Below are 243,793 nucleotides of genomic sequence, written 5' to 3' on the forward strand. Positions count from 1 at the left end.
CCCCTCCGTCAGGAGCAGACAAAGTAAGACAGTTTGTTTTTCAATCAAAAATCAATACGTGCCCTTCAAGCTTTTAAGTATGCGAATTGGGTGGGAGGAATTCAATGCGAACATTATCTAAATGTGGAAACATGTTCTGGGTAGCACAGTTACTAATCAGAAGCGGAATCATCCTTTTCTTCTTCTTCATATTGTGAGGTTTTTGAACTCTTTTGGGATCCCCCCAATCCCCCCATAACTGGAATGGAATGCTGAAGTGCGTCCCAAAGCGTGATTGTAACGTCTGGGTAAGATTGTTTGTCCATTGCTGGGGCAGGGCAACAGCAGGCTCACAGCGGCGCAGTGAGGCGCCACAGAAGCGAATCCTAAAAGACTGTGGTCACACTGCAAGTCCCTGTCTTACACCCCAAAACACGTGGCTGAGTCTCAGTACTTTGGCAAAACCAGCTTTATTCAGATTGAAACAGGAACAGCACGGTTATTTATTGTAGCGGGATCTGCCACTCTCCTATAAACAAACACAGCAGTCAGGCAGGGTTATGGCCAGGTTAATGGCCAAGTAATCCTGTTCCCTGCATTACCCATTCGAGTTTGCTTTGGCGAAGAGACGCAGCAGAGCTGTGAGCCTGCTGTTGCCATGGCAACATATAAACAGTCTTCCACAGACGCGGTGATTGCACTTTGGGATGCTCTTCGGCGTGTTGTCCAGTTGTGGGAGGTCCCAAGAGAGTTTAGAAACCTCACATTTTCTTGAATGAGTGCCGCATTAATAGGAATGTTTCTTGAACGAGCATCACTTAACCACATAAAAACGGCTGTTTCAACGTCTTCAAATGCAGCAATTCGCATACATTTGCAACCCGAGATATTTCTTCTTTTTTTTGCTGTGTTTCAAGAAAGTTGACAGTGTCGATGGAGAAACTGAATTCACTGGCAACGTCTTTTTTCTTTTTGCTGCAATCGAGAGATGCAAAAATGTAGTTTTTTTTTTTTTATATGAACTGTTATTTTTTCGTGTCTGCCGTTTCTATAGGAGGGTGACAATGAGTTAAATTCCAAAGGATGTCTTTCAAATGTTGACGAGCAGTAAGCAAAAACACTGAAAACCATTGAAAACAAAAACAGCAAAAAAACAGTATGAGCAAAGTCCAAAGAAAGATTTTTTTTTTTTTTTATAATGTTTCTGTTTGGGTATCGTTGTGCACAACTGAGCTGCAACCACAGGAAAAACTGCTCTGGATGATTCGTTCAGGCATTTCAAGGTCTTTTGGGCACTTCGTTGTAATGAAAGTATCTGCTGAATGTACTTCATAGTAACAAGATTTCTATAGACTTGTGTCATATGGGGAAACAGTCGGGGCCATAAAAATACTTCATTGTAATGAAAATTTCATTGTAAAGATATTCATTGTAACGGAATTTTACCTGTAACTGTTTTTAACTACTGTTTGAATGTTTCCTTAGAAGCCTGTAACGACATATAGACTCAAATGTAGCATGTTTGGACTTTTGAACATGCAGCATTTTTAATCTCCGTCAGGTTTTTTTGGTTGCTGTTGTTTGCAGTTACCCCATGCCCCTCTATATAGACCATACATCTGTCCTTTTTCCAGATTATGTGTATTATAAAAGAGTGAATCTGTGGCACTTCAGAACAATATCAATGAAAAATATATTAATTTCTAAAGAAAAATAGACCTTTCTATTGTGGACTGGGGGGTTAATGATTTTAAAAAAAGCATATTAAATAAGCTGTTTTGTTTCAAGAGTTTGTTTTGGTAAATGTTTCCTCTTACCCAAGGTTCCTAAGCTTTTGGGGTGGTGAGCAGTGCACATGCTTATAACTCAAGAGTCACTAGTTGAATGAATTTCAATGTGACCACCGTTTAAATTCCTTTTTACTTTCATATAGGGCAAGAATGGGAAAAGTAGAAAGGCATCTTTATAGAAAATAGGAGAACATATGATACACATTTGAAATGACATCTCCCACTGTTTAAGCACCAGCAACATAAATATAAAATATGGAATAACTAGGAACAGTCTGGTCCACGTGACATTTCAGTGCTCTGCAGAATGCTCATAAATACACTAAAAAACTGAGAGACTGTAATTTAACATTCATTTCAGTAATCCATCTACAGGTTTCTGATTCTTTGTAACAAGTGTTTACCAACATGTCTTGGATTTTAACATCCCTAATATGTACTGTGTGTATATGTATATATTTTTTCTTTGTTCATTCAGTGCACTGTATATTTCATTTTTCGTGTTTCTGAATATTTCCAAGGACAAACACAGGGACGTAGTTCCAGAGAGTGGATGCCTATAAGATAAGTTGTAGTTGCAGAGCATGTCTTTGGGGTAATGAGACCAGGATCAGTTTGAGTGTCTCGCACTAAATTCCATAGAGTTAATAGCATAGAAAAGTGGAGTTTATGGATTCAATCTTTAATTTTGGGGAAGTGAGAGATATTTATGAAATGGAAAATGTCAGCATAGTCTTGTGTTAGAGGGATGGTCTAGAGCAGGGGTAGGCAACGTCGGTCCTGGAGTGCCACAGTATGTGCAGGTTTTTGTTCCAACCCAGTTCCTTAACGAGAACTCAATTATTGCTGATGAAGCACATATTGCTTAAGTGACATTTTAATGCTTCATTTTAGTGGTCTCGCTTGTTAAGGTTCTCCAACCTTAATTGCTTATTTCAATCTTAAACTGCTGCATTCAGTGTTTTAATTGCTCCTTATTAGCAATAAGATGTAAAACAGGGGTAGGCAATGTCGGTCCTGGTGAGCCGCAGTGGCTACAGGTTTTCATTCAACCCAATTGCTTAATTAGAAACCAATCATTGCCAATCTCAGACCTTATTTAATTTTATGGCTTGTTAGTCTGTGCAATGTAAGGCTTTTATATCGTAGATTTTTTTCCTTTCCAAGGATATCCAAATGATTTGAAGCCTAAAACAGATCATTTTCAGTCTGTCACATTTTTCTATTAAGTGTTTTATTAAATCAAACCGTGCATGTGAACACACACAGATGTAATTGGAAAAAAGCTAGCTGGAGAACTGCTGGCTGCTTTGTCTTTTACATCTTATTGCTAATAAGGAGCAATTAAAACACTGAATGCAGCAGTTTAAGATTGAAATAAGCAATTAAGGTTGGAGAACCTTAACAAGCGAGACCACTAAAATGAAGCATTAAAATGTCACTTAAGCAATATGTGCTTCATCAGCAATAATTGAGTTCTCGTTAAGGAACTGGGTTGGAACAAAAACCTGCACATACTGTGGCACTCCAGGACCGACGTTGCCTACCCCTGGTCTAGAGGGATAGGCATTTCATTACGACTTGTGTGTCTAGCAGACCATTTTACATTTGCTTTTGTTTAAAACCTTTTTCAGGAAAACTATTGAAAAAACAGTTTTGTTCATCCAAACTAGGCATAATGAAGCCATTACAGAATACTTCAGCATCAGCAGAGGACAGGTAGGGCCAAACTCTGGTGTCTTGTAAATTAATTGACAATTTCTTGAGTGTAGTACAAACTGTCACCATCTGAAATATGACTCTAGACTTTTTTTAAAGAGGATGGTGTAATTATTTGGCAAGATTCTAGACTGAGAAGAAAAAGAGTTTCTTGTATATACATTTTTTTGGTGTTTTATTCTTCAGACATCATTAAAAAAATTATTTCGTAAGCCAATGAGTCTCTGCATCATACACACACCCATGTAAAATCATACTGTAGTGAATCATCTAATCAGTTAATTATGTGAATTTTGAAAGTAAGTGACCTTGCATTGCACTAAAATGAAAGCCACTAGAGAGAGGCTTTAGAGAACCTAACATAGTATTTAAAATCACTAAAGCTAGAAGGAAATGCATTCAAGAATAGCATGTTTTTATCAATTCATTCTGATTCTGCAAAATTTTCAGAAGGTTAATGTGGTCAGTGTTGTCCTGTACAGAAAAAAATTCATGGGGAAGTAGAAAATTGTAGACAGGTTTAACTCTGAAGTGTATAGTTTTAATCTGTAACATTATAAATGAGTAGCAACACACACACAGTTGTTTTAATAAGAGAAGATACAGTTTTTTCCATTAGATTATGCTTATTGTCTACAGGGGGAAGATTTTTGTTTTGGTCTAGTTGATTGCATTCAGTAACCAAAGCCAGGCAGTCAGATATGGTCAACCATTAAGAATATTATTATGCATAAGACATAATAAAATGCCCTGTAAACAGAAAAAAATGCTTTTTCATAATAATGTAATACTTTGTTTTAAAGAGTATGATGAAAAGCATTATACTCCATCAAGCTATTGAAAAAATATACCAGTACTGCTTTGTTATATTCCAAAGTTTATAATTGTATTTAGAATAAAGCTGCTTCACAAGGTATAGACTGTAAATTTTGCTGTGTTCTGTATCCTCCCAAAGATCAGGATCTAAAAGCAGGTGTTTAGGTACTGTTTATAGTTCTTTGTAATCTTGAACATTTTTTTTCTTTACTTTCCTCAAGGCCCTGACATTTTTTGTCCACAATAAGATGATAGAAAGGCAAGGGGAGAGATACCAACGCCCTTCCGCTATCTTGGCATATGGCTATTACACTTTACTGAAACTTTCTATAGATTTATTGACTATTCTCTTTGGTATTTAAGATGCTTTCTAGAATGGTTATGCTAGCCCTTCTTGATAATAATTGGGGACTAAGTTTATCTTCTTAAGCATATGTGCATTCTTTTATCTTTATCACATTAGCTGAAGGCGATACTTCCGACACCATGTCTGTTGCGTCTTTTCCTCTGCCTCTGAATGGAGTGCATTGAGATGTCTATAACCTAAATGTCATCTGCAGACTTGACATTTGTGTAGGCGTTGTTAAAGCCCATAGTAGTGTTCTATCTATAGTATGCTTACAGATTTTTTTTCTAAAAGTGTTTCTGAAATCAATTTTTTGTTTTGATATTTTATTAGATTATTACTAAAGAAATAACGAGTCAAAAGGATCCATCTATTTGCAAATGTTTTCGCTTTTCATTTAGATATGCATGCTTGATGAAGGTGGTATATGCAGTATTTTTTATTGTATTCTTGGAACTTTGTATCTATTTAAAAATAAAAAGTAATTAGTTGTTTAAGTACATCATGCTCCATACCATATTGATTTGTTTAGTGCTGGTAAATTTGGCTTTTAAATGTAATACAACAGATTCCCTGCAAAAAATTGATTTAAAAAAGAAATTAATATTGATTTAACATTTCATAAAAACTATCATTGTCCAATGCTGAAGAGATTAATTTGATGGAAATTGTTGGTAGATTATTGTAATATTCAATTAAATATTTACAAAAATCTTCAATAGTAATTCAATACAGTAGATATGGCCATCAAAAGATTAACTATAATGGGAAATGTCAAGATTTGAATATATGGAGTGTAGCAGTGGGAGTCTAATATCCTACAACAATGAATATGATAAACTACTAATGCATATACTGCTATAGATAACTGTACTGTACAGTATTTGTTTTGAAAATTTGAATTTTAACAAAGACTTTCAAGTGGTATATTACTTTCTTCTTTGTTTAACTTTTATAAATTGCTTTTTATAAATCATGTATTTAGCTATTGCATATTTTAGGGTGGCGGCACGGTGGCACAGTGGGTAGCGCTGCTGCCTCGCAGTTGGGAGATCTGGGGCCCTGGGTTCGCTTCCCGGGTCCTCCCTGCGTGGAGTTTGCATGTTCTCCCCGTGTCTGCGTGGGTTTCCTCCGGGCACTCCGGTTTCCTCCCACAGTCCAAAGACATGCAGGTTAGGTGGATTGGCGATTCTAAATTGGCCCAAGTGTGTGCTTGATGTGTTTGTGTGTGTCCTGCGGTGGGTTGGCACCCTGCCCAGGATTGGTTCCTGCCTTGTGCCCTGTGTTGGCTGGGATTGGCTCCAGCAGACCCCCCGTGACCCTGTGTTCGGATTCAGCGGGTTGGAAAATGGATGATATTTTAGGGTAATAAGATCCGTAGTTTGCAATTAGGATACATGCCATTGCTTCTTTTAGGAACTTTGTAATGAAGAAACAATAGCAAATTTTAGTTGAGGGTTATTTAATATTAACATTGGGAATCCTTCTAATACTTTTCTGTTTAGGTAGAGATATCAGAATCATTTATGTTGCTTTCAACAAATATGTATTTAATATGCTTAGGATTTTATGTAATCTTTTCACAATAATCCAAATGTAACCTGTATTTTTCTTCCTTTAGATGCATGTTCCTTATAAAGAATTTTTCAAATTGGAGCCTCTCCTTGAGTACCACAAAGTCATCAGCTTAGAACAGTTCATGGAGGAACTTGCTCCCATGCATTGGCCTCCAGGCAAGCGTGTAGCATACTGCTTTGATGCAGCAGCTCAGAGAAGTGCTGATAAAAAGAGTTGTCCAATGAAGGTGATGACTTTTTCTTTAATCCCACAGTGAAATAAAAAAGGCAGTCCATGGTTGCTACTTAAAAAGAAATTTACTTTAAGTGATAATCTTAAGGGGCTTTAATACAGATGTCACCTTTTAAGACATTTCAGTAAGAGTTCCAAACCAGAAAGGAGGTTATTTTCACTGTACAGTATCTTGTGACTCAGTATATTATGAAATACTGACTTTTATATACCTCTTAACTAAGGATATGGAATCTCACTTTTGTACAAAAACAGAAACAATTTTTGTTTTCTAATTATGCATTTTTAGTGTCCTATTTAGACAAATGAGTGAAAATATCCACCATCATTTAAGTTGTTTTTGTGAGATAGTTTTATGTAATGTAAATGCCACAGTTTCGTGAATTTCTTGACTAAGAAAGTCCATTAAAGGTCCAAAATACTGCATCATTAAATACATTTCAGCATGATCAAGCATTTGTTCTTGGGACCTAAGTTAAGACATTTTGAAGGCAAGAATTAAATGAAATATTTTTACTTAATCACAAATGCAAAATTAACATTATCTGGTGCCACAGTTGTGGTTGACAGTTACCATCATTTATGCTGTCTGTACACACTGCATCCTCTGTGAACAACTCTTGCAGTAAATTTCAAGTTTTATGAATTGGAGAACAGTGCAGTGGTACTTTTGTATGCATGAAGTGTTTAACAAGTTCTGTGTAGTATGGCACATACATTTCAATTTTGCTCCCAAGATACAAGACTAGTAGATAGTCACCTGTGCTGTACAGCTACAGGCAGGTGCATGGTGGCACCTGCATAAAACATCTACTACCTCAGTGTTCTCCTTGTAGGGATAAACATGAGGCTCTTGACAATTCTGGTGGAGACCTTTAACTTCTAAGTCATTTGCGATCTGATAAGTCTTCTTATAACAACCAGCTGATTTGCAGAACTACTGACAGACAGAAGATAAACCCTGGGTAATGCCCAATATTGACACAACATTTTAACAAAAATGATTTACATTGAACAGTTTGAGCAGTAATTAATTCTATGGATAATATAGTAGATAAAACTACTGAACTACTATAGCATTTTGCAAACGCAGCACTGCTCATTTTTAAGTGTTGGTATTTTATAGACATTTCAATATTTTATTTTATGAGATTTGTACTGTATATGCCTGAACTAATTGCTTTTTAATTCCATCCATTTCTGATTTAAATTTTTTGTTCATCATTTTGAATTTGTAGGAGGGAAATCCTTTTGGTCCTTTCTGGGATCATTTTGGAATTGAGTTTGATAAGTCTGTTCTACTCTCAGGCATTGCTTTCAGTTCTTACTATAAAGACACATGGCTCAAAAAGCAAGTATATCTTTTTTTATCGCTTGAAGTGTACCTTATTGTAGAATTGTGTTTGTGTGATTATGTTGACAATCTTTTAGCAGCCTTTAAATGTGCATTTCTGGTGGTATGAGATATTTTCCTGAGACAAGTTTGCTTGCTTTTTATGTACTGAATGTGAAATTTAATGTTTTTGGACTCAAAGAATTATGATTTGTACCTTTGGTAAACCCGAGTCCAGAAAAAAATAAACTCTGCTGACAGGTTTATGTGCTTTATCTTTTTGTCAATTTTGTTGCAAAGATACACAGTGTTGGTCAGGTGAAAGACCTCAATTTACACAAACTAATTGAAGAAACTGAAAAATTGGACCAGTAAAAGCAGTTAGTCTGCTCTTTTAATTTATAGAACAAATGAGACCTGAAATATAATCCACTGACCTTGATAACTGTTATATTTTAAAGTGTATTTTTTACTTATTTAGGTTTACACCTTTGGAGCACCCTGTCTTAGCTTTACCTGGAGCTCCTGCTCAGTTTCCAGTACTTGAGGAACATGTTCACCTTCAAAAATATGTAGTTTGGGAAGATACATTTGTTTTGAAAGCACAAGGTTATATTAAATCACTACTTGCCAGGCCTTACGTGGGAATACACTTGAGGATTGGCTCAGACTGGGTAAGCTTCGTTTGACTCAGATCTTCACACAAACAGAAATAAACAAATTTCTGAAACAAATGTACCAACTCAAAATAATAAACAAACCAAATAAACCATGTAGGAAAAGAAATAGTAAACACTCTGTAAACTGTCTTCCCCCAAGCCAATCTTTTTGAGTCCTGCCTGCCTGCGCTGAGCCAGAGTTCTAAATTTAAATCAAGCCGTCAGCACATGCATACACAAGGCACTTTGCAGAATGAAAAGGCTGGATCCAAAAGGATTGCCTGTACATAAGTTTATGGTTTTGCTCATTTATTCCCTTTAAAAATATGTATTTTTTTAATACTCTTGTTTACTGTACTATTGGAACATGCACACACAATGCCTAACACTTTGTTACAGCTATATACGTATTATCATTCTTTTCTTTCTAATAAAAGCATTAATATCAGTACTTGTCTCCTTAATTACGCAGTATTAGTATCAGTGTTGAAAAATTAGACAACGTTCATCTTTAAATGAAACTATTAACTGTTTTTAGTTAGGGATGCAAATATTTCCAATAAATCACCAAGCAAACTTTCTAAATGCTTCTTGCCACCATAATGGCATATCACCTCGATATCAATGTTGTCTCAGAGTTGTTCACTTGCCTTCTGTTCTTTCAGTGTAACTTGACACATTGTGATTCGTCTCAGTGCTTACTACCTTTGACGATACCCAACATTACTATAAACTTTTCCTTACAATAGAAAAGGGTCTCTCTTAGACTTCCTTCATGAAACTCTTATCCTAGTACATCTCTGTCCACATGAAGTGTGTTACCTGCAAATACATTGATTATATTTAATTTTATAGTGCATTAGCATTTAGCTTGTCTCTTAAAACGTCAGTGATAAATATCACAGTTATTATGAGTTTGTGAAATCAGTTCCAGTAGTCAGTGCACTTAAATGGGTTCTTTCTAACAACTTTACAAGTCATTCTGCATGGCTACACACCTCTCTCTTCTACGTGTCCCATTCTTTCTTCTCTAAGTATATACTTTGGTTTTTTTAAGTTCAGCTCAATGTTTGATTTTTAATCACTTAAATTTTTCTTTTCACCATTAGTACAAGATCCCTAGTATACAAGAGCTCTCATAACAATTGTTCTACTAAATGTTCGATCACTACATTCATCACAGTCATGAACACTAAATCACTAAGATCAAATATCTGATGAGGCCCTACTCTTTAAGACTTATTACCCATGACACCCATTTTGGACACTGTTTGTGCATCATAGGATTCCCTAAATATTAATCCACATCTAACATTTCCAAAGGCCTCCTCACTACCTGTCAAAACCCCAAGTCAAGCAATAGCATTATCCCCAATAAATTATAAACTATTTTGACAATCAAAAATAAAATAAAAAGATCTGAAATAATTGAACTGTTTTCCATTATGTTTTTTAATTATGAAGTTGAAACAATTTTAAATAGTTTGTTTGAGATAGTAATAAATTATTTTTATCAACAGCAAAATGCCTGTAAACTTCTGGAGGATGGCAAAATAGGATCACACTTCATGGCGTCACCGCAGTGTGTGGGATATAATCGCAATACTGCCATCCCTCTGACTATGAACATGTGTTTGCCAGACTTAAAAGAGATTAAACAGGCTCTGAAACACTGGGTAAATAAGATCAAGGCTAAATCTGTGTACATTGCAACTGACTCGGAGTCCTACAACAAAGAAATAGAGAAACTTTTTAAAGAAAAGGTAAATGTTGTTTTTATGGTATGTGTTACTCATATAGTTGTTTGTTAAATGTATTTTTGCAAGTGATGGTATTTTGTGAGTATTTTTTATTATTTCACTAGTGTTAAGCAGTAGCATTATTATTTATGTGCGTACTCGAGTTTTGAGGTATACTTTACTTTATACATGTATAATCTTTATCATGTGTTAAAGTCGAAAAGCTGAGACTTAATGAGAGATATTTGGAGTCACTGTGTGAATCTCCTTTAAATAATATGATATTCATTACTTTTCCCAACTTACTATTACAAATGCAGAATTACAAAGACCAACACATATTACCACAGCATGAGGCATAAAGCAGGAATAAACTGTAGATGGGATGTCTGCTAATTGTCACTTAAAACACATAATACTGTATTCTCTCTCACATACCCAATTTACGGTTAATCTTAATACTTTTGGCACATGGGGTGAAACTGGAAGACCAAAAAAAAACTTAAAGTGCATACAAGGAGAGAGTAAAACCTTTACAAAAGCAGTCACTTAGCTTGATTTTTTTGCTTTAATTCTGGCATGTTAATCGAAAGCACAAAATCCCTCTTCATGTGTAGAAGCTGACACTGACTGATGCTTACTTTGAGTGGACTGTAGTCAGTGATTTAGCATTTTGCATGTCAATGTCAACTTATTTGATAAAATGAGTAGTTATATTATTTAGTAATTACACAGAGACAAAACATGTAGGTCAAAATAAGCTTGCCTCTCAAAAAATTAGTTACCATCCATTTAAGAAGTGAATACGTACCACAGACACCAACAAAAGGCATCCCAGTATGAATACCTTCCTACAAATAACTACGGAGATCGTAGAGTGACAAAGAGAAATGGTATGCAACATGCGTTGATTCTCTCTGTAAGAAATGTCTTGCACAGTAGATGTGAATGATTGGCAAAAAGTGGTTATTGTGTTTAGCCGTGCCAAAGGGCATAGTGTTCAGCAGTTGCCGACTTTGCTGGGTTGTCAAAGTGTAATGTTCTACAGGTCTTCCTGCAGTGGAGTACATCACAGTCAACCACTAATCATCGCCAGAACTGTGGTCGAAAAACAGTGTTCACAAATAGGGACCATCACTGTTTATCATGCATTTTGACAGCAAACTGCTTTGCGGCTAGACAAGAATTGCTGCAGACAGTCATTGCAGGCCCACAAGATATTTTTGAACAAGCACTCAGAAGTGAACTACATGCCATGGATATCAGGAGTAGAGTACCATGCACGAGGCCCTTGCTAAAAGCTACACAAAGCTGCACACAGTGGGCACAGAGCCACAAATAACTTGACTATTGATGCCTGAAAATGTGTTATTTGGTCTAATGATTTGTATTTCTGCTTGTACTTGAATAATGTGAGGCAATGGGTACATTGCAAACCACATGAAGCATTTCATGAGGACATCTCCAGAGTGAAAACAAAATGGATTCCCCAGTCTTTCAGCATTAAGAACATTTTGAAGCATTCTAGCATCTTGAATGGCTTGCAAAATCCCCAGATGTAAATCCCATAGAAAATCTGTTAGGAGTATTTGGAGCAAAAAGAGCCATCCAACCAATCTGACTGATCTGTGGTATTTGGCACTGGAAGAATAGATAAAAACTAATGTTGCCTACATCCTCTAATTGGTGCCATCCATGACAGACAGAATTGCAGCTGTTCTTCAGCTGTTTCACAAAGGAGTTGTGCACTATTAGATAAGATTTAGCCAAGGGTGACTAATTTTTTGTCTGGTGAACTAATAAAGTTGTAATTGTTGAACATGCTACAAAACAAGATAAATGAACACATATTATATGATGGTAATGTTTGAAATGAGAATCTGCTTTATCCAGAATTTAAATACATAAGTAACTCATTTAGTACTAATTTTTGTTTTCTTATTTTTCAACAGGTTAAGGTAGTAAGTCTCCAGCCAGATGTCGCTCAGATAGACCTGTATGTCCTTGGACAGGCTGATCACTTTATTGGCAACTGTGCATCCTCATTTACTGCTTTTGTAAAACGAGAACGGGACATTCATGGAAAAACAACTTCATTTTTTGGGATGGATAATGGCAAGGGCAAAGATGAGTTGTAGAGTGTATGGCAATTTTAATTATCAAAATGCAGGTCTAAGCACATTATAAACCTGCCTTTACAAAAGTCTCCAGTAAAGGCTAATTTGAACTCTTTACTGAAGGAGGTGAGGATCCCACTTACATAGTAATCCAATGAACTTCTAAAAAACATTCAAAATAGGGTTTGTGTAAGGAGGTTAAGGACACCAAACAAAATCATTTAGGATAGTGAGTGATTTGAATAACTTTTTGATGAAAACACTAGTAGACACTAGTATAAGTTGTTGTTATTTGTTCAGGCAGTGTATAATTATTAAAAAAATAAGTTGCATAAAAACACATGAAATCAGCTTCTAAGTTAATCCACAGTGTATCCTTTAAGCTTATTGGTAGATGCCAAAAAACACACCTAACATGAAAAGAATGATTATTTAAAGCACATGTATTGGATCATAGTGTTCATTTGGCCTTTATATTGATATCTGGTGAAGTACACATGAGAGTTACTTAATGCACATTTGATCACAAGAAAAGATATTTTATAGTACATTTATGCCTAAAGAAATTGTAAAATATAAGTCAATCAAGCTGCTTTTCTGGGTTTTTTTTATATTTTTATTAATACTTTTTTCAAAATATATTATTTTTTTTTCCTAACAGTATGTCTTTTTGGCAGATAACATACTGATGTCTTAGTTTTAAACCTGAAATGAATCCATACTGTGTTTATTGCTTAACAAGGCAACATAACTATCAGTTCTACATTTTTTATAAAATAGTTGCTATGACAACCACATACAGTACATGCCAGGCAGCCTTTTTATTTTTTGTCACTTTGGCATCCTGGGTAATCAATACAGATTGTCTTCAATGTATTTATTTTTTGGAAAGTCAGTTCATAATGTAGCAAAACATTAATAAAACAGACAAGTAATAACATGCACATTTCTAGTTTATACTGTATATTCCTTGTTAGTTTGATTAACCTAAATATGGACATTAAGATATGTTGCCCTGAATATCAAATACTGTAATAGGTCTGTTCTGTTTTGCTTGTCATTAAGTATACCTCAGGAATTTGTTATTACATTTATAAAAGTATTACATGGAAATACAAAACAAGTTTCAAGCTGCAAACTTGGATTTTATTAAGTTTGAATTATGTTTCAGAAAATTAAGCATTCTGTAAATTATCTATGAGAAAATAATTCATTCTGAGAAAACTATTTGTCAATCATGTACATAATGGTTATGTTTGCTATGACTAGACTAAAATTTCTTGGAAATTCTTTTTTCTGATTAATTGCAAAAACATTATGCAAGCTTTCCTGATTTAGAATTGTGGCAAAATTTTAATTTCTCAATGCATTTGGATTTTAAATTTGTAGCTATTTAAAATGTATTCTAATCAGTCCAAAATGTATTGCACATTTTAGTTTTTAAGAATACACTGGGCTCCCATTAAAAAATATCCAAAGGTCCATCCGTTTTCTGAACACAGTTCTTTACGTTCAAGGTTGCGGAGGGCCAGTGTCTATTTTGGCAACATGAGGCACAAGACAGAAATCAAACCTGCCAGTTCATTCAAGAGCACATTCACAGAAACCATTGTGTGATATTGAGAGATGCTAGTTAACCATCATACATGTCTTTGAAATATGGGAGGAAACCCATGGAGACATTGACTGAAGCAGGAGTTGTACCTAATCACCTGGAGATGTGAGGCAGTAATGTTAACATCTTTATTACCATGGCCAATAAGTATAACAGAAGTGACCATCTCTAAACCAAACAGAAGACAAAATTTGTTCATCTTTCCTTACTTAGAAGGACCTGTTAAATCATTTTTCAGTTATATATTCGCAGAACAAGAGAGTCTTCCAATGTTCTTCTAAAAACATTAGGGGAGTCAGCGATTTGGACGGTGGTAGGCAACTCATTCCGTCATCCTGGAGGTACATATGAAAAGAGTCTGGAAAAGAGTGGTGGCTCTGAGGCTAAGGATCTGCACTGGCATCCCGAAGGTTGCTGGTTCAAATCCCCGTCACTGCCAAAAGAGATGCTACTCTGCTGGGCCCTTGAGCAAGGCCCTTAACCTTCAGTTGCTCCAGGGGCGCTGTAGAATGGCTGACTCTGTGCTCTGACCTCAAGGGGTATGCGAAAAAGATGCATTTCACAGTGTGTTGTCCTGTATAACTATGTATGTGACAAATAAATAATAAAGAATTATTAAATTTGATGCTACAAAGAGGTGGCATAACCAGATGCTTTCCACTAGCAGACCTGACTTGTCGAGAAGGAGCATAGGACCTCACGTGTCTCCATGCTGACACATTAACTACTTTTTAGGCAAGCATCAATTATTTGAACCTAATGTGTGCTACTGCAGGAACCTAGTGAAGTGACCTGAAAAGAGGAGTGGCACGCACCTGTCTCAACTGGTTGAACACAAGACCTCCCATTGCACTTTGAATCATTTGTTATAGTTTGGTGGCACATGCAGGTACCCCTGCCAATAGAGAGTTGCAGTAGTCCAGACATGACAAGACTACAGGCTGGATCAGTTGTGCTGCATAGTTAAATATGGTGCTCCTTCATCCAGGCCCACATTATCAGCAAAACGTGCTAAGATTGTAGCTGATACTGTGTGGTCCTCTGCAGAAAACAACAGGTGCAACAGTGTGTTGTTGGCATAGCACTGATGTGAGAAACCATGGGAATGAATGACAGGGCCTAGTGAGGCAGTGTACAGAAAGATGAGGAGAGTACCCAGTACCAGTCCTAGGAGATCACACGGGCTTGTCTGATGCAGCATTGATATCTTTCCTCGCCAGGACACACAGTAGGATCTGGCTGAGATTCAAAGCACCTGAAAGAAGTCCAAGTGATTGTAAGGTCAGATAGAGTGGCAAGAGGGTCTGGTGGTTAACTGTGTCAAAGGCAGAAGAGAGACCTGTGAAGACAGTTTGACACTGGTAGCTCTGGCAAGTTGTAACGTATTGACTACAGTTAGTAGAGCTGTTACAGTGGAATGCTTCTTTTTCAAGTCCGACTAATTAGGATTGAGCATTCTGTTTTGTAGAAGGAAAGAAGAGACTTTGCTACAAACAGCATATTCAAGTGCTTTGGATAGAAAGCAGAGAGATTGTAACTATCGACTTGAGATGGGCCGAATATGAGCATTTTGAGAGCTGGAGTGATTATGCCCCATTTGAACATAGTTTCTGTACTGAGTGAACTGTTGATGTGTGTGACTATAGAAATGAATGAGAGAGAAATAGCCTGGAGGAAGTGTAGGGGATGGAGTCAAGTAGACAGGTGGTGATGTTACTAGAGAGGAGGTTGGAAACATTAGTGGTGGAGAGCAGTGAGAAAGTGGGAAAATGTTGTGGTTGTTTAGATGGAAGCAAGACTGACTGGCATGGATGAGGAGATTTGACTATTGATAACAGCTACCTTTTCCTGAAAACAGGTAAAAAAAGTCATCAGGGGTCAAGAAGTTTGGAGGTGGCAGAGGTTTGAGGAGAGAAGACAGAAAGCAAGCTACAAGTATTAATAGTGTAATTACTTGTAATTCATACATACATATCAGAAGATTTTAATGATTATTTTAAGGCTTTCATCAGAGACTCCAGAAGTTTGATGTATAGTACAGCCTGCTGTTTTGCTGAGAATGTAGATAATGTGCTGTGCAACAAATTAGAAAAATTTCTGTATTGAGTTTACAATTTTGGAAATGTAATATTCTAAGAACACACCTTGAAAAAATGTGTATTCAGAACAGCACAAAATAATTATATAATGTGATAAAGGGACCAAAAATGTAATGAATATTACATATAAAAAATGTATGTAATATTAGCTTTATTCCATGATTTCTGTTAGAAAGATATGGATATGCCTTCAGCAGGCAAGCAGATGCACACCCAGTTTATTTTCATACCTTTCTGTAAAGCATGATCCAGTGTTTAAATTAAACTTGTATACTAGCAGATTTAGTGATTTAGAAGGAGCTAGGCTTTTAACATGGCATTTTCACTTGTGGTGTCTGTAAAAGTTAGAGCTGAGCAGCTTTCGTCTAGCTTTGTTTTCATAACTTGCAATAGAAATCAATTAAGAAATGCATTTGTAATATTATACTTGATTCCCTTTGAGGAAATTGTCTGGTACAGTTACTTAAACTTTCCAAGCTGTACAAGGAGACTATTGCAAATAACATGACTGATGGTTTGTGGCTGCATGTTTTTATTTCAGACTTTTTTAAATTAAAAATTCTTTTAACTGGACTGCTATTGAAGGCTAGTGGACTAAGCGTTGGAACTGGAGTGCGTTTCAAAATGCCTTTCTTTTAATTATTTATTTTTAATTCCTCCCATCATTATTATGTGACACAGTTAAGATGACTGAAGCATTTTGCTTCAAACTCTGCAGTTTATTTACATAGCTATTACACTCTCTTCGTGTAATGTGTAATAAGGATAGACTGGATTTCATTCAGAGTCCGTCTCGTTAAAAGGCTGTTCGCAGAGATCTTGTACCACAGGAAGCCTGGAGTAATGCCATGCTGACAGAGGATAAGCTGTCAACAAGCAGGAGATGATGAAAATGTGGACAGCTGAGTATTTCTGAAGCTTCTTTTTTTCATTAGTCACTTACTGCAATGTTAAATTCACACATTCACAGACTTCTGAAGAACATGGTTGTATTTTACAGGGAGTGGTTAGTTATTGCTGTATATTCTTGCAGTTCCTTCAACGTTTCCATTGGCCTCCATGTAGCCTCTTAGCACTGTTATCATTTTTGAAGATTTTTGCAATGTCCTGATAGTGTCATTTTCTCTATTTGCTAATGGTAGTCTTCATAGTGTTCTATGATAACGTGTTATGCCTTTTAATTTTTCTTGTTTATATCAATTTACTGGGGGGTATTTTTGGTACGTGGATTACTTGTTTAGCTGGATGTAATTGTTGACGATTTGGCCTGATCCTGGATCTGTCGGTTTTTTGAAACTCTTGCTGGAAGTATTGTCATAGCAACACATCCTAATCCTCAAACCTGCTCGGAGCAGGTTTGTTCTATGTAAACAAGGATTAGCTCACACACTTAATCAGTGTCCGTGCGTGGAATTCATTCAGTCATGACTTCGCCGTTTATGAATGAGCGACCAATTGATATTGGTACGCAAATTATAAGAAGAGAATTTCATATAGAGAGGGGTTTGCGCGATCGGCAAGATCCATTATTTCCTGGAGGAAATTCTTTTCGAAAGATACCGCTTTAGCCGAGGGGGAATATTGTACCTCAAAAATTTATTAGGACCTTATATTCGAAGTCAAACTCGGTGAAGTCGGACTCTCACAACCACACAGACAGTATGCATTGATTTGAGGTTTTTTGCAAGCGGCACTTTTTTTATATACTGTAGGTGATGCGGAAAATCTATCTAAAAGTGCAGTTTGCCAGGCAATTCGTAAAGTCTGTTTGGCTCTGAAAGATTTCCTTTGGGTTTTCATTGTGTTTCCTGGATACCTGCGTGTGCAGACAAAAGAGGCGTTTCATGCCATTGCAGGTATTCCATAAAGAATCTCACAATCAGCCTAACATTCTCATTACCCAGGGTTTCCAAATGTGATTGGGGCACATGGGACTGATCACAGTGGAGTTTGATCAAACATTATTTGGAAAATGTACCTCTCCTCCTGATGAATAATCAGACACAGTGTCTTCATCAAATATTTGACCTTTGTCAATATCTCGTTGGTCAGACACAGGTTCTAGGGATATGACATTCCCTGCAACTGACCCAACAAAAAAGAGGGCTATATGGAACATACCTATGGCACACATTGAGGACAAATATATGCAATGACCATCCTTTACCTGAAATGAAGTGACCACTGCATCCTGCCACTGGTTCTGAGGAGAAGCTTCCCCGTGGAATGCCCTCAGAAACAGGGTGATGGGCATTTTGCTGGAGAGCCAACTCTTCTGCAGGGGTTAGGTCTGGACCGTGTGGACCTCCACCTGTTTTTTGCTTGTCTGCCTTCTTATTAGCTTTAAAATTAATGTTCTTTACATTATATATGATTCTTTATGTCATCAATTCTTTAAATAGTTATATACCAATATTTACCAGTTTGAAGTATATTCTTATACTTCACTTTAACCTGTTCCTGTGTTCTCCTTGTGCTCACGTTTAATCTGGAATTATGACATAATTAAATAATAATTAATCTGACACATAGGAAATGAAATGCTGCTTTCAGTAAGTACAATGCACACCACCCTGATCTGTACCTTCCTGATCTTGTTTGTTTATTCTCAGCCATGGCTATCTGTGAACTATATGGACAACACACATTATGTGAAATCGTACAATGATTACCTTATTTTATTTGGAGTTAATACTGATGTCATTTCTGTTTATTTCTTTATTTAAAGTGATTAGATACTAACTATAAAAATATTAAAATCTTCTGCCTGAAACATATTCTTTCCAATATCACAAGACACTAGATTTTATCCCAGGAGCACTGAGAAATTGCAAGATTTTTTTAAATAAATTATTATTTTTTTAAACATATTTGGTGTTTTGCTTTTGGCCAAAAGGAGACATTTTTATCTGGCAAATATCGGAAAACATTACCTTTCACATTTTATGTAATATACAAGTAGTAATAAGTACCTACAGTAAGTCTAAAGATTGAGCAATGTTTTATATTATTCAATAATAAACAAACAGGGTAAGATTACATTTGATCTGTACTGTATGTAACCATTATCTGCGTATGTATAAACAAGATTCTTGTACTTCTTGCTGAAGACAAAGATGGCAGTGTTGCCCTTTATAGGTGGCTGTGTATGTTGTGTAATTATTTATGGTTTCACCATATTCATTAACTGCCTTGTAACACTTTCAATCCTTTAATATCAGTCCAATATGAAACAAAACTGTGTATTTATTTGTCCGGAACTGACTTTATTCTCATATTTTCAGTGGTTTCAATTAAAGCTTAATTTTTAGCATTAAATCCTCAATCTGAGAGATATACCAAGTAACTAAGGAGCCAGAGGTTATGGGAGAGTGCACGTGAAATTACACACAGTTGGATTTGGAGCTCTGTATGGTCGGGTTTTCATGTTAAATTATATTCTGCTATTCTGATAGACATCTCCTATTAGAGCAAGTGGACCTAAGAAAAAAAAAAATCATTTTGCTTTCACCATTTAAATTGGTCTCTCATCTGTAAAGGGTGATGAACAGTTAAAATAAAATCTGCATTTTCCAGGAACACAAAGAATGTATACATGAAAGAAGTGCATCTTATAATACATTTGAAATGCACACATCTTCCTTAGTCACTGCTTAATGTGGTCATGCTCTGTTATGAGAGTAATTTGCAGAATCCGTTGTTGTATGTCATATTACATACAAACTCTGCTGAATGGCTTGAAAATATATTGTCTCTTTAATCGGAATGTACCATATTAGAGTAATGTAGAATATGAGAGGTAAAGATCTGCTAAACTGGGCTCCTTCTAAAATGTCTGAACATGAAAGAACATGCAAACCACCCCTTTGTGCTGTGTCTTTTTGTTTAATAAACTGGAAGTCTGTGTAAAACAAGCAGATCCATAAATGCAAGAAAGAATATTTCAGTGTCTTAGGAATGTTCAAGCACTGATGGTACGTGATGAGGTCAGCCTTACATTTATTCTATATTTGTTAAGAAACATAAAATAGGTTTTTGTTACCTATTGATGATTGAAATAATTTTACCTTTAGTGTGCATGTCTAGAAAAACATCTGGTTTTCTGGTTGATTCAATTGAATGTGCATATTGTCTTTGCATATTAGGCACATTCTCAAATTTGTAAAGAAGAGTTTCTCCTCTCAGCTACGGGTAAATCTTGAAATAGACTAGAAAATTGTTAACAGCTTTACTTGTATGGCAGGCAGATAAACTTAACAGTAGGGAAATGTTAGTTATAGAGAATGTTCTCTGGTCACTAATACATTTTTAACATATTTTCAAATTTTACATTATTTTTTCAAATTCTTATAACATATTTAAGAATGATGGTTATATAAATATTTCTGTGGTAATAAATCACCAATGCTAAATTTTGAAGTTATTGAATTCCATTTACATGTTAAAATTAATATTGATCACAAATTTAAAATCTTACATTTAATTACTAATCATTCAGTGATTATTCTAGGAATTTAAGTTCTTTTACATATTCTGTTTTCCTTTTTGTATCACTTATAGTGTCTATAAACTGTCTTTAAATTGTTGGCATGTAGAATTTAAGGAATCACAGTGGCATTTGGTACTGTTTAATCCAGGCATATTTATTGTCTCTTTGGAGTTTGAACCCTAATCTGTATCTGTCTATTTGTCCATGTATTCTGGTTTTCCTCTTGCATTATAAACAAGTATTTTATATTAACTGCCAAATCCAAATTGTCTCAGTGTGCATTTGTGTGTGCCAATCTGCCCTGCCTGCTGTATAGAGTTGGTTCCTTCCTTACACTTGTTGCATGCTTACAATTGGTGTGTTTTAAAAATGGGTTATGGATTTAGGATTTATAATAGATTTAATTAAACTGAGTAAATAAAGAAACTTACACAAAAGCCAGTATACATGTGTTATGCTAGTTTGCTGCAGTCAGGTTCATTGGTAACATACTGTTGAGTAACAGACATGAACAAAGACTTTTTGTGGTCTCAATAACACTTACAATGCATCAATAAAGCGGCTGTTAGTCTTTGTGCAATGTTACACACTAAAGTAACTTCACTCTGATGGCTTAAATGAGTTATAATATGTCTCTCTGTATTGCATACTTTAGTATATGGCTTGTGAATCCTTAATTTATGTGTAATAAACCAAATGAAGCAGTCATATTCACAAGTAAATTTACCAGTGTATCACAAGCTCCTAATGTGCCACACTACACCAAGACTAATATTTTATTTCTGTTTTATAAGTGTTATTAAGGCCAGAAGAATCCTTAGTTGAGGTTGTATTACAAACAGTATGCAACTAATCAGTGCATTATAAATAGCAGCTAATCGAAAGTGTTACCAAGTTTACTAGTATCTGCCAATCCAACTGTCCATTTATAGCACCTCTCATAGTACCGTTTTTTGTTGTTGCCTTTGTGGAGTCAGCACTTTTTCCCATTGTCTCTGAGGGGGGTTCTTTACACATTCACGTTAATATGCATAGGTTAGGTTGTCTATGTTAGTTTGGTATGAGTGTGGGTGTGGGTGTGTATGTGAGTGTCCCTACCGTGCATTGGTGCTTATCAAGGGTTGCTTCTCACCTTGCATCCAACACAACTCTGATAGGCTTCAGCCCCTGTGACCTTGAACTGGATAAGGTGTGTTAGAAAATGGACACATAAAGCAGTGGCAGGGAAGTGCAACTTATTAAAATAGGCAGAGAATGACCAGAATGTCTTGGAAGGCTTCAGATTTTCAGTTAGCTTTCCTATGGATGTTTTGAGTGAACTGTATACAAATTAACTTAAACGAAGTCCAATAAATAATGTGAATAAAATATCTAAATAAAACCTAAAGTATCCTTAATGACAAGGTTAAATTGAAATAAAATATACCACAAAAAATCCAAAAGCAGCAATCAGTGTACCTGTTAGTGCAGCTAGCTAAACTGAGCACAGCTACTTCAGATTAGGTGAAATTATTCCCAATAGCCCCCTTAAGAAACTACTTTTCTTCTTATCTCAAATACCAATTTACATGTTTACTCTATTGCTCTTTATGTGTTTCAGATGTAGTTTAAGAACTGTAGACCACTTCATCGATGTTATAAAATAAATTAAAACTGCTACACACCTTGCATTCCACACCTAAGATGCAGTGCAAAATGTTTTTGAACCCAAGACTGACAGTAGCCGTTAATAAGCATTAGAAACAGCAATCAGTCATTATAACCAGCCAGTGTATTGTAGTTTGTAAGGCTGAAGGTCTTAATGCACAGGGCTGCTGGTGTAATTCCTTGTCATGTGACCCCGAACAGGTATTTTTTTTTTTTCTGACTGTGCTGTAACACTTCTAATTTATCCTTGTCTTTTCACGTTGGTAAAAAATCACACAAATGTATTATAATAATTTTAAAAGTGTTGCTCCAAAATTAACATTTCAATGCAAAAGGGATTCAGCTTATACTCATTTAGCAATTTTTGATTTAATTAAACATTGCATTAGAAATCCTCAACTAAACTCTATGGCAGATTTAGCGTTTGCAGTGTTTCGGAATTCTGAACAAACTCATGTTCTGAAGTTCATCCGATAAGGAATTTTGCTTCGAAAATACCATCGCAAGCAATGAAAAGCTACCGATAAATCAAATACTTGAACTTTTTGATTATTGGGCCCAGCCAGACAGCTTTCAGATCCTTCACTCTCCGCCTCGGCGCTCACTAAGCCACGCCCTCTTGCGCGCTCGGCTGTATTCGGCGATGTTCGGCTCCTCGTTGCTCCTCTTGTCGTTAGACGCTTCAGTTCGTTAGTCTCCAAGGAAGTGTCGCTCTTCCATCCGGGAAAGTGAAGACGCTGAGCAGTAATGGCTGGTTGCAGGGAGACCTTCTTTGGCAGGTAGCTTCCTCAGAAAACAAAATGTAGTAAATGTTTCGATGTGCAGCTTTCTAGAAAAGTCGTGGTTTCACACATTTCGGCGTATCTCCTGTTTCTGTTAAAGCACTGGCTGCTGGCGTGTGTTTTGCTCCATCATTAATGGACTGTTTTGTTGTTGCTAGGCCGTTCACAGTATTGCTCAAGGTATCGTTTTGATTCATTTTCTACCTCGTCGGGATTTTTTCTTTTGCGTGGGGCTGTATGCGTAAATTCCCCTGCCTTTTATCTTTATTTGGTTTCACTTTATTTAATTAGTGAAAGGCGGCTTTTTGTAACGAACGGATTTACATGACCTGAGTGTTGCTCTTCGGGAATTTACAATTTTATATGTTTATGGGGTGACATGTTTGAATGTGTAGGTATTGAGTTTTCTAAATCGGATGATTAATTTAAAAAGTCATATTAAGTCACAAAATGAGATTGTGGATACATTGGTAAAGTAGTCTTTCACGAAGCAGAAGTTACCTCCTTATTTTCACAGCACAATATTTGAGAACACATTCCTTGTGTTATATCGTGAAGCTAGAATCGAGGAAGAATTTAACAGGCTAGTCATTTTCGTGGACAATTTTAAAAATGTGGCCCAATGAGATTTTAATCCTTTGCAGTGATCCAGTAATTTCGTTCTGCCCAGTGCACCATATGTAAGAATGAACCCGGTTTGCCAGTGGGATTGTAAACTCCATCACTGTGGGGCCAGACTTCAGATTGCAGGCACAGCTTAATGTGGGAATTTCTCATCCCGTGAAGCTGTGTAAATGAAAGTGGCACAGTACCCACTAAATACCACAATCCCATGCATTAGATATGGGACTGTGCCATGTTTTTTTAACAAGTTTGACTAGTGTAGCCATGTTTGACCACAAGGCAAAACACACCCTCAGTTTAATGCATGTGTCCAATTTGTCCAAAATTTGAATGAATGTGGCATTTTAAAGTGTCGTCTGTGAAACATCGTATTTTACCCAGTATTGTAGATGTGGGTGTATGCCAGTTTTGGATGTGACTAGTATACCTGTGTATGTGACTAGTATACCTGTGTTGGGCTGGGCAAAACTCTCCTGTAGTTTAACACAGGAGCCCCCCTTGTCCAAAACTTGTGAAATTCAAAGTTACCCAAAATGACTGAACCTTTTATAATGCTTGTTAAATATCAGTTAGTCATGTGCTGTAGGTACAGGACTTTGCCAGGGATTTTCGAGTAGTGTATCCACAATGAGCCAGGCCAACATCAACTTCAGTTTAACGCATCAATCTCTAGTTGTGAACAACTGAAATTAAATCTGTCGATTGCTTGTTAAATGTAAAGGTTTTCCCTGGGAGTGTGCCAAATTTGCTACTGAATCTGAGTAATGTACTTCTCTTGATCAGGACAACACTTGCTGCAGTTTTAACAGTAAAGTTACAATGAAAATAAATGTGGCTCGATGCAAATTCAATGTAAGCATTGTTAAGTATAGTAGATTGTTCCATCATTCTTTTGCAGCTGATGTGTGAGTTCACCAAGTTTTCTAGTGGTTTTGACAAGAGTACTTGTTTTCTACATTTTGCCAACATTTTCCTTTATTGATGTTTTGAACCCATCTCTACCACATTTTGCAGTCTTTCCATTTTTGGTCAGTGTTTTGTTCCAAAATTTAGTTGGTGCCCACACCCCAGGTAGCACCAGGTATGCCACTAGTACATTGTAAACCATAAATACTAGAAATATCATCCCCATATTTTAGGATATAGAAGTTATTTGGTTGCATATAAGAGCAGCACAGTAGAAAACCATTTTAATCATCACTTTTAGAGTTGGAAATGGCAGCAGTGCATATCGTTGTGGTCAGTTCAGACATGCTGGAATTATACATTCATACTTTGTGGCTTCAGGATCACCTCCTTTGACATATTTTTATGGTATTATAAAATGTGAATGTATGACATTACATTTTTATTAGGTCACTTATGTTTTTGCAGTTTAAATGGTAAATATGCATTCACTGCAGATGTGTAGGAGGCAGATGTTTTATATTCCTAACTGCTGATTGTTAGTCTGATTTGGTGTTACTTACAGATTTCTTTAGCAGGTCGTGTGATTGTAACTTACAAACACTTTGTGGTGGTTTTAGTTGTATTTTTTCACTTGAGTACAACCCTCTTTCCAAAAATGTTGTGATGCTGTTTAAAACGTAAGTAAAAACAGAATAAGATGATTTGCAAATAAGTGTAAACCCTCTATTTCATTGAAAATATATCAAATGTCGAAACTGAGAAATTTGGTTTTTTTGAAAAATATATGCACATTTTGAATTTAATGCCAGCAATATGTTTCAAAAAAAGTTAGGACAGGATCAGGTTTACCACTGTATTGCATTACCTGTGTGGCAGCATATGTTGCTCCAAAAACTTTATATAGTGTTCAGCGTTAATGGTACCTTCCAAGATGTGAAACCTACCCATTTCATGTGTACTCATGCACCCCTATGCCGTCACTGATGCTGGCTTTGAACTGTTCGCTGATAATAATCTGGAAGGTTTCTCTTCTCTGTAGACTGCAGGATGTGGTGTCCATGATTTACAAAAAGAATTTCAGATTTTGATTTGTCAAACCACAGGACAGTTTTCCACTTCACCTCAGTTGACCTTACATGAGTTCAGGCCCAGAAAAGGTGGTGGTATTTCTGGATCACATTTATATATGGTGGTTTCTTTGTGGATACAGCAATGAACTGTGTTCACAGAAAGTGTTTTTCCAAAGTGTTCCTGAGCCCATGTAGTGACTTCCACTACAGAATCATGTCTGTTTTTAATGCAGAACGGCCTGGGTGCCCTCAGATGTCTCTGGATTCTTTGAATCTTTTAATGATATGATGTGCCGCAGATGGTGGAATCCCCAAATAGTTAGAATTTTACATTGAGAAACGTTATTATTAAATTGTTGCACTATTTGCCTGTGCAGTCTTTCACAGAGTGGTGAACCCCTCCGCATCTTTAGTTCTGCCTCTCTGGGATGCTCCTTTTATACCCATTAAAGTTACTGACCTGTTGCCAATTCATCTAATTAGTTGTGAGATTTTTCATTGTGTGTGGTTTTTTTTTTTTTTTTTTTGATTCTTGTACAGTGTTTTGTTGCTACATCCCAACTTTTTTGAAACTTGTAGGTGAAATCAAATTTAAAATGAGCATATCTCTCTATTATAAAAAAAAAAAAAAATCTTTGGGAGGGAGACGAGATGTGATCTTCTTGGAAGACCATTTGAAGTCCCGCAAGAGACACTTCAACTTGGGACAAGCAAAAAACACAGCTCGCCAGCAGATGATCCGACCGCTTCACCTTAGCGTGTATTCAGCCACCCTAACCCCCCAAATCCCCCCCCCCCCCCCCCTCCTTCACAACGCAAGCGGTAGATACACAAAGTGGCAAAAGGACAGCAAATGATCGGGCAGTGAGACAAGCAGAACAGGCAGCTCGCCAGCAGCAGAAAGACAGCAGATGATCCGACAGCATCTCTTTATCGTGCATTCAGCACCCCCTTCACAACGCGAGCAGCGTTATATGTTCTGCGAGAAAGAGATGTAACCATGCCCGGGGCTGGAAATAAAGTACAAGTATTGTTTTTACAAAAGTTTTAAAGTAAAAGTGAAAATAATGCGTATGTAACAATTTCCATGAAAATAACAATCTCTTTAAATTGTATATCCGGTAAACCAAACCCAGGGGTGGGCAAGCGAAGCGAGCGGGGGGATGGAGTCACATAGTTTTGCAAAAAAATAAAATTTCTCAGTTTCAACATATATTGTTCATGTTCTGTTTTTCAATTAAATATGGGTTGAATTGATTTGCAAATCATGGCATTCTGTTTTTATTTACATTTTACACAGTGTCCCAACATTTTTGAAGATGGTGTTGTATTTATTTTTTATAAATATAGGTGAGCTTTTTCTCTTGTCACAGTTATGGGTTTGTTTCACTCTATGGTGGTTATGTGCTTTCAATTGTAAAAGTAAGTAATGTTCCTCTTTGTTGGTATGTACTAGTTTGTGGATGGATTTTTAATGCATTTATCAATTCAAGTTTGGTCTAAAATACTGCTGATTTTGAACACTTACGAATGATTTGCATTTTGTTTTAGTCAGCCATTATGCTAAAAAGTGAATGCTTTTGACAAGTATGGAATACTTGTTATTATATTGCCTACAGTGAACTGTTGAGCTGTGGCTTCATTTAGGATTTTAATATTACAAGTTCCTTTTTGGTTCAGCAGAACAGTCTTGTGGTGTTCTTGATTTGAGAGTCGCAAAGACAGACTTTGAAAACCACAGGCACAATTTATATTTATCTTCATTTATTTTTCCACATATAAATGTTTTAATGTAAGCCTCTAATTGCTATATATGTCATAAGTGAAAGCACAAAACCACCAAAGAGTAAAACGACCCCATAACGACAAGCCAGCTTAGTTACTGATCACCCTAACATATGCATTTGAAGAGCTTCTGCTTCAGTTACAAATTTTCCTGCTCAGGTCATCTTTACTTAATACAGTGCACGTATGCCTCAAGATGCATGTACATGGTGAGGATCATTCAGTTCTTCAACTGGACTTCCACACCCTAGTTTTGATGTGTTTTTAACTCTAATCATCATGTCTCTGTCCACAGTATATTGAAGTTTTTCATATCAGATCATGATGTCACAAGGCCTCAGTGGACACAGATCAGCTATGATATTAAAACCACCTGTCTGATATTGCGTAAGTCCCCCTTGTGCTGTCAGAACAGCTCTGACCCTTTGAGGCATGGACTCCGCAAGACCTCTGAAGGTGTCAGGTGGTATCTGGTACCAAGACATTAGCAGTAGATCCTTTAAATTCTGTAAGTTACGAGGTAGTGCCTCAGTGGATCAGAATTGTTTTTCCAGCATATCCTGCAGATGTTCAAATGGATTGAGATCCATATTCCTCAAACCATTCCTGAAAACATTTTGCAGTGCAGCAGGGTACATTATTCTTCTGAAATAGGCCACTGCCATTAGAGAATATTATTGCCATGAAAGGGTGTATGTAGTCTGCAACAATCTTTAGGTAGGTGGTGTGAGTTAAAGTAACAGGCACATGAATGCCAGGACCCAAGGTTTTCCAGCCGAATATTGCCCAGTGCATCACATTACCTCCACCTCCTCTCCTTCTTCCAAAGGTAAACGTTGCACATGCACAAGGCTGTCCATGTGATCTAAATGAAAATGTTTCATCGGACCAGCCTACCTTCTTTCATTGCTCAATGGTCTGACTCTCACCTGCCCATTGTTGATGCTTTTGGCTGTGGACAGGGGTAAGTACTGTCAATCCCCGAAATTCACGGGGGTTACATTCCTAGAGCACCCGCATATTGTGTGAGCGCGATTTTTGGATGTGGTAAAAAAAAATGCCTATTTTTATAGTTTAAACCCTAACTATGCCCCCAAAACACTTTAATTTCGTTTCAAAAACAGTTAATACATTACCCTAAAAAAAGAATGCAAAGGTAAACCCATATACTGTACAGTACTGTACAGCTGTGTCTCCTGCAGTGCTAGAATGTAAAATACCGATGTCATCCCTATATGTACTGTAATTCATGCAATTGGTATGCGCTGTCGTTTTCCTTGGTATAAGTAGGGTAAATACAGTAATTTAATAAAAATACAGTAAAATATATGGGTACTCGCCAATAATGAATGATATTGATTGATGATGATGAATTAGCTGTGCAGTACGATGAAGGTATGTAATGAAGATAATGACTGCACAGCAAAGCAGAGGATTTACAGCTCTTTGGGTGGTGCCTCTTCTTCAGGAGGAGTCCTATCTTTTGACGGGTCGTCTTCTGGTGGGGTTTCGTGCTGGCTTTTTCAGACTTCACGGGGGTCGACTGTATTGGCACTCTGAATGGTGTGCAGTCCCAAATACAGCATCCTGTGATGCACTTTGTGTTTGACCACTTCTCTTATGGCCTACATTGTTTTTCAGTAATTTGTGCTACAATAGCTCTTTTGTTGGAGTTGATAAAACAGGCAAGCCTTCGCTCCTCATTGTGCATCACTGAGCCTTTGGCATCCATAACCTTGTCTGTTTCACCAATTGTCCTTCCTTGGACCACATTTATTAGTTACTAATCACTGCATACCAGGAGAACCTCTCAGGACCACAGTGTGGCTTTTGTCAAAGTTGCTCAGATCCTTGTGCTTGCCCGTTTTTCCTGTTTTGTCAACACTTCACTTTTAAAAACCAACTGGTCACTTGCTACTTAATATATCCCATCACTTGACAGGTGCCACTGTAAGAGAATAATCGATGTTATCCACTTCACCTGCCATTGGTTTTTAATATTGTGGCTGATCAGTGTATATGTGCAATGTTATGTTTTCCATTTGCCAGGGCTACAACAGAAATGTGACATCAAGGAATATCACTAGTAATTTTGTATATTTGATGTTTAGGTATGGATTCATTAAGATAAGAACCAGTGTATCACCTGATTTTAGTTGTAGTGAAACATACTTTTTATGCTTTCGTCCAAGTGCTCTGATGAAAAACTTTGGTATCTTTTCCTTGATTCTTTGCTTAACTTTTTTTTTTCTCTTTTTTAATGATCACTCCTATCACTTTATTTTTTTATGTGAATTTCCCCTTGGGATTAATAAAGTCTGTCTATCTCTCTATCGCTTTGTGAATCTTGTCATTTTACCTATCTTACTATGGAAACAAAGCAAAAGTCAATCACTTTTAGTAGGGAGTTTTAAATCTTGTTTATAAAGAAAGGCTTGCAGAAGGCTGTAGCTTTAGGTATACTTGGGGAAATGTACCAGAAACAGTTACCTTGAGTTCAGTGTTAGATACTATATGTTAAATTTAAAAAGGGTTACTTACAACTCATTTTTGCTATTAGTAATAAAAATCAGGTTTTTAATTTTTATTTTCTGTGGATCTGAAGAAAGAGCATGCTATTCATTACTTTTCAGTCATTATAGCCCTGTTGTAATTTGAGTAGTTCTTTATCATTAAACATTGAATCAACATTTCCTGGTTAGGATGGGAACCTCCTGAGCTGGACAAAATAAACCTCTCTGTTTTTAGAATTGGTCCCCAGTTTGGCTTGGGAAATTCTCTGGTGCTCCTAGTTGCAAGTAGAAGTATAATCCTTCCAGGTCTTAACTTAGTCAACTGTGCCTGATAATACTAGTACATGTCCAGGTCACCCCTAGTCTTTTGATAGATAAGAAGTTCAAATTGGAGGCATGTCCTCTAAATTGCATTGCATGCCGTTATCTCGCAGATTCTGAGCCTAACAACCCTACACAGAAAGGTAATTTCAGTCACTTATACCCTTTTTCTGTCACTAGCCATACCTCTTAACCATATGTGAGTACAAGGGATGTACACTGACCAGTAACTCGAAAGCACTTTCAGTTAACTTGGTTTCATGGTCTGGTAAAGCCTTTGCAGAAATGCTGCTACTGCACTGGTTTGTTGATGAGTGTCATACTCCTCTCTATCCTCATGTGTGAACTCTTCCACTTGAGGTAACTGTTCATCCCCTATCTGTAGAAATCTACTTCTGTGGAGGATGATGGCTTCATGCTAAGATTCATCCTGACTGTATCATGCTTGGATGCAAACCTGTGCAGTGCATGCCAGCAATTCCATTCAGATGAGAAGGTAACATTACATTGTTAGACCTGCTTAATCTAATTCAGATTTGATTGGGCACAGTGTATCTTGGCAGCACTGATCTGGGTGCCCATTCCATTGTAGCGCCCACTTTCTCACACACCTCTACACACAGGGCGAGATTATAGTTGTTAGTTTGGAGATGTGGTCAGAAAATCCATGCAAACACAGGTTGTCCTTGTGGTGGCTGCGCAATCTAGGAGTGTTTTTCAAATTGAGTAAGCTAGATCTGTGAAGCAACAACACTACTAAATTGACCAGTGAAAATAACTCTCAACTTCCCACCCTCTTCAAGCCTTAGCAACACCTTAAAATTCTCTGAAAACCTTAAATAGGAAAGGAGACGTGAAACAACCTTAGTGTAATGTCATGGCCATGCTAAACAGAATTGATTTAATTGTGAACATACAAAAGCAACTGCAGCTCCACAGATGTAGAGAACAAATGACATGCAGCAATGGCTTCAAAGCATTATACTTGTGGAAAGTGCTGCAAAAGATACTACAGAGTTCAAAGCACAATGGATATTCCAGAACAGAATCCACATTGTTAATCGAAGATTTGAGGTTCACTTATCGAATGAAGTCTCTTCCAGTATTCCAGCATAACCTCTTCCATTGCCCCACAAACTCCACAATATCCAATATTTTCAGTATTTCTGGTCAGTTCTCATCCAGTCCATCAGCTTTGCCACTGTGGAGCTTTTCACTCACTGTAGCAACCTCAGGCATAGAAATGGGGCCAACCCCATTCCAGCAGAGTGTATTCACTGTAGTGTTGGATTGGTACTAAATTTTGACTTCAGTGTTTATCAGTTTTGAGACCCCAGTATTGGTACCAAAATGTGAAGCAAATAATTGATAACTCCCCCTATATCCATCTCACGGCTGCTTTGTTTCCAAGTCTGCAAACAAATGCACCTTCCTACTCCACCGAGTTCCGCAAATCTTTGAGGACTGGGGTTACAGAGCTCCCACTTGGACTCTCCAGCACATTTATATAACTATAATATATATATTCAAAGAGCTTGGTGTGTAATACATGGAAGAGCCAGGGGTACAGGGATTTATTTTCAGTACTGAAATGTACAAAATGCTGGTACTGTAGCATTTTAAAAGTTGGAATTTTCAATAATTTTTCAGTACTGGCATACCACGCTACCATAATCCACTGAGTGGAAAGTGCTCCTTCTACATCTTGACATTATCTCCAGGTGTTGTCAGAATTTTTCTACCCTTGTGGAGATCAGCCTAGGCAGCATCTGTATTACCCTTCCTGAGTAAACAGATGATTTCCTGAAACCTCTTAAAAGCTGTCTGAAAGTCATTTTCAGTTGCCTGCCAGTGCATCTAAGTCAGATCTAGAGTCTGCTAAAACTGCACGCAAGGCCTTTTTCTTCAACTTGGCAACTCCATAAGCTGCTGGAGTCCACCAGTGTATCATAGGGTTACCACCATGACAGGAATGAAAAACCTCAGGGCCCGAGTTTTGTTTTTAACAAAGGGGAGGAATTTCCAATTAAGGTAACAACAGATGCAGGGGATTTTTATAGTCTTATTTTATTAAGGAAGTACTATCTGATTTATCTCACTGTCTACACCTACCAAATGTATTGACTTAACCATTCAGTAATTTAAAAACACTGCACATACTGCTTAAATTAAACAAAAAAATAAAAATCCAAACTATATATCCATGCTACATAAATTCAGAATACTTAATTGATATTAATTTAAACAATGTAAAAATATGCTTTGTCACAACAGTGTACTCAAATTAGTTGTTTTTTTTTTTAAAAACGCTTTGTGAGATATGTGACAGTTACAATTCTAAAATTTATATTTGCATCAGTACATGTGAGGAACATTAGTCAGTTGAAAATACTTACAGAAATGACATTTACTGATGCTTTAGTTTTCCAGATATCTCCTGTAATTTTTACTTTGGTTCTCACTTGAAAGCTGCGTTTGTAAAAATACAATTTCAATGAACGTTGAATCCATTATTTCAGGATTGCCATGAAAGTGATTGGACATTTGCATAATGCTTATGCCTTTGGGCTCATCCAGAATTAGCCACTGAACTGGTCTGGCTTTAGCTACAGTAATGTACTTATAATCAGAAATTTACTATCATTGTCCACAGGCAATATATTGATATATTAAGCATTCATTCTTCCAGCAAAGTACCATGAATGTGATTATGTACAACCTACTTAAATAATAACACAAGCACATTTTGTCCATGCTTGTTTTAAATTATAACTGTCCCTTCACTACCCAGCATGCTGTTCATTTTTCTAAATTTTTGCTGTTGCTGTAATACAGGTAAAATCCTGTTACAATGAATATCATTACAATTAAATTTTCATTACAACGAAGTATTTTTATGGTCCCGACTGTTTCCCCATATGACGCGAGTCTATAGAAATCACGTTACTACAAAGTACATTCAGCAGATACTTTCATAACAACGAGGTGCCCAATGGACCTTGAAATGCCTGAATGAATCATCCACAGAGCAGTTTTTTCTGTGGTCGCAGCTCAGTTGTGCACAATGATCCCTAAACAGAAACATTGTTAAAAAAGAAAAAACAAATTCTTTCTTCGAACTTGCTCATACCGTTTTTTTTGCTGTTTTTGTTCTCTGTGGTTTTCAGTGATACCTTTTGCTTATTGCTTGTCAACATTTGAAAAACATCCATTGGAATTTAACTCATTGTCACCCTCCTATAGAAACGGCAGACACGAAAAAACGATAACGGTTCATATTAGAAAAAAAACTAAATTTTTGCAGCTCTCGATTGCGGCAAAAAGAAAAAAGACGTTGCCAGTGAATTCGGAATTTCACCATCAACACTGTCAACTTTCTTGAAAGACCGAGCAAAAAAAATCAGAAAAATCTCTGGTTGCAAATGTATGCAAACTGCTGCATTTGAAGACGTTGTAAAAGCAGTTTTTATATGGTTAACTGATGCTCGTTCAAGAAACATTCCTATTAATGCGGCACTCGTTCAAGAAAATGTGAGGTTTCTAAACTCTATTGGGACCTCCCCCAACTGGACAACATGCCAAAGAGTGTCCCAAAGTGCGATCACCACATCTGTGGAAGACTGTTTATCCATTGCCGGGGCAACAGCAGGCTCACCGCACTGGGGCGACTTGCTGCCAAAGCAAACAGAAAAGATCTCGATGGGTGATGCAAGGAACATTGTAAATGCAGGGAACAGTATTACTTGGCCACTAGCCTGGCCACAACCCTGCCTGACTGCTGTGTCTGTGTATAGGAGAGTGGCAGATCACACTACAATAAATAACTGTGCTATTCCTGTTCCACGCTGAATAAAGATGGTTTTACTAAAGTACTGAGACTCGGCCTCGTGTTTTGGGGTGTAAGACTGGGACTTGTAGTGCAACCACAATCTTTTAGGATTCGCTACTGTGGTGCCTCACTGCACTGCTGTGAGCCTGCTGTTGCCCTGCCCTGGCAATGGACAAACAATCTTACCCAGGCATTGCAATCACGCTTTGAGATGTACTTCAGTGTTACGTTCCCATTGGGGGGGAACCCAAAAGAGTTCAGAAACCTCACAATATGAAGAAGAAAAGGAAAATTTGGCTTCTGATTAATAACTGTGGTGCCCACAACATGCTTCCACATTTAGATAATGTTCGCATTGAATTCCTCCCACCTAATTGCACAGCAGTGCTTCAGCCGTTGGGTTTGGGCATCATTCGCACCCTGAAAGTGTATGATCGCAAGGAAATGCTAAGAAAAGTTCTCGTCAGCGTATCTTGTAGACAGGAGAAGATTAAAATTAACACGAAAGAAGCTATTGAAATGATTGCAGACGCCTGGATGCAAGTTAGAGAAACCACTATAGCTACAAATACAGAATCTCATTACAACAAAATTTTCATTACAATGAAATATTTTTTTAGGTTCCTGGCACTTAGTTGTAATGGAATTTTACCTGTACTTTGAGCAGTATTTTATTAGCCTTTGTAGTCTCTTTGCAGTGTTTGTTTCAGATGCATCTAATTATCTGTTTAAACTATAATGCTTGGGATATTTTAATTTCAGTTTTATTATGTTAGATTCTAAACTTGTATATTAAAGTAAGAGTTTTTCAGGTGATCTTCAAAACCATGTACATCATGCCCAATTAAAATAAAATAAACAAATTGAAAACCTTTCAAAAAATTTGCTGAAAAAAATCAAAATGATGAGATTTTAAAATGTGACTAATTGGAGAGGACATTCATCGCTCAACAGTGTCTAAGGTCACTTGGAAGCTACTGCAAATGTGTGGTGTAAATTTAGTCTTGTGGTCAGACATGGTTAAAGTGGAACATTTTGACATGAACATTATGTGGTATGTATGTTGTAAATCTGATTCTGAACATCAGCTAGGTAACACCATTCTATCATAATATAGTGGTAGCATCATGTAGTTGGAGTGCCTTTCAGTAGACAGGACTGGCAGTCTGATCAAGTTTGGTGGGAGATGAATGCTGTACAGTACACCCAGATTTTGGAGAGGAACCTGAACTCATCTACTAGAAGGCTTAAACTGGGAGGAAGTTTGCCTTTCTGTAAGACAGTGACCCAAAGCACATAGACATGTCGACAGTGGAGTGGCTTAAAATGAAGAGAATTGATGTCCTTCAGTGGCCCAGTAAGAGTCCTGATCCTAACCCCATCAAATATTTATAGAGAAATCTAAAACTTGCTGTCCATTGCCACTCCTCAACTAACCTGGAACAGCTTGAACAAATGTTTAACAAAATTTTTGAAAGTTAATTTTGTGAAAATTACATTTTTAATAGTTTATATTTTCTTTTTTTGTGGGCAGCATTGTGATAAAAGCACTGTGCCATTGTGTGCTTTTGCCATGAGAAGTAATGGTCAGTTGCAATATTGTATAAAATATTGACACGTTTAAACAAAATCAACTTCAGCAGTGATGGTCATGGATATTGTACTAAACTTGGAACATTCTGTACCTTATGTTCGGAGGCCTATCCAGTAGTACTGATACTGATTCTACTTCTCCTAATATGCATTACAATCCTATATCATTCAGTTACTTGTATACTTTATGTATGTGAAAAAGACAAAATAATTGCGAGGTCTTGATCAAGATAATTTCTACAGTATAATTAGAGAAATTTTTCCAAGGTTCCATTTTGACTAAGGCACTGGAGCCTTCCTTCGATTAACTGGCAGGCTGCAATATGTGTTTGTTAGCAGTCACAACTCATTTACATTCCCTGTTGCACAAGGTGTTTCTCAGGGCCATATTGCTTTTATTATTTACTATTCACGTTACCTGTCAAAGACAGATAGTAGAATAATTTATTTGTATGTGTACCTTTAGTGTCTATACTTCGTTTTCGCCCGTGTCTGAACTTCTCTTCACCTGCACTTTCTCTCTTCATTGTGTTCCCATAAAGCCTGCTACTCGGACTCCATGTTATTTTCAAGGTACCTTCCTCTGCTCCTGTACCATTTTATACTTGCATCTTAGGAGGCATCTCTCACTTTCACTCTGTGTTCCTCTTATGCTGTTTTGCTTCCTTGTGTGCCTAACACTTGCACTACCTCTTTCAATCATGTTGCCAAAGCTAAACTGACCAATCATATTACTCTAAGGTACAGAACACAAAGACATTAGCATTTTTATAATATAGTTGATCTTCTCCCTTTGGGTGATGATATTAAACAATATGGTCTGGGATTTAATTTCTGTGTGTATGACACTTGGATATATCTGCACACTTGAGCCTACCTCTGGTTTCCCACCAAACTCTGGTTAAGTGCATTGGACACACTGACTCTTGGTTGTGCTACATAACTATTTAAAAATTAATGGAGACAAGCCAAAGATGTTGCTTATTGACTCTTCTTAAACCCATTGCCAAGTTTAGATTTAATTGCATCATTTCGTCTTTCTCAGAAATTAGGAACTTAGAGGTTGTTTTAGATTCTAATCTGTCATTTGAGCCCCACTTTGATAATGTTAATTAGATCTGCTTTCATTCAACTAACAAACATCTCGCAATTTAGACCTCCTATCATTGATCATGCCACTAAAACACTTCTTTGGGCTTTTGTCACCTCTAGGCTTGATTTTTGCAATGCTCTATATCTATCTTGGTGCTTCAAGCAAAGCCTGAAATTCTAACAAACGCTAAACCTTGGGAATTTATTACCATTTTACGGATTTCCTTGCTCTGCCTACCTGTTAAATATTGGATCTCTTATAACATTGTTTTGCTAACATATAAAGTTCTTCATGGCAATGGTGCTATCTATATTTTGAACAGGTTACAACACTACACACCCTGACGCAATTGAAGGTCATCTAATATGAAATTTCTTTTTGCCCTGTACACTAACTGTAAGTCACTGGGTGATCAAGTTCTTAGTTTTGCAACTCCCAGATTATGGAACTCCCTGCCTATTTATCTTAGAATATCTTCTCCAATTGTATTTAATTTTGACTGTCTTATTTATGTGTTTTATTTTTTCTATGTTTTTGTTTTAATTTATTTATGTACAGTGTCCTTGAGTGTCATGAAAGGTGCTTAAAAACAACATGTAATATCATTGTTATTATTAATTAAATATAAGACTGTTATGTGCAGGGAAGCTTTGATATCTCCCAGGTTATTAACCTTAGTTTCTGTTGTTGGCTGAATTTTTTTCTTTGTGAAGTTTGCTTGTTCATCCTGTGTCATTGTATTAGCAGTAAGAGATTCAATTTGTTCGGTTTGTGAGGTTAAATTGAGGTTAGGTTTGAGTCTTTAAGTAGACCACGTGTGAGTGTTTTATGTTGAGTTACCTGCCCAGAATTAGTTTCTGTGGTCATATAAAGTTGTAAACAGGTTTGCAGAATAGAGTCTTGAGCCTTTTTCTAAGTCAGTGTTCAGAAGAGTTCAATTGTTGCTTTAATTTAGTTTAATGAAGAAATTTAAACCCAAGGCTGCTGTTTGGCTATTTCAGTAGTGAGTAATTTGAAAAAGGTTGTCTTTTGATGTTTTTTGTTTTTTCTCCCATAGGCTTTAAAAACAGTTTAAATTGCAGCAAACCAGGTCAGCACAACCAGCTGCAAAATGTCAAAGTTGAAGAGCTCAGAATCCGTGAAGGTGGTAGTCAGGTGCCGGCCTATGAATGAGAAGGAGATTGCTGCCAGCTTCGAAAGAGTAGTCTCTGTGGATGTGAAACTGGGTCAGGTTTCTGTGAAGAATACTCGTGGTGCACCTAGTGAACTACCAAAGACTTTTACATTTGATTCAGTGTATGACTGGAATTCAAAGCAATTTGAACTTTATGATGAAACATTCAGGCCTCTTGTTGATTCTGTTCTTCAAGGATTCAATGGTACTATATTTGCTTATGGCCAAACAGGAACAGGCAAAACATATACAATGGAAGGAGTGCGTAGTGACCCAGAACGAAGAGGTGTTATACCAAATTCCTTTGAACATATATTTACACATATTTCCAGGTCCCAGAATCAGCAGTATCTTGTACGAGCATCATATTTGGAAATTTACCAAGAAGAAATTAGAGACTTGCTTTCAAAAGATCAGTCAAAAAGATTGGAGTTAAAGGAAAGGCCAGATACTGGTGTTTATGTAAAAGACTTATCCTCTTTTGTTACAAAAAGTGTTAAAGAGATAGAGCATGTTATGAATGTTGGCAATCAAAACCGCTCTGTGGGAGCTACCAACATGAATGAGCATAGTTCACGATCTCATGCTATTTTTGTCATCACCATTGAGTGCAGTGAATTGGGACTTGATGGAGAAAATCATATAAGAGTGGGAAAGTTGAACTTGGTGGATCTTGCTGGCAGTGAACGTCAAGCTAAAACAGGAGCTCAAGGAGAAAGACTGAAAGAAGCTACCAAGATCAATTTATCACTTTCTGCTTTAGGAAATGTTATCTCTGCACTGGTTGATGGTAAGAGCACTCATGTGCCTTATCGTGATTCTAAACTTACCCGACTACTTCAGGATTCATTAGGAGGCAATGCAAAAACAGTCATGGTGGCCAACATTGGTCCAGCTTCTTACAACATTGAGGAGACTCTAACAACCTTGCGCTATGCAAACAGAGCTAAAAATATCAAAAATAAACCTAGAGTAAATGAAGATCCAAAGGATGCTCTTCTTCGGGAATTCCAAGAAGAGATTGCTCGGCTGAAAGCCCAGCTAGAAAGGCGTTCAGGAAAAAGAAGGAAAAAAGCTCGGAGGAAGCATGTAGGTGAAGGTGGAGAGGAGCTTGATGAAGATGAGGATGAGGATGATGTAGATGACAAAGATGACTCTGACTACTGGAGGGAACAACAAGACAAACTGGAAAAAGAGAAGAAGGCAATTTTAGAAGACCACAGCCTAGTAGCAGATGAGAAACAAAAACTTCTCAAAGAAAAAGAGAGAAAAATGGAAGACTTGAAAAGAGAACGAGAAGCCAGTGAGATGTTGGCAGCTAAAGTAAAGGTATAATGATGGCTTTTATTTGAGTTAAATTTTCTTAAATTATTATTGACTTTACTAAACTACCTTTGCGTAAGGCTTGTTTTATGTCCTTAAAAGAAGAGTGTATTTCTGTTAGCAGCAACAAATTCTAATTTTAGGTTTGTAACTACAATTGTAAGTAAGTATTTTCAATGCAATGTTCAAACACAATTACCAAAATATGTGAAGTTTGGATACTTATCAAAAACATAGACGTTAGTGCATTACCAAGAACTGTGTACTGTATATGTAGATTATTCATGTAGAGGCTGTATGTATAAACAGTATCAAAATGAATACATTTGTTTTTCTCTATTTACACAAATTACCACTTACATCTAAATGCCATGAATTATATTCAGATAGTCATCTTCCCAAAATGTATGCTTTATACTATAAATGCATTGTTTTTCTTTTCAACATCATAGTTTTAGACTAGTAATTATCATATTTTTTTTAACAACAATAATGAATAAAGTAATTTGCGCTTTTCCCTCAGGCTATGGAAAGTAAGCTGCTTGTTGGAGGTAAAAATATTGTTGATCATACAAATGAACAACAGAAAATACTGGAGCAAAAACGACATGAAATTGCAGAGCAGGTGAGTTTCCAAAGCTATGAAATCCGCTATGTAAAATGATCTTTAAGTATCACACAGACATCAGGCTTTCTTTGTTTCTTCATTTTTATGCACATCTAAACCTAATTCATTGTTTGAGGGGTGCTTATTTTAGGTAGCACAGCAATGCGTTTGAGAGGTTCATCTTTGTTGGATTTGTAATGTTAAGCTGTGGACCATAGGGTTAAATGAAGTAAAAATGTGTTTTTGTCCCAAACGTTATGGAGGGCAATATACGTCACATGTCACAACAAATTCCTTTATAAATGTCAAACCATCTTGGAACTGTTTGCTCGAACATGCGTTTTTATCCACTTCCCGTCACCACCTGCCAGTAACTATATATAGCTTAAAAATGCTTTTTTTAATATTCTTGCTCTAATCACTAAGAGTAACATCTGTACCACATACCATGAAAGAACACAGAAACCAAAACTCAATGTGAACTCAAAAGTATTACTGACTAAAGTAGAGAACCTTAAAAATATTCATTTTCATGGTCTCTCTAAGGGAGTCACAAATAAAAGAATAAACAAGAGTGGCAGCAAGTGACGGCAGCTGAGTGGAGAGAGCAATAACAATGGGCCATCATGCAGTGCCCAGACTGCGGCCAGTAGACATCAGGCTGTATTGCAGAACTATGAGATAGTAAAAACATTTTTAATGAACCAGGTTGGACACCACATTTTGCCATGTTGCAATACATAAAAGCCTCTTACATTCGAAATACAGCATCCAAATGTCTTTGCCATTGCATTGATGTCCTGATGAAGAGAGACCATGTGCTCATTTAGGCCTCTCGCATGATTACAGAGGAAGTCCAGGTTTCTGCGATATGTTGTTCAGTGCTGCATAAACCATCACAATAGTGGAAATCCTTTGTGAGACTGTACATGTCAAGTCCAGACACCACCATCTATCTTTTATTGAATTAATGGTCCGTTCTATCATTGATCATGTGAACGACTTTCATTATATCTCCTTTCTTGTGGTGTAATGTTCTAAGCTTAATTGCAATGCTATCTAATAAAGTCTGCTTCCCAAACTACTGTTTGGGGGGAAAAAATGAATTGTGGGATTAACCTGGCCCAAACATGTACCATTAGTCAGACACATTTGAGTATCATGTATTAGTTATACATTAGTTGAATAAAGGTGCTGTTGATTTACAAAATCAAATTCATTCTGTTATGGTACCTTTATCACAATGTGTGTAGAGTTAGTTACACTGATTACATTAGAAAAAGCAGCCATCTTTGCAAAATGCCTTTTGATCTCGCCATGTTTGAAATTGGACGTATCTGGTTAGCAGCTTAATTATACCATCCCATACAAATGTTATCAGCTTAGGGATGACTGTGAGATTCCTGACTCGCTGCCAGTTCTTACAGAATAGCCCCCATGGCCAAATACTGTATGGTTGTTAAAATCTGTAATGAAACAGGGTTCATATGATATATGCATTATGGTCTGTGATGTGGGTTCCATTTCAGCACACAACTCTAAGAGAACATATATAGAAAGTCTAAATCAGCTTATAAACCACCCATCATCATTAGCCAAAAAATTATCATGATCCCTGGAACGCGCTCCTTATGTAGCCTGACTGTCCAAAAGAGCTAACTCTGCTGTTGCTAGTTATGTTGTACAACACACAGCACACCCTTTTCATAGACGCAATATACACACTACACAGTAAGGCAGTTTACATTATTCCTATACATTGCATGTTGTTATGCAACACTAAAGATAGATACTTTATTAATCCCAAGGGGAAATTCACATACTCCAGCAGCAGCATACTGATAAAGACAATATTAAATTAAAGAGTGATAACAATGCAGGTATACAGACAGATGATATCTTTGTATAATGTTAACGTTTACCCCCCTGGGTGGATTTGAAGAGTCTTATAGTGTGGAGGAGGAACGATCTCCTCAGTCTGTCAATGGAGCAGGACAGTGACAGCAGTCTGTCACTGAAGCTGCTCCTATGTCTGGATATGATACTGTTTAGTGGATGAAGTGGATTCTCCATGATTGACAGGTGCCTGCTCAGTGCCCGTCGCTCTGCCACGGATGTCAAACTGTCCAGCTCCATGCCTACAATAGAGCCTGCCTTCCTCACCAATTTGTCCAGGCGTGAGGCGTCTCTCTTCTTTATGCTGCCTCCCTAGCACACCACCGCATAGAAGAGGGCGCTCGCCACAACCGTCTGGTAGAACATCTGCAGCATCTTATTGAAGATTTTAAAGACGCCAGCCTTCTAAGGAAGTATAGTCGGCTCTGTCCTTTCTTACACAGAGCATCAGTATTGGCAGTCCAGTCCAATTTATCATCCAGCTGCACTCCCAGGTATTTATAGGTCTGCACCCTCTGCACACAATTACCGCTGATAATCACGGGGTCCATGAGGGGCCTGGGCCTCCTAAAATCAGCAAAACCAAGGAGCTGGTGGTGGGTGTTCAGTTGTAGGTGGTTTGAGTCGCACCATTTAACAAAGTCCTTGATTAGGTTCCTGTACTCCTCCTCCTCCCCATTCCTGATGCAGCCCACGATAGTAGTGTCGTCAGTGTACTTTTGCACGTGGCAGGACTCCGAGTTGTATTGGAAGTCCGATGTATATAGGCTGAACAGGACCGGAGAAAGTACAGTCCCCTACGGTGCTCTCTTGTGTTGCTGACCACAATGTCAGACCTGCAGTTCCCGAGGCGCACATACTGAGGTCTGTCTTTAAGATAGTCCATGATCCATGCCACCAGGTATGAATCTACTCCCATCTCTGTCAGCTTGACCCTAAGGAGCAGAGGTTGGATGGAGTTGAAGGCACTAGAGAAGTCCAGAAACATAATTCTTACAGCACCACTGCCTCTGTCCAAGTGGGAGAGGGATCGGTGTAGCATATAGATGATGGCATTGTCCGCTCTCACCTTCTCCTGGTATGCGAACTGCAGAGGGTCGAGGGCGTGGCGGACCTGTGGCCTCAGGTGGTGAAACAGAAGCCGCTCCATGGTCTTCATCACATGTGACGTCAGAGCGACAGGCCGAAAGTCATTCAGCTCACCTGGACATGATACTTTTGGGTCTGGGGTGATGCAAGATGTTTTCCAAAGCCTCAGGACTCTCCCCTGTTCCAGGCTCAGGTTGAAGATGCGCTGTAGAGGACTCCCCAGCTCCAACGCCCAAGCCTTCAGCAGTCGTGGCTATACTCCATCTAGACCCGCTGCTTTGCTGGCACAAAGTCTCCTCGGCTGTCTGCTTACCTGGGCTGCTGTAATTGTGGGTTGGGGTAAACTCTCACCTATGCTGGTATCAGCAGAAGGATGGGTGGAGGGTGCAGTACTCCAAGGTGAGAGTGGGTTAGGGTGGTCAAACCTGTTAAGTTATTCATCTGGTTTGCTCTCTCCACGTCTCTCTTGATGGAGGCACCCCGCTTCGAGCTGCAGCCGGTGATGATCTTCATCCCATCCCACCCCACACTTCCTTCATGCTGTTATTCTGCAACTTTTGCTCCAGCTTTCTCCTGTACTGCTCCTTCGCCGCCCTGAGCTGGACTTGGAGTTCCTTCTGCAAGCGCTTGAGCTCATGCTGATCATCGCCTTTAAAAGCCCTAAAGAAAGCTGTATTGAAAGAACATGTTGGTTAACTGTGATATCATTAAAGAAAATCAAAATATGACTTAACGTGTCATTTAAATGAGCAATGAAATTAGCTATTCTGTTCACTTCATTGTCCTATGCCTGGAATTGCTACAATTCCAACACCAAAAATGTCTCCGTAGAACTTATGGGTGGTCTAATTTTGCCATAATGATAAACCAATTTTTACAGGTTCATGTTTTACAAATCCCAACATTTGTGTCTGAGTATACGCACATTTTTCACATGAGACTCCAGAAGTTTTTCTTCTTATGTGACTTATGGTTACATGTATTTTTACTTCTACTGTTTGCTTCATAACAAGTGAATGACAGTTGGTGGTATACAATTTCAGCTGCCTAGGTGAACAGTGGAGTTCAGATTCAGTGTAGATGTTTTAGAAATAAGTAAAATCTCAGGTGTTTGTCTTTTTAGGATATAAAAAGTTACTTAAAATGTTAATGAAAAGGGCAGTATAAATGTATAATATTCACACTGTTCTTTCTAACATACAATTCAGAACTACAGTACAACAAATGGTGTTATTAGCCCTAGAAAGGGGCAAAGCAATGCAAAATAGTCATCAAAATGTACAATTTGAATAGTAACATTTAGGATGAGTTTGAGAAGTCAGATAGCTATTTCTGGGAGCCCTCTTATTAGCAAGTTTCCGTAGTCCAATCAATTGATAAGAAGCGCCTCAACAAAGAGTTGAGTAGCATAGCTAGTGAGGAAGGGTCTGAGATTTTGTATGTTAAAATGAAAAAAGCAGAACTGCCTGATCAATGAAATGACATACTAACTGAAGGAGAAACATCCATTAAATGTCACAGTGAGGTTCCTGACAGTAGCTGATGTTGAGAGAATAATGTTATCAAGTCAAGTGCTAAATGAAAGTTGGATGGAGAAAGAGAAGTTTATTATACGATAATGATCATTTCCAAAAATGAGATGGTAAAAGTACAAGTGGAAATTGGGGCTAAAATTTGTGTGTTTGTAAAAGGAAATCAAAGGAAAAATACACAAAAATAAGAGGCATGCCTAGAGTGAAAATTTAGAGAGAGGTTTTAGTAAAATTTACTGTAACTTCAGTATATATACAAATCATGTTAAGTTATAGTGTACAGAACAGCACCTTCTCAGTAAATGATTTATTGATAATTTCGAGTTATTACTGAGCTTAAACCACTGTGTCTGTTTAATTAACTTTTTTTTTTTTTTTCAGGTTATGAAATGATAAACAATAATGTTATGTAGCTACAAGTAATAAGAGGAAATCAGAGGCAGTCAGTAGAGGAAAAAAAATTAAGATAATTTGAAGGACTGAAGTGAAAGCTTTGAATCTCCTCATGCCAGACAGAGCAGAGCCATGGTGGAAAGTAATTATGATAAAAATAGTTAGGTATTAGCATCTCTAATTTTCCCTGCATCATTTGTCTTGTCATTAGTCAGATTTTCTATTAAAGTTTTGGTAATTCCTAAGTTACCAAAAAATTGAATTTCTTCTTTGTTGACATGCTGTCTGATTAAAGCAAGTCATTTTGGTTGATCCAAGCAATTTAGGTGTATCATCTAAATCAATGTTTCTCAACCTTTCTTGTGTCGTAACCTGTTTTTTCTCACATAAGCATGTCCTCTTTGATAAATTGAATTCTTTCATCAGAGTGGGCTCCCCCTCAATGAATCTAGCACGATTGTCAAGAGTTCTCCAAGCTTATATCTCCTATGCAAAGCTGTGCTGTCTGAACACAGGATTATTCCAGAATCTTAACACTAGACCCAATAAGTCTCTAAATTGCCTTGAACTGTTTTTCTGCTAATGAGTGGTGCCATCAGTCTATGGTTATTTGGTGATCAACAGGCTTTGACTTTTCACACCCTGATCAAGCACATAAAAGGAAAGGTGGATTCACGGATATGATATTCATTTATTTGTTGAGAAACTTTAAAACTTTATATCAGATAATTAAGGTTTAAAAAAATAGGTGCTAACTGAAAAAATATCAATACTATATAAAAATGGAAAGAGCACAAGCAGATGTTTATGCTAGACATTTCAACATTTTGCCACATTAATACAAATCATTACATTAATGGGTTTTAATGTAAAATAGTTTTATTACAACCCCATAATGCTGTTCTAGATAAGTAGGTTTTAAAGATGGATAGTTTAATACAGGGGTAGTCAACCTTTTTATACCTACCGCCCACTTTTTTTATCTCTGTTAGTAGTAAAATTTTCTAACCGCCCACCGGTTCCACAGTAATGGTGATTTGTAAAGTAGGGAAGTAACTTTACTTTATAAAATTTATAAAGCAGAGTTAAAGCATATAATAATAATTACTTACCAAGTAGCTTTATGTCGGATTTTCGCTAAGTTTGGCAGAATAAATCTTTATAAAACAACTTACTGTAGTTAAATCTATCTTCTTATTTATACTTTGCATACATAGAAATTACATTAGTTAATTGAATTATTAGTGGGATCCCTGAGGCTGATGCTAGGAAACTAAATATTGAATATCCGGTTCAATTTTTGTGAGGAACAAACGAAGGTCTCCCCTTTCGGAAATATTCTGGTGGTTTCTTTCTTTGATCATAATATGATTAACAGCACTAAATCCTGATTCCACAAGATATGAGGTAGGGAAAGGTATCAATAAACTGAATACCATTTTCCACATATTTGGATATAAGACCGGCATTTTTTATTTTGCCATAGGTTTTCATATCCACCACTGTCGAATTTATGTTTACTTTCTTCATCATATCTAATTTCTAACCGTTCTTCTTGGCAAGTTGTATCAGCCTCTTCAATATTTGCGGTAAAAGGATTTTTCATCCAGTCATATACCTTCAATTTCAAAATATCTTCAAATCGTTTTTCCATGTCTAATTTAAGTTCGTTGAGGTGGCTACTGAATCTGTTAATATCCTCTGGAGTTGCATCTTCTTTTATAGATGATAATTGAGGAAACTGATGAAATTCTCTCTTCAATAGATTGACGAAGTAGTTCAAGTTTGTCAATAAATAATAGCTCAATACTTTGGCAACCTATAAGAGTTTTATTAGCTCCTTGAAGCTGCAAATTGACCTCATTAAATCTCTTGAAAATATCTGCCAAGTAAAAGGCATCATTCTTTACTGTTTTTAACTGTTGACACAGATTGGTCTCATTATTACTTTCAAAAAATTATATGACACTATCATATAATGCTACAAATCTAGCCAAAGATGTACCCTTTGACAGCCACAGAACTTCTGTGTGCAAAAGTAACTTAATAAAATCTTCATTATTGTCCTGGCAAAGCTGCCGAAACATTCTATCATTCTTTGCATTGGATTTGATCTTGTTTACGGCTCAAATTATTATAGTTAATGATGAATGGAGACTTGTACTTAGATGTTTTCCTACAAGATGTTGTCTGTGCACCACACAATGAATACATAAAACATTTGGCACTTCCTGCTTCAAATAAGCAACAAATCCACGATAGCGACCTACCATTGATGGTGCTCCATCAGTAGCGCATGCAACAATATTATTCAAAGGAATATTATTTTTTGTAAAGTATGTTCTCACAGTATTAAATATAGATAATCCTTTTGTATCTGTGATGAGATTTATTGTGAATAGCATTTCTTCTCGTAATATATTGTTTTCATCAAAATAGCATACATATGCCATCAATAAAGCATCATTATCTGCAATGGTAGATTCATCCAATTGCATGGAAAATGAAGAGTTTTGGAGAATACTTATAAGTTTGTTTTCAGCATTAACTGCCATTTCATCAATTCGTCGCTTTACTGTGCTATCGCTTAGGGGCAACGTTTTCAAAATTTGAGGTATATCCTGATGCATTACTGTTGAGATAAATTCTTTTATAGAGGGTATTATTACAGTTTCTCCAATATTATAGCTTTTACCACTTTTTGCAATTAATTGTGAAATGCGATAAGTGGCAATTAATCCATCTTCGTACGTTGTATGTTGTTTCTTAAATAATTAAACGATAGTTGAACGATTTTGAAATTTTTTATATATTTGCTGAAAATATTAAATGGGCTTGTCCTTGTCATTTGGATGCTTTGTAGAAAGATGTTCTCGCAATGTTCTCGACTTGGCTTCATTGCTTCATTGGATAATGTTTTATGGCACAATAAACACATTGGATGTTGTTTATTTGCAACAGATTCTATGAAACCCATCTTCAGATACTCTGGCGAATAGCCGCGTGCGTATTTCTTTTTTTGAGACATGGGCTCACGATATTTCACAATATTTTGTTTGAAGCTGTAAGCACGTGCTTGCTCTCAGAAATCTACGTACTGACTTTAGTTTCGATTACGTAACGATTTAGCTTCACTTACGTAACGTGAACAAAACTTATGAGCTTGAAGTCTGTTGCGTGGTCGCATCTTTTGGAAGGCTGCATGCTTTTCCGATCCGGTATGCGAGACGTCCTTCTCGTCTCCTGGCGTTGGTCAGGCAGGATCAGGCGTTCTGGTCGCTGGACAGCACAGTGTACGTTGGACGTGGATGGTCAGTCAAGGCGCTGGTTATCACGATCCCACAAGGTTTTCGTCAGACCGTAATGTTGAAAGATATGTGGCTCCAACAACAGCCGTTGGGAGTCAGGATCTGGATGATGTAATCGTAGCTCCTCATACGTTGAAATGATGAATGTGTTGACAGAGTAACAAATGCTGGGTACCTCTAAGTTGAGGATTGCCGGACGTTACAAGTGTCGTGGTTGAGCAAGAGTTTGTCGAGACGAGACTAAGTTAGTGAGTATCCGTGGTTGTGTGTTTTATATAATTTTATGTAGCAGGTGTTGGCCAATGGCATCACTTCTTTGCGATCAAGGCGAAGTAGCGAGACATCGGCTAGTTTTGGCAGTCCAAGGGGGTGTTCCTAGAATGTCACCCTATTACCCTAAAATCCGGGAATCGAGACGAAAATATGAGTTAATTGGTGTCTCCATTGTCCGGCAGTTTCTATCATAGAAAGAAGCGTCGAACCATGGAGTTCTTTGTCTACGGGGTAATAAAACGACGAACTGCTAGTTTTTGGGCGACAATAGTGTGTAATTGCAGCGCCGTTTGGTTGCTCCGCTACTGCCCACCATGAAAGCTGGAACGCCCACTAGTGGGCGGTAGGGACCAGGTTGACTACCACTGGTTTAATACAAATGAATCATTTCATCTGCAAACTCTGTATCCTGTTATGCCTTTTAACAGTACCTTTTGTGTTTTTTGTTATCTGTAGAAAAGAAGAGAGAGAGAGATGCAACAGCAGATGGAAAGTCGTGACGAAGAGACTCTGGAATTGAAGGAAACATATAGTTCACTTCAACAAGAAGTAGACATTAAGACAAAGAAACTGAAAAAGGTAAATATTGATGACTTTTAAAGGTGCAGGATACACAGATAACTTAATCTCATTTTAGTTGTTTAATTTATAAAGGCCATCCTAATTGTTTTTCTGTTGTAGCTTTTATTTTATTCACTTGATTTCTTCCTCTTTCATATGTATACAGAATTTAACATTTACAGTAATCCCTCCTCCATCGCGGGGGTTGCGTTCCAGAGCCACCCGCAAAATAAGAAAATCCGCGAAGTAGAAACCATATGTTTATATGGTTATTTTTATATTGTCATGCTTGGGTCACAGATTTGCGCAGAAACACAGGAGGTTGTAGAGAGACAGGAACGTTATTCAAACACTGCAAACAAACATTTGTCTCTTTTTCAAAAGTTTAAACTGTGCTCCATGACAAGACAGAGATGACAGTTCTGTCTCACAATTAAAAGAATGCAAACATATCTTCCTTTTCAAAGGAGTGCGCGTCAGGAGAGAGAGAGAACAAAGCAAGCAGTCAAAAAAAAAAATCAATAGGACTGTTTGGCTTTTAAGTATGCGAAGCACCGCCGGTACAAAGCTGTTGAAGGCGGCAGCTCACACCCCCTCCGTCAGGAGCAGGAAGAGAGAGAGAGCCAGAGAAAAACAAAGTCAAAAATCAATATGTGCCCTTTGAGCTTTTAAGTATGCGAAGCACCGTGCAGCATGTCCTTCAGGAAGCAGCTGCACACAGAAGGTAGCAACGTCCCTATCGTCTAGGTGTGCGAACAGCCCCCCTGCTCACACCCCCCTACGTCAGCGCAAGAGAGAGAGAGAGAGAAAGTAAGTTGGGTAGCTTCTCAGCCATCTGCCAATAGCGTCCCTTGTATGAAATCAACTGGGCAAACCAACTGAGGAAGCATATACCAGAAATTAAAAGACCCATTGTCCGCAGAAACCCGCGAAGCAGCAGAAAATCCGCGATATATATCTTATGAGCATCAAATTTATTGGCCTCAATACAGGATGGCAGCTTTTGCGCCTAAATACCCTCCAACTACAAGGCTTACTGATAACTTTATAAAACAGCTTTAACACAATGTAATGCACATGAATCAAGCAATATGTACATCGTACAGAAGGACTATGCAAGTCTGTAAGAGATGGCAGGAAATGGAAGTAAATGTTAGTTAAAATGGTCACAGAAAGAAAACTTTTAATATATAATATATAAAGACTGTCACTCAAAAAAATGGCCAAGATGGCAGCATTGGCAGGAGATGTGTGAAAAATATGAGGAGCCTGCAGAAAAACAGACTAAGCAAAAAAGAAAGGTAAAAAAGCAACATGAAAGAAGAAAGCTTATTTCTGAGAGTACTTCTCAGTCAGATTGAGGTTTACCATCCAGGACACAAAGCTGTAATCTCAAGCTGCACACACATTTGTGCTTATGTTGGTTTAAAATTACTTGGACTCCTTGACTGTCCAGATTGGTTGAGGTTTTTTTTCTCCATACAGTGGAAAGTGCACAAGTGTACATCCTGCTTTCAATTGGGATTGACTTGCATCTGGGTCAAGGCTGTGTGTGTGACTATTCTCGATGCACAGACATTCATAGTCAGTTACTAGTTTGATTCTCCTCTTTGTAGTGTTTTACATATGACCCTTGTATTCACATTGGTTCACTCCAGAGACTTTGGTGGTTTCCTACTGGTCATATCATGCTTTCTGACTTTAAATTGTTTCTGTGCAAGTGAATATAGGTTTAGTATCTGTGCAGGTGTTACAGCCGGAGCTGATTTCTTCCTTGCTTTGTCTCCTCACTATTCTTTAGAAAGATAGATAGATACTTTATTAATCCCAAGGGGAAATTCACTTACTCCAGCTGCACCTTACTGATACAAAAAAAAACAATATTAAATTAAAGATTGATAATAATGCAGGTAAAAAACAGACAATAACTTTGTATAATGTTAAATGTTAACGTTTACCCCCCTGGGTGGAATTGAAGAGTCGCATAGTTTGGGGGAGGAACGATCTCCTCAGTCTGTCAGTGGAGCAGGACAGTGACAGCATAATAAATATATATATATATATATAGGTAAATATATGCAGAGGTCTGTGCCCTTGTTAACTTATGTTGATTGTTTAGTGGTGCAGCTGAAATAGTTTTAATGTTCGTCACTGAAGGAGCATGATGTACAGGGAACCTTGGTTGTCATAGGATTATTTTTGTTTAATTATAACAGTTGCTTTGGGACACCCATAAACCGGATGCGGAAGTGATGCTCATTTGTGTTGATGGCTTGGCAATTACAGCAAGTTGTCATATTGTGCATTCAAATTCTCATTGTGTTCACCATACCAAATCTTGCACCATGTCAAAAGTGGGCAGCACGACAAGACACAAAGTGGTTAGCCTACATTATCTAGGTGTCTCCCAAGCAGAATTTTAACAACAGACAGGTATTTCCAAATGTGCTGTCCAAGGTCTTCTGCAGAAAAACATTACGCTTACTTTACTTCAAAATCAGAATACGTCCAGTACTACTGCCTTTGCAGTAATGGCAGAAACCATTGGGATCCTGGTACACCCATTTACATTCTGTATCAGAAGTGGTCTTCATTGGAAATTTGTAAACAAAAAGCCATTCTCCATACTCACCTGTGCTCAAAAGCACAAGGATTAGGCTGCAGAAAAATGGCAGCATGTGCTCTGAACTAATGTGTCAAAATTTGAAATTTGTGGGTCTAACGGAGGGCAGTTTGTGTGCCGAAGGACTGAAGAACAGTTTGTGAATAAATCTCTGCATTCAAAATTGGAGCACGGTGGAGGATACCTGGAGTTTTGTGGCTGCATTTTGCAAACGGATTTGGATGGCACCAATACTGCTAAGTACATACAGATTCTTATCTATCATGCAGTTCCATCAGAGAGGAATCTGATCAGTTCCAATGTCATTCAGTAGCATGACAAAGACCCCAAACACACAGGTTGTAAAACTATTAAAAAAAAAAAAAAAACCTCTACAGAGAAAACAGGGAATACAGGAACAGATTATATGACAAACCCCCCTCCCACCAATCACAGAGATCTAAACTTGACGTCATTGAGACATTGTGAGATAACTTGCAGAGATGGAAATGAGTAAGACTAACGAAGTGTGCAGTTGAACTGTGGGAAGTCCTCCAAGAGGCTTGGAGCAACTGGCCATAGAGTAATGCAGAAACTGGATGCAAGTAAACCTAAGATAATTGTTGCTGTTTTCAATGAAAGGGGTGGTCTCACCAAATATTGATTTCTGTTAGCCTTTTCAGAAAAGACTATAGGGTATAAAGGGGGAGGAACAGGAGGGGCAACGTAACTGAGCTGAAAGTCGAAAACAAACATCAGTCCTGTTCATCTGTACCAATGAATTGTAGTAAGTTAAAACTAAAGCAAGTCAGGAACTGGGAAATCTTAATACCACAGCAACTACCATTGGGTAATGATGACAGGAACATGAAATATTTTCTAATAACCGAAAACAAATGCAATATATAAAAGTAAATTTGAAAACTGGGTCTAGCACCTGAAAAAGTCTGCAATGAGAAACATCCATAAATAAAAAAGGCTTAAACAAGCATACAGAAATTTGCCAACACACAGAATGATAAGCAGTTTCCTTTGTTTTTTTTCTGTTAACTGCACTTTCTAGGAGGTTTATTGATTATTAAAAACTATTCTTTGTATTATTTTTGAAATCATTCAAGTTGTACAGCATTTTTTTCACAAATGCCTATAAGTATATATACTTTTATCATTTTAAATTTGAATGGTCAATTTGACATTTGTTAATGTAATGGGGAAATTGATGAGAAATTGATGGAGAAGCATCTTTGATACTGGAATAAACCCAACTCTGTATTATCCTTTAATCATTATGGGACTTGTGTGCCACCTGACAAACACCCTGTTAACAAATTGTGAAACAAGAATGAACTAATGTATATTCTAAGTAGAATTGCTTTATTTTGTGCATGACCTATCTTTTGTAATCATTGGTTTTAAAATAAAATTGTTTTGCACCTTGCTTAATAACTCACTGCTTATGCCCCTTTGACTAGCCAATAAACTTTATGAAATTGCTTTGTAGATATTCTTTCTCTTTTCCTTCCAAAGAAAGGAGTGCAATATAGACTGTTTATGGCATGATACACTATGTTTCTTCATTTTAAATAGGAAATTAGTAATGTTATGCAAACATTTAAACAATGAATACGTTTACAATAGGTACATGTACCATATTTTTTTTTCTTTATTTTTTTCAGTTGTTTGCGAAGCTCCAGGCAGTAAAGGCTGAGATCCAAGATGTACAAGAAGACCACATAAAAGAGAGGCAAGAACTAGAACAGACGCAGAATGAACTCACGAGGGATCTCAAACTCAAGTATGTAACTTAATAACAAAAGTTGACTTTAGGCCCGTTTATACTTGATATTTTTGTGTCATTGCAAGAGTTCACTGTGGTGCATGTGCCATAAATTTCATTATCAATCTTGGCACATGGACCCTCACATTGGCAGCTACGTGCCTCCAGTATATTGTAAATTTAAATATTGTAAATGCCCTGTGTACATCAAAAGCTCAGAAAAGTAAATACTCACTTATTGGGGGAACCGTTGTGTGAAATGTTGCCACTTATACCTACACAGTCCAACATTGAAAAGCACACAGTGATAGCCAAATGTCCACATATTCATGGCAAGATTTTTCCCACACCCTAGGCTAACATGAACGTTTGTGCAAGCAGAAATGGAAATATCGGCAAATTAATATGTAAAGTCAAAGAAAAAACTTTGGGGGTGGGAACCCACGTGGTTCTCCTACCATGCATTGCTGCACAGTGAATGCTTGAAGCATAAATAGAGCAGGGCATGCATCCTCTGTGCATGACCACGTTTGCAGCAGGCTGTGCCCAAGTATAAATGGATCTTTATGTTTAATCTGAAGATCAGCAAAGCTTTCATTGTTTTATCTACCCATCCATGCATTTATTTCTTTTCTGAATTTAAAGGAGGTAGGGCACCAGATGTGCACTAGTCCTTCTCAGGGCACACACGTGCATAGATTAAAGCTTGGATTTGCCAAATAAACTACTACTGTATTGACATCTTTGGAGTGTGGGAGGAAATAGCACCTGCACTGCTTGAATTCTGAGGCAGTATATCTAATCGCTGAGCAACTATGCTGCCACTACAGTGTATGTTATTGTTTGCATTTGTTTTAATTCCTTATGGTTCTCTAATCTTAGGCATTTGCTTGTTAAATAGTCATGCCTTGCCATTTACAGTTAATGGATCACTTGGTGACTTAGTTGACAAGAGGCTGGCTTTTTTTTTTTAAACAGATTTCATTATTGTAACAAATAGCCTTATATTACAGAACCTTGAATATCTCTGCATAACTACATGCATTCACATAGACAAAAGTAGATCAGAATACAGATATGAAAGTAAAACACACATTTAATGAAAGTGCACTGCATAATGATTTCTGTTTTACTAGTACAGTGCTTTTTCTTTGGACTGTTGGTTGCTGCCTGAAAAAGTGCCCAGCATATGTAGATTATGAGTTTGACTATATACATTACATTCATAAGACAAACCACAGTCACTTCTTGTGCATGTATACTTAGACTATATACAGCATATTGAAAATTAAAAGATCTTAATGTACTATGTTATTTAAGATTTCAGTTTTTTTCTATAATTAAATATTTAATCAATCAAGATATATTATACAACCCCCTGAAGATTAGCCAGTGATAGTACAGAGTATAGCTAGTCACTGTGACTATACACACCGCCCTCCACAATTATTGGCACCCCTAGGCTTCTAATAAATTATTTTTTTTTCCCAAAAAATATAGGCTCACACCACAAAAGAGAGAATAATCCAACCTTTAATTCAAGTACATTTATCACTTATTCTTTTCTATTCATTTATTCATTATATATCCATCTTCTCCTTCTCTCTCTCTTTTCAACCCCTGAGCCCAATCCACTAAAGCCCTTGATTTCTCTGGGTGATTGTGTCAAGCTTTTCCAGTTTTTCCTCTGTTCATATAGGGCATACTGCCCCTAGTTGTGCCTTTTTCCCATTCTTTGTCTCCTTAGATGACCCATCATATATGGTACAAATAGTGGCCTAAGAACCACATCAGAAGTGTTTCTTTTTTAAATAAGGATGGTTTTCAATTAGCTAGTTCTGGACTACCATTTGCCATTGTGGATAAATGTGGTTCTACTATATGTAGCGTGTTTATAGGAGTGTGAATGTGATACATGTTTTAGTAAAGAAAATGAAAGCTTTCATGCCATGTGTTCCAGGCACCTAATTATTGAAAACTTTATTCCAACGGAAGAGAAAAATAAGATTATGAACCGAGCTTATTTTGATGAGGAAGAAGATCAATGGAAACTGCACCCCATCACTCGTATTGAGGAGTAAGTTTGACTCTCTTGAACTATGAAATTTTATTTAAAAATGTAGTATTTATTGCATTACAATTATTTGCTTTTTTACTGCTTTAGTGATTAAAAAAAAATCTTTAAGCAGTAGTTTTATTTTCTTTTTATATTTGCATTTTTGGTCTTAATTCTTACTTTTGGTTATTGTTCATTATTAACTGAGAGTATTTGAGTTGTTTTTTTTTTTAATTGCTTTCATGTGATAGACTATAAGAATGGATCCTAAACATTATTAAGTTAAATTATAATGTTTTAAAGTTATTTACTATGAGTAAGTAGACAGGTAACATTTTGTATACCAAAATATATTCTGACAGTGCTTGAATGTAAAAACGGATCCAATGGGGATATTCTTAGTGAATGCCTGCAATAATACTTGTAAAACAATTCACCAGTATCTAATGGTTCATTCCAGGTGAGTGGAGGATCAGTTGCTTTGGCATCATCAATTTATAGCTGCAATATAAATTTTATGAGATTAAAAGTCACTGCTTTTAATATTTAAATTAGCAAGGAGTAAATAAGTTGTGCAATGGTTCACTTGTTGTCCCCCATCCAGCTTAACTCATGATGTCGTGATGAGACTACAGTAGTCAAATACAGTGATACCTTGAGATACGAGTGCCCCAATGTACGAGTTTTTTGAGATACGAGCCGTCACTAGGTCGATTTTTTTGTCTTGAGTTACGAGCCAAAATTCGAAATACAAGCCATCAAAGAGCTTGTCCCCGCACATTCTGAGGAACTGACGACAGAGGAGTTGACGGAACTACATACGCAGCAACATATGGAGGTTCTGCAGGAGATCGGTATCGCAGAGGAGGTTATCTCTTAAAGTGAGATAAAGGAAGTGTTTGCAATGTGGGAAAAAGTTTCGAACTTTAAAGAAAAGAAACACCCTGAAAAAATTACAACTGATCATGACACTTGCCTAACGCCTGACTTTATTGAAAAGAAACTGAACGTGCAGCCGCGCTATTTAATGACACTTGCCTAACGCCTAACTTTACTGAAATGAAACTGAACATGCAGCCGCGCTATTTAATGACATTTGCCTAACGCTTGACTTTATTGAAAAGAAACTGAACGTGCAGCCGCACTATTTAATGACACTTGCCTAACGCCTGACTTTACTGAAAAGAAACTGAACGTGCAGCCGCGCTATTTAATGACACTTGCCTAACTCATTTCAGAAACATTCTAAAGGGGAGGACTAAACAAAGCTCTTTGGGCAGGTTTCTGTTGAAACGCCCTGCGAATGAAAGTGATGAAAGCGTGGCAAAAAAGAAAAAAACTAGTAAAGAAAAAAATTAAGTAAAAGTGAAGTGAAAGAAAAAAAACATTACAATACGCCAATCGGCTTTGCCAACGTCCGTTTATTTCTTTAAATTCTCTTTTATGTATTAGGTTTTATTTTGTTTGTATGCAATATTTGTTCATTATAAATACATTTTTCTTATGTTGAAAACATTTAACCAAAAATTGGGGTGGTTTTTTTGGGGCCTGGCACGAATTAAATGTCACTTCAATTAATTTCAATGGAGAAAATTAATTTGAGATACAAGCATTTTGACTTACGAGCTCGGTCATGGAACGAATTAAACTCATCTCAAGGTATCACTGTAACACTATATTTAAAAATGCATATTCTGGTGATCCGATACTTTCATTACTATAACTACTGAGTCCATTTTTTCCGTATTTAGCAATCAGAAGATGATGACTAGGCCAGTGTCTGCTGTGGGTTACAAGAGACCACTAAGCCAACATGCAAGAATGTCCATGATGATGCGACCAGAAGCAAGATACAGGGTTAGTAGTTTTCCTTTTTTGGTAAAACTTTGTGATTGATTTAATATGCACCTGAATTTTTAAGTTTGTTATGTAATTGTAAAGCAGATTTGGCAATAAAGTCCATTTTTGTATAATTATAGTGTTTCTGTCAGTCTGTTGTCATAATCTTCTGTTACAATATATCTTTTTTTTTTTTTTATTAATTTTTATTAATGATTCCATACAAATAGATCAATTTATAACCAAACAAAATTGAAGGCAAATCAAACCCCACCCCTGAGAAGAAGAGCTTAGCCAAACCAGAATTGCTTAGGGCTTTTTAATAAGGCAACAATAAACAAAAGAAAGGAAGAAATAAATATATAGGTAAATAAGAAATGGAGAAGGGAATTAAATGCGGTAATAGTTATTTCTCTTATTCTAAAATAATATTGATTAGATACTGCCAGGTTTTGAAAAAAATTTGTACAGATCCTCTAACTGAGAATTTGATTTTTTCCAATTTCAAATAATATAAAACATTAGTTTCCCACTGACTTATCAGAGAGAGTTAGGATTCTTCCAATTTAACAGAATAAGTCTGCGTGCCAAAAGTGTAATGAATGCAATCACCGTTTGCTTGTCCTTCTCCACTTCAAGTCCGTCTGGAAGAACACCAAACACAGCTATTAATGGGTTAGGAGGAATTGTGATACCAAGGCCGTCTGAGAGGCACTTAAAAATTTTGGTCCAAAATGATGTTAGTTTGGTGCAGGCCCAGAACATGTGACCCAGTGAGGCAGAAGCTTGGTTGCAGCGTTCACAGGTTGGATCTTGCCCTGGAAACATTTTTGGACAGTTTTAAGTGAGACAGATGAGCTCGATATATAATTTTTAGTTGAATAATTCTATGCTTTGTGCATATGGAGCTCGAGTGAATTCTCTGCTTTGCTACCTTCTACTCCTTTTCTGATATATTGATTAAGAGATCTTCTTACCAATGTCCTCTTGGATCTTTGAAAGGTAGGGACTCTAATAAGATTTTATATAATGCGGAAATGGTGTTTAATTCCTCGAAATTGAGCAGTATTTTTTCCAGCATTGTGGAGGGTATGAGATGGGGAAAATTGGGCAACTGCTGTTTAACAAAATTTCTAATTTGAAGATAGTGAAAGAAATGTGTAGCTGGGAGGTTGAATTTTAAACGTAATTGTTCAAAAGATGCAAATATGTTGTCTATATAAAGATCTCTGAGCATTTTAATCCCAAAACTTTTCCAGGTATTAAAAACTGGATATGTTTGCATGGGTTGAAAGAGGTGGTTCTCTTGCAGAGGTGCCACAGATAAAAGATTTTCCATCTTAAAATGCTTTCTAATTTGGTTCCATATTCTGACTGAGTTAAGCACAATTGGGTTATTAGTATATTTGCGATAACTTGCATTTATTGGAGAGCAGAGCACAGAGTATAAAGAAGTACTACAGGATTTTACTTCTATTGCGGACCAAGCCTGTGTATGTTCATATATTTGTGTCCAGGTTTTTATGGCTTGTATGTTTGCTGCCCAGTAATAAAACTGAAAATTAGGTAAAGCCATGCCACCTTCTGCCTGAGGTCTTTGTAGGGTTGCTCTTCGGATACGTGGGTGTTTTGAGTTCCAAATGAATGAGGTTATTGTTGAATCTAGCTGTTTAAAAATGATTTATTGATATATATTGGAATGTTTTGAAATAAAGTTTAGGAAGGATATTCATCTTAACAACGTTAATTCTTTAGAGTGAGATGAAGGGTTGACCATCTATGCAAGTCTTGCTTAATTTTTTCCATACAGACGGCAAAATTTTGTTGATAAAGAGCTTTATGTTTACTTGTGACATTTACCCCTAGGTATTTAAACTGATCTGCTATGGTAAAAGGTAGGGTGTTCAATCTAATATTATATGCTTGTGAATTCACTGGAAAGAGTATACTTTTATTCAGATTAATTCTAAGACCATATATCTTTTGAAATTCTGTTAGTGCTGTTAAAACTGCAGGGACAGTGTTTTTTGGGTCTGATATATATAAAACCATATCATCTGCATATAGAGAAATTTTCTGTTCCAGTCCTTCTCTGACAATCCCCTTTATCTGATAAGACTTTCGGCAGTGAACCACCAGTGGTTCAATGGCGATTGCAAACAGCAGTGGCGACAAGGGACATCCTTGTCTGGTACCACGTTCTAGCTTAAAGTAGTCTGAGCAAATGTTATTAATACAAACTGAAGCTTCTGGATTGGTATACAGTAGTTTGATCCATGCATAAATTTTTGGACCAAACCCAAATTTCTCCAATGCAGTGAAAAGTGTAGTTCCATGCAATCATATCAAATGCTTTTTCTGCGTCTAATGATAGTAATATCTCTGGGGTGTTTGATTTTGCTGGTGAATATATAACATTAAACAAGTGTCGGAGATTGGAAGATAGGTGTTGGCCTTTAATAAATCCAGTTTGATCCTGTGATATTACAGAGGGCAGCACTTTCTCCATCCTTCTAGCTAGAAGTTTTGTGAGTATCTTAACTTCAGGAGTGAAATTGGTCTGTATGATGCACATTGTAACAAGTCCTTATTTTGTTTAGGAAAGACGGTGATTAATGCTTGACGAAATGTTTGAGGTAGTATTTGGTTGTCTCTAGCTTCTGTAAATGTTGCCAATAAGGGGAGCTAGCCGAGTGGAGAATTTCTTATAAAATTCTATGGGGTAACCATCAGGGCCTGCTGATTTCCCAACTTATAAATAAGTTGTTCAGTTTCTTTAGTTGTTAAGATGTTAAGTTCCGTATCCTTGGCCTGCCTTTTCCTGTGGAAAGCTTCACTTGGACACCTGGCTTGTTCTTCATCTATTCTAGTAATTACGCTTCTTAGCTCTGACACTTTCTTGGTTTCTAATTTATTTCTGTGGGAAAGATATGAAATAATCTGTCCTCTTAAGAAGGCCTTTAGAGTTTCCCAGAGTGTTCCTGCAGAAACCTCTGTGGGCGTGTTTGTCTAAAGGAAGAAGCTGTTTTGTTTGGATATAAATTTTGTGCAGTTCTCGTCTGCCAATAGAAGAGGGTTAAGACACCATCTGCGAGGTGAGTGTGAGGGGCTTAATGATTTTAGCTCCAAGACTAGAGGGGCATGGTCGGAGATAACAATTGTGTCGTATTTGCATGATTTAATCATAGGCAGGAAATTATTATCTATAAAAAAAATAATCAATTCTTGAGTAGCTATAATGCACTGGTGAGTAGAACGAATATGTTCTTGAGTTTGGGTTAAGAAATCTCCAGGGGTCTGATAAGTTGTGGTCATTTAAAAACTGTATAATTGTCTTTGCAGTATTAGATGTCATCCCCCCTGTCACAGGAGTCCTATCTAAGAGTGGATTTAAAACACAAAGTCCCCAGCCATTATAATTTTATGAGTGTTCACATTGGGAATGGATGCAAATAGATTTTGCATGAATTCCTTATCATCAACATTGGCTGCATAAACATTTATCAAAATCATTTTACTGTTATATAAGTTGTCCATGACTATCACATATCTCCCTTCAGGGTCCGATACTACATCTGATGCTACAAATGGGACTGCTCTGTGTATGAGAATTCCCACCCCTCTAGTTTTCTTTATAAAGCTAGAATGGAACATTTGGCCAGTCTAGTCTTTTTGTAGTATGAACTGATCCTTTCTTAGTAAGTGGGTCTCCTGTAAAAATACTATTTTAGCGTTTAAGCCTGTTAGGTGAGAACAAACTTTCTTTCTCTTTAATTCGTGATTCAGGCCTTTAACATTCCAGCTCACAAAGTTAACTGTCCCATCATGAAGACATTGATTCTGAGTTTTTAATGTCATTTTATAGTCTTAACTGGTAGTGAGGCAGTTTTAATCTTAATTTCAAAATTCCTCATGAGCTATCGCATTTTAGCCTATTGTTGCATTGATATTTATAGTTATAGGGATTAATAATAATAATAATAATAATAATAATTCATTACATTTATATAGCGCTTTTCTCAGTACTCAAAGCACTATCCACACAGGGAGGAACCGGGAAGCGAACCCACAATCTTCCACAGTCTCCTTACTGCAAAGCAGCAGCACTACCACTGCGCCACCTGTGAGGACAAGGATTAGAAGAATAGATTAGATATAGCCTGCTCTCCTTCTCTCCCCCCTTTATCCCCCCACCCCCCCCCACCCCCATTTTACCTCCCCACATGAGGCTTGATCCCACTTCGCGATGTCCTGGTCCTCTGACATACAAAGAGACGGAGCACGTCCAAAACAAAACAAACCCCACTCCGCAGCGGCCTTAGAGAATTAAAACAAAGAGATATCTATTGCAGCTGAATTCTTAATACTATCTGCCGAAAATATAATCATTAACAGTCTTTAAGCTTAAAATAATCTTCAGCGACATTGAGATAAAAAAAAAAGAATGAATCCTGGGAATGATTTTAAAAAGTAGTCTAGGATAAACATTGTAATTCCTAATGCAATAGTATAATGTAATAGTATAATTGTAATAGTAATGTAATAGTAGAAATAGCAATAAACCAAGAGTATGATGTTAAACAGTCTACTTTAAGGTAGTAAAAACAAAAAAACAATCCTACTTTAATTACTTCCACATTTCCACACTCACGTCTATAACTATAATTAAGATATAAACATATAATGCCCAAGTAAAGAAAAGGATGTATAATTATAATACCAGTCTCTTTAAAAGTGGATCCGAGAGCAGATGATAGGTCCTTCCCATGCCTTGATAGAGTACGGCTCCTTATTAACTTTCAAAAGAGTGTCGGAAACAGCTTGTTTAGTTCCTTTTCAGCTTCTTCCTTGCTTGAAAAAATATAATATTGATCTTGAACTTCCACTTTCAGTTTGGCGGGATACAAGAGGCTGTATTTGATATCGGCTTTCTGTAGCAACTTTTTAATGTCAAAGTAGGCTGCGCGTTTTGCAGCTGTTGATGGTGATAAGTCAGGGAAAATACGAATAAGATTATTTTCAAATATAATCTCTTGCTTGTGTCTGACAAGTGCCATCACATCAAGGTTACATCGTAGTCGCTCGAAGCGGACAATAAAAGACTTAGGTTTAAAGGTACTTGATCTGTATGTGCGATAAGCAGCTGCTATCTCAATGTCGAGTTTAAAATCATCTCCAATTATTTTAGACAGTAATTCTACTGCAAATTTCACTGGGCTTGAGCTTTCTCGTTTCTCAGGTATACCCTCAATTCTTATATTATTTCTTATGTACCCATCTTTCAGGGCTGCAAGTCTGTCTCCCGAGTTTTTTGCATTCGGAATTCGCACCTGTTGCTTTTTCATCGGCGTTAGACTCCAATTGTTCCGCTGTTTCAACTCGAGCCGTGAATGCCTGCTTAATGTCATCCAGCTGATCTGTAACGTCATTAATCTGGTCGGCAAGCATTTTCAGTTTGGATCTATTTTCTTCGATGTGTTCCTCTAATTTCTCCAACATGCCTTTAAAGTTCACGTCAAAACGTTTAAATACACGCGTTTCCCGGTCTTTGTTATCCTTCTTAAGCTCGTTCTTAAACTCAATGTTCACCTTCTTAAACTCATTCTTGTTATCCTCCTTAAGCTCATTTATGGCCGTAGCCATGGCAGTGGCCAGTGTAGTGATCATCTCTTTCATTTTAGTTTTCAGCTCGGACAGTTCATTTCGGATTTCGTGCTCCGCGAGTGGAAATGCAGCTCCTGTTACAGCAGGTGCTGCGGGCTCGCGATGAGTAGATGAGAGCACATCCTGCAGGGCCTTTTCTAGTCTCGAATGATCCTCAGAAATCGGCGATCCATCGCGACCTGTATCGCTTGCACCTTCGCTCCCATTTTCACTCTTGATTGGAGATGATACAATGGAGCGGGGTCCTAGGAGATCTGCGCATTCGTCTGCTTGTTCCAGGTCAGTCTCCGAGAGGCCATACCTTGCACTCGGGCCAGATGTCTGTCCAGACTTTGAAGCAGCTTTAAGTTTCTTTTCCGGTTCTTTCTGACTTTTTTCTTCGTGTTACTCATGCTTGTATATTGTAGTGGAAGTTCCTTGGTCGGGTTAAACACAGGATACCTCTAAATAATATGAAATACGTGGGACGATAAAGCTGCTGCTAGCGGACCTCTGCTTCAGACGTCCATCTCCTATAAACGGACGAGACCAACTATCTTGATGTAACACATTATGCTTATGCATTTGGCTGTAATTGGTAAAGTCAATACTATTATAGCAGTAATAGAAACATACAGGTTAGACGGATTGGCAATGCTAAATTGGCCCTAGTGTGTGGTTTGGGGTATATTTGTGTGTGTGGCTGTAGCACCCCCATCACAACCCTGTTCAGGATGAAGTGGTTTAGAAATTGACAGAAAAAATTCAAGCAGTACTGATTTTCTGAGTTTGAGGACATTGTCTTCATTTCCTATACTACTTTTAAGTTTGCAAAATGAAAGTATAATGCAGTTATGGCAAAATTAGATGTGTTGACTTTGTCATTGTGAAGCATGTTTGTGTTACCAGAGGTGAGGTGTAGTCCCTCTAATAAGTTGTATCTGAATGCTATTCTGAATCTTAAACATGATCCTTTTGACTACACCCTACAGTTGTCTGCTCCTTGCAACATTATTTCGAGTTAATTCAATTTTGTGCTAAGTTTCTTTGCTCTCCAGCTTTTGGGGATTGATAAGAGAGGAGGGAGTAACAAAAGTAATACTTGACATCTGTCTACACATCACAGTTGAAAGCATAACCACAGCTCTAAAAGACTGTAAATCCTACTTGCTTTTGATTTTCATATTCTTTTCATTAATGCATTTTAATAAATGTTTCTATTGACAAGGTCTAGTACACTGTACTGTGGTCCATTCTTACATTGCACCTAACTCTCACACTTTGCCTTGTGGTGGGTGAGCCCATATGGCAGTTGCACACAGCATTTTCTTGCCAAGTCTGATTAGGCTTTTTGGGTCTCATGACCAACAGGTATTTGCCAGTGAATACGTTTTTCCAGGTGTGCACCCAGGAATGTGTCCCTATATCCCCATTCTGGTTGAGGTTCTCTTCAATTTAATTTGAAAAATCAGGAGGTCAATTGTGAATAACACACATGTACAGGCACCATTCTTAATAAACACAAACCTTCTCACCATGCCCAGGACCAAAGTGGATTCCATCCAGGCAGTGGAACAGTGAACACGCTATTTATCAGTGGTGGGCCGTCAGGGCCTGCAAGGCCTTCTCTGCTGGCCTAAAAAAATATCTGAATCACAAACTGATGTTAATTATACTTTGTCCATGAATACTTATTAAATAATTCCAAATACTGTGTCTGCTTCCTTTCATAGCTTTTCCGATGGTTGAGCTGCTTCCAGACATGTATTTTCGTATTAAAGCATTTAACCAATCACATTTCAGCCATCATTTGTTGCCAGGCAGGGTCAAAGTCAAAGAAGTCTGCCCGGAGGCCTTCACAATCCATTCTGCAGGCACTCTAACACAAAATAAATGTTGATTAAACTGTTGCTTCAACCAATCAGATTTTGAGTTGGTGCCACTAGGGCCCTCTAGCAGGCGTACGGCAACGTCACCGTATTCAGACCCGTTGATTGGATAGGATGGTGTAATAGAAAAATCTGAAAAAAAAAAAAAACCTGGGCAGGTTCAGCTTTCAGCATTAACTTTGATGGCGATAGAAAGGGACTTCGTGATGGAACTGAAGCGCACAGATAATCTGTACGACAGAGTAATTGAACTGTTTTTGAGGAAAGAGAGGAGGATGGATTTTGTTTACAAATAATCCGAATTTTTGGTGAGTAAAATGTTGCGATTTTCCTAAATAATATTGCAAGTTTATGAGTTGTTATTGATGTTTTTTATGTGTGTCGCGGCTGTAGCTGCAGTAGAGGAACTAGTTCACCCCTGGTTTGTCTGTTCAATAATGGCATTTATTGTGGCTGCAGGAGTTCTCTATCTGCGATGCAACGGCTTTTTATACTGTGTTTCTGCATATTAAGATGGTTTTTATAACTATAAATTAGTTTTTGAGGGGAGGGTTGATTCAGACGGAGCTCTACTGAAGGCCTAGGTGTGAAATGCATGGTCCGCCACTGCTATTTATCCTATCATAAATGCTGGAGGGATTATATAAATTTACGCATCCCATCTGCTTTCGCTTTCTAGATTTTGGAAAAGCCTTAACTCTGTAATTTATGGTATGTTTCTATGTAGTGGTGCCATGTATTGGATTCTGGAGCCACTGCTGCGTACTATTTGTTCCTTGAGTTAGAGTAATTTTTGCTTACTTGGCGTTATGTCAGCAGTGTTTAGTGTGGGCTTTGATCTCCACCCAAGGATGTATCTTGTCTTCTCTCCTTGTTCACAGTTTTCATGAACAGTGAAAATACACTGAAATTAACCGCATATTGTTTATTAGTTTAAGGCATCTGATTTTAGTTAACCTGTAACAATATAATGGTCCACAGAATGGCCAAACTATTCCAAATACCATAGCTGCTTTAGCGTTGTTACTCTCACTGTACCACTTGGAGCAGCTGATCGGTTAAAGAGAATTATCGGTATACAGAATCAAGCACACGCTGCCTCAGCCATTTGCTATTTGAACTGCTCTCATCCGTCAAACGCTTCAGAGCCTTTCCTGTATGGACCTCGCGGTTCAGAAACCGTTTCATCCCAAGAACTATAAACACTCTCAATCAATCCATCAAGTGCTCCTTATATAACTGTTTGTATACTTACAAGTACAATTACCTCACTGTAAACTTGTGATAGTTATAATATTGCACAACTTGTGCCACGTAATAAAGCGTGTATTTACATGTGATGACGATATCATTTTTAATGATGAAATGCATCCATCCATCCATTTTCCAACCTGCTGAATCCGAAAACAGGGTCACGGGGGTCTGCTGGAGCCAATCCCAGCCAACACAGGGCACAAGGCAAGAACCAATCATCACTATCACTGTGCCACTGTGTTCCCATGTTTAATAACATGCTTTAACTCCTGTCATCATGAAAATATCATGTATACATCTCAGTATTTTAATTATTCAGAGAGCTGTAATATTACGAATGTAATGGATTCTGTGTCCTGTCGGAGGAAGAGAAAGCCGGTTTAAGAAGCAGGTAGTGCTACTTTAGTTATGATGGGATTTGAGAAACTAATAAATGATTTTAAGATGAAGTTTATGATGTTCTACTTTAATGACAAAATAAACTACGTGATTAAAGTGGAAATTTTGAGATTAAAGTTGACATTTTGTGCTTTTTCCTCCGACTGTGTGCCTATTTTTTTTTCTCTGTACCCTAATAAGCTTTCATATGACACTCAGACGGTGGGCTACGACTTGCCTTTTCACGGCGACTTTGATATCTGACCGCTTCTTTTTAATTTCAGGCATTGTGCGACTTTGTGAACTTGAACTTTCGAGTTTCTCCGACACTGTCACTCGATCAACTTCCTTTTGTTGTTTATACCACTGTTTAACTCTTTTAGGGCTAATTTTTTTTTGTTTCTTTTCTCCCAGGGCTGAATATTTTTCCAAAAACTAACATTTTTTAAAAAAGAACACAAAGCAATTGTTTAACATATCAAATCAACAAAAAATATTTACTTTTGACAAATGTTACTGTCTTGCATGTTGTATGAGCCTGCATACTCTATGATTTCACATACATATCACATACATTTTACACAGCAAAGTCTGATCTCGCTCAAAGCAGCCAATTTCAGTCATTGCCACATTGCACTCCTTACAATATGTGTTGCTTTGCTGCCTATTTTTCAATTGTCTGTTGCTGCACTTTCTCACATATATTGTTAGTGTGTACTGTAGAGAGACAAGTCACCCATTTGCCATGGTGCCATGCCACTGCCACCAAGTTTTCTGCCTGCATGAAAACCGTATTGTCACCTCTTTTCATCTTCTGAAACTTTATGAACTTTATGTATGGCATTATAGCCTGGCTCACCCCATAGGATTTGCTTCTGTTTATTACAGAAGTGAATAAAACTTTGCAGCAGCACGTACCTATCACCACGCTGCATAACCTGTCCAAAGCCACCAGGGGACAAAACACGTTTGGACCAATGCTCCCTGAAGTTATATCACCAGTTCTGTCCCATCTCTATTTGTAATGCCACAGCGCGCTTCATCTCGTCTTTTGTTGTGGGTTTCCACTTTGAAAAACGAGAATGCGATGCAAGCGCAGCCCGCGATTCAAAAAAATTCTCTGCCTACCTGTTTGTCTCGTCTGACAGTAGCTGAAAAGCAGCATCAGGAGAGAGCAGTCTGAAGTACAGCAGCTGGTGATCTGTCGCGTCCAACAGCAAGCCGTGCCGTCTTGTAAACTCCGGTAGCCAGATCGGCTCTCAACGGATCAATGTCTGTGTATTTATCTCATGCGAACCTTGCCGTAGATGCATCGGCTGCGCGAAGGCACTCAACTGGCAGCAGATCCGCTGGCGCGGCATCAGCTGGTGTCTGATCAGCTGATGCCTGCTTCTTACTCTCTTGCTCGATCTCCTGATAACTGCCAATAAAATCCGATTCTGAAAAATCAAGAGTCTGACTCCGCGATAATGCGCAAAACATCGTCTGCCGAGTGTTTTCTTTTCTGCACTTCCTTCGCTCCCTTTTCACATGTCGATGCCATCTTGCCATTGTTTACATTTCGCAACTCACGCACACGCAAGGTTTAGTTGCCGAGTCAACGAGTCTAGCATTCCTCCAAGCACAGAGGGAATGCCTGTGACGTGACAGTGAGATTTGTCGCCATTAACAGCTGATTGTCGCCCTCTATCCGTGGATGTCGACTTTTGTTGACATTCGCCTTCAACCCCTCCTGTCGACAAAAATCGACATCCACCCTAAAGAGTTAAACCAACAAATAGTAAGTTTTTCCTTGCCTTCGCTGAAATTCTTCAATTTTCCCCCGTGCTTTAGCCATTGTCTTTTCACAGAAGGCTGAGCTTAAGGGCTATTTGTTGATTTGCATATTCAAAGAGGTGTATTTCTGGGAGCTGTTATGGCGGGACAGCAGGCGTGTGCACGTGCATTACTTTTCATGCCGACCGGAATTTATGTAGCGGAAGAACGTCGAAGTTGGCGTTCACACAGATTCATGCATCTGGATTTTTTTTGTGTGGACGCACATTTCCGCTTTTGTCCGTACGCCATGTTATAGTGTGAATTCTACGCACGGTGTTATACATGAGGCCCCTGGTCAGCCCATCTCAGCCTGGTTCTACTGCAGCCATCACCTGGAAAAACAGAACAAAAATATGATGATGGCAGGAAAATAATGTTTACTTCAGAATTGTTTTTCACTGCCTATTAAATTGAGTTAGTGTCTGAATCATAAGACCGCAACAGTAAATGGTAGTTTTACAGAAAATCTCTTCAAAAATTGCTTAAATGCAGTTACATGAACAGTTTTCACACAAGCATGAGAGTAAAGACAGGGCAGTTGTTTCCAATAAAACAAAAGTTAATCTCTGTATACATCAGGTTCTGCAATAATTTGGTTAATATCCATCAGAGGGTACAGTAAACCACCTTTATAATGAGTTAAACTGCACAATCTGTGTTTCAGTTGGATTTCTTCAAGCTATGAATAACATTTGTATTTGATCTCTTAGTCATGCTATATTTAAAGATGCCAAAAGAATTTGGGTTCTGGCTGTGATACTAGCTAGGGACATCACAGATTTGTAATAAAATCAAGAAAATAAATGCAGTATTCTAGGTGAGAGAAGGACTGTTCTTACCGTACCATTTTTGTGTATGTTGATTTCTAAGCCTGATTGCTCCCGCTCTTTTGAAATTAAAAAGTAGTCAGAATTAAAAAAGATTGTGGCCAAAGTAGCCTATGTTGATGTATTGCATGTTAATTAACACAGGGATAATTAGAATCAACCGATTAAAAACGGATAGGCTTGATTGGTTACAGCCAGCCCAACTCAACATAAACCCTGCTTATTTTGCCCTGACCATACAATCAGAGTCAAGTCAAAGATTTAACAGATGCATAATGCAACAAAGAAACTCATGAAGGAGTCAGAAAAAACATACTTATAGCTCTGTTTGGAAGCAGCTATAAAAAGCCATTTCCAAGGCTCTGGGACTCCACTGAACCAAATTTGCTGAACCAAATCTTGAAAAAGAAAACACTTGGAACAGGAGTGTCCAGCCTGCTTGCCAAAATCACCCCAAAGACACTGTGTAAAGTAATCAATTAAATCATACATGATTAAAGGAAAACATTCAAAGAATGGCAGTTGTTTTTTGCCCCAGCAAATCCCAGTGCTTAGGACATCACAATTAGAAAGACACTGGGTAAAGTTGGACTTCATTCCGGTTTAGCTAGGCAGAAATCACTACCAACCAAGAAAAAAACATCCTTGCTAATCTCAAATTTTCTAGGAAGCACCCAGATAATCCCCAAGCCTTTTGGGAGAATGTCCAGTGTAAGACAAACACAAAAGTATACAGTTAGAACATCATACCGATAGGCAAATATGGTGGTACTGTTGGATGCTTTGCTGCCCCAGGACCTGTTTGAGTTGATATACTTGGAATAGAACATGTGTCAGAGTGAAAGGTATATATTAAGATTGGGCCACCCTCTATAAAACATCTAATGATTCAGGGTCTGTTGGCCAGGAACAGATCAATAGATCTCTGATGTGAAAGGGCTGATGGAGGTGGACACCGCTTTTTGGGCTGCAGTCAGTCGGTCAGTTTCTAATAAGAGTATACAAAAGTGGTGCTGAAAGATTATTTTATGAATACTTCGCCATTAGTACTGTGTCACTAATGGGGTATGATGGGCAAACTGCAGTCTTAAGGAAAACTGGAAAGGTGTTACCTCATTAAAGAAGTCCTAGTCTGTGCACCACCTCTTCATCCACTCCCTGAACAGTGACCAGACAAAGAGTCTCTTTGGAGTGGCCAAAGCCAGTAACCAGTTCCTTGGTTTTGCTGATATTATGATGTAGACACCTCTCTTTGCATCAAGAAACAAAGTTCTTCTCTGGACTCCTATACATTGTTGAACAAGACTTATTGTCTATAGAACTGAAACTGCACTTCACTTCAAGACATCATTTAATGTCAATAATGGTGCTTGGCGATTACTTCTCGAGGTATATCCAAGCCCTGTGGACTGAAAGATTGCCATAGAGGAGGACGAAATAAAGTGCTTAGCCAGTCTGTTTCTTAATTGGCTGAATATCACAACAGTGTTATGCTTTTTGTTTTGTTCCTTCTTAGAACAATATGAATTAATTGTCTTAAATATGTATGCAATCTCAAGACACAAGTATGTACCCCGTATCATTTTTGGCTTGGAAAAAGGCAAAAGGTTTAAGGCTTTTTCTCTTTATGGACCTGTGTCCCCATTAGCCCTACTGTAAGCTGCAAGAGCTGACAATGTATATTTAAAATTTATAAAAGAATGCTTATCTTTATTACACAATTTTAACAATTTAATATACTGTATACCAGGCATGTCAAACACGGGGGCCGCATGCGGCCCGCAACAGAAATCTGTGTGTCCCGCATGACAGATCCTAGTTAGCACTGAACTTGTACAAAATGATTACTGTCGTTTGTGATTGAATCATTATGCATCTTTGGTGTTACTTATTGACTTTTCTTACTTCTGCCTTCTGACAAAAGCGCGTTTTCCCATGGCATTACGGTACCGGAAACGTCATCTGCTAGTATAGCCACGAGCCTTGACCAAAGTTAATGAGCCGCAGCGTCACAACTGAAGTGCTAGGCCGCAGCAGCGGTGGCCTTAGGCATGTGCAAACTGTGCACCTGCACAGTGCCTCCAAATCCCAGGTGCCGCCATGCCAATATACATTGAATATAAAACAGAAAGAGAAAATGACGACACAGCTGACGGCAATGTGGCTGAAAAACATTGTGTTTCTTGTTAATTAGTACGCTGTATTTACAAATGTCGCTAGAGTCAGAGCAGTAAGCTATATGTAGTATTATAACGTTCTGCCGTAAAGAGAATATCATGGGCCGCCACTTGGTTTTCAAGTTATGGACACGCGTATATAGAAGCGTGTCATGAGCACAAGGCGGCTATGCAGTGTCTGCAATGGATGTGGCCATCCGCCGTGCATAAGATACCGTATTGACATTGCCAGGCGAAGGGGTCACTGATTCTTTCGCTGTCCAGGGCCGCCACGAGCCTAGAGCCGTCCCCTGCTAAGGCTACACTACTGACTGGGCTGCTGAGACTGGCCACTGGGCAGAACTGACCATCACGAGTAGTAATAGCCCGCATATTTTCACGTTTTTTTGCTCTAGTTTCATGTAATTTTGTGCTAGTATTGTAATGAACAGTTAGTGCAGACTACAGCTGAAGATCTGAAGTGGACGCGAGAAGTTGGTGAGTTGTTAACATATTTTTGTGATTTTGAGTTTGTAAAATTATTGTAGGTCAGGTGGCTTTTTGCATATTGGCTTATTTTACAATATAAACTTTGAAGTAAACTTAGTAAAGTAAAATTTGATTTTTGGAGGATTTGTTTTCCAACTTGAATTACTGAGCAATGAATTCAGTGAGCATTTTCGTGATTTCAGTTCACACAAACAGGGCATTGCGCTGTTCTCTTACAACGTTGAGAATGCGCCTGAGAATATCCAATTGGAATTGATTGAAGTGCAGTCAGATTCTATTCTGAAGGCAAAATACAATGAAGTTGGTGTGCCAGGCTTGTATGCTTACCTGCCACCCTCGTACGTGCAGATCCATAAGTTGGCATCGAGAGTACTGTCAATGTTCGGAAGCGCTTACCTTGTGTGAGCAATTGTTTTCGTTAATGAAAGCTACCAAAACCCCACATCGCTCCAGACTTACCGTCGAGCACCTTTCATCCCTCATAAAAGTTGCAGCTGCACAAGATTTCAAGCCTGATATTGATGAACTGGTTACTAGCAAGAGATGCCAAGTGTCGGGACAAAAGAAATAAATCTCACATTGTAAGGCTCCTATATAAGCAATGAATATAATATAATGAATATAATAAGGACCTAGCTAAGAGGCTAAGACTCTAATTCTACACTGTTGTATGGAGACTGTATGGAAATAAATTGCTTTTCTTTAAACTTTAAGTGTTACATTTTTTTTAAAGTTTTCAGTATTGGAAAGAAAGCTACAGTAACTTTGTATAATAGTATTTGTTAGTGCGGCCCGCTGACGCACATATGGCAGTCGAAGCGGCCCACCAGTGGTAGTGAGTTTGACATGCCTGCTGTATACCATGATTGTGAAGATCTAACTTGTATCTGTAAAATACAGAACATGTCCTTAAAGACTGTATATATGGAGTTTTTAGATAAACTAAATTGAGGTTACGTTCATATGGTGGTTATTGGAGAGTAAGTACACAGTTTAATGCAGTGAAATAAAGCTCAACTGATATATCATAAAACTGAACCACATCAGTGAATGCGTTCAGCAAAGCTTGCCTTCTTTTGTACACTTTCCTATTTGAAACTCGTCCTTTTCATACCATGGATGACCATATTGTCGCTCTGCGTATCAATAATTTAAAAGCCTGTACATCACCAATTTTCCTGTCTCACTGTCTTGTCTTGCGTGAAGTTAAAATGTTTTATAATAGTGAGATGTTACTCATATCCTTAGCCCGACATCCACATATCATATGTGTTAACAAAGTGTGTTTTATAAGTTTACATATGTTTAAAGCATGTGGGATGGGTATTTTAAGGCTTAAACTATAAAAATGTTTATTTATATGGTCTTTCTATATCGCGGATTTTCTCCTGTTGCTGATGGGTCTGGAACATAACTTCCGCGATAGGCGGGCAATCACTTGTATTTAAAAACCCGCGAAGTCGTGAATCCGCGAAAAGTGAACCGCGAGGGACTACTGTATACTTTTAAAGTAGTCTTCCACTTATTCGATAATAGGAATTTTGCTTGTAAAGCTGTTTGATAAATGAATTGAATGATTATGGAAAATGCAGCTGTTGTCGACTCTCCTTGATTTTTTTCCTGGAAGCAAATGTTTCTGCTTAATGGAAGAAGCCCATAACACATCCACAGGGTGTTTATTTGTATTTTAAATTCACTTGAAAGTTTCAAGTGTGAAATGCAACTGAACTGAAAATTGAAACAAAGTAATGAATCTCCCCCCGATTTGGAACAAAGAAAATGGACTCGGAATGTAAAAACACCTTTAATTAAAATACTGTGCAACGCATAGGATTGAACGGTATTTGAAACCATTACGCTATTTAGTATGACATTTTGCATCACACTTTGTGTCTGTTCATCAGAAAAGCTCAGGAAGGGTAATGAACTTGCGCCATGCAAAAATGCTGGACTTGTTAACCTATTGAAATACATTAATTTTTTTTTTGTTGTTGTTCTGTAAATGCCATTGCATACCTGTTGAGTTCTTAACCCCTGGAAAACACACAGGCGCAGCACTGCTATGGAGTTAGATTACTGCCAGAAGTTTTTTTTTTTTTTTTTTTTTTTTTTTTTTTTTTTTTTTAAAAAAGACCAGGGGCCTCATGTATAACGCCGTGCGTAGAACTCACACTATAACATGGCATAAGCACAAAAGTGGGATTGAGCGTATGCACAGAAAAATACAGATGCAGGAATCTGTGCGCATGCAAATTTTCACGTTCTTCCACTACATAAATCCCGATCAGTGTGAAAAGTAACGCACGTGCACGCGCCTTCTGTCCCGCCCCAACTCCTCCCAGAATTACGCCTCTTTGAATATGCAAATCAATATAAATAGCCTTCTGTGAAAAGACAATGGGAAAAGCACAGGGGAAAATATAAGAATTTCAGCGAATACCAAGTGGAGGCAAAGGAAAAACGTACTATTTGTTGGTTTAAACAGTGGTATAATCAACAAAAGAAAGTTGATCGAGTGACATAGTGTCAGAGAAACTCGAAAGATCAAGTTCACAAAGTCGCACAGTGCCCGAAATAAAAAAGAAATCACATATCAAAGTCGCTGTGAAAAGGCAAGTTGTAGCCCACCGACTGAGTGTCATATGAAAGCTTATTAGGGTACAAACAAAAAAAAGAGGCACACAGTGGGGAAAAAAACACAAAATGTCAACTTTAATCTCAAAATTTCCACTTTAATCACGTAGTTTATTTTGCCATTAAAGTAGAACATCATAAACTTCACCTTAAAATCGTTTATTTTACTAGTTTCTCAAGTAGCACCTTAAATGCTTTATTCTGTGTTTGATCTTCTATGTACTCTGTGTGTGTGAATCACTACGTGCTTCCGTTCTTTCTCTTTCTCCGACAGGACACAGAATCCATTACATTCGAGATATTACAGCTCTCTGAATAATTAAAATACTGAGATGTATATGTGATATCATTTTCATGATGATAGGAATGAAAGCATGTTATTAAACATGGGAACACGGTGGCGCAGTGATTGTTCATATCTCACGCAAGAGGCTTGCTGCGCCATGCGCGACCTTCAATGAAATAATTTATCACAGCAGTACTGTCTCTTTCAAACGTACTAACCTCCAATTCCTGTCCTTACTTTTCTTTCTCCAAATACCCAATCGCCATGTCTGTTGTCACACTGTGTTGACCTGAATTCTGTATTGGAACAAGCAGGCCATGAAAAATAGATGGCTGGATAAACCTAGATGTGGTGCAAATTGGCATATGGACAGGTGGAGAATGAGATGAGATTCCTCAAGTCTTATTTTATAATTTTGGTCATATTCCTTCATTGTAGAATAAAGATCCAATTGCATTTTTCATATTGTGTCCTTTGATGTAATTTTTTGCTTTTATTCTGTTTGATTTGACAAAATATATTTTCCATGTTTACCTTTTTTTTTTCCTTTTTTCATCTTTCAGGCAGAGAATATCCTATTGCTGGAACTTGATATGCCTAGTCGGACTACCAGAGAGTATGAGGGGCCAACAATTGCTCCTAAGGTAGCAGCAGCCCTGGAAGCTGCTCTTCAGGATGAAGATGAAATTCAAGTGGATGCATCCACCTTTGAAAGTGCTGGCAGCAAAAAGACAAAGTCCAGGTTAGAAGAATAGATTTTTTATTTTCCTTATCTATAAATTTCATTGTTAATCTAACACTGTTATCACCCAGATTTTCCTCTCAATAAGCATTTTCAAGAAGAGTAAATTTTATAAGAAGTATTAAGCCAAGGCTGCCGATTTGTTGAAAACTACAACAAAGAATTTATCTAAATCTTTGACTGTTCATTTAAAAATGATTGCTTTTCAGAATTTTTTCCATTTTTCAATGATGGTTGGTTAAGTATGATTTGAGAGTCAACCTAATATGTGCTTTTTATTTCATATTCGCAATTAAGGCAACATTTAATTTAACCGGTTAAAAACGTATTATTGAACGTGTTTAGTGCGAGTACATGCATCAGACTTCATTCATTCATTCCTGTAACTACTTCTCTATTAGTGGAACTGGATAGTAACTTGAAAATTCATGTTCTGTGAAGTTCAATAGCATAATATCCACAGAAATCTTGTTTTGAACCTCTGAAAAATTGTTTACCAAGAGGAAGCTTTTGTACTATTAACACAGCTCTGTTAACTAAGTATTCATGGCAAAAGAATGATTATTTGGGTGAAATAACTACAGGTGAATGCTACTTAATGGCAAACTCCACACAAAAAATGGTGATTTGTTTCCTACCATGTGCTGTTTGTAGTGAAAACAGAGGGGAATAAAATAAATGTCATGTTTATATATACAGTTAGGTCCATAAATATTTGGACAGAGACAATTTTTTTAAAATTTTGGTTCTGTACATTACCACAATGAATTTTAAATGAAACAACTCAGATGCAGTTGAAGTGCAGACTTTCAGCTTTAATTCAGTGGGGTGATCAAAACAATTGCATAAAAATGTGAGGCAACTAAAGCATTTGTTTAACACAATCCCTTCATTTCAGGGGCTCAAAAGTAATTGGACAATTGACTCAAAGGCTGTTTCATGGGCAGGTGTGGGCAAGTCCGTCGTTCTGTCATTATCAATTAAGCAGATAAAAGGCCTGGAGTTGATTTGAGGTGTGGTGCTTGCATGTGGAAGATTTTGCTGTGAACAGACAACATGCGGTCAAAGGAGTTCTCCATGCAGGTGAAAGAAGCCAAGCTGCGAAAACAGAAAAAACCCTCCTGAGAAATTGCTACAATATTACGAGTGGCAAAATCTACAGTTTGGTACATCCTGAGAAAGAAAGCAAGCACTGTTGAACTCAGCAACGCAGAAAGACCTGGACGTCCACGGAAGACAACAGTGGTGGATGATCGCAAAATCATTTCCATGGTGAAGAGAAACCAGAAACCAGGACAGAAGCAGCCGAATGAATTCTGAGGTGTTCAGAGACGTACTGTCTTCTCAAATCCAGCTAAATGCAGTCAAATTGATTGGGCGGCGTTTCATGATACAGATGGTCAATGACCCAAAACATACAGCCAAAGCAACCCAGGAGTTTATTAAAGGAAAGAAGTGGAAAATTCTTGAATGGCCAAGTCAGTCACCTGATCTTAACCCAATTGAGTGTGCATTTCACTTGTTGAAGACTAAACTTCAGACAGAAAGGCCGACAAACAAACAGCAACTGAAAGCCGCTGCAGTAAAGGCCTGGCAGAGCATTAAAAAGGAAGAAACCCAGCATCTGGTGATGTCCATGAGTTCAAGACTTCAGGCTGTCCATTGCCAGCAAAGTATTAGAAATGAACATTTTATTTCCAGTTATTTAATTTGTCCAATTACTTTTGAGCCTCTGAAATGAAGGGATTGTGTTAAAAAAATGCTTTAGTTGCCTCACATTTTTATGCAATCGTTTTGTTCACCCCACTGAATTAAAGCTGAAAGTCTGCACTTCAACTGCATCTGAGTTGTTTCATTTAAAATTCATTGTGGTAATGTACAGAACCAAAATTAGAAAAAAGTTGAGTCTGTCCAAATATTTATGGACCTAACTGTAGGACACACATCTCAATGTTTTGTGATAAATTGGGCTTCAATAGGGGCCCATCCTGTTATTTACAAACTGGAATTCACAGGACACTTGAAAGCATTGTCAGGAAATATCAAACAACCTAAAATTTAACTCTAAATAATAGACTGTTTTTATAAAATAGACTACATTAACTGAACATATCCTGGCATTCTGGCATTTAATAAAAATGTAAACAGTTACAGTTGTACACTAAGGTAATGGCTGAAGGTGTTCTATCCGTTATGCTAACGGTTTTTAAGTGAGGTTTTTTTTTTTTTTTTTTTTTTTTTTTTTGTTCTCCCCCCCCCTCATAAAATGAGCCTCCCACACCCATATCATTTGCATTGAACCTTCTTTGTGCTAAAGCAGATTGCAGCCTACTGCTCTCTGTGACTTCATATTGTAGGAGCACTGTGGTGAAGGCCAGTCAAGGAGACAAATCGCCATCAGAGACATTAGGCTGTGCCCCTCTTCAGACTCCTTTCTATTGCATATAACCTGATTGTGGGTTGTCAGCTAACATTCTTGTTTTAAAATGACAGCTGTCAAAATATGCTTATTTCCACACATAAATACTAGCAGAGTGAAATAAGTATGTTTTGAAGGAAATTCCTGCTAATAAAAAAAATTATTAAAAAATTAGCATCAACAAAAATCATTTCTTTTTAGCAGTGTTATGGAATGCTGGTTTTGAATATACAGTACCCTTCATAATGTTTGGGACAAAGATTCATTTTCCTTGATTTACCCCTCTGCTCCACATTTTAAAATGACAAACAATTCAGATGTGATTAAAGTGCACATTGCAGACTTTCATTTAAGGGTATTTGCATACATGTTGGACACAACATGTACAACCCCAAATCAGAAAAAGTTGGGACAGTGTGGAAAATGTGAATAAAAAAAGAAAAAAGCAAGTTATAAATTCTCCTCAAATTTTATTTCATTGCAGACAGTATGAACACAAAATAATTCATGTTTTTTTTGTCAACATCATTTGATTTGTAAATAAATATCCATTCTTGCCATTCAGGCTTGCAACACATTTCAAAAAAAGTTGGGACAGTACAGCATTTACCACTTTGTACAGTTCCCCTGTCTTTTAACAACACTTAAAAGACGTTTAGGCATTGAAGAAATCAAGTGACTAAGTGTTGCAGATGTTAGTTTGTCCCATTCTTCCTGCAAACAACGTTTTAGGTGCGCAACGGTACGGGGTCTTCGTTGACGCATTTTTCGTTTCAAAATGCGCCAGACATTCTCTATAGGAGACAAATCAGGGCTGCAGGCAGGCCAGTCAAGCATCCGCACCCTCTTCTTACGCAGCCATGCCTTTGTTATGCGCGCAGTATGTGGTTTGGCATTGTCTTGCCGAAATAAGCATGGGTGTCCCTGGAAAAGACGTCGTCTTGAAGGCAGCATTTGTTCCTCCAAAACTGAGCTATACTTCTCAGCATTGATGGTGCCATCGCAGAAGTGCAAGTTACCTTTGCCGAAGGCACTGACACAACCCCATACCATGACAGACCCTGGCTTTTGGACTTGTATCTGGTAACAGTCTGGATGGTCCTTTTCCTCTTTGGTCCGCAGCACACGGCGTCCATTTCTTCCAAAAAAGATGTGAAAAACCGATTCGTCTGACCACAATACACGTTTCCACTGCACAATGGACCATCCCAGATGCCTCCGAGCCCAGAGAAGTCGACGGCGCTTCTGGACACTATTTATGTAGGGCTTCCTTTTGGCACAGTACAGTTTTAGCTGGCATTTCCTAATGTAACTATGTACTGTAGTGCTTGAGAGTGACTTCCTGAAGTAGTCCTGAGCCCACGCAGTTATATCATTTATTGATGAATGACGGTTTTTAATGCAGTGCTGTCTGAGGGCTCGGAGATCACGGCCATTCAGTTTAGGCTTGCGCCCTTGGCCTTTGCGCGTGGTAATTTCTCCAGATTCCCTGATTCTTTTCACTATGTTATGCACTGTAGAGGGAGAAATGCCCAAATCTCTTCCTATCTGTATTTGAGAAACGTTTTCCTTCATCATCCATCCATCCATTGTCTCCCGCTTATCTGAGGTCGGGTCGCGGGGGCAGCAGCTTGAGCAGAGATGCCCAGACTTCCCTCTCCCCGGCCACTTCTTCTAGCTCTTCCGGGAGAATCCCAAGGCGTTCCCAGGCCAGTTGAGAGACATAGTCCCTCCAGCGTGTCCTGGGTCTTCCCCGGGGCCTCCTCCCGGTTGGACGTGCCTGGAACACCTCACCAGGGAGGCATCCAGGAGGCATCCTGATCAGATGCCCGAGCCACCTCATCTGACTCCTCTCGATGCGGAGGAGCAGCGGCTCTACTCTGAGCCCCTCCCGGATGACTGAGCTTCTCACCCTATCTTTAAGGGAAAGCCCAGACACCCTGCGGAGGAAACTCATTGCAGCCGCTTGTATTCGCGATCTCGTTCTTTCGGTCACTACCCATAGCTCATGACCATAGGTGAGGGTAGGAACATAGATCGACTGGTAAATTGAGAGCTTCGCCTTGCGGCTCAGCTCCTTTTTCACCACGACAGACCGATGCAACGCCCGCATTACTGCGGATGCCGCACCGATCCGCCTGTCGATCTCACGCTCCATTCTTCCCTCACTCGTGAACAAGACCCCGAGATACTTGAACTCCTCCACTTGGGGCAGGATCTCGCTACCAACCCTGAGAGAGCACTCCACCCTTTTCCGGTTGAGGACCATGGTCTCGGATTTGGAGGTGCTGATTCTCATCCCAGCCGCTTCACACTCGGCTGCGAACCGATCCAGAGAGAGCTGAAGATCACGGCCTGATGAAGCAAACAGGACAACATCATCTGCAAAAAGCAGTGACCCAATCCTGAGCCCACCAAACCGGACCCCCTTAACACCCTGGCTGCGCCTAGAAATTCTGTCCATAAAAGTTATGAACAGAATCGGTGACAAAGGGCAGCCCTGGCGGAGTCCAACTCTCACTGGAAACGGGTTTGACTTACTGCCGGCAATGCGGACCAAGCTCTGACACTGATCGTACAGGGACTGAACAGCCCTTATCAGGGGGGCCGGTACCCCATACTCTCGGAGTACCCCCCACAGGATTCTCCGAGGGACACGGTCGAATGCCTTTTCTAAGTCCACAAAACACATGTAGACTGGTTGGGCAAACTCCCATGCACCCTCCAGGACCCTGCTAAGGGTATAGAGCTGGTCCACTGTTCTGCGACCAGGACGAAAACCACACTGTTCCTCCTGAATCCGAGGCTCGACTATCCGACGGACCCTCCTCTCCAGGACCCCTGAATAGACTTTTCCAGGGAGGCTGAGGAGTGTGATCCCTCTGTAGTTGGAACACACCCTCCGATCCCCCTTCTTAAAGAGGGGGACCACCACCCCGGTCTGCCAATCCAGAGGCACTGTCCCTGATGTCCATGCGATGTTGCAGTGGCGTGTCAGCCAAGACAGTCCTACAACATCCAGAGCCTTGAGGAACTCCGGGCGTATCTCATCCACCCCCGGGGCCCTGCCACCAAGGAGTTTTTTGACCACCTCGGTGACCTCAGTCCCAGAGATGGGGGAGCCCACCTCTGAGTCCCCAGGCTCTGCTTCCTCATTGGAAGGCATGTTAATGGGATTGAGGAGGTCTTCAAAGTATTCCCCCCACCGACCCACAACGTCCCGAGTCGAGGTCAGCAGCGCACCATCCCCACCATATACAGTGTTGACACTGCACTGCTTCCCCTTCCTGAGACGCCGGATGGTGGACCAGAATCTCCTCGAAGCCGTCCGAAAGTCATTCTCCATGGCCTCCCCAAACTCCTCCCACGCCCGAGTTTTTGCCTCAGCAACCACCAAAGCCGCATTCCGCTTGGCCTGCCGGTACCTATCAGCTGCCTCCGGGGTCCCACAGGACAAAAGGGTCCTGTAGGACTCCTTCTTCAGCTTGACGGCATCCTTCACCGCCGGTGTCCACCAGCGGGTTCGGGGATTGCCGCCACGACAGGCACCGACCACCTTACGGCCACAGCTCCGGTCAGCTGCCTCAACAATAGAGGCACGGAACATGGCCCATTCGGACTCAATGTCCCCCACCTCCCTCGGGATGTGGTCGAAGTTCTGCCGGAGGTGGGAGTTGAAGCTACTTCTGACAGGGGGCTCTGCCAGACGTTCCCAGCAGACCCTCACAACACGTTTGGGCCTACCACGCCTGACCGGCATCCTCCCCCACCATCGAAGCCAACTCACCACCAGGTGGTGATCAGTTGACAGCTCCGCCCCTCTCTTCACCCGAGTGTCCAAGACATGTGGCCGCAAGTCCGACGACACGACCACAAAGTCGATCATCGAACTGAGGCCTAGGGTGTCCTGGTGCCAAGTGCACATATGAACACCCCTATGCTTGAACATGGTGTTCGTTATGGACAATCCGTGACGAGCACAGAAGTCCAATAACAAAACACCGCTCGGGTTCAGATCAGGGGGGCCATTCCTCCCAATCACGCCCTTCCAGGTCTCACTGTCATTGCCCACGTGAGCATTGAAGTCTCCCAGCAGAACGAGGGAGTCCCCAGAAGGTATGCCCTCTAGCACCCCCTCCAGGGACTCCAAAAAGGGTGGGTACTCCGAACTGCTGTTCGGTGCATACGCACAAACGACAGTTAGGACCCGTCCCCCCACCCGAAGGCGAAGGGAGGCTACCCTCTCGTCCACCGGGGTAAACCCCAATGTACAGGCTCCAAGTTGGGGGGCAATAAGTATACCCACACCTGCTCGGCGCCTCTCACCGGGGGCAACTCCAGAGTGGTAGAGAGTCCAGCCCCTCTCAAGGAGATTGGTTCCAGAGTCCAAGCTGTGCGTCGAGGTGAGCCCGACTATATCTAGCCGGAACCTCTCAACTTCGCGCACTAGCTCAGGCTCCTTCCCCTTCAGAGAGGTGACATTCCACGTCCCAAGAGCCAGTTTCTGTAGCCGAGGATCGGACCGCCAAGGTCCCCGCCTTCGGCCACCACCCAACTTCCTTCATCATTTCAAAGATTTTTGCCCGCACTTGGTGGCAAACTGGCGATCCTCTGCCCATCTTTGCTCCTAAAGGAGTAGGCCTTTCCTCGATGCTGCTTTTGTACCGAATCATGATTGCAATCACCTGTTAACATCACCAGTTTCAAATCACATCATTATTTAGTTATTATACCTCATTACTACCCCTTATTTGCCCCCATCCCAACTTTTTTTGAAATGTGTTGCAAGCCTGAATGGCAAGAATGGATATTTATTTACAAATCAAATGATGTTGACAAAAAAAACATAAATTATTGTGTGTTCATACTGTCTGCAATGAAATAAAATTTGAGGAGAATTTATAACTTGCTTTTTTTATTTTTATTCACATTTTCCACACTGTCCCAACTTTTTCTGATTTGGGGTTGTACAAATGACAACACTTTTTCTACATGGTCCCCCTATTTCAGGGCACCATAATGTTTGGAGCATAGCAATGGCAGGTACATTCAAGCATTAAAGTCATATTTAGTACTTTGTCGCATATCCCTGCATGCATTGATTGCTTTTGAAGTCTGTGATTCATAAACATCATCAGTTGCTGAGTATCTCTCTGGTGATGTCCTGCCAAGCCTCTAATGCAGCCATCTTTGGCCCCTGCTTGTTTTCGGGGCTTGTCCCCTTATGTTTTCTCTTCAACATATGGAAGACTGCTCAATTGGATTTAAATAGATTTTTTTTTCTTGCAGCTTTGTTCCGTTTTTGTTTTTTTGTTTGTTTGTTTTTTTAATTTTGTGAATGGCTGCTTTTCTCTTTGAATTTGCCACTGCCAGAAGGAGCAATGTAATTTTTTGTGGCAGCAAAGACTAGAATTGTATTTATTGGTAGTTTATATAATAAAGAGAACCATAAAAACACCTGAGCTATTTTTTATGTAATTTTCATGTATATAAAGAGTTGAAAAATACACATATATTTACCTGTATTTGTTTTCATATTAATTATTTTTGTTCATCACAGGAATATGCATGGCCCTGATAAAAGTTGCAGGCACCTTTTTAGGTTGAATTTTTTTTTTTTTTTGCTCCAAGTTATCAAGTTAATCAAGTTGTTATATTTAAAACACATTAACATAAAACAGTAACTAAAAAAAATCATAATATATTGTTATACACATAAATGCAGGACTATTGAATATTTGGTGTTTGTTTTTGCTATATAATGAATTTTATGTTTCATTACAAAAAGACAAACTTCACGTTTAGATCTAATTTTTGCATAATGTATTTTATTGAATTTATATTTTGATACATTTCATTAATACATTTTAAATATCTTAATGCATTTTGCTAGCTTATACAGTGCCCTGATCATGTTTTTGTTCTCTTGGCAGACCTAAAACTGGAAGGAAATCTGCCACACCTATTTCCTCTGTGTCATCAAGCAGCTCAGGTTCTTCATTATACCCCCAATCACGTGGCCTTGTTCCCAAGTAAATCTCCATGATGGCTTTATGGAACAATTGGATATTACCCAGGCAGGACAAGAATAAAATTGTTTGCTGCTATGAAGGGTTTTCTTTTTAAAAAATACAAATAATGGGTAGCAACTATACCAAACTGAATTTGATTAATATTCATCGTTTGTATTATAACTTATATTAATCTACCTTCCATGCTTCATTGTCACTGGATGCTGAAAAAAATTAATACCCCATTAATTGAAAAACCTGATTTCTGATAATCCAGGCACCAATGGACAACACCTCCTGGACTGTTATCTGATTTAATAAATGCCCATTGTGAAGTTATTTACTGAAACATTAAGTATATACTTTTTCAAATTATTTTTTGCTTTTCAATATTGAGGCTGCACTTCTTTGCAATATCCCTGCATTGATCCTAAGGAGCACGGTGAGAATGCTTTTCAGAAGAGCTACTTGGTGAAGTGCTGTAGCTCTTGCTGGACTCACTGTGATCACATTTATTATTCTGATAGCCATAGTAAATATTAGAAAGTACTTTCCATTCATTAAGGTAGGCTATTTTATTATCTGTTTTGCACTCTCTGTGTATAGCTTACACATTTTCTTTTGAAAACCAGAATGTTTGTTTTGACTGTAGTATCAATGGAAATGAAGATCTGGTTCCACACCAATTCATTTTTACTTAATCTTCTTAGAAGGGGGCATAGTTTAACATTTCTAACTTGAGAAAATGCAACTGATTGCTATTATATTGACAAATGCAGATGCTTTCATTTTGACTAGTTTTATAGCTCATCATTGATACTTTGCACTGAAAGAAAAACGTCAAGTCTTTCCATGAATATTTCTGCTGACATTTTGTTAACCTTTTATGAGAGACTTTTTGTAGCATTCTGAACGCATTCATTTTGAGCACTTTCTGGAGAAACATGGCAATAAAGGATTACATTGGGTACATTTGCAAGGCTTGAACTACTAGTACACTTTTATGTAAGGAAACAGAATTTCAGGATCATCGTAAATAATGTATAGGTGTACAAGAAATAACAGAACACATTAACTTGTTTTTTAATTTAAAACTGAAATGCTTTCAAATATCCTTACCCATTATCCCTTCCTTTTTATGATACAGTTAACAGACACCTGGTGCCTTAAAATAGCTGCGGTTTCACAAGACTTTTAAAAACAGCAGATAGAATGTGGAGGAAAACCAACACTGTTCATCATTTAGTAGTTTAAACATACAATGCAAATCTTATATGAAAATGCTTCTCCTTAAATTTCTGAGCAATTTATAGTTTACCTGTATTTGTCAATCGTAAATCTGTTGCTTCTTTTTATTACTGCCCTCATCTGTGAATAGTGCCATTGCTTGCTGCTAATTATGTGAATTTTTCATATAATTTAACAGATGATCATACATTATATATGTATAGTTGGAATAGATACCTCTTTTTGAACATATGTTCATAGCAACATGAAAAATGAATCTTGATCTGAACATTGTAGATTTTTAAGGGTTCTAACTTATTAGATAATACAGTTTTTATTAAAGTCTTGTACTTAATATGTTGTTTACTACACAGATCAGTTTTTAAGAATGTAACTTTTTAAAAACAATTTCTGTATTTGTTTGTTTTAGTTAACTTTTTTCTTTTAAAGTATTTTTTTCTGATTAATTGTAATTGTAAGTGGTCAGAAAAAAGAGGCTATCGTTTTGATGAAATTAGCATTTATGTTTATTATAAACCTTTATGAAAAATATTTAAGTGTGACTGCCCTGTAGTGCACAGTAAATGTCGAAATGCTGTCATAATACATTGGCGCCTAGTTCTTGTATGATACAATTTTTTTCTTAGAATGGATAGGACTTCTTCAGTGTTTCAGCATCTTATTGGGTCTTTAGCTGCTACTCCACTGTGTTGTCTACTTAATTCTAGATATGGTGTACTCAACTATATCACAGTGATTGAGCTGTATTCACTTTTCAGTCCGCAAGTGTACATATATTGTTTGAGGTTTGTTAAAGATGGTGCATGTCTACTTCAACTCCAGTCCTGTGTGTTAATTCTAGACTAGGAAGATCATTAAAAACTGTTTAAAAGTTTAATGTGAATTATAAAAACCATTTAACACCAACCCTGTAAATGAAATTATTCCAATCCATTGTTGTTTAGCATCTTTTAAAGCATGAGACTAAAATGTTTTGAAAATGTATTAAATATATACAAAACTCATGTACCAAATTGCCACATCACTTTTCAAAAGTTGTTTATATTCAGGTCCAAGTAAATCTACTTATATAATAATTACTGTTTTTTAAGGACTGCTTAAGATAATTTTATTAAAAATCTTGACCATGTAATTTGGCTTTATTGTTATTCTCTGTGCTGTACTGCAGCTTTCTGGGTAGAATGAACTCACCTTTGATATTAGTTAGGCACTGCTTATTATAATTTGCTTTTTTTGTAGTCCTTTAATGAGAACATTTGTGAGTATGAAACAATATGATTAACAAGACAAAATGAGGTTACAAATTGTTTGATATACACAGTATGATAAATTGATTATAAAATGTGTGTGTGTTGTCATGGTGTGATAAAGGATAGCACTGTTTGAACATGAAATTATTATTATTATTATTGTTATCTGTATTGACTTCTAAGCCTCTGCCTCTTTTTGCCAAAACATTAATTCACTCAGAACATTGTTTTTTATGGAGTATTTATTTTGGGTGAGAGTTTTTAAATTGTTTGTTCTAGTCTTTTTGGGATAATGTTAATTTTTTTTTTTTTTATCATATCCTAAAAATATTGTTTAATACTAATTTAGTTTATGCATTAACTGATTTCCTGCTCCACTTATCCAGTTTGGGTTCTGAGTAGTCAGGGCTGATTTAAATATAATTTTCGTCTTTCTTTAATGATAAAAATTCAGATTAGCATTTTCAAAATAAATTGTTTTTTTACTTCTAACCTTAGCTGTCACTGTCCATATACATAGATTCCATTCACAAGTCATAAAGTGTAGAAACTAGAAATGCTGAAAATTCTAAATAGTGATTCATTTCGCTGATCTATAGCTGATAAAGGCTTATGACTAAGCTGATACTGGAGGACATTTAAGCCAACTGTACTTAAAACACTGTATATAAAATGTCATTCTTATATGACCTTTTAAATGTTTCGCAAACTTGGCTCTGCTAATTATATTTTTTTGTTTTGTATAATTTCATCCCCAGTCTTTCCCAGACCAGCTTTCATTGTGTTGCCTTTGGACTACTGTGCAGAATTCTGTTTGAGTTTAAATTTGTATCTCTCCTGTCATGTACAAAGTGTTGGACTGCTTGATGTATAACCATTATTATAAAGCTCTTTCTTTCATACTGAGTTAGAGAACACAAGTACCTTTTGAAAAGATGCATCTGTTTTCTTTAATATAGGACTATTTTATAAAATACAGCTGTCCATTTTCATATGTTCTTTATAGTAGCTGAATTGCTGCTGTTTTTTATTGCACTGACCACGTAGTAACATAAGTAAATTTATAGGAAAAGAGGAGAGAACAATAAACGTGGTTTAAAATAAATATAATAGAATCACTTACTGTTGAACACTTAGTGGCTAGCAATGGCTGATTTCCTGTGAATGGTGAGGATGACAGGGCCATAATGTGAAAGATTCACATTTTTTATCCCGCATGTGGTATAAGACTTTCTCCAGCATGAATGAGGATTGTACCTGGGTAGGGAATGCACACAGAAGTCCATGCACCATCTGGAAGTAATGTTCTGATTAGAAGTGCTTGTTGGGGTAATGCCATGGGGTAAGCACAAGCGGTGAAATTGGTTAACAGTTTAAGCAACCTAGAACAATACCTTTTCTTCTTGCTAGTTGAATCCCACTGACTTAAGACATAAAAAAATTAAAGCATTCTTAAAACTTCACTGTAATCCACAGCCATAGAGGGTGGGAGCCTCTCTGCACAAACACTGGGCACAAAGCAGTGACTGTCTTCAGATGAAGTGCCACTCTGAAATTCTAGTGGTTTTGCTTACAGTGCAGTATGGTATAAGCTGGTGTGCAAGCTGTAAGTCTCATCACTCATATCTTGATCTGCAGAAATTGAGCCTTTGGGGAAAATAAAAAAAGAATTGAAAAGATAGCTCATTAGGCTTTAAAAGACACAGCATAAATGTCACTTAGGGTGTGCTGTAGCTTTGGCATTTGTGGGTAGTTTGTGAAGGCACTTGAGCTATGGAAAATTAGGTGAAGTACTGTCTTGAGTCTTTTTTGATTAAAAACATTAAAACAGAGTGTTTGGCCTTCAGAATTTCTCTGATGAAAGGCATTTTGATTGTTCCTTCCTTTAAGATTTAAGTGGGAGCATTTGCAAGTCTTATCAAAGGTGTGCCATCTACTTGAATGGCAGAATCCTCTATCTGGGTTTGTTTTACTCTAATAAAGATAAGAATTTCTTCAGAGTCATCATTCACCCAAGGTATTAGAGGCCATAAATGGAAAGAGTACTTAAGAAGAAATGGTTTCTTGTCCACGGATAGTTCCTGTCTTTTTTGCTCATCACTTTTACAGTTTTCAGCTTGTGGATTCTATGATGGAAAAAGTAAGTTAAAAAAATGCATTTCTGGGAATATTCATTCATTTATTTTTATGATTGAACATTTGTGCCTAATTTTAACAATATGTTTATTAGTGATGTGGAGAAACATCCCAAACATGATTGATCTTTAAAATGTTTAGCAACTTTTAAAAAGGTAATGCAAACATCTTGAGATTATTTCAAAATGTTGACAATCAGTGAGCTGTAATTGAGAAATACTAATGTTTAAAATAGTAATCAGACAGGAGAGGTGTCATCTGGATGAGAAAAGGCTATGGTAAACTGAAACTAGGCATACAGTCTGTTACAGAGATGATTGGGTGTGGTGAGTGGTCTATGGCACCGCGCAGGTTTTTAAATAAAAAATCGTGTCCCGAGAGTGTGCAGGCTCTGAACGGGCACAAGTGAGCGAATGATGGCGACACTCCAGGGTTGATTGTGCTGCTTGGCTGATTGGGCACTTGCGTGAAAATGCGAGCATATCAGTCAGGTGCCTCATTCACACCTCGGAGTGGATGGAGGGCCACATTTGCTCCTGGCTATATAAAGGAACCTGCACAGGAGAGAGGGAGGAGAACGAGAGGAGGATACAAGGGACCGAAAAAAAGCAGAGGTTAATGTGAAAGAAAGAAAAAGAGAGTGAGGGTCAGGATCAGGAGAGCCAGTGCTAAAGAGGAATGGAGGCAGGTGGTTGAGCATGAGTCTCAGGGGAGAAGCCTAGGGGAACAAGGGGAGCTCCTGTTGAGCAATGGTAGGTAGTAGGAGCAGCAAGTTAAGCGATATATCCCTCAAACACAAAAGGACTGGCGGCTGGAGGTGTGTGTGTGTGTGTGTTGCTCCTCATGGAAGCCAAAGGACTGGCAATGGGGGCCTGAGTTGGGTATTTATGGTTTGACTATACCTGTCGGCGGGTGGCTCCTGTGGCTGCAAGGTCTGCATAGGGTAAGCAGAGGTGACGCCATGTTGTTGAAGGAAGCATTGGAGCTCATGTTTCTGAAAGAACCGTCTTTGGATTTACTTATTAGGACTTTTTAACCTCCAGATATTTATTACATTTTATGGATTATTTATAAGGAAGAACTGATGCACTGCACTTGATTTTAAATAAAAGCATTTGGCACTTATGCACCAACCCCTTGCTACATGTGTGTGTCCTAAGTTGCTTGGCTCATCTTTCTTCAGGACTATCAAATATTTTGGGTTGAAGAGACTCCCAGACCATCACACTGGGGGGCTACTGACAGTATTGCTGCTGTAGCAGCTAGAGGGGATTTTAGACTGGCATTGTAGCTAACGATGGTAGGCCTGATCTTTAAATGGTTTTTAATGCTACTTGAGATCAATGTAAGAATACATTGGGGAGAAAGATTTGGGCAGAAAGCCAGCGGTTGGAGAAACTGGTCAGGATCAAAAGAAATGGAAGGTGAATAGCGAGGATAATTTATTTAGTTTAAGTGTGCTGATAGACTCTTTAGAGCTTGACCTACCATTCCCTTTGCAATTACCGAGCCCACTAGTGCATTCTTTTTTCTTAATGATATTCTTAACAGTTGATGTAGGTGATTCCAAGGTTTACTGAAGTCTCTAATTGTTTTATTTTTGTTTTTTTAGCCTCATAATGGCTTTTGTGACTTTTCATTGGCACGGCTCTTGTCATCATGTTGAACAATCGCAACTACAGACTCCAAAGGGTAGAAGCAAGCAGGGGTATCGTATGCCAGCCCTAAGGAAGTCCACCTGAGTTATCACACACACCTGTAATGCCAATTGTCCCAAACATTATGGTGCCCTGAAATGAGGAGGTCATGTAGAGAAAGTGGTGTCATTTCTACACACTGTATCCCAAATGTATACATATCCTTTAATGAATGTCTGAAATGTGCACTTTAATCCCATCTGAATTGTAATTTTAAAGTGTGGATGAGAAGGGTAAATCAAGAAAAAATGTGTCTTTGCCCCAAACGTTATGGACAACCTCAGCTTCCCCTCATGGGACAATAAAATTCACTTGAACTGAGATCTGACGACAATTGACACACACTTGGCTACTTGGAGATTCCAAGCCTGTGTGTGTTTAGAGGACAATGTAATTCTTGCATGTTTAGTTCCCACTTGTGCTGGACTGAGTCTTCCCTTAATCAGACAGAGCCCTCTAGCGGGTCCGCCATTCCTTTAAGTCGAATTGTAGCACAGCACTGAAAGTGCAGTTAAACTCATAAGTCACCAGTATCCAAGGCAGTGCATCATACTGACATTTATGGTAGGATGGCAAGACACAACCCTTAAGTTAAAGTCATGCTTGTTGCTTCATTATTCACATTGCCTTGAAGAAAACACATTTTGGTCTGATGAGAATAAAACATAGCTTGATGACTAAAATACAGTGATTACAACATCTTTGGCTCAATCAAACTGCTCCAGTTGTGCGATGCCCATTTAAGGTCAGTTCCTGGTTGCACCTAATGGCATCAAGGTAGGCTCTGGTGAAGTGGATTTAGCATTGCTGTTTTTTTTTTCATTATGGTGATAAAGTGGGTGAGTGATTGTCATTCCTGTGGCAGAACTTGAGGCTGGGATTTATCTAATGTGTTGTGGCTGTTTGGTAATTGACTGAATTCAGAAATGTCAAGTGCATTGCTTTTGTCTATCAAGCATGTTCCAAGATAGGATGAAATACTAGTAAAATTAATACAATTAATAAGCTTTCCTGACCACCTAAAGTAGCATGAAGCCAAATATTAAAAATGAAGTTGAACTTGAAATAGTAATACCAGCACACTTTTAATGAGGGTAGTAATGTTGTTAGCATTGCCGCCACTTTATATCAGCTAAATATTCTTTGCTTGTTTGTTGCTCAGTGGATGACTTGTTGAGCTGCTGAGGAGTTTGATGTTTCTCAAGTTATAATTGTTGGAACTAATGGCCTCCTGCTCACAATAATCAATATATCTGGAAAAACGGTTTCACTCTTAAAAGCTTAAGAGCATATAAACAATATAGACCCTTGATTTTTGCACTATTCTCAATTAGTGAAAATCAAAAGTTGAAAAGCAAAAAGTGAAGGCACATGTGAGCTGATACTAAAACTTGTAAACTAGAAACTGTTTTACTTGGACGTGAATGCTACAAGAAAGACAAATGTTCTCAAAGTGTTGAATAAAACCCAATCATTTCAGAAGGACTATAAAGAGAGGTTTAAATCAGAAACACTGATGGCCCTGGGTGGCCAAGTGGACGGCTGAATGAAAGCATTCATTTCCCAAGCCCACTAACTCCAGTCCCCAGTCAGGGGAGGTCATCCACCCACATGAAGCACGAGGCAGGAATAGATGCTGGACAACTTGTCACAGAGCAGACTCAGTCACACTCGGTCCATTTCAATTTACTAGTCAACCTAGACGACATATTTTTGGGAAATGTAGCACCTCACAGTAACAATGTGCAAACACAATGCAGACAACAACCAGGCCCGATACTGAACCTATGCCTTGGGAGATTTGAGACGGCTGCACTAAGTGCTCTAATATTTCTAACTAACTGGTCTTCTATTAATAATTAAAGATGATGGAAATGAAAAGCTGTGAAAAGCACAATAGTGTGCTGCACTTGCAGGAAACCCCCTTGGAGAATAGTGTCAGGATGACCCGCTGTCTTCTAAACAAGCACTTAGATAACAAGTGATGACAGGATGAAAGGTAGAATGAACTGCTATATGTAATTTAAAAGGATAATCTATAAAGATGGCATAAGGAGATAATCTTGCATTGACAAAAATGCCTTTATCTGTTAGGAGTAAAAATTTGGCAGATATGAATACATTTTCAGTAGTGTTTTCCTTTTATTTGCTTATCTATGCCAGCCTTTGTATCCTACTTTTAGAACTACTGTGCAACAGCGTATGGTTTGCTTTCACCTGTTGCGCCTAGTAGAAAGTGTAAGAAACTTATTTGATGGGACCTACATCCACAAACTGCTTGGTGGCCGTCATTTTCACTGCCATGTTGATTGAAGTCTCCAAAGCCGCTGTTTTCCAGTCCTGTTTGTATACTGGATTTCTATTTCAGCCATGTTGTTTCACAGTAAGTGGGATGGTACAAAAAAAAAAAAAAAAAATAGGCTTACACCACGGTACATTAGAACTCGTATATACTGTACAAGAACATGTTTGGGCCATCTAGCATCCTGCTGTACTTGACTGCCACATTCTATATGTCCCTCTTCGTGGCTCAATTACTGTACCTAAAATTTCCGCTGCCATTTTTAAGCTCGCGTGTATGCTGGGCCTAATGTTGAACATTTAAAGATGTTGCTGCAGTCTGCCCCTCCATTCCTCTTGCAAGCACTCGAGACATTCTTTTACGTTCCTAAAGCTCTGAGCTTTCTCACGTCTTAGTCATTAAATGTTTCATACTATGGCACCTGACTGACATGTAACAACCTGGCTGGTAAGACTGCACGCTACCAGGACACAAGACATTTTCTTGATCTTACGTCTGTACTTCTGTAGCAGCAGATCTCAATCTTCAGTCTGGAGGCCCACTCTGACTGGTGGATTTCCAATAAACCATTTCTTCTACTTATTTAACTTATTCAAAGAAGTTGACCTTGTCCTACCTTAATGATTGTCTCCTCATGGCACCTCACCCCATTTATCACGAAGTGCTTCAAGAGGCTGCTTGTGGGCTCCATAAAAGCTGGACACCCTACATCACTATGATAACTGGTCTGTGGTGCTGTGCAGGTTTCTAATAAGTAATCATGTCCTGGGAGCATGCAGGTTCAGAATGGTTACAGGTTGTGGTCATGACGGCGCTGCTCTGGGGTTGATTCCAGCACTTGGCTGATCGCTCACTGGTGTACAAATGTGAGTGGATCAGTCAGGTGCCTCATTCACACCTCGGAGTGGGCATGAGGGTCACATCTGCACCCAATCAGGCTGTGTAAAGAGCCTTAATGGCAGCTGGGAAGGGGGAGAACAAATGAAAGAAGGAGGTTAAAGAGGAAAGAGAGCGCAAACCAGTGGCCAGGATGCAGAGGAAAAGAGGGAGGCAGGTGGGAGGAGAGCCCCTCAGAGGACCATAGGGTCAATGCTCGAGGGGGCTGAAGAGGGCCACTTCTGAGAAAAGGTTGGCAGGGCCTGTTGGCAAGACACCTCCTCTGGCTGCAGGACCCCATCTGGGGTAAGCAGGGGAGACGTCTGTTTTTTTAGAAAGCTGCATCTAGGATTGTGAGTTTTTTTAGAAGAGATTTCTGCCTTGGGTTTATTTTAATCTCATTTTATTGTATTATTTATTTGCTGGATTGTTTTATGCTCCTCGTTCACTTTAGATTGTTTGGATTAGTGAAGACTACACCATTTGGACACTGATTTTATTTGTTTTTTTTTTTTAATAAAAGCACTGCGCACATTTACACCAATTCCTTGCTGAAAGTGTGTGCCCAAATTTGCCTGGCTCATCTCAGCTCATGACTATCAATGGTTCCTGGTTAAAGAGGCTCCAGCCAGCGACAAGGGAGTGTGGAGCTAACCTGGCCCATCACAATGCCGTATTATCTGACCCCTTCCCACCTCTATAAGCACTTAATGTTAGAATGCTCTTCACTGACTTTAGTGCAACTTCTAACACAACCATTTCCAAGACACTAACATAGAAGTTGTAGCACCTTCCTCTAAAACTGGGCCTTGGACTTCCTGATAGAGAGACCTCTCACAGTCTGGATTGGGGACAGAATCCCCCCACCCACCCAGTCCTATGAGCATGGCCTATTGCTGTTTATTCTGCTAACTCAAGACTATTCTCCCATGTACAGCTCAGATCACATTTTCATGAGTGGTGGACCTCATCTGCAACAGTGATGAGTCAGTGTACAGAGAAGAGGAGAAGGTGCTAGCAGACTGTTGCAAACACTACAATCTGTTAATGTGGATAAATGTGTTGACTTAAGAAGGCCCATTCTGATTGCTTCCCACTGCACATCAGCAGTTCCATCATGGAGGCAGTCCAACTCACCAAGTTTCTTGATGTGCACATCAGTGGTCACCTCAACACAGTCTCCTTAGCTAAGAAAGCACAAAAGCACTTCCATTTCCTGCCATGACTGAGAAGAGCAAGCTTTCCCCTCCCATCCTTACCACCACCAACAATGGTACCACAGAGCACATCCTGAACAGCTGTAAGCCTTCCTAGTGTGGGAAGTGCAACGTCTCAGACCACAAGACCCTGCAGCGGATAGTAGAAACTGCTGAGAGCATCATCAGGGTCTCTCATTTCCTTCCTTTCAGGACATTTCTGTATCCGCAAAGCCCCCAGCTTAGTAGATGACCCGTTGACACCCTTCTCATGGACTCTTTGCTCCTGTGTGAGATACTGTAGCATCTGAGCCAGTTCTGCCAAACTTTGTAGCAGATTTTTCCCTAGGCAGTCGGGCTCCTTAACATACCGCTGCGCTCACTCATTAACCTTCACTTTAACAAGGCCGTAATCCTCCTCAGTGCACTGGCCGTGTTATTGTACTTACCACTTTATAGCACCAGTCAAGGACTGTCCTGCAGATGCTTATATATTTAAACATGTCTGATTGAACAATGTACAGTCTTGTGTGCAGCATTTTAGTTGGGCTTTTTCTTTTTTTTTGACGTTTGTAGTACACAAACCTTTAACCATGCATGTAGTTCTGAGGCCCATTAAAACGCTGCTTTGTTCTGCTGCACTTGTAAATGGATGGGATGACGAAAAAGTTGACTTAATTAATTAGACGGCTTATTTACACTGTTAAATTACTCAGTGCAGGTTTGACGTCATTTTTACAGCTTTCAAGGCACATTTCATCCAGTCTCACTACCTTAATAACATTAGGAGTAAGTTAAGAAGTGAACCCTAAAAGAGAAGCAGGTCTATCACAGGACACAGTCATTCTCAACACCCGTGTTTGGCCAATTTAGAGACTTCAGTGAAACTAACGTTCAAGTTTTTTGGTTAATGGTGGAAGCTAAATTCCCCTTATGTATGCTTACATTGGTAGAATGTCGAAGCTCTACCAAAATAGATCCTGGATATGGATTTGAACATGAGATTCTGAAATTTTGCCCCCATGTATGCAATGACGGCCTGAAGTCTGCAATTCATCGACATCACCAGGGCCCAAGTATCTTCTCTGGCGATGCTCTGCCAAGCTTCTAATGCAGCCATCTTCAGCTCCTGCTTGTTTTGGGGGCTTGTCCCCTTACATTTTCTCTTCAATATCTGGAAGGCCTGCTCAGTTGGATTTAAATTGGGTGACTGGCTTGGCCATTCAAGAATTTTCAAGCTTTGAAAAACTCCTACAGTTAGGTCCATAAATATTTGGACAGAGACAACGTTTTTCTAATTTTGGTTCTGTACATTACCACAATGAATTTTAAATGAAACAACTCAGATGCAGTTGAAGTGCAGACTTTCAGCTTTAATTCAGTGGGGTGAACAAAACAATTGCATAAAAATGTGAGGCAACTAAAGCATTTTTTTAACACAATCCCTTCATTTCAGGGGCTCTAAAGTTACTGGACAATTGAGTCAAAGGCTATTTCATGGGCAGGTGTGGGCAAGTCCGTCGTTTTGTCATTATTAATTAAGCAGATAAAAGGCCTGGAGTTGATTTGAGGTGTGGTGCTTGCATGTGGAAGATTTTGCTGTGAACAGACAACATGCGGTCAAAGGAGCTCTCCATGCAGGTGAAAGAAGCCATCCTTAAGCTGTGAAAACAGAAAAAACCCATCCAAGAAATTGCTCCAATATTACGAGTGGCAAAATCTACAGTTTGGTACATCCTGAGAAAGAAAGCAAGCGCTGGTGAACTCAGCAACGCAAAAAGACCTGGATGTCCAGGGAAGACAACAGTGGTGGATGATCGCAGAATCATTTCCATGGTGAAGAGAAACCCTTTCACAACAGCCAACCAAGTGAACAACACTCTCCAGGGGGTAGGCGTATCGATATCCAAGTCTACCATAAAGAGAAGACTGCATGAAAGTAAATACAGAGGGTGCACTACAAGGTGCAAGCCACTCATAAGCCTCAAGAATAGAAAGTCTAGATTAGACTTTGCTAAAGAACATCTAAAAAAGCCAGCACAGTTCTGGAAAAACATTCTTTGGACAGATGAAACCAAGATCAACCTCTACCAGAATGATGGCAAGAAAAAAGTATGGAGAAGGTGTGGAACAGCTAATTATCCAAAGCATACCACATCATCTGTAAAACATGGTGGAGGCAATATGATGGCTTGGGCGTGCATGGCTGCCAGTGGAACTGGGACACTAGTGTTTATTGATGATGTGACACAGGGCAGAAGCAGCCGAATGAATTCTGAGGTGTTCAGAGACATACTGTCTGCTCAAATCCAGCTAAATGCAGTCAAATTGATTGGGTGGCGTTTCATGATACAGATGGACAATGACCCAAAACATACAGCCAAAGCAACCCAGGAGTTTATTAAAGCAAAGAAGTGGAAAATTCTTGAATGGCCAAGTCAGTCACCTGATCTTAACCCAATTGAGCATGCATTTCACTTCAGACAGAAAGGCCCACAAACAAACAGCAACTGAAAGCCGCTGCAGTAAAGGCCTGGCAGAGCATTAAAAAGGAGGAAACCCAGCATCTGGTGATGTCCATGAGTTCAAGACTTCAGGCTGTCATTGCCAGCAAAGGGTTTTCAACCAAGTATTAGAAATGAACATTTTACTTCCAGTTATTTAATTTGTCCAATTACTTTTGAGCCCCTGAAATGAACGGATTGTGTTAAAAAAATGCTTTAGTTGCCCACATTTTTATGCAATCGTTTTGTTCACCCCACTGAATTAAAGCTGAAAGTCTGCACTTCAACTGCATCTGAGTTGTTTCATTTAAAATTCATTGTGGTAATGTACAGAACCAAAATTAGAAAAAAGTTGTCTCTGTCCAAATATTTATGGACCTAACTGTATGTTGTCTTAGCAGTGTGTTTGGGGTCATTACCTTGTTTTAGGATAAAGTACTATCCAATGAGTTTGGAGGCATTTACTGGCACTTGAGCAGATAAAATATTTCTGTACACCTTAGAATTCATTGTGTGAGTGTCGTCTGCAGTTCCATCATCAATAAAGACAAGTGTGCCTGTACCCGTGGCAGCCATACGTGCCCAAGTCAGAACACCTCCATCACCATGTTTAACAAATGAGGTGGTCTTCACACTTTGCTCTTGCCATCACACTGATACAGGTTCGTCTTTGTCTCCTCTGTCCACAAGACCTTTTTCCCCAGATCTGCAGGTTGCTTTAAATGCTTTTAGTACTTGATAGTTATCCCTGGCACATACACATGTGCCTCGTGAAGACTTTCTGATCTGTTGAACAGGCATTTGGGGATTATTCTTTACTATTGTGAGGATTCTTCTGTCATCAGCAGTGGAGGTCTTTATTGGCCTACCAGTGCCGCCTTTTTTCTTCCTGATATTCCGTTGATTTAGGTCATCCTAATGTTTTACTGATGTCTCTATTTGTTTTATTTCTGTTTTTCAGCCTCATAATTGCTTCTTTGACTTTCATTGGCATAGCTCTTGTACTCAATTTGAACAGTGGCACTCCAGAGATAGTCTGTAGGTAGAAGCAAGTCGAGGTCTCGTATGCCTGCACTAATGAAGCAATGAAACACACTTGAGGAATCCCAAACACCTTTCCAAACATTATGGCTCCCTGAAATGGGGGGATCGTGTAGAAAAAGTGTTGTCATTTGTACATGGTGTGACTGAAATGTATGCAGATATCCTTATGTTAAAACCTGGAGTGCACTTTACTCATGTCTGAATCGTTTGATTTGTCATTTGAAAATGTGGAGCAGAGGAGTAAAGGAAAAAATGTCTTAGTCCCAAACTTTAATATGTGCTGTGCTCTCCATAATGTAAGGGCTACATCAGTTTAGGCCTGACAAAGGAACAAAGTGTGTGGGTTAGCCGTCGCCGTATTTTTAACAAATAAAGCATACATTCATCTATTTTCTGAAGATGCTTTTTGAATTACTTGGGCATAGGAAGCTGGTGCCTAACCTGATCTCACTGAGCACACAGCAAGAACTATTAGAAACCAAAGTCCGTCTCCGCATTCCGCCACACTCAAATAATGACGCTTCAGTTTACCGCTGCAATTCAGTCTCAACATGGCGGTGCGGCTCCCATCCAGCTGTGCAGGATTATTTTGCTTCTGCTGATATGCTTGTTGGAAGTTGCTGTTTTTGATAAGGAAATTCTCAAAAAGAAAAAAAAAAAGCAAGTAATTTTTAAAAAAAATTACTCACTTGGCTGTTCTGTTTTATGCCAACCCCTGGGTATTGCTGTCCATATTAACTTTGAGGTAACTTACAAGGCCATATTGCAATGTTTGTGAAGGCATGCTGAAGCAACACAAATATTTTAACAAATAATTCAGATTTGAATGCAAAAGCCTTAACATCTTTTACAAGCACAATGGGGCAGATAAAAATGACTCTTCATTGTGTACTTTATTGAAACATTGAAGACTTGGGCACAGGCCACAGATATGACTAATGAGAGAGAATTTGGCCCAACTTCATACCCATGTGTGGTGGATGAGCAAACCACGCAAATGGTGATGATGAACACTAAACCGGTGGCGCAGTGGTAGTGCTGCTGCTTTGCAGTAAGGAGACTGTGGAAGATTGTGGGTTCGATTCCCGGTTCCTCCCTGTGTGGATAGCGCTTTGAGTACTGAGAAAAGCGCTATATAAATGTAATGAATTATTATTATTAAACAAGTACAATCTTCAGAAAAGCGTTGTGTTTGTTGTACTCGAGCATACATCATATGGCTAGTTTGCATACAGTATAGCAAACAGAGCAGACACTCCCCCATAATGCATACTGGTGAGCAAATCCCTTTCTTGAACAATGACACTTGCTTAATTGCTGTATGTGTAGTGAAATGTTCTTTTTTTTCTTCTTTGTTTTAGGAAAAAAAAAGGTTTCTCATCTTGACATAAGATCAGTTTAGCAGCATCAGCAACTACGAGGCATCTCAGATACCTGAAGAATTAAATTATTACTAGCCAACCCACGGCGTATCATACACCGCATAATTATATAATGATGGGTGAACACTTTCTGAAAGACACAGTTGTCCAAATGGGGTGGGTTTGAGGATACGACTGTAAGTGAATGCAAAGATGGAACTCTGGAAAGGGTGGGGAAGCGGGCCCGAGAGGTTTTGGGTCCAACCATCCAACGACGGGTCGGCACAACCAGTAACGATCCTTCCGCAGGTTACCTACGGAACCCGTGTTAGGACATTTGCATCCTCTAGATAGGCAAGTTCGATCGTCTGACGCCCATTCCGCCCCCGCCATTCTAGTCTGCCGATTTCTTAAGTCATCTTTTAGCCATCGTTCAGTACGCACTGCCTGCTCATGTGTCTGCCCCCAACTCCTCCCCTGAATTGCTTTCTTCTGTGTACAGTCCACATGCACTTGTGAGTCACGTTCGGGCCGGGTGAGGTTTCCCGTGTTGAGTCAAATTAAGCCACAGGCTCCACACCTGGTGGTGCCCTTCCGTCAATTCCTTTCAGTTTTGCAACCATACTACCCCCGGAACCCAAAGACTTTGGTTACCCAGTTGGCTGCCTGGCGGGTCATGGGAATAACGCCGCCGGATCACCAGTCAGCATCGTGTATGGTCGGAACTACGACGGTATGTGATCTTCTTCGAACCTCCGACTTTTGTTCTTGATTAATGAAAACATTCTTGGCAAATGCTTTCACTCTCGCGCCATGGTCAGCTGTTTAGTGAATTGCTGGTGGGCGGGGCTGTCTTGCGTGCGTCTTGCTTGCCATGGACTTGGTGAATTTTATTGATATATATATATATATAGAGATGGTTAAAGATAAACAGCAACAAGCAGTATAACTCAAGGAGATAGAGATAGAGTAAAGGATCACAGTCGGCCCCTGTGGCTTTCTAGCCGGCTGACCTCCACGAGTCCCATGTGACTCACGCAGTCGTTCTCCATCCTCTCGCGTGGCAATTGCTGAGAACCTGAAGTTGCTCTCTCTTTGGAGATGTACATTTTGTCCCATTCTTAGATGAATAAATAATTATTAGAAGAGAGTGGACTGATCAACAAAGAAAAGACAAAATGGATGAATCACAGCACATGGGATTAAAAATTACAAACCAATTAGTTTATGACTGAGGTGAAAGCATGTCTCCAGCACTAGGACCCATGACATTTATCCAACGCTACACACCTTTACATGTACTGTGCTTTACTTTCTGTTGATTTTTTATTGCTATTGTGTTGTAGCTGAGCATAATTGTTGTAAATCCTGTAACCTGTTGTACTCGGACAGTTTCTGTGCTTCATTGTCACTGCTTGGCTGATATGCGCCTATTCAATATATATGTCTGTTGCTGTTGGTTTTGTTGGATGAAGATTATAACCGCTGAAGGTGATTAACACTAAATATTTTTTTAAATTTTCCTCATTTTTTTAGGTTTTGAAAAACTATTGCAAATATTGCTTGTATGCCTCCAATACAAGTGGAAGTTATGATGCACCACACAGATGACATGGTGTACATTTTCTCTGCTCAGAATATTTTTTCTTACCTGTTCATATGTTACCTAGGCCCACAGCCTTTGCAAATTCTGGGCTCATTCTTGCTATCTATTATCTTTCTTTTTCCTTAGCAAGATTGAGGGCAATCCCAGAAGTATCGTTCATAGTCACTTAGGGATGTGGCAGTAAACTGGAATACCCAAAGATAATCCATACATCTATTGGGAAATATGAAAACTCCACACAGTCAGTGATCTGCTGGCTATCATCCTGGTTCAAACCAATGTCCCTCAAGCCATTTGGCTCTACCACAAGCTATGGTGCCACTGTACTACACCCGTGGGTTTTCACTTCTTAATCCTTTCTGTATTATGAAGCTGATAAATTTTTAGTTTGGACTATTTTGACTGTCCAGAAAACAACCTGGGCTGCAAAAAACTCAAAAGGCCTTGTCACAAGAAAATATAAAAAGCTACATTTATTTTACACATAAAAAATCATTCATGAGGTGGCACAATGGCTAGTGCTGCTTACAGTATACAGTAAAGCTGCAGGTGACAGTTTAAACCCCACTCTGGTCGTTGTTTATAGTTTGTATGTTCTCCTTATAGCTGCCTGAGCTTTCCTCTCATATCCCAAACACAAGATCATGTGATGAATGCGTAATGAATCCATTGGGTTCCAGAAAGCAAGGAGTAGTTTGAAATCCAGTTACACTAAGTCGGGATTCATGGTAATTGGGCTAATTGTGTTCCAGAAAGTCTGGATTTTAGCTAAACCTGCATTTCTGGAGATAACTACAGTATTACATGAACAGTGAGGCTCAAGGTGCAGGTAACTTGCTAACACTGCTTTCTGGAAATGGGCCAAGGATTTGCCAGTTCCAGAAAGAGAGATCTGATGAAATCCAGCTCAATTAGTGGGGCAACCAATGCTCTGAAACTAAGCTGCAAATGGCAGGTTTAACATGAAAGATTAATGCTTTGAGGTCACAATAATTAAGGAGCAGAGCATCCAATCATAAGATCAAAGGCTGTGAATGTCCTGATCCCAGCCACATTATTTAAGAAGCATAAAAAGCTGATGAAGCGCTGAAAATGTCATGCCCTTCCTGAATGAACAACCCACACAGACACACAACTCCTACACCAAATCCTGCCTAGAAAAATGCAACCCGATCATACATTTTGGTATGCTCATGGAAGTGTCTGAATGAATGTTACTGTTTTACATCTGAGGCTTTAATATATCTGAGCAAATTCTAAAACATGACATGTTTAGTGTCACACATCTTTGCTTTTAGCTGACATCAATGCAAATCATGGATATTTCCCATCTTTTTTTTTTTCTTTTTCAAAAAATGCAGTTTTCTTCACATCATTGGAGGTGTCACACACGCTGGCAAAACAATTGCAAAATTGTGCTTAACTTCGAAGTGGCATCTGGTCAAACATACACATGCACACGCACAGGTTACTTATTTTATTTAGTATATGGCATATAAACAAAATATACCCATATGAATGACAATACAAAAGTGCTAGAAATTACTGTAATCACACATAGCGCAAACATCTAAATGTTTAATAGACTCAATTGTGAGTCACACTCAGGAAATCAGTAGATTGAGCAGGATAGGCGCTCAGATGGCATTCCTCGATGATATGGTGGGCTGTAAAACTAGCAGCACCGCAGCCACATTATGGAGAGATGAGCTTTTCTCCCATTTGTTCAGCAAGTCCGCACATCTACCATGATTGTTTTAATTCTGCTGATGCTACACCATATTTTTTGGGCCAGATCAAAACCAGATGGTTTTTCAGACATTTGTGGTAAAATGTGAGCATATGCTGATGAGATGATTTCCTAGTCTCTTCTCCAAGATTCTGTAAGGTTAACATAGTTTTCATATAAATTTTATGCTTTTACAAGTGGTGGAACTGTTGGACTGTCTTTCTGAGAGAGAAATAAATAACCATCATCAAAATGGAATACCACAGAGTTGCAGGTAGGCCAAATTTAAAAATTGCAACATTCTGGCCAATAATAAAGGATAACGGACTCACTGGTGGAACAAGATGCCCACCTTTTGTGGCGTCCCTCACTTTTAAAAAAAAATGTCTCTGAAGACTCTCCTCTTCAGCAGCTACCTTTACCCAATATACTTATTAATACATTTTTTATTTGGAGTTCTGTAATGCAACAATATTACTTATGTATTATTTTATAGTTCATTTGGCTGATAGCTTTCACAAATGAAGCTCAAGTTTGTATATCTACTCTATGGATATATATACAGTGCATCGGGAAAGTATTCACAGCGCATCACTTTTTCCACATTTTCTTATGTTACAGCCTTATTCCAAAATGGATTAAATTCATTTTTTTCCTCAGAATTCTACACACAACACCCCATAATGACAATATGAAAAAAGTTTACTTGAGGTTTTTGCAAATTTATTAAAAATAAAAAAACTGAGAAATCCCATGTACATAAGTATTCACAGCCTTTGCTCAATACTTTGTCGATGCACCTTTGGCAGCAATTACAGCCTCAAGTCTTGTTGAATATGATGCCACAAGCTTGGCACACCTATCCTTGGCCAGTTTCACCCATTCCTCTTTGCCACACCTCTCAAGCTCCATCAGGTTGGATGGAAAGCGTCGGTGCACCGCCATTTTAAGATCTCTCCAGAGATGTTCAATCAGATTCAAGTCTAGGCTCTGGCTGGGCCACTCAAGGACATTCACAGAGTTGTCCTGAAGCCACTCTTTTCATATCTTGGCTGTGTGCTTAGGGTCGTTGTCCTGCTGAAAGATGAACCGTCGCCCCAGTCTGAGGTCAAGAGCGCTCTGGAGCAGGTTTTCATCCAGGATGTCTCTGTACATTGCTGCAGTCATCTTTCCCTTTATCCTGACTTGTCTCCCAGTTCCTGCCGCTGAAAAACATCCCCACAGCATGATGCTGCCACCACCATGCTTCACTGTAGGGATGGTATTGGCCTGGTCATGAGCCATGCCTGGCATTCACACCAAAGAGTTCAATCTTTGTCTCATCAGACCAGAGAATTTTCTTTCTCATGGTCTGAGAGTCCTTCAGGTGCCTTTTGGCAAACTCCAGGCGGGCTGCCATGTGCCTTTTACTAAGGAGTGGCTTCCGTCTGGCCACTCTACCATACAGGCCTGATTGGTGGATTACTACAGAGATGGTTGTCCTTCTGGAAGGTTCTCCTCTCTCCACAGAGGACCTCTGGAGCTCTGACAGAGTAACCATCGGGTTCTTGGTCACCTCCCTGACTAAGGCCCTTCTCCCCCGATCGCTCAGTTTAGATGGCCAGCCAGCTCTAGGAAGAGTCCTGGTGGTTTCGAACTTCTTCCACTTACGGATAATGAAGGCCACTGTGCTCATTGGGACCTTCAAAGCAGCAGAAATTTTTCTGTAACCTTCCCCAGATTTGTGCCTCGAGACAATCCTGTCTCGGAGGTCTACAGACAATTCCTTTGACTTCATGCTTGGTTTTTGCTCTGACATGAACTGTCAACTGTGGGACCTTATATAGACAGGTGTGGGCCTTTCCAAATCATGTCCAATCAACTGAATTTACCACAGGTGGACTCCAATTAAGCTGCAGAAACATCTCAAGGATGATCAGGGGAAACAGGATGCACCTGAGCTCAATTTTGAGCTTCATGGCAAAGGCTGTGAATACTTATGTACATGTGCCAGCTCAATTTTTTTATTTTTAATAAATTTTTAAAAACCTCAAGTAAACTTTTTTCACGTTGTCATTATGGGGTGTTGTGTGTAGAATTCTGAGGAAAAAAATGAATTTAATCCATTTTGGAATAAGGCTGTAACATAACAAAATGTGGAAAAAGTGATGTGCTGTGAATACTTTCCGGATGCACTGTATAAAACCCTTAGCCTAAAAGTGCAACGATTTTATGTGACTTTTTATATCACTTTTTTGTCACACTGTAAATCAGGCTTATTTTCAAACCTACATATATGTTTGGTATCATTCTTTTCAGAATTTATCGAACTTTAATGTGATGTTGTTAGAGTTTGAGATTTTTATTCCATTTTTTAAATTATAAACTAAAATATCAAGAACTCACATCCAGTGAGACGCGACTTTGTGCCAAGAGATTTAACCACACCTGGGGCCGGAAATAAAAGACAAAGAGTAGATGACAAAGACAACTGCTGTACAGGTTTTTAATTGTTTGAAGCGCCACGCAAGATGCATATCACACGGCATGGCAGCAGCAATCCAGCAGCTGATCAAGCAAAGAGGAGGTAAAAAAAAAAAAAATATTTGTTTCCCATTGAATCACCATTTAAGAGGGGGTTTCGGAGGAGTGTTTGTGTCTCCTTGGGGTGCGTTCAGCCCCCTTCTTCACAACGTGAGCGGCAGAGACGCAAAGTGGCTGGCGCATAGCGCAGAAAAGGGGGGTTGGCGAGCACAGAGAGCTTGGGGGAAGCCCCCTAGTCATACTATCAAATGCCACGCATCTCACATTACTGTAAAAATGTTGATGACAAATATCCGGGGCCTCAGGTTTGAACAGGGTAACCATTCAAAGAGCTGGCAAAGTGAGTCAGCTGTTGCATATTTGTACATCAAAGTACAGTTGTGCTTGAAAGTTTGTGAACCCTTTAGAATTTTCTATACAGTGCTTACTTGAGTGCCTATAAAGTTTCAAGTAGGGTAGTATCCACAGGGGTGCAATTTGCACAATGCAGCAATTTACCACACAACGTTTGCACAGATTAACCCTTTTATGCATTAACTCTTTCAGGGAGATTCTTCCACACAATATCTCCTTTTTTGGCGGTACTGCTTCTCTTTGGTGGATGTGCCGATAATCCTCTTGCTCTGCTGACATGGAGGAAGGCTGTTCTCCCTGCTTCTCAGACTGGTAGTCAATCTGTGGTTGATCGACTTCAGTGCTTGACTCACAACTGCTTGTCTATTCTGCGCCGCAAACGCGCGTTAATTCAGGATCGCTGGAACCGGCTAATCCTCTGGTGTGAAATCGCGCTGGAATTCGTTCCGAGATCAGGGATTATCTAATCTTTCTGGAACAGTGGCCTTTTCTTGGATGGATGTTTTAGTGTAGCCCCCGTTGCTGCTCTAGCTCCCAGTGTGAGGTTCTGAAAATGTATTTAGAGTCAGATGTATTGGTATCATGTATATGTCAGTCCGTGCTTTTGCAATTTCACGTTTACTTAAAACTTAATATAAATACTAAATTATGAAAAACTTCACGTTTAGCTTCAACTTAAAATGCATGATTTTATAAGCTTTCCCACGTCCACACCCATAAATGAATTCGGCAGACTTGAGAATGTTACTTATATGTAAGACTTACGAATAAAAAGCCCTTCGATGGCCTTACAACCCGCTGAAGTTCAACGGTGGCCTTCCTCGTTGTTAATGTAAATACTTCCAGCATCAATACAATCCTGAATAGCTGTAATAGTCAGCCGACTCGTTATAGACTACGAACGCAATACTGTACAGTACTGTAATGCTTGTCAAAAATAATGATAAACTATTTATATATGTAATTAAAAACACGCACACCCGCCTTTCGAGATAAACACGGAAGCAACACAAACAAGCGCGCGATGACGACAACGGACGGAGCTCAAATTGAAGGTGGCCAAAAAGCCGCAAACTTGCGGTGCATTTTGGGTAATTGAGTTCTTTGAAACTACGTACTATTAAATAATGCTAAAGCTAAACAAGTAAACGGCAATGTTAATGAGCGTGTGTCTAGCTATAGAAGGTAATTGTTACTTTTTAATACAATAATAAAACAATACCTTTTTATATACGTTTACACGCTTATTTTTAAATAGCTATAATAAAACTCCTGTATGCCATTTTAGGACGCATGGTGTATAGAATAACAGTGGAACACACTTGACTGAATGTTTACTATATAATGAAGACTCTTTTAAAACGGACACGGTACTGTTCCGCAGTCTTTTTAAGAAGCAAAACTACAAATCCCAAAGTACCTTGGGGCCAAAATCTTCAACAATCTGCACTCCGCCCTGAATAAAAATTGTACATTTAACGAGTCATCATAAATACACCGCGGCTTATCGTTTCAGTTTTTAAAACCGCAAGTCGGCGTTTCGGGTTGGTGTTCAATTTAACTCGAGGATCTCTAAGCTTCCGATATCGTTGATTAGAAGTAGGGCCCGCACGGCTATCAAAGAGAAGCGCGCAGGCGGAGCCAAGATGGCGGAGAATGGCTGCGGTTTCCTAGCCGTTGCTTTATAAACAGTGGCTTGGAAGGGGGAGGGGCGGTGTTGCATTCCTGCAGTGAGTGCCCTTCGACCCTGTTGTTATGCTCCCCTTTCTGCATTCCAGAGTGAGAGGATTTCCTGCGGTAACAGCGGCGGCGTAGTGTTTATATATGGACTTGTAGTCGGTGTGTTTACTAAGAAGAAAAAAACCGAGCATTAGCGGGATAGAGTTGAATGTGCAGCGTTTGGTTTAAACAAGAAAGGAAAACGACGTGGGGAGGACAACACGCAATTTAAAAAAAGGAGAGAAAAGCCCATACGCAACGTGGAGGAGAAGAAGAACTAGTCGACACCGCGTTTTGGAAAGCTAAAGACGCAGCCGCCCGAGGAAATGAAGGACAAACAGAAGAGAAAGAAGGAGCGCACGTGGGCTGAGGCTGCTCGCATGGTAATATCACTTGTAAATGATATATAAAAAAGAAATCATGGCCCATTTATGTAATCTGATTTAAATGATTTGCATCCGCGTGCCGGGTTAAACGATCGACGGTGGCGGATGTCTTCTCTTGTCGCGCAGAGCGCGATTTCAGAAACCGAAGGGGCGCAGGGAGATTCTGACACTATTCGATTTTTTTTTTTACAGTATTGCATTTTAAGTAAAATGTTGCTTTTCCTTTCGTGTTGAAGAGGGTGACGCGACGGTCCCTTTGACCTCGCTTGCGTCTGTGGTGCAGGGTTACGTGGTTTGGCATGCTTTAAATTCGAATACAGCGATTTCACTCTGGCTGATCAGGATGTCATTTTAGCACGATTGTGTCTGCTTGTTCGTGCAGGCGATCGTAATAAAGTGGAACCTTTCAAAAGTCGGCCTCCTAAAGCCTGCAGGAGGCGGGGGCGTTGGCACTAATCGCATCCTCTAGGTTTACAGTTTAAGGCATGATTAAGCATCTGTCACTGTAAGATGTGTATTTTTTGCCATTCCGCACATCATTCCTAGACGGAAAGTTCTGGATAGAGTATGAATTTGGGTTTGCTGGCTAGAGAATGAAAAATGTTCTACTAAAAATCGCCACCGGTGAGCAGAGAATACGAGGATTCTTTTGTTTAGGAAATAGATCTTGAATTTTGAGAATATGCTAAAATGCACTGCGTTAAACACAACTAATGAGGAAGGGCAATTGTCTCTAGTTATATTAACCCCCGAATATCTCTGTAAGCTTGGATCTTATCAATATTTGCATTTTTGTGGAATGGTGCTCGAATCCGCATATTTGACAGTTTCATTTGTGAAAATTTAAAATTATTGTAAACATCAAAGGGTGCAGTTAGTTGTCAGGGTCATTTGTTTAGGGCAGTTGAACACTTTCCTGGATTTACTCGTTGACAGTAAATAGGTACATCAGTGCTTGCATGTGCACCTTTTCATGACTAGGCCTTTTAGTTTAAAACCTGTACAGATTTGCAATTAAACCTTGCAACTCTATTCTATTTTATATAGACTTAACTATTACCTTACAGTTGCTCATAGCGGAATTATAACACTGTTTATTAGGTTACATGTAATACATCTTTTGAAGGAGAAAATCATTTAATATTATATTGAGAAGTTTGAGTTGTCTTATTTTGTTACAACTTGTCTCTAAGTATTAATTTTTTTACCTCTGAACTCAAGAATTTTGGGTTTTTATTTGCACCCACTATGAAGGTGCCAGAACTTATCACAACAGCTTTGGGTGCGATGAAGAAATCAACTTTGGCCAGAGCAAGAGTCAGTTGTCAAGCATTCTCTTATACTGGGCTATTAAGGGGCATCCAGTTGGTCTAAGCTTCCCATGTTCAGGATGTTGACTAGCAAAATTGAGTACCTAGAGAGGAGACTGTACTGGGGATTTTGTGTGTGTGCGCAGTCTGTCAATTTATTTATTTTGTTTATCCAAGCCAGTTGTCATAGACAGATTGATACACAGATTTCTGCATAAATGCCATATATTGCCCAGTTAGTTTAGTAATTTGTATATACATTATAGCAGCGTATATACCTTGTGTAGTTCTAGGTTATAGACTTGTGCTTTGGCTTTATTTTTTCTTCTGGAGTGTCTCTCAACAGTGCCTTATTATTGATCATGTGAACAACTCAGGCCCTAATACACTACTACACGCTATACCCTACATTTTAAAAATATTAACCTCTATTTGTGTGGCGAGTTTACAAAATTGGTACTTTTTAATGGGATTGCTCCACTGTATAGGTTTATGGTAGTGTTCTACTTTTATAATAAGGAAAGTTTTTTGTATTGTGCCATAATACACCCGTGAGAGATATTTTTTTTGTCTTGTCATTTATAAAACTACTCGTAAGGTTGTGATGCCTAGTGTTTGTACCTAGTATAAATGAGTTTGCCCTGCCATAGGATCCTGAAATGTAAATAGTTCATACAAGTTGTTGATATACCCCCCCATCCACATATACTCCAGTGGATTCAGATAATCCTGTAATCAAGTCCCCTTTGAGGGACCACCCATTATAGCGCTTGTTTAGAATTAGAAGCTTCTGAAGGAAAGTGGAACACGGTTTCTGCAAGATAAGACAAAAGTGTTGTGCAATTATCCCAAAAACATTACAGTCATTGCCATTCTCGGTCAAAAGAGTCTGGTTTATCTTCAACACCATCAGAAAATTTCTGTTGGTAGCCGAAGTGCATTTTGTATTTGGGTTGTGCATGTGGCGTCAGCAGGCGAACTATATATGGTTTAGTGTTCCTTTAATATATATTTTTCATATGTTACTTACCCAAAGCAGTTTGCAGTGATGACCAGGGAAAATCCTTAAAAGTGTGTTAAATTTTATGTAGAACTGTAGTATAAAGAGTATTTTATAAGCCAATCGTGACCAATGCCCTGCAATGGCAAACAACATTTGGGGTTTGGGGCAGCAAAAACTGTGTTACTTGTGTTGCATAATCCAAATGCCCTTTTTTGTTAAATACAGTAGATACTTCTGTAAAAATTGGCACAGGCCATAGAGATAACTCTTGGCCAGTTAATGAGGAGTAACGATGGATCTTCAATTCAAAAAGGCAATCCAATGTGACTTTAGTTTCCTGTTTATTATGTCCTCTGATTTCTATAGAATTGTCAGTTTAACAGTATATTAGTACAAAATGCATGTTTTGCATTTTGTGAACATATAACTGGATAACTGACATGGTTATGTGTTATGAGTTACGAGTTATGTGAATTTTCTTTTTTCAAATTGTTAGTAGATGTATAGCATTGGTCACTTTTGGCTGGTATATCATAAACATTTTCAGCCCTGTTCTGCATGAGAAAACAGAATAAGAGTTTTTGTAATTGCTGTATATGGGTATGTGTTATTTGTGTTATCATGGTGTTACTTGAGTGTAAGTATGTACAGAAAATTGTCAGATAGTTTGGTTTATGACAGTGGATATTGCATTGCTTAGTCAAACAGTGTTTGGCGTAGTGGCACAATGGGTTGAATCGTGGTCTAGTTACCGTCTGTTGTAGTTTGCACTGCTTCTTTCTGTTCGCATGGCGTTTCCTTGTATGTATTCACTTTTCCTGTTCTGTTGTAAAAATGTGGGTGTTAGGCTAATTGGCAGCTCTAAATTAGACCAGTGTGAGTGAGCAGCTTGAATTGGGTTAAGCAAGCTTGTGATGGATGAAATAAAGTACCTTTTATTGATACTCCTTCTGATTTTAAAATAAATTAATAAAGGAAAAAAGTATTGCTGAAGGGAGTGGGTTTAAGCTGTGCATGGGTAAACATGGATTTGAGGCTTAAAGGTTTATTTCTTTTTAGATGTGACACTGGAAACTTAACACATTTGACACTTCAGTGCATTTGTTAGAAATTTCTTTTTTAAGTCTGACAGCTGTTCATATAATCTTCAGTGCTGGAAGTATATCTCACAAATCTGTGTTATTACACTACATGTTTGGCAGAACGGCATAGACTTTTAACTGTTGACCCTGAGACCCATTTATATTTACTTCCATTGAGTTTATTTTAGCTAGTTCACCAATCAGTTAACCAGTTGAAGCTTTGTTCTCCTCATACCATTAAAAAAAAAAAAGACATATAAAAACAGACAGATGCCACAACATCATGCTTAAATAACTTTGCAAAACATAATAAACTTATATTTTGTAATAGTAGCCTAAATTCTGAAGGAATTTTCTGCTCATAGAGCTCTGTTGTATTTTATCTCTTGTATATCATTAGATGATTGTTTTCATGGCTCTAACCATAAATAAAATTTAATTCTTTCTTCTAGGAGGGGAAGGGGGAACGTTAGCTTGTGTAATAAAAGGTAAAAGAAGAAAACAGTCATGATCTGACCTACTGGTTTTCTGTTTGAAAGAGAAATCATTCCCAGGCTGCTGGCTACAAATAATCTGTTTCCCATGCTTTAATAACTTTTAAACAATACCCTCCTTAAAGTTAAATTGAATTCTCATCTTTAAATGCAAGGTTGGGGGATGGGGGGTGAACCTGTTATTACTGCATTAAGTTAATTGTGGATTAATCTTTTGACTTTCCACTTTACAACATGTCTTTTTGTCATTTTTTTTTATATTGTGTCTATCTTAAAATTTACAGCATAAAAGAAACTGTTTTGCTTTAGGAATGTGACAAATTTCAAAATAGAATATTGCAAGTGACTAAATGGTCTTCATGCTGATTGGTAAACGCTGATAAAATCAGCATTGCTGCAATGCAGTTACCACCTCCTTTAGGTGTAAAGGAAATCACTGATAAAATACTCCTACATAACGTTTGACATCTGTGCTATCAGAAGTTGATTAAAAATCTAAGCTTTATTAATAGGTTTCTCAACCAAAAACCATATTCTACTAATGATAATACAACAGTAGAACAATAATGTCATGTTATCTGTACATCCTTTTACATTATCAATCCAAGTGGGGTTTAATGTAGAATGTTGCAAGTAATTTGGGTATGGGTTTGATCCAAATCATTGTATAGGGTGTATTTTCCTAGGCATATACTTTCAAGTGCTATAATTCTGTGTTTCACTTTTTTCCACTTATTAGTTATTTGTGGTTAAATAAATATCCAAATGTGTAGTGTTAAAAAAAACAAAAAACTGTTTAGTGCAAATAGTAAGCTTTTTATTAAGCTCCAAACAGTCCTCTTTTAGTAACTTATTAGTATATAGGGATGTCACAATACCAGAATTTTAGTATTTGATACCGATACCAGTGAAATTTCAAAATACTTGATACCACAGCAAAAATTGTTTTTTTCTGTAACAATATAAAATATATAAATATTAATGCATTAACGTTTTTGGCTGATGTTGTTATCCAAGGCAGCTTACAACATTTTAGGTACTATTGGTTACATTTCTTTTGTTTTTCCAATTGGAGTAGAGGCAGGTGAAGTGACTTGCTCATAGTCACAGTGTCAGCAGTAGGATTTGAACCTGCAGTCTCAGGGTTTGAAGTCCAAATCCTTGACCACTATGCAAAACTGCCTCACAAACACTATGCCATTCTGCCACATTTAGTAACAGCATCTTTAAATTACTGGTATAACCATCAAGAATTTACCCAACTATAATTTAAGTAAACTAGTACTGGCATTCGTAAATACTGTATCAAGATGCAATGCATGGCTTGAATTTTAATGTGTGATGGACATGGGGATTCTCTCCCCCCCCCCACTGTAACAACAAATGGAGGAGATTTTATAATATTGAGGGGATTTCAGCATGAGTTTATGAATAATGATGTTATCATGGACTGCCTGATTTATCTTACCATGTGCACATCCCAAATTTATTCTCTGACATTTTCTATCCAATAACTGAAAAATACTGCTTGCTAAACGAAGATTCAAACATTATTATATTTGTACTCTTGAATTAGTGAATTCCAAAAGAAGTCGGGATATTTTCATTTAAGCTCTTTAAATGTGTTTTTGTAACAACATGCTTTTAAAGTCTGGTTTGTCAGAGCATCCCACTATTAGGTTTGTATCATTTGCTATTATAAGATTTAGATTTGCATCATTATCTGGTTTAAAATATACTAAAGAGTAACAGTTGAGTGACATTTTCAAATATCATAACATTCTGGAGCCTTAATTTTCCAAATCTTTTTTTGAAATCAATCTTTTAATCCATTGTTTCAGAACTCTTGTTAAAACAACCCTTGTTGTGCTGTTTTGAAAAGATCTTGCATGACTGATATCTTACATGACTGATCAAACCTTTTATTGCTTAGTCTCGGTACTAGTCCTAAAGTAAAATACTAACTGGACTTGCAGTTTAACTGCTAGACTGCATTACACTCCCCAACATACCTTTCAAATATAACCTGTGTATTCATTGTGTTTATCACATTTTAGGGATTATATGAATGGGCATTAGTTTGGCTGTAAAAAATAATGACACCAACATTTGCGTATCTGTATTAACAATGAAGTCGTAGTACCTGGCATAACTGCAGTGGTTTGTGCTTCGAAGCAAAGAATACATTTTATTTTGGAATTAACAAGTGGAGCAGTTCGTTTCATCATCGTTGTTGGCAAGTCAGATAGCCACTTCATCTTAAACATCCCTCAGTTTTTACTTGCTTCATCTGCTGTTAGCACTCATAGTGTGCACAGTCCTATATGCATAACAGTATACGGTGCATGCAGCATTTCTCCCCTGCGACTGTGAACTATATGAACCTATTAGCAAATGGATGGATGCTGAAACATACATCATATGTTGTCATAAAACGATTTAACATGCCATACCTCTTACAACTTTGTGACACTAACCCAGTCTGATCAGTCATTTCACAGCGCTTGCAAATCCCATATTAATCTATTTATGAACTATCTCTGTAATGTGAGAAAAGTAGTAATAATGAAAACCTGTGTGTGTTTTTGGCCTTTTTCTTATAAGCACAATTCCTGGAGTCGTGCTGAAATCCTACTACCTTGAAGACAGAGTATTTCTAGACATAACATCTGTCGTTTTTCTTTTCAATGTGTTGATGCAATGCTGTATCAACACCATTGTGAGCCATTTTTATATTTAGTTCTTATTCACATTTTCTCCTTCATTACTCTGCCTTCTGAAGTAATTTTACTACTTGTTGTCACGGACTGAGTGTGGTGGTGACTGTCATTCAGTAGTACTGGCACTGTAAAAATGCTACTACCGTTATGTTTTTGGAACTTTGGTATTGACTAGTACTGAAAGTATCTGTTATTTTGACATCCTAGTAGTATATTTATTAGGATAACTGACCACAAGTGGTAGCATGTTGCTTAAAATGTCTGTTACTGTGAATAGTTAATTGAGCAGTAGACAAACTGTTCTTTTCAATATTTTATGCAAGATTAGCGTATTGTTTTGTACAATTGTAAAGTGAAAAAAGTTGGGGTGCCCAAAATTTTGCATGGTGCTCCATAAGATATGAGGTCTCAGGTAACTTTTACCAAGACCTCAAACATTTATTAGCTTGTTAGGGCTATGTCTTGTTCACAATCACAATTAGGATACCCAACGTGATGCACATTGAAAAGTTGTATAAATTCTATGACTCCTCAAACCTTGTCCCAACAATCAGCAGCAATGGGCTCCTCTAAGCAGCTGCCTAGCACTCTGAAAATAAAAGGGCTGATGCTTACAAAGCAGGAGACGGCTTTAAGAAAATAGCAAAACTTTCTCAGATAGCTGTTTCCTCAGTTCATAATATTACTAAGAAATGGCTGTTAACAGGAACGGTGGAGGTCCAGGTGAGGACTGGAAGTTTACTAGAATGGCAAATTACCCCTCCCCAACCCCCATTTGACTGCAAAATACCTTCAGGAAGATTTAGCAGACTCTGGAGTGGTTGTGCGCTTTTCTACCGTGCATCGATACCTTAATGAATATGACCTTCATGGTCATCCTAGCCACAAAATTCAGCATCTGCAGGTTTCAAATGAGCATCTAAATAAGCCTGATGCATTTTTGAAACAAGTCCCATGGACTGATGAAATCAAAGTAGAACTTTCTGGCCACAATGTGCAAAGGTGTATTTATAATAATAATAATAATTCATTACATTTATAGAGAAGCAAGGGTGCCGAATTTCAGGAAAAGAACATCTCGCCAACTTTTAAGCATGGGGTTGTATTTGTATTGATCATGGGTTTGTGGATTGTGTTATAGCCAGTTGCACAGGGATCATGTCATTGGTAGAGGAAGGAATGGATTCAGATAAATACCAGCAAACTCTGGAAGCAAACATCACACCATCTGTATTAAAAAAAAAAAAAAAAAGTTGAAGTTAAAAAGAGAATGGGACCTACAAGATGATAATCTGAAACACACCTCAAAATCTACAATAGAATACCTCAAGTGGCGCAAGCTGATGGTTTTGCCATGGCCTTCACAGTCCTCTAACCTAAACATCATTGAAAATCTGTAGATAAATCTCAAAAAGGACCGTGCATGCAAGACAGCCCAAGAATCTTGCAGAATTAGAAGTCTTTTGCAAGGATGAATGGGTGAAAATACCTCAAGTAAGAACTGTAAAACTCTTAGGTGGCTCCAAAAAACATTCAGAAGCTGTGATACCAAAGGTATTACTTAGTACTGACTGCTGCCCAAACATTTGCTTTTCATTTTTTTGGTATTTTATACCTGTGAATGATGGAAATAAAAATGCTTTGTTTAAATATTAAATAAATGTGGTATCTTTAACTTTATGCCCTTTGGTGATCAGTTCATCTTCTGCTCACTTAAATATTCACAGTAACAGATATTTTGAGTAAGGGTACCCAAACTTTTGCATGCCACTGTAAGTTGTACTCTGTATGTACATTACTGCTATTCTTAATTGGCTCCAAATTTATTAGTGGGAATGTGTGTGGGTGCATCCACTGTGATTTACTGATGACCTGTCCAGGCTTGATTGCTTCCACTGCACCCTATACTGGATTACAAGGGTTCAGTAATGCTTGGATTAGTGAATAATAATGTTAAATCTAATTCACTAATTGGAATATTTTAACCTTTTGTAACCTGTAAAATGAGAAACTACTCGTACTCATACTACTAATGCTGTGAGCATATGTAAGATTGTACCATGAAGTGGAAAAGCACTTTGTCTAGAGAAAGTCTTTCCATTTGCACAATGAGCTGGATGGTTGGCTCCCTTGTTACCATGTAATTGGTTTAAGCGGGTTTTATAATTGGTGTATGAATATGAAGAATATTGGTAGATTTGTATATAATTAGTTTTATGTGTTTTGGTTCATTTTTAGAAAAAAAAATTGACAAACCTGGGGGTTGGTTTTATTTTGTTATACTGTATATTTTGAACAAAAAAAAACATTTCTACTGCATCAGCCTTATAACTTGCGATTTGTTACAATGTATGGAAGGTGGTTAAATGCTCCAATTAAAGTTACAGTGATCCCTCGCTATATCTCGCTTCGCCTTTCGCGGCTTCACTCCATCGCGGATTTTATATGTAAGCATATTTAAATATATATCGCGGATTTTTTGCTGGTTCGCGGATTTCTGCGGACAATGGGTCTTTTAATTTCTGGGACATGCTTCCTCAGTTGGTTTGCCCAGTTGATTTCATACAAGGGACGCTATTGGCAGATGGCTGAGAAGCTAGATTGCTTACTTTTCTCTCTCTCTTGCGCTGACTATCTGTGATCCTGACGTATGGGGATTGAGCAGGGGGGCTGTTCGCACACCTAGACGATACGGACGCTCGTCTAAAAATGCTGAAAGATTATCTTCACGTTGCTATCTTTTGTGCAGCTGCTTCCTGAAACGACATGCTGCACAGTGCTTCGCATACTTAAAAGCTCGAAGGGCATGTATTGATTTTTGACTGAAAAACAAACTCTCTCTCTCTCTCTCTCTCTCTCTCTCTCTCTCTCTCTCTCTCTCTGCTCCTGACGGAGGGGGTGTGAGCTGCCGCCTTCAACAGCTTTGTGCCGCGGTGCTTCGCATACTTAAAAGCCAAACAGCACCATTGATTTGTTTGCTAGAGATTGTTTTCTCTATCTATGTGACATTCTGTGCTCCTGACACGCACTCCTTTGAAGAGGAAGATATGTTTGCATTCTTTTAATTGTGAGGCAGAACTGTCATCTCTGTCTTGTCATGGAGCACAGTTTAAACTTTTGAAAAAGAGACAAATGTTTGTTTGCAGTGTTTGAATAACGTTCCTGTCTCTCTACAACCTCCTGTGTTTCTGCGCAAATCTGGGACCCAAGCATGACAATATAAAAATAACCATATAAACATATGGTTTCTACTTCGCAGATTTTCTTATTTCGCGGGTGGCTCTGGAACGCAACCCCCGCGATGGAGGAGGGATTACTGTACTTGGATTTCAACAAAAACGTTAAGCATTTGCCTCCTACTTGTTCCTTAATTAATAATTTGGTGTCTTCCCTTGCTCAAACCATGTTTTTGGAGTGTGGTCGGAAAGTGGAATCGTTGTGTGTAAATGGGAGTACTTTTCCAAAATAGTGCTTTTCCTAAACATTAATTATAATTTTGCAAAAAAATTTGCTGAATTGTGCTGCAGTTTTTATTTTATTTTTTTCTTTTTCTCCTCAAAGCAAAGTAGACTTTTAATTTTGTGGTGTCTTGATGGTGTCATTTTACAAAGTGAAAGTAGGCTAAGAAAATATGCTTTGTCTTGGTACCATTGTGAAGACTAAATAATGAGAAAATGGTAGCTTCTTGAAATGAACTGGGCTTGTATGGTTTCTGTTTTAATAAAATGCAGTACATAATTAGGGTAAAATAAGGTGTAAATGTAAACAAATTTTGAAGGAACATAAACATAAAAGTACATTAGTTACAGTGTGAACCTGTGAACATCTAGAATACTATAACTGCCATGACCAGGATACTGCCTTTATGTATTTAACTCTTTTAGGGCTTATTTTTTTCCTTTTGTCCCAGACATGAATATTTTTCCAGAAAGCTCAGTTTTGTGAAAAGCAGACAATGCAGTGGTTTCACACATAAATTAACATAAAATACTTATGACATGTCACTCTGTTTTATGCTCCATGAGACTCTACAGTATGTAAATTCACATACTTATTACATACTTTGTCATATCACTTATAAGCTGAATGGCACTTTATGGGAGACAAGAAACGCTCAAAGTAGTCGAAGTAGTGTCTGGTAATCCATAGTGTTAACTAGCATGCCATGTTGTTTAAAGTCCAGTAGGCGGCTTGCCTCTCATAGATCTATGTTTGTGTGGTCGTCTAAGGGCGAACGTTGCTGTAGGCCCAGCAGCTACACAAGTGTGTTCGACACTAAGAGGAGCTGGGGACCCATCGGGTAATACAGGTGCTTGACATTCATTTTTGATCTCCAGGGGTCTCATGCATAACGCCGTGCGTAGAATTGGCTCTAAAACATGACGTAAGCACAAAAGCGGAAATGTGCTTATGCACAAAAAAATCCAGATGCATAAATCTGTGCGAACGCCAACTTCCACATTCTTCCGCTCCATAAATCCTGGTCTGCGTGAAAAGTAACGCACGTGCCTTCTGTCCCGCCCCAACTCCTCCTAGAATTATGCCTCTTTGAATATGCAAATCAGTATAAATAGCCCTTAAGCTCAGCCTTCTGTGAAAAGGCAATGGCAAAAGCAAGAGGGAAAATTGAAGAATTTCAGCAAATACCAAGTGGAGGCAAGGAAAAACTAACTATTTGTTGGTTTAAACAGTGGTATAAACAACAAAAGGAAGTTGATCGTGTGACATAGTGTGTCGGAGAAACTCGAAAGCTCACGTTCACAATGTCGCACAGTGCCCGAAATAAAAAAGAAGTTGTCACATATCAACGTCGCCGTGAAAAGGCGAGTCGTAGCCCACCGTCTGAGTGTCATATGAAAGCTTATTAGGGTACAGAGGGAAAAAAAAGGCACACAGTGGGGGAAAAAGCATGAAATGTCAACTTTAATCTCTAAATTTCCACTTTAATCACGTAGTTTATTTTGTCATTAACTCTTTTAGGGCTAATTTTTTTTTTGTTTCTTTTCTCCCAGGGCTGAATATTTTTCCAAAAACTAACATTTTTTTAAAAAGAACACAAAGCAATTGTTTAACATATCAAATCAACAAAAAATATTTACTTTTGACAAATGTTACTGTCTTGCATGTTGTATGAGCCTGCATACTCTATGATTTCACATACATATCACATACATTTTACACAGCAAAGTCTGATCTCGCTCAAAGCAGCCAATTTCAGTCATTGCCACATTGCACTCCTTACAATATGTGTTGCTTTGGTGCCTATTTTTCAATTGTCTGTTGCTGCACTTTCTCACATATATTGTTAGTGTGTACTGTAGAGAGACAAGTCACCCATTTGCCATCGTGCCATGCCACTGCCACCAAGTTTTCTGCCTGCATGAAAACCGTATTGTCACCTCTTTTCATCTTCTGAAACTTTATGAACTTTATGTATGGCATTATAGCCTGGCTCACCCCATGGGATTTGCTTCTGTTTATTACAGAAGTGAATAAAACTTTGCAGCAGCACGTACCTAAGCCACCAGGGGACAAAACACGTTTGGACCAATGCTCCCTGAAGTTATATCACCAGTTCTGTCCCATCTCTATTTGTAATGCCACAGTGCGCTTCATCTCGTCTTTCGTTGTGGGTTTCCACTTGAAAAACGAGAATGCGATGCAAACGCAGCCCGCGATTCAAAAAAAATCTCTGCCTACCTGTTTGTCTCATCTGACAGTAGCTGAAAAGCAGCATCAGGAGAGAGCAGCCTGAAGTACAGCAGCTGGTGATCTGTCGTGTCCAACAGCAAGCCATGCCGTCTTGTAAACTCCGGTAGCCAGATCGGCTCTCAACGGATCAATGTCTGTGTATTTATCCCATGCGAACCTTGCCGTAGATGCATCGGCTGTGCGAAGGCACTCAACTGGCAGCAGATCCGCTGGCGCGGCATTGGCTGGTGTCTGATCAGCTGATGCCTGCTTCTAACTCTCTTGCTCGATCTCTTGATCACTGCCAATAAAGTCCAATTTTGAAAAATCAAGAGTCCAACTCCGCGATAATGCGCAAAACATCGTCTGCCAAGTGTTTTCTTTTCTGCACTTGCTTCGCTGCCTTTTCACATGTCGGTGCCATCTTGCCTTTGTTTACATTTCGCAACTCACGCACATGCAATGTTTATTTGCCGAGTCAACGAGTCTAGCATTCCTCCAAGCACAGAGGGAATGCCTGTGACGTGACAGTGAGATTTGTCGCCATTAACAGCTGATTGTCGCCCCCTATCCCTGGATGTCGACTTTTGTTGACATTCGCCTTCAACCCCTCCTGTCGACAAAAGTCGACATCCGCTCTAAAAGAGTTAAAGTAGAACATCATAAACTTCATCTTAAAATCGTTTAATTTGCTAGTTTCTCAAATCCCATCGTAACTAAAGTAGCACGTTAAATGCTTTGTTTTGTATTTGATCTTCTATGTGCTCTGTGTGTTTGAATCACTACGTGCTTCCGGGCTTTCTCTTCCTCTGACAAGACGCAGAATCCATTACATTCGTGATATTACAGCTCTCTGAATAATTGAAATACTGAGATGCATACGTGATGTCATTTTCACGATGATAGGAGTTAAAGCATGTTATTAAACATGGGAACACGGTGGCGCAGTGATTGTTCATGTCTCACGCAAGATGCTTGCTGCGCCATGTGCAGCCTTCAATGAAGTACTTTATTGTAGCAGTACTGTCTCTTTCAAATGTACTAACCTCCAATTCCTGTCCTTACTTTCTCCAAATACCCATTCGCCACATAATCAGCTCTGTAATAGACGTTAAGCCATCTGTGAGCTTAGAACGCCGATTCTTCAAAACTTTTAAGGAACATCGAAACATCTTCATAGTACGTGTTTATTTATTCTATCCATCTATCCTTCCAGTGTCGCACCAGCAAGAATACAGTGCAAGGCAGGAACAATCCGTGAACAGAGCGCCTTCGGCTCGCTAGTGCTGCGGCACATTGTAGTTAAAGTTTTATTTGTATAATATAATAAACATTTTGCTGCATTTCATCTTAAAAATGATATCATCATCCTATGTAAATACGCACTTTATAAAGTGGCTCAGGTTGTGCAATATTATAACAATCGCAAGTTTACAGTGAGGTAATTGTACTTATAAGTACAAACAGTTTTACAAGGAGCACTTGATGGACTGATTGAGTGTGTTTAGAATTCTTCGGATGAAACTGTTTCTGAACTGCAAGTTCGTACAGGAAAGGCTCTGAAGCGTTTGTCATATGAGAGCAGTTCAATAGACAGCATGGCTGAGGCAGCATGTGCTTGATGCTGTATACCGATAATTCTCTTTAACCAATCAGCTGCTGTACAGCTGTGATTCACACTCGGATACAGTGATATAAATACTCCGAGTGGTGCAGTGAGAGTAATATGGAAAAAAAATGATCCGATGTGGCAACCCCTAACGGGAGCAGCTGAAAGAAGAAGAAGAATGTACAGTGAGAGTAACAATGCTAAAGCAGTTATGGTATTTGGAATAGTTTGACCATTCTATGGACCATTATATTGTTACAGGTTAATTACAATCCGATGCATTACACTGAAATTAACCGCATATTGTTTATTAGTTTATTTATAAAGCCCCATCAGGGATGTGGATCTAAAAAAAAAAAAAGGATAACCACACAGGAACAGTAGCACTGCTTTGATGCTGGGTGCCGCCAGTCTGCAAAACCGAGCCGAGAACTTGCATACGACAGAATATGAGCTACCGTGGAAATGTGCGTGGCATTACACCAAGTTTAGGTTTTATACATCACCATTTGAATGTGGAAACGTTCTTGTGCAACATTTTTGTGCTTATGCACCGTTTATACGTGAGGCCCCAGATCACTTGCATCAAAATCAGAGTTTGATACATCAGTCTGATTCAGCAGTAATACGCAAAAGATAAATAATATCCATGAAGTATTTGGCTTTGTATGTTGCATTTTGTTCTCTTACCTGATGTTGATGCCATTCTGTACGTTGTTTGCTCTATGTTACCCATGTACAGACAAAGATTAACGTCAAGTCAATGAGTCTAACAGACCTCCTAGCAAAAAAGGTTTGCCCTGTAATATAACTGAGTTTTTTTATTGATGTTTACAGCTTTAATTGAAAGTGCAGATACTATTGTGTTCTGCATTTTCAACAACTGTAAAATGTCTATTTTCAATGTGAACAGCATGTGGAATGTAGATGTTGGCAAATTGGGACATGGTAAAATATGCCAAACAAAGTTGTTGAGCTGGGCTCAAATATGCTATAGTGATGTGGCTTGAAACTGTCTACAACAGTGCAGAATGAGTACATCCAGTGGATTTCCCAGCTGGCAATAAAGTAGTAAAAAAAATGTAAGTATGGCCAGCTGAATCCTAATATCAGCCTTTTTTATGCTGCTGCTGTATTGTGAGCTCACCCCTTTTCTGATAGCCAGGAACAGCTAGTTCATCTGAAATCTCTGCCTTTTTCTTTCTCACATTTTGTTGTGGTATGACAAACATCACATCACACAAACAAGCCTTTCTTCTTCTTGTATGGTCTAAAACCTCTGTGAATTTTTTTTATTCCTTGTGGCTTTATTCTATGCATTGTACTTGAGTCACTGTTGATGTCAAACTACATGACTGCACATCACAGGTGCACTCTCTGACTCTCCCCAAACTCGTTAAGATTATTTAAATTAAGTTTTTCACTAAGAATTGCTGAATTGTGTAATTTAACAGGGCTTTTAGCTAAGTTGCCTGTTGCGGGTGCCATAGTATTCACCTGATGGAGTTTTCCTCCTTGGCAATAAGTTTCTTTGCAATGCATGTGGGAACTTTATTTCTCAAAAGCCGCCCAAGGACATCTTTCTTATTACCTACCTGTATATCTTACATCACAAATGATTTTGGAGGTAAATCGCCATGGCAAAGTGCTATGTAAGGTGGAGGTAGTGTTTCTTTTGTTAAGTAGATGCTGCTATTTTGTCTCTTTTTATACAGAATTAGTGTTTACACTCTGGTTTGATTCAAGACTTTCAGTCAAGTAACTTTTCTTCCCAAAACTTGAGAGAGAACATTAAAAAATTTTCTTCCCTTTCCTAACAGAAAAATTGAAGCCACATACAACTTTTAACTACACCTTAAAAGACACAGAAGAGTAGAAACATCACTCATGTTCAAATGTATTGTTATGTATGCATAGTCTCCCATGAATATTTTTACACAGACTAGTGATGGTAGCACTATATAATATCAACAATTTAATACAAGACATTGAATACCATGTTAAATGAAGGGAAATAAACCTGGGATTATGCCTGTAGAAGACTCGCAAAACTTGTCATGAAATGGGACTTGCAAAGCTATTTAGTTCTGGCAAATATTACCCACACATAAAGCCTTATTTATTTAATGCCTCACTCCACCACTGGAGAGGGATCAGGGCACTGCTTCTTTGTCAAACTCTCGATGCTGTTCAAATTTAACACAAGTTCCTAACAAAGATGGGTTTCCCCTTGGAGTTTCATGCACGCTGTTATAAATGTATTGTGACGATGTTTGCAGCATTAAACAACTTCATTAGATGGGTAGCCTTTTAAAACCTTATGATATTTTTCATTTAATTATCAGTATGCATAGTGTGAAATCAAGATTATCCCTGTCACCTTGACATGTGGTCATCCTAGTCTAGTATATTGGGGGGTGGGGCTGGGGCTGGGGGAATGAGAGAGAGGTGGAGCCATGCAACAGGTGACACATCAGCACCACACTAGTTCAGATGGAATGTGAGTTTTTTTTTTTTTTTATGGTGGATGGAGTGTCAGTTCTGCTACCAACCCCTGAGTTTTCCCTGCAGGTTGGATTACCTGCTTGTAGGGTAGGATGCAGATTAGTGCCAGAGAAATAATCGTTATTATCTACAGATACTAGAGATGTTAAGTTGGTTTAGTATAAAGTTAATACTGAGTAAATGTTTATTAACTCTGAGGTGCTGATGCACTTGTTCTCTTGCATGTACTCAAGTCGTGCAAGCTTATGCAGTGTCCCACGCATGCTCAGTTAGCCAGTGACCGCAAGTAACTTCCTATTGGCATACACAATTTGTTGGTGTTTCGTGAACTTGTATTAGGGGTCTGGTTGCAATCAGTATCATTTATTGGAGGTGAAATATTGGCAGAGTATACAAGTTGGTGTAACTGCTGTTGAGATAAAATTGAAACCATAAACTAATTTCTCTTAATTTGACAATGCCTTTCGATAGGAGATTTTGACATTTTAAATCTGTGCAAGAAATCAACAAAAAATTTAACTGTCTTGACAAATTTTCTTTGAAGAGAACAAAGTACAACATGCAAAGCAAAATACTTCATGTATATTATTTATTTAATTATTTATACAGTATTTTGCTTATTATCGCTGAATCAGACTCTTGATTTACCAAACTCTGATTCAGATGGAAGTGATCTGAAGATCAAAAACTAATATCAAGCACCTGTATTACCTGATGGGTCCCCAACTCCTCGTAGTGCTGAACATGCTTGTGTAGCTGCTGGGCCTACGGCAACGTTCGCCCTGAGACGATCACACAGACAGAAATCCGTGAGAGGCAAGCCGGTTACTGGACTTCAAATAATATGCCATGCTACGTTTTCATGTGGACAGACAGAAAGACATTGACCGTTGCAATAGATGCTTTTTGTATTCTATGAGAACACCTAAAATGTAAAGGGGTATTGCCCCTTTTAGCAGACACATTCTCAAATAGATGTGTCAGACTGGTAGACAGTTATAGAAAACATTGACTAGGGGAACGTTTTTCCCCCTCTACTCAGTGCAGAATTCTTTCCACTGTGCACTGTTTGAGGGGTGTTCTGCTTCATACCTCACCTCTCTGCACATCATACCTCATCTCTCTCTGATACCCTATCCCAGGATCTTGATGGGTGTCCTATCCGAGTTTTGATTTAGCCATTCCAAAACCCTCCATTTCTTTCTTTTCAGCCATTCCTTGATGAATTTAGTGGTATTTTTAGGGTTCGTTTATACTTTACACTCAGAACACATACGCGCATGCATCATGGCTGCCACACGTTCCCAGCGTTCATTTGACACGTCCTCTAAGAAGACCGTCAGAAATTAATGCGACACGGGGGGGCGCAGTCTTGATAAAAGTTGGAATGTGATGTCAGAGTTTCTGTTTACTATCTACAGGTGACAGAAAGCCGCTTTGAGGATCTTGCGGGATCGATGTGTGTGCTTCGATGTTTGATGAACGGTTCGATGTGGTGAAGCAAAATGCTGACATACAGATGCATTCGTGTTGCTTTTATATTCAAGCGTCGCATATTCCTGATCGTAATGACACGATACATTTTAATAGTCTCGCATACCATCTTTTGTGCTGTCTTTTTTTCTGGGGCTTCCTCCTGCCCTAACAGCAGCAATCGCCACACAGAACATATTACATGTATGATATTCCAACTCTCTACACATTTACAATCCTTAGATTTATACTTGATATCACTTTCATGATGAAATGCATTAAATTATGTATGTTACATTTTACAGATAAATTGTTTATTTCATTTAAATAATGAATACTGTTAATAATTACGCACATAGGGGTGACACGGTGGCAGAGCCGTGACTCTTGTAGGGAGTCACGTCGCTGGTATTTCCTGCCTGGAGTTTGCATGTTTTCCTGCTGGGTTTCCACAGTGTGCTTCGGTTTCCTTCCAAATATTTGCAGATTTGGTGACAGTAAAATGACACTAGTGAATGTGTGTGCTTGTATTCACCTTGCGATGAACTGATGCCCCGTCTAGGGATTGTTTCTGCCTCGTGCCCAATGCTTGCTGGAATGGACACATCCCTGGATTGATGGATTTAATCATTAAACATAGTTTTCAGAGATATTGCGGTAAGATGTCATCTGAATTTAATGGGTGTTCCAGGCAATTCACAACACAGCGAAGCTGAACCTGTTCTCACCGTGATAATATCTTGCACTGTCACCTGGTGGATTCTTCCAGATTTACTAAAGTACGAGCACAAGTATAAACAGTAAAACGCATGCGTAGCAGGAGCATCCGCTGGAGCATGTGCCACATCTGGTGAAGTATAAACCTGGCCTTAGGGTCCTTGACATGTTGCAATGTCCACTTTTGGTTAAGTTTCAGTCTTCTGACATATGGTCTCCCGTTATCCTCAAGTATCCTCTGGAATTCATAGTGGATTATATGATGGTGAGATGCCCAGGCCCTACTTCAGCAAAGCAGTCCTAAACCATAACATTTCCACTATGTCTTCTAGTACTGTTGCTAGATAACTCTGTTTGCCTTGTCTGTCCAGGAAACATAGTAATGTTACCAATACTTTAATGATGAGTCACTCCAACCCTGCAGTTATTATATGTGGTGGCTTCAAGACAAGACCCTGAAGATTGGTTTTGGGTTGTGTTGGTGTTACCGCTGTTCCCAGAAGGAGGTGTTTAATCTCGCAGGGCACCCTGGATATCATCGAGGGGAATCGCAGTGCACGGCTCAGTGGCAACTCTGGTCTGTACCGGGAACTGAGAAGGACAGCGTCGAGAGCTCCGAGGACAGATAAAGAGGCGTTTGTTAGAGGAATCTGTGAGCAAGTGACACACCATCTGTGGTCTAGCGACCCATGTCCTTCTTACAGAGGAATCAAAGCATTATGCACATCCGAATCTGTTCCTCGGAGAGTCGCAGTCAAGGCGGCTGATAGAACGGTCTGTATGTATAACACTGCTGTTGTGACCCGCTGGGCTGACTACTTTGAGCAGTTGTTCAAAGCTGATCCTCCGGCTAGGACGTTGGATATCTCTGGGTCCACGGTTCTTGAGGCTGATCCTCCAATTAGCTGTGAACCACCCAATCTCACTGAGATTGCACAGGTGGTGAACCAGCTGAGGGAAGGAGAGGCTGCAGGGATCTTTGGTATCTGGGGTGAACTTCTCCAGGCTGGTGGTAAGGCTGTCGTCCTGGCATTGCAAGCAATCTTTGCTTCCATTTGGGAGACTGACATCATTCCAACTGACTGGAAAACGAGACTTGTTGTCTCTATCTGGAAAGGGAAAGGTGATCGCCTGGATTGCGGCAACTACAGGGGGATAACACTGCTCTCTGTGCCAGGTAAGGTCTTTGCTAGGGTCGTCCTCAATAGGATCCGTGATCACTTGCTCACCTACCAGCGACCGGAATAGTCTGGTTTTATGCCTAAGAAGTCTACCATCGACCACATCCTGGCACTGAGGGTTCTCGTGGAGTACAAACGCGAGTATTGGCAGAGTTTCTTTGCAGCCTTTGTCGATTTTTTTTAAAGTGTTCGACTCAGTTGATTGAGCTGCCCTGTGGGACATCCTGAGGGTTTGCAGGATCCCCTCGAGGTTTCTGGATATCATGGTTGATTCTGGGGTTTGTCAGGGGTGTGTTCTTGCACCTACTCTGTTTTAATGCTTGTATGGACTGGGTGTTGGGAAAGGTCATGGGGTCCAGCGGCTGTGTGGCATCTGTTGAAGAAAGATTCACGGATCTTGACTTTGCTGACGATGCTGTGATCTTCGCTGAGTCAATGGAGGCTCTGATCGGGGTGCTCGAGAGACTGAGCGAGGAGTCTGAGTGTCTGGGCTTGCGAGTGTCCTGGATAAAAACCAAGATCCAGACCTTTAATGACCTCTTGGGTACAGCCATCAGCAGTGTGTCTGTCTGCGGAGAGAGTGGCAACCTTGTCGAGAGGTTTACTTACCTAGGCAGTGACATTCATGCCTCTGGTGACTCTTCCTATGACGTCAGTAGATGGATTGAGAGGGCATGGGGGAGGGGGGTCGCTAGAAAGGGGTGTGTGGTGCTCCCAATATCTATGCAAAAGGACGACGGTCCAAGTCTTTAGAGTCCTGGTGCTTCCTGTCTTGCTATATGGTTGCGAGACATGGACAGTCTCCAGTGACCTGAAACAAAGACTGGACTCCTTTGGTACTGTGTCTGTCCGGAAAATCCTTGGGTATTGTTGGTTTGACTTTGTTTCGAATGACCGGTTGCTCATGGAGTCCTGAATGAGGCACATTACCTGCATTGTGAGGGAGCATCAGTTACGGCACTACGGCCATGTGGTGCGTTTCCCCGAGGGTGATCCAGCTCGTAAGATCCTCATTGTTGGGGACCCTAGTGGCTGGATCAAACCAAGGGGTCGCCCACGTAACACCTGGCTGTGGCAGATAGAGGGTCATTTCCGGAGGGTGGGACTGGACCACGTGTCTGCCTGGGGGGTTGCCAACTGGAATCCAGAGCTGTTTCGTTGTGTAGTGGGTGTGATAACGCACTGTACCAGTGCATGCTCCCAACTTGACTTGCTTCAACCATGTGACTTTGGAGGAAACAATGACCAATTTTTATCAGTTTGTGACTGGTTCCACTCAAGGAAATAACAAGTTGCACCTGCTATATTCAAATGTTAAAGATATCTTCAAGTGTAATCTACTGGCTCCTTTAGCCAAATCTGACCACAACCTGATTCATCATATTCCCAGCATCAAGCCTATTATTAGATGGCAACTTGTTACAACCAGAAGAGTGAGGAAGTGTCTCCTGGAGGCTTAAATGGCTCTCAATGACTTCTTCCAAATGACAGACTGGGAAATGATATGTGAGTCACATGGGGACAATATTGAATGACTCTGTCACTGCATTACAGACTATATTAACTTATGTGTCGACAGTTGTACTGACAAAGACGGTATGTGGCTTTCCAAACAACAAACCCTGGAAAACTAACAATTTAAATAGCATTCAAATCTGGTGACAAAAAGGTTTTTGAAGTACAGTATGTGCAGCTTATGCTAAGGAAAAAGATGAATAAAGGTAAAAGCTAAAATAAAAAACAAATTCACTCCGAATAACATGAAGGATGTCTGAAATGGATTGGGTATAACAAGGGGGCTCCGCCCCCTGCTCGCTTCGCTCGCCTACCCCTGGCGTTTTGAACCCGTGCCCGCTGGTCAGCCGTAGTTTCAGACGCGCGTTGTAGGAGCTTGCGTTGTTTTGAACCCGTGCTTGCCCTGCTTCTGCGGTTTGAGACGCGCATTGTAGGCGTATATCTGTCAGTTGAGCTCGTTCGGTTGAGCTCGTTATCTACAAAATCAAGGAACTGTTTATTGATTTTCGCTGTGCCAAAGAGCCACTGTGTCCAGTCTCTATTTAGGGAGTAGATGTAGTGGTGGTGCACTCCTACAAGTACATGGAAGTCCACAATAATGACTGGTTGGACTGGGCTGTGGAACACAGAGGAACTATACAAGAAAGGGCAGACCAGGCTCTTTTCCTTGGGAGACTGTATTCCTTTAATATGGGAAGTTAACCTCCTTCACATCTTTTATAACTCTGTGATGGCCATTGTGATTTTCTATGCTGTGGTGTTCTTTGTGTTAAAACAAGTAAATTAAAAGGGCAAGCTCAGTTTTAGGATGGCACTTAAGACCCCCTGGAGATATTATCGTAGAAGAGAATTGGAACAAAACTAAATGCCATTGTGAACAATGCTGTACCTCCTGTCTCGGATACACTAACACTGAGGAGTTTCAGACAACAAATTATTCAGCAGAAGTGTGTCAAGACATGCTACTGGGGCTCCTTTATACCAACAGCAATATGCCTCCCTGTGACTGTGACAGCTAAGTCAGAACATTTTTCTTTTTAAGTTTTTCTTTATAGTCATTCTCGTATACTTATTTATTTATTTAATTAATTTTCTATATTTATTTAAGAGCTTTGGTGAAAAGCCAAATTCCCCCTGGGGCCAGATAAAGTTCCGTCTATCTATTGTTCCAGCGGCCCTGGTCTTTGCCTAAATGTTCGTAGGCAAAATTTAATCTTCTCTTGATGTTCTTTCTGGATAGCAAAGGTTTTCTCCTGGCACACTTCATATGTAGACTCGTGCTCTTTGATGTCAACACTGCCAAGAACTACCTGTAGGTTCTGTGATTAACTCTTTTAGGGCGGATGTCGACTTTTGTTGACAGGAGGGGTTGAGGGCGAATGTCGACAAAAGTCAACATCCAGGGATAGAGGGCGACAATCAGCTGTTAATAGTGACAAAACTCACTGTCACTTCGCAGGCATTCCCTCTGTGCTTGGAGGAATGCTAGACTCGTTGACTCAGCAACTAATCCTTATGTGTGCGTGAGTTGCGAAATGTAAACAATGGCAAGATGGCATCGACATGTCACAAGGGAGCGAAGCGAGTGCAGAAAAGAAAACACTCGGCAGACAATGTTTTTTGCGCATTATCGCGGAGTCGGACTCTGATTTTTCAGAATCGGATTTTATTGACAGTGATCAGGAGATCGAACAAGAGAGTGAGAAGCTGGCATCAGCTGATCGGACACCAGCCGATGCCGCGCCAGCTGAACGCATTCGCTCAGCCGATGCATCTACGGCAAGGTTCGCGTGGGAGGAATACACAGACATTGATCCGTGGGCTACCGGACTTCACAAGACGGCATGGCTTGCTGTTGGACACGACAGATCACCAGCTGCTGAACTACTTCAGGCTGCTCTCTCCTGATGCTGCTTTTCAGCTACTGTCAACGAGACAAACAGGTAGGCAGAGAAATTTTTCGAATCACGGGCTGCGCTTGCATCGCATTCTCGTTTTTCAAAGTGGAAACCCACAACAAAAGACGAGATGAGCGTGCTGTGGCATTACAAATAGAGATGGGACAGAACTGGTGATATAACTTCAGAGAGCATTGGTCCAAACGTGCTTTGTCCCGTGGTGGCATTGGACAGGTTATGCAGCGTGATGATAGGTATGTGATGCTGCAAAGTTTTATTCAGAAAACTTGGTGGCAGTGGCATGGCACGATGGCATACGGGTGACTTCTCTCTACAGTACACACTAACAATATATGTGAGAAAGTGCAGCAACAGACAATTGAAAGTAGGCACCAAAGCAACACATATTGTAAGCAGTGCAATGTGGCAATGACTGAAATTGGCTGCTTTGAGCGAGATCAGGCTTTGCAGGACTTTGCTGTGTAAAATGTATGTGAAATCATAGAGTATGCAGGCTCATACAACATGCAAGACGGTAACATTTGTCAAAAGTAAATATTTTTTGTTGATTTCAATTGCTTTGTGTTCTTTTTTTTTTTAAAAAGTTAGTTTTTGGAAAAATATTCAGCCCTGGGAGAAAAGAAACAAAAAAAATTAGCCCTAAAAGAGTTAACTTCTGGAATTCTTAAGGATTTCAGCATTTTGTAGACTGCTGTCGGGATGAACCTGCAGTTGCAACCTGGACTAGACAAGTTAGGCTGTTATTTGAAATTTTATGCACTTGTAGATAATCCACCAAACAAAGTAATGGTTGATTTGGGATTGTTTCCTAAATGTTTTTAAATCCCTTCCCAGACTCATAGATAACCATCTTTCTGAATGCTTAAGAGCTCTTTCAATCTAGGCATGGTGGTAACACACACTTAAACAACAAAGCAAACCAACCTAAAGATGTTTTTACTTTACGCGACTTCTAGTCGTGGGATGTAGCTTCAGTTGCTGATCTCGTTGCCGGACCATGTCGGTTTACCCAACTGAAAATTGCTTGGCATAACACATTTACCAGCTATGTGTTGGCTTTCCAGAATAGTCGTGCCAGCCTGTTTTTGTGACTGCTTTTTCCCATTCTGTCCTGGAATTTAAAATACAAGACATCAGACAGGGGCATCTCTTCTGTTTCTGAAGTCCAAAATAGTTCATGTTCTTAATTTTTGTTGCAGTGTTATATGAACATTCATTTGTTGTCAGCTCCTATGCACACAGAGCCTGCTGCTACTATTAAAGACAAAATCAAAGCTGTTAGTGGGGGCAAGTCATTGACAAGTTGGAATGAGTTGCTGGGCATGTGACATTGTGCACTTTGCTTTAAAGGAGTATGTAACTGATTGGCTTTGGCGCATTAAGATTATGTAAGTGAAAATTTTTGGAAACACCATTAAATGTGACATGGCCTTAAATGTCCAAGGTTTAAATAAGACAATTTTCTCTCTCGTAATATTCTAATCATTAGTACCTGATCCGGTGCATCTGATCCTAATATTAATTATTTGAGACAGTGATAAATGTAGGGGTGCACATACACAAGTTTGTTGGAAGAACAGTAGGATTTAATATTTTCAACCATTCTCTTTTAATTTGAAATTTAGCACATGCATCAGTGGATCTGTTTTATAGTTTTCTGTAAGAGCTGCCTCACGTACACAGGGTGTATTTCATCTTTCACAAAAAACAATGATACAGAATGACATCCACAATTTTAAAAAGAAAAAAAAAAATCCTTGCAGCGAACTGAACCATGAAATTTCACAAAAAATGTACATCTGAGATTTCTTTGTTGTCTTGTGAAATACTGCAGTCATGTCTCAATGGGTTACAGTATGCAGAAAAAATATACACATAATAGTACAATTCATAAGACCAACTTGGAATCAGTCCTTAAATACAGAATTAAGAATTTCTAGGTTATTTGGTACATTTTTTTTTCCTTACCAATACTAGTATTTTTTTTTTTCCCTTCTAGTGAAAGTACTTGCCAACATAAAGACAGAATAACAACTGTATAAATGGACAAGCATCAGATTAGTTCAGGAAAGTAAAGACTCCAGCTTCATATGAAACTGAATTAGATTAAACTATTTTTGTATGCATTCTGCCATCATTCAGCGGACTAAACAAAGAAAAACGCAAGAAGTTTGTGAAGTACAAAAATTACTCAAAACGTAATGCACATTACTAAATGGCAATTTTTATATTAGATTAAACTTTGTCAAAGAATTTCTTGGCATGTTTGCTAAAAGCTAGCTGCCACTTTAGGGTATCATACTATTGAAAGGGAGGCATTCTGGCTGAAAATATACTCCCAGCTCTGTATACCATAGGTATTCACAAATGCTGTTGTGGAAAAAAGTACAGGGGTAACCCATCTCATTATTGTTGAGATAATGGATGGTAAAGTGCATGAATAGCGCATTTAATGTTCATTCATCTTAAATGAACTTGTGCTGTTGATCATCTATTGTTAACAAGCTTGCTTAACTTGATGTCACACTACCTGACTTGACACAATTTTTAGCTGGAGAGCAGACCAGATTTAAAGACTCCTTCTGGGGTTGTCAAACTGTAATAACTGAGTTACAGGGGGTGACTGATTACAATTTCATCTCAACATTTCATCATAGTTCTGTTTTGCACAATAATATCATGAGATCAATTCATGTTGGCAGAATACTTCAGGATCAGTGGCTATCAACAGTCACCTACAACAGCGCACCCCTACAACTTGTAACTCCCCACAGTATAATAAAAACAGTTGTAGTCCTTTTGTAGTAGTAAGTTGTAGAGTGCTGTGACTGGCTAAATAGGGGTTTAGCACTACATTACTTTTGGTGACGGGTGAGCACTGCAGTGGTTCACAACTCGCTGCGATTTTAAGATTTTATGAAAGCTACACCTGAAAGTCATTGGAAGAGTCCTATAGTACAACACTGGCCTTAAAAGATAAATTCAGTATTTTTCAAGTTGAAGTTATTTCTTCACAAAGATGGTATATATTCATTTGCCATGCCAAATTGTGTGACGAAACACCCAACTTGTCCTTTGATTTAACACTTTCATAAAGTGCTCCATTAACTTATCACCATAATGGTTCTCACAGTGCAATACATCTTCTTTGTTTTTAGATGAAGGGACTAGGGTGGGATCTGGGCTCTTCCATCATCCCATCCAGCTTTCATCATTTTTATTTTGCATATGTGGTGATCCAGATTCTTCTCCTGTCTTCATCTTATGTAATGCATGTTTATTTTCCAATCTCGATGATCCTTCTACCTTTCCAGCCATTTGCTCCCTACTTTCTATAATTAACAGTTGCTTAGAGTACTACTTTCCCTCTGTTATTAATGTTGCCCCTATTTTGCAGGTTTTTTTTCGTGTACTTAGTATCTTAATACTTAACAAAACGAATATCTAGAAATGGTCTTTGTGATTTTTCTGTTATCCTGTACAGATACCTTTCTCGTCCTCCTGTTTCCAACTTGCCATATTTATTGTCTACTTGCCTGACTCTTGCTAATCTTATTAAGATTAGCTTCATTGTTCTCTTTGCCTTACTTTTGGCTCCCTTTATTACAAATCTGTGCACATTAACTGTTGCACATTCTATTATTTAAATGCCCTTATTTATGCTCTCAATGCTTCCTGCATGTTTTTTTTTATATTATAATCATTCCATCATCTCCGGCTTCCCTCTTCTGCAGTGGACTATATCCACTTGATTGTTGTACTGTCTCTGCTTCTTCTTTGTACAGTGATTTTTCGTTTCTCCCTGAATATCCCTTCCTCTTTTCCCTCGGGGAACTACCAACTGATTAAATTACTTTTTTTTCATATATATATATATATATATATATATATATATTAAACACCTCTCTCTTCATTTCCCACATGTTACTATGTGGATTTTCACATCTCCTCTTAGGCATGCTTTGTTTAATCTTCAAGACCATTATGAGAAGCCTTAGGGTGTTTCACGCAGGCATTCCCTCAGTTTTATGTTATAGTTCACTAGTCTTTCTGTCGCTACTTCTGACCAGAATGTTTTTTGTTTGTTTTTGTAAGCAGACATTCATTCACACCAGCGTAATGCTCTTTTTTTTTTTTCATCTTCATATATAGTCATCTCCAGAAATACCATCATTTTTTTCAAGAAAGTGAGCCAAAACATTAATATAGATCACACAGTTGAAGTCAGAAGTTTACATGAATTCTTTAAAACTGACTTTATAACCCCTCCACAGATTTTATACTGACAAACTGTGAATTTGCCATATTGTTTACGCCATCTACTGTGCATGGCAAAAGTAATTTTTCCAGCAATGTTCACAGACGGATTACTTTACTTTTTATTCAATATATCATAATTCTAGAAAATTTCAAGCTTTTATGCAATTAGACAATTGGCTTCTGATAGCCAATTAGCCTAATTGGCATCAACACCTGGATGTATGTTAAGGCCTACCATCAAACTCTTCGCCTCTTTATTTGATATAATGGGAAAATTAGCCAAGACCTCAGAAAAAAAAAATTGTGGATGTCCACAAATCTAGTTCATCCTTGAGAACAATTTCCAGATGCCTGAAGGTTCTGCATTCAAATAATATGCAAGTATAAACACTATGGGACCACATAGCCATCATACCACTCTGCAAGGAGACGCATTCTGTCACCTAGAGAAGAATGTACTTTGGCACGAAAAGTGTGAATCAATTCCAGAACAACAGCAAAGGACCATGTGAAGGTGCTGGAGGAAGCAGGTAGACAAGTATCTATATCCACAGTAAAACAAGTCCTATATCGACATAACCTGAAAGGCTCCTCAGCAAGGAAGAAACCACTGCTCCAAAGCCGCCAAAAAAAAGCTAGACTGTAGTTTGCAATGGCACATGGGGACAAAGATGTTACCTTCTGGAGAAATAACCTCTGGTCTGATGAATCCAGGATTGAACTGTTCGGCCATAATGAGCATCATTATGTTTGGAGGAAAAAGGGTGAGGATTGGAAGCCAAAGAACACCATCAAAACCATCAAGCATGGGAGTGGGAGCATTATGTTGTGGGGGTGCTTTGCTATAGGAGTTACTGGTGCACTTCACAAAATAGATGGCATCATGAGGAAGAACAATTATGTCGATATACTGCAGCAACATCTCAAGCTCAGCAAGGAAGTTAAATCTCTGTCATAAATGGGTTTTCCAAATTGACAAGCTGTGGCAACAAGGTCAAGATATTGGAGTGGCCATCACAAATCCCTGACCTCTGTGCGATTGAAATTTGAGGGCAGAACTGAAAAACCATGTGCAAGCAAGGAGGCCTACAAACCTGTCCTAGTTGCACCAGTTTTGTCTGGAAGAATGGGCCAAAATTCCAGCCATTTATTGTAAGAAGATTGACCCATTGGAATTGTGATAGTCAATAAAAAGTGAAATACTCGGTTTGTGAACATTATTGGAAAACATTACCTTTGTCCTCCACAAAGTAGATGTCTTAAACAATATGCCAAATTTATAGTTTGTAGATATAAAATGTGTGGAGGTGTTTTATAAAGCGAGTTTCAAAGAATTCACTTAAGTGTTTGTAAACTTCAGACTTTGACTATACATATAATGATTCTAATTTTACTACAATGTTTCAGAGAAATTAACTATATATGTTCTAGAAATGATTCCTGCAAAATTGTTTTTATTTTTGTAATAGATTATTCAAAAACATATGTGACAAAATGATTGCCACCCTTGAAAAATTATATAAATAAAATCAAAGGAATTTTGTGTGTTTCTGGAAACAATGTTTCTTGATATTGCTTTTAGCATCTTGGAACTTTATTGTTGTCTATGACCATTTCCTGTTTCACAGGGGTGTAAATATGAGGTAACACATAAAATCATTTAGATATACATCAACAAGGGTAAAACCAAAGAGCTCTCAAATCAGATGAGGGGGAAAAATGCTGTTTAGTTGCATAGATTGGGAAATGGCTCAAAAAAGGTATTGGGTTAAAATTACCAGTAAATGCAAACAGGGCCACAGTATAAAAAAAAAAAAAGTTTTGAAAAGCAAGGAACTGCTTAAAATTTTGCAGGAAGGCAACAAAGCTGCATATTGCATCCATGCACATTAAGGAGCATACTAGGAGCCAAAGGTAACAGTTTCACAACTGTAAAGTTTAGCTGAATCTTGGGGTTTCACCATTTCAAAATCAACGGTGAGACACCTCTGAGTTCTGTGAAGGAAGCCCTTCTAAGACCCAAGACGCAAATTCCAACATTTGAACTTTCCCAGACAACAATGGAGTTACAACTGGAGTGGTGTGTTGTGGTCCGATGAGAGAAAAATCGAGCTTTTTGGCCATGCACACCATCAGCACAATTGGGGGACAAAGGGATTCCATATGAAGAACTACACCACATACCCACAGTAGAATATAGTGGTGGCTGTTTGATGCTTTATGGCTGTCAGTGGCATGATAAATTCTGTTCAGTACCAGAACATTTCAGCTGAAAATCTGTTTGACTCAGCCAGATGGCAGAAATCGGACTGTGGGTGGGTTTGCCAACAAGACAATGACCCGAAGCATACATCCAGTTCAACAAAGAAATGGTTGCACCAACACAAAATCAAGGTTTTACAATGTCCCTCTCGGTCTCCAGACTTGAACCCAGTTGAAAATCTTTGACCTCAATTGAAGAGGGCAGCTCGCAAGAGAAAACCCAAGGTTCTCAATGAGTTGGAAATGTTCTGCATGGAAGAGTGGTCTAAAATCCCGCCACAAGTGTTCTTCAACCTTGTTAAACACTGTAGAAAGATGCTGAGTGTTTTCATTCTTGCCAGGGGAGGTTTCACCAAATACTGAAATTTAGGTGGGCCAGTATTTTGGGAATACACATTTTTATGAAAATTTGTTATTAAAGGGAAAATTAATTTTGTTCCAAAATCTGTTACTCAATAAAAACGTGAGGCTTGTCCATTTGCATATTCTCAAAGTATCACTTATTGCATGTGTGGTTCTTTTTAAATGTATTAATATTAGCTCATTTTCTTAAAGTGTGCCAATAATTCTGGAGTTGACGGTATATTACTCTCGACTTCCACTTTCTCATTCATCTCAATTAACCACAATAATACTCTGTCTATCCCTTATGGCTCCTACCCTCTGCTTCCATCTTGTTTCTAAATGTTTTCTAATCTTCTCTTCATCCCTAGAGAGGCACATATGCTGATTATTACATTTGCAATTCCATTTCCTAATAATAATCTTGGATTACTACTCTATTACTATAAACTGTCTTAATTTACATCACCTTCCTGTCTTTTTTTTTTTTTTTTTTTTTTTTTTTTTTATAACTATAGCGAAAACGCCATTTCTCTTTTCTATTGTCCACGCTTTTATAAAACAATTCTCTATCTCCATAACACTTTCTCCTCTCCACATTGAGTCTGTTTAAATGCACACTCATAACTAGGATAAGGTGAGTAACCCTGTTAAGACAGAAACCAGGGTTTTTTTTTTTTATTTTAATCCATGCTTATATATGCAAGTAATCTGAAATTCTACCTAAAAACACTCCAATGTCATTAAACTGTTCAAAAAAAAGAGTTAAACATCGTCCTCGTCACCATGAATCGAAAAACGAGCATAAAACCTGTAATAATTGTTTTGTAAATTTGTTTAGTCTTTCATATGTTGTGAAGTTAATAACATTCATTCCCCTTTTTACATCCCTGAACTGAACCCCTTATGATATGTAGTGTGAAAACTGGCTACGGTATCACATGATCACACAGTTTCACCATATCTATAGCAAAAATCTGAATTTAAACTAAAATACTAGATTGCCTGCAGCCCACTCTTTTCTGCTTGGCTGTGTGTCTGAGCTCTGCAAAGGGGTGGCTGCTGGGATACTAATAATAACACAAATGTTTTACTTCAAATAAGCAATGTTGCCTTACTTTAAAAAGTAATCAGACTACTTGATCATATTATTTTTTTACGCATTACCCCACTGCTCTTGAAATTGTGCTACTGAGTTTAGCACTGTACGTTCAGCTCATCAACATAAATTTGGCAATTTCTGAAATATTTGTCAGATTATTTCAACCAAGAGTAGGAATTATGCAATCACCTCAGCATTTACCTTAGGGAATGTATCTTATGGACTTTTCTGCCTGTGGCTACTGAGCTAAGCAGATGAGCAGAGTGCAGTGGACATGTGCGGACTACAGAATCCTTAACTGTATCCCGTTAAAGGTTTACATGTCCAAAAAACTGGATTACTCGCAGAAAAACCTACATCTGTTAACCAGGCTTCTCAGAGACCAATAAACCACGTTTCTCTTATCAGAATAAGGGTTTACATGGCATTTTAAAAAACAGGTTTCTGTAAATAAAGTGCATTAAAGTTATTAAAGTGCATGTTAACACACTGATTGTTTCTTTTATACACAGTATAAGAAACTATGCATACATATCCTCTTTTAACATATTCAGCCCTCACACCCCCATTTCAAGCACCATTCCTAATACTCCACCCTCTTTCATTTCTCTAGCCATAGTTATGTCCCTCTGTGGTACCTGAGTTCACTTGGGAACATGGCATGTGCACTCTAGCATTTTTAACAGTACTATATCCATAAGGCATGATTTACAGTTTGGCCTAATATGGTGTTGAGTGTCTGACATCACACAGTTCTCATTAGTGAGCCTGGTCTTTGACTGTACAGTCAAATTAACTAGGAAGGCGCTTTTGTTGGTGGTCAAAACATTTGATTAATGAATCCAAGATGCAAGAGAGCAGGTTTCAATTGACTCAGCTTTTCTATACAGGAATTAGATTAACATAACTGGGTTACTGGGTTTCTATAAAGGTCTTCCTTGGTTTAGTGGTAGTGGTGGTAGTAGTAGTAGTATTTGTCTTAGCCAAAGTGGTCTGGTTCTCATACACTGGACACTTTCCATTAACCCTCTGCCCTTGCTTAACAGTCTGTTTTTGTTGTCATCTTTGCACTTCAGCATTTAATGATAGTAGTAACTGGAAGAAACTTATCTTACGGTGCTGTGCAGCCTCCAACAGTACATTGAATTGATGAAAGTAGCCTTGTTTTTGCCCTTGTACCCTGTTAATGTTCTTGCTCAAGTTTATAGGCATTAAGTTTCTTTACTGAAGTTTATTAAGTATGTTGGTAGAATCTATAAATCTGAATCTTCATTTTCTGATTATGTAGTGTTTAACATCAACACATGTTTATATTGGTTAACAGTTTAAATATACTTAGCATGACAACTTACATTGATCTGTTAAGTGTAGTTAGACTTTAATGACGCAATTTGTTTATTGAATATTTTATAATATGCACTTGTCACTTTATCACATTGTGTTGCTTCCCCATATAATACTTGAACCAAGTAAGACGAGCTTCCCCCACAAGTAATCTGGATGAACTACAAGACAGCTGTAACAATGTGGAGACAGGACGTTTTGGTCCTTATTCACATGAAGCATAGCATCCTACCACATGAACATCATACCAGCCTTCAAGCATGATTTATAGTTGTCCATGATGAACTTCAGTTTATATTAGGATATGCTTTGAGGATAATTCAAGATCATTAGTTTAGCGGCTAAAGTTTATCCAAAAATGTAAAATTGCAATAGGATAACGAAAAATAAAAGAATCAAGGTTTTGGAATGGCCAAGTAAAAGTCCAGACCTCCACCTATTTACAGAACCTTAAAAGGGCTATATATAAATGGATATTCTCAAACGTCAATGAATTGATGTGTTTTGTGAGGAAAAGTGGACGAGGAATTCTCCATTACATTGTAAGAGTCATGTGAACTTGTAAAGATGCTGATTAAGTCATTGCTGCCAAAAATGAGTCTGCACGCTTTTGAATCACATGGTGTACTTTGCCATATGCTTCTTTGTCTTTATTGGCTTGTTTTCATCGAATAAAATATGAATAAACTAAAAAGTACATTTTGTGTTTTTTCACCTCAGGTTAGATTTAATTTTAGGACCTGATGAAGGTTAGATGGTAGCTAATTAAGTCCTCATATAAAAAGCCATTGAATTGTATTTATTTTGTCATATGCCTCGAATTTAAAAATATACAGTACTGTGCAAACGTTTTAGGCAGGTGTGAAAAAATGCTGTAAACAAAAAATGCTTTCAAAAATGGAAGTGTTAATCATTTATTTTCATCAATCAACAAAATGCAGTGAATGAACAAAAGAGAAATCTAAATCAAATCAATATTTGGTGTGACCACCCTTTTGCCTTCAAAACAGCATCAATTCTTCTAGGTACATTTGCACACAGTTTTTGATGGAACTCGGCTGGTAGGTTGTTCCAAACATCTTGGAGAACTAACCACAGATCTTCTGTGGATGTAGGCTTCCTCACATCCTTCTGTCTCTTCATGCAATACCAGACACACTCGATGATGTTGAGATCAGGGCTCTGTGGGGGCCATACCATCACTTCCAGGACTTCTTGTTCTTTACGCTGAAGATAGTTCTTAATGACTTTGGCTGTATGTTTGGGGTCATTGTCCTGCTGCAGAATAAATTTAGGGCCAATCATACGCCTCCCTGATGGTATTGCATGATGGATAAGTATCCGCCTGTATTTCTCAGCATTGAGAACACCATTAATCCTGACCAAATCTCCAACTCCATTTGCAGAAATGCAGCCCCAAATGTTCAAGGAACCTCCACCATGCTTCACTGTTGCCTGCAGACACTCATTATTGTACCACTCTCCAGCCCTTCTACCAACAAACTGCTTTCTGCTACAGCCAAATATTTCACATTTTGACTCATCAGTCCAGAGCACCAGCTGCCATTTTTCTGCACCCCAGTTCCTATATTTTCGTGCATACTTGAGTCGCTTGACCTTGTTTCCACGTCGGAGGTATGGCTTTTTGGCTGCAACTCTTCCATGAAGACCAGTTCTGGCCAGACTTCTCCGGTCAGTAGATGGGTGTACCTGGGTCCCACTGGTTTCTGCCAGTTCTGAGCTGATGGCACTGCTGGACATCTTCTGATTTCGAAGGGTAATAAGCTTGATGTGTCTTTCATCTGCTGCACTAAGTTTCCTTGGCCAACCACTGTGTCTACGATCCTCAATGTTGCCCGTTTCTTTGTGCTTCTTCTAAAGAGCTTAAACAGCACATCTTGAAACCCCAGTCTGCTTTGAAATCTTTGTCTGGGAGAGACCTTGCTAATGCAGTATAACTACCTTGTGTCTTGTTGCTGTGCTCAATCTTGCCATGACATGAAACTGTCTTCCACAACCTCACCTTGGTAGCAGAGTTTGGCTGTTCCTCAGCCAGATTTAAGCCTCCTACACAGCTGTTTCTGTTTCAGTTAATGACTGTTTCAACCTACGTGTGACATTGATGATCATTAGCACCTGTTTGGTATAATTGGTTGATCATACACCTGACTATAATCCTACAAAATCCCTGACTTTGTGCAAGTGTACCTATAAGAATTGATGCTGGTTTGAAGGCAAAAGGTAGTAACACCAAATATTGATTTTTAGATTTTTCTTTTCTCTTATTGATTACATCTTGCCTGAAGAAGGGGCCCGAGTTGCCTCGAAAGCTTGCATATTGTAATCTTTTCAGTTAGCCAATAAAAGGTGTCATTTTGCTTGGCTTTTCTCTACATTCATAATGGCTAACACGGTACAACACCCTAGTACTACATTGTTATAATTTGGTTAAAGATCATATTACATTTTTGAAGCCTTCATACAGGAGTATTTTCATCTATTTATTTTGTTCTGTGGCCACTAGGGTGTGTCACTGAACCCCAAATCTCAGACACAGTGCAACAACAGTGCTTAGTGGAAACGAGAGCTTTGTTTACAGAATACCTTCTCACAGGCTCTTCACACTACATAGTCTCACTATTATTGTTTTCTTTTCCTTGCCTCTTTTCCTCCATCTTCCTCAGGTGAGTGTAGTGTCCACCTCCTTCTGACTGAGTTTCTCTGAGTGAATGGAGTTGGCCACTTTTACACTGGACCCAGGAATATTTCCTGTGTTTGGGCTTTACAAGGAGGAAGCACTCCAGGATGAGGTAGGAGCCCCGAAAAGTAGGGACAGCCCTTCCATGCAGTTGCCCCAGGCAGCAACCATGGACCCAGCAGAAGTTCTCCACAAGACTACAACTCCTAGCATGCTCTTTGGGCACATAAATGGACATGCTGGCCCAGGAATGTTGCCTCCCAGTGCATTTGGGGAACATGTACTCTTGAGAGGCTCTCCCCTGTTCATCCCCTATCCTGGCCTCCCAGCCAGGTAAGTGGATGGAATTCATCCCAGCTGGGATTCCAGTCTGTCCCCACCTTTCATCACAGTACATATAGTAAAGTCCCACTGATCCCTAAAGAATATGTGAAGGAGATATAATGGTCTATAAAACCCATAATTTTAAGTACTCCTCTAAAAATGATGTGATGCGTCTTGGAGACATTTAAAAATTGTTAATTATTAATATTACTAGACAAAGAGCCCGTTTCGACAATGTAAGATGAAACGGGCACGAGTGGAATAGTATAATATATAGTAAGTATAAGCACCACATACCTGATATAGGTGTATTGAATGAATGCGTAATTAGGCCTAGAGCTGTAGTCGAAATCGCTTTTCAGGCCTCTAGAACTTTAATCGAAGTCGCCTTTCTCTTTGAATTTTTGTGGCCGTAAATCTGCCAACTGCCGCGATGTCGGTCTCGTTAGGTTTTTTGGGCAGCTGCGCCGAAGGCGACTGCGCATTCGGCTTCGGACATGCGCAGAAGGCGACTGCACATTCGGCTTCGGACGGACCCTGCCGCGATATTGGTCGAAGTCGCCTTTCTCTTTGAATTTTCGCAGCCGTAAATCCGCCGCCTGCCGCGATGTTGGTCGAAGTCGCCTTTCTCTTTGAATTTTCGCGGCCATAAATCCACTGCCTGCCGCGATGTCGGTCTCGTAAGGTTTTTCGGGCAGCTGCGCAGAAGGTGATTGTGCATTCGGCTTCGGACATGCGCAGAAGGCGACGTGCGCAGAAGGCAACTGCGCATTCAGTTTCGGACAGACTTGAGTGAGTGAGTGAGTGAGTGAGGAGACTGGCAAATTATATATAAGATTATATCTTCTATTAATCAACATTCAAACATTTTAAATAGTGTTGGTGGTAGGTATTGTGTATAATTTGAGATATTCAAAAATAAAAAGGGGAGGTCCCCTTTTTCTTTAAGCAGTAATATAGTTAATGTGTAGAACTTATTTCTAATTTTGTTACAGATGATTTCTTTAAGTCTTGGCTGAGACTTTCATGATCTTTAGCTCTACCACAGAAAATTGTGGTTATCCAAGTAAGTTCTTGGTTTATCATAAGCCTGTCAAAACAGACTTCTGTCAATTTACAGAATATCTGATATATAAGAGGATATTTGCTTATCCATGTCCCTTTGACATTTTAGACTTCCCTTAATGAAAATGTTGACATTGGATTGGCTTACGTCGGACTGTATGGCAGGAATTTGTGTATTTGGTAGTTTTGTGATTGCCAAGGCATTTACATAAGATCAGCCATGTGATATTTATGGTGTGCGCAGCATGCTGAGAATATGGAAAATAAATGGAATTTTATTTTCTCTCCACCTTACAAAACAATTTCATTGGTACAGTTAATAATAATAATAATTCATTACATTTATATAGCACTTTTCTTAGTACTCAAAGCGCTATCCACACAGGGAGGAACCGGGAAGCGAACCCACAATCTCTGTGAGGACAGTTGTGCTTCAGTATCAACTACTTTAACATGGGTTGACTGTCCAAGGATGTTTCTGCTACATTGTGGGATCATAAGTAATACCTTAATTGCAGGTGGATTCAGTAAAATGAAAACATTGGCCGTCAGATTTGACCATATCTTGTGAGTGGAATTCCAAACCATCCCAAAATACTTTCTGAAAAAAATAGTTAATGTGTGCACATTCAGTGTTTGTAGACTTGGTTGAAAGCCTCAACTAAATACTGTATCTTCTACGTATGAAAAAAAGTAAACCTAAATGTCAGCTGATTGCTGCAAATACCAAGAAAACTGTCTCAAGGATGGTATCAGATTCCTGTTCTTTTTTTTAATTAAAGGGTAATATCTTTTGATGCTGACAATTAAAATTTTAACTTTGCCTTCTTTTGCAGGTGTTGGAAAACTTTTCAGATGCTCCCATGACACCAAAACAGATCCTACATGTCATTGAAACCAAAGGACTTAAAGAAATGAGGTTTGTTGTAATTTTTTTTTACATTTTCTTTAGTATAAATGTTGCTAATTTTATTTAAGTGCATTTTAACATTATAGTAGTTTTACCTTCATGTTAAAAATACTCAGATCTGAATAATAGACCATGGTGTCAAAAACACATACATTCACCAACCCTGATGTACAGTAGTCGATACTTGGCTAAATGCATTGCATATAAAAACTGCCTGTTTAGTTAGTTTTTCTTTAAATGCCTTTCACTCGTTAATGTCACATGACAAAATGTTCATATTTATACCCCTTTCTCAGTATTTACACTTACTACATTTTATGCAAGAATTAAAGTTATGAATAATGTCATTGAAGATTTTTAATTCCATGATGTGTTAACAAAGTAGGGGTTCTTTTTATGGGATTTTAAACAATAAAGTATGTTTAAATTTTTACCATTTCCAAAGACTGCAAGAAGTTTTGTATAGTAAGCTTGTGTTTGTGTATCTGATTTTATGTGGGGAGAAAAGTGAATGCATTTATCATGTGTAATATATTTGTGTTTGATGTGTATAAAAAATATCTACTTTAAATTAGATATGAAAAGTTTAATGAGAAGTTAATGAATGAAAAAACCCTCTATCAAAGTAGTTTTCTACATTCTCCTTTTACTCCTTCAGTCAATGTGTGGTCAACTGTGCTGTGTGCTTCAAGTCATTGTCATGTTGGAAGTTGAACCTTCTTCCCATTGACATCTTTCTGGGACAAGACAGCAGGTTTTCCTCAAGAATTTGACAGTATTTTTCCTTCAATCTTGACAAGTGCCCCAGTCCCTGCTGCACAGAAACACCCCCACAAAAGGATGCTACCACCTCCGTGCTTTACTATAGTTATGGTGTTCTTTGGATGCTAAACTCTATTGGCTTTCCACCAGATATACAGTACCATTTGGTGTTAAAACCAAATAGTTTGATTTTGGTGCGCTCTTAGGGGTTGTTAAAGCCTTTGATTTTTTTTTTTTGTATCCATGTCCTGCCTGTCCACCAATGTATTCCTGAGAATTTTTGGCAGTGCCTTGCCACACATAGTTGATTGTTCTAGCCCTTCCAATTGCTAGAATCCTGCAGGAATAGCTGTTGTAATGCTGAACTAATCTGAATGATTACATTTGATCACCGGTGGAAGCCAATTATCTTGGTGTGTGATGGAGAAGATTATTAGTTACACCTGATTGAGTTTTTTTTTCGGAGGGGGTGATCCTTTAACACTAGAATTACCAGAGCCAATGAAAAAACTCGTAAATCCAGCCCACCTTAAATCCTTTCGCACCTCTCCGTCAGCCTCTTTTGTCTTCTAAATGTGTCGATAAGCCCAAGAAGCAAGCAGCCTGCTATACCACCCTAGCCCCCCCAAGCCCCCCCCCCCCCCCCCCCCCCCCCACAGCCTCAGAACGGACAAGAAGTTCTCCCAGTTCCTGCCTTGATTGATTATCTGGGAGTGAGCTACCCAAAATTGTAAGGGGAAATAATTTGATGTGTGTTTTGTGTCTACAACAATCTATGTAAACACATCATTAAAACAAACGTTTTTCATGTTTTAGTAATAACAAAATGTAGACATGAACTGTATAATGTGTGAAGGCTGATGTCCAAATATCAGATTCACAAAAGGTGCAAGTATAGTGGTAAGATCCGCTGACTGTTAGGTCCATAAATATTTGGACAGAGACAACTTTTTTCTAATTTTGGTTCTGTACATTACCACAATGAATTTTAAATGAAACAATACAGATGCAGTTGAAGTACAGATTTTCAGCTTTAATTTAGTGGGGTGAACAAAATGATTGCATAAAAATGTGAGGCCTCTAAAGCATTTTTTTAACACAGTCCCTTCATTTCAGGGGCTCTAAAGTTACTGGACAACACCCACCCCTGCCCAGATCTGACGCGGTTACTTTTTATCTGAAACTGGGAGTAACTGTAGATGTGAGTGGTGTTTTGAGACAATGGAACTGGAAATTCTCTCATCTGGAGGGATAAAAGCTGACACACAAACACTGGTGAATCTGCCTGCTTTGTATCTCACCGTCACTTGAATTTTTTTTTTTTTTCTGTTTTATTGAATGTTCCTGCTCACGCTGAATTAGTATGCATCTTATGGTCCATGATGTCAAAGCCGCACTGACAAAAAACGAGACATATGTATATACAGTAATCCCTCCTCCATCGCGGGGGTTGCGTTCCAGAGCCACCCGCGAAATAAGAAAATCCGCGAAGTAGAAACCATATGTTTATATGGTTATTTTTATATTGTTACGATTGGGTCACAGATTTGCGCAGAAACACAGGAGGTTGTAGAGAGACAGGAACGTTATTCAAACACTGCAAACAAACATTTGTCTCTTTTTCAAAAGTTTAAACTGTGCTCCATGACAAGACAGAGATGACAGTTCTGTCTCACAATTAAAAGAATGCAAACATATCTTCCTCTTCAAAGGAGTGCGTGTCAGGAGCACAGAATGTCAGAAACAGAGAGCAAAGCAAACAAATCAATAGGGCTGTTTGGCTTAAGTATGCAAAGCACCGCGGCACAAAGCTGTTGAAGGCGGCAGCTCACACCCCCTCCGTCAGGAGCAGGGAGAGAGAGAGAGAGAGACAGAGGAAAACAAAGAGTGAAAAATCAATACGTGCCCTTTGAGCTTTTAAGTATGTGAAGCACCGTGCAGCATGTTGTTGCTTCACTAAGCAGCTGCACACAGAAGGTAGCAACGTGAAGATAATCTTTCAGCATTTTTAGACGAGCGTCCGTATCGTCTAGGTGTGCGAACAGCCCCCCTGCTCACACCCCCTACGTCAGGATCAGAGAAAGTCAGAGCAAGAGACACAGAGAAAAGTAAGTTGGGTAGCTTCTCAGCCATCTGCCAATAGCGTCCCTTGTATGAAATCAACTGGGCAAACCAACTGAGGAAGCATGTACCAGAAATTAAAAGACCCATTGTCCTCAGAAATCCGCGAACCAGCAAAAAATCCGCGATATATATTTAAATATGCTTACATATAAAATCCGCGATAGAGTGAAGCCGCGAAAGGCGAAGCGCGATATAGCGAGGGATCACTGTATATGATATTTGGAATAACTCATTTTATGACCTGTATAGTACATTTCGGAAAACATTGTGGCACTGATGCAACATTATTCATATTCATACACGCCTTCTTGCGCTTGTTATCAGTGACCACGTTCTTTTTTTTTTTTTTTTTTTTCGATCTTGCCAGTGTCCAGTGTACTGTTTCTTTTGTACTCCAGGACATGCAGAGGAAAGAATAGTACAGAGAGGTCAGTTCCGCGGTATAGGCAATCATCAGATTCAAATGTTAACAGTTCACACACAACCAAGGGCCGTCCTTTCTACATTTACGACATGTGTACCTGTTGCAATGTACACACTTTTCTCTGTGCTGTGGTTACAATTACACTGAAGGGGCTGGGGGAGCGGCAGTCCTGGAACAGAAGCTTGTCGATGTGTCATCCTCTTTTGTTTTATCCATCGCCTTTTCTTGTAAGAAGTGGTGACGAAGCTCCTCTGCAAGGTGAGCCATGAACACTCTTCTTTTCTCAGTGGCCCCCGTGCATGACTTGTACAGTACATGTTTGTTCATCGCCGTCAAGTCAAGCGTGTTATAGCACATAGAAACCGGCCACCTGCATGCTCCTGCCGCACTGAATAATCTCACGCCTTCTGGTGCACGATGTCAACGCAGCACCGGAAGATAAAGAAAGAGACAAATATATGTGACATTTTGAAGAAATCATTTTATGACCTGAATAGTACAAATCAGAAAACATCGTTGCACTAACGCAATATTATTTGAAAATGAACAGCATCAGTTCGGGTGTGAATTTATGCTGGCACTGTTAGTTAGAGTCGGATCAGAACGGGGGTGGGGTGCTTGGGAGAGCATGAACGTGACTAAGAGAATAAGACTGAAAAAAAGCTAACTTTTAGAAATGCCATACATTTACAGCTGATCTGACGCTGTTCTTTTTCAAATAATATTGCATTAGTGCGACGATGTTCTCTTCTCGGTACTCAAATGTGGCACTTGGTGCCGTGGCCCACCTGCCAAGTTGTTTTGCCTGCCCAAGGTAAAGTCATCCCTGATAGAGGATCACAGTCCTTTCATCGGATTGGCTGTTCCAGTGCTGTTTCAGCTGTGGAATGGCCAAATGGAGGCAGCTTGCTGAGGTCTCCAGGACTCTAAACAAATCCAAATCATATTATATGATATCATCTGCTGTTAAATTCTGCTCCGTACAGGTGAACCTCTGGTCACGACCGTAATTCATTCCAAAACTCTGGTCGCAACCCGATTTGGTTGTGGCCCGAAGTAATTTCCCCCATAGGATTATATGTAAATACAATTAATCTGTTCCGGACCATATGAGCTGTATGTAAATACAGTTAGGTCCATAAATATTTGTACAGAGACAACTTTTTTTCTAATTTTGGTTCTGTACATTACCACCATGAATTTTAAATGAAACAACTCAGATGTAGTTGAAGTGAAGTGTAGACTTTCAGCTTTAATTCAGTGGGGTGAACAAAACGATTGCATAAAAATGTGAGGCAACTAAAGCATTTTTTAACACAATCCCTTCATTTCAGGGGCTCAAAAGTAATTGGACAAATTAAATAATTGGAAATGAAATGTTCGTTTCTAATACTTGGTTGAAAACCCTTTGCTGGCAATGACAGCCTGAATTCTTGAACTCATGGACATCACCAGATGCTGGGTTTCCTCCTTTTTAATGCTCTGCCAGGCCTTTACTGCAGCGGTTTTCAGTTGCTGTTTGTTTGTGGGCCTTTCTGTCTGAAGTTTAGTCTTCCACAAGTGAAATGCATGCTCAATTGGGTTAAGATCAGGTGACTGACTTGGCCATTCAAGAATTTTCCCACTTCTTTGCTTTAATAAACTCCTGGGTTGCTTTGGCTGTATGTTTTGGGTCATTGGGCGGCGTTTCATGATACAGATGGACAATCAATTTGACTGCATTTGGCTGGATTTGAGCAGACAGCATGTCTCTGAACACCTCAGAATTCATTCGGCTGCTTCTGTCCTGTGTCACATCATCAATAAACACTAGTGTCCCAGTGCCACTGGCAGCCATGCACGCCCAAGCCATCACACTGCCTCCACCGTGTTTTACAGATGATGTGGTATGCTTTGGATAATGAGCTGTTCCACGCCTTCTCCATACTTTTTTCTTGCCATCATTCTGGTAGAGGTTGATCTTGGTTTCATCTGTCCAAAGAATGTTTTTCCAGAACTGTGCTGGCTTTTTTAGATGTTCTTTAGCAAAGTCCAATCTAGCCTTTCTATTCTTGAGGCTTATGAATGGCTTGCACCTTGCAGTGCACCCTCTGTATTTACTTTCATGCAGTCTTCTCTTTATGGTAGACTTGGATATCGATACGCCTACCCCCTGGAGAGTGTTGTTCACTTGGTTGGCTGTTGTGAAGGGGTTTCTCCACCATGGAAATGATTCTGTGATCATCCACCACTGTTGTCTTCCGTGGACGTCCAGGTCTTTTTGCTATATCTAGCCGGAACCTCTCAACCTTGCGCACTAGCTCAGGCTCCTTCCCCTTCAGAGAGGTGACATTCCACGTCCCAAGAGCCAGCTTCTGTAGCCGAGGATCGGACCGCCAAGGTCCCCGCCTTCAGCCACCACCCAACTCACACTGCACCCGACCTCCTTGGCCCCTCTCATAGGTGGTGAGCCCATGGGAAGGGGGACCCACGTTGCCTCTTCGGGCTGTGCCCGGCCAAGCCCCATGGGTGCAGGCCCGGCCACCAGGCGCACGCCATCGAGCCCCACCTCCAGGCCTGGCTCCAGAGGGGGGCCCCGGTGACCCGCGTCTGGGCAAGGGAAAACGCCATCCAAAGTTTTCTTTCATCATAGGAGGTTTAAACCGCTCTTTGTCTCATCCCTCACCTAGGACCAGTTTGCCTTGGGTGACCCTACCAGGGGCATAAAGCCCCGGACAACAGAGCTCCTAGGATCATTGGGATACGCAAACCCCTCCACCACGATAAGGTGGCGGTTAAAGAAGGGGTTAGAATTTACCAAATACAATATAATTTACCAAAACAGCTGTTCTGCCAAGACAGTGAATGTTCAATAAGCAGCATTTAAAACTGCATGCTTCTTTCTGAACTGGTGATATATTTTTTGTTTTAATTTGAAGTAAATTTCTATTACAGATGCCCCAGGTGGAGGGTCTGGTTTTATCCCTTGGTCTAATTATACACCTTATTTTTTGGTTATCAAGTAATTTAATGTTTGCATCAAGACTAAATTTACTGGATGCCCCACAACATGGATTATGGGTAACAGCTTCAGGAAAGTGTAGTGAATTATGTGCAAGGGACTGTAAAAGGGTCGGCGTGCAGCTGGTGGGATAAACAACAGCCTGTGATTTAAGATCACATGACTGTGGCCTGGATGGTGCTCTAATCAGTCAGCCAGGCAGTTTTGCTGCCATATTTTGGGATAATACATAAGAGCCCCTCCAGTTTTGATGAAGACCATCTCTTTTTTTTTTTTTTTTTATTTATTAATTTTTATTGTAATCATTCCATACAAATAGATCAATTTATAACCAAACAAAACTGAAGACAAATCAAACCCCACCCCTGAGAAGGAGAGCTTAGCCATGGGAGAATTGCTTAGGGCTTTTTAATAAGGCAGCAATAAACAAAAGAAAGGGAGAAATTAATATATATGTAAATAAGAGATGGAGAAGGGAATTAAATGCGGTAATAGTTATTTCTCTAATTCCAAAATATTATTGATTAGATCCTCCCAGGTTTTGAAAAAATTTTGTACAGATCCTCTAACTGAGAATTTGATTTTTTCCACTTTCAAATAATATAAAACATCGGTTTCCCACTGACTTATCAGAGGAGAATTAGGATTCTTCCAATTTAACAGAATAAGTCTGCGTGCCAAAAGTGTAGTGAATGCAATCACCGTTTGCTTGTCCTTCTCCACTTCAAGTCCGTCTGGAAGAACACCGAACACAGCTGTTAATGGGTTAGGAGGGATTGTGATACCAAGGTTGTCTGAAAGGCACTTAAATATTTTGGTCCAAAATGATGTTAGTTTGGTGCAGGCCCAGAACATGTGACCCAGTGAGGCAGAAGCTTGGTTGCAGCGTTCGCAGGTTGGATCTTGCCCTGGAAACATTTTGGACAGTTTTAAGCGAGACACATGAGCTCGATATATAATTTTTAGTTGAATAATTCTATGCTTTGCGCATATGGAGCTCGAGTGAATTCTCTGCTTTGCTACCTTCCACTCCTTTTCTGATATATTGATTAAGAGATCTTCTTCCCAATGTCCTCTTGGATCTTTGAAAGGTAGGGACTCTAATAGAATTTTATATAATGCGGAAATGGTGTTTAATTCCTTGCAATTGAGCAGTATTTTTTCCAGCATTGTGGGGGGTGCGAGGTGGGGGAAATTGGGCAATTTCTGTTTAACAAAATTTCTAATTTGAAGATAGTGAAAGATGAAGACCATCTCTTTTGAAAAATCCAGGCCTTTCCCAAAAATCATCCCAGTTGTTCACAGACACTATGCTTTTATTTGCACACCAGGGGCCTCGCATATAATGCTATGCATAAAATTCACACTATAACAAAGTGGAAATGTACATACGCACAAAAAAATCCAGAGGCACAAATCTGTGCAAACGCTAACTTCCACGTTCTTTCGCTACATAAATCCCGGTCAGCGTGAAAAGTAACACAAGTGCACGCGCCTGCTGTCCTGCCCCAACTCCTCCCAGAATTATGCCTCTTTGAATATGCAAATCAACAGAAATAGCCCTTAAGCTCAGCCTTCTGTGAAAAGACAATGGCAAAAGCACAGGGGAAAATTGAAGAATTTCAGCGAATACCAAGTGGAGGCAAGGAGAAACTTACTATTTGTTGGTTTAAACAGTGGTATAAACAACAAAAGGAAGTTGATCGAGTGACAGAGTGTCGGAGAAACTTGAAAGCTCAAGTTCACAAAGTCACACAATACCCAAAATAAAAAAGAAGTTGGCAGATCTCAAAGTTGCTGTGAAAAGGCCAGTCGTAGTCCACCATCTGAGTGTCATATGAAAGCTTATTAGGGTACAGAAAAAAAAAATAGGCACACAGTTGGGGAAAAAAGCATGAAATGTCAAGTTTAATCTCAAACTTTCCTCTTTTATCACGTTTATTTTGTCATTAAAGTAGAACATCATAAACTTCATCTTAAAATCGTTTAATTTACTAGTTTTTCAAATCCCATCGTAACTAAAATGGCACATTAAATGCTTTGTTTTGTATTTGATCTTCTATGTGCTCTGTGTGTGAATCACTATGTGTTTCTTAAACGGGCTTTCTATTCCTCCAACAGGACACAGAATCCATTACATTCATGATATTTCAGCTCTCTGAATAATTAAAATACTGAGATGTATACTTGATATCATTTTCATGATGATAGGAGTTAAAGCATGTTATTAAACATGGGAACACGGTGGCACAGTGATTGTTCCTGCCTCACGTAAGATGCTTGCTGCGCCGTGTGCGACCTTCAATGAAATAATTTATTGCAGCAGTACTGTCTCTTTCAAACGTACTAACAGCCCAATTCCTGTGCTTTTCTTTCTCCAAATACCCAAATGCCACACAATCAGCTCTGTAATAGACGTTAAGCCATTTGTAAGCTTAGAACGCCGATTCTTCAGAACTTTTAAGGAAAATTTAAATATCTTTGTAGTACATTCTTAATTATTCTATCCATCTATCCTTCCAGTGTCGCGCCAGCCCCAGCAAGAATACAGTGCGAGGCAGGAACAATCCATGAACGGAGCGTCAGCTCCTCACTAGCACTGCAGCAACGTGTTCTCACATGTTTAATTATTAACAATATAAATTATTTAAATAATGTTAACATTTTATCTTTATAATAAACATATTTTCCTGCATTTCCTCATAAAAATCTTAATCTTGGTAAGGGGCCAGATACAACTAAATTCCGATATTTTCTTTTAGCTTTGGTACATAGAGAGATGAAGTTCCTCTTTAATACCTCACATTACTGTAAATAAATATCAGTAGTGCCAACATGCAGCAATAAGGTAGATACTTCATCGTCGGCGACACAGTCCAATGCGGCCTCTGTGTCAGAAATCTTGGCCCCTGCGAGGCATTTAACATTAACTGCTGGTTTAACATAGTTTGGAATTCTAACATTCCGCACTATGGAATCACCAATTATGAGCACTTTCTTATTCTCAGTTTCCACAGGCACGCTGCAGAGTGCTGAGAACCTGTTCTGGGTCCGAATTGGTGATCTGGGTACTGAGGGACTAAATTTTGGCTTCTTAGACCCCCGTCTTACTATTACCCACTCGCCCTGTGGCTGAATTGGTGCTGCTGACTTCGGCCACACACTGACTACAGTGGGACCTGGAGAGACTGAGGCCGAATCAGAAGTAGCCGAATTGTCTAAACAAACCGAGTCAATCCAATTTTCGGTTTGCCTAATTGCTATCAGGTTCCTAATGCGGTCCTCCAATTTGCATATTTTCCCAACCAACTCTAAATTAACTAAACACTTTTGGCAGGTGAAGCTGTCTACACTGTTGGCCGGAAAACCTGAACTGTACATGCTGCAGGACACACAACATATAAACGTGCCCTCAACGGGCAGAGAGCAGATAGAACTTACGTTTAGTGATGATATTATCTTCTCCATTTTTGTAGTAACTTCGGTGCTTCGGCGCTTTCTGCGTTCTGCTGAATCACTAAGAGACCGTCGGCTTTAAGTTTCCACCACCCACTGAGTGATCAACTTTGATTTCTCACTGCCGGTTATTTCTCCTGGTCAGCTGTCGGCTTTACTTCACTTGAACTTACTCGGGTGTTTGTGAAGGGCTACATGCCTGTGGTAGACACCACTGCTCTGTGCTTCCACTGATTCCGCTTGCTGCTACTTCGAAGAGGTGTGGCCTGAAAGCAATACCTGCTGAAGTCTACAGAGATACAAAGAAGGCAGATTCACCAGCATTTGTGTGTCAGCTTTTATCCTTCCAGATCATAGAATTTCCAGTTCCATTGTATCAAAATATCACATCTACAGTTATTCCCAATTTCAGATAAAAAGTAACAGTGTCAGATCTGGGGCGGGGGTGGGTGTTGTATCATCATCGTGACTGAGAGAATGGAAGTTGAAAAAAAAAGGCTAACTTTTACAAGTCCTATAAATTTGCACCGGCTTTTACAGAAACAAATCAAATGTATGCTTTTATTGTATAATATTAACAATAAGAGCAGCTCACTGCTCAAAACGGTAAATTTGCCGGGGAGCCGGTTTCGAACTCACGACCTCTGGATTATAAGTCAGCGGATCTTACCACTTCACCACGGAAGCTGTCATATTGTACTTGCACCTTTTGTGAAAGTGTTTATTTCATATTTGGCCATCAGCCTTCACACATTATACAGTTCATGTCTACATTTTGTTATTTATTACTAAACCATGAAAAACATTTCTGTTTTAACTATGTGTTTACATAGATTGTTGTAGACACAAAACACACATCAAATTATTTCCCCTTTATAATTCTGGGTAGCTCACTCCCAGATAATCAATCAAGGCAGGAACTGGGAGAACTTCTTGCCCGTTTTGAGGCGGTGGGGGGGACGGTGTTCCTGGTGGTATAGCAGGCTGCTTGCTGCTTGGGCTTATCAACACATTTAAAAGACACAAGAGGCTGACAGAGAGATGCGAAGGGCCAGATTTACATGTTTTTTCGTTGGCTCTGGTAATTCTAGTGTTACATCTCAGCGATTCTGTTTTACCTTTTGCTTTTGTCCTGAAGTGTTGCTATTGCATCTTTCACTTGGCTGTTAAAATTTGCATTGAGTGAATACAAAATAGAAAAAAAAATTGTGTGTGTCTTCATTTCTGCCTTCAAAGCAATAGAGTGTAAATATTTTGAAGGGGCGTGATTCTTTTCTATACCCACTGTACATACACTTATCTCATTTTTGACAACTTGACTTAAACATATTTAAATGAATGTCTACTTTTATTACCTTTTCATTGTGCTCCATTTTAAAGATGCATTGCCTTTTGTAGCTTTTGGGTATTCCACTTTTTCCACGAAGACAGGCAAAGAGGTCTGTCAACAACAACAATATTTATTTATATGGCACATTTTCATACAAAAAGTAGCTCAAAGTGCTTTACATAATGAAGAAAAGAAAAATAAAAGACAAAGGAGTAAGGGCCGATGGCCAGGGTGGACAGAAAAAACAAAAAAAAAAACTCCAGAAAGCTGGAGAAAAAAATAAAATCTGTAGGGATTCCAGGCCACGAGACCACCCAGTCCCCTCTGGGCATTCTACCTAACATAAATGAACTGTCAGTTATTTACCAGCACATTCTGTTAAAATCTCATGTATGCACTTATTATGTAAATAGCATTTTGAAGAGATGGTTTTCAGGCATTGTAAATGCCACTGATTTGATTTAGTGGTGCAGTGGAACCTCGGGTCACGACCGTAATTCTTTCCAAAACTCTGGTTGCAACCCGATTTGGTCGTGACCCGAAGTAATTTCCCCCATAGGATTGTATGTAAATACAATTAATCCGGACCGTACGAGCTGTATGAAAATATATATATGCTCGCTGTCTATCACTGGCTCTCTCTTTCACTCGCTGCACAGGGAGAGACTGAACACATGCGGAAATCATCGGCACATACGAACCGGAAGGGAAACTGGCTTGTTTGTCACCCGAGTGTGTGGTCATGAACAGATGCAAAAGTTTGGCGAACTTTTTGGTCATAACCCAATTTGTACGTGGTCCGAGACATTCGTGACCCGAGGTTCCACTGTAGTTCATAATATTTTAAAGGAAAAGCATTGTTATTCTAAAGAAGCTTGACAGTTATAAAAGCAATTAGGAAACTGATAAATCAATCTGAAAAATAAATTGTCCTGGTCCAGAATTGCTGTCAAAGTTTAGTAGGTGCTAGAGCTATACTGAATATCCATCCATCCATTTTCCAACCCGCTGAATCTGAACACAGGGTCACGGGGGTCTGCTGGAGCCAATCCCAGCCAACACAGGGCACAAGGCAGGAACCAATCCTGGGCAGGGTGCCAACCCACCGCAGGACACACACAAACACACCAAGCACACACTAGGGCCAATTTAGAATCACCAATCCACCTAACCTGCATGTCTTTGGACTATGGGAGGAAACCCACGCAGACACGGGGAGAACATGCAAACTCCACGCAGGGAGGACCCAGGAAGTGAACCCAGGTCCCCAGGTCTCCCACCTGCGAGGCAGCAGTGCTACCCACTGCGCCACCCTATACTGAATATTGTATTTCTAATTCAGGCAAATAATGACAACATTTAGAATATCTGTATTTGAAAAAAAATGTTGAATACTTTTGACATATTTTAAAAATACTGTAGTGATGGAGGGGTGGGGTATGAGAGACTGAAAAATGCAATTAACCTCTTTAGACCTATTTCTGATGAGTGGCCATTAAAAAGACCTTTGGCGTTTTCAGAGTTGCGTCCGTCGTGCTGCTTAGATGAACACTGCCGACACAAGGTCCCAGCTGCTTTGTCCGCTCACATTTCATTCCATTCCATTCACCTGGGGTCAAAAGCTAACCAATATACTATACTATTCCTCGCTCATTGAGCTGACCCAAGGCTTGGGTTCAAATCTGAGACTTGTGTTGGTCACATATCACGATTCGTATGCTTTTGCAGAAATTAGCCACATCAAAGGTTCTTTCTATTGACATGTTTATACTCTGGCACAGACAACTGCAAATGTGGCCATGCACAGATAATGTGCACCCTTGTCTGTTTATAGTATAGGTGTTACGTGTGCGACACTTCATGGTTGCAGAATCTCCCCAAAGTTTTTTCGTTGCCTTTACATATCAATGTTGTAGATATTTCCATTTCTGTCTGCAGTATCTATACCATCCACACTCACTCATTCAGTGCTGCTTTTTATGCTGCCATCTCCTGATATTCCTTCTCTTCTGGCAGTCTGAAGCCACAAACGCATGTCCATCTGAGGTTCAAACCCAGAGGTCCCCACAATACAATTTCTGGTGTGATCCAAGCAAAATGATCAAATACTTAAATATGCTGGACCTTCTTTCATTTTAGTTAATTCGTTTGAATACTGTAATTTTTTAGAAGTAGAATCTTGTACTCTTATTCACTGAAAAATATGAAAAAACACAGAGTAGTGTGGAAGTTTTTTCAAAATTTCTGAAGCTGATGAATCGAAGGCTGTTTGCAGTCTTTGTGATGTGGTGATTTCATGAAGTTTGTCAGCTAAGGCTGAACCATTTATGACCTCACCCCTTTTACATCATCTTGAATTGAAGTATCCTGTAGAAGTCAGCATAATAAAACAGCAAAAGTTGAGCTGTAAGGACAGTGGGAGCAGTAGACCTGGTAGTGCAGCGCTGAAGCCTTAGAGGTTCATGAAGCACTAGCTCAGGTGATATCCACAGATGTACAGCCTACTTTAATAGTTGAAGATGTGGGTTTTATAAATTGAATTGTTTTTCTAAAGCCCCATTAAAAGATATCATCTTGAAAAATTTTTTCAGAAAAAACTTCTACATATATTTTTAACTTACTTGCATTGATGCAACAGGAATGTCATTCACAATCGACACATGGACATCTCCATGCTGCTCACAGTCCTGTAGAAGCTTAACTGCACACTGGATTGAAGACAACAAACAATTTGCTATGCTCCATTGTGAAAATGTAACTGGCAGACATACTGCTGAAATTCGTGCTATTACTATTTCTTCAATGACAGAACCATTTTTAATTTGTGTATTTATCGAAGACAATACTAGGAATATAGAGAAGCCATTGTGAGATGCGAAACAAGCTTTGCTTATACTTTTCAACTTTGTATTCGTGACTCACTATTCATTCAGAATTCTGTCAATAATCTTAATATGATAGTAAGAAAAACTGTTGGCCATTTTAAGCATTCCACAAGTGCTATGGCCAGAGATCTGAAATAACCTGAACATGAATGGATGCTAGATATTGCGGAATTTTAAAGAGAATTTTTTTTCATATTACATGCTTTAAAGTTTATTGGAACAGAAGTTTGAAATTATTCTATTTATGAGTGAGGAAAACTCAAGTAAGAAATTTAACTTCCCTTGCTCCTTCTCAATGGCAGATAATACAGTTTCTTTTAAATGTTTTACAACCATTTAAAGAATTAGAGATATTTCAACAGAAATAACTTCCATTTTTATGGTTATTCCAGCACGTAAGGCCTAGTGATTCTCTGATCGATTGACTGATCTTTTTACTCGAAAATACTCAAATCGGTGATTGGTAAATTGGCTGATTACAAAATAAATTTTTTTTTTCCACCATCTGCATTCTAAGGTTTACAATGTAATTTAGTTGTAATGCACCTTTTATTCAACGTATTGTTCTCTTTATTCTGGTCAGTGTTGCAGACTGCCACCGCTTTCCCTTTCTGCACTCTGGACTTGAAAGTCATCACCATCCAGCTTCCTTCAGCTACTGCTACACTCAGCTGACTTGACCGTGCTACTGTTCGGCTGAACAGGTCTTCTGTCTGCCTCTGCCTTTTCTCCAGAGGAACTCTCAGAGTACGTCTGACTGCCTTAGTCTTCCTTTAATTATTTTCTTTCTAGAATTCCTGGCTCTTCTTTCATCAGAACCAGTGGTCTTTAATTCCTTGCTCTTACCGGCACCCCAATTTTCTCACCCAGTCACCACTGTAATTCAGCTAATTACCCTTTTTCACTGGCTTGCCTTCCACTGTCACGTACCGAGCCATGCCTCTTCATGACAGCTGGCTCACCTGGTCCACACTCATCCATGCCTCTCTGGAGTGACACCACACTCACCTATTCAGTAAGTGCTAATAAAATTTAAAACAAATTATGTTATTTAAACCAACCTGTGATCTATCTCATCTCAGATCCATGTTTTAAGTGTTTTTTTTTAAATTCAGAAATGACATTAGTTGAGGGTGACACAGTGCTACCGCTGCTGCCTCGCAGTAAGGAGACCTGGGTTCGCTTCCCGGGTTCTTCCTGCGTGGAGTTTACATGTTCTCCCCGTGTCTGCGTGGATTTCCTCCCACAGTCCAAAGACATGCAGGTTTGGTGCATTGGCGATCCCAAATTGTCCCTAGTGTGTGCTTGGTGTGTGTGTGTGTGTGTGCGTGTGCCCTGCGGTGGGCTGGCGCCCTGCCTGGGGTTTGTTCCTGCCTTGCGCCCTGTGTTGGCTGGGATTGGCTCCAGCAGACCCCCGTGACCCTGTGTTAGGATATAGCGGGTTGGACAATGACTGACTGACTGACATTAGTTGAAGCAAAACAACATATATCTTATCCATATTACTAACCGAGAATGGTAAACCAGATATGGACGCAGGTACATGCCCATGGACGCAGGAGACATAGTGTGCAGGCGCCACACAAAAACGAGGAATTAGCCCCCCGCCCCAGACTGAAACGGGAGAGACTACGAACGACACAGCCACACAAACAAGAGGAGTCAGCGCCCCGCCCCAGAGTGAAACGGGACAGAATACGGAGTCCACAAAGGTTCACAAATCAAACCCGAGAGAGTACGGAAAGCGGTAACAACACTACAGAGTCCAGAGTCCATATATACATATACATATATATATATATATATATATATATATATATATATACGCACACACACACACATATATATATATATATATATATATATATATATATATATATATATATATATATATAATATGCAAGCATAATTAGTTCCGGAAACGTGCTCGCAGTCCAAAGCACTCATATATCAAAGTGAATTTCCCCATAAGAAATAATGGAAACTCAGATGATTCGTTCCACAACCCAAAACTATTCATATAAAAATGATTAATACAAAATATAAAGTAAAAATACATAAAACAAATTAACCTGCACTTTACCTTTGAAAAGAATCATGGCTGGTGTGAGTGAGTTTCTAAACTCTTATGGAATTCCACCCAACGGGACGACGCACAGAAGAGCGTCCCAAAGCAATCGCAGTTTGCCGTAAAAGCGAATCCGAAAAAATCGCGGACATGCTATAAGCGCCTGCCATCAATGGGTGATACAAGGAACATTATAAATGCGCAGGGCACAGTACTACTTGGCCATGGCCCTGCCTGACTGCTGTTTCTGTGTATAGGAAAGTGGCAGATCCCGCTACAATAAAAAACCGAGCTGTTGCTCTTTCAAGCTGAATAAAGCTGGTGTTGCTAAAGTACTGAGACTCAGCTTCGTATTTTGGGGTGCAAGACGGGGACTCGCATGTCACAGCGCGCGTGCATGCGCACACACAGTCACAATTCTGTAGTAAACAGTATACGCTCATACGGATGTTGAGTATATGAGTGAGGCACGCCGAATCAGACATAGAATATGAGACGATTGCCCACAATCCCACAGCGAGAGAGAGAGAAGAACCATCAGCTCAGTTGTGATCACATGACGCTCAGCAGACAAAGCGTATACATACTACTCGTATTGCAAGACCTTACTCGTTTATCAAGTCAAAATTTATTAAAAATTTTAGCTCGTCTTGCAAAACACTCGTAAACAAAGTTACTCGCAAACCGAAATTCCACTGTGTGTGTGGGTGTGGGTGTATATATAATAAAAATAAAATCCTAAATCTGTTATTTGTCATGCTTTAAATTGGGCTTATTTTAAAACCTACATATACAGTGGTGTGAAAAACTATTTGCCCCCTTCCTGATTTCTTATTCTTTTGCATGTTTGTCACACAAAATGTTTCTGATCATCAAACACATTTAACCATTAGTCAAATATAACACAAGTAAACACAAAATGCAGTTTTCAAATGATGGTGTTTATTATTCAGGGAGAAAAAAAATCCAAACCTACATGGCCCTGTGTGAAAAAGTAATTGCCCCCTTGTTAAAAAATAACCTAACTGGTGTATCACACCTGAGTTCAATTTCCGTAGCCACCCCCAGGCCTGATTACTGCCACACCTGTTTCAATCAAGAAATCACTTAAATAGGAGCTGCCTGACACAGAGAAGTAGACCAAAAGCACCTCAAAAGCTAGACATCATGCCAAGATCCAAAGAAATTCAGGAACAAATGAGAACAGAAGTAATTGAGATCTATCAGTCTGGTAAAGGTTATAAAGCCATTTCTAAAGCTTTGGGACTCCAGCGAACCACAGTGAGAGCCATTATCCACAAATGGCAAAAACATGGAACAGTGGTGAACCTTCCCAGGAGAGGCCGGCCGACCAAAATTACCCCAAGAGCGCAGAGACGACTCATCCGAGAGGTCACAAAAGACCCCCAGGACAACGTCTAAAGAACTGCAGGCCTCACTTGCCTCAATTAAGGTCAGTGTTCACGACTCCACCATAAGAAAGAGACTGGGCAAAAACGGCCTGCATGGCAGATGTCCAAGACGCAAACCACTGTTAAGCAAAAAGAACATTAGGGCTCGTCTGTTTTGCTAAGAAACATCTCAATGATTGCCAAGACTTTTGGGAAAATACCTTGTGGACTGATGAGACAAAAGTTGAACTTTTTGGAAGGCAAATGTCCCGTTACATCTGGCGTAAAAGGAACACAGCATTTCAGAAAAAGAACATCATACCAACAGTAAAATATGGTGGTGGTAGTGTGATGGTCTGGGGTTGTTTTGCTGCTTCAGGACCTGGAAGGCTTGCTGTGATAGATGGAACCATGAATTCTACTGTCTACCAAAAAATCCTGAAGGAGAATGTCCGGCCATCTGTTCGTCAACTCAAGCTGAAGCGATCTTGGGTGCTGCAACAGGACAATGACCCCAAACACACCAGCAAATCCACCTCTGAATGGCTGAAGAAAAACAAAATGAAGACTTTGGAGTGGCCTAGTCAAAGTCCTGACCTGAATCCAATTGAGATGATATGGCATGACCTTAAAAAGGCGGTTCATGCTAGAAAACCCTCAAATAAAGCTGAATTACAACAATTTTGCAAAGATGAGTGGGCCAAAATTCCTCCAGAGCGCTGTAAAAGACTCATTGCAAGTTATCGCAAACGCTTGATTGCAGTTATTGCTGCTAAGGGTGGCCCAACCAGTTATTAGGTTCAGGGGGCAATTACTTTTTCACATAGGGCCATGTAGGTTTGGATTTTTTTTCTCCCTAAATAATAAACACCATCATTTAAAAACTGCATTTTGTGTTTACTTGTGTTATATTTGACTAATGGTTAAATGTGTTTGATGATCAGAAACATTTTGTGTGACAAACATGCAAAAGAATAAGAAATCAGGAAGGGGGCAAATAGTTTTTCACACCACTGTATATGTTTAGTATCATTCTTTTCAGAATTTATCGAGCTTTACTTTGATGTTGTTAGATTTTCAGATTCTTATTCCGTTTTTAAATTATAAATTAAAATATCAAGAACTCGCGTCCCGCAAGACTAGACTTAACCAAGAGTGCCAAGAGATTTAACCATGCCCGGGGCCAGGAATAGAAGACAAAGAGTAGGACAGCTGCTTTACAGACTTTTAAAATGGTAGAAGTGCTGGGTGAGATGCAGATTGAGCAAAGAGGGGGTTAAAAAAAAACCAAAAAAAAACTTTTTTCTTTCCCATTGTATGACCGTTTAAGAGATGGTTTTGGAGGAGCAACCGCGTCTCCTTGGGGTACGTACAGCCCCCTTTTCACAACGCAAGCGGCAAACTGGCTGCAACTGGGGGTTCCCCCTAATATATATAAATAATGTGTGTGTGTGTGTGTGTATGTGTGTGTGTACTGTATAATGCAGACTTTTAGATTTTTAAAGTAAAGGGACCAGTTTGCTCAAGTTACCTCGAATAGACCTCTCTCGGTACACCTTGAACGTAATAAAGATCAATTTGTCAAAGTGTGCAATTAAGGCATTACATTTTTGGTTTTCTAGTTAATATTCTTTTGTCATATTTGCTTTCCCAAAGCAGAACCTTTTTCTCTGTGTCCTTTCTAGGGTTGATTCCTGCCTTGTATCATGTTCTGCAGGAATAGGCTTCAGCCCTCACCTTGACCATTTGTTTTGAACTTTTGTGGTTCACACATTGACTGAATGGAGTGTTATCTTATCCAATTTGCTTTCTTAGTACAATTTTAGCATCACACATGCAGGCGGTTATCTGATGATTACATGCAGGGTGTGGTGGTTTGTAGAACTGTTTGAGTTGGCATAGTGAGCTATCTGCTCACTCTGTTTATCTATTCTTACTCTTGTACTCTTCATGTGCTGTTTACAAGTCATATCTCTTTCATGCTTTGTCCATCTGTCTTTCATTTAATCATTCTGTCTCTTAGTAAGAGACATACTGCTATTAATGAAGTTATTATAAGATATTAATGAAATACATTGTTTCAAATCTAAAGCACATGTTAGTTTTCTTACATATACTGGTGACATTTTGGACTTAAGCCATTGTGTGTTATTATGCCCATTAAATGCATGGATTGTTAATGTATTTTCTGCTTTATGCATAAACTCTTTTAGAAATTGCTGTACCTTAAATGTGCATTAATTTGTCTCATTGCTTAAGATGCTAATGTTTATTATCTCAAAATGAGTTACCATTTGACACTTTTATATATGGGTAAATAAAATCAGATTGACCCATCCGACTGTTCAAAAATTGGTAATTAGAATTGGCCATAAAAATCCCAATTGTTGCAACTTTACTGTATGTTGAAGTGTTCACACTAAATTTATACAGTGCATCCGGAAAGTATTCACAGCGCATCACTTTTTCCACATTTTGTTATGTTACAGCCTTATTCCAGAATGGATTAAATTCATTTTTTCCCTCAGAATTCTACACACAACACCCCATAATGACAACATGAAAAAAGTTTACTTGAGATTTTTGCAAATTTATTAAAAATAAAAAAACTGAGAAATCACATGTACATAAGTATTCACAGCCTTTGCTCAATACATTGTCAATGCACCTTTGGCAGCAATTACAGCCTAAAGTCTTTTTGAATATGATGCCACAAGCTTGGCACACCTATCCTTGGCCAGTTTCGCCCATTCCTCTTTACAGCACCTCTCAAGCTCCATCAGGTTGGATGGGAAGCATCGGTGCACAGCCATTTTAAGATCTCTCCAGAGATGTTCAATCAGATTCAAGTCTGGGCTCTGGCTGGGCCACTCAAGGACATTCACAGAGTTGTCCTGCAGCCACACTCCTTTGATATCTTGGCTGTGTGCTTAGGGTCGTTGTCCTGCTGAAAGATAAACCGTCACCCCAGTCTGAGGTCAAGAGCGCTCTGGAGCAGGTTTTCATCCAGGATGTCTGTGTACATTGCTGCAGTCATCTTTCCCTTTATTCTGACTAGTCTCCCAGTCCCTGCCGCTGAAAAACATCCCCACAGTATGATGCTGCCACCACCATGCTTCACTGTAGGGATGGTATTGGCCTGGTGATGAGCGGTGCGTGGTTTCCTCCAAATGTGACAACTGGCATTCACACCAAAGAGTTCAATCATTGCCTCATCAGACCAGAGAATTTTCTTTCTCATGGTCTGAGAGTCCTTCAGGTGCCTTTTGGCAAACTCCAAGCAGGCTGCCATGTGCCTTTTACTAAGGAGTGGCTTCCGTCTGGCCACTCTACCCTACAGGCCTGATTGGTGGATTGCTGAAGAAATGGTTGTCTTTCTGGAAGAGTCTCCTCTCTCCACAGAGGACCTCTGGAGCTCTGACTGAGTGACCATCGGGTTCTTGGTCACCTCCCTGACTAAGGCCCTTCTCCCCTGATCGCTCAGTTTAGATGGCCGGCCAGCTCTAGGAAGAGTCCTGGTGGTTTTGAACGTCTTCCACTTATGGATGATGGAGGCCACAGTGCTCATTGGGACCTTCAAAGCAGCAGAAATTTTTCTGTAACCTTCGACAGATTTGTGCTCGGAGATCTACAGACACTTCCTTTGACTTCATGCTTGATTTGTGCTCTGACATGAACGATCAACTGTGGGACCTTATATAGACAGGTGTGTACCTTTCCAAGTCATGTCCGATCAACTGAATTTACCACAGGTGGACTCCAATTAAGCTGCAGAAACATCTCAAGGATGATCAGGGGAAACAGGATGCACCTGAGCTCAATTTTGATCTTCATGGCAAAGGCTGTGAATACTTATGTACATGTGCCAGCTCAATTTTTTTATTTTTAATAAATTTGCAAAAATCTCAAGTAAACTCTTTTCATGTTGTCATTATGGGGTGTTGTGTGTAGAATTCTGAGGAAAAAAATGGATTTAATCCATTTTGGAATAAGGCTGTAACATAACAAAATGTGGAAAAAGTGATGAAAAGTATATTTGACTTCATCTTTTTGTTTTTATTTTTATATCTAACTTAGCAAACAGATTTCAATTACTGAGCAAAGGACCACGAATATGGTTGATTGCAATCTGTTAATATAGAAAATTTTAAATGGGCATACAAAAGGCTGCCTTAATTTCTCAAACAAATGTACATTTATGTGAAATTTTGTAGAGTTCTGTGATATTAATAGAAGACTACTAAATGTAGTGTATGTTGATTTTGTTTTCTTAAATTTTAAATTCTTAAAATGCCCAAGAAATTCAGGTCATTTAACTGTAGAAAACTAGATTATATTTTCTTTTTGTTTTGTTCATATATCTATTTAACCAATGTTGTTTTTCTTTTTGCAATGTCAATGCTGCATGGCAACTACTGAATTTGGAAATAGAAGGTAAGATATGGAAAAAAAAACATGTTGAATGTTATAAAATATTTAAAGTTATGCTGTTAATGTCATGCTGTACACAAATTGTCTAGTACACATCAAAGAATTCTCCATTCAAAAATTAATTTTATTTCTTTAATATGTTACTTACCACTGCAAAGTACATGGGGTATATTGAAAAATGTCCATGGAAAAAAGAAAAAAGAAGATCTCTCATATGGTATTGACATTTCGATTTGAAGACCCTCTTCATTTGTCATTTGTAAATCAAGAATACTGCCTTCAATTCAAAATGTCCTTCCTGTGTGTCTTTTAGTTTTCTTGTTTATGTCTGTAACTATTAAACAGAATTTTAGCAAAAAAGCATTTGTTTTGCACATTTTGAACAAGCAAGTGGATATAACAGATGCGTGGGTTATGCATGACAAGTAACATCCATCCATTTTCCAACCCGCTGAATCCGAACACAGGGTCACGGGGGTCTGCTGGAGCCAGTCCCAGCCAACACAGGGCACAAGGCAGGAACCAATCCCGGGCAGGGTGCCAACCCACCGCAGGACACACACAAACACACCCACACACCAAGCACACACTAGGGCCAATTCAGAATCATCAATCCACCTAACCAGCATGTCTTTGGACTGTGGGAGGAAACCGGAGCGCCCGGAGGAAACCCACGCAGACACGGGGAGAACATGCAAACTCCACGCAGGGAGGACCCGGGAAGCGAACCCAGGTCCCCAGGTCTCCCAACTGCGAGGCAGCAGCGCTACCCACTGCGCCACCGTGCCATGACAAGTAACATGAGGTGGAGTATTACTTTAAAGTATTACTTTAAAGCAAAGGGGTGCCAATAAGTCCTGAAGTTATTTTTTGTGAGCTTTGTAAATTTTCTTTTATTAGATGTATTTAGCAAATTTGCATTTGGAATTTAGTTTTGTGTTTTTTCCCCAAAAATTAATATTTAGTTTTTTTTTTTTGCATTGTTAAGCACAGATTTACTAAAAATAAAAAAACTTGATTTTGTAGGGTAAATCATTGTCAAATGTTTGTTTTGGTGTGAGCTCTGTTTTACCTATATAAAACCTGAGTACAAAAAAGAAACGTAAGTTGTACTTCATTATTTTAAGACAGATGTAGAGAGCAGCTATGTGTAATTTGGCTCATGTTTTGTGGTATAGCTATGCATCCTTGAACACCTACTACACATGCGTTTCTTGTTCTGTCCATATTTGTCCCAAAAATTCTCCTCTGTGATTTAGCACAGTGACCCCTTTTCGCATGCAGAGTTTACAAAGCCTCATTGAAGACAAATATTTGTAGCTGTGTATCTTACTTGGAGCTCTGCTAACACTTGGCTGTCTTACATTACCAGAAAGCACTGCTTTGGTCCAAAAAAGGCAGTTTGGTGTGGCCCTGTTTGCTTGACTCAGAAGGTTCAATGATAAAAAGATTATAGCATTTTAAAATCGGATAGACCTCAGAAAGCAGTGGAGTGTGGTGTTTTATTATGGACAAAGCCGATCAATGCTTTTTCTAGCCTGAACATTTTTAATTGTGACACATTTATCCTGGCTGCCAGTAGAGACAGTGCACTTTCCATAGCTTATTTGTTGTATGCTTCCTCAGAATTCTGATTCTCTGGTTAGTGTCTAACTATAGTATATTTCTAACCAAGTAGTTAAGAAGTCATATTTAGAACAGACACAAATGAGTTGTAAATGGTAGCGACCCCATAGCCAATTAGGAGGTTAGTTATTTTTAGGATCAAATACGCACTGTTTTATACCAGTGTTCCTTGGTAAACATCCCCTTTTAAATATTCAGAGGTTTCCAGCCAATGATTCTGAGCCCAAGAAGAGTGAGCAAATCTATTGTTCTCTCATGAATCTAGGCCATGCAGGCTGATATTGCCCCATTACACACTATTAGTCTGTACTGGAGTGGACCTGAACATGAACACATTATATTTCCTCTTAATGATCAAGGTCTGAATGATTAAAATGACCCTTCTCTGACAGTTGACTTTAGTACATAAAATATCAGTTTACATATAGAGAAATTTCATACATACTTACGGGTAGGGTAGGGTGAACTAACAACAAAACTTGTGCTGATCTTGTGTCTTGCTCTTGAAATAGGCATATTTGACACTTGCACAAATACAGAAGCACATTTACTGCTAGGCATTCTTTTTAGTTTTCTTTCAGAAGTGAACAGACTGTTTCAATGAATTAACAATGAAAAGAAATCCCTTTTTGTATGCAATGCATAGGCATAACGTGTTGCTAATAGAGTTGTATCGTTTAAGGCAGTGAAGTCAAACCTTTTGGAGACTGAGTGCCCAAACTGAAACCCAAAACCCACTTATTTATCATAAAGTGCCAACACGGCAATTTAATTTGAATACTGAGGTTTTAGTTTAGAAAAAAACAACTCATACGTTAACATCTTTTGTCTTAAAAGAAAAACACAATAACAGAGCTTTCAATGATATAAACAACTTCTTATTGAAAGGTAAAAGTTTGCATTTGGCATGCTTTTGAACAATTAATGTGATTTTTGCTGTTGTATGCATGCTGATAATTTGTGTAACCTTGGCTCATACTTTCTAAGTTTGAGAGCAACACATGCAGCACTCAGGTCATCTGTTTGTCTGTTTCTGTTGTCAGATTTGATATAAGCACAAGCATAAGATGATCCAAACAAAGTAAGGAAAGCAATCCCAAGTGCTTTCATTGACTTAAAATTATTTGGCAGAGAATTCCACACTTAAAGGATTTCATTTTCAGAACTAACTGTACTGTCCTTTGTCATCCCTTCTGTCTTCTCAAGTGTTTCACGCAGGTCTTCCCTATTAACCTTTGTTCCTGTTCTCTCTCTCTGTTTTTTTCCCCTTTCCACCCGCCACACGCTTCTATTATATATTATGGGGACGTGGATCAGGTGTCGCGATTAGCAGCACCCAGCAACAATTACAGATGTGGACGGCTCCTCACCTGTGCACTTAAGAGAGGACTACCCGCATCATGAAGCTCCCGGGAACCGCTTCAGCTGCACTACCATGCCCCCCTCTAAGCTGCGAGTGCAGCGATTATCTATTAAAACTGGCCTTTTCAATTTTGTGCTGTGGACCCGTTATACCACATCCCCTCCAACCCCACTATGGGAATCACCTTCACCGCAGACTCAACAGGTTGCCGTCCGCGCTGCACCCTCACGCCGCATGTGAGCTGCTCACCTTACCCCAGACAGGAGAGAAAGGAAGCGCACCCATTGGGCTGCTGGGCAGAGGGGCGGGTGATGTGAGAAATGTCCTCAGGTGCACGTGGAGAGGGGGAAGGGAGCAGTCCGGCCCCACGTCCCTCTGGCTTTCTAGTAATGAACTCTGTGCTGGTGCGACAGCACACATGCCCACAGATAGGGCTCTGAGTGCCCACTCTGGCACACGTGCCATAGGTTCGCCACCACTGGTTTAGGGTCTTCATGGTGTTTCCAGTCTTCTTACTTTTGATTATTTTCATTTTTTTTTGTTTTTTTAAGTAGCAGAGAAATGAGACACAAGGAGCCCACACAGCCTTCCCTTACGCCAATAGTTCTTAATCCGTGACCTAATTTTGCCTTTTAAGTTCATTGATGACCCACTAACAGCAATTACAAACCACCCTTGGGTGAAACAAGAATGACTATGTCATCCATGGTGAAACAAGTTCACTTAGAAATGGGGAAACATCTGACAGCACTGCTAATCACTTAAGTAAACCAAAAACAGCAACCCCACCACCCATCAGGGGAGTGCAACAGTAGTTAAGAAATAATTCCTTACAAAGACCCGGCATTCAGATGCTGAGACTCGAAGATCAGTTTGTATTACTCCGTATGTCTGCCAGTGACCCACACCAGACTCACAGAGCCTCAGTTTGCAATGCCATGTACACTTTGTGACTTCCCTAATGGCCATATAGCCAGTCCCAAATTGAACAGCAAGTCAGTTCTTGAGTGTACTATTTAAATTCGTCTGAGGTTCATTACAAAATTTTAAAACATTGAAAACTGTAATGCCTTTGAGAAACCCAAGCATTAATAATATAATATTTAAATATTTATGTCATTTGTACACATTGCCCCATTTTGTGATTGAAAGGCAAAAGAAAAAGTATAGAAATCCAAATTAGGTTATGAAATTGTGTTCCATGAAGCTAAAATGATTAAATATGGAAAGTACCAATTCTATGTCAGTAAACCTCCAACAGTAAGTTGCACAGAGGTACAGTATATATACTAATATACAAGAAACACTTCCAAGATATTTTAGGATCAACCATGGTGTGCTTCTGTCCACAGGTACTACATAGTGTTTTTAAATTACCGGAGAAAATAATATTTAGAAATGAAGGGCCTGGTCATTTTGGTATATTTCATGACAGTCTTTATACTATATTGTATAATCATCAAGAGTAAGAGTAAATCCATAGTGTTCTGTTTTAACTAGTGAGATAGAAAAAGCTGTGCTGCGTCCTGAAACCAGACTGAAACGGTTCCATCAAATTATTAGAAGTTAAGTAATTGGTGAGTTGGGAAGCTACAACATGTTCAAGAACTTTTGGCAGAAAAGATGAGCGAGAGAGAGGCCAAACATTTTTAAGATTGTCTGCATCAAGACCAGACTTTTTTAACACTGGGGTTACAGAAGCGATTTTAAAAGTGGCTGGCACAAAGCCAGTGTCAAGGGATGTATTTATTATTGTCATAACAGTCAGGATTATAGCATTAAGGTAGGATTTAAGAAGTGTGTTGGGGATGAGGTCCAGTACACAAGTAGTCGGCCTTATCTTGCAAAGCAGGTTGTTAACAAATGCAGATGTGACTGGTGAAAATTTAGAAAAAGAGCTGGGTGGAGTGAGAAGATACGGAAAGATATAAATAGATGATAGATTTATGTTAGTTGAATTATTTACATTTTTTTATTTTATTGCAGAAAAAAGTGGAGGAATTTTTCAGACTTCGGTAAAGGAGGTAATTGGGTCAGATGCAGGTTGAAGTAGTTTATTAACTACAGAAAACAAAACCCATGGGTTATCATGGCCACTTTTTTTTTTTTTTTCTGCCATAATGTGTGTTCTTGGCTGCAGTTAGTGCATCCCTGTAAGCCCGTTGATGGTCACGTCCTTGATGTGCACAGTGAGGCCAGTCTTGTGTGACATTCTCTCAAGGTGTTGGCTAGTTGCTTTCATATACCATTTATAATTGTTGTTGAATTTTAAACTCTTGTTTCATTCAGTTGTTACTCGTCCTGACAGTGCTAAAACATATTTTTACATACAGTACTCAGAGTGATGCAGGATTTTTGGCACCAACTATGATAATACTATACTCTACATAATGCTTTGAAAGAAGCTGTGGGTTTAGCCACAACTTTTAACTTTAACTTTAAGGGATGTGTAACACCATTTGTCCCATTTTTAAATATTTACAATGCATTTATTAATATTGCTATTTTATCCATTTCTGTAACATTTCACCAAGATATGCTGTCCCTGGCATTTTACGATAGTTGAAGGAAGTCCACAAGCCAGAGCTGTAACTTTGCAATAAATATTGGCACACCTAAGGCCACATTCATACTACTATGTTTTCGTTTAACAATGCAGACATTTGATCCCATTTTTTCCTTTTGTCCACATTACACAGACGTTTTCAACCAATGAAACTGAATACTTTTCAAAATTCTCTCCAGAGCCGAAGACTTTAGAGAACACTGGTTCAGCATTTCAGTGTGGACAGGTGAAAACTACGATTTTTGAAAATACAGACTTCATCGCTGTCTGGTTTGTTTGTGCTTCTTACATGGTTCTGCCCTGATTTGATTCTGCTCTTTACAATGTCTCATCTTCTGAGTGGTCACCCTTCTGCATCTGACTTGCTTGATGTACAATTTTCAGAAATTGTGGTCAAGCAACTACTCAAACTACACAATAGAGTTGTCAATTATATATGTGCTCAAACGGCATAAGCGCAACTGGTTCGACTGACTTGCCACATTGTGGGTGTTCAGACTATACATATATAAATTATAGTCACTATGCACTGAGAATTTTGGGAAATTTCATGGTGACATCAGAAAATGGGCTTGCGAGACTACTCATACTAAAAGAAGTTGGTAACTGCAAATTGTGCCTGGTTTGGGACATGTATATTGCGTGATTGTCCAATGTAGGCAGACAATTACAGGTGCTGGTCATAAAATTAGAATATCATGACAAAGTTTATTTATTTCAGTAATTCCATTCAAAAAGTGAAACTTGTATATTAGATTTATTCATTACACACAGACTGATGTATTTCAAATGTTTATTTCTGTTAATGTTGATGATTATAACTGACATCTAATAAAAGTCCCAAATTCAGTATCTCGGAAAATTAGAATATCAATTAAGACCAATGCAAAAAAAGGATTTTTAGAAATGTTGGCCAACTGAAAGGTATGAACATGAAAAGTATGAGCATGTACAGCACTCAATATTTAGTTGGGGCTCCTTTGGCCTGGATTACTGCAGCAATGCGGCTTGGCATGGAGTCGATCAGTCTGTGGCACTGCTCAGGTGTTATGAGAGCCCATGTTGCTCTGATAGTGGCCTTCAGCTCTTCTGAATTGTTGGGTCTGGCGTATTGCATCTTCCTCTTCACAATACCCTATAGATTTTTCTATGGGGTTAAGGTCAGGCGAGTTTGCTGCCCAATCAAGAACAGGGATACCATGGTCGTTAAACCAGGTACTGGGTCCTGTTGGAAAATGAAATCTGCATCTCCATAAAGTTCGTCAGCAGCAGGAAGTGCTCTAAAACTTCCTGGTAGATGGCTGCGTTGACCTTGGACCTCAGAAAACACAATGGACCAACATCAGCAGATGACATGGCACCCCAAACCATCACTGACTGTGGAAACTTTACACTAGACATCATGCAACGTGGATTCTGTGCCTCTCCTCTCTTCCTTCAGACTCTGGGACCTTGATTTCCAAAGGAAATGCAAAATTTACTTTCATCAGAGAACATAACTTTGGACCACTCAGCAGCAGTCCAAAGGTGAGACGCTTCTGACGCTGTCTCTTGTTCAAGAGTTGCTTGACACAAGGAATGCGACAGCTGAAACCCATGTCTTGCATACGTCTGTGCATGGTGGTTCTTGAAGCATTGACTCCAGCTGCAGTCCACTCTTTGTGAATCTCCCCCACATTTTTGAATGGGTTTTGTTTCACAATCCTCTCCAGGGTGCGGTTATCCCTATTGCTTGTACACTTTTTTCTACCACATCTTGTCCTTCCCTTCGCCTCTCTATTAATGTGCTTGGACACAGAGCTCTGTGAACAGCCAGCCTCTTTAGCAATGACCTTTTGTGTCTTGCCCTCCTTGTGCAAGGTGTCAATGGTCGTCTTTTGGACAACTGTCAAGTCAGCAGTCTTCCCCTTGATTGTGTAGCCTACAGAACTAGACTGAGAGACCATTTAAAGGCTTTTGCAGGAGTTTTGATTTAATTAGCTGATTAGAGTGTGGCACCAGGTGTCTTCAATATTGAACCTTTTCACAATATTCTAATTTTCCGAGATACTGAATTTGGGACTTTCATTAGTTGTCAGTTATAATCATCAACATTAAAAGAAATAAACATTTGAAATACATCAGTCTGTGTGTAATGAATGAATCTAATATACAAGTTTCACTTTTTGAATGGAATTACTGAAATAAATCAACTTTGTCATGATATTCTAATTTTATGACCAGCACCTGTATATTCTAGGCTAGTGGTTCCCAACCTTTTTTTGGCCATGCCCCACCTAGGGCTCTCTAAAATCATGATGTACCCCACTGTAACATATACCTTATTTTTATTATTACCTATTCAAAAAGTGAACTCCTACTCATGTGGAGGAAGCCCATAATGTCATTAATTTGGTCTAAACAAGCTTCCAAAGAACATGGAAACAAAAGAGGGAAAGGATAATTGAAGTACTGACAAAGAAATCACTAAGAAATTATTAAAAAAAAAAATATATGAAGTAATATGAAAATACAGCAAATACAGTTTTGAAAACATATGAGACGTGATACTCATAAATATAAAATAACTTTAATGACAGCTTTTTCTGTAATATTTTGATCATTTTATATTTTTGTAATTATTGTTACAATTCATATTATTTTAATGATAAAAACAATGTCTAAGTAGAAAAACCTAAGCCGGTTGTAAAATCATAAATTAAAGAGTTCTTCACCATCCCTTCTATGTTTATATAAATGTCTCTGTAAAAAATAAAAATTGTTTATTTCTACATTTTTAACAGTGAATTTCTGTTTTTTTTGTTTTATAAATTGTTTAACATACCTAAATTCTCAAATTGCCCCTGTAAAAAATCAAATTGCGCCCCACGTTGGGAATCACCATTCTAGGCATTTTCAGTCATTTTAGTATGGACGAGAATACTTAAATAAAAATGTGAAAATGGTAGTCTGGATGTAGATCGTTTTTGTTTAAAAATTCCATTTTTAAATGAAAATGTAGCAGTATGGATGTTGCCTAAGACAGATGAGGTGCAGCTTTCATCACAACCTCCTCTTGCAACTAGATGCATACTGAGCTCTTTTCATTAACTGGTTTATGAGACTAAATAGTTGAAGTGTAGCAAACATCAGAAAACTGCATAGCAAGCTCCATAAACTACATGGCTTCACATGACATCTTAAATTGTATTTCATATTCACATTCTTCTTTCTAGATGCGCACATACCTTACCGTATTATACGTTGACATCTATAATACTGATTGCTCATGTCACAAAATATGTTGGAAAAATGTCTGCATAATAAATGCCATACTTTGGCATATATATAATTTATAAATTATTTTGCATGATTTCCCCAAAACAGTAGAAAATGAACTTCATCATGAATCGGACAATAAGAATTTATTGGATGTAAGACAACAAAATTATTTTAACTTCTGTTATTTCAGAAGTTAACATTAGGATTTTACTTTGTACATTGAAGTTAGAATATGTCCTGTTGTTTATGGTAATACCGTAGTTGAATTGTTTAATCACAAAACTCTAACTTAATGTAATTATAGAAAGTCTATGAAGTTTCTAAACATAAGCATGTGATCTGTTTTAATGTAACAGATTCAGATTTTATGTAAAACTAAGTTGTATCAGATAACTTTTATTAAAGACTATAAATTTAGTAATGAAGAGTACATTTGGTAAATGTAATTTAGTGTAGGAGCTTAAACAATTAAAAGTATGGTAAAATATCCATAATCAAAGGACTGTTTTTGTAAATGCTACCTTGCTAAGCTTGAAATATATCTAAACACTTTTTTGCTCTTCCAAAATTACATAGCCAGAGGTAGTCCACTTAGGGGTAATTTACATACATCATCAAGATTGCACTATTTATTAAACATTCATAATTTTGTTTGTATATTACCATCTGTGTTTTAGATACATGAACGAAAACAAAAACGGTATAGGCATAAGCGTCAGGCCCAATGTTGTTGACGCGTCTTCTTCTAGCATCATAATGGTGTCACGTAAGAAATGCATCTCATCAGCAGTGATGATGAAGTGAATCTGTCTTCAGTAAAAATGAAATGGACAGTGAAACAGAAAGTGATTCTGGAAATCCGAAAGTGACACTCGCACATGCTGTTCATATTACTATTATTATTCATTGTTATTTGCATTATTATTGTACTATCTGTAGTTCTGGCTTTGTACTTTTAGTGTTTTGCACGTTTTACAATAGAGAGATGAGATTTAATAAAAATTCTTTTTGCATTTTTTTTTTTTTTTTTTGAGAAAAAATGTAAAGCTAAGGGGGTTAAATAAATTATTTCGAAAGGAAACTGGATATAGCCATACATTTTTTTTCCTCCCTTACAATACTCCTCAGAAGAAGAGGGTGGTGCTGGAACAGGCCTGAGTTGCAGTCACCTGTCGAAGGTGTCAGTTATTCAGTATGAATTCTGTTTGTATTTTTTCCCTTGGATGATTTTAGTGGTATCCCTGTTGATCTTTATATCAGAACTTACTACTACTTTTTAGCTGCACTGAAAGTCGGGTACGGTTTCTGCTGTCACTAAGTATGACTATTGAGTGTAGCTACATGTGTAGTGTTCTTTGGTCATGTGCAATCTTTACACATTTAAGTTTGCTAAAAATGGGGTGTGCAGTATTCATGAGACATCATTTTAAAGCAATGATTTATCACATAAATCAACATAAAATATCAGTTGCTGCATGCAGTGTGCTGTCATTTTGTGTTAGCCCCCTCTGGTTACTGCGGCAGGAGCGATGAGCGCCTGCAGGGCTGTTTTCTGGAATGTACACAAGAATGGTTTCATAAATAAATGAACATAAAATGTCTGTTGCTGGTTCTGTGGCCACTCTCGCTGCATGTTCACCATATCTGGCTACAGCAGCAGTGACTATGTGCAGTGGCAGCAAAGGTCGCAGTACGACGCAGTCTAGTTTGTACCCCTTGTCATTGTAAGTGGCCGTCCTCCCAGGTAAACATTGCCTTAGGTGCATCAGCTGCCGATCAGCTGATGCTGGAACCTCACTTTCGTTTTTGATCTTGATCTCCAGATCACTTGCACCAAAACCAGAGTCCGACATGTCAAGAGTCTAATACAAAATAAAAAAAAATTTATGTAAAACATCACCCACTGAGAATTTTGCTTTGCACTTTAACTTCTCTCTCTCGCCAGATGTTGATGCTGTTTTTGCCATTGCAATTTTTGTTTTGCTCTTCACTAGTCCCGCACACGCAGGGATCAGTAGTCACAAATCAATGAGTCCTAACATTGCTCCAAGCAAAGACAGCCTACCCATATAACAGCAAGTTTTTTTCAATGTTTACACTTGATTATCGCCCTGACCCCTCTTGTCAACAAAAGTCGGGCATCCACCCTAAAAATCTTGAAAAGTTAAGATTGTGCATTATCAGTGAATTTCTTTGTTTACTTGAAAATTTTGGGCTAAATCAGCTGGTGCATTATAAAAAAAAATGCACATTATATGCAAAATTTTACACTAAAACTGGGATAAAGAAAGTCATTCTGTTAAGCACTAATGGTATATTTCGGTAGAATTAAAAATTAAATGTTAGTTTCTGTGGAATGGCTAGCTGTACCACTCTTTCTGGGGCTAAATTTCCTATACTCGCCATAGTTTCACATCACTTTTTCAGTGTTGACATGAGCACTCATAACCTTTGAATAACTGCAGAGTCATTTTCATATTCGGCATGTTTTTGGGCAGCAACCCATGAGATGACTAGCTTGTATTGACAACAAAGAAAGATTTTGTGTAACTGAGACACTGTCAAGATGTACATGAAGAAAATATTTTCCTCTAGTCTACTTTAAGTGCAGTATTATTCTCCAAAACTATGTTTTTTTTGCACTGTAGTACATTTCTTTTGGATGGCTTTTTGATGTAAAGTCTGTTTTACTCTCCTCCTGTTTTATTTGCTTCATTTATTCTTAATAATATTCAACCTAAAAATATTTTCCTTGAAGGTTTGTTTTTTTGTTTACACTTTGGACTAAATCCTTACATATCCATATTCAAGAAAAAGAAAAGAAATCAATATAACTCCATTTGAAAATCGTCACAAATTGCTCAACATGAATAAAATGTCTGCAAAAAATGAAAGCTCAATAATTATAATAACAAAATTATTATACTGTATGTTTACTTTTCCAGGTGGTATTTATAAAAAACATTTGCATATTTTTTTGTCTTTATTTTATTTTCTGTTTTCTTCAGTGGAACCTCACCTCTAGCTTGCCTCAATACAATGCTTCATTCTCAGTGCAGAGGAGAGGATGGGATTTTCTTCAAGCTTCCTGGCCGGCTTAGCTTGTTTACTTTGAAGGTGAAGCATTTTTTTTTAAAATTCCAGTTTCTTGTACAATTGTCCAAAAGTTAGTTTGTGTGTTCGTAAGATGTCTTCCTTGTGAATTATTTCCATGAACGTTTTTGACTTTAGTACATTACAGGCTAGAATACAAAAATAGGGCATCTTCTTTTGAGTCATCCTTATATCTGTAACAGGAGTAGCAAAACCTGTTGTAAAAGTGGAGTACTTTGGATAAAAACGCATGTGTAAATTGGATTTGTTCCTGTCAAACTTCTCTAACAGCACTGAGAGCCAAACAAACCGTTTTCTTTTTGATTGTTTATTAAATATTTTGTTATTACTTTTAGTACTCTCATTGCTACAGTGACATACATTATACAAGACAGCACTAATAGCCTCCAGAATTTTTAATCAACAACTTAATATATTTCAATGAATGCAGATTTTTAATTCAAAGCATCCACATCTCAGGTGTTAGTCAAAGTGATGGTTTTTAGCTTATACAACATACATTCAGTCTAAAATGTATGTTATTCAGCTGTCATTCAATTAAGGATCAATAAGTTATAGGTCACAAGTTACAGTAACAAACCTGTTTGTCAGAAATTGGCTTACTAGGGAGTCCATAAACGGCTGTCTCTACTAAATCAGATCATCATTTTTATTCACATGGATCTGGGACAAATTACACAACACTTTTTGAGCAAGCTCAGAAAGTGATTCAGCTGACTAAAGGTAAAGTGACAGAGGTGGGCAGAATCTTAAGTTGAACAGTGTACTTCCAGCGTCAGTGCAGTGTATTCAATATGTGCTTCTTTCCAGGAAAAGAAAATGGAGAAATCTACTGATGTTAATCAAACATCAAACCCCTTTAATCAAATTCCAGATTGGGTGTTGGCCAGGGGCTGTCTCTGCAAGGCCATTGTAGGACCCACTCACGCATCCAAACTTAAACTCACTCAGGGGAAATTTAACCTAAACTGTACGTCTTTGAGGATGTGGAAGCAAAATTGGAGGACTGTGCTCTCTGCAAGTTTTTCTTGATTCAGTCTGGCTTCCCATTGATGTTGGGAAGCATTTCTCACAAATTGAAAGAAACGCATGTCATATCTTTATCGATTTCAGGTTGTACCATGTCCCTCAATTTAACTCGTAGGATGTTCACAAATAGCTATTATTTTAGCCTATGTTATTAATATGTTCAATTACTGTACTTTTATTAAATCTTTTCTCATTTTTCCTCCCTAGAAAAATGCTCCATTGTGGTCTAAAAACCTGGCTGCTCCAGAAGGTGAGGATTTAGAAGACTCAGCTGATTTGGAAAGCTGCGATTCAAATGAGACATGCAGTGCAAGTGGAGATAATGATAGTTTTTTTTTTTTTGTGTTTTTTTTTTTTTTTTTTGTGTTTTTTTGTTTTTGTTTTTTGTTTTTTTTTTTTTTTGGTTCTCCCCCAAAGTAGAATTCTCTTATAGTGTGTGTTTTAAACCTATTTTTTCTTTTGTAACTAATGTAAGTGCAACAAACTGGACCAAATAAGAGTATTTTTTTCGGTTAATTTGAAACTATACATTAGTGAAGTCTTTTTTTGTTTTGATAGACAAGCACTTTACACATTAGGATGCAGTGTTCATAGTTGCTCCCTCATAGGTTCTGAGTCCTAAATTTCAGTTTTGCCTTAGGCACTGTCATTATGGGGTTAACTTGTTCTCCATGGGCCTGTATAATTTCTTTTAAGGATTTCTCAGTATTTGTCATCCGAAAATGTGCAAGCTACATTTGCTAATGCTAAATTTGTTTCTTAATTGATATATTCGTTAGTATGCCCTGGTAAATATAGTTATGTACTCATTCAGTCCTTCACTTTCAAAATTATTTTTCCAGGCAGTCCTTGAAACAATTTATGTTCACCACTAGTCACAGAGAAACTTTACATTTTGTACAATAGATTTTGTTTTTTGTGCTGCAAATCACACATCTTCTCCTACCTTCTGTTGCAGTTTCCTCACACAGGTTTAGTGTTTTGTTATTTAATAATTGTTGTGGTGTTGCTTTTGTCTTTCATTTCACACCTGGAATAAACTAAGTACATGCATACATTCTCATACCAACTTTTTCCAGTGCTGGTTTATGTGGGTGGGGACAATGCCTTTCCTGGCAGCCCTGGGCCCCTAAATGAAACACCCCCTTTAACCAAAAGCCGCTCTTTGATTTTATTTCCCATTTGAAATCATGAAACATAACATGCCTTTGTCAACCCCTTCGGTAGGGTAGGGATAATACCGTGAACATGTCACAAGCAAAAATGCCCCCTTTTTTTTTTCCCCCTCCTCTTTTTTTTCTTTCTTGTGTGCTCACGAACCAGTGATGCGAGCTGCACGTTACAGTGACAGCCTAATAGTTTTCACCGGCATGCTAAGAAATGTTGCAGGCATGCCACGATGCTTCATAGTTATACTAAGCAGTACTTGTAAATCAAGCATAGCACTGAGTCTTTACCCGAATGAGGCACATTACCTGCATTGTGAGGGAGCATCAGTTACGGCATTACGGACATGTGGCATGATTCCCTGGAGGTGATCTGGCTCACAGGATCGTCATTGTTGAGGACCCGAGTGGCTGGACCAGGCCAAGGGGATGCTACACCCAAGAAACACCTGGCTGAGACAGATAGAGGGTCATTTTTGGAGGGTGGGACTGAACTGTGTGTCTGCCTGGGGGGGTTGCCAACCAGGATCCCATGCTGTTTCGTCATGTAGTGGGTGCAGCAATGCATTGTACCAATGCATGCTGACCTGACCTGACTGAGTCTTTCAGCACATGTGTCATTCTCAATAGAGTCAAAACTGACCAGAATTTGATTCAAGCTTTTTGTGTAACAGTGTGCAAAGATAAATTGTCACACAAGCAATTTATTTCCTATCTTTTACACACAGACAACTATACAACATTAGAAAGGTCTGTAACTCCACTATCCTGGGGTGATGAACCTTTCACTGTTTGTGGCTTGATGTAGGTGGGATCTTTGATAAAAGCAGATTCATTCATTGTTGACACGCTATTTGCCCTGGCATATATGTGTTCAAGTCACATATTTTTATAATGAAAGAGAGCAGACAGAATGGAAAGTTATAATTTATTTGAAAATAGACACCCTTGGATATATAAAAATACTATTATTGCTTTTGATTAACTTGTGGATTTCTTGCAATGTACACATACAAATTTTGTGTATCTGGGCTGTGAGACACAAGTTGCTTCATGAATGAAGTCTGAAACAACTACAATTCTTACTAGAGCTAGCACCCAGGTAAACTAAGAAATCTTTGGAGAATCTCTTTGGTAAGAGAAATAATTACATTTATATACTTCTTTTCTAACCTACTCAGAGAGCTTTACATAGACTGTGGGAACCACTTCAACTCCCACAAATGTATAGCTTCCACAAGGATTATGTGATGGTAGTTATTCTTGCTTCAGTAAATGTACCACACATTAGCTATTAGATGGTGAATGGGTGAGAGAGAGTTAGTGAGGATAGCACAGGGGATAATTTGTGGGTGGGAATTACCAGCCTATGATGGGCAATTTAGCCAGGACATTGGGAAACACCCTACCTATTCTTTTCTAAAGATGCTCAGGTATCTTTTATGACCATTGAGAGGCAGGACCTCAGTTTTATATCTCATCCAAAGGGCGGTGCTGATTTTTACAGCACAGAGCCCCTATCACTGCACAGGGGCGTTACGATCCACACACAAAGTAAGCACCTTCTGACATCAACACCAATATATTTCCAGCGATACGATAAAATACAATACAGCTTATTTTTGTATAGTGCTCTTCAGTGAGTGTAGGTGCAGAGCGCTATGAAAAATTCTCAGAATACAAATATAGGTTATACTAATTACTAAATACAGAATTAGTACACATAAAAATACAGATTTGTTAAAACACAGAGTACTTGGTAGAAACTGATTTAACATTAATATTGGTCCATTAATTAATTAATGAACTATGGCTAGTTGACAGTGGTGAAAATTAAAATTGTAAAAGAGAAAGTCAAAAACAAAATCAGACACAGTCAAAGACCTGTAGACCTCAGCCAACTAGCCGCGTACCCACTCCCCAGGGAATTATATATTGGAGTTTGTCCTGGGCCATCCAATCTGATGAGAGAACCTATTTTATCTGGGATGGCTTTTCCCATTTACAGGAGAGCAGTAGAGTGGAGCAGTGGCGTCACATGCCACATCCTGATACAGAGAAGAGAAACAGAATTATTTTTCTGTACGAATAAGTAACAAACAGAAATGCAGTATGCACAGCTAATTAGCAGCTCTAATGGTGGTATTCTGGACTAAAATAACATGTTTTCAGCCTGGATTTAACAGTTGAGACTGAGGGGACATATCCTACGTTAGCAGGCAGGTCATTCCATAGATTTGGTGCCCTGTAACTAAAAGCTCCATCTCCCACTGTTATTTTATTAATCCTTGGACTCTTAGTAGACTGTCATCTTGATCTTCATCTCTGTGTACGTTCTGGTTTGTAAGTAGTGGAAAGTTCAGGTAAATAAGGAGGGTCTTTGCCATTTAAGGCTTTATGTGTTAAAAGGAGGATTTTGATATGAGCCCTATGCTACCCAAGTTTTTCTTAGATGGTCTTCTGTCAAAGGGTTGGTTAGGCCTAAACATGCTATCCTTGAGGGGGATTATTATGAAGTGCAGGTGGTATGGCTGCTGGAATTGACCAAGACCTCTGTAGTCACTCTGGCTGAGCTCCAGAAAACCTGTTTGGAGACTTTGACTGAGCTCCACAGAGCCTTTTTGGAGATGGAAGAAACTTCCAGAATTACAGCCATCACTGCAACACTCCACCGATCTGGACTTTATGGCTGAGGGGCTAGATGGACACTTCTCCTAAGTAAAAGACACATGAACACCTACTTCGAGTCTGCAAAAAGGCACCTCAAAGACTTTCAGTCTTTGTGAAACAAGATTTTCTGGTCTGATTATATCAAAATTGAAGTGTTAGGCCTCTATTCTAAGAATCCCGTCTGCATACAAGCTGCACAGCTCATCACCTGAATAATACTATTCAAACAGTAAAGTATGATAATGGCAGCATCGTGTTGTGCGGTTGTTTTTTTAGTAAGAGGAACTAAGAGACTAGTCAAGGCAAAGGGAAATCTGAATGGAGCAAAGTACAGAGTTACCTTTAATGAAAACCTATTTTGGTGTGCTCTGAACCTCAGGTGGGGCCAAAGGTTTGCTTTCCAACAGGATGGTGTTCTTAAGCACAAAGCAAAGACAACTCTATGTGAATGTCCTTGTGTAGCCCAGCCAGAGCCTGGAGTTGAACCCAGTCGAGCATCTCAGGAGAGATATGAAAGTAGCTGTCTATCCAACCTGACAGAGCTTGCGAGGATCTTAAGAATGGAGAGAAGAATGGCTAAAATCCCCAAATCCAGGTGTGCAAAGGGTGCTGCATCATATCCAACCCAACTTCAGGCTAGAATCGCTGCCTAAGTTGCTTCAGCTAAGTACTTGCATCAGTGTGGTTTTTATTTGTTTTATTTCTGGACTAATTCCATAATGAAATAAAATGGGAATAACTGAAGTCTTTTTTTTGTTTTAATCTTCAAACGTTATTAAATTAAACAATGCAGGTTTTTTAAATAATGTGTGTGATCACCACAATCAAGCACTGCAGTTTAAACCCTGATTATACTTGCAACTTTTATCTAAGTTGATTTTTTTTTTTTTTTTTTGGTGTGAAAAAACCTGAATAAGGTAAAGGTTCCGCAGTTGGGTGGAGACTTAGGTGTGAAGGTGGGCACACCAAATTGTGTATAGATTTAAAGAAAAAAAAAATTCACTGTTTATATTTTAGATTTTAATGACGAGTCTTGAGCTCTTACACCAGGATTATGAGTGTTTCCTTGGTGGTTATGCAGTACAGTGTGGGGCAGCAAGGTGTGAGATACATAACAGTTTTGAATTGTAAATACCTTCTTCTGAACTAGGTGAGGCAGTATTGAGTTGCAAAGACTAAATTACTAAAGTACTCTCGGAAAGGTAGGTAATTATACCATAAACAAGAGAAAGTCAGGACCAAGCAGAGAAGTTTCTGCAAAGATGAATAGTCTAAGTAGCAGAGGTAGTACTTTGAGATCCAAAGTATAGCCTCTTGCATAACCATGGAACTGATTGATTGTGTTCACAAATTTGAAAAATTACAGCAGAAATAAGGTCTATGTGGATTTTGAAGTCAAAGCCAACTAATTATAATCTATATTGGTATGAAGTGCATAAATTGTACTTCAGGCTGAAGGTATTATTATAAGGAAAACAGGAGGAAAAGGGAGCAATAAAAGGAAAAAAACATTGTGAAACATTGGTAGAAACATGTTCAAGTGATGAGAAAGTTATAATCAGAAATGTGTGATGAGGCAGAGTCCTATTTAAAGTGCCAAACGCAGCAAAATCATTGCAACAATGTCAGCAAGAAATTTTTTTTTTTTTTAACAGGAAGCAGTTGCAGTTGAGAACGATGACTGATCTGTTTACTTGTAGAAGTGAAATTTTTAAAAGTTAGATACTTGGTCGAATGAAAAGGGGAACCACCAATAGAAGTAGCACATACTGTCATATGAAAGCAGACATTACTGGATAGGTTTAATAAATAACATTCTCTTCTGTTGTAATTATTTTATTTTTACATTTGAAATTCAAAAAAGTTCGGATTTAAGCTCTCAAAAATGTCTGATTTTTGCCTAAAGTACTTTTCATTATTAAAATCAGGAATGTGGGTTAATTTAAATAAATCAATTATTTTTGTTTTTATTATAAATTCAGATGTGTTTATTTTTAATGTGGTCAGAGCTTTCTTACATAATCTCTCATAGCATAATAGAATGGATTCAAAGACATCTTGGAAATCAGACTATCGGAGCACCAGTTCACTGGTATAGAAATCTTTTCTTTCATATGCATTGGTGCCATAGCATAGAGATGTATTTGTAATCCTCTATTGCAACACTAGTATTTTTAAGGAAAGTTAAATATAAATAAGACATGTGCTTAAATTATTGATAAGTAGTTTTTCTCCTTCAAATGGTAAATAACTGCTTTTTGGAAAAATCTGTTGCACCAGTTCCCTTTTTTGATAGGTATTGAATATGGTTGGATATGTGTTACTGCTTTACATAATAGTTTTGGTGAAAAATGTCATAGATGTTCCATAATCCCCAGACCATACTGATCAAAATTATGCTCCTGTATGCTTTGTTCTTTAAAACATTACCAGGTAGCTGGTGCCATTTCAGATATACTGGCTTTGAACTCTTCAGTTGATCCAGAGTTGGATCAGTTTCAGGTGTTAATGTCATTTCAAGTTATTGTGTACAATGCAATTTTTATATGTCTCCACAGAACAGCTGACAAAACCACAATACAAAAATCAATAATATACATAGAATGCAACACACACTACGACTTGTGAGTAGAAACTATCAACATGTGCAAATTTGCCTTCAAATTTAACTTCAAGATATTGAAATTCAAAATAGGAAACATCCCTTCCATATATTTTTGCGTGGCATACACATGAGATACATATTATAGGTTTTTCTTTTTTTTATTATATATTTTTGTTCCCCTTAGCATAATTTTATTCACCTCCACTTTGGACACCCAATGGGCTGTATTCATTATAACATGTAAAACTCCGATGAGAAGTATATGACGAGAGCTGTACTATTTTTAAAGGGATTAAATGCTTGAGCAGGTTATCCCAGATACTGCATGTGGTTCTGTTTGTTTTTGAGTAACAAGGGACTCAGCGATAGATTTTTTTATTTTTGTTTTTATTTTTTTTACTTTCCTAACATTACAAAAGCATTTTTCACACAGCATTTCTGACAAAAGCACTTTTCACACAGCATTTCTGACAGGTTTACTATTTGCATTATTTGTTTTCAGCAGTTGAATTTCTTATTTGTTCAGCCATCTGTTCATTCCTTATTTCAGATTCAGTGTTACTATGTATTTTCTAGTGTGTTCATTCTGAAGCCAAGAATGGTAACTAATTTGTCAACCTTTTTATCAGTTAAGTTGCACATATGTGCATTACAGCAAATTCTTGTAAGATTTTTGTGTTAAATAGGGGAAATATTTCTCTCATAGCAGAATTGAAACTTTGTAAATGAACATGTATATTAGTTATCATATTCCAAAATGTAATTTTTGTGTTTATTCTTATGTACAAGTTTCTCTAGATGAAACCTCTTCAAGTGCTTCATGTTCTACTATATCTCAAAACAAGCAGGCACCTCCATCCAGGCAGAGTACTCACAGAGCTACACAACAGGTACAATTGCAAACGGCCCTTTTCACTTATGTTTTCCCTGATTTTTCTTTTTACTGATTATAATATCGTCTTTACAGTATTCTGCTACAAAATGTGTGAAGAAATATTTAGCAGTTTTTACACTTGGCTCTTATATGTAGTGTAATTAATTTTTTCACTGCCAGAACACCTGCATTATACCAATTATAAAAACTGTATCTGTGGATATCAATTTGATGTTTCATTTATGCCTGTGTCCAACAGGGATGGTTTGCTCCACAAATAAACCAGCTTCAGTGGTGGGAAATTCACATTGAGAACATAGTTCGAGGCACAGTATTTCTGCAAAGCCAGAAGGACAGCACTATAACCACAACAATAACAAAAAATAGTTTTCTGCAGACCATTACAATCTCTGCAATAGGTATTTTTAGTAACTATTATTTAATCTGTTTAAATGTTAAAGTTTGTTTATGTGAAACACAACATTTAATATCTTTCGTTTCATTAGTGTTTTTCCTAGGAATACTAATGCTTAAGCACACCAGCAGTATCAGTACAATATCCATTGGTAATTAGCCAACTTTGCCACCCAAATATCAATATTATCATCAGTCTAAATATATAATTATATATATTGCTCAGCCACTAGTTATTATAAGGTAAACTCTAAAGAATGTATCATCCTCATTCAGATGGTTGTGTATCACAGCCTTTGATATAAAGTGGGGCAATGAACCCTAGAGAATTAGAAACTACTTTATTTAGCCTTTAAGGAAAAAAAACTCTTAACACTTTTATTAATAATACCAAAGATTCTTTTTTACTGAATGAAATCATTCAGTTCATTATGATGAATTAATTTACTTACATAAGTCTTGTACATCGGTTATTAAATGCTTCAAATAGTATACCAATGCAGTTGATTGATTTAACCCTAGCAGCAACACTCAAGGTAATTAAATGCAGAGCCTTGTCTTTCTTTAAACTAGTATGTAAGCATCCAATTACTGATTTTTAACCATCTGTAGCTTATTGATTTATGTAATATATGGCTTGAAACTGTGCTAGTGATATTCCTTTTTGCCCTGTCTTCAGTGGAGTTTTTTGGCTGCAGAACTTTTGAGAGAGAGGCCAGTATTTCTGGCTTAAGGTTTTAAGTCAGGTTGTTTTCACTTATGTTTTCAATTATGCCATGTTCAGTTAATATTACTGTGTGAGCCATTCCTGTCTACTTTGTTCACTTGCTCAAATCATGCGAATTTCAGTACAGTGCAAGAAAAGGTTTTCTCCCTTACAAAGAATTTTTTTTCTCGCCATGAATGAATCACGCAGTCCTCTTTTAAGGCTCTTTTCCAAAACTGATTATCTGGAAAAATGATACAAGTTTGAGGGCAATATGTATTATTATATCATTTTGGAATAATTGTTTGCTGCATGCTTTTCAAAGCCTGTGGAACTTTAAACATTCATTTGTATGTTTGGTTAATGGGTGGGGGAAAAAAAAATTCAATTTTTTTTTCCTACCATGCTCCCGACTGCAACTTCAAAGATAGCAGCTATTACCATTTTTATCGTTCAGAAGGCTTTTTTTAAGCAGCATGGAAATGGTACACAAAGTTACTGAAAATCTATACTGGTGGCCAATTTCTAAAGGGATATAAAGAAAAATTATTAATTTCAGAGCATATGGTAAGTGAAAACAGTTCCTTAGTTTATGTTGAGAAAAACCTTTTTTGAATTATTAAAGTATCTTTTTGGTTCTGGAAATATTTGACATCTTTTAAAGGGTTGCAGATGCTAAAGATAGTCAATTCCCCCATCTTTGAAAGGAACTAGCTGGGAGCAGGATGGTGGAAAAAACTTGAAAAGGTTATTTTTGCCTATCAATCAGCCATACAAATGAATGGGAAAAGTTTCAGATTTGTTTAAAAATCATGCAGTGAATCTCCATGGAATGACCCATTTTAGATCGGAATAGACACTGAGATGCCTTTCAAGGAACCTGACTTGTTTTCCAGCTGATTCAGGAAGCGCAAGAAATATAAGCAAAACAACATAATGAACAAAATAATTCATTCAGGATTTACTTACAGTAGTATACATGCATGTACTATAGTGTATAATTTTAATGAAGTAATATTTTCTTATTGTACATTCCAGTTATGTTGGATCCATACCTCTTGCTTTATAAAATAAAAACTGGCCCATAAATATATTTTAACTTTCAGCGGGACTGAGTTTTTGGTAACAAAAAAGACTTCGTGATCAATCACTGGAACATTTTTCTTTCAATTGAAGATTGTTTTTTAATTACATTCCTTGCTTAATTAATTTTAGTTGATATTATGAAGACACTTTTTATATGTTTTTTTCTTTTCTTCTGGTCACTGTAGTCTGGAAAGCAGAGGAAAAAAGGTGTAATGATGCCCCGTGTGGTGCTGACTCCTCTCAAAGTGAATGGAGAACATGTTTCTTCAGGTAATAAACATTTATTTTATTACTGAAATTGGTAGCGTTTTGTATATGTAGAAGAATATCCTTCAAATATTTTTTCTGAAACTGTTTTTATAAGTACTGGTCTGCAGGATGCCAAATCATATTTCTGGTTCTTTCTGGCACAAGGCAAGAGTCAACAGGAAAACTAGTTATCTATTACTTGACATAAACGTACACATTTCATGCACATTCTTGGTCATCCTGGCTATTCATCTTTCAGTCAGTTTTCTAACTTTCTAATCAACTTCATAGTCACTTGTGCCAATGCCTATCATGGCAATCCTGGACTCTAAGCTGCAATCAGCCCTGAATGAGGTGCCAATCTGTCTTGTTCACTCTAATACCTGCACCCATGGTTATTCATATAAGACATTTTTGCAGTTCCTAGTTAAAATGACTTCAGGACTCTGGATCTCTGAAATCCTGGTACTAATCGTTGCACCCCTGTGCTTCCTGGTTATAATTATAGAACCTTATAATAATAATACATTTTATTTAATAGGCGCCTTTCTTAGCACTCAAGGTCATCTTACAATAAAATTAAACAACATTAGTAAAATAAAAACAATAAACAATAAAACAATAAAAACCTTGAAATATCGGTTCATTTATTGATGTAATGTAATTTTCTTTTTTTTAAGGTTTCTCATTTAAATTCCTGTTTTTAGTTATGAGCTGCTTATCTAAGGTTATATAAACTACAATTTAGAGGTTTGTTTGCAATTTCATTAATATATCCTATTATTGGCTTCTTTTTTGTAGCTCTTAACAACATTATATCTTTCTGTTAAAAGTACTGAATGCTGATTGTTTACTTTGACGCCTGATTTTTTTTTTTTTTTTGTCTTGCGCCTATTCTAAAAATTGACCTCCAACTTGCAGGGAAAACTTGAGGGTTGGTGGCAGGATTGGAACTTCAGCCAGTGTCAAACTAGTATGGTGCTGAGGTGTCACCTGTTGCAAGGCTGCACTTGGGTTCTCTGGTGGGTGCAGTAACATCCTCCTAATAATTAGAATAAGTTCTTTCTAAACCTATACATTAAAAAAAAAAAGTTTGCACAAGTAATTACAGTAGATTAAAGTAGATTGTCGTTTTCTTTTTACATGTATGTAGTTTTTAGTTTTGGGTGGGATATGTAATATCGTTATTAAGCTTCAGTTACCTTCTGCTTCTGAGCTCCTAAATGGATAACAGCAATTTTAGCTTTTTATTTTCCCTTAATGTTAAGTCTTTTGTTCAGTATGTTCTGCTGTTTCACTGATGACCCGGCAGCAGTGTAAAACAAACGGATTGGAGGAATTGGGAGAAGAAGCACTGTACGTGTAGCCTTTGCAACACAGGATTTTACTGATAAACACTACACACTTAACGGGTTGTCCCCAGAAATTTATTTTCTTTTGAGACTAACTTCTGGCACTGCAAAGACTAATATTTACCTAACTTAGATATGCAAGTAATAAAAAAAATATAGTCCATGATTTGTTTTTAATTCCCTAACGATAAGTCTTATGTTATGGTCAGATGGCCAGGGAGGACGGAAACAAAAATAAATACCGTATATACTCGTGTACAAGTCAGGTCTTGAAACCTGAAAAATCGATTGTAAAATCAGACAGACTTATACGCCCGTTCAAAAATATAACACTTAATTTTTTTTTTTTTTTTTTTTTTACATCTTGCTTCCTCCAGTCTCGCACCAGTTTCTCGGACTCATCGAATTTTGTTGTAGCAGTGCAGTTACCAATTTCTTTCACCACTTCAATGACTTAATTTAAAACCAGCTTCATATTTTCTTCTGATCAAACACTTCATCGTAGATAAGGTGTGCTCTTACAATAAAGGTGTATGAAGGTGTGAGATATAAAAAACACAAAACAGTACAAACGTCGCTTCGGAATAGTTAGGGTATTACCTTGTGGTCACGTAGGCACAATACATAGGAGAAAAAAGGCAGTGTGCTCAGTGGTTCTTTGTCCTTTCAGTGTGAATACTAGTATTAGTGATGCTAGCAAGTTAAGTAATCAAGATAGAAAGCCAGATTAAAGAGGTGCATTTTTAGCAGTTTTAAAATTTTTTTTAACTGTTCAACTGTACTGGCTTAGTGTATCCCTAACAGTAAAGTATTCCATATTTTGGTGCTTAGAAACAAAGCTGCCTCACCAGTTCTTTTATACTTCATACTCAGACCATTACACAAGCCAATGTTAGAGGATTTAAGTTTACAATTTGATTACAGTTAGGAATTTCGGAGACAAGCAGTCCAAAATATCAAAACGTTCTAGATTGTTTAGAGCCTTATATACAATTAAAAGTATTTTATATCAATCATAAAGGACACCGGCAACCATTGCAGTGATGCCAAGATTAGTGAAATATTCTCAGATTTTAATCTCATTTTAGTAAAAATTCTTGCTGCTACAATTTAAACTAATTTTTGCTGATTTTTTTGCCAATCTTGATAGGGTAATAGTCATAAAATGACGCAGATAGTTTTTACTTCAAGGCTTATTTTGTAAAGACAGATAACCTAATTTATTTCTAAGGTCCTTGCTTTTTTGTTTGCTGTCAATGATTAAACCATTCTGGTTTTTTTTTTCTTTGGTAAGTTTAAGGAAATTATTACTCATCCGATCAGTGATGCTGCTAAGACATTGGGGTCAGAGGATTCAGACCGTCAGAATCATCTAGTGCTATTGACACACAAATCTGTGTATTGTTTGCATAACTGCAACAGTTAACATTGTTTGGAAATTATCAGGCCTATTGAGAGCATGTACTGTACACTTAGAATAATAAAGGGCTCAAAATAGATCCCTGTGACACCTCATATTATATACAGTCATATGAAAAAGTTTGGGAACCCCTCTTAATTCTTTGGATTTTTGTTTATCATTGGCTGAGCTTTCAAAGTAGCAACTTCCTTTTAATATATGACATGCCTTATGGAAACAGTAGTATTTCAGCAGTGACATTACGTTTACTGGATTAACAGAAAATATGCAATATGCATCATAACAAAATTAGACAGGTGCATATATTTGGGCACCCCAACAGAGATATTACATCAATACTTCGTTGAGCTTCTTTTTGCAAATATAACAAACTCTAAACTCCTCCTATAGCCTTTGATGAATGTCTGGATTCTGGGTGGAGGTATTTTTGACTGTTCTTCCTTACAAAATCTCTCCAGTTCAGTTAAATTTGATGGCTGCCGAGCATGGACAGCCTGCTTCAAATCATCCCATAGATTTTCAATGATATTCAAGTCGGGGGACTGTGACAGCCATTCCAGAACTTTGTACTTCTCCCTCTGCATGAATGCCTTTGTAGATTTCGAACTGTGTTTTGGGTCATTGTCTTGTTGGAATATCCAACCCCTGCGTAACTTCAACTTTGTGGCTGATGCTTGAACATTATCCTGAAGAATTTTGTTGATATTGGGTTGAATTCATTCAACCCTCGACTTTAACTAGGGCCACAGTCCCTGAACTAGCCACACAGTCCCACAGCATGATGGAAACTCCATCAAATTTGACGGGTAGCAGGTGTTTTTCTTGGAATGTGGTGGTGTTCTTCTGCCATGCAAAGTGCTTTTTGTTATGGCCAAATAACTCAATTTTTGTCTCATCAGTCCAAAGCACTTTGTTCCAAAATAAATCTGGCTTGTCTAAATGAGCATTTTTATACAACAAGCGACTCTGTTTGTGGCCTGAGTGCAGAAAGGGCTTCTTTCTCATCCCCCTGCCATACAGATGTTCTTTGTGCAAATTGCCCTGAGTTGTAGAACGATGTACAGATACACCATCTGTAGCAAGATGTTCTTGCAGGTCTTTGGAGGTGATCTGTGGGTTGTCTATAACCATTCTCACTATCCTGCGCATATGCCACTCCTGTATTTTTCTTGGCCTGCCAGACCTGGGTTTAACAGCAACTTTGCCTGTGGCCTTCCATTTCTTGATTACATTCCTTACAGTTGAAACTGACAGTTTAAACCTCTGAGATAGCTTTTTGTAGCCTTCCCCTAAACCATGATACTGAACAATCTTTGTTTTCAGATCTTTTGAGAGTTGCTTTGAGGATCCAATGCTGTCACTCTTCAGAGGAGAGTCAAAGGGAAGCGCAACTTGCAATTGACCACCTTAAATACCTTTTCTCATGACTGGACACACCTGTTTATGAAGTTCAAGGCTTAACGAGCTAATCCAACCAATTTGGTGTTGTAAGTAATCAGTATTGAGCAGTTACATGCATTCAAATCAGCAAAATTACAAGGGACCCAAATTTTTGCACGGCCAGTTTTTCACATATGATTTCATTTCATACAACTAAATACTGCTTCACTAAAAATCTTTGTTCGAAAAACACCCCAGTACTCAGATGTTCCTGGGAAATGAAATACATACCACTGTTATGTTTTTTGTTGAAAGTAAATTATTATGCAGGCTGAGAGGGGTTCTCAAACTTTTTCATATGACTGTAATATCACGAATCTCTGTTTACTCACCACAACTGACAAATAATTTTCTTCCTGAGATATCAAGAGAACAAAAAGAATGCTGTCAATGGTGTTAATTGCTGCACTCAGGTATAATAGAAGGAGAGCTGATAGATCATTTGAATCAGCATTATGACTAGAATCCCTGAAGCCTACGAAAAAAGTCATGATGTCAGGCCACCTTAAATTCCTTCGCTCCTCTTAATCAGCGTCATTCTTTTGCAAATGTGTCAATCAGCACAAGCAACAAGGAGCCTGCTGTCCCATTCCCCCGCACCGACGCAGCTGAAGTTCTGCCAGCTCAACTCTGTTTATCTGTGAGTGAGGTGCCTTGAGTTGTACAGGGTAAATAATATATCGTTATTTGGAATACATACACTTCATGTATGTTCCGTTTCTACAACAGTCTGGGTAAATGCTGAATGACAGGAAATGCGAGGCAGGAAATGTTGAACACATACCTAAAACAAACTTTTTCCATGTTATAGTAATAATGATGTGAAGTGTACAATATTTGAAGACTTTAGTCCAAACATCAAATAAACACTTTCAGAAAGGTATACCAAAACAAGTGCACTTTTATTCAAGAACATAACCAAAGGAAAAAAAAATCATTCAATTTATATGTTGCTGTCAATGAGTAAAAACCCAAGCCCAAATATCAATCGACAGAGAGGTGACATGTCTTGCTTGGCTGGGGCAGAGGTAAGAACTGCTTTTGCGTAATCAAGAGGTTGCTGGTTCAAGTCTGAGTTCTTTCTATTTTGAGTAGTGATTTGCTGTTATTATTACTATAATATAATAAAAACATACATTTTGATTTGAGTCTGTAAAACCCAGTGTAAATTTTGGCTACGTGTAAAAGTTAATGCTTGTTTTTTTTAATGTTCAGTTTTATTCTGTCGGTAACATTCATGTGGTACAATGAACTTGCCTCTCCCTCTCTGAGTTGATGGCGTTTATCTCCATTCTTTTCACAAGAGTAGCAATGACCACAGTTGGTGCTGTAGTTGATGCCTGCTCAGAACTATTTGTCATCCCGGCAATCAAAGATACAATGCCCCGTGACCACTATCAGACTATCATGAGGCATTTGTGCTTTAACAACAAAGACACCCATGCAGAACATGTGAAAAACGACAGATTTGCTGTGATCTCAGACATCTGGCAAGGTTTTGTTGAGAACTTTGTTTTGAGTTACAACCCAGGGAAACATATTACTGTTGATGAGCAACAGTTTCCAACCAAGGCCCATTGTCCTTTCTTGCAATGCATCTCAACCAAGCCCGACAAATTTGGCATAAAATTTTTGGATTGTGGCACATTTGGAGACAAAGTACATGTGCAATGCCACTCCTTATTTAGGAATAGATCCCAGTCGTCCCACTGGAAAAAGACTTTCCGAAACTGTGGTCATAAAGCTTAAGGAGCCTTTTCTGAACAATGGCAGAACCGTAACAACCTACAGCTTCTTCAGATCGCTTTTGCTGACTAATAGACTTCTTGGCACCATAAATAAAATGGGATAGGAACTTCCACCTGCAGCTAAAGTCACTTTTGTATGTGAGCAATTCTCCACGCTAGTGTTTAGATCTGGCAGTGCCATGCTGATGGCATATACACCCATAAAGAAGAAGCCTGTCTGCATTCTTAGTACCATTCACCATAACGCAGAGTATGGGCAAGATTGAAAAAAAAAAAAAAATGTTCAACTAGATACTTTATTAATCCCCAAGGGGAAAGTCACAGATGTCATAGCATTTTCAAATAATGATGTTTTCATGCATGGATGTTTGTGTGCATGCGTGAGAGAGGCAGAGCCAGATTTGATGTCATTCAAGTCGTTACTGAAATATAAAATAAACACTTTTGCAAAGGTTTAACAAAACAAGTTTGCTTTTATTCAAAAGTAAAACTGAATAATAATAATTCTCTTGTGGACTTCCCTCTTCATGTCTGGAGACTGATCGGGCCATTGCAAAACCTTGATTTTGTTTTGCTACAATGATTTCTTTCTCGATTTGTATGTATGCTTCAGATCATTGTCTTGTTCCAAGACCCAATCACGGTTCAGTTTCAGCTTTCTGGCAGAGGCAATCAGGTTTTCAGCTAAAATGTTCTGACATTGAATGATATTTATTATGCCACTGACTTTAACAAAAGCCCCTGGACCACTGGCAGCAAAACAGTTGCAAAGCATCAATGAGCCACCACCATAGTTTCATGTGGGTATGAAGTGCCATTCTTTGTATGCAGTCTCCGTTTTTTCACCAAACATGTTGATGATGGTATGCTGGGCCTAAAAGCTCAATTTTTTTTCTGACCACAACACAAAATTCCTGTTGTAACTTCTATGTTGCTTGGCAAAGTTAAGACACTGGGATTTGTGATATGGTCTCAGGAAGGGCTTATTTCATGGAATGTGTCCAGAAATCTTCTGGTCATGAATGTGATGCCTCACAATTAATTTTGAAACGGCGAAATCCCAAGAGTCAACTAAACTTTGCAGTTGTGAAACTGCTATTTGGGCTCCTCTTTTCCTCTCTTGGCATCCTTCTAACTGTGCATGGAAGCAATATGCAAATATATCCCATTCCTGGCAATTTTTCAACAATTTCATCCTTTTCAAACTTCCTTTATTATAGCATTGATTGTGCTTACTGATAATTTAAGTTGAATACCTATTTGTTGTTCCTAATCTGTGATGATGAACATCCCTTTTCTCATTTGAGATAAGAGCTCTTTGGTTTTACCCATATTGATAGATGACAAAAAGGAATTTACCTGTGTTTTACCTCATATTTTACCCCAGTAGGACAGGAAATGGTCATAAACAACAATAAAGTTCCTAGACTCTAAAAACAATATTAAGAAACTTTTGTTTCCCCAAACATATAAATTCCTTTAGATTGATTTATGGTATTCTTCAAGGGGGGCGGCACAGTGGCGCAGTGGTAGCACTGCTGCCTTGCAGTAAGCAGACCAGGGTTCGCTTCCCGGATCCTCCCTGCATGGAGTTTGCGTGTTCTCCCTGTGTCTGCGTGGGCTTCCTCTAGGTGTTCCAGTTTCCTCCCACAGTCCAAAGACATACAGGTTAGGTACATTGGCGATCCTAAATTGTCCCTAGTGTGTGCTTGGTGTGTGTGTGTATGTATGCCCTGTGGTGGGTTGGCACCCTGCCCGGGGTTTGTTCCTGCCTTGCGCCCTGTGTTGGCTGGGATTGGCTCCAGCAGACCCCCATGACCCTGTGTTAGGGTATAGTGGATTGGACAATGACTGACTGACTATTCTTCATTATGTTTTTAACAGAATAAACTATTCAGAAAATAAAACACCTTTGCAGTAACTATTTTACTAAATTAATAGCCATTTTTCTTGACATTTATGGAAAATTGGAATCATTATATGCAGTATATTATAGTGTTTTTGCTCGCCTTCCTAAGGGGTGCCAGTAATTCTGGAGTTGACTGTATATTAGTCACTTTCTCTGAAAAGAATGTGCATTTAGCTCCTGCTGGTTTAAGCTTCCATTCAACAGAATGAGCTAGGTGCAAAAGATGGTCAGTTGTTGTAAATACAGTAGATTACTTAGATTTCCTCCACCATAATTTATCATTTTGGAGAAATAGGACCATCTCTCTCATCAAACTAAAATTACAACATTGTCTCAGCTTTACAAACTGCCTCTGTATTCTGTTGTATTACAGTTGTTGTTTAAAAAAAAATAATAAAAAAAAGACAAAGAATAGAAAAACAACCTAAAATATAACATAACCTAAAATTGTCAGCCTTCATATTTAATTTGCTAGTTGTTTTAGAGCAGATACTAGAGTAAGACTGATTGTTATATTATTGATGACTATATTATTAGATTACAGATTATATTAGAAAAGGTTCCAACAACTGTGCTATCAAAAAACCTCTGAAAAATGTACTTTTCTTTAGTCCTAGTAAGTGGCATGTAACATTAAAGAAAAGACAAGCAATGAGTGAATATACCAATACCCTGAGTCAAATCATTTTCAAGCCCACAGAAGATAACCAGGACTAATGTGTGACCTGCTTTAAGCGTTAACTGGGTGATATGTTAAGTAAAATCAAAAGATCCAAAAATTCTGTAGCTTTTGTATCACAATAATTACCTGCATGAAAGTTGAAGTCACTTGCTATTATTGTCATAACTAATTATTATAGTGGATTGTAAATTAGAAAATTCATTAATAAATGAGGCATTATATTTTGGTGGTCAATATATAGTTAGAAAAAAGGAATGTTGTACACCTGTAATAGCATTGAGGGTTCAAGAAAAATGGTATCTGCGTAGAAAATAGAGATACTTCTGTAAGATGTTTCAAGCAGTAATCCATGACTTCCTCTTTCACTGTGTCACTTGGATATAAATATTAGGTGGCACAGAAACCAAATTCCATTATTCATTCATCAACATGGGGAAGATAACAGGACATATAGTTCAATAGGGAAAAGTTTGTTTTAACACTCATTAGTGAGGGAATGGTTATAAAATTAACTACTTGCCTGAAAATACCCATATTTACAAAAGTTCCAATCAACGGGAACTGTTACCAGCTTTCCTGCAAGAAGATCCAAGTTTACTTTGCCCCCATGTACAATGAGTAGGACTGGAAGAGAGGTTAAAAAAAAATCCAAAGGATCACATTCGGAGAAAAATAGAAAAAAGTAGCATCTTGGGGTCACAAAGTTTCCAAAACTGCCATCACAGTGCCAACAGATTATTTGGAATGCATGCTAGAAAAAAGCTATTCCTGTCATTAGCAAAATCCAAGTACTGAAATTTGTAGTTAAATACTACTGGAACCTTTATTGGAGCCATGTTCTGTTCCCCTAAAGGCAGAAAAAAAACAATGTCATGTTTCTTGAGAAAGCAGTTTAATTGTGACCATTTTTGAACCCACAGTTGAACTTTAGGAATACCAGTACCTTGTAACCCAAGTGAACAGAATAAAAGGTTTCACTAGTGTTAATTCAGTTATAAAGGGTTCTGTAATAACCAATTAACATGTTAAGGAGAAGGAATTAAGTATAAGACAAGGGATTTTACCAGTCATTAGGGCGCTGAAGGAACTGCTGAAAACAGTGCTTTGCAGCCATATGTGAATAATAAATTAAAAATCAGTTATTTCAAGTAGTAATCGCCACTGTAAACACTAGTAATACCAAGGCTGTATTTTTACATTACATTAATTTAAAGGTATCTTGATAATAAAAGGTCTTTTCTATTAAAAACATAAAAATTTGTGTGACCCCAAACTTTAGAACAGTAGTGTATATGTATATCATAAATAGCTGTGGCGTTTTGCAGAAAGAGATGCAGCGGTTGTCATATGATACTTGATCATACAGTCAGAAATTTAATTTTATATGTATCTGACAATAAGAATAAGACAGAAGATAGATTTTAAATAAACATCATGCATACTATTGCTACTGCTGTCATCTAGCAGATATGTAGTGCTGGTTAATTTAGTGTTATTTCAGAAGATACTGGAAACTTTCAGTGACATTTATAGTTTTTGTAGACACATATAGAAAAACTGAAATCTGGCCCGTATTGTAAGTTAGACAGTACCGGAAATAATTGCAAGTTTCATAGAAATAGGTGCAATGGTTTTTGCATGATGCTTTAAAAGACAGACAGAATATAGAAGGTTATTTGTATTATATATTCATTAAAAATATGTATTCTACATAAAAAGAAGAATATGTCACTAAAATAGAGAATTTCAGGTGTTTTTTCTGGGCAGTGTGTTACATATACCAATATTGGAAAAAAATTACATTAGTGTTTAAAACAATAATTCCAGGGGCCTTATGTATATCGCTGTGCATAGCAGTCACACTAAAGCATGGTATATGGACAAAAGTGAAAATGTGCATATGCACAAAACCTTGTGTAAGCTGACTTCCATGCACTTCCGCTCCATAAATCCCAGTCAGCATGAAATGTAACTTCATCTTAAAATCGTTGTTTAATTTACTAGAGTTACTCAAATCCCAACGTAACTAAAGTAGCAAGGTAAATGCTTCATATTCTATTTGTTCTATGTGTGTGAATCACTACGTGCTTCTTAAATGGGCTTTCTTTTTCACAGACAGGAGCATGCAGGTACTGATTGCCACACACAATTCATTATATTCATGATATTACAGCTCTCTCAACATTTTAGAATACTAAGATGTGTACTTGATATCATTTTCATGGTGAAATGCTTTAAACTTAACATGGGCGTACAGTGGCACAGCGGTAGCAATGAACCGACGCCCCATCCAGGGATAATTCCTGCCTCCCACGCGATGCTTGCTGGGACATATGTGACCCTTGATGCAATAATTTATTGCAGCAGTACTGTGTGTGTCCAATGTACCAACCCCTAATTCCTGTCCTTCCATTTTCTTTTTCCACATAACTAATCACCCCAAAGCTCTTTGATAAATGTAAAACCAGCTGTAAGCTTAGAATGCTGATTCTTCAGAACTTTTAAGGAACATTGAAAAATTTTCATAATTCGTGTTTAATTATTCCATCCAGGGTCGTGCCAGTCCCAGCAAGCAAACAGTATGAAGCAGGATCAGTCTCTGGACGGGGAGCCAGCTCATCGCTACCACTGTGCCACTATGCCCCCCACGTTTAATCTTTAACAGTATACATTATTTAAATGAAGTTAACAATTTATCTGTAAAATGTAATATACATATTTTAATGCATTTCATCATAAAAATGACATCAAGTATACATCCCAGTATTTGAACAGCACACAGCGCCAAGAGGATAGCTCTTGGAAATCTAAATTAACTTAGAAGCCAGTCATCATCATCTGTAAATACGCACTCTCTTCTATTGAATTGAATCAAATTCCTTTATTGCCATTGTATGGTACAATCAGATTCAATATGCAAATCCTTCATAAACTTGTTTTCCTATAAAATTATATAATAGCATTAATAATAATAATATAACAAACAATGAAAAATATATAGTATAAAAGCATAAGTACAATATGCATGTACATGTAGTGCAGATAGTGCAAATGGTTTACAAAGTGGCTCATATTGTACAATATTACAGTTGTAGTGCAAGTTTACAGTGAGGTAACTGGTATTATAAGTTCAGACAGTTCTACCTGGAGCACTTGATGGACTGATTGAGTGTGTTTATAGCTCTTGGGAAGAAACTGTTTCTGAGCCTCAAGGTCCATGCAGGAAATGCAAGTGTATGCTGGATGGGAGTAGTTCGAATAGACTGTGCACATGAATACCAGATGCTGGTGACATCCCTGAGGCAGCATGTGCTATAAATGCCTTCCAGGGCTTTCCAATCAGCTGCTGTACAACTGTGATTCCAAACAGATACAGTGGATTGAAACACTCTTGAGTGATGCACTGAGAGCAACAACGCTAAAACAGCTATGGTATTTGGAATAGTTTGGCCATTGCGTGCACCATTATATTGTTACGGAATGATTACAATCAAGTGCCTTAAATTTGTAAATGAAATGCAATTAATTTCAATATATTTGATAAATCCTGCCTCATTGAGGTGTATCTGAAAAAAGGAAGACCACACTGAAACGGCACTGCTGGTGTTGCCAGTTTGCAAAACCAAGCAGAAACTTGTGTATGCAAGGTGGGAGGCTACCGTGAAAATGTGCGTGGCGTTATGGCAATGTTAAGTTTTTATACTTCTCAAAGTGTGCATAGAAACGGGTGTACACACTGTTTATACTGTACATGAGGCCCCACATGACTAGAAGTATTGATTACAAATGAATGACAGATGATTCTAATTGCTCAGGTGTTACATGTTTCCTTAACTATCAACAAATAAAATGGTTGTCGGTTTTGTGTCAGCTCCAGCAGTCCACTGCTTATTTTTTCTGTTTGCAGTTTGTGTGTGGGTATTTACTTTACAAAAAAACAAATAAACACTTAAACACTTAACTATCCCCCAAAATATTTTTTGCTGCTGATGGTTAAATGTCTGAACATTATAAAACACTGTCAAAAATTTTAATCAGGTCGTCAGCAAGAAAGCACAGCTTTTCACAACTCTTTGTCATCCTCATCAAGACTGATCAAAGCATTGATGGTTTACCAAAGTATTTACACATTTGGGTTTGGATATACTGTTTAAACAACTTGTACAGGTTATTACTGCTATTTTACTTCACTCATCATATATATTTAAAAACCGTCAAGATGACTCTGAATTAAGATTATAGAAATGGTATTTGGAACTTTTGATTGAATTGAAATCATATTTTACTAAGTAAATGTTCATTTCAATAATTTTGCCTTGAGGTGTAGGAGCAAGTATGAGGCATAAGTAACTTATAGTCTGACTTGTGCCAGTGGGTGAAATTTTTTGGTGCTGTTTTGGTGGTTACTAACCTCCCTACAAGGTATTTAAATGTTTTTTTTATAAAGAATAGACATTGAAATAATTATCCAGTATCATATTCTTTACTTCACATTGTTACCTGTTGCTAAATACTTATAGTGAAATATTTATTTAGATTTTACCTTTTTACTGATAGGTCTGCAAAGTGTGGAGATACGGAGATTTGTGTGCAACATAAATGTATCAGATATAGTACTGATTATCAATTTTGTTTATCTCTGTCACTGTAATCTAATTTACAGAATCAATTATGTAAAATCTAAAAATGTAAGAGTGTACAGTATATTCTCGAAAGTTTATGCATTTGACACTGTACCTTCACCCTAAGTTTATAGTCCAAGGTGTGTTTAAAAACTTAAATAGAATTGCCCATGTAACCTTTGTAAATTTGCAATGTCCTAAAATCAGCAAGTTGATTCAGATTGCTGATTCTGTTGATGATTTTTGTTTAGAAACTGGTCATTTGTGTTCATCTCTAAAAATTCTGATTCTCCACATACAGTGGAGTAGAATGGATTCGCTTCTGATAAAAAAAAGTTCTCAAATTTTGCATTCATGGAGTATGGCACTGTACAGCTTGTGATCTTTGTTGAGACATGACCAGGCACAGTTTAGTTTTATGTACCGAGGCACAATGTTTTACCAAAATTTGAAAGTCTAAGATAGTTTTAAAACTTGTCAGTTTGTGTGCTTGTGTTTTTTTTTGAGTGTGTGTGTGTGCGCATGTATAGATCTATATATCCATTTTACAATGTGTTTTGGGAATTTATTCTAGGTTTTTCTGGAAAACACAGAGAAGCAGAATCAAATAGCAAATGTAGTAGTAACCCCTCAATGACATGCTCAAATTCACTACGGAGTCGCCCTGAATTTGGAAGAAAACCAGGACAACAATTTAAAAGCCTTCACAAGTCTCGCACAGGTGTGAAGTAATACTTTAATGTTCAACTCTTTCTTTGAATATCAGGTACAATTTTTGTGTCTTTATTCGTAGCTTGTCCTATTTGGAATCTACAAATTGTGTATTTTGTGCAGAACAGAGAAAAAATTGTAATAGACATTAGTGCTCACAGTCTGGCAGTGTTTGCTTTATATAGCCAAAGTTTATCTGAAAGAAACTTTGTGGTGGTTGTCTTGAGGTATGTATATTTACAAGATGGAAGGGGGTTTACATCCTAGACTCCTTTGTTTATTGCATTGTTTATCACAGTTTGTTTTATGAAACCTATCACAAAATGTCTAGATGAACTTCACTAGTGAGTGTACGTGTCGGGGCAATAGCTTTTCTGTTTTTGCTTTGAAATCAGTTAATATACAAACACTTAGCAAAAGAAGGATTTTTAGCTCTTTATGGAAAATACCTGTAGTGTTATGTGTTTTTTGAAGTCTTTTCAGGAGTACTGCAGTTATAACTCAAGTTTTAGTTTTGTTCATTTCTATTTACATTTTGTTATTTTGAAGAAAATCACATATTATGCAATTGATGGTTTTATAATCTATTTGTTGTGGCTTATTTTGATATTAAGGAGCATTTTATATACCTTTGTTCATGATACTTAAAAATAAACTGGCTAGCTGGTTCTGCTTAGGACTGATATTCTTTCAAGGTTTGAAACTGGTCCCACTGCAGTTCTTGGGGAAGAACAGGTACGTATGCTGCCTTCTGTACTGTAATGTTTGTGACAAAGGCACAATTTTCCTTGATTTACTCCTCCACAGTTTAAAATTTATAAATCAAGCAGTTCATTTACATATGATTTCAGTCACACCATGGAGAAAAGACAACACTTTTTCAACATAGTCCCTCCATTTCAGGGTGCCATAATGTTTGGGAAATAGTAATGGTAGGTATATTAAAGCAGTCATATTTAGTATTTTGTTGCATATCCATTGCATGCCATGATTGCTTGAAGTGTGCGATTCAAACATCAGCAGGTGCCAAGTATGTTCTTTGGTGATGCTCTGGCAAGCCTGTAATGCAGCCATCTTAGGCTCCTGCTTGTTTCAGGGCCTTGTGCACTTTACATTTTCTCTTTAGCCTATGTAAGGCATGCTCAATTGGATTTAAATTAGGTGACTGACTTGGCCATTCAAGAATTTTCCATTTTATAGCTTTGTAAAACCCCTGTTTCTGATCTGTTGGACTGGCGTTTGGGGCTTTTTCTTTACCGTAGTTAGGATTCTTTTGTCATCAGCAGTGGAAGTCCTCCTTGGTCTACCAATCCATTTATGATTACGAAGTTCACCAGTGTGTTATTCATTCTTAATGATATTCCAGACAGTTGATTTAGGTAATCTGAAAGTTTTTCCAATATCCCTAACAGTTTATATTCTTGTTTCTCAACCTCATGATGGCTTCTTTGACTTTCATTAGCACAGCCCCTGTCCTCATGTTGAACAATTGCAAGTACAGACTCCAGAATAGTTTGTAGGTAGAATCAAGCCAAGATATTTTATGCCTGTATTGGTGAAGCAATGAAACACACCAGAGTAATCACAAACACCTCTGATGCCTCTTTGCTGAAACATTATTGTGCCCTGAAATGGGCATACCATGTATAAAAAATGTTTCTAAATGGTGTGACCGAAACATTTGCAAATGCCTGTAAATGAAAGTCTGTAATGGGCATTTTTATCATGTCTGAATTGTTTCATTTGTAATTTTAAACTGTGGAGGAGAGGGGTAAATCAAGGAAAAATGAGTCGTATCCCAAACATTATGCAAGGCACTGTAAATTACACCATCTGTTCCTTTGCTTTCTTCAGGCCTGATAAATTTCTTTGAGAGCATTTCATTAGGTTGTCTGTCTGTAAAGAGAGGGAAGCAGGAAAACTCACACAGAAGAGTATCTATCTTGTTCACCCCTTCCTCAAGTATCTTCCCAGAACCCCGTGAAAATGTAATTTTCTTGGGGCTAGTGATGTGAATAAAAGTTTTTAATTTTAAATCAAACATAATTATTTTGAAAATCAGCATGGCCTTTTTTCTTTACACCATACAAGTATAAATCACTAGTTCATATTGAATATGATTAAAGAATTGATTTTATTCCTTACTTAAAGATATTAGATTAGCTGCTTACTTTCTTTATATCACTCTGACATTTGTTAACAACCATATGTTACCACATAAAGCAGAGATGTCTTTTTTTTTTTTTTTTGCATAATTATTAACTATGTGGTGACACATAATGATTACATTGTATTTATCTAAATTTAATGTAAATTTAATATATACTGTAAATGTATAATGATGTATAGATCTTTTCAAATCTTTGCAGTGTTGTTTTCACTGTATTTAACTTTTTCTATTTATTACTTATCAGTGGGTTATTCATTATAGTGTTTGGTAATTGTGTCAACTGCAGTCTTGTTTAAGTAAGATACCTGTATCTATACACCCAGCTATTCCAATGCATTCTTCTTTCAATCTGTCCTGTTGCACTGAGCCTTGACTAGGTGTTCTCTCTCCACCAAGATTTCTAGTTCACTTACAGTTTTTATTTCTTGTTTGGCAGGTTTTAATGTGTTCACTTTGAGAGCACTGAAACGGTCTAGGTACTAGTTTGCCCATAACCACTGTGAAATAATGAGGAAAACACTGTATATACTGCTGTAACAGAGTTGTTTTTTCTTTAGTAGCACACCTCATCATCTGCTTGTATTTGAGTGTTTAAAAATCAAAGTGAATGTTTAAACTATCCCCTAACCTGTTCAGTGTAAAGTGTGTGACTTCAGTCTCAGCAGCCAAAAAATGACTACTTTGAAATTGTAGCATTTGCTTAATTAGCCCTTTTCCCAAAATTTGGAAATGGTGCATTGATGGGTAAGCCTATTAGTTAACTCCTATTAATAAACCTGTTTGTTAGTTAGCATATAATCTTCCTCTCTCCTTTTACTTCCAAAAATCAATTTTTGTTACGAAAAGGCACTATGCAACAAAATCATCAAGTTGACAGTGTAATTTTTTGTGGAGGTATTCCTTTATAATTACCAATGCAAGTTTTTAAAGATTTTTTTGCCAGTGTGGTGGTAGTTTCGGCTAATCCCCTTTTTTATACTTAACATTAGATTTATCATTTTAACGATTGTCGGTATACTACAGTATAGAATCAGTCGGGCAGTCATCCAACCCGCTATATCCTAACACAGGGTCACGGGGGTCTGCTGGTGTCAATCCCAGCCAACACAGGGCGCAAGGCAGGAACAAATTTTCGGGCAGGGCACCAGCCCACCGCAGCTAATATAGAATAAACCAGGTAAATTAGCTGTAATCTTATAAATTTAATATTTGTTGTAAACTTAACCAGCCATTTATTTTTGCATTGTTTCAATAAGTGTTTGCATTTTCATTGTATATTAGCTTTCAAGATCTTATGGGGAAAAGCATAAACCTATAGAATTAGATGTAGATTTAAACTTAGTTCATATTGTTAGTCAGAAAAATAAATTGAGCTCATCACAGTTATGTTAAGTTGTGTATATTAATCAGGAGCATGGACCCTTGCATAGTCATTTACCATTAAAAAAGGATCCAGTGTGTTTATTTCTATCAGTGCAGACTCTTGCATCTTAACTCTGTGACGAACATTTGCCTTTCAAAACCCAGTTCCTGTGTCCCTACAAATTGTCTTGAAACAAACATCGATTTTAAAGCAGCACATAAACTTTATGTACTCTTTGTGTCTGATATGCCAGCTAAAAATATACTTACTGCAACAGCTTATAAAAAAATTTCTCTCTTGATAGCTTGAAAATTTTTTATCACTTTATGCTTAATCAGTTGGACAGCAGTAAAAAATCAGGTAAAGATGTTTGTTTTGAGTTTGAACATATAAGGACACCACAGAAGCTTTTGTTTTGCAGTTACACCAGTGTTTTAGATAACTGAAAGAGTTTACCCTTCAACAATGCCTCCCATAAGAAAAAAATACAGGAATGTGAAAAGGGCTAATTGGGACGTGATCTCTGACCAAAACAAACTCAGAATTTACAGGTAACCATCTGAATTTTCTAAGCAGGTGTGCAGGTTTGTTCTAACATTGTGACGTTGCTGCAGCACAAAGTATTAATACAGAGGAACACACCCTTCCCTGCGGTGGGTTGGCACCCTGCCCAGGATTGTTTCCTGCCTTGTGCCCTGTGTTGGCTGGGATTGGCTCTAGCAGACCCCCGTGACCCTGTGTTCGGATTCAGCGGGTTAGAAAATGGATGGATGGAACACACCCTTCCTTTAAGTTTATTTTAAAAAGTATTAAGTATTTTGGCTTTGAAGATAAGATACCCAGAAAGACAATAGCTCCTTCACAAATATGAATGAATTCAGAAAAGTTTTAGTAAAGCAGAATGTTGAAGTAAGATAGTGATCTACTGCATCTTGGAACTTACAAGTAAATTAAACAGATCAGTTTTATTCTTTAGTGTTTGGACATTTGATAGAAATAAACAGTGAATATGCTGGTGAATTCCATGACTTTTGAGCTTGAGTATAACCTGCTTTTCTGTCTGTTCTCTCCTCATTACTTTCTGTAAGCCATCCAAACTCTCCTCTTTTCTCCTATGCTTATAGTTCCCCTTTTCTGCTCAGTGATTCTTGTAAGCATTCTGCCAGCCGGATTATTCTTTAATTTTGTAACATATGTAGTTCTGTTAATGTAATTTGAATGCTGAATTTTAGTGATGGTTTAAGTAAAGTAATGAATGTGGTATCATGTAAATGCTGCAAATTAGTTAGTTCTTGGTTCTTCCCTATGGTTAATTTATATATAATTTTTTTTTATTTTTTTTTATTTTAGGACCATTAAAGCGCCGCAGAGGAGAGGAAGTTGATTTTGAGACTCCAGGGTCCATCTTAGTGAATACAAATATCCGGGCATTGATCAATACACGAACTTTTGCAGCTCTACCATCACATTTTCAGCAGCAGTTGTTGTTGCTGTTACCTGAGGTTGATAGACAGGTTGGTCATCCTTTCAGATTATTTGTTAAAACATTCTCATATTAACATATTTGCAGTTTGTGTGTTCTGAGGAAAGGAGAAATTAGATGACATTTTTAGTTTATTTTTTACCAAGAGTTATGTTTAATTCAGTCTTATTTAGTAATCTATCCTGTTCGTGCAATTAAAAGAATGATATCCATTTGCAGTAATGCCACCGAATTAACTTAAGCACTAGTAGTTTTATCAAGTCAGTTGTAGAGAGCATCTATGAGTTCGCTTGATACTGCATATAGAGAGAATGATGGGGTTCATGTTGTAGTTGAAATTGAAGCCATACTGAACCTTATGTGGGAAGTTGTCTGAGGTAATCAGGAAAAAAAAAAGTTTTCTCAAAAAATATAGTTTTTTGGGAGACATATTCTATTCATAGTATGTCGCCTATCTGTATTTATTGCATTTACTCTTGCAATAGATGCATTTAGGTTTGAACATCAATTACAATCTGTTATAAAATATTGCTTTACAAGTGCCCTGAAGCTTCTTCTAAAATCTAATTCTTAAGTTCCGATAAACAGTGTCACAGTTTGCTATTTACATGCCAGATTCACATCCAACACAAAAGTAAAGGTCATTAAGTTTCAAATTAGAAAGCTCTTTTGGAATCATGTTGCAGGAGCAAGAAATACACGTATGTATTAAAGTTAAAATTGTCAAAGGGGATATAAGCCTTCTGTTTGAGAAGGGCGTCCAGTTTTGTACAGTAAAGTGTTTTTACTAAGAGCAGGTTGTCTTACCAGCAGAGAATGTATTCACTATCTCACATGCCACTTGTACAAAATAACAGTTCATTAACATCAAGACATTGTTTTTATTAATTTAAGAGTGAAAATTTAAACTCTGACTAACCAGTGCAGGATGAAATACGAATATCTATAAATTTAATCCAGGAAAGAAGTTTGTTTTTTTTCTATTGATTTTTTTTTTTTTTTTAAATAAAACGAAACATTTAGGTTATGAAAGAAAAGTTACATTTTTTTTCCTTCCTTCCTGTATTTTTAGGATATTTGGGTAGGATTAACACAAACCATAAATAAACTTTTTTTTTTTTTCCATCTTCAATTCATGCATCACAAACAGAGTGCACAGAGCATTAAGAAAACCTGCTCCCATTCTGTCTGAATCTTTACTGTTGTGCTGTCTCAACAGGAAATACTAACATGATTTCATGGAGATAGTTCCAGAAATGTTAGTATATGCATTAGGTGGATAGTGCATTAAGTAAGCAGAGTGTAACTAGAAGTAGAAAACAGTGGCTATACTGTTGCAGTTTTGCAAGGAAATTCTATTTCTATGCAGGGCAAGAAAGTATAAAGTAAGCTGAGAAGAATAGCATCAGGTGTTTTACAACAGTTATTACATGCAGCATTAATAGCATTAAACTCATGTAGTTCCTTCTTTCGTTCCCTTAATAGATTCCCTCTTGATTTGTAACTCCAGATATAATAAGTGGTAAAAGGTAAATAGTCAGCTATCCCCTGTGACAAACTTGGGGTGTTCCATCTTAAAGCAAGAGCTGTGGTAGGAAAACTGCTTAGACATAACACCTCCCACTGGTATGATGCAACAATCAGTGAAGGTAGACAAAAAAGTATTGGAAGTCTGATGTAAAATAAATATGAAAGGACCAAAAATAGGTGAAAATGGCAACATACAAAAATTTAGATGGGGAAAATTGGTCAGAGCAAGAAAATGTGTAGGAAAGTGCCGGGATCAACCGAAGAATAGAAGAGACGTATTGAATGCGGATCGGGTGCCAGACAAATGTAGTTATGAACAGTGTTGTGGTCATGCTTCTCATTTTGATAGTTTTTGGAACAGTACCAAGCACTGAAGAAAATATTGTCCTAAGGAAGATGAAAAGTCTCTGAGCTTAGTCTTCCGAATAATGCACTATTTTTCTGCTGTATTTTTTTTTTTTTTAAACTAACATTGAAGTGAACGCTTCCTTGTGATGTGCAGTTTTTATATGCTATTCATATAGCACAGCAACCGTCTGCACTGTGTGTTTATGCTGTTTAGTCAAAGTTAAACTGCATGGGTTTTCTTTCTGAAGCCATCACAGGGTCAAAATATATGTTTTTTGTGTAAATAAAGATGTTATGTTGTACAATCATTCAGCCACAGTAAAAGAACAGTTATATAACTTATTCAAAGTCCAATACATACCTGACATACATGTCCATTATGTAGTATACATAAACCTTTCACCACAACAGTATAACAGTATTCTTACCTCAGAAATATACTTCAAAATACTTCCTCATTTTGGGTTCTTTTCCTGATTTAAAGGATAAATTTGATGAGGTTTTCAAGTCTTTTTAAAGCTGTTTATCCTGTCGTGGCAGAAGTTAATTTGCCCTGGAGGACTATGCTGTTAATTAAAGCTGTATTTATAAATTAAAAAATAATAAATGTGCAAGAAAAGCTTTTAAAATTTACCAAACATTAGGGATGGGCATCGAAAATCGTTTCTTGTTGAGAACCGGTTCCCACTGTTTCAATTCCTTGGAATTGCTTGCCATTTTTGCAAACGATTCCCCTATCGATTCCAGTCGCCTCAAATGACGTCACCGCGTTGCGTAGCGTCATTTACCCAGCAGGAAACATGGCGCCTAAGTGGCACAAATGCACAAAAGTTTGGTTATACTTTACGAGAAAGGATGACAACAGGGCAACTTGCAATACTTGCAAAGTAGATATTTAATCAAAGGGAGGAAACACTACGAATATGCAAAAGCATTTGCACACAAAACACGCGATAACCTTAAATGAATGTTGTGTTTTTGATCCGCTCCGGACTAGTGAATCTCAACCCAGCAGCAGCGGTAACGTTTGCAGGTCCTCTCCCATTAATACGGCAGGTAACTAATCAACTAACATTGCATATTATGTTAGCGCGATTTGCCTTATTGCAAAACCTGCTATTATTGTGCATTGCATTTAGATGACCATGATGAGAGAGACAGACAGAGCCTGGCTGTCTCAGATGCTGGCAGTTCTCGCTGCAGTCTACCGGTAGCTTCTCCTTTCACAGAGGCGGGGAAAAGTAAAATGACACAGGCCAGGATAGACGAATGTCACCGAGCAGTGACTAAGTTTGTGGTAAAAGGCTTGCACCCATTTGCCACAGTAGATGCCCCCGATTTTCGGTAAGTGAATGTGTTTAATTGTAGGCTAAGTCAGGGAATGTCAAATTTGCGTGTTCTCCTCTTACCAGATGTTTCATCCGTTTCCATTTCTGAGCTGAAACATGTGTTCAAGGCAGCCATCACTGCAGATGGATGGGCAAGTTTTAGTCAAGATCATTACCTCACAGTAACGCTGCATTATGTCAGGAATGGCCAGGCTCAAAAAAAAGTCCTCAAAACCAAACCAGTGTACCAGGCACAGACAGGGACAGCTGTAGCAGAGGAGACTGATGAGATCTTTGGAGGAGTATGGTATCAAAGACAAGGTTGTGGCAGCCACTGTTGATAATGCGGCCAACATGGATGTAGCTATCAAAATAGTTGATGGTTGCAGAATTGCACTGTGCACAGTTCCATTGGACTTGAGTTGATTGTATTTGTTGCTGGCTGATGTAGTTTTATTTTTGAGTGCTCAGCTCATATATACTTTTAAAAAGGAGAGTGTAAATGTTACTGGACATTCTTGTGTAATTGCCACAGAATAATTTATGTTGTACTTTGTTATTGCTACAGAAGAATATTTATTTTATTATTATTTTACATTTACACATTTTTTTCTGGGGACCCCATGGCACCCCATCGAGGAGCCGTAGGCTGTGGATCTCTTAAGATCTCACTGTTGGGTTTGTAACGTCATGCTACTCCTAAATTTCTATCTTGTTCAAAGATAAGATATAAAACAAAGTTCTAAGTTAATCGACCTGTGTGTTCTCCTTTTTTAAAAATAAGAATCGATAGGAGAATCGATAAAGAATCGAATTGTTAAACAGAATCGAAAATGGAATCGGAATCGTGAAAATCTTATCAATTCCCATCCCTACCAAACATACACTAGCAAAGTGTGCAGCCATATCTTATTTTGAGATACTTCAAAGAATTTAGATTTTTTGGAATCTGGCTTCCTTCTTCATTTGTTTCTTCTATACATGACAAACTCACACTCCACTTGCTAGTTAATAGTAGCTAGTTCAGTTACAGTAATAGTACACTTGCATTGGTACTTTGGTAGTGATTTGAAAACTCTGTATATGATTAATTTGTAGGTGAAATTAAGAAAAACAACCTTTTATATTAAACCCTTCAACATGTCAGGCTACAAAAGGAATTAAACTTTGTTGCTGAATGATTACCAGTATGAGCCTGGTATATATCAAAAATGAGCTGCTACAGAGAGAGAGATGAAACCATTTTTTTAAGCAAACGTCATTCATGGACTTGTTGGAGGCATTTTCAATTTTTTTAAATTAAACTGTAAGAAGGGATCAGATCTACAAGTGCCTAAAGGACAGCTTTATTTAATTTAATTTAAATAGTTAACACGTTTTACTGCTAGATTATTTGTGGTACTATGACCTGCAGCACTTCCATTTGACTCCCTAGCACCCTTCTAGAAGGTTGTTCTTTCATGAAAACTCAATACATGCCATTTGTTATGAATAGAGAAGAGAATACATTATTTCCAACTTGTCCCACACATAAAGTACGGTACCAAAATGCAGAAGGCATGTTTTCTGAAACTAGAGCTATTTGCATTTCAAAATTGATGTTTTCAGTAAGTTTAAAGACTTTTATTTTGCATTTCTTATAGTCGTCATGTTGGATACATTTATAAGGCATATTTAAAAAAGACATTTTTTTAAATACAGCTTCACTTAACAGTATAAATTTTCAGAGAAAATAAATGTATGTCACAATTGCGAAAAATAGCTGACTTCAAAAATACCAAAATTAACCGTGTTAACTGATTAAGATTTACATTTTTTTGCACATTTTTTAATAGTAGTTGCTTTATCCTCTTTATTAATAGCTTAATAGTTTCATATTTTATATAATTCACATCTTTTTTTAATGCTATTTTAGATCATTTTTACTTCATGCTTTTTTGTTAATTTTGTACTGTAGCTACAATAATGCCTCTTTATGTATTTCCACAGGTGTGTGTGGATGGCATGTCACGCCTTAGCAGTTCTGCGCTCAATAATGAATTCTTCACTCATGCATCTCAGTGCTGGAAGGAGCGGCTTGCAGACGGTGAGTATGTTAGTTAATGGCAATACAGTCTACTTGAAAAATAAGAATCTTTAAACAGTTAACTTTTGTTTTATTGATCTATATTAGCTGTGCAACTCTACTTCACACAGGAAGTCCTCATACTTTAAAATTTGGAGTGAAATTGCCTTCAGTTATTCTTTCTGCACCAAATAATGTAATTTGAAAGACATTATTTTATTTTCATTTACACTGAGAAAATGTTCCAAATCTGGATATAAACTTAATATGAAACCTTTAATAGGATTTAGTAAGTTTTCAAAAGGTGATCATTTGATTTTTCCAGTTTTGCAACTAAATTTGCCAAAAGTATTGACATATCGTTAAGTATCAGTTTTAACATTTTAGAATTACTTTGATACTTATTTTACATAATTTTGATTCTGTACCTACATTACAAATGCACATTTGGTTTGCCGTGGCTAAAGTTGCAGCTCTGTTTCCACCCACTCACAGGTGTTAATATGCCAACTTGAGCAGGTTTAGTGTCTTCACTAGCACGGTTACGTGACCAAGATGGTAGAAGGAATGGCCCCTGACATTACTTTGGCTTTGTGGAACATGGGAAAGGAAAACCACAAGATAACATGCAAGGCTTCATGCAAGATTTAGTACTGTATAATACCAACTAAAGGGGTGAACACAATCAATTTACTCAAACATTTAAAGGCAGTGACATAAATGTTTAACACATTAAGACATGGCTCAACAATTATTTTTACCTGTAGGGCAGACGTATTTTGTGCTGTTCTTTCAGGAGCAACAGTATTTAGCACTGGCGCTTCTTTACTACCTCAATTTTTTTAATCTGTTGCCACAAAGTGTGCTGCTGTAGTGCATTATTTTCTTCTATTACATGTGATTTTTAAAATTATATTTCATCACATTTAGTATATATAAGGTGCTATAACTTTTCAGTGCTCAATTGCATAAACAGTGGTCCAACCACTCCTTGTACTCATATATTTACAGCTCTGCTTTAGATTACACAGTAAAACCCCACCTATTATTAGAATAAAATAAAGGATATTTATTCACTCCAAGTACCTTTCCAATGATCACCTCTCCAGTGGTAAGCCACAGAATACAACCAATGAACAATAAAGCACAATTCTTCCTCCTTCTATCCTCCAGTTGAGTGTTGCGTGCTGTCTCCCAACTCTGACTCTCCCATGTGTGGCAGTGGGCTCTCTTTTATGTCAGACCCGGTGGTGTTTCCAGTGCCACATCATATCCTCTGGAAAAACATTTCCTGGCCATGAGTAAAAATAGGGAGGTCCTCCCCTGAGAATGCCCTCTATCAATACATAGGGACCTGACAGGGCTGCACTTCCATACTCCAATTCCCAAGCTTCCCTCCTGGTATCCTGACTGCCCTCCCATATGATAACTACAATAATTCGGTCAAATCAATAAAGCAAGAGAATGTTCTTGATTGTAATGTTTAGTGTAACCAATTTTGAGTTTGAGCAAGATCAGTAATGTCAATTTATTTATATAGCACATTTAAAACAACATAGGAATTCTGTGGCCAAAGTGCTTTACAATAAAAGAAGAAAAAACATACAATTAACATAAAAAACATAAATAGAAATAAAATAAATGAACATAAATAAAATAAATAGAACTAAAATTACATAATCGCAATGAGAAAATCATCAGTATTACTGAAGGTCACGGAAAGCAAGTGAATAGAAATGAGTCATTAATCTTGTTTTGAACGGTTCAGTTTGTAGACAACTCCTTTATGTAATGAGGTAAAGAGTTCCACAGTGTGGCGGAGCATCTGTACACTTGGTACAAAGGACAACAAGAGACAACTGACCAGAAGATCTAAGCACTCAAGATGGCTGGTTTAAAGCACACAATTCAGATAAATAGGCAGGAGCAAGCCCATGTAAAATTTAAAAACTAGCAACAAGATTTTAAAATCAATTTGAAAACTGACAGGCAGCCAGTGTAAAGAAGCTAATATTGGAGAAACAGAATCAGACTTTCTTGCCCCAACCAGAAAGCGAGCGGCAGCATTCTGGACCAACTGTAACTGTATATCAGGGATTTGCTAATTCCAGAATACAGCAAGTTGCAGTAATCAAGGCGAGAAAAGATAAAAGCATGAGTAGCTTTCTCAAGATCCCTAGAAGATAAAAAAGGCATGATCTTACCTAAAAGACGAAGCTGGAAAAAGAAACTCTTAAGTACAGAATTAATCTTTCTCAAAAGAGAGGTTATTGTTAAAAATAACACCAAGATTGCGGACTTGAGGTTTGCAAAAGACAGAGAAAGAGCCGAGAAGTCCAAGACCAATTTGGGCTTTAGCTGATGGACCCAAAAGGACAGAGAAAGAGCCGAGAAGTCCAAGACCAATTTGGGCTTTAGCTGATGGACCCACTAGCACCTCCGTTTTATTTTGATTCAGATCAAGAAAATTATTATCCATTTTAGTTCAAAAAGAGTTGTGCAGTTGATTCATTGCAGAGTTGCAGACGGGAATATAAACCTGTGTATCATCAGCATAGCAGTGAAAAGAAATGTTAAATTTCCTAAAAAATAACTCTTTAATAGGATGAAGGTATATAGAGAATAAAATAGGACCCAAAATGGATACCTGAGGAACACCACATTTAAGAGGAGCAGTAGACGAAAAAGAGGAATTTAAAGTCTCTAAAAAGTGTCTACCAATTAGATATGACCTGAACCAGTAAAGAGTAGCTCCTTTAAGACCAACAAGATGTTCAAGCCGTAACAGCAGTATCTCATGGTCAATAATGTCAAAGGCAGCGGACAGGTCAAGGAGGACAAGGACTGCAGCACCACCTAAGTCAGTAATAATAGAGATGTCATCGAATACATTCAAGAGGGTCGTCTCAACACAATGATAACGCCTAAAGCCAGATTGGTAGATCTCAAATAAATTATTGGAGTTAAGGTGATCAACCAATTGATTATAAATAATTCTTTCTAATATTTTAGCCAGAAATGGCAATTGGGAAATCGGGCGAAAATTGGCTAAAACTCCAGGATCTAATTCTGCTTTTTTTTAGACAGGGACGCACCACAGCATGTTTAAAAAATGAGGTCACAACCCCCTCACTAATAGAACCATTGATAATGGCTAGTAAAGGTGGACCCAAAACATCAAAGGCTTCCACTAAGAGGATTGGTGGTACAATATCAAGAGGACTGAGAATAGGTTTAAGGGTGTCAATAGTACTTTTTAACTGTGAAAGTGAGACAAGATCAAAAGATTCTAAGACAATGCCATGATTAACAGTAGGAAGTATATAGCCAGTTGGAACAAATACCACAGCGGATTGTATCAATTTTCTGACAAAGAATGAAAGAAACTTCTCACATGAAAGAACAGTACTATTTAATCCCATCACAAAATGAGGGTGAATGGCCGCATTAATTGAATTTAACTCTTTGAGGGCTGAGTATTTTTTTCCAAAAAACAGTTCCTGAAAACCAATGGTTTCACACAGAAATCAACAAGATGTCTGTTGCTGCATGCTGTGGCTGCCAGTTTGCCAAGAATGTGCAGCAGGCTTGTCTTTACGTGTCTGGCAAACGTTGTCAATACAATGATTAGCTGGGGACCAGCCAACTGAAGCTGGAACCTCAAATTTGTTTTCGATCACTTGTATCAAAATCTGAGTCCAACAAGTAATAGTCCAGTTCAGAGATAATAGGCAAAACGTCGTCCATGGAGAATTTTGCTCTACGAATTCACTTTGATCTCTCGCCAGATTCAGTGCCATTTTTGCCATTGTTTGTGCCTTGCTACTCATGCGAGCGCAGGAAATCTCGGTCAAACTAATGAATCTATCTTTCCTTCTAGCAACGAGAGTCCAACTGAAACAAAACGGTTGGTTTTGTCCCAGTTTACAGTCGATTACCATCGTTAACTCCTCCTTTTGACAAAAGTCGACATCAGCCCTGAAAGAAAGAATTAATAAGATTCTAGAATTCTTAGAATGAGGGGATACTAAAACAGAGAATAAATCATGTTTAGCTTTCTTAACTGCAACCTGGAAGTTGAATAGAGATGTCCTAAAAATCTGTTTAGAAACAATCAGTCCATCTTTTTTCCAACGCTGTTCCGCAGTTCGACAGGCACAGCGTAGCGGTCGCGTAGTTTCATTTAGCCAGGGAGCAGGTCTTCCCTTATTACTGCGTATCTTGAGCGGAGCAATTGAGTCTAAAACCATTTTACAAGAAGAATTAAATTCTAAAACAGAATCATCGATACCATCATATTGGACATGTACATCAAGACTAGAGAATATGGTTTTAAAATCGGATATAATAGAAGAATCTATAAAGCGAGAACAGCGTGGAGCACAGCTAATAGTAGGAACATCAACAGTAATATTTAAATCCATCATTATAGAAAAGTGATCAGTAAAAGAAACATCGCATAAATCAGTATTATTAACTGAAATATCACGTGTAAGAACAGGATCAAGGAGAGTGAGTTGGCATGTTAATATGCTGGATAAAATCAAATGAGTAGTAGTAATAGAATTGTAAACATCAATATGACCACTGTATGAAGCCCCTGTGAGCCACAGTCTTTTAACTGACCAGACGTTCACCCCAAAATTAGTGAATAATGCACCATTTCTGTAAACTTCAAATACACTTGTAAAAATTTCTGATGCAGCCTTAGTGTAGTGCATCATCATAACTGTCGCCAGTTGTGTTATATGAGAAAACTTGGTATTTTTCCCTCTGTCTCACTACAAACCTGGCAAATTTGATGACAAACTTTCAAACCTAATGCATCCATCCATCCCATATTCACAGAATGATGGACAATAAAATAAACAATTTCCTTCTGCCTTTATACATATAATTCTATGTGGAATTGGTGCGTTATCCATCAAAAGACACTCCATTTTATGTGATAAACACATCTTGAATATAGATATCTTGAAATAGATATTGTTTATGCAAACAACAGTTTTTAGCAGAACTTTTCCTCCTCTCTTCTTCACAGCTCTGTCTGCATGGCATATGTCAATGCCTTGTCTTTTTTATGTCTAGCATCATGTTCACGCGCTCTCAGATGGGCTATAAATCAGAGTCTCAAGCTAGAAATATCACATGAACGTACTACAGTCTTGGAGCTGTGCTACCTGAATTGTCTGAGTTGTGATGTAACACAGATCTTTCACCTTAGTCGGTTGTATAAAATAGCAAAATATATAACCTGGTCACTGCGGTGGGCTGGCACCCTGCCCGGAATTTGTTTCCTGCCTTGCGCCCTGTGTTAGCTGGGATTGGCTCCAGCAGACCCCCATGACCCTGTAGGTTAGGATATAGTGGGTTGGATAATGGATGGATGGATAACCTGGTCAACAGGAAGTGGAATGTTTTGGCTGAGTTTTATTTGGAGCAAAGGTATACACGTTTAATACATTTATTTTGCTCTTTATTTCCATATAAATTTCTGTTTACCTATAAAAAAAAAAAAAAATTAAAAAAAAAAAAACTACTTAACTGCAACCTCACATTTCTCTGAATACAGTAATCCCTCCTCCATCGCGGGGGTTGCGTTCCAGAGCCACCCGCGAAATAAGAAAATCCGCGAAGTAGAAACCATATGTTTATATGGTTATTTTTATATCGTCATGCTTGGGTCACAGATTTGCGCAGAAACACAGGAGGTTGTAGAGAGACAGGAACGTTATTCAAACACTGCAAACAAACATTTGTCTCTTTTTCAAAAGTTTAAACTGTGCTCCATGACAAGACAGAGATGACAGTTCTGTCTCACAATTAAAAGAATGCAGACATATCTTCCTCTTCAAAGGAAACCGAGAGGAAAGCAAACAAATCAATAGGGCTGTTTGTTTTTAAGTATGCGAAGCACCGCCGGTACAAAGCTGTTGAAGGCGGCAGCTCACACCCCCTCCGTCAGGAGCAGGGAGAGAGAGAGCCAGAGAAAAACAAAGTCAAAAATCAATACGTGCCCTTTGAGCTTTTAAGTATGCGAAGCACCGTGCAGCATGTCGCTTCACTAAGCAGCTGCACACAGAAGGTAGCAACGTGAAGATAATCTTTCAGCATTTTTAGACGAGCGTCCGTATCGTCTAGGTGTGCGAACAGCCCGCCTGCTCACACCCCCTACGTCAGGATCAGAGAAAGTCAGCGCAAGAGAAAGAGAAAGTAAGTTGGGTAGCTTCTCAGCCGTCTGCCAATAGCGTCCCTTGTATAAAATCAACTGGGCAAACCAACTGAGGAAGCATGTACCAGAAATTAAAAGACCCATTGTCCTCAGAAATCCGCGAACCAGCAAAAAATCCGCGATATATATTTAAATATGCTTACATATAAAATCCGCGATGGAGTGAAGCCGCGAAAGGCGAAGCGCGATATAGCGAGGGATCACTGTAGTCTGAACAAAAACTCGGGTCAACACACTGAAGTGTAAATGTGAAACATCACAACTTGAAGTTCTGAATATTTTGAGAGTTCCAGTAGGCAGCATAAGACACCTCCCCTTCTTCACTCGTTAGTCTACCGTATTGGTCAGTGGTGCTGTTACGGTACACTGCTCATTGGTTCTGCTGAACATAAAGCTATTGCAGACTGCCATGACTATAAAACAGGAGACTGAAAGTGCAATCCACTTTAAAAATAAAAAAAAAAAATTTGGAAAGAGTACAGACCTAAGTAACACTGTCTCCCATGGCCGTAGCAATGGAGGAGTCGTAAATAGTTATTGATTGTGTTATTGTTTCTTCGAGTATTTTTGTTGGTAAAAATAAGCCTGTTTGATTTCTGCACAGTGAATTGTCAATATGGTTTTGTTCCTTGTGTTCATGAAGGGGCAATACAATATTAATGTGAAGGTGTGTGGCACAACTGTTATGAATGCGCTCATTCCAAATAAAGGCTATAATCAGGGTTCCCACGCGTCCTGGAAAACCTGAAAATTTTGAGGGTTATTTTCCAGTCATTGAAATGACCTGGAAACTGATCGAAATGGCCAAATGTCCTGGAAATAATCTTTCTTGTCCTGGAATTTTATTTCTGTTTTCGCTTTTTAATTTTTCTGTTTGAAACAGCTTGCTGTTCGTAAGTCTAGATATGATGACAGCTGAGCTAGGTCGTGGCCTCTGCTGCGCAATGTCTACACCTACTGAGACATGTATAGGCAATTATATTTGAGTTTTGACCCTCGTTGCTCTAGCTTGTCAGTAGCTGACAGGAGAACAACAGAACATCAGTTCATCACTTGAAATTTCTGCTGAGTGCATGACTGTAAGTATGACCACAGTGCATATGGTGCAACTGACAGTTTTGTTACTTCATACCGTCTGATGTGGACCCAGGTCGCATATTAAACATGTCAAGTAAATTGGCGATGCTAATTTCTGTTAGCCTGTTAATGGCAATTCCCATTAGGTGTTAGCATAGTGCTTATTGTCTAATGACGGTAATCAGAATCAGAATACTTTATTGATCCCGGAGGAAATTGCTTAATCAATCTAAAATCATTTTGTAGGCCTACGTGGTCCCACTGTTAAGCAAATAAATTCAGTGAACCAAACCTAAAACAGCACGAACACAACAGTGTTAAAAAGAATTAGACTAAGAGCTACTGCTTTCATTTAAAACAAATAGGGCTTAGGCTACTTGAAGCCTACATCTAAATGCCTGTTCTTGTGTGTTTGTGTAGGTTCATGTGATATCCTTGCAGCCGAGCAATCGCCACACAATAAATATTACTTGGCTTGTGCCGTTTATTTGCACAACTGAACACGCTTAACAGCTCCTGGCTCAACTTCTTATTCTAGCTTGCTTCCATTATTCCACATTACGTTAGCTCCCTCTAGAGGAATTATATGGGTATGCTTTCACATTAAGTTTACCACAGTTAGCCTACAGAAAATCTGTACTGGATCAGTATTTCTATTTAGCCTACATTTTTGTACATTACTGTATTTAATGTTTTTGACACTAATAGGCAGTGTTGCAGGAAAAATAGTAGCCTATAATGGTTAATTTAGAGAATGTATTTCTAATTACAGAAGTGAGGGAAAGCAGAATCATGTCAAGGAGGTGTACATTTAAGGAGGAATGGAAGATAAATCCTGAGTTCAGGGACTGGATAGGACATGTGACAGATAATGTACATCGGGCATACTGCAAGATATACAAGAAAGCTTTTGATGTAGGCAACATGGGCATTTCTGCTGTTAAAAGCAATTTAGAGAATGTATTTCTAATTACAGAAGTGAGGGAAAGCAGAATCATGTCAAGGAGGTGTACATTTAAGGAGGAATGGAAGATAAATCCTGAGTTCAGGGACTGGATAGAACATGTGACAGATAATGTACTTCGGGCATACTGCAAGATATACAAGAAAGCTTTTGATGTAGGCAACATGGGCATTTCTGCTGTTAAAAGCCATGCCAAAGGACAGGGACACAGGAGGGTCATGTCAAGTCAAGGCACAGGACCACGCATGACTGATTTCATCAATCAATCTCCCACCCCCCAAAATTTTGAAGCTAGCAGACAGGCAGTAGAATCAGAGAGTTCAAGGAAGCAGCGAGGTCCAGCCATCAACTTCTGTAACTCCACCTCAAGCTACACCCACAATCGGAGCTCATTTTTCAAGTGAAGCTGTTTTAGAAGCAGAGATCCGCTGGGTGATTAAAGTGTCCCTTTCCAAATATTCTTTCAATTCCTGTTCAGATATGGGTTCATTGTTTCACCTGATGTTTCCAGATAGTGAAATTGCCCAAAAATTCTCATGTGGTGCAACAAAAGCAGCGTATCTGATGTGTTTTGGCCTTGCACCATATTTCAGAGACAAGCTAGTGAAAGACATTAGAAAGTCCAACTGCTATACCATTTCATTTGATGAATGCCTCAACAAAATAACACAGACCGAGCAGATGGATGTGCTTGTGTGGTACTGGAGTGATAATGAAGAAAAGGTAGTTGTGCATTATCTGGACTCCCAGTTTCTAGGGCACACACAATCAGAGAAGCTTGTTGAGAGCATTAAAGTTTCCCTCTCTCCACTTGATCCAAACAAGCTCCTGCGAATCTCGATGGATGGACCAAGTGTCAACAAAAAATATTTGAGATTATTTGAAGAAGACAGGTCTAAGGAGGCCCCAGATATTAGAAGCTTGATAAACCTAGCAACCTGTGGTCTTCATACAGTTCATGGAAGCTTCCAACAAGGCGAGAAGGAAAGTGGATGGAAGATAGGTGACAAACTAAGAGCCCTTTGGCAGCTTTTTCATGACACACCAGCCAGATGGGATGACTTTATTGAAATTACCAAAACATCAACATTCCCTCTAAAATTCTGTGCTCACAGGTGGGTGGAGGACTTGCCAGTGGCAGAGAGAGCACTTAAGATGTGGCCACATGTTGAAATATTTGTCGACAATTACAAGAAACTGCCAAAGAGTAAAATGCCAACGTCAACATCATACACTGTGGTCAGAGAGGCTGTTGGTGACCCCCTTTTTGAGGCAAAATTACAGTTTTTTGCCTATGTGGCAAGGCAGCTGAAACCCTTTCTTGAGACGTTCCAGACTGATGCCCCCATGATGCCATTTTTGGCAAAAGACCTTCAGGCCTTTCTGAAGAGTTTGATTTCATGCTTTATGAAGAGGGAGGTACTGGATAACATCAAAACACCTGTCCAAATGCTTAAAATTGATGTACTGGACAAAACACTCCATTTGCCACTGAAAGAGGTGGATCTTGGCTTTGCCACCAAACAAGCTCTTGAGAAAGCCTCAGAGAAGCTGCTTGAAAAACCGCTGCCGGGTCAACAATTCCGGAGAGAATGTGTAGCCTTCCTGTCCGCAACAGCAAAGAAACTGCTGGACAAATGCCCTTTGAATTATGCAGCAGTAAGGCACATGGCATGCCTAGATCCAGTAACTATGATCAGCGATGAAAGGCATGCCATCTCCATGTTTGAGAAGCTCTTACAGCTGCTTCTTAACGCCAAATGGCATACAGCAGAGGACTGTGACCAAATCCTGAGTGAGTATAAGATGTTCCTCACTGAAATGGTGCAGCACCGTAAGGAGGAATTTCAAGGGTATAGAAGTAGCTCCTGTCGGCTGGACACATTTATTGGAAGATTTGCTGGTGACAAAGCAGGGTATGCAATTCTGTGGAAATCAATGAAAGACCTGTTCACATTGTCACATGGGCAAGCAGCGGTCGAAAGAGGGTACTCTGTGAATAAGGACATGCTGGTTACAAATCTGAAAGGAAGGACTCTGATGTCTCTTCGCCTAATCCAAGATTCTTTGACTGGTGGCTCATTTGATGGAGTATTGCCAAAGCCCCTCTTGCAGCATTGCAGAAATGCCAGGATGTGATATGTCCAATACCTTGATGATGAAAAAAAGAAGAAAAAGGAAACTGAAAATGACAAGCAAAGAGAAGAGCTCCGCTCTGAAATCACAAAAGTGGCAGCAAAGAGACAGAAAATAATCACTAGCATTGAGGCAATACAAGAAGAAGCAGATGCAATGGCAGAGAAGGCTGAGAGAAAACAGGACTTTACACTGCTCACAAAATCTAATGCCTATCGTAAAAGTGTTGCTGAAAAAAAGAAAGAGGTCATCGGGCTAGATCCAGTTTTATCAGACCTCAAGGAGCAACACCAGCATTGTTTCTAAACCTAGGCCTACACCAGATGCCTTTTTCATAGGTTACACTACAGTGACTTATAGATTGTTTTTTTTTTTCCCAATATACTGGAGTTCAGGCTCTTATCCTTTTGTTCCTAGTATTCTTTCTAGTTTAACCAAGTTTTCAACTCAGGAATTGATGGCAAGGCTATCATGATTTAAAATGGATGTATTTTGCTTCTTTTCCCACAAAGATGAGTTCTTTATTATAATCTTTGTCGTTGACTTATGCAAATTCTACAGCTGCTGTATTCCCAGTAAAGCTACCAGTTGAAAGTTAACTCTGACTTTGTTTTGTCGCGTGCCAATTGTTGCATATATTAGTGTTATAGGCATCATACACATGATGTAGGCAATAAATTGGCTTTATGCAGTTTTGTTTAATACAAACATTGTACATAAATTTATTTGATACAAACAATGACATAATATGTAATATGCAAGTAACTTTTACTGAAATTAGGTCACTATGGTAGCCTATTTCATGGTGTGATCAACAGCTCTATACTGAACAGTATGGAATTGCTCAGTATATGTCAGTGTTTGGATAGTTTTCCACAATCCAAGAGGCATTTATTTCTTTAAAAGAGTTTTGCAGTTTAAAACCGTGTGTAACAAAAAGAGGTCAAACAACTCCATTATACATCAGTACATTAATTGGTATTGCCTTTATGTAATTTAGCATATCGGTGACACTAAGTCCCTGCATAATCAAAGAGAAATTAAAATGGCGTTAAGCCTGCGACTAAAGTGTATGACTGTATGACCAGATCCTGTCATGAATTTCCGGAAATGTCCTGGAAAATGATTCCTTAAAAAGAGTGGGAACCCTGAATGTTAAATCAGTTGTGTGGAATATGTTCAGATATATAAGATCAGATGTTGAATAAACTAAAGTAAAATGCAAAATGTTTAGAAAGACTAAAAACATTTTAAAGTGACAGCACTTCCAGTTTATATTAGCACAATAAACAGAACAACAGAATGGAACCAGAGCAAGAAAGCACAGGATGAATTTAAAGCCTATCCCCATCCTGATTTTCTTCGGCTTGCTTCAGCATGGACTGCATAAGGTGCCCTCCATAATGTCTGGGACAAAGATACATTTTTCCTTGATTTATCCCTCTGCTCCATAGTTTAAAAATACAAATGAATTCACATATGAGTGAAGTGCACTTTATAAACTTTGATTTAAGGGTATTTGCATAGATGTTGACCACAGCAACACTTTTTCTACATCCCCCAACACAAAACATATTCAATACACCGTAATATGTGGAACATTGCAATGTTAGGTATATTAAATCATGTGACTGGCTTTTTTAGCTTTGAAAAACACCTGTGTTGCCTTTGCAGTATGTTTGATATATCTGCCATGTTGTTGTAGGATGAAGCGCCATCCATTGAGTTTGGAGGCATTTACTGGAATTTGAGCAGATAAGATCTTTCTGTACATCTCAGAATTCATTGTGTAACTGCCATCAGTAGTTCCATCATCAGTAAACATAAGTGTGCCAGCACCTGTAGCAGCCATGCGTGCCCAAGCTATAAACCCCCACCATCATGTTTAACGGATGAGGTGGTATGCTTTGGGTCTTGGGCAGTTTTTGTCCCCACACTTTGCTCATGCCATCACACTGATACAGGTTCATCTTTGTCTCACCTGTCCATACAACCTTTTTCCAAAATTCTGCGTGTTATTCTAAGTATTTTTTTTGCTAAATGTAATCTGGCCATCCCATTTTTGTGGCTAACTAGATGTTTCATCTTACAGTGTTGCCTCTGTATTTGTGTTATTGAAATCTTCTATTGATAATAGTCTCATTTGGGGCTTTTTCTTTGAAGAGGTTAAGGTTTTATTTTTCCCATATCACTCAGCTCTGTGACTACTTTTATGAGAAGATATGTATTGGATCTAGAACTAAATATTATATATGTTTAACTTTAATAACAACAACACTTTTAGGGTCAGAATCTCTGTGTTGTGTTTGATTGTGAACTGTTGCTCTGAGCACATATGAAAGCTGTTTTGTTTTTTTTTTTCTTTGTTTTTTTTTTTTTTTTTTTTAAGGAACCTTTTGCACATTCGGTCCTATCTAGACTGACCTGACACACCGGACGGTTCTTCAGTAGTGATTTTTTTCTAACCCTTCTTACTAAGAAGGGAGTTAAATTATCTGATCAGGGTTCAGCGCTTCCTGGTCCAACCAAACTGTACTTCAGAGAGAAGAAAGATGTACTGTCACTTAACATTGTGTTGAACTTATGGATGAAGACATTCATCCATATCATTTAAAAGAATTTTTCAGTTATTGGACGAAATTGTAAGAGTTAAATTTAGAATGTGCACATGCTCAGATAAATGGAAGTAGTTTATGATGTTACCATTCTTTATAAACCCTATGCTGAAATCACCACAAGATAATAAACCCCTCATTTATTGTTACACTGTGGGGGTTCCCCCCTCTGCCATACATGAAAGTTTTAAGCCCTGCATTGTATTTTGATATTTATGAATGCCAGTACTTGTTTACTTAAATGATATTTGGGTAACTACTTGATGGATATACCAGTATTTTAAACCTTGTTTGTACCGTTAGTATCTAAATATTTTATATTACAGAAAAAGGTACAATACTGTTGACTTCAATACTGGAGGTACTTTAAAAGGTTTCAAAAGGTATCGAGTATAATAAAATTTCACTGTTATTCTAGTGTTGTGACATTGCTATATATATATGTACTAGGGGGCTCTGCCCCCTGCTCGCTTCGCTCGCCAACCCCTGGCGTTGGGGCATGACAAAGAGTGAGATGTATGAATTAGATATAGAATAGTGTGCAGGTTTGGATGATGCCTATATAAATTCAAAATAGAGTGTTTGGCATAGAGTAATGTTTTATTGGAATATTTCTCTGTATACAACATTAGTAGTAAAGATGGTGTCTTGTCTTTGAATGAGTCTTCCTTGGCATGGATCATTTTTAATTTTAACTTTAATGTGAGATGAACGTCGAACACATGAGAAGGCAAAATAAAGTTGTGCATGTCCAAAAACGGGTTCAGAGAGGTAGATGCCAACCTTGTCCATGGTTTGTCCTTGTGATTTGTTGCTGGTCATGGCAAATGCAGGTTTAATGGGGAACTGTCGGTGTTTCAATGTAAAAGGTAATTCTAGGTCAGAACTCGTAAGGTCAATTCCAAGAATGAGAACAGTATTGTTAGCATGTGAATCTGAAAGAACTGTTGCTTGAATAACATCGTGTGTTATGGTGTTGACGACTAACCGTGTGCCATTGCATAAACCCTGTTTAGTGTTAAGGTTTCTTAATAGCATGATTATTGTTCCGTTTTTAAGGGTAAGGTTGTGTTGTGGTCATCCATCCGGGTTAATAGTGTTTAAATATTCTAATGGGAAATTCAGATGTTCATTGTCGTCATCAGAGTCAACTTTGTCAGAGCTTAGAAAGAGCCGTGTCTCTCCAGGAAGTAATGAAATGACCTGGTTATTAATGTGATTAACATTAATATTTTTTGGACATAATATAGTGCGTTGTGTTAACCACATATGTGAAAGCAGTATGGGCCATTGCCTTTTGGTGTCATGTTATGTTCTCTGGTAGATGCAAAAGCAAATGAACTATTGTAGGATCTAATGTAGTTGATAAAGTTTTTACTTTCAGGCACATCCTTAGTTAGAAGCTTCTGTAGATATGCAGGATATGAATGTAAAGGAGGCAGTCTAATCTGCCCCTTTTGACAACAACGTGTAAATTCATTATTTGTATTGCCAGTTGTTTCTTCTGTGAAGTTAAGTGAATGACAATGATTGCAAATGACATTCATTAATCCCAATGAATTTTCCTCAATAGTGGACTCATTATTGAATGCGTTGTCAGCCAACTGGCGTAAGAGTTTAGCAGACGTCTGGTGTTGATGTCTGCGACGGGCATGTTTTGCTTGTGGTGTTTGAGTGCCGCGTTGTTGCATGTCCATCATTTGTGACGCGCTATTTTTGAGTTTTAATTGATCCGCCTCCGGTTTGCGCAAAGTCCGTTTCACACTACGTCGTGCATTGTTTGTATCGTGCCTTGTCCGTTTTTGTATGTCGGTCAGTTGAGCTTTCTGCTTTTTGAGTCCTGCTTGCTTGTTTTCTGGCCGGTCATATGCGCGTTGCTTTGCTCCCTTTTTTGTATGTCTGAGACGCAAGCTCTTTCTTTTGAAATCGTGCTTGTTTTGATGCAGCACTTTGAGACGCGCGCTGTATGCATCTACGTTCAATGTGTCTGTTCATTTGGGCACGTCTCTGTAACAGGGTTACTTGAGCTTTGCGTTTTTTGATCCGAGACATTTTTTCTCACGTATTTTCCGAAGCGCATTGTATGCGCCGCCGTGTATTCTTTTTGTTTCATTCGTGTTCGTGTGTTTGGTTCCGTTATCCGATCCGAATAGTTTTGTACCCGTGACCGTGTATGCATGACTTGTTTGTTCCTCAGCGTGCGAAATATGGATAAGTATTAAGGTGGATCGTACTCACTGTTAATATGGAGCCTTTTCTCCAGTTGAACGGTTAATAGTGCTTTATTTTAATGAGATCCACCTATGCTGCCTAGTGTGAAGGTTTTGAGATGACGTATGTTTAATATGGACGTTTCCTTTAGATATGTGGCTTTGGGTGTCACTTCTTATTGATTGGGGGGGGGGGGTGTGTGGGTGAGGATTGTTGTTGAGCGAGCGTCTTCTTTCGTTTTGTGTTCCAGGGGCTTGTTGAATCCCCCTCTTTGTGTTTGTCCCGTCCGTTGCTTGTAGGGTGTGTGGGGTGGTTTTGTGTTCTTTTTTTTTGTGTTCCAGGGGCTTGTTAAATCCCCCTCTTGGTGTGTATCCCGTCCGCCCTTTCTTGCGCCTGCGCAGTACGTCTTTTTGCAGCTACGGCCCATGGCCGGATGTGCCTGCGTCCATCATCCGGTTTAGCATTCTCGGTTAGTAATATGGATGTATATGTGTGAAAATCAAAAACTTCATGCAAAATTTGTATTTGGAATGTGTGTATAATAACAACAATAAATCATCTTTATCTGATAAAAAAGATTGGGAAAAATGGGTATTCTAAAACTTGAGTTTATACTATTTAATTTTCTATAAACTATAAAGAGCAGGTAATATTTATGTATTTGATAACATTCAAAAATTGTACCTGTTTGATATGTTCTGAACACTTTGTTCCAGGTGAATTCACACATGAAATGCAAGTGCGAATCCGACAGGAAATGGAGAAAGAAAAAAAAGTGGAATTATGGAAAGAAAAATTCTTTGAAGACTATTATGGACAAAAGTGAGCATATTCATTTTTCATTACGTAATGCTTTTTGGATTTATTTAAAATACTTCCTTTATTTTGTACTCATCTGTTTACTTCTCCATTTGATAGTGTCCAAGGCTATACCACATGATAACCGAGATGGCTATTTTCTTTCATCTAAAAACAAAGTATCTCATCGAGGTTGAAAATGGTATACATATTTGTAATTTTGGACAACTGTAGCAATTTGCATAGAAGACAAGCAGATGTAGTTTGGTCTTGTAATTTTTAGAGGCATTCTTTTTTTTTTTTTTTTTTTTTTTTAAATAGATGTAAGCAATTATTAAGGTATGGTCACTCCCACAATGTTGGATCTAAAAATAATTGTACGTTATGCCTTGTAATTCTTGAAACCTTTTGAAATTTCTAGAAATTACGTATTCTTCAATTTACATTGGTACGTTACTGATTTTCTCAAAAAAAAAATACATTATGCATTCAATTAAACTTCCGGGAAATTAGGTATTTTGTTTTTTTCTTCTCTTACCAGATTAGACTTGTGCAACTCAAGAATACAGGATATTTGAACGAAAAAGTTTTCACCGCACAACATAGACATCACTGTACCTAAAACAGTCATGTATTTTGTGCACATGCTTAATTTAGTGATTCAGCGAATCTCATGATTGCTTCATAGATGGACCACTGCATTCAGAGCTTGTTTTCAAATCTGGAGTTTATTATTATATTGGAACAGTTCTGTTCATATACTCAAATGCTACTGGAAGCATCAAGCTACAGTTACTGTAGCTCTGGTATCTGGGAACAAGTGCTCAAGACATTGATATACCTATCACCAACTGGGGTGGTTTACAAAAAGGAGGAATTATGCATGAGTGGATCTTGTGCTCCTCTCAACAGCAGTTCTCTAGCATAAGTCTTCGTGTTGGCTTTCCTGGTTAAATCGAAACATCTTTCTCTGCTACATCAGTAGCCAGTGAATGCAGGGGATATTTTTTAGAGGAGAGGTCTTCACTTCATGCGAGTGTTGACATTCTCATTTTTATTAAAGAAATATAATATTTTAAGTTCATCATACATCTTGCCAGGGCCCACAGTTATCAGGTCAGTAAAGCATTCAAGAAAGAAATAAAAGGGCAGCCATTGTTGGAGTAGTGTTTAATGGTAAAACAAAAACAAAAATAGTTGAATTTAAATTAGGATGATTTTGCACTATAGTAACTTCATATTATGTTACTGCAGTACCGATATGTAAATACTGGGAAAAGTTAACATGTTAATTTTTTGCAATTAATGTGGACTGTTTAATGTGTTAAAAAATATTGTTGCATCCAGGTCCAGCAACTTGGTGATCACATCAGGAAATGCTTTGGTCAGGGCAGCATTGTCATGCAATTTTTTTCCCAAATTGCACATTTCTCAATGCCTGACATGTGGTGCTGGTATTCATTTCCTTGATTTATACATACTAACATAGGTGCAGGGGAATGGGAGGATGTTGGGGAATGGGAGGAAGGGGGGTTTATGGTGGTCCTGAAGCAATAGTAGAAAAGTAGCAAAGGTAAAAATTAAATTTTTTTTTTTTTTCGATTCAATGTTATATCACATATATGTGCATAATGTTTTTTTATATTTGCATTAAAGCTAAAATTAGTTTCTGGTAATTCTGTATTTAACTTTCTGGTCTGCCAGGTAGCTTACAGTGCTTACTGCCCTGCCCTATAATGGCAAAATTCTGTGAAACAGAAGTGTAATGATTGTTCCTACCCATCATTCCAGTTTGCAGTATCTTTGCCAATTTATGCAAAGAACACAACATAACCAGCCAAGTAATGCATGGTGTCAGTTTTTAAGCGAGACAACTGCTACATACGAGGGGGGACCCAAAAATATCCGGAATTTTGTTGTTGTTAGGTTGGTACTTGTAGTACGTGGTTGGGCCGCTAGGGCGATCTAGTTACACTCCTCACAAGTCAGTCTGCCAAGTGCCATCAGTCTGGAAGGTTGTGCTTGTGTTCAGTGAATTTTTTTGTAAAAGTAGGTTGCGCAACAGTGTGAAAAGGAAACGCCCTGATTTGTGGGAGTCGGGCGATTGGTTCTTTCATCATGACAATGCTCCATCTCACACTGCTCTCAGCATTCGCCAATTTTTGGCAAGAAACGGTATGACAACCCTGAACCACCCACCCTACTCACCGGATTTAGCTCCGTGTGATTTCTTTTTGTTCCCTCGGATGAAAAAAGACTTGAAAGGAAGGCGTTTTGCTGACATCGAAGAGGTAAAACAAGAAACGACCAGAGCATTAATGGGCATTACTTCAGACGAATTTAAAAAATGTTTCGAACAATGGAACAAACGGTTAGATAAGTGTATTTCCGCCAATGGAGAGTACTTTGAAGGAGACTAATTGTAGTTTGCACAGAAAATTAAATTAAACACGTTTTAAAAATATTTCCGGTTATTTTTGGGTCCCCCCTCGTATAACTTTTTTTTAGCATGCCAGGAGCAAAGGTGTAGGAAGAGCAATGTTTTCCAACTGTTTTTCTGTGGTGGCACACTTATTCTAATCCAAAAAATCCCAAGGCACACCACAGTTCACCAACCACAAAAGCATTAAATGTATACAACTTGCTAAACTGTAAGAAAGGGGCGGGACTATCGGAGATTCTGGCAAAAAAAAAGCAGCTTGGAGGTTGGCATTCACAGACACAGCACTTAGTGAGCACATTGGGCATATTTTCCCAGCTGCTTCATCCCTTTGCCCACACATACAAGTAGGAGTGTGTGATATGTATTGTCTACGGCAATATCTTCATTATTATTTTAACGATGTGTGAGCTGAAATTAATGAGTATGTCACTCACTTTGCAAAATACAAAAACATGCCTTGCAAGTTCATGCATTCACTGTCTCTTGTAACCTAACAGAATAGTCTATTGCGCGTGTGTGCACAGTCATCACACCACAAGTGAAGCTACTGTAGCTGCCTAAAACTGAGTGAGCAAACAGTGCCAGGTTGTAAACAGCCTTAATCTACATCATTAGATTTAATTGCAAGACGTGGATCATCCTCACTTGCGTGGAGGTGTTTTGGTTTTGAAAAGACTGATGTTGCTTAAAAGACAGCAATGTGCAAACTGTGTCAGGATTCATTTACCGTTAAAGACAATTCGATTGTTTCACCATCTACAAAGTGAAATTCATCTAGTATGGAGTGTCAAGGGGGGAAAAAAATCTTAATTGAATTATTAATCTGTTTGAATAAATTACATAATTTGTTCAAACACATTATTTTTATTTCTGTAAGAAGCATATGCCTGTCAGGCACATTTTATTACGCAAGCCATCTTGGTTGGTGGAGGGGTTGGGAACTGTCCTCGATTCCAAAGCATATATTTTTTCTTTCATTATTTAAAACAGTCATACAGATCTGCACCTCCTCACTCTGCTGTGGTGACACAAGGGAGGGAGAAAGAAAACAAAAAATGCCTTTTAGCAGCTATTAAAAAAACACACACAGGAGTTCAGAGAAGGCAAGTCTCCACACACTGCCATTGAAAAATCTGCCGCACAACTTGAAGTTTCCAATTGAATTGAATCCGCTCAACTTGAATTTTATAATTGTTTTATTTTTTTTTTATATCATTGTGCAATATTGGACAGAGCTTGGAATTAATAGTTTGTTTAAAAATGTTATAGGTTTTTTTTTTTTTTTTTTTGCATGTTTATGCAATATATGACAGAACTTGTTTACAAATGCACTATAGTTTTTTTCCTGTGCAGTGTTTGACAGAACTTTGGATTTTTAAATTTGTGATAATTGCTGTTTCTCATTTATTTGTGAATATTCTGTGTTGGGTTTTTTAAATTTGGTTTGTTGTGTTCACCATTTTTCTTTTTTTTTTTTTTCTTTTTATATTGACAGATCTGGTTTAAGTAAAGAAGAATCATTGCAACAGACCTTGCAAAAAGAAGACGCTGAAAATGGACCAGGTGTAGGTACTCAAGTAAGACGCTCCAGGCCTCGTAATGGTGGACGTAGACGTAAAGATGGACGGCTGAGGAGACGATCCAGGACAGATCTCAGAAGCAGAGTTAGGCGGTCACTGTGTGCAAAGCCAAAGAATGAGAAGAAAATAAACCTCTGTGACACTATTGCTGTTTCAGGTGCCACTTCTTGCTCACCAAGGGAATGCAAGCAAGAATTGAGAGAAGATAAATCTATTGAGCAAGGAAGTGAACATGTACCTGAAATTGCAGTGACAGTAAATAACTCTGATAGTTCACTGAGGCAACACCCTGGAGATGCGTCCAGTGAATGTGAAAAGCTTGGAGAAAATGAAGTTTTAGCAGATCACCTTCGTAATATCTCTGCAGTGGTATGCAATGAAAACAGTGCTGGAGAGGGAGAGATGAAGGATCAGAAGAGAAAATGTGCTGAGCCTATGGCCTCTACTTCCTTTCCCGAGAAGAAACCACGGCTTGATGATCGCCAGTCCTTTCGTAACACAATTGACTGCGTTCGCTCAGAAAAGCCACAGCCCACTAAAGAAGAACCAAAAGTCCCTCCAATCAGGGTAAGAATTCATTTTCTTTTTCGGGTAGTAATAGATAGAGAGAGAAAGTGGATAGGTACCATGGTTTATACAGAGTTGAAAATAGCAGCATTGCATGCTATCTTCACACCACCGTGTAACAAAAATGGAAAAATAAAGTTTGTGCTTTGTAAATTCAGTTATGGTTAAAAAATGTGTAAACAGGAAAGGATACAGTGAAAGAAAATTACAAAAAAAGGTAGGGCCAATTAAAAACAAAGCTGCAGATATTTTAAAAAATATTTAGCTACATTTTTTTCTGTTTCCAAAAGCTACAGTAAGCTGCTTCAGTTCTTTATCACTTTCAAACTGTTTTTCTCTTAGCACGTTCATAACCAAACACAGAGAATCCTTGTTTTCAATATGAAAGTGTTAACATTGCTATTTTCATAATTAAACTATAGGTGCTGCCTGTTAATCTTTATGAACAAAATGAAATTTTGTAGGCTTCTTGTTCAGTGACCATAAAAATACTAAAATAAATAACTATCCATCCATCCATTATCCAACCCGCTATATACTAACTACAGGGTCACGGGGGTCTGCTGGAGCCAATCCCAACCAACACAGGGCGCAAGGCATGAAAAAAACCCGGGCAGGTTGCCAGTCCACCGCAGAATAAATAACTAAAATTCTCTTAATATACATAGTTTTTTAACTAATAAAATGTGTAAAGGAAATATTTATCTATACTACATATTGCATTAAAGAATATAAAATACTTCTCATAGTTACAAGCTGACATATTGTCTTCTATAATGACACAAAGCTTAATTTAAAAACGAAATTTTCACCATTTGTCAAATAAACATATATTCTCAAATATTCATTCAGTTAATTGATTTTGGCAGTTAAACACTGCTTGAATTTAAATATACATATACTTGTGGTTTTTATTCATTTATTGTACTACAGCTTTTTTGCTGTAAAAATATACATTTACTGCTTTTATACATTTTTGTTTGTTTGTTTTTTTTCCCCCCCAAGTGTGCAAGCTAGACATTGCTGATTCTTGAGGAGTAATTATAAATATTGATTACCATTATAATTATACAGTACTTGTTTCCTACCAAAACTTAAAATACTGTAGGACATACACAAACAAATAATAAACATAGTACAGACTTTAAACAAAGCTGCAAATCTATCAAATGTTCATAAGATGTTTATTAATAAGATACAAGACTAACATGCTTAAGAAGTATACAATTAATATATATTTTTTGTTGGCTAAAATGCATAATGTTTACTAAGCAGAAATGTGAAATTCTTCTCTCACTTTTTTTTCTAATCAATGTGAACTGTTTTATTCACCATCAAAACTCAGACAAGCACTATTCATTTTAATTAAAGGGCAAAATGAAATGCCCTGAGTTCATTAAAGTAGCTTTTTGTCATTTGTTTATTAGCACAAGGTGATTCCTCGTGATTTCTTTTTCTCAGGTTATTACTCCACTTTGTTTAGTGTGGCAAATATTCCACTCTTCTCTCTCTGTGGTAAAGTGTGCCTTACTGCTCTCTGTTTACAGGAAGTTTGTAGCATAAAAAGACATGCACTAGCTCAACAACTGTAACACCTTGCATAAAGGAGCACTACAATTAAATTACCATAAACTTTAGAACAGCAGATGCTACAAAGATCCTTTGTTGTCATCTGCCAATTTACCGATCTCCTGTTAAGTTTTTTGGAGTGACAATTGGTCAATTTAGATAGGTGACCTCTCAATCAGAGTGTCACTAACATAAATATATTTGAACATGTATACAGTAATCCCTCCTTGATCGCGGGGGTTGCGCTCCAGAACCCCCCGCGAAAGGTGAAAATCCGTGAAGTAAAAACCATATGATCATATGGTTATTTTTATATATTTCAAGCCCTTATAAACTCTCCCACACTATTATAAACATTTCCCGCACAATTATACAGCATAACCCTTTGTATTTTCTTAGATATTAGGTAAGATTCGTTGAAATTATGTACGTATGTAAACACACTGTTTATATACAGTAACACCTAAATATTATTTTAAAGATATCGAGCATCTCCGATATCACATATGTTACAGCCATTACGACAGACAGGCCACCAACAAATGACAAAACAAATGACAAAAAGCTACTTTAATGAACTCAGGGCATTTCATTACAGTGCAAGAAAAATTGTATACAGTAAAATGTGTGTACAGTGGCACTAAACTATGTACATGTAATAAGTACTGTACGTAGAAAATTAATTATGGTTACTCACCAACAATGACACGACGACTTGTCCGATAGCGATGAGTTTAATTTTACTGTACAACAAAGGAGAGCGTTACAGCTCTTCTAAAGGAGCCTCTTCAGGCGATTGTGTAGCACCGCCGTTGTTCTTCTTCCGGCAGTCTTCAATCCAAATCCCTAAAGCAGATTCTGTCCGGACTACCGCCTTATTACATCCACTTACAACTCGTTTTGCGCCCTGGTTAAAGGACACTGCGGCCGTAGATCTTATATGCTTTTCCTCCTTTTTAAATAAAAAGAATCGTGGACTCATTGATGCTGTAAAGGCGTCCTACAATGGTGTAGCTGTTCCCTGCCTTCAACATATCCAAAACTTTTACCTTTTCGACAATCGTTAGCATCTTCCGTTTGCACTTGGGCAGTAGTAGGAGCAGATCGTTTTGGAGCCATAACGAAGGGCTTGACTATGCACAAAGATAAACAAAAAAGAGCGCAAAAGGTAACTGTTTACACAGTGAAACACGTTGATGCTGAATGAGCGAGACGAGACTTCCTGGTTAACGCAGCGGAATCAAATTCGTCGCTGAGCCAATCAGCACACAGGAACTTAACTGCGTGCTCTGATTGGGTAGCTTCTTAAACATCCCCCAATAGCGTCCCTTGTATGAAATCAACTGGGCAAACCAACTGAGGAAGCATGTACCAGAAGTTAAAAGACCCATTGTCCGCAGAAACCCGCAAAGCAGCGAAAAATCCACGTTATACATTTAGATATGCTTACATATAAAATTCGCGATAGAGTGAAGCCGCGAAAGTCAAAGCGCAATACAGCGAGGGATTACTGTACAGTACTTGTTTTTAACATGTGTTTACATGCTTTGTTATAATTATTTTTGCTTTTTTGCTTACGGTGCCTTGAATGGAGCACTACAAAAAAGGATTTCTTGTGCAGAGAATGTTACGTAAGGAAAGAGAAAAGTTGAACCTAGACACTTCATATGTCTCTAATACATATTTGAAACCCATACAAAATCGCTCATGATTACTAAAAACACGTTAAACGCACACGTTTCCTTAGTCCCTGCACCTTGACCCCTCCTCTGGTCCTTTGCCCCACCATGTGCCTTTCCACTGGTGCAAAGATCTGAATTATGTTATTTAAGTCATGGCACAGTGAGTCAATCAATTCATGTTTCACAAAAGGAGTTACTGAAAGTACAAAGTGTTGCTTTGTAATGATACATATTCCCTTCTCATTATTTTTGTTATTTGGCATACACTTTTCATTAACACTAGAATCCCCGAAGCCTATGAAAAAACTCCAGGCAGACGTATATGTGGGTGTGTGTGTGTCGTACCCTATCCCAATTTCTTTTACTTTGGTTAAATTCTTGGGAGAAAAAATCACACTTGTTTTGTTATATCTGTGTCTTTTGTGAAAGTGTTTATTTGATATTTGGACTGCAGTTTTCATATAATTTACACTTCACATCAACATTTGGCCAATTATTAGCAGAACATGAAAAAAGCTTCTGTTTTAGCTATGTGTTCCATATTTTTTGCCTTGTGTTTCCTGTCATACATTTTATACAGATCGATGTCAATACAGAACACACGTGTAATGTATGTATTCCAAATAACGATATATTATTTACCCTTTTTGAAATTCAAGGCACCTCACACCCAGATAAACAGACTTGAACTGGGAGAACTTTTTATGTAAGACTAAATCTGCATTGGTCTGGGGTGAGATACCAGGCTGCCTATTGCCGGTGCTGATCGACACATTTGCAAAGCAAAAGACGATGATGAGGTGGTGCAAGGGAATTTATTACGAGTTTTTTTCGTATGCTTCAAGGATTCTAGTGTTAACAGCAGCTTAAAAATTCTGCTATGTAAAAAGACTAGGTAATATAATAAAGTTAGCTAAGTTACTACACTGTTTTTTAATTTGTCACTGATGGAAAGAAACAAATCTTTAGTTATGAATAATGAACATCCCTCTTTATACATTCTAGAAGAAAGTACTACATTATCTAGTAATATTGTTCTTGTTTGTTTTGTTTATTTTTTATGTGTTAATCCAGATCCAGCTATCCAGGATCAAACAGCCCTGGGTGGTTAAAGGTCCTCCCACATACCAAATATGTCACCGGATTATTCCTAACCACGAGACAGGCAGGACTGGAGCACGGACATTGGCGGACATTAAAGCCCATGCCCAACAGGCTCGAGCTCAACGAGAGGCCGCAGCTGCAGTTGCAGCAATTGGAGGAGGTGGTGGACCTGGTGGAGGGCCAGAGGGTGGTGGTGATGGTGGAGGAGGTAGAGGAGGAGAAAAGAAAGGTGGAGGAAGCAGCCATGAACCTGAGACAACAGGAGGATTTACAGATTGCATACCGAGCCATCTTACAGGAACACAACTACTGCAGGCCTCTATGACCTGCATTGAGGAGGACCTGGAACCTAACAAAGCAAATAATGCAAGTGAAAATGGCAAGGGAGAAGCCATTTTAAGATCACTATATGATGGTTCATCATCTCCAAAGACGACAGATCAACTAACAGATAGTACAGACTTCACTGATAATGCCTGTATTAATCACGGAGGTTCATCACTGCATAATTTTGTAGACTCCTTTGGAGAGAAACAGACTTCTGCCGAGAGGTCAGAAGTGAATTCTGAAAGTGCATTACAGAGTAGCCCATTCATTGGTAGCTGTTTGGAAAATACCAAGTATCAAAATAATAGCACTGTAATTTCAGCCATCAAGGCAAAAGGAGTTACATGTTTAGCTCCTACATCGATTCCTGATACACTACCAAGATTTGGGGCAAAGGGCATCGATGCTTTACGCTTGGTATCATTTCAGCCCTTACAGAAGAGTTACAATAGACACACCATTCTAACGCAGAAAAAAGATGAGCCTCTTACCAAAGAAGAAAATGTTTTCTTAAAAGTTGATAATTGTGAAGATGACAATATAGTTTCAGCTGAAATATCATTAGAAACTACTGTAAATGAAAAGGAAACACAGGCTGAGCTTCTGGAGCATGTGATACCTGGTGGAGGGAAAGCACACAAAAACAAGACTGGAAAATACAGCAGTTGTTCAGATGAGGACACTGTTCTTCTTGAGAAAAAGCAGGGTAATTCTCATGTAGCAACATTTGTTCAGGAAGAAGTGTTACATACTGATTCAACAGATACAGCCTCTGACTTTGAGAATGAAAGCTGTGATAACTGGAGTTGGAATGGATGTATAGAAAAAGATGGACCATTTTGTCAAGATGCAGAAGAAACCTGTGCTAATCAACTTAAAAGTGGGATGGAAATTAACCTTATTAATGGGACTGTTGCAGCAAGTCTACCTAGTAACGGCAAATCACAAAGTGGTTATGAAGCAAAAGAGAACAGTTCATATGATTCCCATGAGACTGCTCAGCTTCATGCAGAGTCTTTGACTGCACTGCAGAACACAATTAACAGCAGAAAATCTGGGCATACAATGCGACAGGTGTCATCTGTAGAAGCTAATAATCCTTTAGTGACACAGCTGCTTCAAGGTAATCTTCCTCTGGAGAAAGTCCTGCCTCAGCCACATAGTAAACTTGAAATTAGTCCTCTATCTGTGCCTAGGCAGGACTGTAACTTTAAAAGAGATTTATCCACTCCTGCAGAAGGAACTACACACCAGCCATCAAAAGCATCGGTTGAAAGTAATGGAAAGGAAACGGATTCTAATGTGCGTGTTGTAATTCCTCCAGCAACAGTCCAAATACCTGCTACAAGAAAAGATTCTTGGCCTGAATCTAAGAATACCTCAGATGAAAAGTCATTGGCAAGCAACTATAATAAACAGGAAACTCAAGTGAAAGGCTTGGAACAAAAGAGGCCACCATGTTTTGAAGAAGTAAATAAAGACCTTCCAGTTCAAACACCCTCACAAGGTATTTTTACTCAGCAGACTAATAGTGTGAGGAAAACAACAAACCCACCTAAATTTCACCCTTCAGATGCAAACTCTGATTTAATTGCTGATAATCCCACCTTTCAATCTCAGAACAGTAGTTCCCAAGAGCATGCTGCTCGAGCATTGCAGACTGATGACAAAAATAACTTGGACTGTAGAAATTCTGTTGTAGATCCCGATCAGGCAGTACAGAGACAGGTGTCTAAACATAAAAATCTTGCTTTCGTAGATGTTTCCAGTGTTAAGTTGGACTGGCTGTCCCAAAAAATTCAGCCTGGTGCACAACATGAAAAATCGTTGTCCAGTGATGTTTTATCCAAGACCAATTCAGTTACTAGCAAGAAGGAGGTTCAGCAAAATTGTGATCCCAAGGAAGATTTCTCAGGACGGTTGTTGAATATGGGAATGTCTCTTACCAAGTTCTCCCGAGAGTCTTTAAAACCCTACCAGGATTGTATGGAATCTTATATTCCTTTCCAATTTAATATTCAGCAGCAGTTTTATGGGAAGTTTCCTAGGTTACAGTTTAATAGCAATTCAGGATTAAACTACATGACTAACATGTCTATTTCTGACAGTGCTTTCAGTGGTTTCTCAAAGAATATTGCCAATAGTGTGATGCAGCTCCGACAAAAAAGTGGATTTGCAGGGAGACATCATGCATCCATCAGCATTCAGACATTTGCAGAGAACAGTGTTGAGGAAATGGCCTTGAAATGCTCTTGCAGACTGAAAGCGATGATAATGTGTAAAGGCTGTGGGGCCTTTTGCCATGATGACTGTATAGGTCCCTCTAAGTTGTGTGTGTCATGTCTTGTTGTAAGATAGTAAAAATTTTATTTTTTTATTTGTTTTTTTTTTTCTTTTGTTTGCTTTTTTTTTTTCTTTCTTTATGGGAAGTGGGGCGGGAATACATTCTGAATTTTTGCAGTGTGTGATGGTTTTGGGGCACAAAACAGTTAACTCTTGACACATTTTTTTCTGTTTGGCCTTAATGGTTCTGTCAAATGCAATGTGAACAATGAACCTTTTTATCTCATTTTAAAATGTGTTAGTCTTGCATGAGTATTTGCCTGGGAAGTCCAGCTGTTGGAAAGTTGCAATTCAGTAACTTGTCACACGACCTGTTTTACTTCCTGAAATGTATAGTCTCTGAGGCATGATGATGTTTGCGGGATGTTGCCCCACCCCACTCCAAAGTATTGAAAGGTTCTGTATATAATAAATCATAATTTTTATTGCAAACTATGTTTTTCTAATTGTGAATTTAGAGTTGGGGGTGTTTCCAACTACATTTTTGCCAATGTCATGACCCGTTAACCTCCTGTGTACAGGCACCATGTAGTGGGAGTACAGTACAGTCTGTATTGATAATTTACAGATTGCACCATGCTTATGTGGAGGTCAACTTATATTTGGAAAGAGAAATGAGCAAACCATTTTAATGCTTCGTTTACCTCTTGTTTTACAAGTACTTCCAATTTTGTTTTGTGTTATTTTTGCATTCTGTATACAGATTTAAGCACAGTATTAAAATAAACCACAGACACAGTTGTTGAACTGCCTACATATTGTTACGTCAGTGCCAATGTTTCTGATAGTGATAATACTGCACTTTTAAATTAAGAAAATGTAATTGGGTATACGTACATCTTTTAAAAAGTATATTATCCAGAATTAGTTAAGAAGCTTTCTGCAAACAAATTGTTTCAGAATGGCAAGGTCCATAAGAGGGTGTTTTTTTTCTTTTTCTGTTTAATGGTGTATTAAAAAAAAAAACAAAAAAAAAACAAATTTAGTATTTGTCTTCACTTTGATAGTGGCGGTGCTTGTGATAAGATATATTTTTATTGTTTGGGAAGCAGCATGTACAAAATATTTTATTTAAAAATCCAGTGACTAGCTGTGATTCACAGTACCAAATTTATAAAAACAGGTAAGAACTATTAAAACTTATACTGAACATCATTCCAGTGAACTTGTTTTTTGTTTTATGACAGTGCTGCACATTCAGATTTTATTTTTTATTTCTAGTGCCATTTTTCCTTCTGCCTGATTTATTAAAACATGAGATGTTGAACTGCTTTTCTTGCTCATACACCCAGTGGTTGTTCAAAGATTTTTCTGTTTAATCGTAGGCTTGTATGGGCCAGAGCAAATTAAACTTGATTTTACACTGGCTCAAGATATAATTGTTGTACATTTTGTTAGTTTAGTTCATTTTTAGATAATATAAACTAGGGCTGCAACTAATGATTATTTTGGTAGTCAACTAATCGTTCAGTTTTTTTTTTTTTCCCCAATTAGTCACGATTATTTCATGCCTGACAATTTTGGTGCCTGTGACCTGTGGTTGCACATCCTGTTCTGGGCTCCAGTGCATGTCTTACCTCATCTGCTCACAGCTGGCCACCCGTGAATGTCACCCTGATGTCTCTGCATTAACACGATTAAAATTAATAATAATCAAATTAAAATTACAACCAGTGAAACATATGAATTTGAAAATAATCATGTTTTTATATTAGTGTGACCATCACAATAAAAAAGAAATACATTAAACAATACAAACTAAAGTGCACATAGTCTTTAAACAAAAAAAAGTGCATTTAACTTAACCAAAAATACCCACTGGTGTGTCTTAAAGTCCAAAAGTTTAAATAAAGCTTCAATTCAAATAAAATTAAAACAATAATGTACAGTTTATAAAAGATTCAGTTCATATATTCCTGATTGCAGTGCAAGAACGTGAGCATTTTGCCATGTTCTGGTGTGAGGCTGGCTCTCTTGTTTGAGAGCATGCTGTCAGGTGCTGAGAAGAGACGCTCAGAGGGAGTAGAGGTAGCAGGAATACACAAGAATGATTTTGCCAATAAGGCAAGAGTGGGATACTTGGCCTCATTTGCATTCCACCAGAACTGCAGCACCACTGTCTCTGGGATTCAGCCTCTGTACTAGATGAGCCTGCAGGCATCACCGTTGACCTCTGTGTGTTTGCATGCAGCCAGTTCAAGCGCAGTTGGCTCGGTGATTTACTGAATCAGTGGTGTCAGTTA

General features: G+C 38.3%; 3 protein-coding genes across 5 annotated transcripts in view; all 3 read left to right on the forward strand.

Moving 5' to 3' along the window:
* The window catches only part of pofut1 (protein O-fucosyltransferase 1), a 20,904-nt gene extending 7,115 nt beyond the window's left edge, over nt 1–13,789 (forward strand). The window contains exons 3-7 of the mRNA XM_028811581.2: nt 6,272–6,454; nt 7,698–7,810; nt 8,274–8,466; nt 9,972–10,214; nt 12,143–13,789. Of these exons, the coding sequence (XP_028667414.2) occupies nt 6,272–6,454; nt 7,698–7,810; nt 8,274–8,466; nt 9,972–10,214; nt 12,143–12,328 (918 nt within the window). The 3' untranslated portion in view covers nt 12,329–13,789. The remainder of the gene's footprint in view (nt 1–6,271; nt 6,455–7,697; nt 7,811–8,273; nt 8,467–9,971; nt 10,215–12,142) is intronic.
* Nucleotides 13,790–22,812: 9,023 nt separating this feature from the next.
* kif3b (kinesin family member 3B) lies at nt 22,813–86,053 on the forward strand. Its single transcript, XM_028811583.2, has 9 exons — nt 22,813–22,936; nt 37,734–39,179; nt 39,697–39,798; nt 48,728–48,850; nt 53,111–53,229; nt 55,172–55,288; nt 57,019–57,124; nt 75,065–75,243; nt 83,596–86,053. Exons 2-9 carry the CDS (start codon nt 37,788–37,790, stop codon nt 83,696–83,698), a joined length of 2,241 nt encoding a protein of 746 aa, XP_028667416.2. The 5' UTR covers nt 22,813–22,936; nt 37,734–37,787; the 3' UTR covers nt 83,699–86,053.
* A 20,962-nt stretch (nt 86,054–107,015) lies between these two features.
* Nucleotides 107,016–242,705, forward strand: asxl1 (ASXL transcriptional regulator 1). Of its 3 annotated transcripts, none has more exons than XM_028811586.2 (12): nt 107,016–107,601; nt 145,057–145,139; nt 178,827–178,935; nt 180,169–180,289; nt 187,192–187,292; nt 189,668–189,752; nt 203,479–203,625; nt 208,499–208,662; nt 213,827–213,923; nt 229,854–229,959; nt 233,874–234,525; nt 238,851–242,705. In XM_028811586.2, the coding sequence occupies exons 1-12, from the start codon at nt 107,545–107,547 to the stop codon at nt 241,563–241,565; spliced, it is 4,437 nt and encodes a 1,478-aa protein (XP_028667419.2). In that variant the 5' UTR covers nt 107,016–107,544; the 3' UTR covers nt 241,566–242,705. The 3 variants fall into 3 exon arrangements, with proteins under 3 accessions (XP_028667419.2, XP_051788380.1, XP_051788381.1); XM_051932420.1 differs by having other exon boundaries at nt 180,169–180,211; XM_051932421.1 differs by lacking the exons at nt 107,016–107,601; nt 145,057–145,139 and adding an exon at nt 166,902–167,005.
* The last annotated feature ends 1,088 nt before the right edge of the window (nt 242,706–243,793 follow it).

Source organism: Erpetoichthys calabaricus, chromosome 10 (genome assembly GCF_900747795.2).
Source record: "Erpetoichthys calabaricus chromosome 10, fErpCal1.3, whole genome shotgun sequence".
Lineage (NCBI taxonomy): Eukaryota > Metazoa > Chordata > Cladistia > Polypteriformes > Polypteridae > Erpetoichthys > Erpetoichthys calabaricus.

Coding starts and splice junctions, on each gene's coding strand:
- kif3b (XM_028811583.2), top strand. CDS start 37,788: ATGTCAAAGTTGAAGAGCTCAGAATCCGTGAAGGTGGTAGTCAGGTGC. Junction 39,799..48,727: donor GACATGAAATTGCAGAGCAG/GTGAGTTTCCAA, acceptor TGTTATCTGTAG/AAAAGAAGAGAGAGAGAGAT. Junction 55,289..57,018: donor CCCATCACTCGTATTGAGGA/GTAAGTTTGACT, acceptor TTCCGTATTTAG/CAATCAGAAGATGATGACTA.
- asxl1 (XM_028811586.2), top strand. CDS start 107,545: ATGAAGGACAAACAGAAGAGAAAGAAGGAGCGCACGTGGGCTGAGGCT. Junction 208,663..213,826: donor TACCTGAGGTTGATAGACAG/GTTGGTCATCCT, acceptor GTATTTCCACAG/GTGTGTGTGGATGGCATGTC. Junction 234,526..238,850: donor CAAAAGTCCCTCCAATCAGG/GTAAGAATTCAT, acceptor GTGTTAATCCAG/ATCCAGCTATCCAGGATCAA.